Here is a 288,358-nt window from a genome sequence, read left to right as displayed (position 1 = left end):
ACATCATGAGCTTGGTGCAACATTTGTATAAAAACATTATAAGTGTAAGTCTTTCGGTGTTCCCCTTTATGAGGAGGCAAAGTAACAAACGTGTTCAGGGGGGACAGGTGTAGTTCCAATCAAAGAGTGTACAGGATACGTTTCCTCCAAGAACCAAGCTATCCCTAAAACAAATATCAATGCAATTGCAATTATGGATGCAAAAACTGTTGTACTTTTTGTGAACCAACCCCGCTCTGGGCGCGGAGGTGCAAACAGCAGTTCTTCTTCAGAAATGGGCCGACCAAACGGATAAATTGTGGAACCAGGGAAAAAGGAATGCAATTAAACTGATGGCAAAGGCAAGAGTTCCCAGTGTCCATCAGAGCCTCACTGGTAGACTCCTATTGTTCATCAACGTTGGCGCTCTTGAGCACTGGCGGTGGAGCTGTTCAATCCTAGCTCTTGAAGGAATCCCACATCGCACAGGATAATGTATCCCCCCTCCCGGGGAGCACGGTCGATGTATCCTGTCCAATGTCCGAACAATGCACTAATCTCGCCTCTCCCTAAACTACTGTTGGGTACTATAGGCAAAGTACACCCTAACTTGCGCAGTCCTGCCCTGCTAATCTGACTTCTCCTTTGGTGCACTCTTCCTCTGTCGGGGGCGCAAATTGTACCTAGCTACTCCAGGCACAGAGGGGACAGTAAAAAGGGGCTCAAATACAGAGGGACCAGTGGAAAGGCGCTCTTGTATTGCCTTAATCTCAGGGGGCACTGCCGCATTTAGTACCTCATTGTACTCAGCCTCAGTTTGGGTCCACGTGAGCTTGGCATCCAAAAGGGGACAAATCAGGACTTGCTCCCACTCTGAGTTCCCTATTCCCTCCTTGACCCACTGATCATAGGGCAAGGGTAAAGGCACTCTGCGGCAGTGTTGACTGTGAATCCAGTTCTTTCAGCCGGTGACCTTCACTGCAGTGTGGATGGAAAGGTGGACCTGGACTGGCCCCTTCCACCTTGCTTCAGGTTCTTCGTTCTCTGGAAATTCAGGACTAGTATAAAATCACCAGGCTGAATATCATGTCCTGGCCCCTCGGGTACTGGTGGAAGAGAGTCCTGGATCTGTTAGTGAATAGAAAGCAAACCTTTAGTTAACTCATACAGATAGTCCACTAACAGAGGATATTGAATTTCAGAGAATCTACCAGGATGCGGGGCGCCCCAGACATTTGCCGGGCGCCCAAACACGACCTCGTAGGGTGACAGTCTTGTATTTGAATGCATTGTAGTTCTTGTGGACAAAAGGGCTAATGGTAAAGCATCTGGCCACTGCAACCCTGTGGTCTCCTGAATCTTTGCCAATTTCAGTTTGAGAGTACCATTGTACTTCTCAACTAAACCTGTGGACTGGGGGTGGTTTGCAGCATGAAACGTCTGTCTGATATGTAGTCCCTCACAAACTACCTAAATTACTTTGGTGTTAAAGTCACCTCCATTATCACTTCAAATCAAACGGGGCAAGCCGAAGGGAGTAAAGAACTCCTTCAGGAGTACTTTTGCAGTCGCTATGGCTGTATTTTCTTTCGTGGGATAGGCCTCAACCCATTTACTGAATGCACAAACAACCACTAACACATATTTCAAATTTTTGACCCGATCCATCTCTGTATAATCTATCTGAAGGACCTCAAAAGGGAAAGTGGGAGGTGAAAAATTACCAGGTGGCGTAGGAGTACCTTTTCTAGGATTGTGCATCATACACACCATACAATATTTGACCAAATGAGCGGCAATCTTTGGGATAATATAATTTTGCCATACAGGGTCTAACAACTTACAAATACCTTTAGCACTGATATGAGCTGGCCTGGGCGCCATGGTGACTACAGGAAGAACATATGCATCGGGTGGCCTCCATCTCTGTTTCCCTGACTTATCAGTTCAACACCCCTCCTCATCTAAACATGCTGTGCTTTCCAGCCATATTGCTAATTTCTCAATCGTCGCCTCACTCTGTATCTCCTTGACATTCTCCAGCATATCCTCAAACATGATGACCTCAGGCACCCACCTAGCGGGACCTGCTACAAACATCCTTTTCGTCTTTGTTCGGGCTGTTTCCTTCGCTGTCTGGTCTGCAAAGGCATTCCCCTTACCTTTATTGTTAATTTCTTGGGGAGTGTCAAAGCCGACAAGAGCCTATGTATAAGAGGGCCATGCTGGATCTTCATCCCATGGGAAGTGAGAAACCCTGTCTCTGCCCAGAGCTGTCCAAAATATTGGGCGACTCTGAATGCATACTGACTGCCAGTATAGATATTAACAGCCAGTCCCTCACTCAACTCACAGGCTCGAATAAAGTCAATGAGCTTTGCAGCTTGGTCCGACTGAAAGGAAACATATGACACCTCAACTACCGTGTACAGTGTTGTGATTGTGTATGCAGCAGTTGTAGTGCCACCTGGTAACTTAAAACAAGAGCCATCGACATATAGTTCCCCTTGGGGGTCAGATAAGGGAACATCAGTCAGATCTACCCATCCTTTTGTCTCTTCCTCCGTTTGGAAGATACAATCATGTATGTCAATTTCCTCACTCCCAGAAGGGAGGGGTAGCAAAGTGGCTGGGTTCAGAGTGGCACATCTTTTAATCATGACATGTGGTGCAAAGAGAGTTAACTCATAACCAGTGAGACACACACTGGTGAGGTGCTGTGTCTTTGTCTAATTCAAAAGGGTATACACAGTATAGGGGACCATGACTGTGAGGTCAGTATTAAGTACGAGCCCAGATGATTGCCTTATGGAGACAGCCACAGCCGCGACCACTCTTAGACAGCTTGGGATAGCTCTTTCAAAAGGGTCAAGAAGAGCAGAAAAATAAGCACACGGCCGTTGCTTACCTCCAAAGGCCTGTGTTAAGACAGAAAGCACACAGCCAGCTGTCTTGTGTATGTACAGAACGAACTGCTTCACATAGTCAGGCGTACCAAGCACAGTCGCAGAGCAAAGGGCAACTTTTAATTGCTCAAAAGACTGCTGACATTCAGGCGCTCAAGGCAAGGGTTCATGCACATCTTTAGTGGTTAGTGCAAGTAGGGGTTTTGTTAGTAACGAGTAGTTAGGGATCCATTGGAAACAATAGGAAGTAATGCCAATAAAAGTGCATACATCCCTCTGAGTTTTAGGGATAGGCCTTTTAACAATGGTACTGATGCGCTCAGGGGTCAATCTCCTACCCTCCTTCGACAGTAGGTGACCTAAGTAGATGACCTCCTGTCAACAATATTGAAATTTGGAAAGAGACACTTTATGTCCATGGTGTGCCAAATGCAACAACAATTCAACCGTACTGTCTTTCCAACCCTTTTCAGTGTCAGAAGCGATGAGGTCATCTACTTATTAGAGCAATACATTACCTTAGGGAAGCGGGGGCAGTGGCATAATGAAACTTGAGGGGGGCCCCCCTGCAGGATATGTGGAAGGGGCCCCTCCGGTTGACCTCTTCATGTAGGACTCCCACAGGGTACATGTCTTGGGGGGTAGGCAAAAGGTCTGCCTACTCCACTGTTCGCAGGTCTGCTTCTGAGGCTGTCGGTGCTTCTTCAAGGGTTTTGGTCTGTGGGTTCAGGTGACAGATTATGCCCTTCGAGTCTCTCTCCATCACTTCCTCTCTATCACTCACTCTCTTCTGTTTGTGTCTCCATCACACAATATCCTGTCTCTCTCCTTCACTCATTCTCTATCATTCACTCTCCTCTGTGTGCGTCTCAATCATATAATATCCTCTTTGTCTCCCTCATCACTCATTCTCTATCACTCACTCTCCTCCCTGTGTGTCTCAATCACACAATAACCTGTTTCTTTCCCTCCTTCACTCTGTTGCTCTATTACTCACTCTCCTCCCTGAGTGTCTCCATCAGACAATCTCATCTCTGTGTATCTCCATCACTTCGCCCCATCACTCACTCTCGTCTGTTTGTATCTCCATCACACAATATCCTGTCTCTCTCCATCACTCATTATCTATCACTCACTCTCCTCTGTGTGCGTCTCAATCATATAATATTGTTGTTGACTCTATTTATCACTCCCTCTCCCCCTGCGTCTCAATCATATAATGTCCTCTTTGTCTCCCTCATCGCTCATTCTCTATCACTCACTCTCCTCCCTGTGTGTCTCAATCACACAATAACCTGTCTCTCTCCCTCCTTCACTCTGTAGCTCTATCACTCACTCTCCTCCCTGCGTGTCTCCATCAGACAATCTCATCTGTGTGTATATCCAACTCTTACTCTCTGTCACTCACTCTCTTCACTCACCTCCCTGTGTCTTCATCATATAATATCCACTTTGTATCTCTCATCACTCATTCTCTATCACTCACTCTCCTCTGTGTGTGTCTCCATCATACAATATCCTCGTGGTCTGTCTCTCCCCATCACTCTCTATCACTCACTCTCCTCCCTGTGTGTCTCCATCAGATTATCTTCTTCAAGTCTCTCTCCATCTCTTCCTCTCTATCACTCACTCTCGGTGTGTCTCCATCACACAATATTGTCGTTGTCTCTCTCACTCACTCTCTTCACTCTCTCTTCTCTCTGTACCTCCATCATATAATATCCTCTCTGTCTTTCTCATCACTCATTCTCTATCACTCACTCTCCTCTCTATGAGTCTCCATTAGATGATGCCCTTCGAGTCTCTCCATAACTTCCTCTCTATCACTCACTCTCCTGTGTGTCTCCATCAGAAAATATCCTCACTGTCTCTCTCCATCAATCATTATCTATCACTCACCCTCCTCTGTGCGTGTCTCCATCAGACAATATTGTTGTTGTCTCTCTTTATCACTCTCCTCCCTGTGTCACCATCATATATTATCCTCTTTGTCTCTCTCATCGATCACTCTTTATCACTCACTCTCCTCCCTGTGTGTCTCCATCAGATCATCTCCTTCGAGTCTCTAAATCACTTCCTTTTTATCACTCACTCACTCTCTTCCCTGTTTCTTGCTTTTTCGTTTCCTTCCCCTTTTATCTTTATCTCTCGCACTCTTTCATTCCGTTCTCGACCACACAAAGGTCTCCTCTCAATCACTTATGTCCACTCCTGTCCCCATCATTCTCTTTCTCTGTTGCTGCATCTCTGTTCATCACTCCCTCTAGTCCATCTCCTCCACCCACCTTGTACTCACTCGTCTTTTTCTCGATCACTTCCTCTGACACCCCGTTTGTCTCCATCCATCCCTCTCCGTCTCTCTTTCTGAGTCCCTCACTTCTCCTTGTTCTCTCCCCGTCCCAATTCTTCGGTGCCCTCACTCCTGCAGTCTTTTAGTCATTCCCTCTATCTGTAGTCTTATTCCCCCATCTCTTTCTTCATCCTGTACACTCTCTCATCAGTGACATCTCTTCTATCTGTTTCTCCTTTAGCTGCTCTCGGGTGTCGATCTTTATTTCTCTCTCTGTCCTTTCTACAACACTCTCCTCACTTTCTCTGCACATCTTTCCTAAGTATCTATTTTTATTCTCTCTCTCCTGATCTCCTTCTTCGGCGCCTCGTCAGGGGTAATAAGCGCTATCTAAATACAATTACAGTGACTTCTGTAATGGGTGGCCGCTCCCTCTCTGCGTTGCTGTCTCCTCTTCACCTCTCTCTCCTCACCTCTCTTTCCCTTCTCGTTCTATGTCAATCACCTTCTTCATGCTCTTCGGGACCTCTCTTACCTGCCTTCTGTTCACTGATCACCCTCCCCAGTCTGTCTCTTTCACCATCACCTCCTCTCTCCTATCAGACTTTCCCATCCTTTTCTCCCCCTCCAAGGCTTCACCCCCGATCTGTCTCTGCCTCTCGTCCTCTCCACCCTGCTAATTTCAGGATATGTCCACCCGCTCTACCCTCCTGGCAGCCCCCCGCTCGAGCTCTCGGACGAGAGTACTGTGCTGAGGGGGCCCCCTGCAGCTCGGGGGGGCCTCTGCACCACGGGGGCTGTGGGGGCCTGTGTTACGCCCCTGAGCGCGAGGGAATCCAATTGGGCTTTTAAAACTTGACTATATTTACTAGGGCTCTCAGTATAGCCCTGAGGAGCTCGACAGAAACTAAAACTTCTGCCAGCTAGTGCAAAACCAAACAAGCACCTGCTATCTGGATTGATAGGAATACTGAAGAATGCATTTTTTAGATTAATCACTGAGAAGAATTTAGTAGTAGAAGGAATCATCGTCAAAGGGGCAGTAATGTCAGGGACCACTGGGAACTGAGGAACCACTATTTTATTAACTTTGTACAGGTCAATCACAAAATGATAAACATCTGGATGATCATCAGAGAAGCTCGAAGGTGCCCTCTTAAGAATGGAAAGAATGGGGCTATTACACACATTAGCTATCGTCTCTTCAACAACTCCTGACTTAATCAGGTCCTGTATAATTCGCAACAAAGCTTGCTTCCCTGCTTGCGGTATTTTGTACTAAGGAATACGAGTCAAAATGACATTATCTTTAATTCTGATGGAAACTGGGGGTATCTTCAATAGACCTACGTCCGTGTCACCCGTTGCCCACAACGTGGGCGGCATGTCCTTAAATTCAACAGGGAGGGGCGCATCTTTGGACAGACACTGCTTAGTGCTGACCACATTCAGACCCATTGTCAAGTAAACATCTTCCGGGGGACAATAAATGGTAGCATGCAAACTCAACAAAAATGGCAAATCCACAGTAAAAGGACCTATAGTCAGTGTAAGAGGTTTGGAAATGGGGCTCACAACCGGTACACCAGAAAATCCTACTGAAACATTATTATGGACAGACAGAGCTGCCTTGGGGACCAGTGAATGAGAAATAGAGTAATTCATTGCACCTGTATCCACCAAAAATTCCTTAGCTGAGTCATGCAAATCTGACAGTAATGTAAGGACCGCACTGATCTACAGGTATCTGAACTGGTCCCTCACCCTATCACTGGCTGTCCTAGCTGTGAGACATTCCTGTCACCTCATCTATGTCATAGTCATCAAGATAATACTGTCCGCACCTATTGTCATCGAAGTAGTTACTATCGGGATGATCTGGTGAGGCTGTGCCATGCTGAGCTCTGTCCTCTCCACTGGCTCCACGACCCCATCCATGAGGACCTTGTCCTCTAGGGGCTTTGACTTTCTGAAACAACACCGGACACTCGCTATGCCAATGTCCCTCCTCTTTATAATACGCACACTGATTCTGCCCTATAGACATAGTATTTCGGTTAGTACGTGGAAGATGCCGGTCTGAACCACCACGTCCTCTACCATTCCCCCAAGAAGCCTGATGCAACAACACCTTCGTCTTCAAGTCTTTATTCTTTTTCTCCATTTTCTCCTTGTCCTCATTTTCCCTATGCTCATAATACTGTGCCATGTTCAAAATATCAGAGGGGGAAGAAGTGGACCGAGTACTTTCAGAAGCCTGTAACTGAATCGTGATCTCCGGAAGTAAATTCGACACAAACCTATTTACAAACAATCGGACACCTCCATCAACAGACAAATCCTGCCCACTGTAGTCCAGAAATACACCTTCAAACCAAGTGAAAAAATCTGACACACTCCCGTCTTTCTTCTGAAGACAAGTTGAGAGTTTGTCCCAACCTACCTTTCTTGGCGGGATGAGAGAATGCATATAAGTAATATACGGCTTGGCAAGTATCTCCACTCTAAGCTTCTCACCAGGCTTCCTCTCCTGATCCCATGCCTTGATTTGATCCCAGGTACCCCCCAATTCTGCAACATGATCTTGCATGTGCAATTGTCTCCAAATATCAACCGGAATCAACAAGCAAAAGAACATCTCAATATCCATAAGAGTCATAAACGTCGAGGATGCAGCCTCAGTCAATTATTTATAATATGCTGTCAGATTTTTCCTAGGATCAGGCAACTGAGTCTTAAGAGATAAAACTTCACTCCTTTTCCATGGAGTGTAAACCCACTGTTCTTGGAACCGGGTTTCCACCCGTCATCTAGTAACAACATTATGCTGATCCTATAGCTCTGGTATTTCAGGGTGGTATATGCGATGGACTTCCCTCATCGGAAACTGGGATATTGTATTTAGGCTCTTCTCAAGCAGCCTACTTCGATAGGCGACCAGTGTTGCGACATTACTAAAATCCTCACCAGGTGCCATATCAGCAGCATAAACATGATCCCTAATATCATAAATAATCTGGAGTGCCACGTCATTGAAACACTGTTCCCACAGTCCAACAAAGTAGCCGACATGTGCTTAAAGGCATGCTGCTGCACAAATGGCTCATAATCTTTCATCACACTCCACACATCTTCCACACTGTAAATGGGGTTAGGAGCCCACTGAGCGTCCTGATTGGCTACCACCCATTTTTCTTGGTCTCCCACATCAGATCGTATCAATAGCCACCCCAGTCGCTCCCTAGCAGTCGTCCAGTCTCCGTCCCCTAGTTCATGTACGGGTGTTCTGCCACTCAGTAATATCAGGGATGGAGGAACAGGGGAGGAGTAGCAACAGAATTGACAACGCCGCTGCCGGTTGCGCCATAGGTGTGAGGACTGGCGAGAGAGGTGCCGAAACAATAGGCATAGCAGGGAGACTGGCAGCCATCGTAGCCGCAGAAGGCGAAGTCAAAGAAAGGGCAGGAGGTGCTGTGGCCGAAACAGCGTCATCAATAGCGGAAGAAACAGAAGCAGCAGAGACAGGAGGAACGGATGACTGAGGCTGTGGCATGGCAAGGTATATTCTCTGCTGGGCATATGGAGGTGGAGGTTGAGTATCTAACAATTCCTCCACAAATGTGTCATTTTCTTTTCCAGCAACATAAGACTTTTCACATTGTAATCGAAATCTCCTATCAGCACACTTTATTCCTTTTTCTATTTTCTCTCTATCATGCGCTACAGCTTTCTGAGTCAATGTCTGCATTCTCCCCTTCCGGGCCTCTTTCTCTGCTTTCATTCGTCTCTGTTTAGCCTCCTTTTGCCATGTTCTGAGGGAATCAAATATCGACTGCCTACACCTTTTCGCAAACAATTTCTCCTGTAGAAAATTAGTTTTCTGTTCATCAAAAGTGCCCATCAATGGCCACTGCATCTCGGCATTGTCCCTCATATATTTGTGCCATAACGTACTAAACATAATAGGGCCAAGGCCATGTTTTATGTACATATCAAAATTTGGAGTGCCTTCTGGAGGCGCTGGCTGACTTTCTTCCAATCAAGCATCAGCAGAACAACGACAGCCCAAACAAAACACTTTACTAAGACACAGCATTTTTCAAAAGAAAACAAGTTCACTACTTATGTTTAGCAGATATTTGCAAATATCCTTACCGAAGTCTGTTCTCAAATCTCATCAAATATAAATCAAAAATGATACCATGTTCATAAAGAACTCAAACAAATCAAGCGCATGTCCAAAGACGGTACTTAGACCGTGTCAACTACAAATCAAAATGGCGCCATATCCACAAAGAACCAAAGCACATTCACCTGGTGCACACAGGTCAAACACATTTATTTTCCACTGCTGACTCTTCGGACCAAAGGGCCAGATCCAAGGGTTTCCCCATTTAGGACCCCAGTCCAGATGATCGCTGGGTGAGGCACCGCCAGGTCACACAGAAGGGACAGCTGCGAGTACCAGACTCGCTCGTGCAGGGATCCCTAGTCCACCCTGTTTAGGGTCACTCGGGTAACTCACGACCACCTCTCAGCCTTCCATACAAATGAAGAGTCGATCAGACAGTAGAGAATACGAACCAAAGGTACTTATTAAAGGTACACTCGAGTGGAGTCCAGTCTGACCAGCCTCCGTAGAAAGCTGCAGAGGGACTGACTTCTGCCAACCTGGTAACACATAATGTACATCTTCAGATCCATGAAAGGCACACCCAGACTGGAACTTTCCAGTTGGTAGCTGGTGAACAAAGGAGATACAGAAGGATGAGTTGCAATCCAGGGGCCGGGTACATGCTATCTCAGCATCAAGGTTACTCTGCTTGCACCCGCCACTCTAAGGGTGGGAGCAGGCCTATTGTTGGACTTGGCCCTTTTTGCAGGGGATCCCTGAACCTTTTGCCTTCCTCCTAGCCTTTTTTCTGACATGGTGTTGGTGGTTCTAGGACTCTGGGCACTTTAGCACTCCTGTCCAATGTAAAGTGTGTGTGCTCTCTGTGGTAAACCTGGTTAGATTGGTCTACATCTGTTTGGCTTATTTAATTTACCTGTCAGTCCCTTGTAAAGTGGTATCTCAGATACCCAGGGCTGGTAAGTTAAATGCTACTGGTGGGCTTGCAGTGCTGATTGTGCCACCCACCAAAGTAGCCTTGCAAAACTGTCTCATGCCTCTGCCATTGCAGGGCCTATGCGCACAGTGTTACTGCCGCTGTGATGTGGCACCTAAAGTGTGAGTCATGTCTGTGACCCCCCCTTTTACTACATGTCAGTCACTCCTGAGGTAGGCCCTAGCTAGCAGGGTGTATTGTAGGTAAAAGGTAGGACATGTACCTTAAGTACGTGACATGTCCTGGTAGTGACAAAAGGCCATTTTGGTTTCTCACTGCTGTGAGGCTGCCCTCTCATAGGAATGCATTGGGGATTCCCTGATACGTGTTTCAGTGGTAATTCCTGATATGAGAGGAGCAGGATGGTCAAGTTTGGTATGGTTGGAATAGTAATAATAAATGCTGCACAATGGTGTGTGCAGATTTATTATCACTATTTTAGAAATGCCACTTTTAATGTATTCTTTGGTTGTTTTTTAAAATTTAGTGCTCCCTTGAAAAACGAAACAATTTAATGAGAGAGAAATCTTTATTGAAGGAGTAAGTGTTGAATAGTGTTTGCACTACAGGGTGTTTTTAAGGTAGAAGTGTGGCACTATTAATAATGCACGGCTTACATTTTGGTTTGTGTTTTGTACACTGGTGGCTATATAGTTCTTGGGGACTTAGTACTTGTGCACCCATTTTGATGTTGTAAATAGAACACACCTGTTGACCTGTCTTCCTTTGGTGTATGGCAATACTTTAAGTATTACTCAGATGTTGTTGAAAATTATATGTTATTTATTATACGTATGTATTTCTGTACTAGATACATGGTGCAACTTTGGTCCTGATGATGGTCTCGGTGGATAACCTTACAGATAAAGAGACCGAAACGTCGACGCTATGACACTGTTTTGACGCAAAGAAATTTCATTTGTTGTCAATATACATTACAATTGCTGAAATTATATGACCAACTGTGGATGGTATATATTGGAGAGAAAAGTGTCAATAACTACTGCTGATGTTCTATATACTAAGACAGTAGTTTGTGTTGCCAATGTTCGAATTTAATTTGTGTATTTCGAATGTTCACGTATGAAACGAATGAAAATATTTATAAAGTAAAAAGAATCATTTCAGATAAAAACAAATACAAAAGAATGAACTGTGGTCTTCTTGTTGTATATATATTTTTTTCTCTGTATCTGAGTATCTGATAAATTAAGTTCACTGCGGTGACTATTGAATTGATTAACAGAAGTTGAATAAATCCTCAAGGATTATTTTTGTGATATACTTCTAGAAGTTGGCATTTCTGTGTGCTATGTATCTGCCTGCATGATGTCGATTGCATGTCTGACTTTGGAGTGACAGGGGCTGGTGAAGTATGTGTGGCTCCAGCGAGGGCAGGGCGAGTCACAGCTAGGCTGAATGGTAGATCTGCATTTGGAGTAGTGGGAGGAGTAGTCCCCTGATCCTGAATAGGTCTGTGCCTGTCTGGGTGAATGCTGGCTCTGCCCCCCTGTGGTGGTCTGATGACGAGCCCCCACCTGATAATGGGAAAGAGGAGCCCTGTAAACAGAGTGCTCCAAAAAAAAACAGAACCAGTTCATGATGCTTGCCCCAAGCCCTGTGCCAAGGAAGACAAAGAAAATGTAGTATAAATATTGGGGCTATGACCCCATAAAATGTTGTGCTTTTTGGTGCTTCCTGGTGACTTGTTGCTGCTGGGCCCCAGGAGGAACTGCCACGAGGGACTGCCTCCCTGCTGGAGGGCCCTGTAAGCTGGCCTGCCTGGGCCCAGCCTTTTCCCCTTGACCTGTGGGGTCCCAGCACCTCGTGAGCACTGCATCTTTATTTTTATGCTCCAGGACTAGGGGAGCGTTTTGCTTTCATTTGCAGCGCTGGGATGCAATGAATTTAGAGGTAATCCCGACATAGGGATTCCCCCACATTGATGCCTGGAAGCGGGAGCCCACCCCGCGCTTGTGCAGCTGACCGGCGCGAGCCTACCCCGCGTTTTTAATGCCAGATTGATGGCTGAGCCTACCCCGCATTGCCGCTGTTTCTGTGCTACTGCTGGCGGGTGCCCACCCCGCATTTGAATTTATTCACCAGTCGGAGCCCACCCCGCAGTGGTGTTTGTTGTGCTATTGCCGGCGGGTGCCCACCCCGCATTTGAATTTATTCACCAGCGGGAGCCCACCTAGCTCCCCTTACGATGGAGAGCCTCGCCTATTGCTAAGGCGAGGACTGAGCCTCGCAGGCTCACCAGTGAAGGAGGGTCGGCCGAGGCACATTGTCGGTACCTGGATCCGGCCGAGGAGGGATTGGAGACAGCTTGAAGCGGGTGAGTTAGGCCGGAGCTCTTCCCCTCCCTTCCGCCATGTTGTGAGGCTGCCTAGGGGGTCCTGGGGCTACTTTCTGTGAGGGGGCGACTGAGTCAGTGTCTCCCCTCCCCACCCGCCCTGACGTAGCCTCGGGTGCCTGACAAAAACGCCCCAGTGAGTGGAGACGAGGAGGCACAGTGGTGCCAGGCCCCTTGATCACAGCTGCACCGTATAAGCGCGGGCACCTGCCACGTTGGGCACAATAGTTATAGAGTCACAGTGGTGCCAAAGCCTAATTTCCAGCTGCCCCACGAGAGAGAGAGCGGGCAGCTGCAATGTGGGGCATTCTTCTTTTTCTTGAGATAAAGGAGTGAGATACACTCCTCTGCCCCAGCGCATTGCGCCCTTGCCTTGGCTGCATTGGCAGCAAAAGGGCACTTGGAAAGCTCTAGGATCGCGCCCTGACATTTTGGACAGAGGGTATTGAGCTCCACAGAAGGCCAGTTGGCCTGGGGTCATATTTATGGTGATGCCTAATATGATTGTTACATACTGTGTTTTATACTAATGTTATGCTTAGGATGGTTGTGCATAATGTGTTTTATGCCTAAGGTGATATAATGCTGAGGTCATTATTATACCAGTAGTTAAGGTTGCGTTATTTACTACTTGTGACTTGTGTGAATCTGATGGTTCTGACAGTGGTCCGAATGGCCCTGTCAGGTGTATATAATCCCCTGTAAATATTGCCTAGTGCCAGTTGGCACAGTGTATATTGTGTGAATATGATTCTAATGTGTTTTGGATAATGCACAGGCTATTTCTTTTATATAACCATGTGTGGAGTTTCTTTTGTAGTGTGCCTAGTGTGTTGCTGCTGAGTGTGTGTGTTGCGCAAATGCTTTACACATTGCCTCTGGGATAAGCCTGACTGCTCGTGCCAAGCTACCAAGGGGGTGAGCAGGGGTTATCTTCAGTGTGTAACTCCCTTGCCCTGACTAGAGTGGTGGTTTCTGCCTGGCTAAGGCGCTTGCCCTAGCCAACCAGAAATCCCATTTTTAACACCTATCTACAAGGAAAGGATGCACTAGCAAAGACAGTGTATTCATTAGCACAGCAAAACTCAACCTTGAAGAAACAAAAAAAAAACTATCGCAGCTACTTTCAGCTGAAGTAGACAGAAAGTGAGACGGAAGTTCGTTTTTTTCATAGCTCAAAATGGCGGCACAGCTTAAAATGGTGCAGCGAATGCTAACTTTACATAGAGCAATATGCAAGCAAGACGAATGCATAACATTTACATTAGAATAGTTGGGGTGGAGCACCTGCCTCCGGCCAGCAGAGTGGTTATTCAATTATGGAGGCTGACGACACATCGAATGGGCTGGGGCAGTAGACTGACGAGGGAAACCCCGCTGTGGCATGGGACGGTCCTGCGTCAGGTTGTAGGGTTACGTGGTTTCAGAGAGTGGGACCTCATAGGCTTGTCCACATTGGGAGACATGATGCAGGGCACAGCCTTGAAGTCTTTCCAACAGTTGCAGGAGGAATACCACCTACACCGGAGTCAGTTATACAAGTACCTGCAGTTCCATCATGCCCTTCCCCCCATATCCAAGGCTTAGTGTATTTGCCAGAGTACACTCCATGGGAGGGTAGGTTGCTACTGGGGTACATGGGGCCACATAGGATTCAGCAGTTATATCAGACCCTGGTAAAACACACGATCCTACCACCTTACTTGTGCTGCGGGCAGAGTGGGAGGGAAATATTGAAGATCTCAATAATGATGATTGGTTGGAGGCTTTAGCAGCCTATGGTGAGCTACAATTTCATTTAACTATTGCCTTATCCAATCAATTCAAATACTTACACAGAGCCTACTACACCAGACACAGTTTATGGCAAATAGGAATGATATCCTCCCCTGTATGTCTCCGCTGTAAGGCTGAGGAGGGTACCGTTTTACATATGGTGTAGAGCTGCACGGCGCTGCAGCGGTTCTGGCGTGAAGGAACTCTTGCATGGCCCAGGTACTAGACTGGGAAATCCCTCTGGAGCCTAAACTGGTCCTTCTTTATAGCACAGAGGAGATTGGTGGGAATAAATACAAGCAGCATCTCTTGTTCCTGGGACTGGCGTTGGCCAAGCAAGATATCACCCAACATTGGAGGGTAGAGTACCTGCCTTCTGTGAATGGATGGAGTGTAGCCATGGACAGGTGCATGGGGATGGAGGTGGCGGTCTTCCAAGCAAGGGGTTGACCTCAGAAACATGGGAAAAGTTGGAAGAGATAAGCAGATTTCTGTGGTATCCCGCTGCCCCCCGCTCAGTCTGCTGATGTCGCTATTGAAATGGAGATACAGACATATGGCTTGGGGAGAGGGTAAAAGTCCCACATTGTGGCAAGCTATTATATTATGGGTGTTGTTACCGTCCAGGGTTCAGGGGAGTGGTGTCCTTGTTATGCTTGAATAGTTCTCTGGGTTCACTGAGGCCTGCAAATGATATCTCCATGCGTAGGCCTTCCAGGCCTAGATGTGCTAAAAAATTTTAAGAAAATGGGATGGCAGTTTTTGTGCACGAAGGGACACCTTCCTGCACAAAAACAATCATTGATGTTTTTTTCCGCTTTCTATGTGTGCTGGAGAATGCAGTACGCATAGAAAGCGGAAAAACCTAGGAGAAATTAAAGTATTTCTCCTCATTGAGCCTCCTTACGCCTCCCCTGGGGAGGCATAGGATTCTTACGCATTCCCAGGTTTAAGAAATGTTGTAAATCTGGGAATGCAGCGCAATCCATGGATGTTGCGTGGGAAGACCGACAGCAACACCCATGGCACGTCACTTTCATGCAAAGTGATGTGTGAAAAGGGGTCATATTTACGAGGTCATGTAAAGCCATGCAGGGTGGCTTTGTTTGGCCCTGTAAATATGAGGCAGCACACTGTGCCGACGTTGTGTCAAAAATTGTGACCCACCGGCGGCGCAACGGGCTTGTAAATAAGACCCATTGTTCCCTTCAAATGTAAAGGGAGGTGCTTCAAAGAGGAATGTGGATTGCAATCCAATGCTAAACTTAATTCCCAAAGGCTAATGTTCTATTTTAATACTGAATGAATACATTGAAACTAAGTGAAGGTTCAAATAATAATGACTGTGATTCTCAGACATGACTGAAAATTTGCATTCTCTTAAATGTACAACATAGAAATCAATTTTCGGAGCCTGGCCTTTTAATAATGGATGATGAAGTACCTACTGTTTCTGGAATTTCCCTATCCTTGACTTTTAAAATAGCTTCAGAAGAGAAACTACTGGTCACTGAATATAATCTCACTAATCTTATTAACAGTATTGCACTCTGATTGTAGAGGCTTAATACTTTGCATCTCAAAAAGGAGCTCAGATATGGGTACAAAAGAAGTAAAATAATCAGTGGTTAGCTCAGCAGATTTCATTTATACTGTCAAGCTTGTCTGATTCAGGGACAAGATTGGAAGCTGAATACATTGAAATAACAATCTCCTTGTGAATAGTATACATAAGAAATTACATTGGAAGAGCCCATTTAGTGCCGCCCTCCAGGCTAGCTGATTCTTGAGCTGTGTCAAACATGAACTCTGGTTGAAGGAGTAAAGTGGTAGCCATGGAAGCCAGATTTGAAGGCCTCAATTCCCATCCTTCGTATAGTCAAAATACATTTGTAAATAGAGTTCCGTGGTTGGAGCAGAAATGTATTGAGAAATGTGAATATTTAAAGAGAGAGAAAGATCTGGTGGCCAATATATGATTAAAGTGACACATTATTGTGGTTATTTGGTAGAGACTCTGTTGCAGAAAGAAAAACGGTTATAATACTGACATTCAATGTATATCCTTTGTCAGCACCCAGGCAGTAGTTGTTACAGACTTTCTCAATTGTTTGAACTTTAGGAATACTGCCAGCATAGAATGTTTGCCTAAATTAGGAGGAGGATATAACGAGGGAGTGTGTTAAACATTCTCTTTAATCCAAATCAGTTCTGTGCATGCCCCAGGTAAACTTGAATAGGTCTGCCAAAATAATGTCATGTACTATTTGACAAATTGTAAATTGAGACAGGAATGGACAAATGGTAAATTCAGAAGCTTAGTCAATTTGTACTGTGATTCCTTACATAGTGCACAAGCATGGCAAAACTGGATGACTTTGAATGACAAAATCTAGGTCTTAAGGCTTAAGTATTACTGCCAGCACAACAATTTGCTCTTAATCTAGTAAGTCTCTATATCAAAAAGGCTGCATTAAAAAATATCACATTCTGGATTATTGAAGCAAAGTCAATATCAAAGCAGCCTGATATCAAAAGAACAGCATATGTTCTTCGAAGCTAACTTAAAACTGCATGATAGAACACAAGCTTCTTCAGTACTTGCTTTTTCCAACAGTGTACTGATAAGTAGCCTATAGGATGCAATAGTGAGGAAAAAATAGGGTTCAAGGATCTAGTAAACAATAGTACAATAAACACATTCCAGAGGTGCACCCTGGACGCCATCATAGTGCACCAGGAAGTTGTAAGTATTGACAACATCCATCCAGTCGAGTGGTCAGACCACCACATAATTCTGTTTCACGTTAACCAAACTGAAGTACCCCCTATTTGCACTCAGAAAACCACACAATGGTACCCACAACATAAATCAGATTCCCCTGGAGGATCTGGAAGACAGAGTGACAACCTCTCAATGCCATCCATCCTAGACTAACTAGCTCCCCGAAAATGTTAAAAAAAATGAGAGAGATTCCCTCGGGATCCAGGTTCAACAAAGACCTCAACGCGGAAAGAAGACAACTGAGAGTGGCAGAAAATTCTGGAGAACAAAACCCTCCTCATCCCACCTTCAATAGCTCAGAATGGAATGCAGAAAATATAAGACAACATCATAAAAGAAAAAGGTGCATTCTTCTGCAAAGCTTAGATAACTCAAACAAATGCCCCAAAGAACTGTTCAACATCATTAAACAACAAATTTTAAAACCAGCAAAACTAAATCTCCATGTCTCCAAAGAACAATGTGGCAATTTCGCAAAATTCTTCAATGATAAAACCCTCCTTAGACCACCACACTCTGCCATCCTCCAAAAACCCTCCGCTCAGAATGGAGGAAACCAGCGCACCTTTGTCCTCACCAAACACACAAAAGACGACCATTCACCCCTGAGCCCCCAGAATTTAATTTAAACCCAGGATCCCCCTCAACTCACAAGAGATGGAGGAGATTCAACTCACTCACGGAGGACGACATCTCAAAGTTTATTGTGGCCTCGCTGACAAAAAGCCTTAACCACGCCCTAGCACCTCCCTGGACCAATATAATAAACAGCTTCCTGAGAAATGAGCTGATGCCCGACTGCCTCACACTAGGACAAGACACTCCCTTGCTAACTTCAGACCAATCTCCAACCTTTCCTTCCTGGCTAAAATACTTGAGAAATGCATTCTCTCCCAACTCACCCAGCATATTGAGTTCAACAATCTTCTTGACTCACTACAATAAGGCTTTAGAAAAGTATGTATCATGGAAGCAGCCCTACTGAACATAGCTGATGACATATACAAGTCTCTGGACACTGATAGACGCTGCCTACTCATCCTGCTATACCTATTAGAGGCCTTCAACACGGTCGATCAAAAGCTACTTCTAGAACCCCTCTATAAATTGGCCTGGTTGTAAATTGTTCACCTCCTATTTCCATAACTGAACCCAAATAATAAAAATCAATAACTCAACCTTAGACAAGTCCATCATAACTAGGGGTGTCCCACAAGGTTCAGTCCTCTCACCTACACTCTTCAGTATATACATGGAACCCCTCACCACCATATGCAAACAAACAAACATCCTCTACAACCTCTATGCGGATGATACCCATATCTACCTAGAAATATTCTCACTAGAAGACGTATGACAACATAACTCAGAAATCCACCTCTTATGCAACAATGGGCTGATGCCCCTAGGTCCAAGAGTGGATAATCTCCATTGATGCTTTGAACTGCAAACTGATGCTTGCCGTATTTGTCAACTCTTTGGGGATCTCCCTTGACCCAAGCCTGAGCATGAGACAAAACATAGGGAATACAGCTAAGAGTGCATTCTCCAACCTGAAACATCTACACAAAATCAAACCCTTTCTCTCCCAGAACGCTCTAAAAACTGCCACACAAGGGATGGTACTGTCTAGATTGGACTACGGGAACGCCACACTCACTGACTCCTCAAAATTGCACCTAGTTCCTTTATGAGCCACACTAAATACAGCAGGAAGGATATTTACTGGAGCAAAAAGGCATGATTAAATCCCCCCCTAAAAGATCTTAACTGGCTCCCGATCGAAGCCTATTGCTGCTTCAAAATTACTTGCCTCACCCACAAAGTCCTCCACATCAGGAACCTGCTTACCTCTCAAAGGCAGGCCAAACAAAAAAATCTAAGAAGCACCAAAACTCTGCTTCTCATCCCACTAAACAACAAACAAAAAGCCCTCACATGCTCATTTGTTGCAATGCTCCCAAAATCTTGAACTTCCTCCCAGTGCATAACAGGACAAACCCCTCCTTTATGAGCTTCAAAAGACAATTCAAAGATCTTCCCAAACAACACTTCAATCCCTCAGATTCCAACACCTTAGCCCACCATTGGACTCTTATCCTCATATTCACCTGTTTCCTCTCCACGAGCTACTGTAACCTGACCCTTGCTCTTCAACTTGGCCTTGTCTATTGTTTATTGTCTATTGTCTTTGTCTGTAAAGTGCTCAGATTCCCCCAGGTCTTGCCAGCGCTGTAACAAACTCTTTATATAAATAAAATAAAAAATAGTGGGCCAATAAACACTTGTGTGATAAAGCCTTTTGTTGTTTTCAAGAATGAGGAATGCATCCACGTTGAGGGGGTTGTCACTTATCATATATGTTCTGTAAGTTCTGTGTGAAACCAATCTTTTAGAGGCTTGTCAACATATTTGATTGTTAACTTCAATTGTGAGTAGGCCTGGGCTAAAATTCCGTTCCGCTTGCGGAAATTGCGATAATTTGACAATTTTGCGTTCCGCGGAGAGCGCGAAAATGTCAAAATTTCTGCAATCCGCATTTTACGGGAAAGTTTTTGCTTGCTCGCGCTGTAAAATAATACATTCTCGCGTGCGCGCGATCGCCTTACCTGAATCCCCGCGTTCGCCGACAAGTTTTCCCGGTCCGGTCGCGTTCTCCACAAGATGTTGGATTGTTGGTAGCCATTTGCGCTGTCTCGCGACAGTTCGCGCCCGCAGTAACATCATTCGTCGCGCAATCACGTCTTTCTTCTCGCGATCATGCACCGCGAGACAAGTGAAAACAAGATGGCCGCGCTCGCGAGCAACCGCATGGGTAAGTTGGCGAGCCGCGACCACGCAGAAAATACAGCGAACGGGCGGGAAAAAAACTTCTGCATCTTCGCGATATTTCCGCGTGTTTGCGGAGATTTTTTACATTTTCGCGATAATTTGCGAAAGTGAATTTCGCAAATTCCGCCCACCCCTAATTGTGAGTCCAGAATTGTTTAAACAGTCTCAATGAATATAGTACATCTTTTACTATGTTCCCTGGGAATGGACGGGGTAAGATTGTAGTTGATGAATGTTTATAGTACCAAAATGGACTCTGGAGGAGACTCAAAGGTGCTTTGACATCTGTTTATAAGCCTAGAAGAGAGAAAATAACGTTGCCTATTGTAATTAGTGGGTCATTTACATGAATCTCTGACAGCAAACCTGGTAAATAAAGTAGAGAAAGAATGCCTAGACAAAGTTATAGTTAATCCCCATTTGGTATCCTCTGAGAAGAGAAAGACCCATACAGCTGGTTAACTTGATGTCTTGCAATACCATGAACTCAGGATCTAGAATGTCCTCTTTGAGGCAGAAATTCCAGTGAAATTGGCATTTCCCTCAGGTATAATCAAATATGTAATGTTCTCAAGAGATCTCTGTCTGAGGATTTCAATATCTATCAGACCTATCATGGTTTTAAAACTACAATTTATTTTAGGCCTTTGTGCTTCAATTCCATTGCTTAATTCGCTAACCTCCCCCATTAATGGTAAATATAATGACCATCTTTAAAGCTTGACATTTTTTTCCAGGTTTTCAGTAAAATTATTGTACCACTATAGACTATGTTGATAGCAACTCATCGTCTGCCATTATGTTTGATGCTTTCAAAGCAGTGTTCAATATATTGGATAGCACATTAACTAGCAATACAAAATGTATTGAAGTGAATAGAGCATCTGCTAAGTGGTTCGATAAATACATTGGCCTGGCAAGAAAAGGAGCTCAAAATTTGTCTAAAGATGGTAAATGGGCATCAGAAATGTATTATGGAGTGGATCACTACGGTATCCCATACTAAATATATTTTAAAAATCTGTTGAAAACAAAAGGAAGACATCATCAAATGAAAAGTAGATTAACTTGAGTATGGCTGGTAAAAATTATGCATCTTATACTATTTGGCAAATTTAAAATTGGAGCATGAATAATGAAAATGGACATTTCCAATCTGCTATGTCAGTGTCTATATGTCGGGATTATTCAACATTGTATAACAAAGCAAGCCAGATTGTGCCTGTTTATGTACCAAACGGTGTCCATACCAGTATTACAGGAATCTTGAACTGTAAGATACTAATTAATGACAAAAGTGTAGCTACATCCAGTGGCATTGTGTGGTTCATCTAATTGTTAAATTTAATAAGTAAAACTTAGCCTATATTGTGCAGGAGTTGGCCTTTTTGACTTCAGCACATGAAGTTGGGAGCCATTTCTTACTATTAGTTTAAATATAATTTTGATGCTTCCATTTTACCAGGTGCCTGGAAATTGAAAACTGTGGTAATTATCTTGTTAATTTAAAATGGAAGAAATCAGAAACCAGGAAATATGACCCCATTTTACAGACTAATGCAGTTTCAAAGATCTTCAGAAGCATCCCAGTGAATAGGAATACATAGTATATAGAAGGGAGGTGAGGTACTGCTCTGGGACCAAGCTGTGACCCATAGAGGTTGGGGTACTCTAGACCAATACTGATGTTATATTTAATTATTAATATATGCAAAGTGTTGCGTTTGAAAATCTATATTTGGTCTTTACTGGTCTAATAGCTTAGTTAATGGCATCCAGCTCAAGATTTTCCTTTCAAAGAAGATCATATTTTACTTGCCTGGACCAAAAATTCCACTATGGTCAGCAACATTATCTAGTATTTTGAAAAACCAAGCAGTTAATGACAAATACAGTAAACACAAAATCAGCTGTTATTGGGAATATTGGTTCACTATGTTCACCTAAATGTATTGATACGATAGTAAGCCAATAGAGTGTGCAAAACATTTTTGCTATTTGGGAATTCACCAGTCTGATAATTTATCATTGACCTCACATATTGATAAAGTTACAAACACCCAAGCTCCTACCGGCCTGGCAATTTTACATTCAATAAGAAATCTGGTTGCCAAGTACTTCAGAAGTTTATAGAGCTAACCCTTTCACTGCAACACTGTATGGTGTGGAAATGTGGGGCTTTATATAATCAATACAACTTAGCAGAACATTGCTAAGGTTCTGGTGGCATTGTTCTTCATCTTTCGGTATAATGTTGGAACTGGGCATCAAAGCGTTATATAATGTTTCTGGCTTCAAGTGCAAAATTATAGTATATGAATCATACATTTACACTGCTACCAAAAAAAGTTTTGTCTATGGAAATCCTCATCAAACATTTCTTGACTAAGGCATGAGAATGATATGGTTAGCAATTTAGTTCCCAGCCGCTGAGAAGGCAAAAGTATAAATGTTGGAAGTAAAATGATCATGAAAAAAGCCAAGCATGAACAGGTCATTCAAAACGTAATATACATAACTACTTGGTGGGAGAGAGAGGTTTCTCTCAGTTATACCAGCCACCCTGCTTGTATCCTAAATTATAACGTAATAGGTACATATGTTTACAACCTATCCCTAATTTCCTGAGTGTAAAAAAGTTGTTCATAAAACTGGAAACCTCAACCAAGGTCCTATGGCATGCTCTTTTGAATGTCATAGTGTACACCTATTTCTTTTAATTTTCCAAAGGATTGCCATTTTCCCTATTCTAAAAATCCTAAAAAAGGTCAGTTGTTGAAAAAGTATGGCATTCTTGGCCTCATTCTTGGGCTAGTAGGTGAATGGTCTAAGGGTTGGTGATAGGGGGCCATAGAAATGTTGTCGCTACTGTCTTCTATTGCATTTATTTTGTCACCTAAGACCGTTGTCTTCCTCACTGCTCTGCTCCATCCTTCTGACACAGAGGACCATGTGTCCCTCATAATCTAAGTGGTTTTCCCTGGTTTGGGGGATTGTGTGAGATAATCTACCACAGAAGGATATGTGTTGTTATGATTGATTTTTTAGATCCTTCTGTAGTTTGCCCATTTTCTTGACTAGGTCAAGAATGTTTTAATTCTTTTAATTCTTTATTATTTATTCTATTCTCTTTTTATATGTGGCAATATTGACCATGGTTTGCAGTTGATTCTCATTTGTTTGGATTTCACCCTTATGACCTCTGACAGTCTTTTTGTTGCATTTATTATCAGGATCAACTGCTCTATTATCTAGTGCCTCACTATGCGATGAGAGACCAATCCTTATGGAAACTCATATCTTAAAGGAAAACCCTGTGTTGATACATGACTATTAGGACACGAAGGGCTGCATTCCCTCTGAGGTACTCTGTCATCATCGCTCCATGAAGGGCTGTTTTGATCTGAGAACGTTTCAGTTCTATATGGATCTCCTAGTCTTCTAATTAGATCATTGTTTGTGCAATGTTCATATCTCCCAACAGGAAATGTGGTGGCAGGGGGTGTAAACATCGATGAGACTGCATCTTTAGAATAGGAAAGTCGTAGTTGTTCTGCCATTAGTGAGGAAGCATATATCCAGGATTTGTTTATAAAGGATTGCGAAGATTTCTAAAGGCTACATGTTTGGTGACCTACCACGTATGTCCATTGCTGAAATCTATAATCCACTTGGGGGAAGTTAGAGGTGTTTCTCAGCTATATCAACCTCCCTGCCTGTATTCTAAATCACAACAGTGTAAAATAGGTACATATGTCTATGACCTCTTCCCTATTTCCTGAGTGCATTAAAGATGCCCTACACATTACAGTTGATGGTGTTTCCTTTAGTTTGGAAGACTTTACAAAACCAACGGATAGCCTGTTTGTACACAAGGTCTCTGACAAAGAACCTCCCTTTTTGTTAATTTCTCAGAGTTTACAGAAATGATATCAAAATAGAGGATTCTGCCAAATATGCACAAATACTTACCATGAAATAAAAAATAGGCACTACCGACAAACATCAATTGAACAAGCCTTAAAAAGCCCTTAAAGAGTGTTTACTAATAAGTACTATTCAAATATTCCAAAATGTAGCACACATATCCCTTGAAAAACCCTTCAGAAAAAGGAAGAGTCTCTGTTAACATTTGTTATACACATGAACAAAAACAAATTCTTGGGGTAACCAACCACTCAACATATGTGTCCGCCGCCAGTTAGTGGACACTTTCTGTGCAGCAACTGCAGCATTTATCACCTGACAAAACCTACAAAAAGTATTAACTTTGCAAAGAAAGTCCCCTGGACTCTGAAATGGCACAAAAAGTGCAGCTTGTGTGATGTAATATATTTGATCTCCTGCCCGTGTGTGTTAAAATATATTGGCATGACTTCTGGGAAGATATACACCCAAGAAGAAAATGTAATTCTTGGGGTAACCAGCCACTCAACATATAGCTCCACAGACAGTTACTGGGCACTTTCTGTGCAGCAACTGCAGCATTTATTACCTGACAAAACCTACAAAAACTTTTGACTTTCCATGGAAAATGCTATGGACACTGAAAAGGCACATAAATTGCAACTTGTGCAATGTGATATGTATGGTCTCCCGCCCATGTGCGTTAAAATATATTTGTAAGACTTTTGGGAACATACACACCCATATTTGCAAAGATAAGAGCACAGTCAGGTGCAAGAAACTATCAAGAAAAATAACCAACCATTTTCCAGAGACAGGACACATCATATCCATTGAAATGTAATCGAAAAATTATTTGGCAACATAACAGACCTCACAAGATCACTATTAGACATGGAACAGTAATGGATTTACAGGCTGCGAACCCACGTTTCAGGGATGAAAAATGAGATTCCGTGGACACTACTCAACAGATACTTAAAGCACATATACCCCTTATATTCTCTAGAAGTAAGGCGATGGCAGGAAGGCACATTAAGAAACAATTGAGTTATCTATCTTGTAGCTGTACCTCATGAACCTGAGGACCTTTACTACCAGACTAATTTAGAGACAAGTCCATTATTAAGGTCTTTCAAAAACATAGACATTACTTTTCATTTGTGTTTCAGGATATCACAAGACACACAATAGTGAGATACCAATTAAACATGCTCCTCATGTACATTAGGGCGTTCATATATAGAAATATTCTGAGTTGAGTATGAGTAGAAGGACATTTACATATCAAGAGTTGGTATTCTACATATACATTTAACGTTTTTCCAGTATATAAATGCTCACAATATTCATTTGGAGCAGATCGAATCTCTACTGTAGTACCATTTGGGCACATCACACCTGCAACGTAAGTCAAGGTTAGTGTGTTTGCAATGTCATGAAGCTCTGTGGAATAACTCTTGCATGTGCATTGGCATCATCACATCTGACTTGGCTACAGAGAGGTGAGTTGAGTCCTAAATTCATAAGAGCCAGCATGTCTCAACCGCCAATGTTCATCCGGGGCTTGAGCTAAATCAGGTTACTGGCCAGCAAGAACTCCTTGAAGTAAGTCACTAACCCTGCTATACCTGTTCCTAAGTGCTACTTGTTACCTGAGAAGTAACCCCTTTCTGCCCAATTTTAATTGAAATGTATTCAGTGGTGCTGGACCAATGTTGAGAGTGGGGGGCTGCCATCAATCTTACAGCACTGAACTCATGGAGATTGTGGAAAATCCAAGCATCACACAAAAGGCAAATGTAACAAATGAGAAATAACCATTTAGCAAGAGAGTGGTAAGGGTGTAGGCCCACAGTTTGAGTCAGGTCTGCATTACTTTTTTAATGCAGACCCAATGCAAAATGTTGGTTTGTATTTATAATCCAAAGAAAATCACTATTTGTGTTGGATTTTAACCCAAAGTAACACAACCCAGCACCATTCCCTGACTTGTGTTATTTTGCGTCAAGGGGGCATTCCATGGGTGGAGCATGGGCATTCCCATGAAACCAGTGATGGGTTTTAACACAAATCCTTACCTGCAAAGAATTGTAGGTAGGTATTCGCACTGATGTAATTAGAAGAAACATTTTAATTCCCCTAGTTTTTCCTCTTTGAATTTGTGCTGCAGTCTGCAAAAACACATAAAAAGAGGAAAATGCCTTAAACCATAGTTTCCGTACAGGAAGAAACACCCTTCATCCACAAAAACTACTGCTGACTACAACGCAGATACCCTTGCTCTGTGTTGGTGAAAGCAGCTAAAAGAACACCATCACAGTGGAAGAGCAGAACAGCTCAAAATCTTAGTAGATGTGATACTCGTCTGCTCTTCTATTGATGCAACATTGACAGGCACTTTACTTGCTGAATGGCCCCATTTCTGCATCAAATTAGCCCAATGTATGATGCTGGTGGTGCATTTTGGAGCACACTGTTGCAAATATTTTACTAAGCATAGCTTGGTTGTGCACTGACCTTTATAGACAGCACATTCTCCTTTGGAATGACCACTACATTTGTACAGACATTTAGCTTATTGACCAAGCTATATAGTGCACAAATGTTAATGTGTGGAAAGCAGGTTTCAGAGAATATTTTTCATTAGCACATCATCAAGTAAAGTATCTTAATTGGTTTTGATTCTATTAAAATCTGTGTTTCCATCACACCTTAGAATTACAAAAATCCACTTCATTTGTGCTTCCCTAACTGCTGATATATTTTTAAATATTTGCATAATTCCTTTATAAGTATTTATATTTTTTAAGAAAAGAAAAATGCTTTCCTTTCACACTTTTCAGAGTGCGCTACTATCACCTTTTTCATTTTGGGAATTCTTTACTTTCATGCAAAAGCCTGAAAAACTCTCAAATCCAATCATTAGGAACACATGTAAATTATTGGTTTCTGTTAACTCATATTCTCCCACAGACTTATGAACCGTTCTAGACTTCACAATCAGGCATAACCACTATATACAAATAAATAATAGACCTATTTAACGGTTGGCATGGAGGTCCAAAGGGATAATTTGGGTAAATCAATTGTAAAACAAAGATTTCTTTATATCCTTCTCACAGGCCCAGATACTCATTGGTTTACCTTCCACTTTCCGCAACAGATTTATAATCATTTCTCAAGCATGTACCCACTTTCAAACTCTTTCTCCACCTAGTTTAGTATCACATAGTAGTCTTATTAACCTCTTACATACAAATCCAAAGGTCTCTTGCATTTATTCAGTCTTGCAATGCACCGACCTAAATCCAGTATTAAACTTGCATGGAAAAATGATCTCTCTATTAACTTACCTCTTTATTCCTGGAAACAGATTTGGATCAAAATCAGGAAATCCTTCCATGCAGCAAATACAACACAAACACTTTCTTTCATATACAAAAGACTTTTCTAACACCCACATTCCTACACAAGATTCTCGGACATTTGGGATACTTGTTAGACATGTTCTGCACAGCAGGCTGACTTGAAACTTGATATTTACATGCCATTATATTTCCACCTTCTGGACACAAGCTTGGGGTCAAATTAACTCCTTTTTTCCCAACATACCTCATTCTATTTACAATATGTTTCTAGGGAGTGTATCTGGTGCATGGGCAAATGTTTCGTTTAATGTGAAAATACTGGTCCTCTTGTTAGTAATTGCTTTTCAGCAAATAACTTGACACTGGAAAGATTTTACTGAACTGTCATCAAAGCATGGTGGTGAACAGTCTGTTACAATCATAGATTGGATACTGCTTATATGAATCCTATGTCTCTTGATTTAAAACAAGAAGACTTTTGGACACCAATTACACACTTTCTCGATAAATCTGCCAAATTGTCATTTTGCCCCACCACCTAATGCTCAAAAGGACTTCAACCTCCCTGACATCCTGCTCTGATTATATTGTTTTTCCTATATATTATGTACCGTTTGATCCACATTTTACTGTTTATCCTTTGCTTACAATCAGGCATCTGTTTGTTTTACATGATTCATGTACATGCTTTGCCTTTTCTTCCCCCCTACTTAATTGGCTTTTGTTATTCAAAAGTTACACTTTATAAGTTTCTTATGATTGCACCATATTTTCTGCAATAAACGTATTCTTTAAAACATAATGTCATTCCACAAACAATAAACCTAGAGCTAATTTCGAAACAATGTTTTTGTTCTGATTTTGCCATAGTAGATAATGCATAATGTGGGAGGGTTCCCAAATGTACGTGTTTTTCGTTTGTTCTTTTTATACTGTGCAATATTTCGTGGCAAAATTTAGCAACAATTTTCATTTTTTTACAAAATGAGACTGGATAATTAACATTTCACTATGTAAATAAAAAAAATCAATGCACAAAGTAGGATACAAGTCATGTACTTTATGGACAGCATTATGTCTATTTAGCCCCTTTGTCACCATCATAGCATTGCTTGCGACCAATTTTCTAGATGTGCTCCTATTAAGATTCTTTTAAATAGAATGTCTAGACTTGTATAGCAATCAACTACAATCAAGAGATGAGATCCCAATCTTTAGTTGTGTGAGGCTGTCCATATCTGAAAAGGGACTAGCTACAACGCTATCATGTTCTTCAAATAGTAAATGTGAACTACATTTTGCTGGTGCTGCACACCAACCTGAAGTTCGGTCCAGTTGCTATACATGTCTATCACCTTTGGCGGAAAGCTACAAACTTCACAAGATTCTTGGTTAGTCTCCAATGATAGGGTATATAGCATGAATGTTGGCAAGCACCCCTGTACAAGCATATCTAATGTGGAAATCTCACTAGTCATCCCGCCAAAGATGTACCTGTGTCTAGGAAAGTGAGTGAGAAGATTTAATATATGAGAGAAATGTTGGTGAAATAACCATGTCATCAGCTCCTTCTATAGGATGCAGCAGTCCTTGGAATTAAAGGCACATGGCAGTCCAAAAACGGGGTCTACAAATCTCCTTATAATGTTAACCTATGCACAACATACCCTAAGGCAAGTATGTGATCTAAAGTACTTAGGCCTGGGCGGAAGCCCACCTGCTCCAGAATGATCACATTCTCATCCAGAAAACCATTTTTCTGGGCCCAGGACTGCACTCTTCTAAAAAATTTAGCCACAGATTGCAAAAAACATCCATGTGATGCTGATACATCTCTTCTGCTCGTCTTGAAAACAAACTTCATCAGTGAACTCACCCAAGGCAGCAGGATTTCACCTATGCAGGCTCCATTGATAAATTAAGAACAACAGATCATGGTCTAGATGTCTGATTTTTTTAATGGCTACATTAGGAATATTACCAGCCCTTCAGCTTCGCTTGCCCTGAGCAAAATATCAAAGTTGTACAGATTCTCAACTGAAATTTGTAATAGTAACCAATCATCTGGAACTGAATTAGATGTTTTATGAGCAGAAATTTCTGGAGCATTATACAGCCACATCCAGTGAATACCCCAAATTAGTTTAGGGATGAATAATTCAGGACTATCTTATGCCTGCCTTCACATCAGCCACCAATGACCAACAATCTGAGAACTGCCTTGGGTAATATGTCTTACATCAAATGCCTTGCCCTGAATTTGCCCTAACAATTTTTGGTTCTTTATAGAGATTTGCACTTTCTGTATGAATTCTTGCCTGTTTTCACTATTAGCGCTTAAAGAATTCAGTAAAGAGCTATGTAGGCACGTTTGTGCATCACAATCCTTATTTAAACATAGATTTTCAATGCTCCTGAGTTTATCTTTCATCGAAATCACATCTGTATTTGTCAATATGTTCATTTTGTCATATATTGTTAAACAGGCCCTCCATCCCCTGATGGAGAAACCCCATTGATGCTGGTGGTGGTGATGTCCTGATTAATTATTAAGTTCACACTATATTTGAAAACTCTCTTGTTATAGCTATGTTAATTCTTATACACGGATAGTAAAGGGGCTCTTTTGGTGATATTGAATACAATGCATTAAGTGAGAAGCAGATCATTACTTAAGTCCCGGGAAAGAACACAGGAATTCTTGCCCTGCTTGAAAAGACCAATGTGGATAGCAATGTAACTAGTAAAAGAAAGTATTAATCCACAAGTGAAATTGAAGCCACACACACACACACACACACTTATAGCATCCTGCATTCACACCGCTGGAAAAGACTTAAGATGAACTGCCAAAGAATTTTGGCTTTTTGAAGGACAGAAACTCAGGAAGTGTTGAGAATTGATGTAACTATTTTAGCTGCAGATCAACAAAAGATAGAAAGCTATTTATAGAAGGGAGGTGCTAATTAAGTTTCCTCGAGCACTAACCTCATCCAGGTCCCAATATTAATTTTACCATTAATAGCCTCTATACACATCATTTTTTTCTCCATTAAATGATTAGTTTCCTCATTGCAACCCTTAACGTATGTAATCCTTCCTTCATTGCCAATTTTCCCACTTCTTTGCTATATATGTTCTTGTGACTCAAGGTCTCGCATACCATCACAGTGGCTTAACATCATGGATCCTGATGGCTATCCCTAATCTGCGGCCATCCAGTGGCTGACACAAATGGATCCTAATGGCTCCAACTCATGGGACTGTTATCAACTGGGCTAACCTTTATTCAGAAAGACCGATGTACGTTACAGGTTGCCTTCAGCAGAAGTGTGGCACACATTGACACATGCTGCCATCAAGGCATTCTTCCATAAGCTATTGTTATTTATGCCACCATAGGACCTTCTGTCAATCATATTCTGTTACATGCCACGTCTCCTGTACTCCTGCAACTCAAGTATTTCAAATTTTGACTCTCTCATCTTGAATATTGGCTGCCTGTATGTATTATATTATATATAATGGTATAAAATATGAATTTTGTTTTCCTTCTCTGAAACCATACGTCAAGGAAACGTGAAGTTGTATAGGTTACAGCTTCATTTAATTGTTCTTAAACTTCTGAAGCTTTGAGAAGTGCGTAGGTCAAAAAAGAACAGCTTTAGCAGCCATTCAACGTAATGGGAATCCATGCTGACTGATTTTCAAGTCTGCAATGGGAAAAGCATGGGCAGATACTGCTCAGGAGCTGTGACATCTGATCCTAAACCACCGTCACATCTCCTTCCCGTAGACCACAACCTGTCCTCCACTTCTGCAATATCCCTTGTTCCAGAAGCCACTGCCCCAAAAAAGGGTTCTTTATTCAAGCTCCCTTCATCCCCGGGCCCCTGTTATACCACTAATCACTGTTTCTATTGTCCAGGTGTTCCACACTTTGTTGTCAGACGGGACATCCAGCAGTTAGAAATCAGCAAAGTAGGGGTGGCAGGGTGAGTTAAACTTGATAAGCTTGTCTGCCAGCACAGGGCAAATATGTCCCAAATTTGTGGGCTAAGAATACATTTTTTCACATAACTGGGATACATATGTATGTACTATTGGGGACTTGCTTCATAATTATTTCTTCTTATAGCTTTCAACTCAATTTAATTCAATAGAAACTTTATTCGTCCAAGTTCTGGCCATAAAAGTACATTTGACATAAAAGAATACATACATTTTGGGTTTAAAACTATGCCGCGAATATAATTAAAAGCACAGATAAAATTCATTTGTATTAAAAAGAAACATATTCATATAGGCCAAAGTCATTGCTGTTATCAAACCAAATTTTTCCTCTTATGAATTGCCCCTGAAAAGAATCTTGCAACCCCAAAAAAATTTGTGGGGAAGAAAGCATTTGTAAATAGATCAGTGCTGGTCTTAATTGTGCAAAGTAGCAATCTCTAAAAAGTGGTAGGATATGTTTCGCTCGAAGCTCAGTATAAAAATCACAAAAAAACATAAAGTGCAACAGGTCTTGGTCAGAGAAATTATCGCATGCACATGGCTGCAGGGTACCTAACTTTGAGAAACCTTTAGGTACAGTTAGGGACCAGTGGATACAATTAAATCTAAATCTGGATAAAAGAAAACGATAATGCAGTTTATTAACAAAAGACCAAAAAGTTTGATTTAAAATTCCAGGACTTATAATCATAAAATGTCTGCACGTAGGTTTCTCATGTGCATTTACTTCCCTATCCAAATGTCTCCTCGTTAAAAACTGAGTTTTTATAGCTTTCACATCTTCAGGGTGCAGCTTTCTTGGTTGATTAAATAGCTCTGGTTGCCCGAGAGCTGCCGGGAGACATATTTTAACCAGGGAATGTCTGACACTCTGTCTAACATCATGCAGTCCTGTAAAATAATTTGGTTTAGGTTTGGCTTATCTCTAGACCAAATTTGTAACCACCATATCAAGGGTGCTACAGCAATATTGTCTGTAATGTAGCCCTGCCTTATTTCCTCATGTACCATAAAAGCTGGAATGCTAGAAGATGCAGCTAGGAGTTTACGTTGGTGTTTGCTTTTAACTCCTTGAAGTTCATTGCATTCCTTGTAACCCCAAATCACACTACCAAACACTGTCATAGCGACACATTTCTCATTATAGATTTTCAGCAGTGGTGGTATGGGTTTACTCCCTAATCTTCTATCGAAATCCAGTGCGGCTCCAGCTGCTCTTGCCAAAATGTTTTTCTTTAAAGCACGCTGTGCCACCCAGGTGCCATTTTCATCAAATAACACACCCAAATATGGGTATGTTGGTACATTGGTTAGCACTCCTCCTTTACATGGAAGGGATTTTTTCCCTCTTTTTAGATTACCAAGTGACATTATATGAGATTTGGTAAAATTGACCACGAGGTCAAGAGCTACCATAAAATCAATAAAAGTGTTAACTAAAGATTTCAAAGCAATCAGAGTCCTGGTGTCATGGTTCCCGGGGTCCCTTGCCTCCCGACAGTCAGCAGCGTGTTTGCCTCTTTGCGCATGCGGGATCGGGTTTTCCTTCCTTCCACGTGGCAGGCGGGTTGCGGTCTAGCTTCCTGACCGGAAACCGCTGCTACGTCACTCAAGCGCTTCCGGGGGAAACTGCATAAACCACAGCTGTTCCCGCCGGTTCAGTGCTTTGGATTGATGCCCATAGACTTCAGTTCCTGCCTACATACATACCGGACCTCTGAACAGGTATTTCCCAGCTCGCGCTGGAGCGCTTTGTTTGGTTACTGACACGCCGCGCTGGAGCGCTTTGTTTGCTTCTGATACGCCGCGCTGGAGCGCTTTTGTTTGGTTACTGACACACCGCGCTGGAGCTCTTTGTTTGCTTATGACACACTACGCTGGAGAGCTTTTTGTTTGGTTATTGACACGCCGCGCTGGAGCGCTTGTTGCTGCTACTTACAGCCACCACATGGGAGAGTCTTGGGTTGGCATACTCATCACCGTGCAGGAGCGCTTGCTTTTTAATTTGCTTACTGTTTCTTTGGTTTCTATGTTGGGGCGCTAAGACTGTAACTTAGCGATTGCCAGTGTATACTTTCGCCGCGCTGGTGTGCTTGCCATTGTACTTAACTTCATTGCTCTGGAGCACTGCGGAGTTAGTGCTACCTACCTTGTGAAGCAGTTGTGTTTCCCAGAAAACAGCGCAGGAGCGCTGCTTACTACTAGGATTACGCTACGCAAGGAGCTACCCTTCACAAGGTGATTATCTGATCCGCATGTGCGCAAGATGTAAACCTAGAGAGGGTGAGCCTATGCCAGGTATAACAGGGTGTCCCTTGTCTTCCTTTCAGCAGGAGTTGATGGCTATTCTCTAACCGAGGGTGGTTCTCTTCTGGCCTTCCGCACACCATCCCCGTCATCCTTGGCTTCCTTCCCCGGTCCAATCTCCATCCCGGTTGGTGTAAACTCCGTAACAGGGGTAAGGTGGGTACGGGGGCGATAGCTCATGTCGTCTCTGTGAGAATACTTCGCAAGCAACGGGTAAGCCTTGTGGGGTACTTGACAGAATCCGAAGCCCATGCGTTTCTTCTCGCCCGGATGACATGAGCGACCCCGAGATCTCCTTGCAGGACATAGCGGCCATGCTCACTAGTATGCAGGCAAAAAAAACACAGCCTACGCCAGGATATTACGGCCGTACAGGGCCAGGTGGCGGCCGGGGTTCTGGGTCCTTGGGGTCCTTCTCCTACCTCCAGAGTTAGTCAGGAAGGTATACTACGGCCTCCCTTGTTTACCTTTGGGGGCCCTTCCTCTGCTTCCACTCAGGACCATGCCATTCAGGTGATAGCACCCCATCCAGTGCAACTAGAGCCTCCTGAACGCTTTTATGGCGACAGCACCAAATACAGCGTCTTCCTTCACCAGTGCCAACTACACTTCATGGCCAGATCAACCGCTTTCCCAGACGACGCGTCCAAAGTCCCCTTCATTCTTTCCTACATGGGTGGCGATGCCGCTCAGTGGTCCATATCCTTGGTGGAAAACGACGACCCCATGCTGTATAACCTAACCGTGTTCAAAGAGACAATGCGGCGGATGTTCGCCCGACACACCTTTGTGCAAGCCGCCGATAACAAACTACTTAATCTAAAACAAGGCAACACCGACCTGCTCCACTACATCACGACATTTAGCAGGCTCGAAATCGAGGCCCTTTGGCCCAAATCCAAGAAAGTGTCCGTGTTCTACAGGGGTTTACGGGAGGAGCTAAAAGACCTGATCTCGCAGATGCCCGACCCACCAGAAGAAATGGGACCGTTCATCGATCTGGTGGTGAAGGTGAACTTCAGGATACAGGAGCGAAAAACCGAAAAGACAAGAGGAGGCGATAATCGGTTCTTGTCCTTTAAGGATAGAACCAAGGAGGAACCAGCTCCGGCCTGTGACGTACCAGAACCTATGCAAATAGGCGGTATACGGGGACCGCTCACCAGCGAGGAAAGGGAGAAACGAAGGAAACAGAACCAGTGGTTATACTGTGGTAAGAACGGTCACTTTGTCTGGGAATGCCCGGTAAAGCCCACACGAGCGAGGGGAAGGAGTCCCTTTGCGTTACCTGTGTCCAAAGGGGATAAGCCGGGAAACGGAGAAACCCAGTAGACAGCGGGGTCCGACTACTGGGTTCGTCATCCTGCAAGACAGCGACACCTGCCTTTTTCAGCGACGACCGTCATTTGGGTGTTGACGTGGTGCTGCGAGCCCAATCGGGCCAGGTATGGCAGGTGACGGCTCTTCTCGACTCTGGAGCCACCAACAACTTCATCGACACCCAGTACTCGAAGGACCTGGGCATTGCCATTATACCCAAGGAAAAACCAGAAACCGTCAAGGCCGTAGACGGCACAGATCTTACCTCCGGTCTAATCCGGTATCAAACAGAGGACATGGAGATGACATTGGTAAATGACCACATGTAAGCCATAGGCTTTGACGTCATCGACGCAACCCAGTTTAAAGTTATATTGGGCCTCCCATGGCTAGTGAAGCACAACCCACGGATAAATTGGGCATCCAAGACCTTCGACCTGGATTCAGAGCATTGTACCGTGTTCTGTTTCACTCAGATCGAGTACGTTGGTGACAGAACCATACAGGTCCACTCTCTACCCTTGATAGGAATGGGTGCGGTAACCCAGTACAACATCCCAGAAGCATACCTTGACTTGGCGGCTGTGTTCGACAAGAAGGGTGACAAAACCCTACCCCCTCCCTGCTTGTTCGACTGCAGGATAGACCTCATACCTCGTTCCACGGTCCTTGCAGCCGGATATACTCCCTCAAAGAAAAACAGAATGAACACTTACGCTCCTACTTGAATGACTACCTATGTAATGGTTTCATACGCCACTCCAGGTCTCCGGTATCCTCTCCTCTTTTTTTTGTGGCCAAGAAGGAGGGAGATCTGAGGACCTACATTGACTTCAGGGCGATGAACACCATCACCGTGAAGAATAGATATCCCCTGCCTTTAATTTCCAACCTATTGGACCAGGTAAAAAGCGCTTCCATATACACTAAGTTAGACCTGCGGGGGCATATCATCTCGTTCGAGTCCGAAGGGGTGACGAATGGAAGACAGCCTTCCGGATCAAGTTCGGCCTCTTCGAGTATCAGGTCATGCCCTTCGGACTCTGTAACGCCCCCGCAGCGTTCCAGTACTTCATCGATGAGGTGCTCAGGGACTACATCGACGTCTTCTGTATAGTGTATATCGACGATATACTGATATATTCAGGTACTACCACAGAACACATCCAGCACGTACACACCATCCTCCAGCAACTGGAACGTCATCGCTTATACGTCAAATTGGAGAAAAGCGTGTTCCACACCACAGCAGTCGAGTTCCTGGGGCATATCATCACTCCTGCTGGGATCCAAATGGATAACAAAAAAGTGGAAGCCATACTCCAATGGCTTTCTCCTACTACCTTGAAAGGTTCTTGGGGTTTTCCAACTATTACCACCGCTTCATCACAGCTTTTCCAGGATCGTTACCCCCATCACTCGGTTGCTGCGCAAGGGGGTCCTCTATCGTTGGGACTCTGAAGCCGAACACGACTTTCAGGAATTGAAAAGACGATTCACCACAGCTCCTATCCCAAGACACCCCGAATCAGAACGGCTGTTCATAGTGGAAGCCGATGCCTCGCAAGACGCCCTGGGGGGTGTGTTGTCGCAAAGAGATGTTGAGACGGGCCTCCTTCATCCTGTAGCGTTCTATTCTAGGAAACTACAACCTACCGAACGCAATTACACCGTTTCAGACAGAGAACTTTTGGCCATAAAAACCGTGTTCGGAGAATGGCGTCATTATCTGAAGGACGCCAAACATCCCGTGCTCATCTACACTGACCACAGGAACCTGCAATTCCTTCGCTCAGCCCGTGCCCTCACATCCAGACAACTGTGCTGGACCCTGTTCTTGAATGAATAGACTTTAGCATTACGTACCGACCTAGTAAGGAGAACGCCAAGGCCGACGCTCTATCTCGTCTGGAGGAAACAAACGAAACCATGTCCACCCCAGATCCAGTGTCCATTATACCTGAGCACCATTCCCTAACCGAGGGTGGTTCTCTCCTGGCCTTCCGCACACCATCCCCGTCATCCTTGGCTTCCTTCCCCGGTCCCATCTCCATCCCGGTTGGTGTAAACTCTGTAACAGGGGTAAGGTGGGTACAGGGGCGATAGCTCATATCGTCTCTGTGAGAATACTTCGCAAGCAACGGGTAAGCCTTGTGGGGTACTTGACACCTAGCAAGTAAAACTGCATCATCTGCATATAAAAGTGCTGGAATTGATTTAGATCCTACTCTAGGGATGTCTAAACATGAGTTTGATAGCGTAGCCCCCAACTTATTTATGCAAAGTAAAATATAACCGGTGTAAGAATGCACCCCTGCCTCACTCCTCTTTTTACCTTCCAGGCTTTAGTTAGGGAGCCATTCTCGTTATACCTTACAGAGGCAGTCAGATTAAGATGGGACCAGTGCAAGAAGCATACTAGATTCCTATCCATCCCTATTTCAAGCAGCAATTGCCATAGCTTAGACCTGTTTACCCTATCAAAAGTGGACGTTAACTCCATAAAAGCCAAAAACATACGCTCTTTTTTGGCTAGGGTATATTTTTTAGTGATCATGAGTAGGTTCATACATTGCTCCACTTTACCCTTGCCCTTGCGGAAACCAAATTGTAGTTCGGACAACACATCTTTTTCTTCCAGCCAAATGCTTAGACGATCTCAAATTGCTTTGCCCATTATTTTTGCTGCAGAGTCCAACAGGGAAATCAGGCAATAACAGGCAGGATTGTCCCTAGCACTTTTTTTTATAAATTGGCAAAATCACCGCCTTTGACTATGAGTGGGGTTGACCTACCCTTGTGGCCGCATTGAACACATCGGTTAACATTTTCGCCCATGTACCAGAGTCTGATTAGAGTCAGAGTATGATTTATAGAGGTCCACAGGTATCGTATCGGGACCAGGGGCTTTTCGTGCAGACATACCCTCTATCGCTATCTGTACCTCTTTACCTCAAACCCTAAAGAGAGTGGTACAGCACTCGGTACCCAGAAGGAGCCTGTAAGTTCTGTAACAACCTCTGCATATATCTGTTCAAAGTGACTAACCCACTGGCCGGCTGGAATTGTGCACTGTGTTCTTGTCGTATTATTATCTTTAGAAAAGGAGCTATTTACTACCTTACAGAATTTGGCACTATCAGCTTGTGCACTTGCCTGTGTTAGTTCCTCCCATGCCTGTTCCCTTAAAGCAGCCTTCCATAGTTTTAAAACCAAATCATATGCTTTCCTTTGACTTTTAATCAGCTCGGGATCTCTAGGTAAACTTTTTAATGCGACCATAGGGCTTTGTGAGCTTTAGAGCAATTGACATTAAACCACTTGGCCTCCTTTGTACCTGCAGAGATCTTTTTACCTGTTAACTTTTTAGCAATTAGCTTTGTTAATTTGTCACAAGCCTCTAATACTTCTGTGGGCTCGCTATGTACATTAAGGCATTGCTCAATATCCTCTTTGCCCTCAGTGTATAACTCTGCTAAAAAGAGCTTGGGGACATCTTATTTTCCGATTCTGGTCCGTGGGCCAAAAATCCCCTTTTGCGAAGGTTTTTAACTCCTTTCCCCGAAAGACCATTAGACGTTTGGTTTCAGCAATGATGGGATTATGATCACTAAATCCGGTTCGGGACGCCCTGACTTCCTGCATATGTTGGTATAGAGGGGCTGATATAACAACATAATCTATAGTTGAACTGCTCCCTCTCCCAAAGTACAATGGTATCACCTCTGCTTCCTCCCCAAACTAGACAATATAAATTATTACTTGCTAATAAGCTGTCTAGCCGGGTGCCTTGGATGGAATGTCTGAAATGGGCCACAGGTGGTAAGTCTTCATAAATCTCCCTATCTAACAAACATTTTAAATGGCAACGGTGTATATTAAACCCCCCCATTATAATTGTTTCATAGGGAGTTTGCCTCTCCTGTGCAAGGTCCTCTATAAAACTTTCAAGATCATTTAAGTGTTCACTATCATGATCCCTACAAAATTAATTATAAAAATGTACAATCACCAGAGTTACTCTGTTTGGAAAAGTTAATTCTACTGCTAGTAGATGTGGAGACAAGCTAGGAAAACCCTTGATGGTGCATGACAATTTAAGTGAGATTAGGGTAAGCAAGCTGCCCTTTGCTCTTCCTGCGGCTGATGGAGATGCAGATTTAAAATATGGGGCAAAACCATCCATTACAAAGGAGTCAGACGTATCCCAAGTTTCTTGGAGTGCAATAATGTGACCCCCCCTTTATTATCGCTAACCACAGTTCATCGTCTTTTTTTGCCTTCAGACATGCAATGTTCCATGTCATGAAGATGCACACCAAAGGATCTATAACTTTGTCACAGGGTAGTTGAAGCTTTAACCTTTCTATTAATGGCCTGAGAAACACGCTGCTTAAAGATAATAAAGATTTCCCTCAGATAGTGGGCACCCCATTCCCGCTCTCCTCTACGCGGATGATGCGGTTTTAATGTCACGAACGCAAGTATGATTACAAAGGGTCCTAGATAGTTTTTCTAAGTTTATGGGTAACCTTGGGCTGAAGGTGAATACCTCAAAGACTTTCATAATGAGTTGTGGTTGTGGCAGTCGGGGATGCAGGGATATGTTTGTGGACCGTCAGAAAATAGCGCCAACTAAGAGATTCTCTTACCTTGGAATACTTTTCGAACAAAATGATTCATGGACGCAAGCTGTGTTAGCCAAGAAACTAGTTTTCTCTAGAACTAATACTGCACTTGTTTATTTTTGTAGAAAACTAGGCAGGAAACCCCCAGTTGAGCTCCTGCAGATCTATAAGGCAAAAAGTGTTTCTGCTGCACTGTATGGAGCTGGACTATAGGGTTTTACTGATACGCACTCCCTACAAGTGGAGGAAAACACTTTCTTGAAATAAATATTGTCCGTTTCAAGAGTAATCGACATATGCCTTCCACGCTGAATTGGGTTTAACAAACCTTTCCAATCTTATAAAGATGGAGCCTGTCCTCTTATGGCACTGAATTTGGACAAAAATGGAGCCTCATTTAAATAGGGACATCATAACATATAGCCTAAAGTTGGATGGAGCTTTAAAAATCCCGTGGCTAAGATATGTCCATGATTTTATGCAAGATTTGGGACACTTGGAATATTTTACTGAACCTAATACTATGCAATCGGTACAGAGGAAGGATTTAAAAAAAGAGGGCCTTTTACTGCTGGACACCTTAAAATTCTCAGGTGAGGTTTTAAAGCCTAGTGTCCAGGAAAACCAGATGATTTTAACAACTTTTAGCATTCAACCGTATTTAATAATTGTTCCTGGTGTTTATGATAGGTTCCTCCTGACAAGATTTAGGTTCGGGATATTCCATAGAATTATAAGTTTCCCAAAAATGTATAATTGGGCCCGAATACTGCAATCGTGTCCATGTGACAATCGCTCGCATCAAACAACTATGCATGTATTTTTATTTTGTAAATTTTATAGCGAATTAAGAAAAACCTGGGTTGTTCCGATTTTAAAATCCATGGGGATCAGGCAGTGCCACCCGGCGTTTATCACCCTACAATTCCTGGACAATGTACACTCAGTGTGGAGAATATCAATGTTTTTAAAGAAAGTGGTTTATTTTAAGAAAAGTATTGATATAAAGGTTTAATAGACTAAGTAGTTGTAAAATGGCAGTATCAATTATAAACGGCTAGTTTTTGAATATCATGTTTGTCAACAAGCTGCGAATATATATATATGATTTTTAATATGCATTGTATGAGGTATTGAACAAACAGCTGGTTAGTAATGTGCTTTTAACTATCACTTTTTGTAATAATCTGTATGTTTTTTAAAATGCTTTTATGATTGTATCAGACAGCGATTGAATAAAGCAGTGTTGACTTGACTTGACTTGACTTGAAGCAAACTAATCAGCTGTACTCTCAAAGGAGGATTTTTACTAGCCACTGTATCAAAAGGGGTTGGTTGTAAATCCACACTATCCAGATCCCTTAATGGTGCAAATCTATTAGTGAGAGGAATGATTAAATTCCTAGTAGTGCCCACTTCTTGTGTTTGCGATAACCTCCCTTGGGGCCGAGTATATCTGTTTCCCTCAAACCTAGGGTGTAGTGGCCCTTCTGGATAGAAAAAAGAAAGTGGAAGAGCCTGTATTCCTGTGGATGAATCTACTCTCATACGGCCTTTTAACATGGCTCTTACATGTACACGATGGGTTACATTAACCACAATACAATCCCCACTCCTGTCTTTCCTTGTGGCTTTCCCCACCCAACCAACTCTTCTGGCCATGATAATATGGGGGGCAAAAGATCGACCATATGTTTGTGATTTGTCCAGCCAATGTATTACCTTGTGCATTAAATCCTGTAAGGGAGGAACTCCTACTAGGATGGTCACAAGTGGGGCTGACTCAGGAGGCAGGTGTAAAACTTCAGTTCTCGATCTCACCAGACTATTTGGTTTAAGGGATTTCGGCCCAGTGGGCCCATTCCCATGAGTCAATCAGGTTTCCTTAGGCACAACCCCTAGTGATTCGCGCAGGGCTGTGTCTGGGGCAGTTCCTCGGGACCTGCCATTTTCGGGAAGACCGGTCATTCCTTGCGGGCCTATCCTACCTAAGATCTGTATACTATCTCTTGGTAGCTGCTGGGACTCCCTGTGTGCCCTTGGGATACTTTTACTAACTAACAACTCCCTATTGTGTGAGTGACTATTGCTATAATTCCCCTCAGCCGCTGAGGGACGAATCTGTCCCGTCGGTTCTGACCCCATGATATCCGAGGTACTGACAGTGAGACGTTTCTTTACCTGAAGTAATAGTAATTCTAGTTTATCCAGCTTAGCAATAATACGTCTTAGATGTGATTTTACAATTTCTTCTTCTTTTGAAGAGAGGCTGCTTACAATTTGTCCCAATCCCATATTAGTTTGATCTACAATAGGTGGTGCTGTTTGTTTTTTCGGCTGCTGAGCCGTTTTCTTGCCTCCACCTCTTTTCTTTTTTACTAGTGGCTCAAATAAGGAGGGGGCCCTCGTCTTGGTTGCCATCCGCCTCATCCATTAAATAGGTGACAACCAATGGCGACGGCACAGGCTCGCTTTGCACTGTTTGGGGTGGGGTATTCGATGGTACCGGGCTCAAGGGCAAACTATTCAGTTTCAACAAGAGTCTCCGCTTGGTTAAAGCAATTTCATAGGACAAAACATTAGCAGCCCTGGTCAGAAATGAGTCCAGGGTTGTCACCGTCGCCCCCCCCCCCAATGAACCCTTTCATGGGCAGCTTCTTCTCGGCCATGTCTTCCCTAACAGTCAACTAGCTAATTTTTACAGACTGTTCAAGATAAATACAACAAGATGCAACAGAATGTAGACAGAAAATACAAAAATGCTGAACACTTATGAAAAGGCTATGGTTTTTCCCTATAGATCAAATCCGTCCGTTAAAGAGAATTCGGTCCCCACGGTATTACACTCAATTGTGAGCTCAATGTATAGTGCGATAGAATGGTATACCAGCGTTCACTAAGTCAGAGCTCCCGATAACGGAAAATACACAGCTAGTGGTCACCTAACTACAGAGGGTTCAAAAAGTACAGTATTGTTCAGTTAGTTCTCTGGGCACTCCGTGTAATACCCCGCACCCCTCAAGTTTGTTTGACCTCACAATCGAAAACTCACTTAATTGAGGTTCTGGCAGGTTTCCACAGAAGGTGTTCAATGTTGAATAATGCAAACTCGTGGGCCTCTTCCTGGCAATGACGGGCAAGGACGGGCCCGCCCTTGGCCCAGGCTGTACCAGGGCGCGTCCCGCGCAGCGGGAGTGCTGGACACCTTAAGAGGTGTGGATTGGCCGCAGGGGATTATGGGACTTGCAGTCCCCCACGATGCTGGTGTTGGCGGTGTCACCCGCAGCAGCTCCCTCCTCACTGGAGCAGTCGCGCAGCTGGTTGTGGAACGTTGGGGCAAGCTGGCAGTGCTTCGCCTTTGGATGCAGGCTTCCTGGATGGCAGCAGAGTGCTTGCGTGTCCCGTGCAGCAGGAGTGCTGGTTGCCTTAAGAGGCATGAATTGGCCGCAGGGGGTTATGGGACTTGTAGTCCCCAACGATGCTGGCGATGGCGGTGTCACCCGCGCCAGCTCTCTCCTCTCTGGAGCAGTACCGCAGCTGGTTGTGGAATGTTGGGGCAAGCTGGCAGCGGTTTGCCCTTGGATGCAGGCTCCCCAGATGGCAGCAGAGTGTTTGCGCGTCCCACGCCGCGGGAATGCTGGGCGCCTTAAGAGGTGTGGATTGGCAGCAGGGGGTTATGGGACTTGCAGTCTCCAACGATGCTGGCGATGGGGGTGTCACCTGCGTCAGCTCCCTCCTCACTGGAGCAGTCCCGCAGCTGGTTGTGGAATGTTGGGGCAAGCAGGCAGCGCTTCGCCCTTGGATGCAGGCTCCCCGGATGGCAGCAGAGTGTTTGCGCTTTCAACTCATAAAGTTGTGGCACTCCATGCATACGGCCTGCGTGTGATATAAAGATGTCCGTCGTGGGTGTATCAACCCACTTAGATTTCACAGCTTCACTGGGATCCTCTTCTGGCTCTCCTTTAACAGGGAGTCAAGGATCTAGACTCCTTTCACGTCTTATGCTGGCTTTTCCATATCCGCTAGAAGCATTGAGCAAATGTGGTGAGGTGACTTGGCTGTCATCTGTGGATTCAGGTGGCACAGGCTCTGTTCTGGCTTGAGTACCACGTATGAGCCTGGGCAAAATAGTTCCCTTTTAGTGTTCAGTTCTTGCATCTGCCAAATTTGGAGCACCCAGAAACGAACTGAATGTTAATATTTTGCGTAACAAAGGTATGCACATGTAAGTCAGTTACCTTTGTGAAGAATTTACCAGTGGTGTTTCTTCTCTTTTATATTTGTATTTTAGTTTGGGTGATTGTGCTTCTCAGATGCAGTGAACACTATTAGCTTAAATATTATTGGCAGGACTCCTGGGATGGTGTTATCAGCAGTTGTTTAGTTCTCAGAGCAAGCAAACATTGCTTTTAGGGTATTATCACCTGCCTGTGTTTGCTTTATGGCGGGAAGGTTATCGAATCAGTATTTGTTTAATTTGGGAACGATAGCTCCTGCTCTGTTAGGTGGATGTCCCACCCTTTCTGTGCCAAAGTTCCAAAGTCTTCTTGTGCATGTTAAGGCGTGTATCCACTGGCGGCCCTCAACATCTCATACATGTGAAGCACCTAGGCCAGAGTCAGAAAGACACGCGTGTGTAAAAATCGAAGATTATAGGTGTGACGCATTACAATTGGCATGTTCAAATGCAATGGAAACTTACGAATCAACACAATTTTCAGCATTTTTTAAAGTTAGCCCATAACTTAATTTTGCATCTTTTTCAGAATTGAATGTCCATTTAACTGTCACGTTTCATCTTAAACACATCAATGCCTTGATTCAGGTCCGCAGATCTGCACAAGATTTGCTCCACAGACATCATCAGTAGGGCCAAGAGCCGATCTTGTTGTATTGTGGAATGTAGCGTCCTTTTTCATTGATACAAGTTTAGAAAATTATCTTTCAGTACTTGCAGTGGTGATAGGCAATGTAAGAAAGACAGCCATCGCTGTTCTCATAATGCTGTATGCCGCAGAAGAAGGTTTATTTAAGCACAAAGGGGCATATTAACAAGGCGGCGCTATAAAATTATCGCCGCTTTTGCGGCCGTTTTCGGCCGAAAAGCGGCGATAATTTTATCACCTTATCAGCAAAGACACGCTATCGCGTGTTTTGCTGACTTAGCGCCTGTTTCCAGCACACCTAACTTTGCATCGCTAATGAGATGCAAAGTAGGCATGGCTGTGAAACCAACCAGGGAAAATATCGTGAAGGCAGCTTCGCGATATTAACAAGGAAGGGTAGCGATTATTTAAATTGCGTTAAGTATGCCTTAATGCAGGAATTTAACGTCTGTTAAATTCCTGACTAAGCATACTTAACATGGGGGGTGGATTCTGTGACTAAGACCACAGGCCCTATCATCTAGGTTATCGCCGTTTTCGTTCATGGAAAACGGTGATATCCATACTATCGCTGGAATTTTTATCGCCTCGGCGATGCGCGTTGTTGATAACGCGCTAACTGGGTGGTAAATTCCAGAGATAGCCGGCGATAAATATGCAAGCGCTAAGCGCGCTTTGCGATATTTATCACCGGCCCTTGTTAATATGCCCCATACGGCCATGATATTATCAAGGAATGGCGATAACAATATCGCCGCTTTAGTGGCAGGAAACTGCCGCTAAAACGGCGATAATGGGCTTGATAATATACCCTTGTGAATTCCCATAGAAGCCCAGGTTCTGATATGAACCTGGGCTTCTATTGGAATTCTCAAGTGCATATTATCAAGCCCATTGTCGCCGCTTTAGCGCCAGTTTCCTGCCGCTAAAGCGGCAATAATTTTAACGCTGGTCTTGATAATATGGTCCTTGGTACTTTTTGGAGAGATGTCTTTCATCCTGGAACCGAATCATATTTTGTGCATCCAGACATACCTCATGTTTTTGGTTGAGATGTTCTATACGCATGTTTATTTCTGTGAATGACGTCCACATTTCAGGCCCATAGTGTATGAACATATCCGGATATTGTCCAAAATGTAATGATTCAGAGCTACTCACCAGTGTAAACGTCTCTAAAATAACAGAGAATGGATGCTTGTTGGATGTGAGTCAGGGCTTCTCAATCCAGTCGAGCGGACCCAGCCTGTTATCCTTCTGCCATAGATACAGTGAAACATACAGTAAGTGCCATGGGGTTAGATGGTAGCCGCACCCAGAAATGTTTAATTTCGTTGCACATTTCCCTCTGCAAATTATAATTATAGGCACTGTTTTTATAACCGGCTGTGACTTGTCTTTAACCTGTGCTCATCTGAACTTGTGCCCCTATTCCTGTCTTGTTGTTTGTATGAGTAAAGGGGCATATCAACAACAACCGGCGATAATTATCGCTAAGCGCACTTAGCGCTAGGATAATTATCGCCGGCTAGCGTGGATTTTTATCGCTGAGATAGCGTGCTATTAGCAACACTTATCTCAAAAGCGATAAAAATCCTAGCGCTAACTGCTTAACGTGAGATTATCGCTGGAAACCCAGCGATAATCTCACAAAATGTAGCGTTAGCTTGCTGATAGGGCCTCACAAACTTAGCCATGATATCCACCCTCCATAGGATATCATGGCTAAGTCAGTCCTGAAGCAGGCGTAAGGAAAGTAGCGATAACAGGGGTTATCGCTACTTTTCTTGCCGCTATGCTTCATAGCGTGGGGCTTGATGATAGGAGAAATGTCGCTTAGCGACATTTCTCCTGTCATGTTAGGTCAGGAACGCCCACTTTGCATCTCATTAGAGATGCAAAGCTGGGTGTTAAGATTTCGTGCGCTAAAGCAAGGTTTCACGCGTTAGCGTGACCTTGCTAATTAGGCGATAAAATTATCGCCACTTTTCGGCCGAAAACGGCCGCAAAAACGAGCGATAATTTTCTATCGCCTCCTTGCTGATATGCCCCTTAGTTCGCACTGCGACTGTGTGCACAGTACCAGCTATGCTTGTAGAGAGAATCAGGCACTCCTGATGCTTGCACTGCACCTGTTTGCGTGGGATGCTTGACCTGCTGCCTGTGCTCAGAGTAAGACAAAATGATGAGCGCGCCAAGCTCCCTCGCAGAATGAGATGAGGGACCCCTGAGTCTCCCATAATTCACAGGTTTCATTGACCTGGGGCTGAATGGGGGCCTCCGGAAGGTTTGAGGCCTGTGTTGCCCCTCGTCTATGAGTGGAACCTGGACTGCAGCTGCCTGTGCTGGGCATGTGGGTGAAGTTTGAAGGGCTGCTATCCAGGCTCAGCCCCCGCACTGTAGATGAGGGGAGCTCTGCTTGTTCTGTGGCTGTTCTGCCTGTGAAAGCAGCGATGGATTTTGTTCTCCAAAAGGCAAAAACGATTGGCTAATTCAACGCAGTCCTTGCTCTCTCTGGGGCTTATTATCAAACCAGGCGATAAAATTATCGCCGCTTTAGCGGCAGAAAACTGCCGCTAAAACGGCGATGATGGGCTTGATAATATGCTCTATGGAATTCCAATCGAAGACCATGTTAGATGTGAAGGGCATCTAACCTGAGCTTCAATTGGAATTCCATAGAGCATATTATCAAGCCCGTTATCGCCGTTTTAGCGGCAGTTTTCCGCCGCTAATGCGGCGATAATTTTATCGCCTGGCTTGATAATAGGCCCCTCTGTTCTCAATCGTTCAGGCTCCACGGAGTCGAGCTTATCTGAAGCAAGGCGCTTCCACACAAGGGCGTAGCTCCCATTGGTGCAGCAGGTGCAGTGGCACCAGAAGTCAGAGGCCTGAGAGGAACACTGAACCCATGATTATTGCTGTATTTTATAACAGCAGCCACAGGGGCATTTCCGTCTGGTTACGCTAATGCTTTCACATCTTGTTAAATTCTAAATTCTATCCTATTAAGAAAACGACAAGAATAAACGCTGTCAATATCTTGCATGAGAAAAGGCAGCCTTCTCAACTCATGTTGCAATACATTTCAACCCAGGGCCGCCCACATGTCTGCTGATTGTCTTCGTAGAAGTGTCATAAAAATCCTTGTGCATTCCTCTGTTGACTGGCCTTATCTCACTAGTTTGCTATTTCCAAAGCCACGGCCCAGACAGGATGTAGAACTGAATTACAGATATAGGGACGGTACACAGAGGAGCACCTCGGTAATTTACCCTTTTCTAAGCACTGCTAGTTCCTTCCTCACTGCCTGTCCTTATCCACGTCTAGCTTCAGGGACACCAGCCGCAGTGCGGAAGATTGACTTGGCTCAGATTTTCTTCACTTGCCGGCAGTCCTAGGGTGCCCACTGTGTCTCATAGTGTTTTCTTATGAGCGATGAACTACAGACATAAGACAGGATGTTTCAGGTGCACATTCCGCAGGACCAGGCAGGGGTTGTTGGACCAGGGAGGAGTACGAGACAGATTTTTAAGTCTCTTTCCTATTAGTCACATCTTACTATATTTCTTCTTTTAAAACAATATTTTTTTTTTATCCAGACCAATAAATAAAGAGCAAAAAATGAAAATTGTCATAGACCCTGCTGAACTATAGACCATATCCCTATGCAATGTGTACATTTCTGACAGATAATGTGGCTGAGTTTAAGGTAAGCGTCTTGGGCAGAATAGTGGGCAGAAGCATGTTCATTGCTTTCCGGATTGGATCACGGGGTCAGGGGGGTGGAAGGGGGAGCATGAGTGATTAGATTTCAAATTTTGAGCATCTTTAGGGCAACAAGCTCCAGATCATAATTTCTTATCCATTGCCCTCAGACCTTCTCAGATTTTTGGGGTGGTCTCTATCACATATCATTTTCTCTGTGGATGGCAACCGATCCATATTGAAGTATTAGTAGACCCTCTTGGGAGAATCTCTGCTACCCCATAATAACACCACGTCCATTTTGCCACAAATTACGCAGTAATCTGAAATACTTGGGCAGGGAGTTATTTTCTCAAAATCCCAATACCCTTAACTTTAGCTTCTAAAGAGACCAAAATCCCTGTCACGTCACTGCCTTTAGAGTCTCCATCACTAGTGATTTAAGGCACAGTCAAATAATTAGTTAATTTGAGACCTGGTGACCACAATCCTTCAAACACAGGTCGCCATTTGTTCTACCTAATGTCAGCAATTGTTCCCTTGAGTAGTAGTTCACGTGGAGGAATTTCTATTGCGCCAATCAGAACCAAGAGCAGATGGCCACCTCAGTAGGATATATTAAGGCTTCCTCCCAGGATTAATCTTCTATAGATCCCAAATCATCCACCCGTCTAGTCCTGAAGCAGCCCAAGTTGTGTGGACATTATTGATCACACCTGTAGAACTTAAATATGGCTCTCCTGCCACGAAGTTCCACCAGTACCGTATCCTCCATCAGTGATGCATCTTGCATTTTTCCTTTCAGGCCCACATACTGTATAAGTGCAAGCCTGAATTCAAATCATATTCATTCTGCAATTGAATAAATTAGTATTCCCTTAAGCCTCCTTTATTCCACAGTTCCAGTAATAGAGATGCGTATCAATTCCCATGCTATAGACAATTCCAGGCTGCAAAGAAAGGGGATGAGGCCACTGCACTTAGTGGTGGCCATTGATCATTTGAACCCTTCCTAATGTATCTGTTGGTAACTTTCCACACACAAATTATTGCTTTCTTAGAATCAGGATACATTCACAATTGCTGATCAAAAAATAAGGCATGGCCTTATCCTTTTTCCTCAATGGCACAGGGGTGATTACCAATGAGGCATCATCTTGTGGTGCAACCACCAACTGCCGTGTCCAATAATCGAATCTATGTATATCAAAAATGTTCTCAACTAGGGTCAGTATTACAACACTTTCTACAACTTTTCTGATTTTTTTTACCTATAAAGAATACTAATTGTTTTTGACAGATTTTATTGAAAGAGTCACATAAATTGTGTACACCATCCATCAAAGCATTGCAATAATCATTTAGTCAGAATGGGTAGGCTGTTAGTCAGTGCATATTCAGTTACAAGCAATATGTGCATCCAAAGTCTTGTAAGTAATCAAACATGATTTCCCTATTCCCCCAGTCATGCCCTAATCTACTCTGGACTCCTTAGAAGACAGAAGCCACCTAATATCTAAAAAGGTGGAGCTATGTGGGTATGCAGTGCCACCCAAACCTCAGAGGCATGCTATGATCTCAGGCCTCCCATAAGGTATCACTCAGGGAAATTCCAGCAACAATTATTGCTACAATTGTTAGTGGTTGCCTGGCAACCCTTCAGGGAACGACGGGTCCAAGTACTGGTGCTCACCTGCCAACGCCTCCAATGTCCTGGCCACCTCTATTGATCTGAGGCCTGGCTTGGCCTCCCAGAGCAATACCGCACTCTTATAACCCGCCTATCTCCTCAACTCTTTTTTCAAGACTGCCAAACGAGGTCCCATCAGGATTTCCAATTTCTAGTAATTTCTCTCTTTGCTATGGCAAAAGCCAAATCTTGAAACCTGCTCATGACTTTATCCTTGGCCGTGTGTGGGAACCAGCTAAGGAGACAATATCTAGGAGTAGAAGGGACTTTCCTCTCAGTGGGCTCGGCCATCACTCAAGTGATTTCGGGGCTCTGGGCATCTCCAAAACATATGGAAGAAGTCAGACCCCACCTCCTCACACCTTGGGCATTTCGCCTCTTCTATCGCAAAGTGTCTGTTAATCTGCCTAGGAGTGAGGTAAGCCCTGTGTAACACATACCAATGAATACGCTGTAACTGTGTGTTCCAGGAGACTTTGGGTATATGTTCTAAAATGGGAACCCCCAAATCATCCACCCAGCAGGATCTAAGATTATTTATGGGTAACAGGACATCTGCCCTCAATACTTTATTAAGACATGTGACTGCTTTAATTTAAAGGTCGTGTACAATCAAAAGGGGGTAATCAGAGCTTGTTATTTATCGAGGTCCTGTTTCCGTGCTCCAAGGCAAGTCTATTAATATCAAAAAGGGGAAACAGTTCCTCTCTATAGGCCTAAGTAGAGAGTTACAATGACTTACTACACTATTAAAGATGGTATCTGGGGGGGATCTGCAAATCCAGATCGTGATGCCCTCACACACCTGTTAGGGTGTCATGCTTCATCATTGGGCGCTCCTCGTCGGACCGGCACTGCAATGTCCGACGGGCCTGGTGGCATCTTTGTCGGAGATCTTTTGATCTGGGAACGCCGTTTGGTGAGTGAGGTGTGTGGGGCTATAGGAGAAACATTGTTTGATAAAGGTGTAGATTGTGATTATTAAAAAAGGCCCCTAACCTTGTTGGTTCACTTTATTAAATGCTCAAGGATGGGACTTTGTTAAAAACAGTGAGGCTACGTGTGATAATTAAAGGTATTCAAGTAGCCATTTGTGGACTAAGTCAGGTCAACATGTTTCGTGTCAGGTGCTCCAAAGTAAAGCGACACTTCTTCAGGACCAGAATGACATGACCGCTTTGTTAACAGTCACGGGAGGTGAGCTCCCTTTCTGAGAGATAAAATCCTCAATTTAGGGTTCTCATTAAGGCATTCTTCCTGTATAGAAAAGGCCAAGGAAGAAAAGAAAGGGATATGGATACCATCAGAAACTCATGGGTATGAACTAGTCAGCTGAGACAAAAGACAGTATATCATCCAGACTGGGCCAAACAAGGCCGGTATCTATTAATAACAAGGGGATAATAAAAGAACTAACGCTAAGAGAACATTAAAAAACATGACATGAAAGGGTTCACAGCATGATATGGCTAAAGTGACGCAACTGAGGTGAGACCACCACACAATTAGGGGAGGTAACGTTGTCATGGAGAAGGAATTAATCTTACCTCCTTAAGGTAGGATGTAGAGCCTCAGAGATGAGGGAAGACGACCCGACCACTTGAGCGGGTGTACTACATGACAGGGAGTAAATGAGACATCAAGCCTACAACATGACACTATCAGCTGAGACATTGCCGAATAAAACATATACGTATATACTGATACAGGAGGGAGAAAACTGTTAAATAATACGTTTCTGGTATGTATCAACATTAAACATTGAACAAAAATTTTTGACAAAAACTTTAACAACAAATGCTCCCATCAGAACATACTGATGTGTCGATCTAGAGGGTTACTTTGAAGATAACGTGCGTGATTGCGATAGTTGTTCACCACCGGACATGTCACGGTATCCCAGCTACCCATAGTGCCATGTTCGTGCTTGCGGGAGCATGAGTGGGAAAACCGAAGCGGAGGTATCTCGAAGTCCAGTGAGGGGGGGGCAATGTGCCGTGAGTGTTGTGTGGATACCGCTGGGGATCGACTGTGCGTGTCGTGCCGGCGGGGTGAAATTACTAACCGTCCTCATGATATAGACGGTCCGCGTATTCGAAATGCGAGAGGGGGGTGGGCGTGATACCGGGGGAGTTACAGCAGACTCGCTGGGGACGGACTAATAGTGAAGGCACTAGTGTGCCGTGCCGGGGAGATAAAATGGTCTAACCGTGCTCACAATATCCGAAGCCCGCGAACTAATGTGAAGAAAGTGAATATTGACGGGCTCACGTGATACTAACATGGGGAGTGCAACGGCAGACGTAAGGTCTCAGGATATGAGGCCGTGAACTTTAAAAAGAAGGAGAAGTAGCGGGCCGACATGCTGCGGCTAAGGCTGCATGCAACTAGTGTCTCGGGGAGTGGAAGTGCGTGGGGGAGTCAGACTTACCCTGAGAAAGACGTGGGCTCGTCTTAGAACCTTCTCGTCTCCATCTCACCTTGGTGTTACCGTAGGCGGTAGGATCCAGGTTATAAAGTTTCACTCGGCGATCTAAATCTCGTGAGACTAGGCCGCCATTTTGTCCCAAGACGAGATGCCTGACCCTGAGTAATATGTAAGGTGTTGATCACAAAGTTTGTTGACAAGCGGAAATTATTGATAAAGGGTAGTTAGAGCAACATATTGTTTAGTGCACAAGGGTCCCAAGGGTCCTCTTATAACCATGATAGATAGTTTGTAGACACCCAAGTGTCTCCTCCCAATGGTTGTATCGATTAAAAATTATAATCAGGGCAAATGTTCAAATGTACATCGTCGTGAAGTAGGAATTCACCGTGTTGCTGTGGTATTAACTTCTGTCCATGGGATATCGTCGTTAAGACCTTGTTTGTGTGTAGAAAGGCGGAAAATCCACCTTTGTTCAGTTTCGAAGAGTTTGTGACTGGACCAAGTAGGGTTATTTTCAAGTACTGTCCAGTGTAATTCGTTCGTTCCATGTCGGTTGGCAATGAAGTGGGTACTCATTTTTGTGGTGGTTCTCCCGCATCGTATATTGCTCCGATGCTCCATGATCCTTGTTTTTACTGGACGTGTGGTCATGCCTATGTAGCGAAGGTTGCACGGGCACGTGATCATGTAAACACAGTTTCTGGAGTTGCAATTCGTGTGGTTTTTTTGGGTCCAAACTTTGCCTACCTCTAGAGTGAGTTCTTTTGTTGCCTTTGTCAAGTTACATACTCCGCAATCTCCACATGGGTAGTGGCCCCTAACTGGTGTTGAACTCCAAAGGGTACCTTGGGCTGCTGCTTTAGTGGTTTTTGGGCGTGTGTGTACCAAGATGTCTCTGAGGTTACTTGTACGTTTATTGGCAAACCTTGGTTTCGGTAAAGATAATGTACCTGTGGTCAGAATCTTCCAGTTTTTCGTGATGATTCTTTGTATTTTGTTGGATTCTGGTGTGTAAGTGGTGACGCAGGTTATGATGTCATCCGTCTTCTTCATTCTTGGTTCTAACAATGCCTCTCGGTTGTTGTTGAGAGCTCTTTTGTTAGATTTATTGATGATGGTGGTGGGGTAGTTGCGTGCCTTCAGATGGTTACTTAGGATGGAAGCCTCCTTTTTATAGTCACTGGTCTTGTCACAGTTCCTGCGGAGGCGTAGGAACTGGCCAAAGGGGAGATTATCCCTGAGGGTCTTTGGGTGGTGACTTTCATACTGTAACAGACTATTCCGGTCCGTTGGTTTTTTGTAAGTGTGGGTCGACAGGGTGCCATTATGTAATGTGATTGTCAAGTCCAGGAAATGTATTTCAGTAGGAGAAACGGATCTGGTGAATTTCAAGTAGGGGTCCAAAGAATTCACCCAAGTGAAGAAGTTGTCACAAGTTTCTAGATCCCCTTTCCACATGATCAGGATGTCGTCAATATAACGCCTCCAAAGGATGATGTTGTTGGAATAGATGTTGGTCTTTTCAACATTGAGGCATTCAAATTCTGCGACGTAGAGGCATGCCAGGCTCGGCGCAAAGGTGCTGCCCATAGAAGTTCCTTGGGTCTGGTGGAAATATTGGTCTTTGAATAGGAAGTAGTTCTCACACATGGCGATGGTGGCACATTCCATTATAAAAGAGACAGGGGTGTTTGATGTCCACTCTTCTTTCAGAAGGAGCTCTTCAATGACCCTCAGTGTCTCCGTTTGGGGAATATTCGTGTAGAGAGCTTCTACATCCAGTGTCATCATGAGATCGATCTCTCCACTCATGGTAGTGTCGGCCAGTAGATTAAGGACGTCCATGCTATCTTTCAGATATGAGGGTATCCGTTGGACCAGTGGACGGAGGAAATGGTCACAAAATTTGCTGAGGGGTTCCAGTAGTGACCCTATGCCCGAGACTATAGGGCGTCCGGGGGGTGGATTAACTCCCTTATGAATTTTAGGTAAGGTGTAGAAGGCAGGAGTTGTGGGTTGAGTGTTCACCAGAAATTCGGCTTCATTCCTGGTAATCCAGCCTTGTGTTTCGGCTGATTCTACGATGGACTTGATCTTAGTCATCAGTCTTCCTGTCAGATCTCCATCAATCTTAGTATAGTACTTGACTTGGGAAAGTTGTCGTAGGCATTCCTGATCGTAGTCTGGTGTGTCCATGATGACGATAGCACCTCCCTTGTCTGCTGCTTTGATGGTAATGGTAGAGTCTTCATTAAGGGCTTTTACTGCTGTCCTCTCGATTATTGGAAGGTTATTAAACTGTGTTGGTCTGATGATATTCTCCACTTCTTTTGTTACTGCTTGCTCGAAAGTCAAAATCACATTCGGGGTGATGCCATCATGTGGGGTGAACGTTGAGGGGGGACGAAGGCCTGTATCCGTGGTTTCTTCGGATGGCTTGTCTTGAAAGTACGCTCGCAGTCGTATCTTCCGAAAGAAATTACGAAGTTCCTTATGTAAAAGGAATCGATCCAATTGTGGTGTGGGAACAAAACCCAGACCTCTGTTTAGTACTTTTTTTTCCGTCGGGGTGAGTACTCTAGTGGATAGATTGACCACTAGGTCCGTCGGACATTGCAGCGCCGGTCCGACGAGGAGCGCCCAATGATGAAGCATGACACCTTAACAGGTGTGTGAGGGCATTACGATCTGGATTTGCAGATCCCCCCCAGATACCATCTTTAATAGTGTAGTAAGTCATTGTAACTCTCTACTTAGGCCTATAGAGAGGAACTGTTTCCCCTTTTTGATATTAATTAATTTAAAGGTCCCCAACGAGGTGACCAAGTATTGGCAACTCTTTGCATGAGGTGATTCTGCCATGCCCAACCACCAATGCCTGGGAACTGTTGTTGTTACCGCTCCATGCAGAAGGTAATGGCCCTGTGGCAAGTCATATTGTGATTGGAACTCCTCAAATGGAAGGAGCATCTATGCTGTAAAGAGGGTCCCCACTGTTGTTGCACCTGCCGCTTCCCATTCTGTCAGGCCTCACCAATTTCCCAGTGCCGGAGCATATCAAGAAATCCCATCGGGATATCAGGGTAATATGGGAACTTCACATGTGTTAGCTGCAGACTATGTGCCCAACACCGTTGCAATGCTTGAAATTCTTGGTGCTGTCTGGAAGAGGAGGGCGTAGATTAGGAAAATCCAGCACAAAAGTGCCCAGTGGCCTCCTGGAAACGAGTCTGCCCTCCATCTACTGTGTCAGCCACGGAACCTGTACGGCTATGTAGAAGGCTTCAAAGTCGGGAACAGCTAATCCACCGTCCTCTGTCGGCCTCTGGAGCATGATTAGAGCCACCCTCTTCTTAACCGAGTGCCATATAAATCCTGTGATTAGATTGTCAATGTCCCGGAAGGTCACCCTGTGGATCCACACCGGTAGTACCACAAAAAAATACAGTAGGGGGGAGAGCTGCCATCTTTAATAATGCCATGCGGCTGGCTACCCATAAGGGAAGTGTTTTCCAAAACTCAATGATTTAGCAAAGTGCCAGAGGAGCCTTCCCCACATTACCCACCAGCAGGTCAGTAGGATCAAAATACACCTGAACTCCAAGGTAGGGCAAACATTTGGATTGCCATTGCAACCCCACGAGTGCTCAATGTAGGGAAAATGCAGAACTTCCACCAATTAATGCGCAGGCCTTAGAGGGAGCCAATGCTCCACAGTAGCTGTCGAGCTCCAGTTAGTGCCCTCCCCATGTCATGTAGAAAGATCAAATGGTCATCTGCGTATAACATAATGTGATGCATCCGGGAACCAACAGTTATGCTCCAAAAAGCATTACCGGCCCTGGCATAACTAGCCAGCGGCTCCATTGCCAGGGCAAAAATTAAAAGCAACAGAGGGCAGCCCTGTCTAATTCCATGCTCCACTCTGTAGCTACTCAAGATAACCCTACCCGTCCGAACTCTGGCAGAGGGTTTAGTATACAGTAGTTTTGTCCAGGCTACAAAACCCTGACCCAAGCCAAAGTGATTCATTACACCACAGAGAAAGGCCCATTGTAGGCTGTCAAAGGCCTTTTCAATGTCCACTCCAAAGACCGCCGCTGTCTCTTGTCAAATGTGTCAGCCTCTCCCAGTGCAAGGATCCTGTGGAATGCTGCATTGCGACCCAGGATAAATCCCACCTGGTCTGCATGCACGAGGGTGGGAATATGTTGAAGGAGGCGAGTGGACAAAATTCTACTGAAGATTTTATAATTGTTGTTCATCATCAAAAATGAACGGTAAGCTTTTTTGACGTGGGCTAGTTTTCCTGGCTTCAACAGGGGCACTGTCAGGGCTTCTCGTATGGAGAGCGGCAGCGAACCCGTATCCCTAGCAGTGTTATATAGATGGACTTGGCTGGAGGCAAAAATATCAACATATGCCGAATAAAACTCAATCAGCAGCTCATCTATGCTGGGTGTTTTGTTCCAGGCCATGGTCTTTGTGGCTGTTCATATCTCTGGAACTGTAATGTCCCCACCCAGCACCTTGCCATCTTCTGGGGTAACTAGTAGAACTACTGTACAGGGCAGTATTGTAGATGTAAAATTGCTGATTAATGGCCTCCTGGCAGTGGAGTTTAGAATCCTGTTCAGTGTCTAGTCAACAATGACTGAGTCTCGTTTTGCTGGGTTGGCGAGCCACTCTGAGAGAGAGTCAGTGCAGCCTCTTTCCGTATCTGCCCTCACCATTTAATTCTTATAGTCAAAACTACGCAGTCACTCTACATGTTCTGCAACTTTTTCTTTTCTTTCTAACAGGTCAGGTTGTGGCTTGGAGGATCTGGCCGGTGTCTCTCTAAATCGTGCAGGGCCCCCCAGCCTCTGAAACTTCTAACAACAGTTTCCGTCGGACCCTGACTGATTTAGAGATGCACCATCCTCTAATCACTGTTTAAAAGCGTCCCACTCCATTTGGGAAGTGGATGCTGACCCGGTACTATCCACAAAGTAATGTCTAATAGCAGTCCCCACAGTACCATGGAAGACAGCGTCTTCAAATGCTTCTGGCTTAAGTCATCTGGTCAGGATGCAGAGATGAACTCTCTCCCAGCCTAAGATTGCCAACAGGGGGTTATGTTCAGAAATGGTCCTGTAGAGATCCTCTGTGGACCTGATCAGTGCAGGGAGATCAGGTGTACATAGGAGAGCATCGAAGCGTGCACGTACGTCATGTAAATTAGAGAAAAACGAATAGTCCGTTTCTCCCAGGTGGTGCAAGCTTTAAGAAGCAATCAGTCCCCATTTCCCCTGCCATGCTGAGAAGCTGTGAACCAGTCGCATCATTGAAGAATCTTTCAATGGGAGATGGAATCAATCTAGGATAGGATCTGCCACACAGTTAAAGTCAACCCCAGGTATATTGAGCCCACCAGATGAGGGGCTAATGTCTTAGAAAGTTCAGCAAAGAATGTTGCCTGATCAACATTCGGCCCATAGACACCACATATGGTGATATCGCATCCTTCCAGATGTCCAAAGACCACTACGTAATAACCTGCTGGGTCTATAGGATGTCCAACATTTTGGAAAGGAATCACTGCACGTATCCAGACCATCACCTCTCTCACATATGCCTAATAAGAAGTAAAGTATGTCTGCCTCTTCCACCTGCATTGAAGTGCTGCTCCTTCCATGGCAAGAAGATGTGTCTCATCATGGAGGAGTGCTTCTTGGACCCCATATTGATTAAGGTATGAATAGATTTTATGTCTTCTGGCCATGGTATGCATCTACCTAATATTATAGGAAAGGATTTTATAATTTGCAGGGGCTGCCATTAGAGTGGACAATAGTAGGGCGGGTGACACCATCTGAGACAAGCATCCCACCCACAGGATCTACCTATAATCCTGTGAAAAGAAGAGCCCACATCTAGGGCACGACTCAAGAACCTTCCTAAAACATACAACTAACTAACACCACAACCCCCATACCTTAGGACAAGCAGGCCAACACCTCCCATACAAACAGTCAACCAATGCGTAGGAATGCGTGGGAGCACACACAACAACTGCAAGGAAGTAAAAAGAGAATGGGGGCAAGGACCATCCCTGGACTCACCCCCAGACTTTCCCCCACCTGACTGAAGGAGAAATGAAGGGTTACTATCCTTGGCGCCAATCATTAATGTAAGAGAAAAACACATTAACAGGAAAATAGGATTTAGAATACTACATACATTGCCCTGATATGTATTTAAATAGGTTCATAAGCGGTACCAGGTATGGCCCTTGGAAGTTCCTTGTCCTCAGAGGAACTGGCACCCTGGGTCATGCCTTAATTATGTGCCTCCTTGCCAGCACCTCCACTGCTACCTGTTGTTGCAATTGGGCTCTGCATCCAAATGGGACCATGCCACATGGGATCTTGCCTTGGCACCTCAATGGTCTCCACTTGGGCACCCACACTGGGGACTCACAGCGGGGTAAGCCTGTGGGTGCATCTCGATCCAAACCCACACCTCCTGCGGAGAGCAAAAAAACTGCACTCCCTCTGGGGTCACCACGCTCAGTCAGGCCAGTCAAAGCATAGCATACTTCAAGCCCATCTGGCGCAGTCATCACTTGGCATCCAGGAATGTCAAACGCTGTTTCTGGACCTCCTTGGTAAAGCCGGGTAAGATCATAAATTTGTGATTGTCCACTTTAATGTCCATATTTGGATCTGACCTAAGTGAGGATGCAGTCCCTATCCTGATAATTACGGAGCCTGGCAATGACTGGTCGCAGCAGCGTGCTCTGCAGGGGGGTTGGGCTGGAACTCTGTGCACCCTCTCCAAAGCATGAAATGAAGACAAGCACCCCGGGGCTACCTCCACTCACAGCCAGCATTTCAAGTAGGACTGCATATTATTCCCCTCACTGCATTCTGGGAGTCCGATAATGCAAACATTATTTTTCCTCAACCAGTTTCCGCTGTCTTCAGCCCGCACTGCCAGGGTCCGAACTTTATTTTCCATGATCGTAAAGCATTCTCCCATCATCACCATGTCAGAGGGGATATACAGGGCTGGCTCTAGGGTGGTGCGACCAGTGCGACCGTGCTGGGTGCTGACTTCGGGTAGAGGCATTGTGTTTGAAGTATATTATGGTTTTAAAAGCACCTGCTGCCATTTTCCTGGCCTCTAGCAATTTTCAGGCAACAATAAAAATGTCAAGATAACTCTGGTGTTTAATGTGCTTCCTAAAAAGAGATCAAATAATTGTCTTGTGGAAGATTTGACATGGTAGTGCAGAGGGCTATGCCTGCTGCAAAGGACGTGTACGATTCAGATCACAAAGTGCATATATTGTATATAGAACAGTGGGTGTATGAGGCTGGCTTAGTATATGGTGCACAACTTATTTAAGTGGAGCACACTGCCATAATCCAGACAACTCTTACGGTGATTTTAATGGTCTTAAACAACCTTAGAATGCACTCTCAGTGGTACCTGTGGAGATCAGCCTTCAGGCTTAGTCCAGAAGGAGTGTGAAGCAGATTGTTTTAGCAGTACTAATCATATAGTGTAGGTTAAGTGAAAACAAACCACACAGTGTAGTTATAAAAAGATGTATTTATCATAAACACTCACTAACACATTACAATATCTCCTCCCCAGAGATATAGTCACAATACACACAATACTTCAGTAATAGAACACGTAAGTATTACAAACACACAGTGGTCTTAATGGGGAGACCAAAGCATATACTAATAAAGTGGAATGCGACCCACAACCTAAGTCGAGACTGGACACAGAAGACTTAGAAGAGCGGGGACCCAAAAAACCACCCACGATAAGTAACCCAGGAACCCCACGGAGGCTTTGTGCAGAGTGGAAACACGACCGTGTGCTCAATGCAAGTCAATGGGGAAGTCACAGTTTTCAAGAAGAAGGACCCTTCCCAGAGGACCTTGAAGAACCTGTATGGAGCACAGGCACAGATGGCGCAGAAGACTGGCAGGATGACAAGACCAGGAGCAGCAAGAGTCTTCCCGGTGCAGTCTCAGTGTCCAAGACGAAGTCCAACAAAGTCCAAATTGCCCAAATGGTTGAAGATGAAGTGGTTTCAGATCTGAATCTTGTTCCCCAAAAATGACTCTAAAGAACCACACACAGGGAAGCCCTTAAGTACCCCAAAGAAAGGGTTGGGACAATTCAGTGGTCCCTCCCAGAGGAGGGGTTGGACAGTGGGGATACTCCCATGTCCTTTGTTCAGTTTCATGCCAGAGCAGGAGCCAACGGCTCCCAGAATGGGTTCCAACTGGAGTATGCAAGGACGACACCAAATGTGCCCTTCAAAGCAGTCTAGTGGCGCTGGCAAGCACCCCCACCCTGGTCCAGTACACTAAGTCTTGTCTGGGAGGTGTCACACCTCTCTGTTACAGGAAACCTATTGTCCTATCTTCCCTTGCTTCAGCTTGGCTCAGCAGCAGGAGGGCAGAAATGTGTCTGTGATCGGCAGCAGCCATAGCTTGCTTTCAGACTCTGAAAGACTGGTACCAAGAACATGGAGGGCTTCCCGGAGGAGCCCCGCAATGCATGGAATCATACCTCCTACACCATTTACGGTGTTGGGGTATGATTCCAACATGTTTGATACCAAACATGCCAGGGTTCGTTACAGCCAGTTTAGAGTTAGCCATTTTGTAATGACGCATTGCCACTCTATGTATTGTAATGTCTGCCGCACTTACAAAGTCTGGAGAATGGACTCTTGTGTTTTTAGGGGTGTCCTGCTCATTCAGGGGCACCCTCACACTTATAAAAAAGCACGCTACCTCCAGGATTGAAAGGCCTGCCTTAGGGGTGACTTATAGGTTTTAAGTGTAGTGGCCTCAGATATAAGAAAACTTATATCTGTCGTAAGTGGTGCTTGCACCAACTTACGCAGTCTGCAATGACAGGACTGTAGTCACAATTTGAGTGGTCTCCCATGGGTGGCATAATGCATGCTTCAGCCCATGGGGGACCCCTGGTGTACCTATGCCCTGGGTACCTTAATACCATATACTAGGGACTTGCAAGGGTACACTAGTAGCCAATCTTGGGGGTACTTAAGTACTCACTATGGTCCAATTTAGAGAGGAAGCATAGAGTCGGGGGTTCTGGTTAGCAGGATCCCAGTCAGACTGGTCAGAAAACAGCAAAAAGTGGGGGTAACCATGAAAGCAGATCCTACTTTCCTACAGTGGGTTACTGCTTTTATCTGGGAGATCCTTTGTAACTTGCAGATTATACGTTATAATCTAAAAATAGTACAGTGAGCTATTAACTGCCTTCAAAGAGCTGCATGCAAACTGCAAGGTATAGATTAGAGTGGTATGATTTTTTTCCCCAGTCTTTCATTATCCTAAGGTTGAAAAAAAGATTAATTTGGATGGAAATCAATTCAGATTATTAAAGAGAACCCCCCAAAGATGGTGCTACCTTTTAAATTACTAGTTTGTGCTTCTCCAGACCAAGCACTCTTAAACTATCCTGCCTACCAGTATGGATGACATGTGACTCCTACACCTTATAGTCCTCTGTCTTATGTAACATTTCCTATTCACTGATTTACACACCTATGATTGATTGTCTCTGTGTATTGTCTCTGTGTAGTGTGGGTGATGTAAAGAGCTCAGACACCCCACACTGGTATGAGTAGCGGCGGTGCTATAAAACTAAATAAATGCATCTGAGAGAGAGACTTGAGGGGCACTGTTAAATGGTGGTAGTGACGGAATCCGTAGCGGAAATGGTCATTGGGAGTGCCAATAAACATTGTCAGACTGGGCGCTACCAGCGCTAAAACCAGCCCTGGGGATATCCACCATTGATCTTTCTGTTGTTGTGCCACTCTCAGCCAGGCGGTGATGGTCATCTTTCAGTATACTCAAGTCCGCTCCGAGGGTGTCGATCTTAGTTTCGAAAGCCTTGCAGGGTGTAGTGATAGCTCTCTCCAAGAGAGTGGGCCCCATCAAGGGCCCCGTTTGAGAGGATGCCGGTGTTTCCTCAAGCCCGCAGGTTGCTGTTGCAACCAGGAACCGGTGTCCAGGTCACTCTTCTTGGCAACTTTGCCCATGATCAAAGGACAAGTGCAAAGCATGCAAATTGCCGCTAGGACTCCTTCGCCGTGGTGTGAAAACCTCAGGGGTGGGGACCTGCCATTGGGCAGCTAGAGCACCCAAGCAGGAAAAGGGGGATGATTGTGTGGTGATGGTGTTCAGTACAGTGTTCTACTCCAGAACCATAGGGAAAAGTGCAGGTGCTCACGTTGCTATCCCTGTCAGAGTCAAATGCTAGGTTGCCATAGAGGGCACAGTTGAGGAACAACTGCAACAAGGTACGTGAGGGGGGCAGGGTTTTAGCTAGCTCCAAAGCACCACATGCTAACCAGTAGGGGCTGTAGAAGAATGTCCCCCAATCCAGGGTAAACGTACGACCTGGGTGTCCCTAGGCCGTAAGCCTCTATGAATACAGGCACTAGAGTGTCTTTCCTCCTGTGATCGCCACCTAGTCCAGTGCTCTCTGCCACCCATACAGACTACAGTCATACCTGAGGGTCATTCGACATGGATAGGCACCCAAAGTGTTAGCAGGCACCATGTAAGAATTGGCATCTGGGAAAGAAGCATCCCGTCTCCTTGAGCCTCGAGGCCGACGATGTTGCACTGGGTCCTTAGGAGGGTCGCACCCCCATGTGGATCACTGATCAGATGAACATACAGCCCATTGGCCGCCATCTTGTATGCACCACTTCAAAGTGGGCCCCAAAAAGTATTAAGGAGGGTGGGGGTGCCAGATTCCAGCTACAACACCAGGGGGCCTCTGAACCTTCCATACCTCTTAGGACATCAAGAGCTTTTAGGAGCGCTTCATGTGGCTTTGTCCCAAAGTGAGTCATGCGGGCCCAGGCTACCTCAGTCTGCCAATCGCTACCTGCTGGATTTCAGTTGTCCTGGTGTGCGCTGGCCTCTCCCCACAGCCCAGGCACAAAAGTCAAGTCCCTTCAAGGCCGCCAGTCAGGCTCAGCATCTGCGGGACTCACCTGAGCAGTAACAGTGCTGTTCACAGTGTAGCGCACTGGGGTGACACTGTCACCCATCAAGGGCCCCGCGGGTGCAGGCTGATCTGCCAGTGCCTCCATTCTCAGGCATACTCCAATGCAACTCCGCAATGCAATGCAGGTTTCGGGGGGTGGTGTTGCCAAGACACAAGTCCCGGGACGGCGCGGGGCTCAGCATTTGGCAGCCGCCATCTTGAGGGTGTCGCCACGCTGAGAACTCAACTCAGGCAAATATTCCTAGCTTCGGCCACAATACAGCACTTAAGTGGGACTGGCAAGGCCAATGAAGTCTTGCGGAGCACTGCAAGGTGTATGGGAGCTACCTGGGTGTCAGAAATAGGCAGGATGGCATTGGATAGGGGGTTGCTGAACTGGAGCTCTGGGATCCATGGCCTACTGCATCTGAGTCAGGCCACACCCTCTTCTAAAAGATTACTTCATATGGCTTTGGTTTAAAATTGGTAAGATATATGGTAAGCATAGGACATACTCCATAGACTGTAGTGGTTATATCTGAAAATATATTAATGATCACAATTAATACAAAATGTGAGAAAATTCAGGAGGCAAACAGTAACAATATAGCCTTATAGCCCGCCGTAGCGGGCTATACCGGCTGTTAAAGGCCCGCTGCAGCGTTAAAGGCCCGAGTCGAAGGCGAGGGACTTTAACAAAGCAGAGGGTCTTTAAAAGCCGGTATAGCCCTGCTACGAAGGGCTATAAGGCTATCAGAACATTCTGCCACTAGAAGGCAGAATGTTCTAACAAAGCAAAGCCTTCAGGGAGCGCGAGGGGATTGAAATCCCCTCAGGCTCCCTGAAGTCTTTGTTCACAGCCAGAGCTGTGAACAAAGACACATTGGAATGTTGGTGCTCCGGGCTTATACCAGCCATTATAAGCCTGGAGCACCAACATTCCAATGTTCTAATAATATTTACATGGGTATGTCATCCTCATGGAAATCCTCATCCAAATGTTTAAAAGCAGAAAATATTGAGCTGCATATGAGGTGCTATAAAACGGATATATTGACAAGATGACAAACAAATTATTATTCCCATTCCATATGGTAGCACTATATTTTCTGCGTGATTTAAAAAAAAAAAAAAGCCCAGTGGTCTAGCCTGTTGATATTGGATCATTTTATTTCTTTAATTGCCTTCTCAGGAGCAGTTCTATCAAGGACATGTAAAAATAGTTCAAATATACCTTATGAAAAGTAAAATTGTATACATAGTTACAGTAATAACCATGCAATAACCTATTTTATTATTCAGCCTTAGCTTACAAAATGTTGAACCCCATCCTGTCTGCATAAGCAAAGACCTCTTCAAAGTGACATGTGTGGGCACAATTCTTATTATGATCACTCACGGATGTGATTGAAACATGGATCTTTCCTTAATCATTAAAACTGCAGTCAGAGAAGGTCTACACCCCATGGTAGTACATTTAATATCTGGAAAGTCACGGACTCTGTATCCTAAAATTTGCCATTTGTTTGGTCATTTCCGTGTACCTTAGATTCAATATATTGTATTAAAATCCATTTTATAAGAGGTCTGGAAAATTCAATTTCTTTAATACGCAAAGCAACTGTTTTAACATTTAACAGATTTCTATACGTAATTAACTAACATTTAAACCATTGTTGTCTTACCTCTATAGACTTGCTGTTGTCTCCAGCAAAAAAGATGAGTGGGTGTATGCAAACTGGACTTAAACATTTATTTCTAGAGATGGAATGTACAAATTAGCAGACAATATTACTTCTATTCAGTAAAGGCCGCTAAAGGAACACATTTTTTGAAAAATCCCTCTTGCCCAAAATACTTTTTTTTAAAGAAAAAGCTTATGCAGGTCTTTATCAACCTTCATTATTGCTTAAAAGCAAATTAGGAATATATCAACAATGCCTCACATTCTTTGGAAAGCTAGTTCAGAAAATTCTACGAGTTGTCCCTTATAAATAAATTAATTAATAAATACATATATTCATTTAACTAATGGATAATTTTATCCCACCAATATGTCAAACTGAAAAAAGCAAGGATGACTAAAAGGGAATTATCTCCAGTATTTTGCATTATAACCTTCCATAAGCTAATTAACAGGACACATTAAGCGCAATTCCTGTGTTTCAAGATACGGATCACATATAAATACATAAAACGTCATCCATGTCAACGAGTCCAATGCGAAGGAGCTGTCAGAACTCAATGACTAATGCCTGTTACATAGAGTGAAATGCTGTCTGTCCGAGTGTGCCTTATTTGGTGGCCATCTTTGAGTTTGATTTGCAAATGTCAACTCTTATAAGTAATATAGCAATTCACAATAGTATATATTAATAATACTAATAATTACATTTTTGTGCCTGAACACAACAGTCACTTAACTCATATTGTATTTAACTGTACCTCAGTGCTAGAGGAAAAAAAAGAAAATTCACAGACCTGTGTAGGCAGTACAGTTTCAGTCTTTCAGAACTGCCCATGTTAACATCACACTTTTTAGGTCTCGCCTGCGTGGGCTGCGCACATGCGCAGTCTCGCTGGCGAGATTTAAGGATTTAGAGGGAATTCTGTAAAGGGCTTCAAGCCCTGCCCCTCTTTCCCATTGGCCGGCGTCACCGTTTATGCTAAAGAGTGGCCAGCCATTGCGAAAGAGCACTGCGTGACGTATACTTTTCCACTTTTCTGCCGTCCCACTTGGACGGCCTCGCCTGCTTTCCTTCTGAAGTAAAAGGTTTCTTATCTTTATGGGGCCAAGCACATGGCCCCATAAAGATAAGTAACCTTTTACTTCAGAAGGAAAGCAGGCGAGGCCATCCAAGTGGGACGGCAGAAAAAGAGAAAAGTATACGTCATGGCGAGTTGCTTGGGGACCTTGGACAGAACCTCTGGGGTGACGGGGTTCCCTGCCGACGTGAGGAGCGATCCCTGTGATGTCTTTCTTTCCTTGATGGCAGTTCCCGAGCTGTTGGTACTTTCCAAGGAGGGATAGTGTGTCTCTCGGTTCCTTGAGGTAAAATCCGGAAGAGAAAATTCATACAACACAGAACCCGTCCGAGGCTGGTCTCTCACTCCTGCAGAGCTCCCACGGCACTCTCTCTCCTGTCTCTGTCGTTCTGCCCTCCCAGCCTCGCAGTGTCTCTTTTGCTTTCTCTGTCTTTCTCCATGCCCCTGTCCTTCTGTATGTCTCACTCTTTGTCTGTCTCCCTGCTACCCCTCTCTTGCTCTCTCTCTTTCTCCCCTCACCTTGCCGCTGTTTCCTTGGCTCTCTTTCCCATTCTCGTCCTGCTACCCTTCTCTCTCTCTCCACCCGCTGCTGTCACTCTGTCTCTTGCGTTGTCTTGCCCGTCTTTCTTCGTTGCTCTCTCGTTGTTCAGGTCACGGCACACACCAGTGACAAAGTTGGTACTTTTTCCTCCAGAATGAGGTGCCCACGGCGATAGATGGTGGGATCGTCTCCCAGAACTGTGTGCCCTTTCTGGGGCAGCCTCAACTCTCGGGAGTCAAGAACACCCACGATTGCTGCTTACATTTCTCCTTTCTGCAGGTCTCATTTGCTATCCCCTTTCAGCATCCAATCAGAGGCTACTTCCCTTCCCGCTGGCCCGTTCATGTCTTCCAATTGGTTATTAGACAACAATTTCGAAGGACACGATCGACCCGTCTATCGCATTGACAAAAATATTATTAATTCAAGTGGCTATTCGCCCAAATTAACTATCTGGAAATTCGTTTACTGCAAAAGTTTTCTCTAAATTTGTTTATATGATTCACAGATTTCGTCTTTCAAAAACAATCCTTTTTGGGATATTCTCTTGGCAGGCTGCAGTATTGCTGACAGAGGCAAACTGGGCAGCCCTCAGGGGGCAGTGCTTGTTGCACGTACTTCGAGGCCGACAACAAGCGCCTAACATGGTGAAGCGTTAACATGTGAACAGTTCAAGGGTGAGGACAGACACCGGTTATACCACGTGACAGGCGGCAGATCATTCTTTCCTACAGAGAAGCTGACTGGACTCGGAATGAGGAAGTGTCCGCAGCACAGCCCTTGCGAGGCTCAGCAGCACAGCCAAGGAATGATGCGCAGGGAGTGACTGACTGACATAGTGCGCGTGAGGGAGGCCCAGGAGGGGGACACAACCTTTCACTAGGGTGTCATAAACAAATTTACTCACAAACACAGAGCTATAACATATCATGAGCAGTATATTTAAAACTAATATCTCAATCCAAAAGGATGAAGAAATGAATGCCTCAAAAGTTGATCTGAATTAGGAATTGTCACTTTGGGCCAGATGTACCATTCCTGTTTGCAAGTTAGTGATGTATAAATTGCACACCGACTTTGAATGGGGATGTAAATTGTCACGCATCCTATGTACTAAATAGATGCATCGGAAATTGCACATTTTCAGGGAGTCACGTAAAGACCTGCCTAGTGAACCTTAAATAGGGATGTTGTAACTTGTGACACCTTATGAGTGGCTGCAAATACAGGAATGAAGGCCTTTAAGAATAGCAGACCCCGTCCCTGCATTTACATTTCCAAATAGGAAAAAAAACAAATCAGCCGGTGTCCATTAGAGGTACAAGTGCTGCGTTTAATAAGAATGTTTCACATTTAGGATGGCATTAGTGGAGTAGGCAGTGGTCCTCAGGGCCACTATCAGCTTCCCCAACATGATTCCCAAAAGTGAAGCTGTTCCAATGGGCCAGCTACCCCTGTACGAATTATGTACCATTACACCCACAAGTCAGTAACTGATCATTAGTGTGAAAACACAACTGTAGTAAAAAAAACATTGTTACATACCTTTCAAACTTTAAAATAGAGTAAAATCCCTTACATGTCCCCTCATATTTGTAATTCAGAAAGGATCACAGAAGCCCTGATTTTAGTAGGAAAGTATTCTAAAAAGCCCCATTGTGCTCTCTGTGATTTTGTGAATCACAGAGTTTGTGATTGCCAGAGGGCTTTGTACAAAAGAGCTTGCATCCTTTTAGGGGCTTTTTAGAATTCATAGGAACATTATTTCATATAACCTGTTGTTATTGATATAGTTTAGGATGCACTATATGTTTTATTTTCATGTACATGTATTGTGACAAGGAAACGTTACTTGGTGTTCATATACTTATTAGTGGTGTCACTCTCTGGAATGAGGAGGAAGAGTTATCATGAGGCAAAATATGTTATCAAAATTATCTAGACTCAAGACACAAATTGCACTACTACAAGAAAGTAACCTCCTACATATTGAAATACAAAAACTAAAAAAGGCTTTGGGTGAGTAGTCTATATTTCTCCATTAAAAAAAAGATAGGTGGTATTATTCTTTTAATTCATAGGTTAATTGACATTGATGTTGTATCCCAAGAAAATGACTCTGTCAATCATTGATTATTAAAATTATTGGTGTTCCTTTATCCATTTTAATGTACATAGTCATCATAATAATATTTCAGTTAAATTTTGACTGTCAAGTTTATTACTATCACTAATGATTAATTGATAACTGTAACCAACTAATGTACCATTTCATAGGTAGATAATCATACTGTATGTAAGCCCTGTTCATATAAGATGCAAATAACATTGAAGAGAACTATTTCCCCAAGAACATTATCTGATACTTAGAGGCTATGTTATCCTGAAACAAACCTTTTGTCACCTGTGCATTCCACTCAACCAAGATTTGAATATATATTTTCCAGTAAGAATTTAAAAAATAACCTATTAAACTCTGAGATTGGAACCATTTAGTTCTCTGATCATGCCTAAGTTATATCTTTTTTTCAATATTCTTCGTCTGAGTAAAAGTAAATAATGGATATTTAATACAGCTGTGTTAGGTGACCCAAAACGTTTATCAGATTGAAAGTTCTTTTTCCCAAATCGTTCATTAAGAATCATAATCAATTGAATACTACAAAACAAAACACGAGGTACATAGCAAACCTACTTCTATTTCTATTTTCTAGGATTTATATAGTGCATGACTACCCAAAGGGCCCCCCAGTGCTGGTAAATACCTCCACTCTGGTGAAATCTCTATATGTCCCTAGAATAGGCACGTTTTTAATAGCTTCCTAAAGGGAATTTCTGATTTCCCCTTCCTAGTATGAGAAGGAAGCTTATTCCAAAGCTTGTGAGCTAAAAATGGAAAGGATCTTCCGCCAACTTTTACTTTATTGTGAAAGAAAATAAGATCTGATTCCCAGAACATAAAGTTCATTTGGGCTGGTAGGGAGTGATCAGATGCTGAATGGGCAGGGGTCCTTTGTTGTATAAAGCTCGGTGGACTAAGCAAGCAGAGAGACTTAAACTGTATTCACTTCTGGATTGGCAGCCAAAGAAGTGCAGGTAAGGCTGGGGCTGCTAATGTGCTCTTAGGAATCTGAAAAAGCGAACATGCTGCTGCATTTGTAATTACCTGCAGACCATTGGTAACATATTTGGGACTGCCTAGATAAAGGAAGTTCCTGTAATCTAAGTGCAAATTATTCAGACCTTGGAATACTAATCCACGCAGTTGGATTGGGAGCCAATTTAAAAACTTTCTTAAGGTGCGGAGAAGTCCAAACCAACAATCTGACAATTTTTTGGCCTGGACTTCCATAGATAGTCTTTCATCAATCCAGAATCCTAAAGTCTTCACTGATGGAGCAGGGGCCGGGAGCAGTCCTAACTCTTGTGGCCAATTAAGTTCATTCCAAAGGGAAGGATTGTTTTCTATGACAAACATCTCTGTTTTATCTCCATTCAGCTTTACATGGCTGTCCGAAATCCAGTTTGCAACATGCTTGAGGCATGCATTCGACTGCTGGTATGTGTTATTAATATCTGCATGGAGTGAGATAACAATCTGGGTCTTATCTGTGTATGAGACAAGAGCAAACCCGTAAGTTTGAACTATTTCTGCCAGTTGAGGTATGTAAACATTAAAAAGGGTGGAACTCAGGGAGGAATACTGAGGCACGCTACAATTTAATGCATAAGTTGAGGAGAGGAAGGACTTATCTTGAACTTGAAAGCTTCTCTGCACAAGAAAATGTGTTAACCATTTGAGAGCAGTTCTATTTTATTCCTGCCTCCTTTATTCTCTGAAGGAGGACTGAGTGGGAGACTGTATCAAAGTGGCACTCAGGTCAAGCAAGATCATTGCTGCTGATACACCTTGATCCAGGAACCCTCTCAGCTCTTCGGTTGCCGCTAAGAGAGCTGTCTCGGTGCTATTGCCTGGCCTGAATCCTGTCAAATGTTTTTCGCAAAACTTGCTCAGCCCAGGAAGAAGTGAAATATGGTGGTAGCTCTCCACCAGCAAAGAATTAGCTGTAGGCTTTTTCAAGAGAGGTTTCACTATTGCTTGTTTCCAAGACTGTGGAATCATACCCATCTCTAATGAATAATTGAGGAGATCTGTTATTTCAGCCAACAAGATATTCCCTCTTTTTCTTAGGATGTCTGGGGGAGCTATGACTAGGGTTTTTTTCTAAGAAAGAAAGATTATTTGAAGAGAAGTTTAAAAATTATTTTGCAAAATATTAAAGATTTGAAACACAAGTTTACAGTAAAATCTCAGAAATCACTTACTTAGCTAACAAAGACAAAATTTGTATATGATAAAACAACAACCGAAATACGATAGGTGTTATGTATAAAATGAAAAAAAGTGTGACTGTGGTCAAAACAAAGTGGAAAACTCTTAGCTGATATTTTAAAAATAAAAAACTATCTGGCACATGCATCAAGGAAGGCTTTTGTGAGTCCTTAATTGCGATTATGAAGGAATCAAAATTAAGGAACCGCAAAAGCCTATGCATATTGTGAATGTATTCTTGGAGCGCTCTCGTGCTACTGGCGCAAGAGTGACTCGTGCTGCATGTGCTTCTTCAAACTCCGCTGCACGATCAGGTGCAGAACAATGCGTGCCAGGATTCTACCAACGTTAATCAGTTGGTGGAGATCCTGGTACGCAGAAGGTGCGCCCGGCGGTGGGTGTTCTTTAACTTGAATAATGCCTGAATTTACTTACCGGATTGCCTTGAAAAAGAACATTTATTTCATTTGGCGACGATCTGGAGTTTATCCACGCATCCGGCACCCACCAGCCAAATTCAAAATTTCATGGAAGCATTTGTGATCATCACCGCTCCCTGCTCTTCTTTACTCGTCAGTAAAAAGATTCATCACTTCAACGGCGAACGGACCTCTGCTTTTCCCAAATCTTCTTTGGTGAATTTTAGGAGACTCTGAGTTGCTGTTTAACCCCACCTCTCCAGTGTCATCATTGTTGCGTGATGTCACGGTAGCCCCGCCCCTTCAGCATCATCACATCAGCGGCCATCTTTGTTTGGGCTACATTTCAAGTCTTCGGATCCCTAACACCTGATTAACACGCAGGTATGATCCAGCCTGTTTACTTACACAGTGACAGGCACACCTTTTAATTCTCATAATTTTTAGAGTTTCTTCACAAATTGAGTCTCCATACACGGTGATAGGCTCACCATATTCATTATTTACAAAGTTTCTCCAATTATTGAGCCTTCATACACGGTGATAGGCTCACCTTATTCACCTATTCTTCACCACTGTTTTCTCAACTTGGAGCCTTCATATTCGGTAATAGGCTCACCTTCATTGATATATATTTCAAAAAACGTATTAATATACTTACTGAATGACTAATACATTTAAACAATTTAAGAGTACAACACATTTTATTTGTTGTTTTATTGTTATTTATTGCTTACTTACTAAAAGTTATGGCTACTTCTCAGCAATTTGCTCAACCTCCTCCTTTTTTACAACACCCAGGTAAACCCAGTATTCCTTGCCGTCAATGAGTTAAAGCGTTTGAAAATCATATTGTTGCAATAGATGCTGTAAAATGTTCTCCTGCTCGCAAGGTTGCAATTCTTTACGGCTGTTTGGGACTCGCAGCACAGCATGTGTTTGAAAACTTACCCAAGTTTCCCACTCCTTCTGGTGAAGCTGGGGATGCAGATCATTGGAATCCCTACAAAGAAGCTTTATTTCGGTGACCAAGAATCAAACATAATGCTTGAAAGACATAACTTCCACAGAAGAAATCAACGCGAGGATGAATCAGTCGATGAGTATATTGCTGCATTACGAGTTCTTGCATCAACTTCTGGGTTTCAGTCAGATCCAGAGATCTATATACGTGATCAATTTGTTTTCTCTTGTTATTTGAGAAAAATACAAGAGCACCGTCTCAGCTTCAGAAAAACCATCTTTACAAGACACAATTGATATCGCAAAGAGCATTGAGAGGTCTATTGTTACCTCCAAAGTTCTTCAACAAGATCAATCCATTCACTCTTTCAAGTCAACTTCATTTGATCCTGGAAATTACGTTAATGCTGTTAACGTGAACAAATCTTTTAAAAAAGGGAACACAATTTGCTTTAGATGTGGTTCCAGATCACATCTTGGCAACTATCCTATGTGTCCCGCTTCAGGAAAGAAATGTGTTTCATGCAAAAAATTGGTAATTTTCAAGGTGTTTGCAGATCTGCCAAGAGACCTACCAGAGTCAATAGTGTGGAATTTACAGAATCTCTCGAAGATTGTACTGACCAATTTCATGACATGATTTTTTCAATTGAATGTAATTCGGTTTTCAATCCCCACTATGTCAAAGGTCCATTAGGTGTTGCATTATTTGGAAAAAATGAGATTCCAATTATGGCAGATTCTGGTTCACCTATAACTATTTTATCTGATGTCATGTTTCTTGAGAAATGGCAAGGTTCCATTGGGTTGACCAAAACAGATATCAATCCAAAAGCATTTGGAGAATTTGATATAGAAATGATGGGTTACTTTAATTCAAGGTTAGAATGTCTAGGAAGCTCAATTTATACAAAAGTTTATGTCGCAGTCAAAAGACGCAATATAGTTGGCTGGCAGGACCTTGCGAGAATGGGTTTGCACCTTGTTCCTGGTTCAGATAATCCCATTGTGCTTGGTGATCTTCTTCAAGGTTATTCCCTAGCTGGTTGGTCAGAAAACGAAGAAAACACATTGGATTGTGTCAATATCACTGATCATTCACATGATGTCAATATCACTGATCATTCATATGATGTTTTGGACTTGTTTCCTAATTTGTTTTCCAACAAGTTAGGCACTGTCAAGGGATTTCAACATCAAATAGCACTTAAGCCTAATGCTCAACCTTTTGTACATAAGGTTCGCCCATTACCCCTTAGTGCCTTGGATGAGCTTAAGTCAGTACTAAAGAAGCTATGTGATGAAGAGGTCATTGCACCATGTGACTCTTCAGAATGGGTTTCTCCCATCGTTATTGTCCGGAAAAAATCTGGTGAGGTCAGGCTATGTGCGGACTTACGCACCTTAAATAAAAACATTTTAATCAATTGTCATCCCCTCCCCAAAATCCATGAACTTCTGGCCAGCTTAGGGGGTGTCAAATTCTTTTCCATAATAGACCTGCGCTCAGCTTATCACAAGATTCAGTTGACAAAGGATTCAAAGGACCTCACCACTTTCGTCACACCTTTTGGGGTCTATAAATATCTCAGACTTCCCTTCGGCCTGGCCTCCGCGGCCAGCGTTTTTCAGAAAATGATGGACAATCTTTTTCAAGACACGCCGGGGTTCAGGCCTATCAAGATGACATTCTTGTTCTTGCCAATGATTGGGAAACACATTTAAAAAATCTTACTTGTGTTTTAAGCAAATTAAATGATGCAGGAATGACCATCAGATCTGACAAATGTCAATTTGGCACACAACAGTTGGATTACTTAGGTCATACTTTGTTATCTCAAGGAATCAAACCAAAGTTATCACTTATCAATGCCATCAGTCATGCTCTTCCCCCTAAAGACAAGGATTCTCTCCCTTCATTTTTAGGATTGGCAGAGTACTATGCCCGCTTTGTTAAGGGAAATACTCAAACTGTTGAGCCTTTGCGTGCCTTATTGCACAAAGGATCAAAGTTTCTTTGGTCTGATGAAGTATCATCTTCATTTGATCAAACCCAAAAACTCATTGTTGAAGCACCCGCACTTCATGCTTTTCAAGATGATTCTAAATGTTTTATAATGTTGGATACTATCCTTACAGGGTTGGGTGCAGTTCTTGGTCAGTGGGTCGCTGGAAAGGAACACACTATAGCATTTTCATCAAGAATGCTTAAGTCTTCTGAGACTAATTATAGTACAATTGAACGCGAGGCGCTTGCCTGCGTTAGGGCAATTGAGAAGTTTAGAAATTACATTTGGTGGCGTGAATTTGAATTGTTCACTGACCACAAACCCCTTACACATTTACTCAATGGCAATGGGCTTGGGAGGACCTCTGCCAGATTGGTCAGATTACAAGAATTTCATTTCTCCATAAAGCATATTTCTGTTGTAAAAAATGCCGGCTAATTGGCTTTCACGCATGGCATTTCAGGATATTTCAGATGTTGAGAGTATTGAAGATACAGAGTGAGTGGTGGCAGCACTTGATGCTGTTAGAGAATGCCCAAATATTTCTGAACAAGTATGGCTGGAAGCTTATGGCAGGGATGATATTCTTAAACTTGTCATGGAATATATTGTAAAGGGTTGGCCTGAAAGTAGGAAACTTTGCAATGAGTTAAAGGCCTTTTCCATGGTTGCTCTGAACTCTCCTTGGTCAATGGTATGGTTATATGAGATGATTATTTTGTTCCCCCGTCAAGTTTAAGAGAAGATATCATTAAATGTGCACATCGTGGTCATTTAAGCATTTTGAAAACCTCACAACTCATTAAGTTGTATTATTGGTGCCCATCTTTAGAAGCCCAGGTCAAGTTTCATATTGATTCATGTCCAGAATGCCTCTTGTCAGACAAGAAATGGAAAGTCATGAACATGCCCTTACATCCTGTTCCATTTCCGAACAAACCTTGGGCCAAGGTTGGAGTAGATTTCTCTGGTCCTTATGACCTTTTATCTCATGACTTAAAGTTTTTGATCTTGTTGATTGATTATCATTCAAAATGGATTTATCATATGTTTTGTGATTCACCCAGTTCCACTAATGCCATCAAATGTTTGAGGAAAGTGTTTTCCATTGAGGGTTCACCTTCCATTATGATTACTGACAATGGTTCACATTTCATTTCTCAGCAGAGAAGGATGTTAATCATTTCAAGGTTGCCTTATATTCACCATCTTCCAATGGTTTGATGGAAAGTGCAAACAGATTAGTCAAGGATGCCATTCAAGCAGCCCTTTCCTCAGGAAAGGATGTTCAAGATTTCCTTGATGACAGATTATGGTCATATAACATTTCGCCACATTACACCACTGGTCTTCCGCCTTTTTCTCTGTTTTGAGGTAGAAATGTTCACACTACTTTGTGTCCCAATTGGTTGCAAGATAAACATTTCAAGGGTACACCTGTTGATAAAAATCTTGCGTCTCGAGTTTTAGAAAAACAAGGTAACAAGAAGTCTGTTCATGATCAAGGACATTTTTTTAACAATACCGATTTGAAATTCAATGATTGGGTTCTCATTAGAAATCCAAAAAAGGTGACTAAGGGGCTGTCTAAGTTTTCCTCACCTGTACAAGTCACAAATGTGAGCAAAGGCTCAGCACTACTTGGTTCTAGGGGATGGTGGAACAAGAGATCACTTGTGCGGCTTTCTGACTCAGAAGTTGCCTCTTTACTCAAGTTATCCAAACAGGAGGTGAAACAATGCGACTGGACAAACTGGTTGCGTGATCCTTCATCTGTTATTTCTTCGTTTGCCCCTGAAGAGGATTCAGTGAAGTCTACTGGAGGCTAGTGTTTTAATACACATAATACTTTGCATGATTCTGCTTATTTTGATGTGACTAGACTGGCATCTTCTTCACATGTTGATTTGAGCACCCGTCAAAGAAAATTGCCTGTCAAATTTAACGACTATGTTTTGTCTTAAGGAAATGATTTTCTTATTATTACAATGTTTTATATTAGTCATAACTTGTTTTCTTTTCAGGTTTTTATTTATTTTGCTTTGTTATCATTTCTAATTTATTTTGGTGGAAAGAGAGAAGTTGTAATATTGTGTATGTATTCTTGGAGCGCTCTCGTGCTACCGGTGCGAGAGTGACTCGTGCTGCATGTGTTTCTTCAAACTCCGCTCCACGATCGGGTGCAGAATGATGTGTGCATGGATTCTACCAACGTTAATCAAATGGTGGAGATCCTGGTACGCAGCGGGATCGCCCGGCTGTGGGCGTTCTTAAACTTGAATAAAGCCTGAATTTACTTACCGGATTGCCTTGAAAAAGAAAATGTATTTCAGAATTGCTATAAAAATAGCGATTCCTAAACATTCCTTAATTGCAACTCGCAAATTGCGAGTCGCAATTAAAGAATGGCTTTCCATTCATTCCTATGGGCCTGCAGGCCCATAGGAATGAATGGGAATTGCATGCGCAATTTGCGAGTACCAATTAGGTACTGTTGCACCCCTGAAATTGTAATGTGCACCCATGTTGTGCACACACATGCCCCAAGGGCATGTGTGTGTGTGTAACATGTAACTTTGAAAAATGCACTTTAGTGCATTTTTCAAAGTCTTTGCAAATTACCGACCTGTTTTATTTTTCGGTAATTTGCGACCCCTAATAGCGAAATTGCTATTTCAAATTGCTTCTAGAATTGCATTTAAGGAATCGCAATTTGCATCCCAAATACAAAAAATACTGGTTGCAAAGGGGCAGATTCTGGGAATCTGCCCATTTGCGACCGGTTTTTAGTTTGGTGCATGGGGCCCTATATTATTCATTTTGAGAGACAAATGGTATACTCAATATTACTCTTTCAGGTATTTTGTAATAACATGCAAGATTTGATAAGAAATTATAAACTCAAGATTCACAGTATAAGAATATAGACTTAAATGGACTTTAGATTTTTGATCTGTTTGAAGAAATGCTTACCCCAAAATAGAACAGAATTTTGGGACTAAGATATACACATACATGAGTTTAAAACAACTATATTACTTCAAGGCCTGATAAATTCCCAGTCAAATTTTATTCAGGGCTGTGTAAAATGTGCATAATTTGCTTTTCCTTAATTTCATGACATTTCAGCAAATTACCACAAAATTACTCATAATTACACAAAATGCAATGCCATCATCCTGTGCTGCAATTTAGTGTGAAATGCATCTTTGTGTCAATTTTTAATGCAAGAATGTGCTTTGTACTAAAAAACAGTACATTAATAAATGCGAAGTGGGGTTATGCCATAATTTCGAGAATTTCACGAGACAAGCTTAATGTGATATTATGAAATTAAGCAAATTATGCAGTGTAATTTAAATTGCACCAAGGTCTAATTTAATTCATATTATTTATAGCATTCTTATGCCTAATCTTTTGATGTTATATGAGTAATTCTCATTTAATAAAAATGACAGTGTTTCTTTATTAAAAGCTCTGAAAAATCTTAGCTCCAAAAGTCACTAAGAAATACACTTTTTTTACAAAGTAAATGCTTCACAGTTAGACATGATGTGAAGAGTTTAAAAAAAAATGCATATGATGCACGACATAGCAAACAATAATACTATTGAAATGGAAGAAAATGGAAGGAAGTTACTGCATCTGTATTCACAGCTAAAATAAAGACTGGAGAAGAAACAAAAAAATCAAGGGATGCATCTACCTCACTACCAATGGGCCTTACTGAAGACAGATACCTATGATAAAAAGAATTGTGCTGCTTTGAGTGCTACCAAAACCTCATGTATTTGCTTTGATCTCTCTGCTTATAGGCCAAAAACCCTCAGCATTTTTGTTTTTCTCCCAAAATGATTGAATTGTCATGAACAGAGTATACAGCTTGTTATTGTGGAGACTTTATATAGCAGACATTTATGACCAAAATCCTTTTCCTTTGATCGTTTGATTTAATTTATGCTTATCTTCCTACATTTCCAATTCCTTTAAAGAATGTGGCCTTCTAACCGCTGTTTTCTTGTTTATGTTAGAAATCTGTTTTATTTTCCCCACTGTTTCAAAGCCTTCCAGGTGGTATCCAAATTATTTACCAAGGAAAGATGACTATTTTAGGATCTTTTAAGAGAAAGACCCCCACCCCCCTCTTGATTGTGGGCATGTAGAATTTCCCACAGCTATATTTATGATATCTGAAATTAGTGAATAGACAGCAAGCACTGTGCTAGGTATGGATTCTTTTGAGATGTATGTGGCACTGAGTACCATGTTTACTCTTTTGCAGATGAATAAATACTTCTATCTTAATGAATACCTGCAGAGATACGGATGCTTCCTGTCTTGCACATGTTCATTTCCTGAGCATGTAGCAAGTCTTGAATGGAATCTTCAATTACAGTGATGTCACTTTCAATATTTAGGTACATGTGCATTCCCGAACAGCATCTTCTTCCGTTAATTTGCAAGTTATCTACCAGTTGTGTACAGGCTGCATCTCTCTTAACAAAAAGGACAATATAGAAGGTTGGTGTGACCTACGTGCGATAACTTGAAAGGTAGTTGAGGACAGTTACATGAATTTTCCACAAATCTAACTGTCTGAAAGGAGGAAGAAATATCCTTCATCAGGACAAATTAACGAAATGTAAATGCAAACGTTGGTTAGCAATACAAAAATCTGTTGAAGAGAAGGATATGAATACGTTTTAGTTATAACTGTCTAAAAGGCAATTAATTAAAGTTGTTAAATGGGTAAATTTCTTGGGGGATAGAATACGGTCTAAAAGTATTCAGGAGACATATGGATAGTGTGTGATTTAGTAGAGAATTTGCATTTTGTTGCCCAACGGCGATTCATTCAAAGGCTGCCTAATAAGGAAGTTGGGATTTACTAACATACTTAAACAGTGATATACGTGGACCAGATTACTTTTTTAATGACATACGTACGAAAGATCCAGATTTGTAGTCACATATACTTTATACTGGGCCTTTATGACCAAGTCTCTTTTCAACGGACAGTCAAACATGGACGACTATCCTCTACATGGCATGGCTGGATGATACCGCCCATACATGAGGGGAGCAGTCTGACACCTCAAGGTACAGATTAATTGTATTGCTCTATTGAGTAGGCTGCAAGGGAAGTTGGTGCTTGTCAAACATTACAAATGATCAGAATAAGTAAGCATTATAACTCTGAAGCATGCAGCAGACCTCAGCTGAAATTTTGCACGTTTTTACAATAGTTTTGGGCATTTTCTGGCTGCGTTTGATGAGGTAGACAGATCTCCTTTCTGGTAGATCCTGAGGGTCCTGGGCAGCAGAAAAGCTGAGCTATCACTTAAGCATAACAATTGCTAATCTCCATTGTGTCTACATATTGAAACAATAACTTTGTGAATACGTTTAAAGAAGTGTCATTATCTGTCACTGTGTGATGTAAAGCTATCTCATCTGATGTTTCTAATTCTACTCTATCTCCTTTCAGGTTAGCTATCTTTTCATTAGTGTCTGTGTCATTCTTCTTGTCTGTTATCATAAGATAAGGAATTGCTACTGTTAAAAATAGCCACACTATGATTACTAATAAAATACTACATATGCAAGCTCTACAGCATCTCTTTGCACAATTTTGTTTTGGTCTTTCAGCAACCCTGTCTTCAGCCATTTTAGTCTAAGAAGATTCCTCTTCTTTTCTTTACTTTACTTTATGAATTTTATTTCTTTGTTACTTCAAGGAGGCCTCAGTTCCACTTCATCGATCTGTTCTGTATTTACATCTTCATCGGTGTCTTCATTTAAATCTAGATTCTCAAATTCTTCAAGAATCACGTAGGTCCATTCAGGACCCTTGAACATATTGTTCAAGATTCTCAGTCTTTGACTTCTTCTACTGTTTTTCACAGTCGACTGCCTAGACTGACTAGTAACCTTATTCACTTGTTCAGGATTTTCACTTGTTTTCCTCAAATTATATTTTAACTTTTTAACTCCACCTGGCCAGTTATCACCTTTTCTGACCCTTTTAGCTTGCACTGCACTTTCACCTTCTTTGTCTCTCTCAAGAGCTCTTTTATTCGTGTTATGTTGTAGCACAATCTGATTTTCTTCGTTTTCAGAGTCCCTTTCTATCTTTCCTTGTTCAGGTCTTGTTATTGTGGCTTTATCTGCCTGAACGTGTTCTTCTTCTATCTGTTCCTGTTTGGGTCTTATTTCAAATTGTTCTTCTTTCACCCGAACTTGTTCTTCTTCTCCTAACTGGTTCTGTTCAGGTCTTACTACATAATTGTTCTTCTGCAGCCTGAATGTGTTCTTCTTTACCTGTCTGTCCCTGCTCAGGTCTTTTGATCAATTTGCTTGCCTGAGTATGTTCTTCTTTCCTTGTCTGGTCCGGTCAGGGTCTCCAGTAACTTTGTTCACCTTTTCCTGATCGTGTTGTTCTACACCTATCTGGTCCTCTCTAGTTTCTTGTCTTTCTTATCTGGTTCTGCTTGTTGTTTGAATAATCACCTCAGGTATGTCAACCACTGGTATCAAGTCCTCCTGACCTGTGCTCGGTTGCTCTTTGTCAGCCTCTTCAGAATCTGTTACTCTCGATTCTTTGACTGCACAACCTTCAGCATCCTCAACTGTTTGGGTCAGTTGCAGTCTCTCTTCATCCAGGGCTGGAACCCTTTTTGTGTGGCTGGCATGGATCCAATTGAGCAAACCTGCACACTTCACTGCTGTAGTAGTGACCAGTATGGCTTGCCGTGGATCATCCCACCTGGGTGCTAGGCACGGCTCTCTGGTGTGCTTCTTCACTACCACCCAGTCTCCAGGATTCAAATCATGCATTTGATCCGCTGCCTGGCAACTGCGTCTTCTCCGACCTGGTGAGAGACAGAACGCACTAGGTGAGCCAATCCTTTGCAGTAGTCTAACACCAGATCTATATTCAGCAATTTATGTCCTGGTATAAATGCTATTCTCATTGCTCTTCCAATGAGGATCTCATGGGAACTCAGTCCTGTGTTTCTGTCAGGAATACTTCTGAGCCCCATTAGTACCAGAGGCAATGCATCTGGCCAACTCAGTGATGTGGATGCACACACCTTTGCCAGTCTTGACTTGATTGTGCCATTCAATTGCGCCACCACTCCAGGAGCCTCTGGGTAATATGCACAGTGCAGTTTCTGTTCAATTTTAAATGCTTCACAGATTAATCAACTTATTTCATTATTTAAATGAGGTCCTCTATCTGATTCCAAAGATACTGGAAAACCAAAACGCGGAATCAACTCACTCAACAATAATTTGGCAACTGTTATACTGTCATTTCTCCTAGTGGGGTATGCCTCCACCCATCGTGACAACAAACATACTATGACAAGGACATACTTGGTTCCCCTGCATGGTGGTAATGCTATAAAATCTAGCTGCAATCTTATGAATGGTCCTTCTGCCTTTCGATTTTTCCCCAACTGACCACTGTCTTCCTACCTGGATTTATTTGTTGACAAGCTAAACATCTCTGGCAAAGACTTTCTGCGACTACCCTAAACCTTGGATTATACCAATCTTGTCTAAATAGTCTGATCATAGCGTCCCTGCCTACATGAGTGTCTCCATGGTACATTCTTGCCATTTGTGAGAACAAGCAGTCTGAGATGACTAGTCTGCCATCAGGATATACCCACATGTCATCTTCTGCCCTACTTTCACAACCTGGTTTTATCCAGTTCTCCTTTTCACTCACTTCCACCTCATCCTGAAATTGTCTCACCTCATCGCATGTTTCAAAAGCTGAGAATAGCATAAGTTGGCAGCTGATTCCACTTGTTTAAATTTTCTTTTTTATTGCCATATTATTTCTTGCACAGTATTGCGCAATCTTGTCAGCGTATCGATTACCAGCCGCTACATAGTCATTTCCTGACTGGTGAGCAGCACACTTAACCACAGCTAGTTCCTTTGGTAATTGTATTTCTTCCAACAGTTCTTTCACAAATTTTCCATTTCTTATAGGGGATCCTGAAGAAGTCAGAAATCCCCTCTACACCCAAAGCTGGCCAAAGTCATGCACAACCCATAACCATATTAGCTATCAGTAAATATGTATCTAATCAAAAAGAACTAGTCTAACTAGAGGTGATAGGAGTCTCAAAAGTGTATGGTTGATGATGTATGCTAAAGAAAAGTCTTATTTTTTGTTATAAAGCCCTCACCCACCAACCTAGTTGGTGACATGCTTCATCATCGGGCCCACCCGATGACACCGAATGTGGCCCGGGTGTGCTTCAACGCCTGTATTACAGCGGAGCAGGTATGTTACTGAGTGTGCAGTGTTAGTGACGTGAAGGGTGATAGATTAAAAACTGTCCAGTGGTCCCATTGCCCTAAGGTTTACTTTAATGTTTGGGCCTCTGGCAGTCAGAAAAACAAGGCGTTGGATGTAGGTGGAGTGGTATCAGGGTGCATCCAGTGGGTGGTCTACATGTTTCAGCCAGGCCTTATTCTATAAACTGACATTCCTCAGGACCTTTGTGATGTGTGAGAGTATGAACTATACTACTAGTTGTGTCATTGATCAGACAAAGTGTAAGGTGCACTATATGTGAAAGGGGGCTTCCCTCTCAAGGCATTCCTGTACAGAAAAAACATACAAGACAAAACAAACATACAGAGATGCAAATTAGCTCGCAATGCATAATCACGTCAAGTAATTGCAACCGTCGCATCCGTGTGGATTTCGGAACTAGTGGCGGGGTGAAGTATTTACAGTGAAAACCAATAAATGCGATAATGTGAGTGGCAGTAATATCGGTAAGGACAAAGTAGTGGGAAGGAAGAAAAATAACTTAGTTCTCACACAAGCCTTTTGCTGCGAGTGCCTCATGAGTTTACGGCAGGGGTGCTGGCTTTTAGGAGAGAAAAGAGAAGAAAGGTGGTGCGGTGGCCATTGGTGATTGCTGAAAAGGTAAGGTCTTACCAAATCAGTCGCGGGGTGGTGGTGCCTCTAGAGCGACTTACTGCTTGTGGGCTCAGGACCCTCCCGTCAACCTGTAGTTGCTGCTGCGGAACTCCGACGATACTGGAGCCGGGTTCGCGGGTGTATTAAATACCTCTGGTTGTTGGCCCGATGTGTTCAATTAGTGAGAGAGGCGAGTAGCATTTATCGGGGAAAATAGAGAGTGCGTCGGTTGCTACGGAGAAATGCCTGCTCTGATGACGCGGTGCATGTGTAGCCTATTGTATGGTCAGTGGGTCATGACGTGAGACCAGAGTTGTTGGTTGTCATGGAAATATTAGCAAGCATAGAGAATTGGCACTCTGTCATGTTTAAAGTAATGAAGCAGAGACTCAGGCTCTACAGACGTGCGCAATCATATTGGAGAACCATGGTTATTGCGTGCCGATGTACTGATAAATGTGCTGCTTACGCGCTATTGGATATCTAGGCCCACTGAGCGTGGTGGGGGAGGATTACTGAGGCCACGGAGGGCACTTTCGTGGTGATTGCTATGCTGATATCCATAGGTACGGTTATTGTAGAACATATAGAGTTAAAGTGGTAATATGTTAGCGGGCTCTGAGTAACATAATCAGAGGGGTTCCAGGTATAAGGACACAGGAAGTCTGACTTGTGTCCGCTCAGGAATTCAGGCTATGCCATGGGATGGAGTCATTGTGACCATTGAGCTGGGTGGATAATCGGTAAATCCATCGTTGTTCCTTGGTCAGTAGGAATTTTTCATTGCGCAGATTGGTCTGGTTGAATTGTTCGATCACTGTCCAAGACATATCGTTAGGTGTGTGTCCTTATTGTAGATAGTGATCAGTGAGACGGCTTATGTTCTTCTTGCACCGTATTGTACTGCGGTGTTCTACAATTCTTGTCCTGACCTTGCGAGTGGTCATGCCCACGTAGCGTAGGCCACGTGGGCACTCAATGAGGTACACTACGTTCATAGAATTACAGTTGGTGTGTTGTAGTTGTTTCCAGGTCTTGCCCGGCTCCAGTGAAAGTGTCTTGGATGTGCGTGTCAGGTGGCACACACTGCAGTCATTACATGGATATTGTCCAGTTATTTTAAGAAGGCCCCATGTGGTGAGGACGGTATTGGGGGTGGGTCTTTGTTGTGTCCTGGGGCGTGTTGTCACAAGACGGTCTTTTAGGCTGCTGTTCCTTTTATAAGCAAAGAGAGGTGGTTCCCAACTTCTGGTGCCTGAATTGATGATTCCCTAGTTTTGTCGGATGATGTTGGATACTTTGTTTGAAGCTACATTGTAGGTTGTAACGCTGGTCATGGGAGGGCTGGATGTTTCCCGTGTGATGTCTTCCAGAAGGGCTTCGCGGTTTTGGTTGCGGGCTCGCTTTTTGGTTTTCTGAATGAATTTCCTTGAGTAACCGCGATCCTGTAGTTTGGAGGCAAGGGCAGTAGACTGTTCATTGTAGTCCCTGATCTGGCTGCAATTCCTGCGGATGCATAGGAATTTCCCAAATGGAAGATTTTCTCTAAGGGTCCTCGGGTGGAAGCTCTCGAACCGGAGGAGGGAGTTCCTGGCTGTAGGCTTGTAGTGTGTGTTGGTGTTGAGTGTACCCGCCTCGACTGTTATGTTGAGATCCAGAAATGCCTGGGTATTGGGGCTGGATGTGCATGTAAAGCAAAGGTATGGGTCTCTTTCATTAAGCCATGAGAGGACTGACGATAGGGTAGCTGGAGTACCTTCCCAGATCATGAAGATGTCATCTATGTAACGACGCCATATTCGGATTTTAGAAGAATATGGGTTGGTTGGGGAGGTTATATAAGTCTGTTCAAAGTGGTAGACATAAAGTCCTGCCACAATGGGGGCAAAAAAGCTCCCCATGGATGTACCGTTGGTCTGTAGGTAGAATTCCCCCTCATATTCAAAGTAATTTTCCTTGAGGGCGAGTTTTGTGCATTCCAGGATGAACTCTCTTGGTGTGTGGTATTCCCAAGGTGTTTCCATCAAGATTTCATGCAGTACTTGTAAGGTGGCGTCCTGGGGGAGACTTGTATAGAGGCTCTCTATGTCCAGTCCCACCAGGAGTTGGCTCGTTGGGTCAAAACTCAAGTCTTTAATGATGTTTATTAAATTGTGGGTGTCTTATGTACCAAAGGATTTAAGAAAAAATCACAATACATGGAAAGGGGTTCCAATAGTGAGCTGATGCCAGACACAATAGGGTGTCCTGGCGGGGGTCTTGTTTCTTTGTGGACCTTTGGCACTGTGTAGAAATATGGTACCTTGATGTTCTTTGTGCATAGGTAGTCTGCCTCTTGTTTGGAGATATGTTGTTCGTCCTCTGCTTGCTCCACTAGATTTCTGATGGTTGCTTGTAATGTCTTGGTGGGGTCATTTCTGAGACGTCTATAGTTCCGTTTGTCACTAAGGAGTCTGCGGCATTCCTTGTCATAATCCGTTCTATCCTATAGAACAATTCCTCCGCCTTTGTCGGCTGGTTTGATAACGAGTGCGGGATTGTCTTGCAGATTCTTGATGATCTCTCTGTCCATCTTTGACAGGTTATTGAAATATCCAGTGGTTTCCATTTGTTCAACTTCATGGTAGACTGCCTGTTCAAAAGTGGTGATTTCTACTGGGACAGTAGCGGGTGGGGGTATGAAGGTGGATTTGAGTTTGAACCCTGTCTCGTTGGTGTTGGTGTTATCGTTCATCGTTTGGTGTTTCTCAAAAAGGCCTTAAGTTTGAGTTTCCTAAAGAAATCAGCTAGCTTCATATGGAGCTGGAACTTGTCCAGTCGGGTGGTGGGGACAAATGAGAGTCCTTTGTTGAGTACGTTCTCCTCTGTAGTGGTTAGTGGGGTGCTAGACAGGTTAAATACTAGTGTGGGGGGCGTTTCCATGTTGGGTCCTGCGGGTGCCTGTTCGTCTTGGGATCCTAGAGATGTCCGCTTGGTCCGGGTTGTGGTTCCCGTGTTTTGTTCCGGGTATTGGCACTGACTGGTTCTTCTTCTGCTGCCCAGTGTACTTGTTGGTTGTTTCGCCTCTGGCCCCGAGATCTGCGGCCCTGTCCTAAAAAGGTGGTCTAGGATTGCCTTTGAAGAACGTGGGTGGTCCGAATTGGTACATCGGGGGCCAACACTGCACACTCAGTAACATACCTGCTCCGCTGTAATACACGCGTTGAAGCACTCCCGGGACACATTCGGTGTCATCGGGTGGGCCCAATGATGAAGCATGCCACCAACTAGGTTGGTGGGTGAGGGCTTTATAACAAGAAATAAGACTTCTCTTTAACATATATCATCAAACATACACTTTTGAGACTCCTATCACGTCTAGTTAGACTATTTCTTTTTGATTAGATGCATTACTCCAGGGGATAAGGACTAGTCCTCTCATCCTCTCTCTCACTTTGATACATAATAATTATCAGTAAATATGGTCACTTTCCAATTTTTCCCAATTTTGCATGCTTTTATTAAACCTATCAATTCGGCTACTTGTTCAGACTTGACTCCCAGTAAACAGGATGCTTCAATGACCCTAGAGATTTTGCAAACAACATACGCTGCTCTTAGTCCTCCTTCCTCAAGCCTTAAACAACTATTTCATGGTTGGGCTCTTTCAGAGGCTCTTCCTGTATATCAGGGTGGGGTTTAGTACACATTACAGTCACATGCAAGCAATCATGATCTACTTCATCTTTCACTTCTTCACAACGTGCATCTGGCAATAGAGTAGCAGGGTTCACCTAATCACTGTCACATTCTTTGCTCCCAAAATTATTCTTTCGTACTTAGTCATCCGACTAGGGGTAAGATGCTGCGTTCCAGTTCTTGTTAGTAGTATCTCAACTGAATGTGGAACATAGACTTTTACTAGATGTCCCATCACAATTGACTCATTTTGCTCCAGACTCATTTAGGTAGCAGCTACTGTTTTTAAACAGCCTGGTAATGCTGACGCCACAGGATCCAAGGTAGCAGAGAAATATGCTACTGTACGTTGGCTTAATCCATGTCTCTGGGATATGACTGAAAGTGCACAACCCTCTCTCTCACAACAGAACAGTGCAAATTATTTCGTATAATCAGGCATAAATAGAGCTGGGGCCTCACATAAACAATTTCGCAACTTTACAAATGCTTCCACACTTTCATCATCCCAAACTATTCTATTCTTAATCAATGGTTTTGCTAGTAAGGAAAAACCTACAATCCACTGTCTACAGTATCCCACCTACTCCAAGAAACATTCTGATCTCTCTTTGTGTCTGTGGTAACAGCATTCGCTTTATTATTTTAATTCTTTCAAGGGTCACTTTCCTCACTCCCATTTCTATCTGGTGACCCAAGTATTTAACTCTTGTTCGGCTAAATTGCATTTTTCTGGTGATACTTTGGGGGTCATTACGATAGCGGGCGGATCGCCAGCACCCGTATGGTGGTGGCGATCCACCCGCTAAAATCCTCGGCCCGCATGACTTTTCCCTCTACCACATTACGATGGCAGGGGGACCCCGTCCGCCGGTAGGCAATCCGCCCGATTGCATACCGGGCTGAAAAGCCCAGGAATATGGCCATACATATTTGGATGATGGCGGGGAATAGCCTTTCCATGGCGGAGACTCCGCCATGGAATGGCAGGCGGTTTTGGCTTTGGGGGCCCGTTGCGGGGGTGGGGGGTGCACAGGAGGGGTACCTATGGTACCCCCCTGAATTGTCATGAACATGGGGGCAGTGCATTCCCAGCATTGTGGCGGGCGGTGCTGTGAGCACCGCCCACCACAATGCTGGGAATGGATGATGCCACCGCCACGCTGGCGGGGGCATCCTAATTGCAGGTGCGGGACCACCGCACCACTGGTGGCTGGTCCCAGCACCGCTAGGGTGGCGGGCGGCATCCTAATGGGCCTCTTTGTGTCCTCCGTCTGCCCAATGACTCAGTAATGCTATTGAATCGGTAACACAGTCATCTTGGGATTTTGATGCCACCAGCAAGTCATCAATATACTGCACTAAGACTAAGAGGCCCATTAGTATAGCGTGCGGAAGGCCACCGCCTGTATGGCAGTGGCGATCTGCCCGCTGAAAACCTCCGCCCGCAATCAATTTCCCGTCCACCGGTTTTCCGCCGGAAGACAATCCGCCCGATTGCCTACAGGGCGGAAAATCAGTTTATATCAGTTTATATGGTGGCGGTATCTTGTAGACACCGCCATCCATATTACTATGAAGGCAGGTGGTGTTTGACATTGGGGGCCCGTAGCAGTCCCGCAGGATTGGGGGGTGGGGGGTGCACATGGGGGGTACCTATGGTACCCCCCTGCATTTCAATGTACAACGTGGCAGGTACCGCGCGGTGCCTGTCACGTTGTGCATTGAAAGGCACAGGCTGCCATTGTGGCATTACGGCGGGCGGTGCTCTCTGCACCGCCCGCCGCAATGTTGCAGATGCGCAATACGCCCGTCAGTGTGGCGGACGCATGCTAATAGGGGGAGCGGGACCGCCGCACCTTCAGCGGGCAGTCCCGTTTCCCGAGGGTATGGCGGGCAGACAAAGTCTGCCCGCCATACTAATGATGCCCTTAATTTCTGGGCATAATTAACTTCTCTAGACACGTTTTAAAAATCTTATTGAAAATTGAAGGACTTTCTTTATACCCTTGAGGAACTCGGTTCCATGCCAAAATATGATCTTCAAATTTAAAAGAAAAAATATACTGACTGTCTGGATGTAAAGGAATGGAGACAAATGCTTGACACAAATCAATTATTGTAAACCATCCTGAATTCCTGGGTATCTGATACAGAATCACTGCTGGATATGGCACTACAGGACAACAAGGAACAACAATGTTGTTAATCATTCTTAAATCCTGTACTATCCGGTACTTTCCCCTAGACTTTTTAAGACGTATTATAGGTGAATAGCAAGGACTGTTCATTATTTCTTTTAAGATGCCTTGTTTAATCATTCGGTCATTTTCGGAAGCTACTCCTGCTTTGACTTTGGGACTCATTTTATATTGTCGGGTGTTGAGGTAAACTGCACCTTCTTTCACTGTCATTGCCATTAGCCCTATTTATTTTCCAGTGAAATACCATACTTCTGGATTCACAGTTGTTTTCAGCTCTTCTGGTATCTTTAGACATTAATGAATACATTTCATCTATCTCTGTGCCTTGTTTTGCAAGCATTATCTTGTAGACAATATCCTCATCAGGGGTTTGAAGAGCAACACCATGCGGTGTGCAATAAATTGTGCAGTTCATTTTGCACAGGAAATCTCTTCCTAGTTAAATCACTGGACTAGAGTCGCACACCACGAATCTGTGCATGTCTATAAAATTTCCGATGTGCTCCTCCGTAGGATCTGTAATTGGGGTGCTTATCTGCTGATTCGAGACTCCGACTACTTGGATTGGGATCACTGACAGAATATCGAAGTTCAGAATATCGGCCTACAACAATATCGCAGCAAGAATATCGAAGTCAAGAATATCAACATCCTATCTACATTATGTTAAGTACAAAAATATCAGAAAAAAAATATTGTTTTCAAAAATATCGTTGTTAAAAATATAATGTAAAATAAAGTAAATAATACATACAATTAAAATAAACATAGTTAAAAATATTTTAAAATGTGTACAAATCATAAATAATAGCTATATAACTTATAAATACATTACATATATACATATAGGTGCCGATTCGGATCCTGGAGAAACCGGGTACGAACCGTCGGTCGGAGCGTTTTCTCCGTCCGACTCGTACCCGGGAAATAAACATTACAAACATGGAAGTACGATTCCCACGGAAACACCATTTCCATACGAATCGTAAAAAACATCGACCGACGAAAAAATACATACGAATGTGATCCGGGAATGCTCCGACGTGACGTCGGGACGCATTCAGGCTGCGGTTCACGAACCAGGAAGTATGATCCGCACCGACGTCACCCCGCACGGATTATATTTTCCGGCTGCCAAAAACTGCCGGGAAATCAGGACGACGCGCACAAGGAGCACCTGTACGCGATGGACAGCCATGGACCCGAACCTACGTGTCATCCCAGCCCTCATAGCAGTCCACCTGCTCTACAGGCACCAACGCAGAAGCCGCAGAAGGTCAGAATAACACCCAGGGGCAAAGGGGGGGGCAGGGGCAGGACACATAACCCCCACACAAGTCACAAATCACACATGCCCTGGACATACCTGACTTGCAGGACCTGGTCACCTCGAGGGGGTGGGGGCGTGTCCAGCAACGCAAGCGTCCGCCACAACGGAAGTGGATGTTGACGCGAACCGGCAACACAACAATACCGGTACGTACCGTCCCCAGGCCTTAAGAGCGTGGGTACGGGCCGTACCATGCCTACCACTACGTCACCCCAACAATGGCGGTACGGCCCGTACCCACGTAATAAAGGCCTGGGGACGGGCGGTACCAGCATTGTTGGGTTGATGTAGGGGTACGCGTGGTATGACCCGTACCCACGCTCTGAAGGGCTGGGGACGGTGCGTACCCCTACGGCACCCCATTGGGGGTCATCACCCCAACAATGCTGGTACGGCCCGTACCCAGGCCATTAGAACGTGGGTACGGGCCGTACCGCCATTGTCGGGGTGACATAGTGGTGGGCGTGGTACGGCCCGTACCCACGCTCTTAAGGCCTGGGGACGGTACGTACCCAGGCCTGCAAACCGTGGGTACGGGAATGTACGGAGTGTACCACCACCCGTGTATGAATGGAGCGTACCCCCACCCCACCAGTGTATGTACGGACCGTACCCCCACCCCACCAGTGTATGTACGAACCGTACCCCCACCCATGTATGCATGCAGCGTACCAACTCCCCACCCGTGTATGTACGGACCGTACCCCCACCCCACCAGTGTATGTACGGACCGTACCCCCACCCCACCTATGTATGTACGGACCGTACCCCCACCCGTGTATGCATGCAGCGTACCAACTCCCCACCCGTGTATGTACGGACTGTACCCCCACCCCACCAGTGTATGTACGGACCGTACCCCCACCCCACCAGTGTATGTACGGACCGTACCCCCACCCATGTATGCATGCAGCGTACCAACTCCCCACCTGTGTATGTACGGACCGTACCCCCACCCGTGTATGAATGGAGCGTACCCACACACCATCAGTGTATGTACGGAGCGTACCCACACCCGTGTATGTCCCGACCGTACATGCCCAGACATAGGAGGGGTGTGTGCAGAGTCCTCCCAGCAGTGCCCAGACATAGGAGGGGTGTGTGCCTATCACTCCCAGCAGTGCCCAGACATAGGAGGGGAGTGTGCAGAGTCCTCCCAGCAGTGCCCAGACACAGGAGGGGTGGGTGCAGAGTCCTCCCAGCAGTCCCCAGACACAGGAGGGGTGGGTGCAGAGTCCTCCGAGCAGTACCCAGACACAGGAGGGGTGTGTGCAGAGTCCTCCCAGCAGTGCCCAGACACAGGAGGGGTGTGTGCCTATCACTCCCAGCAGTGCCCAGACATAGGAGGGGTGTGTGCAGAGTCCTACCAGCAGTGCCCAGACACAGGAGGGGTTTGTGCCTATCACTCCCAGCAGTGCCCAGACATAGGAGGGGTGTGTGCAGAGTCCTACCAGCAGTGCCAAGACACAGGAGGGGTGTGTGCCTATCACTCCCAGCAGTGCCCAGACATAGGAGGGGTGGGTGCAGAGTCCTCCCAGCAGTGCCCAGACACAGGAGGGGTGTGTGCATAGTCCTCCCAGCAGTGCCCAGACACAGGAGGGGTGTGTGCAGAGTCCTCCCAGCAGTGCCCAGACATGGGAGGGGTGTGTGCCTATCACTGCCAGCAGTGCCCAGACATAGGAGGGGTGTGTGCAGAGTCCTCCCAGCAGTGCCCAGACACAGGAGGGGTGTGTGCAGAGTCCTCCCAGCAGTGAGCAGACATGGGAGGGGTGTGTGCCTATCACTCCCAGCAGTGCCCAGACATAGGAGGGGTGTGTGCAGAGTCCCCCCAGCTGTGCCCGTGGTTTGACTGGACAGGTCCTCCGCTGCACTCCCGTCGGCCTCCGTGCCACTCGATGTGCCAGACAACTCTGCACTGCTGGCACTGGTGCTCGCTCCCTCCTCACGGTCCGTGCCAGTGTCTCCCTCGTAGTCCCCCGACGATGCTGTGGGCAAGGCGAAGAGACAGGAGAAATCAGACACCTGTATACATATGTCACATGAGTCAACTCTACATAGGTCACAGTGCATAGCCTGAAAAGCAACAAGAGTAACATCTACAATACAAGGTACATATGTAGTCCCTGCAACACACAGTTTGTTGACCCACCATGCCACTGTTAAAATATGGAGAGCATGACACTATAGCAAATTACTTGATATCAAATTGTACAGAGGAGCCAGGCTCTGGGGACAATCTAGCAAAGCATCAGCGACACACAGCGTAGCCAAGAAAGGGATGAGCAGGAACCATGTCTAGCAACTCTTGGGACATGCTGCAAAGGTAATACTGAAAACCATGGCCAACATGACTGGGGCATTGCACCTTGAGTGTTTGGCCACACAAACATCACACACTGGCCAGACCGAGCAAGGAGACTTCAGGTTTGGACATGTAGGCCTTGCCCGCACCAACCCCCCCCTACCTGAGACAATGTGATTGAGACAGAGGAAGTACTTACACCTCTTAGTCTGGGATGAAAACACATGGCCTGCAATTAATCCTGATCGCACACAAACTACCCCTGGTGCGCCTGTCCACATATATCACTGACAAACAACCATCATCAGATAGTTGTACCAAGACACACAGGCACTGGCCCCTGTGAGTATGCACCAGCTAAATTAGGTCACCCTGTACAGTGGACACATGTAGCACAGTATACGTGAATACAAATGAGGCCAGGGTACTATGCCACAGGGCCGAAACTATGCTGAAGACACAGAGAATGTCCACATTGTCTGATGACACACATGATACCTAGGAAAAGGTGCCCCAGGGGACTGTAGTAGCCACACTACTCCATGGCCCTGGATGGATATGACTGGAACACAAGCCACCATCCCTGCACTATGCACATCTCACACTCAAGCACATCATGTCAGAGGGCACAACATTCGACATGCAGGCAGTAAGGCAGTACACATGAAACACACACTCCCATGTCGGGACTCAGCATCAGTGCCAACTAACATGGACCCCACAATGACAGAACTGGCCAGGGCACAGGCAACGTGCAAAAACCTGTTACACACCACCCCCACACATGATGCTGCAAGCATTGGGCACTTGGAGTAACTGCCAGCCTAGATGACATTGTGCAAGAGTGACTACACACAGACCAGGGAACACATGGCAAGGAGGGGAAGGGAGGAAGAACAGCACCTCTTTACTTTGGGGAACAGGATATGCACTGCACATTTAAACCCTGGCAGTGTATCCATGCAACTGCGCACTTCCAAAAGCTGGTCACACACAACAAACACACATGTACCTACCCCCTTCCTACTGCTGCTTCTCCGCTAGGCGCCTATCCAAGTCAGGGAAGACCACCGCCAGCACACGCTTCTGGATGTGGGTCAGACGGCGGTGCCCACGGTTTTTGCGGCTCACAGGTGAGTCCCCCAGCAGGACCCGTGCGATCCTCCGCGTCCAGCACCGGATGTCCTGCCAGCGTTTCCTCACCCTCCGTCCTCCTCACGGCACTGACGGCTTGCTTCCAGATCTCCCCCTTGGCACAGACGCCCACCTGTGAGGATGCAAAAGTGACAATACATCAATCCACCTTATCAATGATACAGAGACACACATATTACAAATCATGCATGTTTGAACTGGCCATAGTATGCAGCCAACTCATTGCACCTTTGTCATAGTGACATCATCCTCGTGGGAATGGGCAAATGCAGTAGGTGCCATTGAAAGTACACAGGTGGCATGAGGGGTGCAACACAATCAATGATGCAGGCAAACACTGTGCATCCCAAGCTGCAACAGGAATCTGAACAGTACCCTTAAGCAGTCACATGCCCCAGCCCACTTACGGCACCTCAGCAGAGTACACAGACACACACAGGCACTGAACAATCACCTGGCATTGGCAACTGCCGCTACAAACCTCACTCTGCACATGTGCCACTAGACTGGGGGTGTCACAGATGTGGGGCTGTCTCAGCACGGCAGACATCCAGCACAGCTCCCTGCTCACATCAGATGGCCAGGGTGTATCCATCCCACATGCAGCTGGGGTGCAACACTCCACATATGCACACACCCACATGACAGGGGACTCACACACACACACCAATGTCCAGGGGACGAACACATCATTTGGACACTCTCATCACAGGTACACTGAACAGACACACATCTGTGGGTCCTGGCACCTGTCACCCTGGGGGGAGCACAGACTCACATCAGGACTGTAGGAACAACATTTCCAGGAGGATTAGGCAGTCCGAAAGCGGCATGCACCATGCAGTGATCATCACAGTAAGCACCATGCTAGTGCGTTGTGCACACAGGAACTACAGCATGCTCTGCATGGGAGACATGAGCCCTTCCCCCCCCTGGGAACCACTATGAAGAACCCTGCATGTCTGTCACACCTGGACACAATGCCAGAAGTCACAGTAAAAAAAAGGGGCACAGTTTAAGCTAGTGGGGTCTGCACTCACCTGCTCCCCTGGTCGACCATACAGCGTGGTGTACTGTGGGAGGATCACATCCACCAACGCCATATTCTCCTCCATGATGAATGGCTGGGCCCTCTCCACAGACCTGGACATGGTGCCAGAGGAATCACAAGCAGCAGCAGTGTTGTGTAATGAAGGGAAGTGCAGGCAAGTGCTCTCTCAAGGGACCTGGCTGCCTTATATCTTCCTTGCTGGCCTGTTTCATTTACAGGAGTACAGAGTGATTGGCTCAGTCACATTTGCATCCTACGTGTCCTCCAATCAATATAAAACTACCCCAGTGACAGGCTATGCATGGTTTTAAAATTGAGCATGATGTAATGTCAACAACCACATTGCAACAAAGTACATTGTCTCCAACCGACTTCTGCTGGCCACATGATGCAAAATTCAAACCTGAAACTCGGTCTCCATGACAACCAGCATGCATTTAGGCCCCTATACTTGTCCCTCTTGTGTCCCCTATGGCAATCCTATGTCACAACACAGGTACGGTGCGTCCCACAGCCCTAGGGCACCCCAAATGCATTGCAACGGACCGTACACGCATGTGTAGGGTCCCTATCACTATGGTGGTGCTGGCGTATGCGTACGCCATAGTGATACGGACCATACACGCTGTGTACGGTCCGGACTACTATGGCGTACACGTACGCGAGCACCCCCATAGTGATAGGGACCGTACACACACATGTGTACGGTCCGGACCACTATGGCGTACACGTACGTGAGCACCCCCATAGTGATAGGGACCGACCATACACACGCGTGTGTACGGTCCCTATCACTATGGGGGTGCTCGTGTACATGTACGCCATAGTAGTTCGGACCGTACACACGCGTGTACGGTCCGTATCACTATGGCGTACGCATACGCCAGCACCACCATAGTGATAGGGACCGTACACACGCGTGTACGGTCCGTATAACTATGGCGTACGCATACGCCAGCACCACCATAGTGATAGGGACCCTACACACGCGTGTACGATCCGTATCACTATGGCGTACGCATATGCCAGCACCACCATAGTGATAGGGACCGTACACACGCGTGTACGGTCCGTATCACTATGGCGTACGCATACGCCAGCACCACCATGGTGATAGGGACCCCACACCCGCCCTCGGAGCGTATGTACGGTGGGATTCACACCTGACAGTGGTGACAGGCGGCACACAGGAATGAATTGAGCTGTCATACATGGCCAAGGCTGGACATCAAGGCATTGTCTGTAGCAGTACTACGTGTGTCGGGCACAGGTGGGTCAGGCTGTGATGTGGCACCATACTCCTGAGGTGTGAAGCTAATTACAGTATGATGGGCTGTGTACACATGTCACGTGTGATGGTGCCCTATGTGCCACACATCCCCTTCACTCCTTTGACATGTGTGCATGTAGTACTGACTTGGTGGGCCATGCGTCACTGGCATGGCACAGTCACCGACACCCGCAAATGTCCCCTGATGCCAGGTACACGGAATGTTACTCCTGACAAGTGAATGCCCGCGTTGCACGCTGTAGCTATGTCATGTGTGTGTCATGTGTTCCCATAGGTTTGCTGTAGGTGTTTGGTCAAATGCATCTGCAGTTGCTGCAACCAACATGTGTCTGTGTGTAGATGGGCATGGCACACTGTTACGCACACCAGCACACATGTTTAAGCTGACTTTAGGTGTGTATGTATGCATCGACACGGAGTTCCAAAACACGGACATATCTGCATACTCACAATGTATGTGTGATCAGTCTTGACATGTAATCCTTCATGGCAAGGTGTGTGGTGTGTCCTTATTCTATGACATGTGACCTGTGCCTCTAGTGTTCCACAACCTGTCTGTGCAATAAACATCCTTCTTGTGCACATATTTGGATGTCTGTAACTCCCGTAATGCGTCTGCCTGCTCACTTACACTGGCCCACAGCTAGTTTCATGGCATGGCATATTGAGGTTGAGAATCAACGTTTGTAGCTGGCTCTTGGTAGGAGTGTCACATGCCTGGCATACGTGTCCAGGGCAAGTTGCACAGACCTGCCTCTGTATGTAGCATATGTGTATTGCCTGTTGAGCATGTGCTCTGTACATTGACATTGGTGGTGTACTGTACTCACTCTTCGTTGTCCCTTCTAATTCACTGCAGGGCTCCGCCTCTCCTTCGACCAATTCCGGACTTGGCTGACATGCGGGAAAATGACTGTATACGCCGCTACCGCTTCCCCCAATGCTTGATTGAGGACCTGACGACACGGCTGGTACCACACCTCCAACCGCTACACAGGTATCCTACCGCACTGACACCCAAGATGAAGGTGATGGCAGCCCTACATTTCTTGGCCACGGGTACCTTTCAACATACCATTGCCCATGTCGGTGGCATGTCCCAAACCATGTTCAGCCGTGTTCTGCATGCTTTTTTAGAGGCCATGTTGGAGCACCTGGATGAGTTCATAAAATTCCCAACTCCTGAGCAGTTGACAGGTGTCAAGCGTGAGTTCTATGCCCTGGGAGGGATGCCCCATGTCATTGGGTCCATAGATGGAACACATGTGGCTTTGGTACCACCACAGGCACAGGAGGTAGCGTATAGGAACCGCAAGCATTATCACTCCATTAATGCCCTTGTGGTGTGTCTTGCCAACATGGTGATTTCACATGTCTGTGCTCGTTTTCCAGGATCAGCACACGATGCGTACATCATGAGGCGTAGCAGGGTGCCTGAAATGATGCTGCAGCTGCGCAACGAACGAGCATGTATTGTTGGTGGGTATACTCTGGCAGTCCTGTATTTAATGTCATCTTCCTGTCTTACTGCTCCTCCTGACCCACTCTTGTCCATGATGTTTCCATGTAGGGGACGCTGGCTATCCCAACATGCCATGGCTGATCACGCCTCTCCGCAACCCCAGCACGGCTGCCGATCACCGCTACAACAACGCCCATGGGCGGACCAGGCGAGTGATAGAGAGGACGATTGCCTCCTGAAGAGCCGATTCCGTTGCCTCCACAAGAGCGGTGGCGCACTCCCATATGCACCGGTGAAGGTCTGCAAGATATTCCTCATGTGCTGCATGCTGCACAACATGGCAGTGGAGAAAGCTGTGCCACTCATCCTGGATCCAGATGAGCAGGACCATCCACCCGTGGAGGATGAAGGGCTTGGGCACGAGGCAAGTGATGTGGAGGAGGAGGAGGCGGTAGAGGACATGCGGAGTCGGCTCATACGCGACTTCTTTGCTTAGTGGTGAGTTCCAGTGTCTGAGTGTGCACGCATTGGGCTGTGTGTGACATGTGTTGCAATGTGTGTGTCCATCTGCATGTCTTCCAAGTAAGTCTGAGGTGTGTTTGGATGTGTCACTCGAGTGATGGTGCAATAGAAGAATGTTTTTCCAGAGTCATCATTGTCACCTAGCATGTTGACAACCTAATACGTGTCGAGTACATGCACATGCATGCGGATGTGCTTCTTTTGGCTGACTTCTGGTGTGTCTCCCATCCACAGGTACTTGCGCATGCTGTCTGCTGGTGGCATTGTTGTGCTCCTGCTATTCCTCATGAACACAGCAACATGTGCTGAATCAGTGTTACATGCACGGACAAGTTAGAAAATCTCCTTCGGGTAAGGGATGTAGCACGGCTTTTTGGGAGTGGTATTTGTTTTGAATGTGTGTGCACTGCTCCTGTTCATGTTTGGATACTTTACATACATGTAGAATCACCATGGGGCACATGACCTGGAGCAGAATTCACCTGAATTGATGGTCAGACTTGGTGACAGTCATCTGTAATGGGATTGTGGATTGTGATGATGCCATCAATGTGTGTAACACTGGCCTCGGAAACATACGGGTTGCACCGGGTTGACATGGTGTGTGAATTCCCCATTAGGGGCTCAATGGTGTATAGCAGGCTCTCCGTGAGCAGCAGGGGGTGTTTAGCTGTAACCCGTCACTTGTGTGCCAGTGCCATGGATTTCCAGCATCTGTGGTGGTAAGGGGGGTGCCAGTGTTGGTCCCACGTGTTCATCCACATGACCTGTGTATGTGTTGACAGAGTTGCATTAGCATTCCGACACACATGAGTAATAAAGGTGTCCCTCTGCCTCCAAGGTGCCTCATCTCTGTCAATGGTGGTCTGTTGCCACTGTGCATGCGGCATGTCTGGCATTGTTCTCAGAGATGGTGCATATGAGTCTATGTGTAGAGTAGCAAGATGCAAGCTGTTTGTCAGGGATTAGATTCTGTATTGTGCATGATGTCCATGGCTGTGTAGGTATTGTGGCATGTCAGTCTCCACGACGCCACTGTGCTGCATGTGAATCCATTGTGTGTGTGTGTCATGTTGAACCAGACATTCCTTCCTTGACATACACCTTTTGCATAGTTCCTTCCTGAGATCCTTGTCTTTGTGTGCTACTTGTAGCATTGTTTCCTTGACATGACGCATGCTGCTGCAGGCCCTGCAGCAAGGGCACCCAGTGTCCACGCAAACGAGCTGGTGTTCATCATGGATTGCTTGCTGACATGTGCTATGCTGATCAGCAGCATCTGTGCCTCATGCGGCAGCACACTCTGCATTATGCACAAGATCCCCAGTTCCATCCACCTCAAGGCAAGAGGGAGACCATCCCCCAGGTCAACTACGACATCCGTGTCTAATCCTACCCTGCACTCTACGGACATGTGCGTTAGAAATCCCATGATACTTGTCCACATCCAGGGTGCATCTGCACAGCTCTGCTACTACATCCGGCGACCAGGCCACATCAACGTCCAACAGAGATGGGGTGAGTGGATCACTGCCAGCTGCAGGATGACCTTCTCAATCCACGCACACACTCAGGATGCAGCCCACAACCACAACACAACCTTGTGGCACTGTGATCCAACACCCCATTGTGACATCTCCATGCATCCAACCTTGGCTGGCCCACCATTCTCCACATCCACCTGATTCAAGCATGCAGGACATGGTTCTGCCACGTGTCTACACATACCTGGGACTCCCACCCCAGGACACTCCACATGATCCCTGACCTCTGCACATGACTGTTGCTCTTCTAAATAGGTCTGTAGGCACAGTTGTGCGGGCACCCCCTCAGCTGGTTGGGCCCATCACGGGTGAGTATGGTGCTCCATGTCTGTCTTGGATGGTACATTGTGACCCATGTGTGTCCTGTGCCAGACTCAGACCCCAGGGTATGGATGTTTGGAGTTGATTCAGAAATCAGGCATGGTTTGACGTTACAACACACACATGTAGTGGAATAATGCAAAATGATGGCATCATCTTGTGATTGTGATGAATTTTATTAGTGCTGGGGTACGTGTTTGGGGGGGTGACAAGAGGTGCTTGGCGGGAGTGTAGAATCCAAAGTTCACAGGGGGAGTTGGTGTCCTTCCCATTGAAAGTCATCAGAGTCTGTGCCACAGTCTTTGTTAACATTGGTCAGACAGTGACCAGCAAGGCCACGTGGCAGAGAATGTCCTTTGCTGCTGTGCTGCTGTTGGGCCAGAGGGCCAGGTGCCAGGCCAGGTGACCTGGGAGATGGTGATGTTCCGCTAACTCTCACGGTCTTTTTCGTGGACGACCCACCTTCCTGCGGGGACCCTCAGAAGCCTGCCTTGATGATGCAAGGGACGCTCCGTCAGATGAATCCTCCTCCTCCTCCCTCCCTGTTTCTGGTGCTGCTCTACGCCTGGTGGCACAGGGAGGGTTTGCCAGGCTTTGGGCGATCTGACGGAGGGATTGGCTCATGTCCCTGTGCACCGCCAGGAGCTCTGCCAGTCTTGCCTCCATCCTGGCATGATGCTCAACCTTCAGGCTCTTCATCTCATTGAGGGTCCCCACTACCTGGGCGATGCCTCTGGAGTCACACCGGTATGCGTCCAGGATGTTTCTGACGTGTGCCATAGCCGGGCCTGAGCCAACTGGTCAGGTTCGCGCCTCCACCGTCCTCCACTCCCACCACCCCTGCCCACTTGTGCCTGGCCTGCCGTTGTGGGCACATCGGGTCTCCGGGACCCCTGAGGGATGGCATTTGCGGTGTCGCCTGCCTCCTCCTGGGTGCCCGGAGAACCTTGTCCCTCCTGGACAGACTGGCTGTGTTGTTGTGTGCGGGCAGGGCTCCTGGGTGTCTCCTGGGATGTGGCAGGAATGGGGGTGGTGGTTGGCACAGTTGTACCTGACGCAGGTGCTGCAGGTGGTTGTACACCAGAGGGGCCAGGTTGGTCTGGGTCATCCACGGAGTGGTGAGAGTCGTCGCTGCCGGTGGAGTCCTCTTCACGCAGAGCTTGGTCCTGTGAGTCTTCCCCCCCAGTGTTGTGGGGAGATCGATGACGTTGACCTGTGTGTGAGAGAGACAGTGTTAATTGTGTTTCATGCGACATCCATGTTTCATTCTTTTTTGATTTGGCACAGTTCCTCTGGGTGGTTGGATTTGGCTAGCATTCCTCACACAGTGCACTTGTGCATGGGTATGTCCCTTGGCCACAGCTTTCGACACTTTACCTATGTGTGACACAATCTTAGTTGATGCATATTTTGGGAACGCAGTCAGCAGTGTAGTGAGCGGGCGTAGCAAGCCATGCCGAGCTGCCTTACGTGTTGCACTGTACGGAGCCAAATGGTGTTTATTCCATGCTATTTGAGAATGCAGGTAGGTAACTTAACAATTTGTGACAGGGTGCTGACGAACACAGTGGGTAGGTATACTGGGTGTAAGGTTCTGTTTGGGCCTGCAGCAGGGATGTACTCATGCACAGATTGACACATGGCCTAGTGTTTATCAAAGGTTGAAGGGGGGTTCACGCACTGCAAAACCTTGTCTACATGCACACAGTCCACCTGCTGACGAGCGGACATGGCCACACCACCCAAGGGTGATTTGGTCTCCCTCTGTCTCCCTTTCTCCCTCCCTCTGTCAGCCTCCTCCCTCTGTCCGTCTCCCTCTATCTCCCTTTCTCCCTCCCTCTATCAGCCTCCTCCCTCTGTCCGTCTCCCTCTATCTCCCTTGCTCCCTCCCTCTATCAGCCTCCTCCCTCTGTCCATCTCCCTTTCTCCCTCCCTCTATCAGCCTCCTCCCTCTGTCCGTCTCCCTTTCTCCCTCCCTCTATCAGCCTCCTCCCTTTGTCCGTCTCCCTCTATCTCCCTTTCTCCCTCCCTCTATCAGCCTCCTCCCTCTGTCCGTCTCCCTTTCTCCCTCCCTCTGTCAGCCTCCTCCCTCTGTCCGTCTCCCTCTATCTCCCTTTCTCCCTCCCTCTATCAGCCTCCTCCCTCTGTCCGTCTCCCTCTATCTCCCTTTCTCCCTCCCTCTGTCAGCCTCCTCCCTCTGTGCGTCTCCCTCTGTCTCCCCTTCTCCCTCCCTCTGTCAGCCTCCTCCCTCCCTCTGTCTGTCTCCCTGTGTCCACCTCTGTCTCTGTCCCTCTCTCTGCCCCTCTCCCTGTGTGTCACCCTCTGTCACCTCAGCCCAGCTTCCTGTGCACACACAGTTTGCAGGTCTTGCAAAGGCCATTGGCTTGTTCATGTGGGTTTGTTTCTTCTCTGCCGGCACCCATTGGGCGGAGTGTCTGAGTCTGCGCTGCTGCTGTGGCGGTGTGTGCTGACACTCTTTCAGTGTGCTGCGTCTTCATTGGCTGCTGTTATGTGCAAATTGTGCCTTCATACCCATGTCGTCCTGCAACGCGGCCACCATTAGCAGGCAAAACAGTATTGTGTGGGGACACACTGTTTGTATGGCTGTGCCCTAAGCCATATGGGCTGAGGGCATTGTTGTGTGTTTCAGAGTTGCTCTATGTTAGTTTTGAGGCCCACCCTCCCGGCATCAGGGACATCCTGTCTTGTGTTGGTGTTTTGTGTGGCCTGTGACTTGGCATGGCCTTGCTTGGGGCATGGGACATGGAGGCGCTAGTGGCATGTGTGTGTTTTTGGAGTGTGGTTGTGTCCGGTGCTGGCTTTGGTGGGGTTGCGTGCATGATTGGTATTTGGGTTGTATATGGCGTTCCCCCCATGTGAGGTGAGTTGTTTGTGTACTCACCAGACTCTCGAACTCCTTCTAGTCCGTCTCCTCCCAACGGCGGCAGCGTGGCCATCACCTTCTCCTCCCAGGGATGGTAGTGTACCGGTCTGCGGGCCGGCCCTCCTCCAGTGATGTTGGCCTGGCTGTGCTCGTCCGTCATTTTGCAGCGGACCGTCCTCCGCAGATCGTACCACCTGGCTTGGCACTCATGCCTGGTCCTTATGGTGGCCCCATCAGCATTCACGGAATTGACTATCCTCTCCCACATGGCAGATTTTTCTGATATGCTGGTCCGTCTGACCAATGTTCCAAAGAGCTGTGGCTCGACTCTGATGATTTCGTCGACAAGGGACTCCAGCTCGTCCTTTGTGAACTTTGGATTCTTGTTGGTGGGCATGGTGTGGGGTGTGGGTGTGGATGGTTGTGGGGGTGGGGGTGTGGATGGGTGTGGGTGTGGATGGTTGTGGGTGTGCAGGTGTGTGTGTGAATGTGATGAGGGTGTGTTTGTGATGGTGGTTGTGTGAAGGAGTGCAAGTGTAAGGTGTATTGATGGTTGAAGTATGGTGCAGTGCGTTGTCTCTGGGGTCTGGCAGCAGTGGATCTGTTGCAAAGGATCATGGTTTGTATGTGTTGGGCCTTTTTATTGGTCCATTTGTGGGTGTGGCTGTGTTTGAAATTTGGGTGGGTGTGAAATAAGGAGTGGTAGTGGTTTGGGCCTCTGTTTATCAGTTTGTCAGTTGCAGGTCAGTGTATAGGATGTATTTGGCCTTGTTGGATATGTTTTGTGTGCCTCGAATTGACTCTCCTTGTGTTTTTTTTGTTTGTCCTGGTTAAGTAGGAGTGTTTTTAGCGTCTGTACGATGCGTACATGGGCCATGTTGTTGTACAGTGCTGTCCTTTGCTATGGCTTAGTACGACTCGTACATGCCCGATGTTGGGTGAGGGTGCTGGTGTGTGGGCCTGGGGTAGGGTGCGTACGAACACGGGCAGGGTGTTGGTCCGCACCATCCATCGGTGGTGGTCTTTCGCACCGTACATACAGGGGGGGGCTGGGTGTAGGGTCCGTACATACACGGGTGGGGAGTTGGTAGGCTCCATGCATACACGGGTGGGGGTATGGTCCGTACATACACTGGTGGGGTGGGGGTACGGTCCGTACATACACGGGTGGGGGTACAGTCCGTACATACACGGGTGGGGTGGGGGTATGGTCCGTACATACACGGGTGGGGTGGGGGTACGGTCCATACATACACGGGTGGGGATTTGGTACGCTGCATGCATACACGGGTGGGGGTACGGTCCGTACATACACTGGTGGGGTGGGAGTACGGTCCGTACATACACGGGTGGGGAGTTGGTAGGCTCCATGCATACACGGGTGGGGGTACGGTCCGTACATACACAGGTGGGTAGTTGGTACGCTGCATGCATACACTGGTGGGGGTACGGTCCGTACATACACTGGTGGGGTGGGGGTACGGTCCGTACATACACGGGTGGGGAGTTGGTACGCTCCATGCATACACGGGTGGGGGTACGGTCCGTACATACACTGGTGGGGTGGGGGTACGGTCCGTACATACACGGGTGGGGAGTTGGTACGCTGCATGCATACACAGGTGGGGGTACGGTCCATACATACACTGGTGGGGTGGGGGTAAGGTCCGTACATACACTGGTGGGGTGGGGGTACGGTCCGTACATACACGGGTGGGGTGGGGGTACGGTCCGTACATACACTGGTGGTGTGTGGGTACGCTCCATTCATACACGGGTGGGGGTACGGTCCGTACATACACGGGTGGGGAGTTGGTACACTCCATGCATACACGGGTGGGGGTACGGTCCATACATACACTGGTGGGGTAGGGGTACGGTCCGTACATACATAGGTGGGGAGTTGGTACACTCCATGCATACACGGGTGGGGGTACAGTCCGTACATACACGGGTGGGGTGGGGGTACGGTCCGTACATACACGGGTGGGGAGTTGGTACGCTCCATGCATACACGGGTGGGGGTACGGTCCGTACATACACTGGTGGGGTGGGGGTATGGTCCGTACATACACTGGTGGGGTGGGGGTACGGTCCGTACATACACGGGTGGGGTGGGGGTACGGTCCGTACATACACGGGTGGGGAGTTGGTACGCTCCATGCATACATGGGTGGGGGTACGCTCCATGCATACACTGTTGGGGGTTCGGCGCGTGCATCCGCGGCCGGGGGGCATTTTGCGCGTACATGCGGGGTCTGTGGTGGGGTGTTCGGCGCGTGTGCGGCACGTGTCTCCATGCTTGCTATGGGAGTTCGGTCCGTACGGTGTTATTTCCATACAGTTGTCAAATCGAACGGACGGGAGTGATCGTACTTGCGCGGTCGGACTTCATTTTTCCGATTCGTACGGTAAATCGTCCGGGGATGTGTCGGACACAATTTCTGACCTGAGGACGTGTGGGGAAATTTTCCGGATGTGAATCGTATGGAGTTTTTCCCATGCGAATCGTACTTGGCAGTTTGTACGCTACCGATTCAGACGGAAAAAAGTCCAGATTCAATTCGGACGGGGGAAATTTCTCTAGGATCCGAATCGGCACCATAATATATAATATATACACTTACTTATTAATATGTTTTAATTATTACTTTAATGACATAAATTATTTTAAAAAAATTATAAATTATAAATACATCTATACACATAAACCAATAATAGAAATAGAAATTAAATAAATATATGTAACAAATTAAAAAATTATATACTACATTAGCTAAAATAATACAAAAAATATTAGATAGTAGAGGGAATAAAATCATTATTCCAACTCCAAACAGTGCAACAGTAGGGTAAATGTTGGATAGCGTAGGGGTTAAAATTACTATTCCCACTCCAGAGAGTGCAACAGTAGGGATGGTGTGGGATAGAGTAGTGGTAAAAATTACTATTCCCACTCCAGAGAGTGCAACAGTAGGTAAAGTGTGGGATAGCGTAAGGGTAGAAATTACTTTCCCCACTCCAGAGAGCACAACAGTAGGGAAAGTGTTGGATAGCGTAGGGTTAAAAATTACTATTCCCACTCCAGTGAGTGCAACAGTAGGGAAAGTGTTGGATAGCGTAGAGATTAAAAATAACACACTTATAATTAAAATATTTTTTTTAATGAATAATGATTTAATTGTTAAATAACAATAAATTAATTATCAATACAAATAAATAATTAATACAAAATATTTCGCAATTAATCATTAATTAACAATAAATTAACGATAAATACCAATAAATAATAATTAATAAAAAATAATTACCATATAAAAATTAATTACAACAAATTAATTTTCAATACCAGAACATAATTATTATTAACAAGTAATTACCAATTAACAAATATTTAACAATAAATTAATTATAAATTCCAATAAATAATAATTAATAAAAATTAATTACCAAATAAAAATTAATTAACAACAAATTAGTTTCCAATCCAAAAAGATAATAAGTATTAAAAAGTAATTACCAATTAATAATTAGTTAACAATAAATTAAAGATAAATACCACTAAATAATAATTAATAAAAATTAATTACCAGTTAATAATTAATGAACAATAAAACAATTAGCAATACCCAGCAATAAAATTAATAATTACTTAATCAGAATGTAATTACTTCCCACCCTATTCCCCTATAAACTCCCAACCTGCTCCAATAATAAATTAATACACTTAATATAATTACCAAATTAATCAATTAATAAAAATTAACAATTATTAAACATTAATTACCAATTAATAATGATTTAAAAATACATTAATGCTCAATACCAATAAAAAATTGTTTTAGTTAATTACAATTAAATTACTTCCCACCCTATTCCCCTATAAACCTACAGCCCGCTACAGAACTAAAACGCAAAATGTAATTAAAAATAATTAATAATTCCTAAAAATTATTAATTAATTTACTATAATTAAATTACTTCCCACCCTATTCCCCTATAAACCCACAACCCGCTATGGTAGTAAAACGCAAAATTTACTTGAAAAAACTTTACTAACTTCTAAAAAATTTATATATATATTTAAAAACAAGTACAATACTTAACAAAAAATATATAACAAATACATATAAAATACATAATAAAACACATAACACTATTATAAATATCGATATTAGTGACATTGATATTTTTGCTATTGGTATTACTAACTTTGATATTAACAAAAACGATATTTCTTACCTTCATGTCGATATTCTGGTCTTCAATAATCATGATTTCGATGTTCTATCCCTACGATATTTGAAAATCGATATTACTGTAGGTCGATATTTAAAACTCGATATTTAGACTGTGAACCCTTGGATTGCTTCTCCTGAGGGGGTGGGTTTGGGATATCTGCTGTTCTCACAGTAGACCGGGTAGCACCAGTATCCAATAGAAAAGTGATATCATTACCTTCAACTTTCCCATCAATAAATGGACCTGACTGATCTACTGGCAAGGATGCGCCAAGTACGCACTTCTCTTCCTCACCCCTCAGGCACCGTCATTGTTCATTTTCACTGTCACTGTTATTTTGCAAAAGATATTGTGAAATCACAGAATTTTTCTTACCACTTCTGAGGAACTTCGATTTCCGATTGCGATCGAATCGACCCGCCATTTTGTGCTCCGCCGCCATTTTGTGTTGCCATCACTCAGGCAGCACGGCGAACAAAGTCTATTCTGCTTTTTCTGCAGCTTTGCGTTTAAACAGCCCTTCTGCCTCTATTTGCAAAGCTGGTGTTAGGACTGGCCGAGTACACTAATCCCCGTCTGGCTTTTCTAATCCTCGTCTCAACTATCTGTTGGTTCACACTATTCTTTTCTGACTTTATCTTATCCTCTGGCCTTCACTGTCCTTTGCTAGCATTCTCTCGTTTCACAACTGTCCTCAAACACACACAAACGTATCTCACCACCTGCAAGTTAGTTACGAATCTGTTAATAAATTAGATTGAGGGAGGGGTGACAAACATAGGGGCCGATTCCGATCCTGGAGAAACCGGGTACGAACCGTCGGTCGGAGCGTTTTCTCCGTCCGACTCGTACCCGGTAAAAACACCATACAAACATGCAAGTACGATTCGTACGGAAACACCATTTCCGTACGATTCGTACAAAACACCGACTGACACAAAAACACATACAAATGTGATCCGGGACAGCGCGTACGCGACATGCGGGCGGAGTCAGGCAGCTTTTTACGTACCAGCAAGTACGATTCGTACCGACAGCACTCCGGACGGCTATATTTTTACAGCACACAAAAAGTGCCGGAAAAGCTAAGTACGCCACAAAGCGTGAGGAAAAGGGGGCCAGGTACGCGCCAAACACCCCCCCCCCAGCTCCCCTGTATGTCCGCGCCGTACCCCCAGCCCCCCCGTATGTCCGCGCCGTAGCCCCAGCCCCCCGTATGTCCGCGACATACCCCCAGCCCCCCATATGTCCGTGCCATACCCGCACCCCACCCGTGTATGTCCGGTGCAAACCCCCACCCCCGTATGTACGGTGCGGACCCCCACCCCACCCCCGTATGTACGGTGCGAACCCCCACCCCCATATGTACGGTGCGGACCCCCAGCACGTAGCGCGTAGCTCTGGGGGTCCGCACCGTACATACGGGGTGGGGGTTCGCACCGAACATACGGGGGTGGGGTGGTGGTCCGCACCGTACATACGGGGGTGGGGGTACGCACCGTACATACGGGGGTGGGGTGGGGGTTCGCACCGTACATATGGGGGTGGGGGTTCGCACCGTACATACGGGGGTGGGGGTTCGCACCGTACATATGGGGGTGGGGGTTCGCACTGTACATACGGGGGTGGGGGTTCGCACTGTACATACGGGGGTGGGGGTTCGCACCATACATACGGGGGTGGGGTGGGGGTCCGCACCGTACATACGGGGGTGGGGGTTCGCACCGTACATACGGGGGTGGGGTGGGGGTCCGCACCGTACATACGGGGGTGGGGTTTCGCACCGTACATACGGGGGTGGGGTTGGGGTACATCGTGGACATACGGGGGGCTGCGGGTACGTCGCAGACATACGGTGGGGCTGGGGGTATGGCACGGACATGGGGGGTGTTCGGCGCGTATGCGGGCACATGTTTGGACCTCTCCATGGTTGCTATGGAGGTTCGCTCCGTACAGTGTTTTTACCATACGGTTGTGGATTCGGACGGACGGGACGGATCGTACTTGCGCGTTCGGACGTCGGTTTACCGAGTCGTACGTAAAACCGTCCGGGGACGTGTCGGACACTTTTTCCGACCCGAGGACGTGTCGGGGTATTTTCCCAATGCGATTCGTATGGTGTTTTTTACATACGAATCGTACTTGCCAGTTTGTACGGGACTTGTACGATTCGTACGTAATAAAATCCGGATACGATTCGTACAGGGAATATTTCTCCAGGATCGGAATCGACCCCATAGTTGGAGGAGAGGTTTCTTCGAGCCATCTGACACTTTTGTTTTCCAATCTCTCCTATTGGTTCCGTCCTGTTTTCCAACTTTCCTTATTGGCTCTTTCTTGTATACTCTGGGTGTATATTTGGTTAATGTATATGTTTCTATATGGTATATAAGATTGTGCGCCACAGAGTGATGTGGCAGTCTCCTGAGAACGTACCTTGTGTACTTCTGGGATAACTGTACTAGCTGCAGCTAATAAATCTGATCTTCTAACGCCTAACAGAGTGTCCCGTGTCTCTGTGTAGCTGAGCAGGTGAATCCAGGAGATTAAGGTGTACCCTGCGCCGCCAGGCCCAAAAGGTTCTGGTTCTTCAACTGGCGCCCAACGTCGGGCGGCTTCAGTGGTACCGGTTCTGCCCGAAGTCGTGAGGAACGCCGCAAGAAAATTCCGGAGGGTTCGCGAGCCACGTTAAGCGACCCCTGTATGTCGAAAGTGGTCCGAAGGTCTTTTGCAGCGCGGTTACTCCTTCCTGACAGCTACTAACAACCGCTGCCCTGACTGCCGCCCTGCCTTGGCCCTTCCTTTGATGATGTATGGTAAGGCGAGACGATAGACGGGCCTCTGTTGGTGTGAGAAGACGTCCTTAGTTAAGTATCTTCGTGGGTCGCGCCCACAATTTTTCCTTCGTTTTCTTAGTATTTGCGGTCCTTAGATTCGACTATTGCAATAGCCGAAGCCGAGGGTAAGTGCATTTGTGCTACGCAAACTGAGTTTTACCCCCTTGAAGTTTGTGAACAGTCCGGTGAAATCACGAGATGCTTGGTCTGACCAAGTTTGGAGAATGTTGTTGCTTTGGTTGTAATAGGGATTCCCGGCTTGAGGACTCTTGTCCGATTCCTTCAGTTGGAACTCCCACATATGAGCTCTAATCAAAACATGGTATTGGCCCCATTGCCTTTAACGAGACATGGACCCGATACACGAAGAAAGATGGTGTTTTAAAATGGCCAGAAAATGGTAGCTTTGAGCCTGATGTGTTAGATAATTTAGAACCAGTCTTATTCAAAAGAAAAGCCCGGCCGGCAATGTTTGACTCTTTCCGCTTTTGGCGTAAGGAAGCCAAACAGAAAGAAATTAAGCAAGCAAAACGAGATAGAAAAGCACAGGGTATGATAATTATACAGGCTGCCCAACAATTCAAAGATGATGAAATTGATAATGCGACTGAAATTTCAGAAAGACAGCATCGCATGGCGATAGATAAATGCTATCCGATGTTGCCTGTTTCCCCTTCCGATAATAAGAAAGAAATAGAAGAAGATCCCCTAATGTCCCATTTATTGAGGTTGCCTCCGCCCTATGCACAAAGTGCCAATGCACCCGTATTGTTACAGCCTGTTCAGCCACCAGAGGTACCTCCACCTGTTCTGGCTCTTCCGCATTTGCCTCCTCCAGTATTACCGCCCTTGCCGGTTTTACCATTAATTTCGACTTCTTTGCCCTCATCTCCTGATCTTAGATCTCCTTTGCCTTCTGCTCCTCCTGCAATAATCGGTTCTCCTCTTGTCAGTTCTCCTAATACTTTGTCTCCAATTCTTATGTCTAATTCTCCGTCTGTGCGTAAGCATCTCACAGACACTGTCACGGGTATTCTATCTCCTTTCTTTGGAGCTTTGAATGTGTCTCCGGCTTTTGCTCGAAGACAGTCTCGTAGTCAGTTCACAGATTTTGAAGAATGAGAAAAGTTGGACTCTCTTGCACGTAAATGGATCAAAGAGGGTCCTCAATACAGTGTGCTTGATATCATGTCTACTTTCTCACAATGGAATGCGCCTACGCAAATATATGTTTTTAATGCAATGTGCGATACTCTCATTAAAGAATGGGAAGATGTGAATTCGAGTCCGATCCCACAAGATCTATTAGATGTTCAGACTGATTTTGATAAAGGACTTGTTGTGGGTTCTAAGGTTGAGAAAGCTGTAAGGACACTTATTTCTTATAGATCCTTATTGTCCTCTCAGGCTTTCCTTGATTCTGATCCGTCGGTTAGACTAACACTGAAAAATTATCCCATGAGAGAGGTTCCTCCAGTATGGAAGGAAGAGGTTGCGGGAGTAGGTGCTAATCCAGCTATTCCTGCTCATTTTCAACGTATATGGGTACATGTTCCATGGAAGAGATCTGAAGTTTTGGCCCTTAAACAGACTCTACCGGATCCTCGTAAAAACCCTGCAGGTTATTATAAAGAATTATCACAGACAGTTGATGCTTGCATCATGAACCTAGCTGATATCGATATGTTGATGGGAAATGTAGTTCCGCAGACAATATGGGCTAAGATTCGTAAGGAAAATCATGCACAGGAATTAGGAGCTACTTGGGATGTTATAACTGCCACTGATAGAGACCAAGTGGGTGGTGCAAAGCCTGAAGCATTGATTTCAGAACTCCCTGGTAGGATTAATACATTAATGAAAACTATGATGCCTGCATTGAGAGTTAATTGGGATAAACTAGCAGCATGCAAACAAAAGAGAGATGAAAGTGTCTCTGATTTCTTTACTCGTTTCGAGCAGACCTTTATTGATCACAGTGGTCAAGATATGGCTACAGAAGGTGGACAGCGATTATTTGTGGACAAATTCGTATTCAATTTGCTTCCCGAGCTGTCACATAAATTGAAGATTCAGAAAGTTCATGGGCTGTTTCTTCTTCTGCCCAGATATTGGCTACTGCACAATATTACGAAAACAGGGATAAAGAAGAAAAAGAAAAGTGAGAGAAAAAGACGAAAGAACTAAAAACGAAGGTTCTCTTGCAACAAGCTTATCCTCCTCGCTATGCTCAGCCTCAGTTACAACAGCCGCCGCAGTTTCAGAGGTTGTATCAAAAGCCTGAGCCATACATTCCGCGACCTTTGTTAGGACCTAATCAATGTGCCTATTGTAGAGAGGAAGGTCATTTTAAGAGTAGTTGTCCGGTTTTATTACAGCGCAATGGAACATTATCTGCTCCACGAGGTCGTGCTGGCCTCCAGTCAGCAAACAGAGGTAGAGGTCGAGGTGTGTTGACTCAAGAACAGCGTGTCCTTCCTTCTCCCAATTCCATGAACTACTTCGATCAGCAGAATGTTAGGTCTACACAGTACTAAAATGAAGACCATTATATTGAAGACGGAAATGAAAGTCTTCATGCCAACTAGGACAGCCATGGACAAAGTATGGCAGTTGTGTTGATTCCAGTAGATCAGAATGGACCTTATGTTAACGTCACTACAATGGGTGTTTCAGAGCCATTTCTTCTGGATACTGGGGCGATGAGAAGTTCTATCATTCATTCTGAACTCCCTGGGGCACCTTTGTCTGGCTTAACAAATGTTTCTGTAGGATTTTCTGGCGCCCCTGTTCGTAATCCGGTTTCTTGCCCTTTGCCCATTTCAATTGGCCCTTACGATTTGGAAGCTCCACTTCTGTTAACAAATGGTTGTGGTGAGAATCTGTTGGGTCTAGACCTATTAAAAAGAATGCATACTACGATATATTGTTCTCCTTCTGGTGTACATCTTACTTTAGGACAGAGATTGATTTCCCCAATGTATTTGTCCAAAGATCAGTTCCCACCTGAATTGCTTTCTCTTCCAGCAACGCTTTGGGCCACGGGTCCGAATGATGTGGGCTGTCTTGAGATTCCACCTTATGTTGTCACTCAAGCCCAATGTTGAATTGCCGCGCATCCCGCAGTATAGAATTTCCACTGAAGGTGAAAAAGCGCTTTTAGAAATCATTCATGATTTAATTCAAAAGGGTGTGGTTGAAGAAACAAGAGGTAACACATGCAATAGTCCTATTCTTCCTGTTCTTAAACGCACTGATCCTTCTCAGCCACCTGTATATCGTTTCGTAATTGATCTGCGGGAGGTAAACAAAATTGTTGTGCCGCAATTTCCTGTTGTTCCAGATATCACTGCTCTGTTGACGATGATACCTTCCACAGCGACTTGGTTCTCTGTTATTGATCTAAAGAATGCCTTCTTTAGTATTCCCATTGCAGAAGAGAGTAGGGACATTTTTGGCTTCTCTCTTGGAGGCCGAAGCTTCTGGTTTAAGCGCGCACCTCAGGGCTATTGTGAAAGTCCCTCAATTTACAGCCAAGCCTTAAAATGTCATCTTGATACTTTTCATTTGCCGTCTGGTGCAGCTCTTATCCAATACATGGATGACTTGTTAGTCGCTGCTGATTCAGAAGATATTTGCAAAAATGTCACTGTTGCATTGTTATGCCATTTGTTTAATCTGAATCATAAGGTTTCACCTTCCAAATTACAATATGTCTGTCGAGAGGTTACCTATTTGGGTCATCTCCTATCAAAGGAGGGACGGCGATTAACACCAGAACGAATTCAGGCGATTACGCAAATGTCTGTGCCATCCACACAAAGGGAGGTACGTGCCTTTCTGGGTATCACCTCTTACTGTAGGCAGTGGATCCCTAACTTCTCTCTGTTGGCCAAGCCTTTGTTGGCACTCACTTTGAAAGATACGCCTCAGCCCCTTCCATGGACTGATGAGTGCCAAAAGAGTTTTACCGACTTACGTACTGCTCTGTGTTCCGCTCCTGTATTGGGTACTCCTGATTACAGTAAGCCTTTTAAGCTCTATGTTCACGAGAGAGAAGGTTGTGCGTTGTCAGTTTTAACACAGCAATTTGGAGGCAAACAGCGCCCATGTGCCTATTTTTCGGCTACATTAGATCCTGTAGCTAAAGCATTGCCTAGTTGCCTCAAAGCGACAGCAGCAGCAGCAACTTCTATTCGACAGTCTGCTGGAGTGGTGTTGGATAACACTCTCATTGTCATGGTACCACATGCAGTGGATACCTTACTAAACAGAACGAAAACGCAGCATCTTACGAGTGCTCGTCTAACCGGATACGAGCTCACACTTTTGGCTAGTCACGTACACATCAAACGATGTAATACCCTGAATCCGGCCACTCTGTTGCCCCTTCCAGATGAGAAAAGTGTTGAGGAGCAACATGATTGTTTCTTCCGTACTGAGGAAGAGACAAAAGGAAGAATTGACTTAAAAGATACGCCGCTAGCGAATCCGAATGGAACTCTATGGGTAGACGGTTCTTGTTTTAAAATGCCTAATGGAGATACAGTTTCAGCCTATGCTGTAACTACTTTGCATACAATTGTAGAAACAGCACGCATCAGACACAATTCAGCTCAAGCAGCAGAATTGATAGCTTTAACGAGAGCATGTGTATTGTCAAAAGGGAAAAGAGTAAACGTGTATACTGACAGTCAGTATGCCTTTGGTGTGGCATTCAACTTTGGGCGTCTTTGGAAGGAAAGGGGTTTTCTCACTTCACATGGCACCAAAATACAACATGGTCAGTTAGTGACTGATCTTCTTGAGTCACTTGCCTTACCCACCCAAATAGCGATTGTGAAGTGTAGTGCACACAAAAGGATTACAGATGATGTTGGCCGAGGAAATGCATTTGCAGATGAAGTAGCGAAAAAGACAGCAAAAGATGTTACGAGTCGAATGTATGTGGCGGGTCCTGCAAATTGGGTTAGAGAGAGAGGAATGTATGAGGATACAGTGGAAAGTGTAAGAGCAATTCAGAAAGAGGCTTCAGAGAAAGAGTTAAGCAAGTGGAGAGAAAGTACAGGAATGTTGGATGAGATGGGTTGTTGGGTGGAATTATCCGAACACCAACGTTGGCTGTTACCAGATGCCTATGTACTCCCAGTGGTTACTATGGCGCATGGTCCAGCCCACTTAAGTGCAAAAGGTATATGCAAACTTCTGGCTCCAGTGTGGCAAAATTAACAAATCCCAAAATGCGCAGACAATATGGTGAAACATTGTATTGTTTGTTTAATGTACAATCCGGGAAAGGGTACCCCAACTCCAGCAGGTCACTTTGCTCCTCCAACATATCCATTTGAGGTGTTGCAGATCGATTATATTCATATGGAGCGATGCAACAACCTCAAATACGTTCTGGTGGTAGTATGCGCCTTTTCGAGATGGATAGAAGCATACCTTTTAAATGACAACACAGCCTTATCCACAGCTAAAGTTCTATTAAAAGAGTTCTTCCCCCAGGTTTGGTTTGCCGCGCATTGTCTGGAGTGACAATGGGAGCGAATTTGTTGGCCAAGTCATGCAAAAAGTTTGTGCAGGTCTTGGTATCAAGCAAAAGTTCCATGCAGCAAATCATCCACAGTCAGCGGGTTTAGTAGAATGCTACAACGGAATTTTAAAGTTAAAACTAGCGAAGGTTCAGGCTAGTACAGGACTCAATTGGCCCAATGCTTTGCCATTAGCTCTGCTGTCCACCATAACTGCAGTACACTCTCGTTTGGGACTTAGCCCTTACGAAGTGGTTTTTGGACGTCCGGCTAACGTATGGGGAGTCCCTCGCCCTAAGAAATACTCAGACTTGCCATATCCAATGTTGATTGACTACCTGCATGATCTTACGACTAAATTGCGTGTTCTCCATCAACAGGTTCAGAGGGCTTTACCGGAGGCTTCCACCGACCCAGGTCATTCCATCCAACCAGGTGACTGGGTCTGTACCAAGAATTTCCAAAGGACGAGAAATTTGGAACTCAGGTGGAGAGATCCCCGGAGGGTTTTGCTCACCACGAGAACAGCAGTTAAAGTCGAAGGAAAGAAAAATTGGATTCACGGAGTGCATTGTAAGAAAGTGCCTCTGCCTTTACCTTACGATCAATGGGTGCGCAGGGGCATTGGTGACTCTGAAAGTGAAAAGGTTCCACGATTCGTGCCCTTTAGTGATGCACGCCTGAATGAGACACTGGCTGAGAAAGAGGACGACGACATTCTGCAGGAAGCAATACCATCACATCGTCGCTTGGATACGACTAATCCACAAACATTGTTCCAAGATCAAACCACACCTGGAAAAGAACACTACAATCTAAGACCTAGAACAAAGAACTCTTAAGATTTCTCTCTTGTGTAGTATTCTATCCCGGTTGCAGGGTCACGGTAGGAGTCTTAATTGTGACCTGAGTAGTGGCAATAGGCCTGCAGGACTTGCAGTGTCATAGGACGGCAGATAATCATAATTGAGTGATCGAGGAAGATTGCCGTGAGCATCCATTAGAAAGATGGAAACTACACTAGGCAAAAGAGAGAGAATGGATGAAATGAAGAAGGAATCCTGTAAATTAATGTACAGTCGTTTTAATATAACCTTATGTATTATTATATTATTGTGTAATGTTTTGGCGTTTATAGGTTGGATTATTTATGCTCTGCAGCAAAAAGTTGTCTTTCCTTCTTCCTCTTCATCTTCTTCTACTGTCTCTCCACATCTCTTTCATACCCTTCCTCAACATGAACTCATTAGAAGAACTGAATATTATAACAATTCCTTTGTCCAGTTGTTACACCAACACCAGTTAGTGGTCAATACGACTGACTGTTGGGTGTGTGGGCTTATGCCACATACCACAGAGAAAGGGATGCCATATTTATTTCTTCCGTTTTCTTATGAGGGTTCTGCTTGGGCTTATTTTGTCATCTTCTCCAATGCCTACCAAAGCAAGTTCAAACGATCCATTAATTCGTATATTGGTGGTCCAGATTTTAGTCATAGCTCATTAATTAAGGGAATGGTAGCTATGGCTAAAATCATGGAAAATAGTAAGATTTCCGTTGATGAAAGAAAAGCATATACAAAATGGAACGTCACCCATTATGTCACTAGCCTTAATGATAAGGTCAAACAAAGAAAATCTCCACCAATTTGGACGATTCCTCATCAGGGAAATTTCTGTCTGCAAATTAACGATCGCTCTTCTGACACCATGCAAAGAAATAGCTGTTCCCATACATATGTCTACTCCTCTCAAAACTCGCCTCCTCTAGTGCCGTCTCAAAGCACATATTTCATTTGTTATAATAGGGCTTATACGTGGTTGCCAACGGGTTTCTCTGGTACTTGCTATATAGCTTTCCTTCTTCCCCCTACTTACACTGCTTCCGCAAATCATCATCAAAACAGATACGGCAGAGGGATTATTGATTCGAAGGACACAGCAGGACAAGAGGGAGGAGATTTCCTAAAAGGATTTCTTCCTTTTTGGGGTCCAATGGCTAACAGCGGAAATATAAGGCAACTGGTTCGTGTCGTAGAAACTACAATAGACATCACTGTAGGAGCCTTAAGTAATATCACGGCAGAACTGCAGGCGGACCGTCTTATGACATTACAAAATCGAGTTGCCTTAGATTTTGTTCTTGCAGATCGTGGTGGAGTGTGCAAATTGATCGGGTCAAGTTGCTGTATTTTCATACCTAATGACGCTCCGACAGTATACCAAGCTATCTCCAAGTTGCACATAATCTCTGAGTCTATTCATCAGGACGAAGGAGATTGGTCTTTTACAGAGTGGTTTTGGGGACTACTGTCCAAATGGGGTTGGAAAGCATTAACATTTCTTGGAATAATTTTGACCATTATCTTTTCTTGTTGCCTTTGTATGCACTATGGTCCCGCCATCTGTGACCTATGCGCTACTATGTGCATCACTAAACCCAAACCACAAGTAACAGAAAACATAAGAATGATGTTACAGCAACAGCTCGATGACCTTATGGCTATCGACATTGACTCAGATTAACATGAGTCTATCTTGCCTGAGTTCTGGCAAAAGGAGGGTCTGAGGAACTTCGATTTCCGATCGCGATCGAAACGACCCGCCATTTTGTGCTCCGCCACCATTTTGTGTTGCCATCACTCAGGCAGCACGGCGAACAAAGTCTATTCTGCTTTTTCTGCAGCTTTGCGTTTAAACAGCCCTTCTGCCTCTATTTGCAAAGCTGGTGTTAGGACTGGCAGAGTACACTAATCCCTGTCTGGCTTTTCTAATCCTCGTCTCAACTATCTGTTGCTTCACACTATTCTTTTCTGACTTTATCTTATCGTCTGGCCTTCACTGTCCTTTGCTAGCATTCTCTCGTTTCACAACTGTCCTCCAACACACACAAACGTATCTCGCCACCTGCAAGTTAGTTACAAATCTGTTAATAAATTAGATTGAGGGAGGGGTGACAAACATAGTTGGAGGAGAGGTTTCTTCGAGCCATCTGACACTTTTGTTTTCTAATCTCTCCTATTGGTTCCGTCCTGTTTTCCAACTTTCCTTATTGGCTCTTTCTGGTATACTCTGGGTGTATATTTGGTTAATGTATATGTTTCTATATGGTATATAAGATTGTGCGCCACAGAGTGAAGTGGCAGTCTCCTGAGAACCTACCTTGTGTACTTCTGGAATAACTGTACTAGCTGCAGCTAATAAATCTGATCTTCTAACGCCTAACAGAGTGTCCCGTGTCTCTGTGTAGCTGAGCAGGTGAATCCAGGAGATTAAGGCGTACCCTGCGCCGCCAGGCCCAAAAGGTTCTGGTTCTTCACTTCCTCCTGGAAATCCGGCATCTGTACTGTGCTTTGGATGGTTCACAAAGTTTGGCATAGGGGCAGGTGGCACCTGACACTGCTGATTAACTACCTGCTGCGGTTGATTCATAAGCACCTCATTCTGCATCTGTGGATTTAAATTTCGGTTTGGGCCATTATTATTCTGAATATTCTTAAACTCATTTTTCCAATATCTAACCTTTCTGCACCCATGACAAGGAAACTTTTTTTTTGCATCTTCTCTATTCATTTGTCATCTTGATTTACCACCACCCACTACATTGTCACTCAGACCCTGTTCTTTTGTCTGACCATCAGTCTGACTATTTAATTAAAGTTCCTGTTGTTCTGCCAATTTCCCTTGTGCCCACATCATTTTCTCTTTCAGCTTTTTCTGTCTTGCCTCAATATCATCACCAATCGCCTTTGTGTATTTTAGAATATCATCAATGGGCTTTCCCTGCCAACACAACATATGCTGTTGAATCATCTGACTAATTTCTGGTTTCAGACCGTACACAAACCGATACACAAAATGACCCATATCCTTATCTCCAATGTTCTCAAAGCCACTATACTGTTTAAACACCTGCAACAGTCGTTCATAATACGCATGAACAGACTCATTCGGCTCTGGTGTTGTTCTATCTATTTTTACCCAATCTGTTTCTTTTGGTGGAATTTTCCCTTCCAAGAAAGTAATTACTTGGTGATATTTCTTCATCACATCATCTGAGGGTGGTCCTGTTTTTTAGTCTCTTGGATACTCGTCTCTAGGCCAATCAACTGTGATCTTACATTCTGTTCATAAATGAGCAGGTAACACTATGTCAAACAGACCATCCAAGTCTTTCAACAAAACCTTTGAAACCTTCACAAACCTTTCAACCTGTTTGTACCATTCAACTGGTTTCTCTCTCAGTTTAGGCAAGTCATTTGTAAATCACAAAATATCTTGTCGACTCCATGGAACATGAACATATCCACCACCAGGTACCTCTCACATGGGACACAATCTTTCTACTTTCCCTGACTCTTTAAACATATATGTAGTAGACTCTTCCTTTGCATGTGCCTCCTCCTTTTTCTTTGTCTACCTTATTCTCCACTTGTCAATATTTCCCCATTTTGCAAAATATTCATCAACTCCTTTACTTGTAACTTCTTACCAGACACATTCATATTTTCTAAATCTTTGTCAGTAAATTCCACTCGATATCGTTTCTGTAGCACTTTTGATCTCCCTATGTCTGTCCCCATTTCAGAGGCAAGTTCTGTCAATTTCTCATGAAATAATCTTGCATTTCTAGTTATACTCCTACATATAAACAACAACACTTCCTCATTGTAGGTGTTTAATCTATCTGTTCCCACATTTCCAACTATCAGCTCTTCCAATTCCACTTTCAGTTTGTAAATATATAAAGTCTTAGGGGGTGTGCTTTGTTTTTCTATTCCCTGTGCCCATCGCTCCAGATCTTCTGGAGTTACAGCTGTTGCACTTCTGACTCCTGAGGATGTCACTGACCTTCTTTCTTTTGAACTACTGGGTGTAACTTTTTTCGGGGTTTCATTTACCGATTCCCTTATCGGCAGATCCATTAGTGAAATTACTGAATCGCACTCACTGGCTTGGTCATCAGTTATTACAATTTCTTTTATAGGATTATTCAAAGGAGTTGTTACAGCTTGTGATTTTGGACAATTTATCTTGTCCCCATGTAATGGAACAATGGTACCTATAGTTACGGGTATTGTTAATGCTTCAGGGTTTATATTTAGTTGGTTTATTTTCTGTATTAATTCCTCTCTGTTTTTATTCAACACTTCCTTTTCTTTATCATGAAGAACCCTATTAACTGTTGGATCACGTAAAATCTGTGGAATCAAGGGTGTTTCAAGGACTGGTGCCCTCGAAGTGACTCTACTGAGTCCTTCCTTATACGGAGGAGGGTTTTTAGGAAAAATGTCCTCCATAAATTCATCATCTGATTCACCATAACCTGTCACTTTCATGTGTTTAGTTTTTCCTTTACACTTGCCCCCTGACTGTTCTTCAGCCTTACTGGATATAATCCTTCTGACACCATTGCTTTTCTCCATTGCTTCATCTGACCCTCACGTGACTCACGTAAATACCTAGGGAAATGACCCATGTATCTTCCACTCCTGTTTTTCTCTCGTTCATATGATTCAGTCTCCAATTCTTCTAATGCCTCATATTGCGTCATTTTGGGTCTCAGATCTAAATCATTCATTCGCATTCTCAGATTCTGAAGAATTCTCCCATTAAACGTACCATGTGCTGGAAAAGCCAAAACACCATCGCCTTTCGTGTACTCTATCCAATCCTCCATCCATACACATGTATGATATCCTATCTCCATCATCATAAATGAAGCAGGTGTCTTTGGTGGTGGAATAGGAATTCCCTCTCTAGTCCATACAAGCTTATTTTAAATAAATTCTTAATTCTCTTTATTAGTGACATTTTCCTCTTTTCTCCATACATGGTGTACCCTGAATACATAAAACAATAATCTGCAAACCCTCAAGCTTTTCTGTCAGGGCGACTCGCACCAAAAGGCAAAAGAGATTCAAACATACAACATTTCGCCAACCAATCTAAAAACGGCTTTCATCCAATCACCCAATCGATTGGGGGTCACACGCGTGGTCTGACCAATACCAGCGCAGTCTTCTCAATGTCGTCAGTTCTGCTCATTACTACTGACCCTTCCTATACAATTTCGTGTCAGTCACATGCCCGCTGTTTCAATCTATCCCAGCGCCGCTCTCTGTGATGTCAGTGCAACTCCGGCGACTGACCCTCCCATCACAAGGTAATACGAAAACTTATTTTCTTAATGCTTTGCATTAAATTTTCAATAATAACAACATAAAAACATTCGCTATTCTGCCTGTTCCACTAAAACCAAAGGATAGATTATTTCTTACCACTGCAAGTACAACCTTCCGCTTACTCTTCATACACTGCGGGTAAAACCTTCTGTTTGCCCTTCATTTAAGCTCAAGAGAACCTGTTACTCGTTCAAACCAAAGTTTCTCTAGCGAACCCTTTTTGCTACCATTCACAATCACTTTTATAGTCCCAAATTTAACACTTCCAGCCCTTCAAAGCTTCTCAGTGCTATTCCAACTGGCGAGTAACCTCACTGCAGTATGGCTTCTATCACCACCCGCTATTCAGTTCCCGGGAATTTTACAGACAACATAACAGAAGACGCTAACTCTTTTTGTTAGACAGAAATCAATAAATTCAATAATCAATACTTATCACCAAACTAGTCAATAATAACCATAACTCTGCTACCAGAAAACTGATCCAGAGGTGAACCAGCAACAGATACTCCAATACCATATACTCACCTGGGCCTATAAACACACATACACACTCAGGCCAGTAAAACCACTGGAGTCAAAGTTTGTGTTGTTTCTTACTTCAACATTAGTTACCTTTCATTGCTAACTAATCTTTCACTGATTTAAAAGTTCTTTCCTCTGGTCAATGGGCCATTCGTTGAACTAGTTGATGGTGAAATGACATAAATTATTTCTCACTTGCAATGAAATAACCACAGACTCGGGGAGAATTTTAAAGGCTTTATCTAAATTAATTTCATGTGAACCACTTTCAAAGTACAGTACAGTCTCCGTCACTCATAGAAAGGAAGATTCAATTATTCAATCAATCAAACAAATATATCATACTCTGCAATGACGTTGCTCAGACAGGAGAAGATAGAGAGAAAAGCACATCTGCACATTTATGAGAATATATTTACCTAGGATGGTGTGAAAACCAACCCCCTGGCCAAGGAGCTGGGAAGGGTCTCCCAGTAAAGATCAGGTGACAAAGGCTTCAGGACAGGAATAAGGACAGGATAGATGACCTCTCTAACACTGAGTCTTGGTAAGCAACCCTCTATGACACTCTCTTCCTCCTCGAGATTCTTCTGCGATCTTCTTCTAAATTAATTACGTTTAGGTAGATGGTTCTGCATTCGATTCATCAGCGTTTTCTCGTCACTCCAACAGCATCCCGAGCTCTGTAGCATTCAGCAAAACTCCGTCTCCATTTTACTAACTAACTAAGACTACCTCAATTATACTCTAAAATATTCATGTACCAGCCATTAATGTTTCAATATCACAAAAATACTAACTCTGATTGGACAGGCAAGGGGGATGATCATCACACCATGCTTATTTTTCAATTTAGTATTTCAGGCCATTGCTCAAAGATCCCAGCCCTTAATTTTTATTCATAAATCTTTATTCCCACCCGTATTCACATCTTATTAGACATAAAAGTATAATTTTCATGTCCTCCCATTCATTTCAGAGGACTTCAGTGCTGGTTCCCAGGGTATGTATCTTTTGCGTCCTTGGACTGTGTTCAAGAGTCACATCACTTCTTCCGGCTCATTCACACTATGCATGTGCGGAGTACAGGTGGGTTACAGACTCTGGATTCGTACGAGAGGCCCAAATACATAATAATAGGAAAGTCAAAAAGACAAATATTAATTTCAAAATAAAATGGTTTCACTGTATATCACCTATCTCTACTCTAACCCTATTTACTTATAAACGCTTTCCCCACATTAGGATTAGTAAAGCAGCTTGGTTTAGTTTCAGCAGAGCAGATGCCCAGCATGTGAGCTTTCTAGCAGCCATCTTAATAGCGTCTACGCAGGCGCAAGAAATTCCCTCCAAGCGACAGCTCGTCATACAGCGTAGATGCAGTTGACGCATTCCCAGTAAAGATTCCCCGTTTGCGGCCATTTTAGAATTTCGCTCGAGTTACTTATTAGTAAGACACATAGACAAGCTTCCCTGTCTTTTATGTCAAACGTGATGCGTATTAATTTACACAATACATGGTTAATACAAGGTTAGAAGTTAAATGAAAGGTTTGCTTCTGAGCAAGTCTCTTTTCTACCAGTCCTTGCTCCATCACCAGGAGGATTGCCGAAGTAACTGGCTACTCTATAATACCTTTTAGGGCTAGCAAACCGGTGGTTTTGGCATCCAAAACAAAAATCATTGTCTTTGGAAGCTAATTAGTGAAAGATAATTGCTACCTTAGTGGTGAAAAGTTGGGATTTTCACTTTCGCCTACTTGTTTATAGGGTGGTGTTTCCATCAAGCCCTACCTGAATAAGTTTATGAACTCCCAAAAACCCCAAAACTTATAGGCTTGAGAGTATTCAGTTACTGCACAGGGGCAGCTTCCAAACCTTGAAACTATCGTAGAATAGCTTCCGTTGAAGAGTGAGGGAAGCAATAGTGGTTCATGTGTGTAAATGTGGAGGAAACTCCATGTTTTTGATTGGATGTACGAAAAAGTGTTTCCCACCGAGAACACAAATTCCACGTGGAAACACACGGACATTAAGAGAGCTTATGTACCTTTCCACCTGCTTTCTGTATGCTTATTTTTCCATGTGGTGGAAATTCTGCATGCACACATCTCACACAAAGTTACTGCAAAGTTATGACTATCACAAATTTCCAGCCACTTGCCTGGAACCCTTTGGAATTCCATAAAAGATGGATAAAGATCCAATGTAGGTGGGTGGGGGCAGTTTCCTTCTTTTACATCCCCGCTTTTGAGAACTGGGACACATACAGACAAGCCATATGAAGCACTCGTTGTACTTCCAATCCACAGATTGCTCAATTGGTGGAAGGACTCAATCAATTAGGGCTGGATTTGATCAAATATCCCGAAAATTACACTGGGTAACAAAAGTTCGCTGTAAAATGCGCATCACTTAAGCTGTGTATTGCCTAAGTGCCCATTTACTGCAATACTTGCCACTGTTATTACCTCTCTTCCTAGTGTCATTAGCATCATAACATTTTCTTTCCCCTCGTAGGTGTACTTACCAGACTCCTAACAGCACATGATCGCAGTATTTCCGCGCTCCAAGTTGTAGTGTCCAGCAAAGTTAGTGGAGTCAAATTAATTTTTAAGTATATGTACAGCATATTAAAAATCAATGTGATGTATAATTAAATTACCGCGATCACATATGCAGCAGCGAGTCTCTGCACCTCTTAGCCGAGGGAAAGAAGGAAGGCTGCTATTGATCAGGTCAGGACTGCTGCAACGCCATCAATACTAAATGGCTCATCGGAGGTCCTCTCGGGTGTGCTGATGTGCAGCTGGCAGGCAGCACTGCGAGACTCGGAGCCTGAAGGACAAACAACTGTCTCCCGCTCTGGAGCCCCAGGATTAAAAGCAGAAATCTTCAAGCATTGCTAACGCGAAGAGTTCCCGCCGCTGCCCAGCTCGATACAGGCTGCAGACAGCGCGAGGAAGAGCAAGGGCGGGTCGATGCTTCCTCATATCAAGCTCCCGTTTCAACTTCTTCCCTCGAGGCGCTCTGTAATTATTTGTTCAGCAAAGACTATTAATGTAGATCCCGCCTTCCCACACTGAAGACAGATTCCCCACCCTTTGTGTCAAGAAACATTTGGTTGATTTACGAGTCTCAAGAATTAACATAATCATATTTGTAGTACAAATGTGTGGCGGCTCGATGAACCAATTAGGCAAATTGATAAATGTTTCAATTTTTTTCGCACAGACTAAAGTCAGCTAAATACCGTGGTCTAGTGTTCAACTCGTTGCTTTCAATAAGCATTTCCAGTTTAACTAAAACGAACCTTTGCAATGACAAGTAACGCAAACAATCACTGTAATATAATAATACATAGCCGTTAAGATGGTAATGGACGGGGGAAATTATTAGAGTTGGTGACGCTTGTTTTCTTATTACAATTACGGAAATTCCATGTACTGCTTGGACTCTAATGAGCTGGTGAAAAAATAATCAGATTGAGGAACGTATTTTCTACACTTCTCATTGGTTAAAACCCGAAATTCATTTCAATGGATTAATTCTAGTGATTTACAGAAAATATTTTATCAGTGTCTGGGCAGAGACTTGGGGCCAGATGTACAACCTGCCAAATAGCGCCTCGCAAATTGCGTCGCATTTGCGACTCACAATTTGCGAGGCACTATTTGGCATGTACAACAGTGTGTTTAACACTGTTTGCGATTCCCAATGGGGTCGCAAATTGCGAGGCTCATGAATATTAATGAGCCTCTCGCGATTTGGGAGCCCATTGGGAATGACAGGCCCTCCTAGGGATGGAGGCCTGCTGGGCTAAGCAGACCACCATGTCTGGCACTGCTTTTAAATAAAGCAACTTTTTTTTTTAATACAGCCCGTTTTCCTTCAAGGAAAACGAGCCCGAAAACGGGATGCATTAAAAAAAAAACGAAACGTTTTTGGTTCATCTTTTAAGGGCAGGTAGTGGTCCCTGGGATTTTAAGACCATATGGTTTTCAGCAAGTCTGAGTTTTTCTAGGAAACAGTTCTAAACATTTGGTGTATAGCTTGAAAATGTTTTATTTGCTGTTTTTGTTTTGTTGGCCTTAGCTATTTCAGGAAGGGACATGCCTTGCATCTGGTATTCGGGTAGTTTGTGCTCTTCTGATAATAATGATTTTTTGTTATGTAGGAAGCCTGTATTTGCTGTGCCACAGAACTCAAGCTGCACTTTAAGGATTAGGCCCACCAAAGCTGAAAATAGTTGGGGTTAGCTTGTATTTCCTTTTAGGAGGGACAGACCTGGCCTGGCAGTTCAGGTGAGCTGTTCCTGTTGTGTTAAAACTGAGTCTGCTTTGCACATAAATCCCCTCTGTCTGAAGTGGCATACTTGGCAAATTGATGGACTGATATGTAGTCTGAGTGATTGCCGGTAAATAAGACTTTTGCAAGCATTCCCACTTATCACCTTTGTGTTTCAAAAGGGGCAGTAATGCTGGGCGTTCTATAAACAGGTGGATGTCAGTGAAATTTCATGACGTCTAAGTTCTTTTAGCAAAGAATTCCAAACATTTGTTGCATAGGTTAAGAACGCTTGATTTACTGTTTTTAGTTTGTTAGACTTAGGGATTTCAAAGAACAGACGTTTTATTTCTGGTAGTTTGTGTCCTTCCAGTGATAAGGATTTTTTTATGTAGTAAACCCAGTTGATGCAAATGTACTGCTTTATAGGTGATGGAAAGGGCTCTTAAAATAATATTGGCACCTGGTTGTACATGATCAGGGTCGAGAGTGATTGATCTGATGTCGTTGAACGTAGAGCCCCTGAAAACATTCTACAACCAAAGTCTATTTAGCAAGGCCAACTAGCAGAGCATTCCCACCATCACCATACATCAGGATCTGTGAAAGGATGGTCTAGAGGGAGCCAATGTAAGGTCTGAGGCCCTGATTCACAAACAGCCTCTGAACTCGAGCCAGCGGCTTCACAGTCGTAGTGGGATCTCCACAATGGAAAACTGTAGTACGGAGATCCTGCCACCACTGCAGAGATTCCCCCCTCCCCCAAGTGTGGAGACTCTTTGTGAATCAGCACCAGAATTACTTGAGCAGTTGAAGTTCCTACATAGTGGACTTCATTCTTCAAGCTCACACTTCAGATTCGAGCCACTGCACCAAGACACCTCTGGGTATTAGCGCGCGTTAAAAATCCCAATTTCATTTAATTCAAGTCACAATCGACTTTGTTAGACTAAGAGGTCTGGGACGGGAGTGCTTGCATTCGGTTTTGATGGGATTTGTCTTCAAGCAAAAAATTAAAATCTAGTTCTCAAGGTCTTATATTGTCTTTAGGGAAACGTGTTGTTTGATCCTCTTAGATGGCAGGTCAGGTCCCTCTTGAGTGGTTCATACCCCATCAATCCAAGAATTTTGTGGAAGGTACTTCCTTTTTAGGTCTCGCCTAGCGACGCAGCGCATGCGCTGCTTGCCTTGGCGAGACCTATGGTCGTCGGTTTTGCTAGCGAAGGGAGACAGGAGATGTGCACGCGTACGGACAGGAGATGTGCACTCCGTACGCATGCACATCTCCTGTCCCCGCATAGGGCTGGCGCTCTACACAGCGCGTGCATGGTGCTCTTTCAGCGTTCTACACAGCACGCGCATGTTTGAGATGCAAAGTGCTCTGATGCACTGCATTGGGGTGAGTTGCCCTATATGAGGAAACAATCAAACTTTCTAACACAGCATGCACATTTCATATGTACAGAAGGTAAACAAAGTACAAACTTGCCTCTGAATCGTATTTCCTGCACACCCTTGATTTCAACGGGTCTAATTAAGCTTCTTAAGCTACGCCCCCTTTTCATCTCACTGCTCACTGGAAGTCTGCACTAGTAAAATGGCTGCAATACCTGCCTGTGCTGTTTCTGCCTCCGGTGAACCCCACGGAGGCATGGCTGTAGCTGACTGTATAGTGAAGCTGGGAGGCAGTGCTCTGACACACAAAGGACAGCTGGAACCTGTACGACCGGACGCCCTCCAGAGAGCAGCCTCCACCGCGAAGCGGCTTCATGCAAAAGGGAAGAGCTGTATCATTGTGCACTGAGCAGGGTGAGCCAGAGATGGCCTCTGGGGGGCTGACTGCAGTGGGATTTAATCTTCGCCCAAGTTAAAGTAGAGATATTCGTTGTATTATTTTATTATAGGCCAGCATACTTAAGCAGCGCGAGTTGGGCGATAGGCATCAAATTGTTTTACAGAAGAGCAAGTGCTCAAAATCGTGAGAAATTTAACGGTGTCTGTATTTAAAAAAATGCACACATTAAAAAACAGCACTTTCACATATTGTCAGAGAATGCAGCCCACCAATCTTAATGATACTTTCACTTTGGATAACATCAGAAGCAAGCCTACACACTTCCTGTTAAAGTAAACAGAGTAAGTAAAAACAGAAGAAATGTTGTAGCACAGCAGCCCCTCACCAAAAGAGAAAGTAGTATTCTCTTCAGCTGGACTGACAATAGACTGTCCTGCTTGAGCCTGTACGACCCAAAATAATGGCTCAACCAGGATGTCATATTTTGATAGAGAAAGAAGCGATTTGCATATAAATGTATTTTGATAAATTATTGAAGTGTTTGCCACTGGTGATGCACACGTGCCTGGATTAGTGCAGTTCATCAGCAAAGAGTAACCCGTCCGTTTGGGGATTCTTGGAAATGCTGCTCAAGTCTCTGCAGGTTAAGTAGCACTCCCAGAGCTTAGATGCATCCACATGGGCTCATCCGTGAGCAGCCCCAAGGAGGAGTCAATCCAGAGGGGAGCACCTGCCTGGAGCGCACTCATTTTCTTTCAGATGCATTATGGTGAATCCAGTGCACAGCAGCAGTCACTTAGGTTACTTGCAATGTTTAAAGTGTTTCCACTGCTGGCACAGCCAGCGCTGTGTATCTTTGCACATACGCTGGTGTGTCAGGCAGTAAGCGTCATTCCCACCTTTTGATTGGCTCCTACTTGGAGTTACTAGCTGACGAGATGCTCTAGTAACATATGTTGCTGTATGTTAGAACCAGAATGTGCGTGCACCTTCTGTTTTTTGTATATATTTTTATGTAACTGAGCTATATATATACTTGTTAAATAAAGGAGCTTCTTTTCCTAAACTAAAAAAACAGATTGAAAATTATTATTGGGGGTTATTTACATTCTGATACTGAATTTGGGGTCTTAACCTCCTCCGTGACCTGGAGTAAGCCTTGATTGCTTGTCCTTTCTACCCTGAGAATGTCAGGTGCTCAAGAGGAGTAATTTGGTTATCCATGTGCAGTACTTTAGTATTGTGGCCCTGCAATTAACCAGTACACCAGTGCTTAGATTGAGCCGATGGTTGCCAGTGGGGGGCACCAGACATTTTTTCGCATCCGATCTTTACAGAGTGCAAGAGCTGGAGAAACACACAGATTGGAAAGACAGAGGAACAGAAAGGTGGCAAAATCGTAACAAAGAGCAAATGCAGGAACCTGCCAGAGAAAAAGGGACAGGGCATGTCTGGAAGTGGATTAGAGACCACCAGCCTGGGTATTCGGCGTGCGGGCACTTAATTTGTGTAAGAATGAATGCTGGTTCTTTAGCTCTGCTCTGAATTTGCGGTGTGTCCAATTACCACAGTCAGTACCCATACAGGATACTGCCCAGTAAGCATTGACTGTCCCGCAATCCCAATGAGAGGTTCTGCTCTGCGAGGCATACTGTATTCAGGTAGGGGCTTGAAGCCCCGCCCATTCTCCACCGATATTTTTTATTGGCTTGTCATTGTCCACTGTAAACTGTGCCTGCTCATTGGTCAATAGGCTTAGTAGTCCCTGTAGGAAGGTGGATATCTGACTATGGTTACCCCCAACTTTTTGCCTAGTGTCTAGCTGGTTTTTCGACTTAGTTGGCCTGAGATCCTGCCATTCAGGGTCTCAGGCTGTCTGCTCTCTCTGTAAAATGGACTCCATGTACCCTAGGTACATAACCAATTGGTAAGGATCACCTTATTGGACCCTGTACAGTGTACCCTAGGTACCCAGGGCATAGGTGTACCCTAGGCCTCCCAGGGGCTGCAGCATGTATTATGCCACCCCTGGTCTGGCCTTCCAATCAGACACAACTGGCTGATCACTCAGCTGGGGCAAGGTCGTGTAATCACCCCTTGCTTAGGTGTAGTATTCCTATACCTACCTTATATATAGACACATGTGTACCTATCAGTCACTCCTATGGCAGGCCTTGACAATCCTGGAGGCAGAGTGCTTGGTAACATGTGAGATGGTGCTCTAGCATGAGCTGAGCCTGTCTGCAGCTTTCGGAACCATGTCCTTATAGCTGTTCTATGATATAGCCTACCATATACTCTTAAAGTACCTTATAATCTTAGACGGTTATGGTAACTATGGTTTGGCTTTATCAAAACATGTCGTGTAAGGTGTCTAACACTCGGGAATAATACCCCCATGCCATTTCTGGACATGAGAATATTATTCCCCCCTTCTAGAGGGAAAGACATGTTAAAATCATACTTCAACTGTTAGCCTCTGACCAAAGCCTCAGCATCACAAAATGGATGCTGCTGCCACGACAAGTCTGACCTCCTGCAGCTGGGAGTGATCCCAGCCAGGGAGGCCTGGACAATAGGTTTCCTGCTTGGGGAGGTGCTAGCACCTCCCCAGACAGCCTTTAGTGTATTAGGGCAGGGTGGGCTGAAAGGAATGAGACATGCCTGGGGCACACAAGGTGTTCCTTGCATAGTCCAGTTCAAACCGGCGCTGGGGCACTCCAGCCCCAGCTCTGGCGTGAAACTGGACAAAGGGAAGTGGGTGTAACCACCCCCTCCCAGGTCCCACCCATAAGGCGTGACCTAGCAGGTATCCCAGCCCCCCAGATTAGTATAAGAGTGGGAGTTGGGCCTCAAGACTTTAGATTATCCTGAACCTGCAAAACTGAACAGAAACTCTGGACCTTCGACATTCGACGAAAGAAGAAGACTGAAGAATCTCCCTTGTAGCCAAGGAGTGGCTACCCTGTGCAAACAGGCACCATCAAGTGACTACCCTTTGCTTTGTGAAACGTTCGACGAGGAACCGACTGCAGAGCTCGACCAGAGCCTTGATTTCCAGACTTCTCCGACCCTCATCCACATCTGCAGCAGAGCTGAGATCCGTGGAGGCGACGAGCGACGTGGGACCGGCTACCTGGGAAAAGTGGCTAGTAACTTACAGCGCAGCTTCTGAGGTACCCTCGAAGTTGTGCACCAGGGATTGAGAAGCCCCAACCCCAAGCACCATCTGCACCGAAGACCAGCCCCCCACACTCCACGAGTCCTGCGTGGGGCCCTTCAGCATTTTCCTGCTTGCCGCGTCTGTCCGGTTGCTTGCCCGCTGGCTAGTGGCCTCTGTGACGACGCTCCCTGAAATCTTCTGCGCTGGTTTGGCTCCTCCAGACTGGCTCCCGCTTCTCTGCAAAGAAGAAGCACCCCAGACCTTCCTGGTCTGCACCAGAAGCAAGTCCCTTGTTCTTCGTGGGTTCCGCTTGCCAAGGCTTGGTGAGTCCTAGTCCAACTTCGACGCCGCCGACAGCAAGAGCCTTCGTGGGACAGCTCGCCTCCTGGTCCTGGTCGTCCTCGACGCTTCCTGGTCCTCCTGGCTGCAGCGACAAGCTTCACCTTCACCTGCAACTCTTCACGACATCGCCTGGTTCCTTCCTGGTTCCACGTGGTCACTGGCTAGTGACCTTGACTCTGTCCCTTCTGCTTGCAGGTTTCTTCTCTTCTTGATCCCAGGCTTGGGATCCACCGGACACTCTCCCCTGACTGCCTGTCAGCATCTTTCTTCAGGCATCCATAGGAGTCGACGACGAAAACGACGCATCTTCACCCCTATGCACCCGCAGCCTGTGGGCTAGGTAACTTGGGTACTCCGGTGCTCATCAGGATAGTGACTATCCTAGTGTCTAGTTTTCAAGTCTCAACTTCCTAGCTACTCCGGAAGTGTCCTAAATCTATCTATTTCTAAACTGTAACATTGCTATTGACTTTTACGCATTACGCGTGAGTGTTTCCACTCTGCACACGAAACCCGTGGGCCTCCCACTTCCTAACTAACGCTAGTGTAGTGTAGCCCCAGCGATTCCCTAGGCCTAGGCCTATTCTATTTCCGTGACAGTGGTTCTTATACCACTTATTTAGTATATGGTTTGCGTGGCCCCTAGGGCCTAACTGTATTACTTACCTGTGTGACTTACTGTATGCATTAATAAGACTGTGTTGTACTTACCTCTAAACTCATAAAGAGTGCTGAGGGTTTGCTTAGAATAAATACACTTAATTTTATATATATATCTGTTGTGGTGTCCTTTCATTTGGTATTCAAGGGATTATATATGGTATCACAGCTGGCTTCACATGCCATTCAGAGTTTAGCCTAAGACTGCTCTTGTCCATGCTACCACTAGGATAGCTGGTCTATAAGGTTGACTTTACAACCAATCACCATAAGGGTATTTGGACTGATATAAGGTGTACACTATAACTAGTGACATCATACATCAGGCCAACTTCTCACATTGGTGAGCAGCGGTTGGGATCTGAGCTTGCTGTTGTAATACCATTGTAATCTTGAGATACTAAATTGAAAGATCACACAGATATTGTCTAGGTACATATAACATAGTTTATAATACTTAAGTCCTACTGGACTTAGTGGTTGTAGGTTGAAGGGAGTAACACACCCTGACTACAACTACTAGAGAGGTTTAGTAGAAACAACTAGTGTAGGTAGGTGCACACACCACACCCTCACTAGATCATGCCTCTGGGAGGAGATCAAGTAGATGCTCTCTCAGGAGGGGCAGGTCTGCAGAAGACCCCCTCTAGGTATGATACCTTAACATTCCAGGAGATGAGACATTTGTGTACCTCCAGAGGAATAAAACAGGGTTCCAACCCTACCCTTAGACAGCTAGTGGAGCTTCTGGAGGCCTATGATGCTGAAAGAGCTGCCAGGGATGGTGCCATAGCTGTAGATAAGGGTCTACCCACCACAGATGAGTCAGATGGGACTTCAGAGGAAGAGGTAGACAGCCAGGGCCAAGTAGGAAGACTTAGCCAGGCTAACTTAAGTTTACATGGGAGTTTGCATGGGGTCCCCCCATACAGACCCACAAGTAGACATTCACAGAGAAGCAGGAGGGACAGATCCCCTTCAAGGGAATCCATCCACTCCCATGTCTCTAGCATCTCTAATGCTTCCTCTCACAGGGGAATGACTTCACCTGAGAGAAAGGAGCATAAAGCCAGAATGAGGGAAGCCAATCTGAGGATTCAGAGGGAAGAAATTGCCCTTGCCAAAGAGAAGCTTGCTCTGGCTAGAGAGCAAAAATTGTGTGGGTCAGAACCCACTGGTGGCAGCAACATTCCTAGAGATAGGGATAGGTCTTATGACCATAGAAACCTAAGCAAGATAGTCCCCCCATATCAGAATGGGGATGACATCCACAAATGGATGACTGCTTTGGAGAGGGCCTGCAAAGTACAGCAGGTACCCCAAAGTCAGTGGGCAGCTATCTTGTGGCTCTCCTTTTCTGACAAAGGTAGAGACAAGCTCCTCACAGTCAGTGATGAGGATGCAAACAATTACAAAGTCCTGAAGAGTGCTCTGATAGATGGGTTTGGCTTAACCACTGAGCAATATAGGTTGTTGTTCAGAGACACCCAGAAGACACAGACACAGGACTGGTCTGATTTTGTGGATTGTGCCACTAAGGCTTTGGAAGGTTGGTTAACTGGCAGCAAGGTGCAGGACTATACAGGATTGTACAACTTGATTATGAGGGAGCAGATCCTTAGTAATTGTCAGAACCAGCTTCTCCATCAACACCTGGTAGACTCAGATTTGACCTCTCCCCAAGAATTGGGAAAGAGGGCAGATAAATGGGTCAGGACCAGGATTAGGCCTAAAAATCAGGGTGGTGACCAAAAGAAAGATACCACCAAGCCTCAAGAGAAGGGTGGGGATAAAGCAAAAGAGAAATCTTCCTCAGGGCCCCAAAACTCCACACAGGGTGGTGGGTCCCAAGCTCCCTCCTCTACCACAGTTAAAAAGCCTTACTGCCATGTGTGTAAAACACCTGGGCATTGGAAAACTGACAGCAGTTGTCCACAGGCTAAAAACAAAACTGTTCCTCCAACTACTCCTGTCACACCACCTATTACTGTCAGCAGTAATCCCCCAGGTGGTGGGAGTGCCCCCAAAAATTTGGTTGGGTTTTCTTGGGGAACACAGGGGGATCCTGGCTTAGCCAATTCCCCTACAGCAGCTACTCTTGTCTGTGATGGTGGCATGGGGTTTGCCAACTTCACTGCCTGTCCCAACACTTTGGGCAGGTACAGACAGGAACCCTACATCAATGGTAGAAAAGCTGAGGCCTACAGAGACACTGGAGCTAGCATCACTATGGTGGCCCATAGGCTAGTTCCCTCTGAGCAGCTTTTGCCTGGTTTCTCATGCCAGGTAACTAACATTGATGGCAAACAAAACAGTCATCCCATGGCAGAGGTATGTCTCAGCTGGGGAGGTGTCACTGGCCCTAAAAGGGTGGCAGTGTCTCCAACCTTGCCTGTGGACTGCTTGCTGGGGAATGACTTAGAACTCTCAGCTTGGGCTGGAGTTGAACAAGACACCCATTCTAAAATGGTAGGCCTTTCCAAAAAGGGTAGTGGGGTTGTGCCAGTCACAATCCCTGTCCAAGTAGCTTTCCTCCCTGAAAAGGTTGGAAGGGCAGTGGTAGCCACAGCCCAGGCACAGACAGACTTCCCTGTAGAAATTGGCAGAGCTGTGGCAGTCACAGCTCAAACACAAACTGAGTGCCTTCCTGAAAAGGTTGGCAAGGCTGTAATGGTCTCAGCCCACACTCAGACTGATATAGGTGTAGTGAAGCCTGAAACTATGGATCACTCCACACAAACAGAGAGTAGTGGGGAGGAAGAAAAGTCTCCCTCTCCCCAGACATTAGGAAAGGGTCAGCCTCCTCAGGGATCTGACCTCACCTCTTGTGAAGGAACTGCCCCAGAGGTAGCCAGGCCTGGCCTGGCAGAGCCTCTGATGTCAGTGGCCCCTTCCAAGGTGGGACCCAGTCTGGTGCAGGTAGCCTGCCTCTCTCTACCCTGCCTCAGTCAGCCCAGGGCTGCAGAGGTCAGGGAGGCCAGTGGACCCCAAGAGGGCCCCTGTCCACAAGAACCCCCCCTTCAAAAGAATGAGGATTGCCTGGTTAGTTGCCCTAGCCAGGTGATGGGTAAAAACATTCCTGAGGGATCCCCTTCACAGGTAGTTAGGGACCTCCCCCAGAGGGATTCTGTTGGGCACAGGCAAACATGGGACCTTAGGGCCCCAAACCTGACCTGTTCCTCCAGTAAGCCCACAAAAGGGACCCAGCCTCCAGCTTTAGGTAGCCAGAGGCTGACCCTGAGAGCACAGTGCAACTCAGTTAGAGAAAGAAAGGCATCCATGGTGGAGGATGATTGGAGGAAGCTGAGGCCTCACTTTGAGGACACTCACTTCAGTACTCCATCTCAACACCAGCCTTTTACTTTGCAAAGACACACCAAAGGAAGAGATTCCCTATGGTGGAGACCCTATGATATCTTTAGGATGAGGGATTGCTTAGTGGACCATGAGACAGGGGGTAACCATGCCAGTGCTGGTTCTTCCTTATATGGCCACTCAGGCAATAGAGGCTTACCTTGTCAAGGCCAGCCTTATCTCCTTTCGTTTGGGGGGGGTTGTGTAGGAAGGTGGATATCTGACTATGGTTACCCCCAACTTTTTGCCTAGTGTCTAGCTGGTTTTTCGACTTAGTTGGCCTGAGATCCTGCCATTCAGGGTCTCAGGCTGTCTGCTCTCTCTGTAAAATGGACTCCATGTACCCTAGGTACATAACCAATTGGTAAGGATCACCTTATTGGACCCTGTACAGTGTACCCTAGGTACCCAGGGCATAGGTGTACCCTAGGCCTCCCAGGGGCTGCAGCATGTATTATGCCACCCCTGGTCTGGCCTTCCAATCAGACACAACTGGCTGATCACTCAGCTGGGGCAAGGTCGTGTAATCACCCCTTGCTTAGGTGTAGTATTCCTATACCTACCTTATATATAGACACATGTGTACCTATCAGTCACTCCTATGGCAGGCCTTGACAATCCTGGAGGCAGAGTGCTTGGTAACATGTGAGATGGTGCTCTAGCATGAGCTGAGCCTGTCTGCAGCTTTCGGAACCATGTCCTTATAGCTGTTCTATGATATAGCCTACCATATACTCTTAAAGTACCTTATAATCTTAGACGGTTATGGTAACTATGGTTTGGCTTTATCAAAACATGTCGTGTAAGGTGTCTAACACTCGGGAATAATACCCCCATGCCATTTCTGGACATGAGAATATTATTCCCCCCTTCTAGAGGGAAAGACATGTTAAAATCATACTTCAACTGTTAGCCTCTGACCAAAGCCTCAGCATCACAAAATGGATGCTGCTGCCACGACAAGTCTGACCTCCTGCAGCTGGGAGTGATCCCAGCCAGGGAGGCCTGGACAATAGGTTTCCTGCTTGGGGAGGTGCTAGCACCTCCCCAGACAGCCTTTAGTGTATTAGGGCAGGGTGGGCTGAAAGGAATGAGACATGCCTGGGGCACACAAGGTGTTCCTTGCATAGTCCAGTTCAAACCGGCGCTGGGGCACTCCAGCCCCAGCTCTGGCGCGAAACTGGACAAAGGGAAGTGGGTGTAACCACCCCCTCCCAGGTCCCACCCATAAGGCGTGACCTAGCAGGTATCCCAGCCCCCCAGATTAGTATAAGAGTGGGAGTTGGGCCTCAAGACTTTAGATTATCCTGAACCTGCAAAACTGAACAGAAACTCTGGACCTTCGACATTCGACGAAAGAAGAAGACTGAAGAATCTCCCTTGTAGCCAAGGAGTGGCTACCCTGTGCAAACAGGCACCATCAAGTGACTACCCTTTGCTTTGTGAAACGTTCGACGAGGAACCGACTGCAGAGCCCGACCAGAGCCTTGATTTCCAGACTTCTCCGACCCTCATCCACATCTGCAGCAGAGCTGAGATCCGTGGAGGCGACGAGCGACGTGGGACCGGCTACCTGGGAAAAGTGGCTAGTAACTTACAGCGCAGCTTCTGAGGTACCCTCGAAGTTGTGCACCGGGGATTGAGAAGCCCCAACCCCAAGCACCATCTGCACCGAAGACCAGCCCCCCACACTCCACGAGTCCTGCGTGGGGCCCTTCAGCATTTTCCTGCTTGCCGCGTCTGTCCGGTTGCTTGCCCGCTGGCTAGTGGCCTCTGTGACGACGCTCCCTGAAATCTTCTGCGCTGGTTTGGCTCCTCCAGACTGGCTCCCGCTTCTCTGCAAAGAAGAAGCACCCCAGACCTTCCTGGTCTGCACCAGAAGCAAGTCCCTTGTTCTTCGTGGGTTCCGCTTGCCAAGGCTTGGTGAGTCCTAGTCCAACTTCGACGCCGCCGACAGCAAGAGCCTTCGTGGGACAGCTCGCCTCCTGGTCCTGGTCGTCCTCGACGCTTCCTGGTCCTCCTGGCTGCAGCGACAAGCTTCACCTTCACCTGCAACTCTTCACGACATCGCCTGGTTCCTTCCTGGTTCCACGTGGTCACTGGCTAGTGACCTTGACTCTGTCCCTTCTGCTTGCAGGTTTCTTCTCTTCTTGATCCCAGGCTTGGGATCCACCGGACACTCTCCCCTGACTGCCTGTCAGCATCTTTCTTCAGGCATCCATAGGAGTCGACGACGAAAACGACGCATCTTCACCCCTATGCACCCGCAGCCTGTGGGCTAGGTAACTTGGGTACTCCGGTGCTCATCAGGATAGTGACTATCCTAGTGTCTAGTTTTCAAGTCTCAACTTCCTAGCTACTCCGGAAGTGTCCTAAATCTATCTATTTCTAAACTGTAACATTGCTATTGACTTTTACGCATTACGCGTGAGTGTTTCCACTCTGCACACGAAACCCGTGGGCCTCCCACTTCCTAACTAACGCTAGTGTAGTGTAGCCCCAGCGATTCCCTAGGCCTAGGCCTATTCTATTTCCGTGACAGTGGTTCTTATACCACTTATTTAGTATATGGTTTGCGTGGCCCCTAGGGCCTAACTGTATTACTTACCTGTGTGACTTACTGTATGCATTAATAAGACTGTGTTGTACTTACCTCTAAACTCATAAAGAGTGCTGAGGGTTTGCTTAGAATAAATACACTTTATTTTATATATATATCTGTTGTGGTGTCCTTTCATTTGGTATTCAAGGGATTATATATGGTATCACAGCTGGCTTCACATGCCATTCAGAGTTTAGCCTAAGACTGCTCTTGTCCATGCTACCACTAGGATAGCTGGTCTATAAGGTTGACTTTACAACCAATCACCATAAGGGTATTTGGACTGATATAAGGTGTACACTATAACTAGTGACATCATACATCAGGCCAACTTCTCACAGTCCCTCCTTAGTACTGCCTTGTCTAATTTTGTAACCTCCCATTGCGACAACCTCTGTTACGCGTGTTGTTACTCGGTAGGCTTTAATTGCAGCCTCTGAGCACTATTTTCTCAAATAGCGGACACGCTTTTTAAAGATGTTTATAGCGCGGGCGGCATGTGCAATGCAATAGGTCTCGCATTTACGAGAGTTTAAGCTATTGGCATTGTAAATGACAATTCCTTTTATATATGTGTTGTTTTTAAAACCGATAAATAAAAGGCATTGTCATTTACAATGTCAATAGCTCAAACTCTCATTAAATGCAAGACCTATTGCATTGCAAATGCTTGCTTACAAAATGACACAAGGGCAGCAGACAAAGAGGACATGAAAAATACTTTTGTGACTCCATTAAATGCACTAGAAATCTCTCTGACCCCCTTTGGTTGTCCCTATGCCTGTAGATAATTATTTATCAAAGACAGACAGACAGACAGACAGACAGACAGATAGATAGATAGATAGATAGATAGATAGATAGATAGATAGATAGATAGATAGATAGATAGATAGATAGATAGATAGATAGATAGATAGATAGATAGATAGATAGATAGATAGATAGATAGATAGATACTGTATTCTTTACCATAGGTCGTGCTCTGTCTCTTAAATGGTGTGTATCACTTAAATGTTGTGTGGTTAAAGTTCCAAGACTTAAAATTAAAAGTAAAGTGTAAGCTTCTCTACAGGTTACTTTCTTTAAAAATAAAATAATGCAGCCATGTGCTAGAAGTGTAATTTATTCCATGCTTTCACACGTCACCAGATCAGACAAGCTGGAACCACTGTGAGGATTTGAGATTAAGTGCAAAATCCTATCCTATCTTGTTACCTTTTGTGTACAGAGATCACATTTACCATCTCATTGTGTGCAAATGATTCCAACGCCACCTTTCACCCGCTCTCTAAAGGCCAATGGGCTGAAAGCGATACTCGTTACAGTGGTGTTATGATTATGTTCGGTATCAGGTTGGATGAGTGCTTCAGACGTCTCCCATATAACAATACACAATGTAGCAAAAAAGGACGGCTTATGACAACACAAAAGATGGGAATGGAACAGTTCAGTTACAGTGCAGCCAGAAAGTGCTCACATAACGCGATTTTCTTATTCAATCCAGTAAATCCGGGAAACACTGAGAAACAGTTCCTTTTTTCTGAAAGGACCACTGCAAAAAAAAAAAAGTGACTAATTTTCCCACAAATCACACGGAAAATGAAATAGGAAAAACAGGATATAATTTACAGCAAAGTCCTTCGATAACCAAAAAGTTGGTCGGCGCACACAACCATCGACGCAATGCTCTGTACAGATCTACTCAACCATTCTGCAATATCTCCCAGTATTCAACAATATACTAGGAAACCACAACTCTGTCCCCTACCATTCAGTATGACTCACCTGTAAACAATACACACTCCAAAGACATACAATATCAACAGGTCACTCCCCTTCAATGATGCTCCAGAACCACTGGCGGGCCCCGATTCTGAAAGAGATCATACAAATAGTGAAAGTGTACAACAGAAATGCACTTTTAAATAATACAGAAAAACATACGGGGAAACACACATATGCACAGTACACGGGTCCATTGAAGCTACATTCAAAGCTCACTCTTTCCATAACCCTGAGGCGTGCGCTGTTTTCCCATGAGGATGAAATGTATGTACCCAAGCCTCACCTTCACCCAAATAGCAATAACAAATTCTTCCACAGAGTGGTGTTCATGGAGCAGGTGCAGGTCTTCGAAGATGGCAATGCCTCATGGAGCAAACACTTGGGGGTCGAGGCAGATTCACTAGTGTAAGTCCTGAACAACAAACCTTTAGGATAGTGCATTTACTTAGGGAGGTCATAGGTAATATTCTCTCTCCAAACACAATTATTTATATATATATATTTTAATAAAATGTAAGTTTATATTTTCAAAATAATATTTCAACTTTTAAAAATACTCCTATATCTTTATCTTTTAATAAAACTATTATTAGGTTCCAGATATAATATTTAATGTTTTTAAACAAAAAGAAAGAAAAAAATCAAAAGTTAATAAAACGAAATAATTCTGAGAATTTTTTTTCAAAATAATTTTAGTACTAATATACATATTTAATTAAAATATTAATTTGAATGTATTTAATCTACTAATTTTAAAAAAGCAAATGCATTACATAAAATATCACTAATATCCAAATTAATTATACTAAATGATCTTCCTTAGCCGATTTATATGTAATTCAAAGCACGAAAATTATGAATGGAATATTTATTTTATTTGTAATGTTTATTTAATCTTTATATAAAATTATTCTTAAATAAAACAAGCTTAATTTTAAATCAAGTTGTTTTTTTTCTGCCAGGATAGCCAACATGTGTAAAAAAACGATGGGGGATATTCTCAAGAACGTGTGTTAATTATCGCAAAATTAGCCTAATGCAACTTTGCATATCGCAGTCTATCATGGGAAAATAACGCTGTGACAACGTTGTATTCTCAACTCGGTGGCACCATGCGATAGTCTCACGATAACGTAAGAAATGACCACGTTAAAATTAATGCGATGCCGAAAAAATGCGAAAAAAGTTGTGATGTGGCCAATCGTGATACAAAAATCAGCAATAACCAGCGACAGGGCTGCAATTCCAAGCGTCATGCGTGAAAATGCACTATAAAAGCACCGAAAAACACAAACAAAATAATTTCAACTGCGCACCACCATGGAGGAAGCCGGAGCAAGTACGGAGGATGACCACCAGCACCCCACAAGCCCCCAGGAGGACCATTCTGGGACCTCGGGGTCACGGAAGGTCAAGGAGAAGAAGGCGAGGAAGACGAGGTTCAGTCCGCAGGAAAACAGGTTCATCATCACAGAGGTGATAGAACACCAACAACAACGGTTTGTCACCTCCGACATGTCATTGGCAAATAAAAATGCAATATGACAGGACATCCTGGACAAGGTGAATGCAGGCTGAGTGAGGAGGAGGGCAATTGGAGAAGTCAAGAGGCGCTGGAATGACGCGAAGCACAAAACCAAGAAGAAACTCACTGAGAACCATCAGGCAGCAATGCAGACTGGAGGTGGCAGTCCAGCGGAACACCAGGAGCTGGATGAGATGGAGGAAATGATGTCCACAGTCATCAGTGGAGAGACAGTGGCAGGAGTTGGGAGACCGGACACTGCTCAACATGACCTGACACAACAGCACCAGGGTGAGTACTGAACAGGGCCTGGGGGCACGGGGGGAGATGGGCACAATGGCACACATGCACAATTAAGTAGAGCACACTGCACATCCACAATGACTCTGGATCATGTTCCTCATCCCCTTGACACACTGCAGCACACATACAAACAGCAAGTAGGCCCCCATCCACTATGGGCACAAAGGTTCCCTCCCCACACAGCACCAATCTCACAACCAACCCATGCACACGTATAAAATCCAGCAAAGCTGCGTGTCTGTGAGCCACACTGACAATGCAAGTGACACTGCATGACGGATAGCACCCGTGATGTATTTCAAATGTCCACTGTCCCGCATAAAATAGTCAGCTCCTCCCAAACAGTCACAATGTACATTGTCATGCAGTCTGTATGTAAACTTGAACAATGCGTCAACATACATATCAATAGAATGTTAAACTGCATCTCCCAGTCACATTGCAGAGGGACAATCAACACCTCCTGCAGAGCAGACCCAATAACTCTTCACTGATGACAAAGAGGACCTCCCCACCTTCGACACTGACACCCTCCAACACCTCATGGACAGCTACGGCCATCCATCTCCAGGAGCAGGGCAGCCCAGCTGTATCGAGGGGACCCCACCCCCTGCACAGACCACACAGCAGGAAGCACCCACCACCATGGCTGGCTCACAGCACCTCACCGAAGAACACATCCCATTCCAAGGCCAGGTGTTAGACTGCCAGAAGGAGGTGGCTGAACAGGTGTGGGTGGGGTTCAACCTCATGGCAGCCAAACTAGATGACATACGTGGGTGTCTAAGTCACATCAGGGACCACTTACACTCCCTAACGGACACCCACAGTTAGCTCCATGATGTCCAACAATCCATGCCCTGCACTGCTGGAGTCATGCCTCTGAGAGGAGAACAACTGTCTAGTCAGAGTGGACTCAGCGATGTCAGCTGAGAGTTGGCACAGATGCTGAGGATAATGGAGAACATGGAGCGGATGCATGTGGAAAGAATGGCTGCCTCGGATGCACACCTGCGAAACGTTGGTATCTTCCATGCCCTGCAGATCCTCATCATGGCATTGCTGCCACTAAGGCAGTCGCTGATGAATGCTGCTGGTACTTCCACACACACATCTCCGGCCCCTGATGTGTCAATGGCACACAGTGCTGCAGACCAAACATCAGCACCCACATGTCAGACAGATGACATAGAGGACGAAGATGCGGGTGATTCCACCTGTGTATTTAGAAGGACCCAGTAGCAATCTTCTCTGCCATATGCCCTGTTTCTGCTTGGTTCTGCCCTCTGCATCATGCCCTGTAACAACACCTCCCACTGTCCCACAAAACACTCTGCGACACTCACCTTGGACCTCAACATGGACTGCCATATTATTTCTGCTTAACATTGACACAGCAATCAGACTGCGGACTGTACTCTTCCTCTTCCGATGTACTTGTCAATCCCTAAATGACTCTGGCTGGCCCTCCACCGGGCTACATTATAATGTGGGGTTTGCATGGCCATGTACTGCTTCAGCTCCGACACTCCACCGAATGTGAATAAATTATTCAAATTCACACAGATGTGTCATGTCCATAATCGACCAAGTATGAAAGTAAAGATGAATGTAAGGACATTGGTTGTAAAAAAAGATACACCCTGGGAAATGGAAGCAGTGCGCATTTGTGACCGTGACACACAGAGGCAGTGAGATGACTGGGAATGTGTGCACTAGCTGTGGCCTCATTGCTCTGAAACAACAATCAAGCAAATTCACAACTTTGCCGCACGCAATGTTAGAAATAGGGCTATGTGTGAAATGTCAAAGTAGTTGGCAGGCCTAAAATAGTGTCCCCCATAACATTTGACAACAGAACATCTCTTTGCATACCTACTCACACAATGAGTCCTAAGTTTGTGCAACGTCTGTACTTATGGGTTGTTATGTAGGTAAGTGTCAAGCGCATTCCGTGCAAGAGTACCTCGAGCAGGGACTTCTGTGTGTGGGGTGTGGATATGTTGGTCTTTCATTAGCGATGTGCGTAGAGTGGAAGTCGTTATCATCTGCCATGGTATCTCACTCAGGGGGTGCCTGCCGCAGGCAAGACCAAGGTCGGAGGTGCAGATGTCCTTCCACCTTGTGTATTGAGACAAAGGTGCTTACACCCCTAATGTTAGTCTGACTACTGCTTGCATTCTGGAAATGTGATGCGGCTTTCGCACTGCAATTGAGTTTAGGCCTTAGGCTTATGGTGCACCAATAGCGATACACACAACAGTTGGCATGTATGAGCCAAGAGCCCGAGCGGTCTTGCGCTCCTTGTACAGTCCCTTCGTGCACGGCCGCCCTCCGGGTGCATGCAACATTGCAACATTGTCGATTGTGGGCCATGTGGCGCCGACACTGCGACAGGGACACACGCATCAGTTGGCTTCCTGTACAGCCCAGAAATGAACCACGCCAAGAGCCCAGGGATAATTATTCACACCCCTACGCTGGCCTTGCATACGCCAACCCAGCCCACTCGGCTTACGTATAAAGGGGGGACGACGACGCTATGTATCCCAGTTCTACCCCACTGCCAGAGGTGACATGGCTGCGTCCGCCTGGCATATCACGAGACTCAATCATAGAGGGTCCATGACTTGCGTTACACAGACTTGGTGGCACCGGATACACTGCAGCCGGCACAGGACTACTGCCATGGGACGGTGACTCTCGGTGCACTGAGGTAGGGGCACCTAAAGTGCTGACCGGGTGTGCAGCCTTCGATGATGCGCCGTCCTGGCGGTCCGGGCTGGTAAGGATCTGTGTGAGCCCTGCTGGACTGCAGTGTAAGCCTGAGCCAGCGTGCAGTGCGTGCCTATCGCCACGTGGCGTTGCCTCACAATTCACAAAGTTAGTGGCACCTATAGGGCTGAGCGGGTGTGCAGCCTGCGATAAGGCCATGTGCACTGATATGATCTCTGTCATTGCGAAATCAAGACCCAGAATAACGTGTGTGACCTTGTCACCCACGGTGCGGGGCTGCATGATGTGGAGGCTGCCAAGGTCGCAGGCCCCGGGCTTGGAGCTTGCACCGGCACGTGGTGGGCCCTCTTTGAGACACGTCAGTGGCGGAAGGTGAGCAGTGAGGCCTGGGTGCGCAGGGGTGGGCAATCACCGCTGGGCGGCGTGAGGGGATGGCGTGCAGCAGCCTGTGTGCGCAGGGGCGGGCAAGCAATGATGGCGTGTTCAATGATATAAACTCTGCCATTCATAAATCTGGAGTCTGTTTCAGATAAGGGACCTGGTGGACTGCATTGTATACCGGCATGTGGTTGGAGACACGCCGGTGGCAGCAGGTGAGCAGTGAGGCCTGGGTGCGCAGTGTCGGCACTCTCTCTCCCTCTCTTCCTTTCACTGTCTCTCTCTCTCCCTCTCTTTCTTTCTCTTTCTCTCTCACTCTCTCTTTTTCTCTCTCTTTCTCTCTCTCTTTCTCTCCACTCTTTCTCTTTCTCTCTGTCTCTTTCTCTTTCTATTTCTCTCTCTCTCTCTCTCTCTCACTCCTTCTCTTTCTCTCTCTCTTTCTCTTTCTCTCTCTCTCTCTCTCACTTTCTTGCTCTCTCTTTCTCTCTCTCTCTGTCCTTTGAGGAGCGCATGACACACATTCTTGTCTTGAATTTTGTCTTGCTGGCTGTGACTTACAGATTGTCCAGAGAAGACCAGCCATGACTCTTCCAAATATTTGTTTTGATTTTAATTTGAATAAATATTTTTGGGGAAATTCAAAGATGGTTGAATGATTCTCCTTTTTCGGACCACACATGAATGTTAATTGTTGTGATTGTGCGATATGAGGCGAATTATTTTGTTCATGATTTCGTAAAATTGATGTGAAATATCTTTGTTGGGGGGTGCACGGGGTGGGGCCCCAGGGGTGGTGGCGGTGGGTGTTGTGGCCCTCTTGGGTGTCCGAGCTGCATGATCAGTAGCTCCATGGCATCTGTTGTTCTTCAGGTGTCTCTGGGCTGAGCTCCCTTTCATACTGCAGGTAGTCATCTGACTTAACACCAGGTAGGAGCAGATGTTAAATCCCTGCTGCTAACGCGCCTTATCGCATGTTTTGTGATCTTATTGCTGATCTTGATGGTGTTGAGAATGTTGCGAAGTGGTGTTGTCGTAGCTTTTTGCACGGGAACGTCTACTCTGCATATCATTAGCATTAGTTGCCGGGGTCATTTGTGGTGATGTCTTTTATGGCTGCTATCGCAGGAAAACTGGTGATATGGGCTGTTAGCACCAGCTTGTGAATAGGGCGATAAATTTATCGCCACTTTGGCTGCGATAAAGTGCTGCTAACTCGATGATAAGTCCTTGAGAATATGCCCCACTTTCTCTTATATGGCTGGTTCCCTGCTGCATTAAGTCATTTAAAATAATATTCAGTTTTAGACCATTGTGCAGCTTTGTAATATCCTCAGAAGTGCTCCTGCAGGCATCATAGAGCTAACCAACAAATTGTGCACCCCAACCTTCCTACCTCAGCAGCTATATGTAGTAATACATGGAGTTATTCTTCGAAAAATGGTAAGGCTACAATCTTTATTTAATTGCCAGGCTAATTTTAGGGTAATTAAGTGTCCACTGTGGGATACACGACTAAATGCAACCTCTCATCATTGCTCCACTCACCCAATGCTTCATGTGGGTCTCTGTACGTAGTGGTCGAATATTTGCCCAGAACTTGGCCCAAACCTAAAATAAGCTCCTTATTGTAGGCATCGGCCAGCGGCCAACACCTGCACTACCTCCCCAGTACGGCCATCGGCCAAAGGCCAACAGTGGGAAGGGGTATAAAAGGAACATCCAGTGCATGTGTATAATGGGATGCAGAGCTTAGGAGTGTGGTGGATGAAGAGGTGTGAGAGAAAGATGTGCAGTTTTTGGTTTTCATTGGGCTGGTGACTTTGAGCAGCTCTGCATGTCTTATAATGGTGTTTCTTATAATCATAGTATGCATATCTGGTTACTGCACTGGGCTGTCCAATCTGATCATTTGTTTAAACTTTTTGGTCCTGAGCAGGCATGGCTGGAGAGAGAAATGGTGAAGGAGATCTACTGCATGGGCGTGTGTAGCTACTTGGACCCACAGTAGCTGACTTTAGTTATTCCATGCCTGTTCAGATAGAGATTGTTGCATTATTGGCTGTTATAGTACTGGGTGATGGACAAGACCCATATCATATATATCTTATTTCAGCGTAGGATGATTAAGCTATAGTTGACTGCCAACCGCTAAGTGTTATTATATATTAGCAAGGCTAACCATAGGTCAGCCCTTCTTTGTGTGCTAGAATGGGTTGTTCCACATTTGTTGCTTGTAAAGTGTAGATTGAACTTGAAGGTGCAATTATCTTTCTGGGTTCAATTCAAAGGTTTAGGGATCATTTAGTTATCTTGGAAGAAACCATTTTTCAACTAACTTCGAAGTGTATATATTTCTGGATGCTTCAAATCTTGGTGGGTAGCGACATCAAACACTTGCTGGCTTATACTGAGAAAGAAGTGTCTCCAATGGATTTCTTCTGGTAAGGTGGTATGATGATTTCTGGTACAAGCCTGGAGTGCGGTAAACCGCTTGTTTTTATTGCTTGACTATAACTTGTAGGTAAAGTAGTTCTTTTCCTTGGAAGGCTTTGTGGATAATGCAGAGTGCCTTGAACATTGCTCTTCTAGCTATAGGTAGCCAGTGGAGTCACTTCAGGACAATACTCATAAATTCTCTTGTATGAAGGTGAACAAGGAGTCTTGCAGCAGCTTTTTGGATTAGATGTATTTTGCATATGATGAACCTGGGTGCGACAAGGCATAGGTTGTCAGCATAGTTGCTGCAGCATCATCATAGTCAATCTTGGAGATTACAAAAATGAGGATGGCTTGTAGTTTTTGTTGGTATCCAAGGTATGGGAATAAGGATGCAGTGTTTTCATTAAGTGGAAGGTGCTCTTTGTGACGTTGTTGACATGTGGAATTAAGGTTAGGGCTAAAACTATGAGTATCCATAATTTTCTGACTTCTCCTGTGTTAAAAAACATAATCCTGACAATTTTACATGCATTCTTCTTATCTAGCAGCTGTCGAGTGTTCCAGAACAGCATAACTTTAATAAATGGCTAGTATTTATTTAATATAAAGGTGGCAACGCTGTGAATGCTAAAATAATTCAACAGTGGCTGCAGTGGGCAGTGTGAATGACACAATAAATGATTAGTGGTTGGGTTTGGCAGTGCGAATGTCACAATGAGCATTGACTGGAGTGGCAGTGTGGAAGGCTCAGTAAATTATCAATGCATTCCACAATGTATGCTATGGTATTACGTATGTGGCAAGTTGAAGTAATAGTTTTTGATTCTTTTTTTTGGCATCTTTCGAAAAGTTATTTTGAGAAGTTCTTTGGATCTCAGCATCAAGAGCTAAGTGCTTTTTTGCTTTCCCACTTCTTTGTCATTATGGTATTTCAGTTCATACCTTACACAAATACCCATCAAACCACTAATTTGTAAGCATACTTCTGTTTTCTATGGCATAGTATGTCATGGGGACATTTTAGACAGTTAGAGATGACATCTTGGTGACTTCTGCTAAGGCCTTAACTCAACTAACAGTACAGTTCGGAGGCAGGATCTGATACAGAGAGAGCATTTGAAAAACAGGATCATGAAGCAGAACCCGTAAGCGTTTTTTCAGTCAGTGGAGTTCCATCCAGTGATGACTCATCTTCCAGTGATAGTGCGGAACATGATCATGGCAGTCGCAATGTTCCTGTGCAAGCACAATCTATTCAGAAGAGAGACAGCAGGGTAACCCAATCCAGAGAGCAATCAGGAGCGGGTAGATCACATAGTTCTCTCTTGGCAGCCCCCCCAATTTAGTATGACCCTAAATTTCCCCATTCACTGCAGATGCTGGATGTAAAGTCAGTACTCCAAATCTGTTGCCTATTGATTACATCCATCTGTTTATGGATGTTGGCTTATTTGAGGAAATTGCAAACCAAACAAATTTGCAGACCAAATGGTTTAAAAGGGATCATGGATGCACTCTCGGACCTCTTTCTGGGACACACAGGTGAACCCCCACTCAATCAATCAATTAATCAAAGTGCATTTATAGAGCACAACAGCTACCTCGTCGGAGGTGTCCTGGTGCTAATGCAGACTGACAGCGAAGATCAGTGTGGAAATCCTACGTCTGTGAGAAAAGCAGAGTCGTTAAGGTTTTCCTGAACTCTAGTTTTGACTTGATCAGATGCATGTGGGGGGGCAAGGCATTCCAGAGTTTGGCTTCCTTGACCGAGAATGACACGAGTGTCTGTATCTCAATAAGCAGTCCTGCTGATAAAGGCTAAGCCTCTGCCTAAGGTAGCAGGGCCTCTGACTTTTTGGCTCTGAAAGCCAGCGTCAAGGCCTTGATCCTCTTGCTCACTGGGAGCCTGTCTAACCATCTCAGATAGGGGGAAATATGATGTTGAAAGGGCACCCTGCAGATCAGCCTTGCTGCTGCATTCTGAACAATCTGTAGTCTGTGAGCCAGATATGTCGGGAGCCCAATGTACGGACTGTTTGCATAGTCCAGCTGGGTGGTAACCAGGGCATGTATGAAGATCTTACGGCTTTCCTCGGGCAGATATCTTAAGACTTTCCTCAATGACCATAACTTCCAGAAGTATGTGTCCGATACCTGTCTGATGTGCATTGCAAAAGAGAGATCAGTATCAAACCTGATACACAAATTTCTCGCAGACTCGGTGGGCGTCAGAGGGGGTGGTCAATTCTTCCAGCCAAATATAACAAGATTAGGGAGTGTAGAGGTAGGGCCTACGTAGGCGCTAAGGTGGATACGTCCTCCACTTTAGTATCAGTTATAAACAAAAGGATCCACCTTGAAAAGGAGGTACTGTGGAGACTGAATAAAAGGGATAATGGTGAGTGAGTGTCCCTAAACGTGTTAGGGCACACTCAGTGTTGTTTAAATACCCCTCACACACCAAGAATGGCCCATGGTGTCATGCTTCATCATAGGGGTCTTCCCGTCCCGCTGCGGGACGGGGCGTGCTGCGACCTACGACTACGTGGGAGCACTTTTGATGAAGTACTATGTGTGGTGTAAAGGGAGGGTCTATTGTGGTTGTGAATATGTGTGTGTTAAAAAGCAACTGGCCCAAGGAGACTGAAAAAAACTTTAATTAGTCCCAAGAGGGCTGGAGCTATTAAAAACAAAAGTGCGGAGTTTGCCTACGTAATGTGTGGTTACTCCTTGTGGGTCAACATGTTTCGATGCGGAGCATCTTCATCAGGACAGGAAAAAAGATCCCTCCCAAATAGGAGCATGTGCTTAGTTATATACAAAAGTGAGACAGATGCAGTAAATGGTGCATGTATATACAATACCTAATCGTATGTATGTGAATTTATATGTAAATGAGGATAATGCCTCATGAACCTAGAACGGGTGGGATCGCAATGGAGCCTCAATTGTGCCCTGGCTGAAAATCTCAGAGGGATAGACTCGTAGCTGAGATTTTCAGCCAGGGCACAATTGAGGCTCCATTGCGATCCCACCCGTTCTAGGTTCATGAGGCATTATCCTCATTTACATATAAATTCACATACATACGATTAGGTATTGTATATACATGCACCATTTACTGCATCTGTCTCACTTTTGTATATAACTAAGCACATGCTCCTATTTGGGAGGGATCTTTTTTCCTGTCCTGATGAAGATGCTCCGCATCGAAACATGTTGACCCACAAGGAGTAACCACACATTACGTAGGCAAACTCCGCACTTTTGTTTTTAATAGCTCCAGCCCTCTTGGGACTAATTAAAGTTTTTTTCAGTCTCCTTGGGCCAGTTGCTTTTTAACACACACATATTCACAACCACAATAGACCCTCCCTTTACACCACACATAGTACTTCATCAAAAGTGCTCCCACGTAGTCGTAGGTCGCAGCACGCCCCGTCCCGCAGCGGGACGGGAAGACCCCTATGATGAAGCATGACACCATGGGCCATTCTTGGTGTGTGAGGGGTATTTAAACAACACTGAGTGTGCCCTAACACGTCAATTCTTCCAGCCACCAGAGATTGGATGGTGGTGGTGAGCTCTGATTAAAGAACAAGACCTCAGACTTATCTGCATTCAATTTCAAGCAGTTATCATACATCCACGTGGAAATCTGATTCATGCATTCATTGAATTTATTGAATGCCGCTGGGGAATGCTCTTTGAAGGAGAAAACCAGCTACATGATGTCTGCGTAGGACACTACTTTCATGCCCCCCGATTAAATAATGGTGGCTAAAGGGGTCAGGTAAAGATTAAAAACCAGTGGGCTCAAAGCTGAGCCCTGCGGCATTCCACACACCAAAGTTCTTGGTGAGGATGTGAAAGGTTGTAGAAAGACCTGTTGAAAATGGTCTTTCAGATAAGACCGAAGCCATGCAAGTGCCACTCCCCTCAAGTCCAGATGATATAAGTGCTCCAGATGGATCTGATTTGAGACCGTGTTGAAAGCTGCCAACAGGTCCAAAAGTATCACCATGGCTGCGGCTCTGCTAACTACAGAGTCCCAGACTGATTTAGAAATTTCCAACAAACTGGTTTCCGTGCTATATCCTGCTTCAAAACACCCAGTAGTCTGCCACCAGTCAAATTCCAGATTACAAGTACATGGTCAAGTTGGAAAAGAAAGGCCCAATATTTCGGCTATAGAATGGAAGCTGTAAGACTTGCATATGGCCCAAGAAGTTGGCAACATACAATGCATATGTTGTTTACCGTCAGACCATGACAGGAAGACCAATGTCTTTCCTTGAATTTTAATTTGCCATAATTGAAAGTCTTGCTTAGTATAAACAGTAGCCTCTACTTCATCTGCTGTGGAGGATGTTGCATGGCTACAGGGTTGGCACACTGCCGACCACATTCCTGCAACAGAGAAAAAGAGCTGACCATTTTGTTGATGTAGAGTTTGCTTAAAGCAAGGACAGAGGGAGAAGAATCTGTATTACTGCCCCAAGTGTCCATCTCAGTCAGGCCAATTGTGAGACAGTGGATTATTAGTTGGAGTGGATGGTAGTCTCCCACAAGTAATAATGTCACTATTCTGAGTAGGTCCACTAAAGGTTTCAGTAATTCCAACCTAAGATAATCAGCTGGTAGTTATGGTACAGAGTAGATAGACTTAACTTAAGAAAATGTGTATTACATTTAGAAGTACCAAAACAGTTAAAACACAATAAAAATCCCTTTCCAATTTATAAAAATAGAGAATATTTTAATGAACAAAATGATGCAAAAACAAAAAAATCCAGAGAGATTAATTTTTACAGCTTTATTTAAAAATAGCACTAAAAGGTGCAAAGCGCCAACCGCCAGCCACTGACCACGCTACACTGGGACAAGGTTAAGGGTTGAGGCAGACTTTGATAGAGAGTGGGTCGGAAATGAGGACCAGGATGGTCCAGGTCAAAGAGTTACCTTCAGACTTAAAATCTTTTCAAGAAGGTAGAGTACTCAGCGGGCAAGGCTGGTGGCTAGATCTAAAGACAGGCTTGTCGACGATTTGTTGACAGAAAATGAGGTCTTAGTGAAGCTGTTGATGAACGCAGGAAAGGCTTCAAGCAGGAAAAAACTGGAGTTCACAACCAGGAAGCTGTCAATGCCAATGTGATGCAGCATGGCGTTGGCCAGGTGAAGATTTCAACCTTTGGACTGAGACTCTTTTTTGGAAGTCAGATGACATTCGGTGCCGGGCCCACTGAATCAAATTTACAGCTGCGGAGCAGAACATAGCGGAAACTGCAGCAAAGTCCCTCAATGGTTCTCCAGGCAAAATGTTAGTCCCAGCTATTAAGGTTTGGCAGTAGGAGTACTCTCTGACATCAGTCAAGGGTTCCAGAACATCAAGAACAGGACTCACTCCAGCAGAAACCACCAGCAGGATCCAAGTCAGGTCCTGTTGAAACTGGTCAGCTGGGCTCTTCCAGGGCAGTGGGAATCTATGCAGCTTTTGTATCCCTGCAACTTAGTAGGAGGTCATCAAACTGACCCTTGGCGTCCACTTCTTTGTCCTGGGTACAGGTGGGAGCAGGTCAGAGCCCTTAGGGTTTTCTCACTGGTCACAACTATAAGTGCAATCCTTCTTCTGTATTTCACAAATCCAGTAGTACTACGTAGAGGGTACCCAAGAAAGCTATATTATGACTGGCACAAGCCTATGGGTGTGGGATTGACTCCTGGCCACTCCATAAACAAGAGGGAAACTGTCCTAGGGCCAACCCTACCGACATTTGCTGCAGTTTTTGTGTGCCTTACTGAAAACATTCTAACAGTGCCCGTCTCTACCTAAAACCAAGATGGCAGACCGTTTCTTCCCTTGTGCAGAGCTCCTGTGCCTACCCTAGAGGCGTGGCCAGGGAAATGAGCAACCCCTCCTTTGTGGTTACTCAAACTAGTTCTGGCGCAGCTCCTCTCCCGCTGGGCCTGGTGCCTGACTGACTAGAGAGACAAAAGGGTGCAGAGTGAGGTATTAGGTACATCTGCCTGGGTAGGCCTCTTTGACAATAACATTTAGTTCTTGAGCACTGCCCAGAGGGTTATTCTGTCAGAGGAACAGAACACCTCCCCACTCCCAAGTCCTTTGTCTCAGCTCTGGGAAAAAGTCCGCACCACATCAAGGAGCTATCCAGCTCCTGGTGACAGCTGGAAGCTCATGCAAATGGGCATCTAGAGGCTTCAGGAAAGCAAAAGATGACTTTTTAAAAGTAGCTTTTGCAGCATGTTTAATACAAATGTGACTTTACCAATGAATTGGATTGGTAATAAATATTTTTAAAAGTCCAGGAATTAGCTTTATAGCGGGTTCGTAGATGAAGATAACATTATTTAATTTTACTATTAACTCCCAATGTTTTCCTATGGAATAGCTCTCCCTGCTGCAGTAAAAATAGCCTTTGCTGCCTTGCCACTTAAATCATATGTTCTACATTAATCTGTTCCATGTCCTACTTTTAAATACCATGCACCCTGTATTATTGGGCATGAAGACCTACTTAGGAGTGACCTATCAATATTTAGAAGTACCAATTTAGGCCTGTCACAAGGGCTTATTTTGACATGTCGAATTTGCAGTTTAAACCTGCACAATCAGGTTGCTGGTGGCAAGCCTGCAGTCGCGTTCAGCACTGTCAGTTTATTGGTGACACAATGAATGAGGAAGTTCACTAGTGACATTCAACTTATAACTTATACGTACACTGTGACTCATATACTGGGGACTTCTAAGTAAGTTAAGTTAGGAGTGTAGCTAAATTTGAGATGTTTTAGGGACCAGAGCACATGCACTGGGGCCTGTTAGTAGAGGCACAGTGCACAAAGTCAAATGACAACAGCAGTATTAGTCCCAGACAATGGGGATAGTCATGCAAAATGAGGCATTTTCACATGCTTCATTTTGTGGGGGAATTGACTGAAGAGGAGCTGCCACATTAATAGTATTTCAGTAGCTATGCTTGGATCTATACCTTCCATGGGCCACCACTTAGCTAGGCAAGAAGCCTTTCAAATTGTTCCCTCTAGTTTGGGAAATCTTTACAACTTGATCTTGCTTGTGGCCTGCTTGCTCCATTCTACCTCCTTCAAAATGTGGCTTGATGACAAGAGCATTACCAACACAGCTCTGCTCATGACGGTGGCCAGGACAAAGGTCATGTTGTCACGCAGTTGGAGGAATGCAGCCAAAGTCCCAATGACATCTTTGGACAGCCTCCAATATACATCCACACACTGGAGTTGGATTTGGCACAGCAAGTGCTTTAAAGGCGCAAGAAAGACACATCTTACTGAGCTTCAGGTGGCTGTCTCTGGAGACCTTAGTAAAAGTGGGCTTGGCATGTGTAAGGTATTAATCATGACTTCAAGGGAGACAGAGGCATGAAGAGGTAGGAACAGCTTAGCCTAGGTTTGTTTTTGTTTGAAACTCTTGTAGGCAGAAGGCAAATGGTCAATGTATAAGTCACACACAGAAAACTGTAAACAGCAATGTATGCATGGGTTATATTTCTGGGCTGCTTGCCACCCTCATCCTCATTTGGAATGCTGTATCAGAGTTCTGTTGCCATATGACTACGGCATTACAGTCAAAGCACTAGACATAAAGGTGGACAGAATATATGCCACGTTGTCACACTGTGCGCCAAAACCTTAAGTTCTTGGTAGTTTTTGGAGTGCTCTTTAGGGAACTTAGGAAAATCTGCACCAGCTTGTTAGGCTTAGTTTCAAAGGTAACAGTCCAAGGAATGTAGCCCTTGTCCTGAGGTCGTTCACAGACACCCCAACTTACATCCACACTCTGGAAGTAGTTGAATTTAGCACATTGAGTGTGCCAAAAGTGCAAGAAAGACATGTCTTCTTGAGCCTCAGGTGGCTGTCACAGGAGGCATTAGTAAAGATTAATTTGGTATCCTTGTGATATTACTATTGGGTTTGAGGGAGACAGAGACATGAACAGTTAGCAAAGGTTACTCTAGGTTTTTTTTCATAGTTGTGAAGCTTGTTGAGCCACTTACCTACATCATGTCTGGCAGTATGTGTGAAGAGGTTTGCTGGTGGTGTGTTTGTATGCAAGCTGGTTGATGACTGGTTGAGTGGTGGTGTGAGTCATATTTTCATCTAGTGACATATGAATGTGATGAACCCTTGAATAGAAGCAGAATGTTGTATTGCATTGCATCTGTAGTGGTGGTATAAATGCCATTGTGTGTGATACATGAAAGTCTTGCGAACAACAGTAGTATGATTAGTGCAATGATGAGGCCCTATGGCTCATCTTCAGTAGTCTTGAGTTCTTTGTTCTAATACTGCTATTAGTATTTGCTCTATGAACCTAGCACAGCTGGTGGTACTAAAACCATCCGTAAGAGTATGTACTAGACTAGTAGATGGCCTCCGAGGAAACCTATAAACCCTGACATTTCTGAAAACTAGATAACAAGGGAGTCCAAGGTGGTGTAACTTGCGTGGATCCCACAAACCTTTGTTTTTCTCAGAGGGCCATGGTGCCTGGTTTAAGCCATTCCTGTTGTGTGTGTTAGGCCCAGCTGGGTGGTAGGAATTGTGTGGATACACACAGATTCGGGAACACCTTAACAGAAGTGTGAGTAAAATGCATGATGTTATGCAAAATTTCAGGTTTACAGGGCATTGTGGGTAAGAAACCGCCATGGGATCCATGCACCGCACACCACCCGACACTCCTGATGTCCTATTTTAAAAAATGTCTGGGTTTTGTAGATTTCCCTAGGTGCCAGCTAATCTCGGGCCCAAATACTGTAGCAACCCCTATCGCCAAATCAGGTCTTTTTTTTTCTTCAAGAAATGTTGATGTCTCAATGTTGTGTTTTGCATCCTGTTGTTGTAATAGCCTATCACTGTTATGAAGAGAAGTGCAGGAATGCTGGATGGCAAGAATTTTGTGGGTCCGAACATAATCCAGAACGTTCCCTCGCAGAAATGTGAAGAAAATCAATTTTTTTTGTGCAAATTTTGAATTTTGAAGGGCAGTGTGGGTGAGAAAAGGTAGGGGGATCCATGCAAAACAGACCACCCTGGACTTCCCTGGATGTGTAGTTTTAAGAAATGTCTGTTTCTGGTAGGTTTCCCTGGGTGTCGGTCGAGCATAGGCCCAACATACACAGCTACCCACAATGCAAACAAGCATTTGCAATGCAATAGGTCTCGCATTTACGCGAGTTTGAGCTATTGACATTGCAATTAATAATGTTTTTGTTTTAAAAACATAAATAAAAGGCATTGTTATTTACAATGCCAATAACTGAAACTGTCATAACTGCGAGACCTATTGCATTGCAAATGGGAGGGCGCGCGGCAGCGAGGCGAACGCGCGCTGCTGCGCGTGCTAGACACGGTCGGGAATGGGCGTTGCAAAGGCGGGACATGCGCCCGCCTTTTCCCAATCGCGTGCATTTAAAAAAAAAAAACACGCGAAAGCCAATGCCTGCCGGCGAAAGCCTGATCACACGCACGAGCGTGTGGTCAACTTTCAAAACCCCATACCAAAGGGCTCTCGCTGTGCAACGCAGGCACGATCCCTAAAAAGGGTATGTTTTGAGTGGCAAAACATGATCTGTCCTCGGTGTGTTTCGGGATCTTCCTCTCTTGGGTGCTTAGTCTACCCACACAGGTGAGGTACTGTTTTTATCAGTATGGGAATGATGGGTGGTAGGAAAATCTGTGGCTCCCCCAAGATTCTGCAACTTTTCCTCACAGAAATGTAAATAAAATGCATGCTTTCAGCCAAATTGTGAGGTTTGCAAAGTCATCTAGGTAAATAAATGTTTTGAGATCCATGTGACCCACACCACCCTCGACTCCCCTTGATGTCTAGTCTTCAGAAATGTCTGAGTTTGTAGATCTTTCAAGGCTGCAGCACATTCAGGGTTCAAAATAAGCAGCTACTCGCATCACAAAAAAGGGTTGGTTCTGAGTTGGAATCTTGGATTTGTCCATGTTAAATTTTGGGCCTTTCAGGAAGCAGGAGCTGGGCCCATCCACACAAGTGTAGGATTGTTTGGGAATGCCAAGTGTGGGAATGCTGGGTGGTAGGAAATATGTGGATCTCTACAAACTCTGGAACGATCTCTAACATGAATATGAGGAAAATGTGTGCTTTTTTGCCAAAGATCTAAGTTTAAAGAGTATTGTGGAGTGGAAAAGGTAGAGGAATACTTGCAAGCCAGACCACCATGGACTCTTCTAGGTGTGTAGTTTTCTGAAATGTCTGTGTTTGATAGGCTTCTCTGGGTGGTGTTGAGCCAGACCCAAAATCTACAGTTCTTCACATTACGAAAAAGGGTTGATTGTGAGTGGAAATATTTGATCTTGATACATATTGGGACTTTTCTGTCTCGGGCGCTATGTAACCACACAAGTGGGGTAGTATTTATAACAGGACAAGTGGGGAAATTCTGGGTGGTAGGAAATTTATGGATCCTCATAGATTTCAGAACTTGTCTTCACAGAAATGTATGGAAACTGTGTTTTTTAGCCAAAGTTTGAGGTTTAAAAAAGCTTCTGAGTAAAAAATAAAACATCATGAGATCAATGCATAGTTTTCAGAAATGTCTGGGCTCAGTAGAATTCTCTGGATAGCAGCTAAGCCAAGGAGCAAATCCTGCAGCTACCAACATCTCAAAAAGATCAGTTTTGATTGAAGTGGGTTGTCACTAAGTCTTTTTTGGGTCACTTTGTGTCATGGGTGCTAGGCCCAGCCACACAAGTGGGGTACCATTGTTAGCAAGAGGCATGTAGAAATGCTGAGAGGTAGGAATTTTGTGGATCTCTGCAGTTTCCAGAACTTTCCCTTAGAGAACATTTAGGAAAATGTGTGCTTTGATGCAAAGTTTGAGGTCTGTACGGCTTTCTGAGTAAAAAATAGGCCATGGGATCCATGGAAGGCACAACATCCTGAACTTCCCTGAGTGCCTAGTTGTCAAGAAGGTATGGATTTGGTAGGTTTCCTTGAGTGGCGGCTGAGCTAGGATCCAAATCCCACAGCTACCTACATTGTAAACAAAGCATTGATTTTGCTTGATGAAATGTTTAGGAATGTGATATCTCCAGGTTACATTTTGGAGTGTTTTCTGTCGCAGCTGCTAGGCACAGCCACACAAGATGAGTACTGTTTTTATTGGGAGATATGTGGGAAAACAGAATAGTAGAATGTTTGATATTACCAACTGAATTTTTCTGTATTTTAGGTTTCTAAATATAATCCAGTTTGCAAGGAGGACATTTTGCAAAACGACACAATACTATGGTTAACCCCAAATTCAGAATTGCACAAATAACCACTGTGCCTAAACTCAGCTTCCTGTGCGCATTTAAAAAACACATAGGTTTCCTTCATACACATTTGGTCATTATATTTTACATTTAAATTGCTGTAAGATCAGAACACATTGAAAAATTATTATATGTTGCAGCTCAGTTCTTGGCTCTCTGCATTGTGTGTTTTTTGGGAGAACCTATACACCATACATATGCCTGTGACCTGAACGTTCTATTGGACATAGCGGTATATTACTTTTGTAAATTGGTCATTGGGACAAAAATTACTGATGAAAACATCACCAATGGCTTTCTTTCCAACTTTTTAAAATCCTTTTTTTCATTTTAATTATTAGCCAATGATTGCGGGTGAACCAATTTATGAAGAATTCATGCAGAAAATCTGCATTCTTGTGGGAAATATCTGGTAATCATGCTGAAATTCTGCAATCAGAAATTACAAAACAAGCATAGTATTGAAAGTTTCAGGTGCAGAATAACCACGTCTGAATTTTGCCCGGACTTTAATGTAGGGCAATGTTGTGAAACTCAATGTTATGTGTAACAAGAAAATTGGTATGTTACAGAACTCCTCACATTCTATTTTAAGTGCAGCTAAACAATTTAGTGTATAACATTTGCTGAATTGTGTCATTTCTTTAAAGTAACAATCGTATAAGCTACAAGTCCCGGTATAAGCATCATATCAACCAGATATTCCCCTCACTTAACCCCTTAGCTGCTGAGGCTTTTCTACCCCCAGTGCTGAGCTCTTTATTATATTTGGAGTACTTTGCATTTGCGCCTACATAACTTTTTCCAAATAAGGTATAAACATCAAATTTGCACCCTTTTTTCCGGCATCTTGGGGATTCTTTTTGATTTCAAAATGCTTTATTGATTTTATACAAGAACAAAACAGGCATTTTGTTACAGGGTTAGCAGAAGCAGTCTCAGGTAAAATTGATATATATGAGTCCTAAGACAGTGTGTCTCACTTGCTTTTCTAACCCACGAGATCGATAATGAGAGGAAAAGAAAGAAAATTAGGCAAAATAAGGGAAAGGGAGGAAGGAGAGGTAAGAGAAGGGAAGAAAGAATGATGGTACGGACATCATAGCACTACGGAACTCTCCCTGGAAACCGGCATCCAGAACAAAGGGGCATATGTATCAAACGATTTTGGATTCGCAAACGCTGCGATTTGCAAAAAAACAGCGTTTGCGAATACAAAATCGCAAAATGAGATGTATGAGCCATTTTCGCATCGCATTAATAAGGAATCGCTAATTTTGCGATTCCTTAATTTTGCATAAGCATTTAAGGAATCGCAAGTTGCGATTCCTTAAATGCTATGTAACACGCACCCAAGTTGTGCGATTTCTCCTTAAGAAATCACAAATTACCACCAACTTCAAGTTGGTGGTAATTTGCGATTTCTTTGAAAAATGCACTTTTTGGCATTTTTCAAAGTGCCATGTGGCGCACATACATGCCCTTAGGGCATGTATGTGCGCCAAATGCGCACACATGCTAATTTCAGGGGTGCATCAGGGTGTCATCATGACACCCTTGCACCTTTGAAATTATTCTCAATTTGCGATTAGCAAATTGTGATTCGCAATTTGAGAATGACTTCCCATTCATTGCTATGGGCCTCCTGGCCCATAGGAATGAATGGGAAGGTATTCCTTAATTGCGATTTCGAATTTGCTAATCGCAATTAAGGAATATTAAGAACTCGCAAAATATGTGCGAATTTTTAAATATATCCCGTTTTGCAATTCTTAAATAGTGATTCTCAAAAAATCGCTTTTTGAGATTCGCAAATGGAGATTTTGATACATATGCCCCTTAGTCTCTTATGAACCTCCATCTTGGGGATTCTAAAGGTACCCAGGGTTTGTAGATTCCCCTTGAGGGAACCTATGAAAGTAGACACATTATAGTTTATTTATGGTTTTTTGGGGGGGGGGAAATGGGAAAAAGTGCTGTGCGTGAAAGCATATTTTGTTTTTCTAAAAATGTCATCATCGAAGTTTGCTGTGCTAGGACTACTGTCTTCTAAGCTTTCAAGAGCAGGTACAGTTGTATAAAGAATTTTTTTTTTTTTTTATAGTACACGTTTTTTGTTTTTTCTAAAAGGTAATTTTCCCTATGAACTATTGCACTAATTCGGCCACAAACCTTTCTGTCCGCCATTTACACCAGTTTCCTATTGTGTTTATTCACTCATTTCACAATTCGCTGTCGCTCTGGTCTGTTCCCATGCTCTCCATTTTAACGCTAGTGGCCCATTAAACATACAAAAAGATTTTCTAGTTTTGCAACACAAAAAAATAGGAAGTGAGCCAAAAAGTCAGCTGGTGAAAACGCTGAATGTACCTGGAATCGTCATGGTACATTAGCTGGGTGCACCAGTCAATCTGTGTGCATTCTGCCAGTAGAGCTAATTGCAAAGGACAGGACGAGACACTTAATACTGAGGTATGTTGAGTGTGTCCGTCGTGTTTTCAAAGGCTATTTTGTTTATTAAAAGCCTTCCTTCAAAGGCGTGCATTTTCCAGTGGAGTAGAAAAGACAAGGTAAGTCAATGTATTTTTCTGAAAAACGAGAACTCTTAGAGGTGTTGCTTTCTGAAATATGTGAATTTCTTTCAAGTTCGAGCTGAAATCCTTGATGTTTTATCCCGCTGTCAAACATAATTATTTTCTGCTTGAAAGAAAAACACTTTAGCGAGATTAGCCAAAGCCTTTTTGAGTGGTGATACACAGTTTTCTCGTTTTTCCTGTTTCTCCTCTAGTCGTCTCACTCTCACTCATTGTCCAAGCATGCAGGCACATGCAGTGGCCAGGAAAGCAGCATTCTGCTGTCTCAGGAAACAACCAGTCATTCCGAGACTACGCTCCTTCACTGAGGGAAGCTCTACACGGCCTCCTTCCAGGGGCGTTACCCTGTGGTGTAGTGGGGCCCCAGCTGTTGAAGGGGTCCCCAACCCTTTTGGTACCCCCGTTCAGCTCAAGATCAATGAATGTCTGTGACAGTTGGGAAACTCAAGGGGCCCTCATAACAGTCTGCAGGGGAGCCACCATTTTGCATAACACCACGGCTCGACTGGTTATGCCTTCAAATGACGTTTGAGAAGACATGACCAGAGCAGACAGACTCTGTTGAGGGAATTCCATACATGTCACCAAAGTTTTCAAACACAAGACATTCCTAATGCTATACAGGACTGGTAGAATACAGTTTATAGCAAATGCATAGGACTTGTGCGTGATGTGAAGAAGTGAGCGACCAAAGAGGCGGAATCTCATTAATTGACAGCACGAAGATTCAGATGTGGGCTTTTCTGCTCACAAAAGGAACAGAATCATGAATATTTTCCCTTGCCTCACCTTCTCCAAACAGTCACTCGGGTGGCCGGGATTGTCAGTCAGGCACTGTTACTACAGTGATATTGTACCACCTTAAACTAATAATGCAGGAAGGTGTTCTTCCTTTAAATCAATAACTTACCTCCTCATCATGCCATTTTCAATTTGCCCCAACACTCATCCAACTAGTCTCTGGTCTTGTTTGATGAGGAAGGACATCATATTTAACATGCCATTGAAAGTCACCACTTCATAAATGCAAAAACAACAGTTGATAGACAGAATGCAGAACAATGTCATACATTCGCCCCAGTACAGAGATCTGGGCTTAAATCCATGTTTTTTTTGCTCACCATGCAGTTCCAGTTTGAACCCAGCCATATGCAAATCAGCCTTGAGCCTGTGCCTCATGGGAACAGTCCAGCCCGAACTGCCAAGCCAGGTTCTCCCTGGACTGGAAACAAGCATCCTAGGACCGGTTTCGGGTTTTCACCCCTCTTCAGCCAGGATAGCTTGATTCCAGTGGCATAGAGAGCACGGGACCCACGTCTGGGCATTCACTTCCCACTCGGGGTGACAAATGCAAAAACAACAGTTGATGGACAGAATGCAGAACAATGTCATACATTCACCCCAGTACAGAGATCTGGGCCTAAATCCATCGATTTTTTGCTCATCATGCCATTCCATCCCCTTTGGTTTTGCTTTGTTCGCCCTAAATTGGCCGGGTATGCCCAGACGTGGGTCCCTTGCTCACTTTGCCACTGGATTCAAGCTAGCCTCGCTGATGAAGGCTGATTAGCCAGAAACCGTTCCCAGGATGCTTGTTTCCGGTCCAGGGAAGACATGGCTTGGCAGTTCGGGCTGGACTGTTCCCATGAGGCACAGGGTCAGACTGATTTGCATATGGCCATGTCTGAACTGGGGTGGCGGAGTGAGCTAAAGAATTATGATGGATTAAACCCAGATCAGTTGACTGGGGGTGAGTGCTTGCAATGTTCAACACTCTGTCCATCATACCCTTTGGTTTTGCTTTGTTCGCCCCAACTTCATAAAGGCTCACACAAAAAGACCAAGAAGGGAAGGTACAGTAAAAGATCCCCCATTGAGACCTCATTGCAGTAGTGGCTGCTACCGGATGGGGGTGGTGAGGTGGGGGGTTATTTAATAAAAAACAACTACTTACCTTAGAACAGCTGGCCCGCCACCACCTCCCCTGTGTCCTCTTCCTTCTTCCTCTGCAGTCTGGCCAGCAGCAGGAAGCCCCCAGCACACAGGCTCCCCTGAGCCAATCACAGCTCAGGGATCGGCACTCAGATTCGAACAGGGAGCCTGTGCATGTTCCTCACCAGGCTGTGTAATGAAACCTGGTAGGAACATGCAAAGTGCGCATAAACTGTTTGGTCGGACCAAACAGTTCATGCGCACTTTGGGAGTGCAAACCACTCCAGCTCTGCTCTGGCCAGCCCCGCCCGCCCCACACTGCACACAGGCCACTGACTGCATGCAATAGGAAAAATAACATGACAATAACAATAAGTTATTGTCATTTTATTTTTCCTTTTTGCGCAGTGCGGCAACGCTCATCTGCCTTAGAGGAGGAGCCACCACTAACTCATTGTTGAGGCTATCACCTGACCAGAGCCTCAAATGGGGACCACACAGGGACAGGAAATGGACTTAAACTCAGCAAGGACAGAACACAAGACTGCAATTTAAACCATCCTGGCTATACCACCTGCACTGCACTGCTCCACAAAGACAGGTCAAACAAGAATGACTGCAGTTTTAGACCAAGGGTCGATACGCTCTCTACTGGGGCCTAGATCATGCATCATACCAGACTCCCCTATTGTAACATATCTAATATTATAGGGACTACATAGAGGAGTTTTGTCAGGATTTTACAATTTCTTGGTACAACACTAAGATTCTAAGCTTCTAAAACAGGCTCAAATGAAAAAAGCGGTGCAGAGGGACTACATTGAACAGGATGGGTGGTGAAAATAGAAGCATTAGACGGGGGAATGCATGAACCTAGAGGGAAGTATTGCCTCCTAAAACGATCCAAGACTGGTATTGGACACCACAAAAGTTAACTACTGCCGATCTTCTATATCATTCCAATTGTTGGACACAATCCACATTCTTTATTACTGCCCCAAGATTTAGCAACTCTGGTCCTGTATCAGTCACACCCTGAGCACTACGGCTGACTTCCCGTTCCATATGACGGTGCACCTAGTCATTTCATACAATACATCTGACCTGCCTGAAATCAAAGGACATAAACGTAGACTACTGACGACAACTTTAACTCTGGCCAACTTATGCATTTTGCAACATTGGTGATCTTCGCAGTTACCCACACATGAAAAATGGCTCATCGAAATGTACAAAATAGCCTCATACAAACTGCTCATTTACAAGTTGCAGGATAACATAAATGCATTTTGTGCCATCTCGACCCATTTCCTTGATCCAAGTACAGACAACAACTAGGCAGGGACTTTGCCCCTGTGTGCAAGGACGGAATGGACACTGGCTACATAAGATACTTGCACACCGACCCTCACCTCCGCTATCTAAAATCATTCCCCACCTCCGCCCACCAAAAGTGCATCAACATTCTCTCACTGAATGTCACAATACCCTCACCAACTCGCCAAGGAAGTTAGACTTAGTCAATACTCTTGATGTCTGAACACTTACAGGAGCATTAACCTATGTTTACCCATATACCGCTTCCCGTGCCAATAGTATTGAGTGACCCTCTCCCCAACTTCCACTGCCCCACCCCAAATTGATTGCACTCATATTCCAATGGGAGATGCTCCTTAGAGGACTGCACAGAGTCTTAGTCCACATCTCAATATCAGGGGTAAGGCTTTGTAAGCATGTGTCTCTATTAGACCTGTCAGCCCTAAGGTAGTCTTCCCCCCAAATTTTGCCCTTCTTCTCCATTTTTGTGCTGATCTTGTTTTTGCTGGCCTTAGGACGCTGTGCACCTTACCACTGCTAACAAGTGCTAAAGTGCTTGTGCTCTCTCCTCTAAACATCGTAATATTGACTCATCCCAACTGACGTATTTGATTTACTCATAAGTCCCTAGTAAAGTGGTCCTACATGCACCCAGGGCCTGTAAATTAAATGCTAATAGTAGGCCGACAGCGCTAATTGTGCCACCCACTTAAGTAACTCTTTAAACATGTCTCAGACCTGCTAGTGCACAGCCTGTGTGTGCAGTTTTAAACAGTCATTTTGACCTGCCAAAATAAATCTTTTGCCAGGTCCAAACCTTCCCATTTAATACATATAAATCTACCATGTGTAGGCCCGGTACAGCCCAGAAGGCAGAGTGCAATGTCTTTAAAATGTAGGATATGTACTTTTAAGTTTTACATGTCCTGGTAGTGAAAAGCTCTTAAATTTGTTTTTCACTACTGCAAGGCCTATCTCTCCCATAGGATAACATTGGAGTTGCCTTATTAAATGTTATAATTGTAATTTCCAAATGTGAAGGGATACCACGTTCATTTTGGTATCTCTGGAATCATAATATAAAATCCTAATTTATGGTGAAGTCAGATTTTAAATTGCAACTCTGTAAATGCCACTTTTAGAAAGTTGCCACTTTCTTGCCTTGGCCACATATTTCCTATAGATTGTCTCTGGGGCCTGGGCACATGACTGGGTGTAGCTGACAGTTGTGCTTTGTGTATTCCTCCTAGACAGCCACACACAGTAGTGAGCGTAGGTGTGTCTAGCTGGGCTATCACTGGGAAGATGGGAGGAAGCAGCTGGGCACATCCCCACTTACACCTGATTAGACTGTGTCCTTCCTCCGCACAAAGGGCTGCATACCCCCTGTAGTCAGTCTGGATCCAGGACAGGGAATGCAGGCTGTCTGGTTACTTCAAAGAGAAACCTCTTCAGTACACTTCTGCACTTGTGGATACTCTTCCAAGAGGAGGAACTGCTACCTTGCTGACCTGCAGCCTGCTGCCCTCATGCCTGAAGAAGAAGAACTGTATCTGCAACTTTGTCTTGAACCCTAGGACCCCTGAGTGACTCAAAGGGCTAGTTTGCTGGCCTCCTGATCTTAGCCTCAGGGACATAAAAGGCTCCACAACCAGCTCCTGGACTGTGCTGAAGTGAGTTCCTGAGAGCCAAGTGGTGCCTCTCAGGTTCTGAACCCTTGGTGTGGCTCACAAGCTCTTTAAATCAAGTTTTTGAGCTCTTCGTGGTCGCAAATGGGCTCATTTGCACCAGAACCACATCACTCACAATGTAAATCAGTGTGAGCCGCACCAGCCAGTCTCTTCTCAAAGCAAGCATCAATTGTCCACAGAGAACTGCCACTGCGAAGCTACAGCTCGCCCTCCTGCAATGCCTGGCCTGGTCTTCACACCACGCTTACCACCAAGCACGTCGCTTTTCTTGCTCCCTGTGACTGTCTCCAGCGTGACCAGCACTCTTGGCACCAAACTTGAGAAGGTACAACCTCTACGGGACTAATCTGGGGCTGTATTCAACCTGCAATTCATTATTGGCGGCCTGGACTTTTGACTTTGATGCAGTCCAGAGCAACCAGACTGCTATGGATCTCTCTTTATGCTTGTAGGAGCAATTTTTCACTTTATTCTTTAAAAATCCTTAATTGTGTTTCTACTGATTGGATTCTTGTCATATTGATCATATTGTATTTATTGAATTCTGCTCTATTTTTTCTCCCTGGTGTGGGATACTTTTTGTGTGATGTTTTGACTATTTGCTGTTTGAAGAGTTGCACAAATACTTTACGCATTGCCTCTAAGTTAAGCCTGACTGCCTTGTGCCAAGCTACCAGGGGGTTGGCCACATATTAATTTGGGGTTTGCTTGTGCTTTACCCTGACTTGGATTGTGGTTGCTGCTTGACCAGAGCTCACAACCCAGTCATCCAACAACCCAATTTCTTGTAGTCTCTCTCCCCTACTCAAATGTATGCCATATTATCTAATATTGTATTCTTGATCTGAAGCTAATGGCTATCAATTAGATTTTTATTTGACACCATACCACCTGTTGTTAATGTCAGCAAATACATGAATATTTGATTCTTTGAAAGATCTGTCTAAAGCCAATTATAGTAATTTCAATATAATTCTTGCTAAGACATAACATTAGTTTGGTTTAGTGAGATGCTTGTCAGACATGAAGAACTGTGAAAAGCAAGGATGGTTGCTTGTTGGTATCATTGACCACCAAACTGATTTGAAGCACTAATGTGAAGTTTCAGTCAAATTAGCAGAGCAGTTGTATTTTACCCTCCAGAAACTAGGGATTCTGTTTTTGCTTAGACCCAGAAAGCATTCTCTCATTCTCTCATCCAGTATTGTATGTGACAACCATTGATGATAGATTGGAACTATTTAAGAGATCTTCTAGCTAGTTGCAGATTTTTGTGTCAGCTGCGTACATGTGGCACTAAATCATTTTCATATCTAGTAGCTGAAACAATGAACTGATATATCAGTTATCAGCATGATTTTAAACAGGTATTGTTTGCATAAAATGCGTGTGTATATGTGAGTGTGTGTAAACCTGTCCAATTCTCAGTTAGGCTGGTGATTAGGATAAAAACACCTGTTTAGAACAGCTCTTCTTCCATTGAATCTATGGTTCACACAAACTAATTTAATGGTAAGAAGATTTTAAATCATGCAAATGTAATGTAGTGGTATTTCAAAGATATTTTTCACTACTTTTATGTGCAAAATGTTTTGGCCTGCCAGACTCTTGCTGTTAGGTCTCAAGACATGTTTGGAGACTGGGAACTTGGAAGTGATGGCACACAGGGTATTCAAAAATATACACTTGTAACTAAAATCTAGATTTCACAGACTCACACACACACACATCTCCAGCCACTAACAGGCCAGCAAAACCAGAAACACTTCCAAGTCAATAGTGTATAGTTCCTTTAAATTTCAGATTATTTTGGCCAACTACAATAGACAGGTAGTCGTCACCTGGTAGCAGGATAGGGACCTACTCAATCCTGTCTATATATTGACAGGAACCACAGTCATGAAGGATCCTCTCAATGTAGGAAAAATTGATAGATGGCTCTGTCAAACATTGTGGCTGGCTCTGAAACTTCTGAAAGTTTTTATTTTTTAAACACAAACTCCCAAAGCGGGAGTATGATTAAAAAAACAACTAATGACCCCAACCCACATACCATAGGACTTTTCTCCCATGGTGTGGGGGTAATTTTCATTTTTTTACTGTCCTTCACCAGCAAGATATACCTGGCTGTGATGCACAGTACAGACAGTAAAAAAAAGCTATCCGACCACCAAATCTAAGTAGGGCTGATAGTCAGGTGGCTTACCTCTGACAACCCCTTTTCCCTTTGGCCTTTGGAGGAAGGTTTACGCCAACAGACTAAACTTTACTTCATCGGGGGGGCGCTAGAGGGCACCTGACAAGATGGCCGCGCTCCAGAGCAGCTCTGCCGATCTGAGTAATTATCCTACCATTATCCTGCAATTCCTGCCCGACAATTTCCCCTAACTGGCGACTTTCAGATAGCGTTACGCCTACACCATCCTTCAGCTGCAGGAACAGACGGAATTACAGAGGGTGTGGAGGCTACATGCGACATCATCTCTCTGCGGCCCGGCCGTACAAAATGGAGGTCTAATCACCGCGCCGATACCTGCAGGACTGCTGCAGCACCGGGATCGCTGTGCGGGGCTGACCGCCTTGGCGGACCTCGGAGACAGCACTTGCTGGTGAGAGCGGGCCGCTCTGCCGGCTGTGAACTGCGTGGCCGGCCCATCTGCGGAGAGCGCTTCCCCTGACGCCGGACACCTGGGGGCCATGGGGCGAGCGGCCTGATTCGGCATTTCCCTGGCACCCGGACCCTGCGCACTGAGCCCGGCGCAACCGCCGCTGAGACCTCACCACAGACTGGGGCCCCTTCTGGCATAGAAGACTGTGGGTGGAAGCGCGATGAGAGCCCGGTCGCTACAGACCACGAAGCCCTGTGAACCCCACTCAGTGAGTGCGAGGCGCGGCGCCCTCGCCGGGTGCTTGCCTGAAGTTGCGGCGGGGAGGCCTGGGCTCACTCTGAGCGGTGGGCTGCCGGCGCAGCAGGACACAATCCCCCATTGAGCCTCTACACAGCGGAGCCACTGCGACACCCCTACCAGGTGACAGAAAACAATTGCTGGTGAGACTGGGCACTCTGCGTGCCACAACCCTCCTAGTGCGCCGAGCTATAGCCCCAATTGCCTCGCTAACTGACCATACTCTACGAGGCGCAGTGTCTGGTGGCGGCGTTGCTGTGATGGTGGACTCACTACCCCTCATCCTGTAATACCTTTACAGCGCTATATACGCCTTCCCTGGTGCGACACAAGAGACCACGCTATCCCGACAAGCCGCTCCTGTTTCACTGGCCTACTGGGACCCTTGCAACACGCCACACCCTCCCTGTCTCCACACACACGTGGTCCAACCAGAATATACATGACCAGAAAACACGATGGGCAAAACGGATCATGAGCAGCCCCGGCTCATGTTCGCGCCTAGAAACTCCAGCAAGACACGACTGCACGCCACCTCGGATTCTGAACTTGACAACCCCATGGATAGCTTGGCTGCCATTGAAAAAACACTTGTTATGGTTCAAAGTAGTCTTCAGAGCATTGATGGCAAGAAAAACCACCTCAACCTGAGAATGGATCACATGTCTACCAAATTGGATAAACATGCACTATGTCTGGGCGAGGCGGAGACACGTATCTCTGAGGCAGAGGACGGCCTACAACAAGTGACCAGTAGGACAACGTCCATGGAGAAGGTGCTTGAGGTGATACAGGCCAAGAACGAAGACCTCGAGGCACGATCGAGTCGCAATAACCTGCGCTTTACGGGACTGCCCGAATCTATGAACACGGGCCGTCTCGAGCTGTTCTTGGAGTCTCTGCTGAAGACGATCTTCGGTGTCGAAGATCTATCACCTGTGCTAATCGTGGAGCACGCACATTGTTCCCTCACCGCTAGGCCACCACCAGGATCGCCCCCACGCCCCATCATTGCGCGGCTCCTCAATTATAGAGACCAGGACACCATTCTACCAGTGAAGAAACTATTTGTTGGCCGAAAAAGTGACCTATGCCATGCTCTACCCTGCCCAGCTACGCGTAGAATTAAATGGCAGTTACAGAATCTTCGCCACACCTAAAGATGCAATGGCCTATGCTAAAATATTAAAATGCAAGACCAAGACCCCTCCCAATCTGGAAGAAGATGTTAGTGCAACAGGGTCGACGAGCATGGCAGAATGATGTAACTGCATGAACACTGGCGTGCAGACGCTTACTGCTGACAGCGATCCTGCCTCGGGTACACAGCGATGGACGAGGCTGTTGATGCAAGATGAAGCTAAACTCTCACTGTTTTCTATGTTGTTTATAGTTGCTCATATAGTGAACTCTGATGTGTAATGTTTAAATGCTGCTAAGGACGGGTAGTTAAATCACTTTACTCCGATCACTTCCCTTTCACACCGGGAAGGACTTGGTGCTCTTGTGCCCCCCGTGGGCGATCCCCATTGGAGCTATGGGATGTTTTTGTTTTAAGGGGTTACGGGTTGGGGAGGATTGGGATGGCTTTGGCAGGCTGGGGTTGCTGAAGTGGGTGGGGGACGGAGTGGGTGGGGGGGTGGACGGGTTGTGTTGCTGTGGCTGAAATATACCAACTGTTTAAATTGCATACCATACCATGTTATGGTGGGAATGCTTTGCAGTACTTATCATATGTTGCACGCACAGGGGCGAGATGTCACATGAAAAACTTGTGTGTCTGACATGGAATGTGCATGGCCTCAATACACCCCAAAAGATACAGCAGACACTAGCATACCTGGCTCGACATAATGTCAACATTGCATTTCTCCAGGAAACACACCTGACACGCGACACAGCGGCGCACGTGGGGAACAGATGGGCGGGCTATCGACAGGCCTCTTCATACTCATTGTATGTAAGAGGGGTTCTTACCCTCATAAAGAGGAACCTACCTTACTGGCTGATCAAAAGTTGCAGAGATAATGCTGGCAGGTACGCCATCACACATGGCAAGCTTGCGGGGTCCCTCATTACACTGGTGAATGTATATGGCCCTAATGTAGAGGACCCGGAATTCTATGAGCACATATTGTCTATATTGCGGGACTGGCTGGAAGCCACCATGTTATTGGTGGGGAGACCTGAATACACACCTGGATCCACGGAAAGACAAGTCGAGTGGGGTGGCGGGACACGCTCCAAAATCTACAGGAGTTATCAGGGCAGGCATGGCGGAGCTTTCACTATCGGACGTGTGGCGCCTGAGGAACCCACACTCACTGTCGGGAACACATATCTCCACAGCCCACGCCAGCTGGTCCTGTCTGGATTACTGGCTAGTAAGCGACACCAGTGCCACCTGGGTTACAGACGTGGAGGTGCTCCCTAGGACACTGTTGGACCATTACCCTGATAGACTTGAACTCCATACCCCACAAACCTCTTCCCGACAATTCATGAAGCGGCTTTGCAGCAAGGCACTACTTGATCCTCTTTTCACACACACCATACAAGAGGCAATAACCCAATACTTTGCAGACAACAAAGGTACGGTGAATAGCATGGGCACCCTATGGGAAGCTTTCAAGGCCACAATCCGGGGGGTGTGCGTAGGCACGACGGCAGGCATCCTGAAAGACATTTGGGGACAGATGTCCTGGACTGAATGCACACTGCAAGACCTTGAGCGGGAATACGACCAGTCCCCCACCCTAACACTTCTAGCCCAAATCAAGGAACACATCACCACATATAATTTGTTAGCGGAAGATGAAGTTCGGTATCTATCCAAGCGCCAGGTTGCCCGCGCATATGGAGAGCGGGGCAGACCAGGCCATACCTTAGCTTTAAAGGTTAAAGCCAGAGAAACTGCACATACCATTGTTAACATTGCGGATGACACTGGGGCAGAACATTACTCTACCAGGGACATAGTGGATCAGTTCACGGCAGCGTATACGGACATATATGCATCACACACTGGTGCACCGACTGCAGAACTTGACAACTATCTATCGGATATTGCCTTAGCATGGCTCTCGGATTCACACAGAGAATACCTTTGGCAACCCATCACAGAGGATGATATTAAAATGGCAATAAAATCCCTACCAAATAAAAAAGCTCCAGGCCCTGATGGCTTGACTTGTGAATTTTACAAGGAGTTTGCGGAGGAGCTGACGCCCCATCTCCTTGAAATGTACGCGGAGGCGTACAACGTTGGCTCACTCCCTGCAGCCCTACATGAGGCACTCATCATAGTCTTGCTTAAAAAAGACAAACCACCAAACCGCTGCGATTCCTATTGCCCCCTCTCACTTATAAATATAGATGCGAAACTGCTGGCGAAAATACTGTCCACCAGACTCACGCCACTGATGCCCCTTCTGATCTTGCCGGATCAGTCTGGCTTCATACCCGAGAGATCTACAGCTCATAACCTCCGCACCTTGTTTACAATGTATCACATTCTGGATGCGGGGCTGCAGGCGGTGGAAGTGATGTTTGACGCTGCCAAAGCCTTTGACTCTGTAGAATGGAGCTATCTGTTTTGCATCCTCGAACGCATGGGCTTTGCACCGCTGTTTCTCAATTGGATTTGATTACTGTATGCTGCCCCCTCGGCACGAGTCAGCATAGCGGAAATTACCTCAAATCCTGTACGCATCTACAGAAGGATGTGACAGGGCTGCTACCTGTTGCCGCTTATATTCGCGATAACACTGGAGCCTCCCACTTGTATCATTCGGCAGCGTCACAGGGCTTCAGCGTGGCAATTTGCCCACCGCCCTGAGAGTATATCTCTGTATGCAGACAACATGTTGTTATTTGTTCTAGAACCAAAGACATTTTTATCACCAGTGCTTAGGGAGTATATCCGCTTTGGTCGATTTTCTGGCCTTACCATTAATTGGTCCAAGTCGGTGGTTGTCCCGCTCACCACTAGCACCTCTCCTCACGAGCTAGAGTTCCCTCTGCTGTGGTCGACAGAGCCAGTGAAATACCTGGGAGTCTGGGTACATAGAGACCCAGATGTCGTAATTCGCGCAAACTATGGGACCGCCTGCACAAAACTGGATCAACAAGTGGACAGATGGATACGCCTGCCATTATCACTAGCAGACGGGTGGCGCTGGTAAAAATGGTCATTCTACCGAAACCCCTTTATTTCTTCAGCACCATCCCCATCCCCATATCGCTACCATCGACTTTGTTTAAAACTATACGTACACTTGTAATTAAACTGATTTGGGGAGCTAAACAGGCCTGAGTAAGTCTTGTGACTCTTACTCTTGACTACAAAAGAGGTGGTTTTAATGTGCCGGATATGTATTTAAATTATCTCTGCGCACAGGCTCAGTATGCCTACTATAGGTACCGTACTCATGACTATATTCCACATGTTGCTGTGGAGGACGGGGATGCACATCCTGTCCCACTGTGATCCATCCTGACCCACACAAGCAGGGGCACCCCCGCGCAGAGATCAATCCAGTAGACTCCACCGTCGCTGCTTGGCAGGCACTGGGTCGCAGACCAGGTAAACTCCCCATATACTCCCCGCTACTCCTGCCAGCACACCATGCTGGGATCTCAGTCACGCACGAGATGGGCACGATATGCACCCTCACCCGAGCAGGTATAGACAAGATGCAGGACCTGTTTGTTAACGGCAGATTAATACGGAAAGAGGACCTTCACTATGTACAATATCAGACCCCTCTGTTCATCTTCACTATTCCCAGGCTTCGGAAGGCCATACAGGCACACTATCCCACGCTCCCAGAGGAACCCTCGATGCTTCAAGCGCTGCATACACTACTCACTTGCTCCGCAAGACGTAAGTTAGTGACTAAACTCTACCGAGTGTCGAGGGACGATGTTCCATCAGCCTCAGTTAAAAGTCTGATGACATGGAATACAAAACTAGACCCACCACTCACACCAAACGACTGGGAATACTGCTGCCAAACGACTACCATGCTCACAGCCAACAGCAATCTCAGACTAATCCACCTCAAATATTTGCACCAAGCCAAGCTACACAAGTGTGGTCTTAGAGACCACGATAGATGCAAACGCTGCAATACCCCTGGGGCGGATTTCTGGCACTTGGCGTGGGAATGTCACAAAGTGGCGGAATTTTGGGTAGCGGTGATAAACATGCTAAATGATATCACGGGCCTCACCATAGAATGCACCCCACACGCCTGCCTACTAAGCGTAATCCCAACACTGAAGGGAGTGAATCGATGACTGGTTAACATAGCGCTCCAACTTGCTAAACGCCGCGTGGCTATATGCTGGGAAAGCCGTGTCTGCCCCATGACTACACAATGGTTGAAGGATCTAGTGTACTGTCAAGAGACCCTGGACGGATATGCTGAGGTACTGCCCACTGTATCTAGACCCAAGGACGTTTGGGGTCCATTGATCCAATATCTCCTCTCACGGGACACTTCCACAGCATCTGAATTAACATGTTTATGTTACTGCACCATCATCTCATTATGATGTAAACACGATAATCTTGCTCGATTTAAATGTATGTTTTGCTGCACTGCTGATAGCCACAGGTTATACGGTTGGTTTATTATGAACAAAAAAAAGAAATGACAGACATGTTTGAACTGCTTCGTATTACCATATTTTTATAATGCATACTGTCAATAAAAACAATTTAAAAAAAAACGTTACTTCATCAGCATAAACTTGGTGGTCCGCCCACCTCTAAATTAGGATGACAGACCAAGAATCTGGTGGAAGGGTATTCTGTAGCCACTGCAACAAACTTTTGCCTCTGCCAAAATATAAATCACCCCCTTAATCTTAGATCTAATTACAAATAATTACAAATAATCACAGAGCAATTGTATTTATGGCTACGGATGGCTGCACAAGTGCTAGTCTTGTATGGTTATATTAGTAGGCTCTTACCCCTTAATGATCTAACTAGTCTAAAACCACAGATAAATAAAAAAAAAAAAGGGGGTGGCTCAAGAGTCTAGCAATTACATAAGAAAGCTTATTCTCTTTTTTCTTTCCTCAATCATGATAAACACATAGTTCATTGGTGTCAATACCAATATACTCTTCTCCAATACCATAATAACATGGGAGCTGTTGCGGGAAGAATTAAATACAGTTCTCTTTATTATTCTTCAATACATCAATGCAACAGCCTGGCCAACTGTGCTATGACAGGGTTTCTGTATTTCTTTTTAGTAAGATCAAATCGGAGTCTAAGTAGAAGGTGAATTAGTTCTCCCAGAAATTCTTCAGACACTCATATTACTCCTATAGTATCATAGGGAAATAACAGAAGGCCATAGTTAAATTATGTCGCTTACTATCCACACCCCATTGGGTTCTTTAAGACCAGACCGAAATATACGACGCCCCACATCTGTCAAGTACCTTGGAAGACCACCACCTACTGGGACTTTCTTTACATATTGGAGGGGGCCTTGTGGACCCCCCTCCATGGGCTTTCTTGAGACCCAAGGACTACCACCATCCTGGGGTTTAATTTAAAATATTAGAGGGGGCGCGCAGGGCTTTTGAGCCCTGGGGGCCACCACCTCCAAGGGGCTTAATGTGAATAATTAGCGGGGGTCACTAAGGCCTACTGCACCACATGGACCACCACCTCCCCAGGGCGGCATGTAAAATACATGTGGGAGGAGTCCTCCCCGAGGCTGGCCCATGAAGAGAGATCTATTCAAAGACTCACAGAACCACTGAGACACTCAGATACACACTCACTGATCCCCTCAAATACTTATACACCCACTCACACACTCATGCAGCCACTCACACACTCATGCACCCACTCACAGACCCACTCAGACACTTATGCACACAGTCACAGATCCACTCAGACACTCATGAACCCACATACAGATACATTCAGAGACTCTTGCACACTCTCAAAGACCCACTCAGGCACTCATGTTCCCATTCACAGACCAACTCAAAGACTCATGCACCCCCTCACAGGTCCACTCAGAGCCTCAAGCACTCACTCCCAAACCCACTCAGACACCTACGGACCCACTCAGAGACCCACTCTGATACTCATACAACCACTCACAGACTCACTCAGACACTCACATACCCACTCACTCACCTTTCAGAGATTCACACACCCACTTACCTACCTATACAATCACTCACACATAAACTCTCAAAGGTTATAGGTAGGAAATACATTTGAAAAAACTGCTGAAATTCACTGAAAATACCCACAAATTACAGGGACATTATAGTTGGGAAATAGAATTAAAAAAAACCTTAAACATTCATTGAAAAAACTAAAGGTTACAGGGACGTTAAAGTTATGCTCAGATTTCACTCATAGAAAACCATTGAAATTCAGCAGTTATATTCACCTGAGCTAACTATAACTTATGCCTCCTCAGTGTACTGATTATGACCTCACATATTACATCCCTCATGACATGGTCAGTGACATCATTCATGACATTATTGATGACATCTCAAATGACATCACAGATGACATCTCAAACGACATCACAGACAACATCATTGATGACATCATCTACAGATCTACTTACACACCCACTTATACCCCATACAACCTCTCATACACCTACTCACCCACCCACTCACATACCCATACAACTACTGACACATACACTCACTCATACAGCCTCTCATACAACCACTCAATCACCCATATACTCACTCACACAGCCACTTGCAGACCCATACAGCTACTCACACACTGACAAATCACACCCATATAACCAATCACATACCCAGTCACACACCCACACAGCTGTTCATACAGCCATTCACTCACCCATGCAGCCACTCACTCAGCCATACAGTTACTAACAGAGCTACTCACTCACCCATACAGCCACTCATACATCCTTGTTTTCCTCTGTTGCATTCACATTGTGCATTCATGTGGACGAGTGTTGATTTTGTAACTGTCAGATCTGTCAGAAGTACCTTCTCTGTTAGAATCAACTGTCAGATTCCATCAGGCTGCACTGCCAAGATCTGTCAGAAGAACACTATCCTTTGTCCCAGAACCGACAGGAGCAGATGAAAAATCCACAATACCCTTCTATGTCAACCAGCAAAGGAATAATTTCATTCACAACGCTAAGCTGCCACAGGGCGGAAAGGAGATTGGGAGATAAGAGAGACTGCCTCAGAGGTAGCTATGTCACCTTCAAAACTTCATCGGTTAGCACCTTAAATTGGTTTTCAGTAGGGCTGGGTGTTCGGCAGACATAGAATCTGTAATAATAATAATATACTAATTTAGGGGCATATTATCAAGGACGACGTTAAAATTATCGCCGCTTTAGCGGCAGGAAACTGCCACTAAAGCAGCGATAATGGGCTTGATAATATGCCGCAGAGAATTCCTATATAAGCCCATGTTCACACCAGAACATGGGCTTCTATTGGAATTCTCTGTGGCATATTATCAAGCCAATTATCGCAGCTTTTAGCTGCAGTTTTTTGCCGCTAAAGCGGCGATAATTTTCACGCCGTCCTTGATAATATGCCCCTTAGTTTGCTCCCTTCTCTCACTTTTTAAGAAACACTCTACTTCTATCTTCATTCACTCTCTTTTTCTAATGTACACTCATTCATTCTTTTTTTCTTTATTCTCCTATTACCTATGAGTCATGAGGGGTTAGCTTCTCACTAGGTTTTTCTGTAGACATAGAATTGTTACTTCATAGAGTTCAAATAGTATACTGGAAAATGTCTTTGCTCAGTGAGATTCCTCCTTAAAATCAGCAAACGCTTATAATTCTTTTCAATTCTCTCTCTGAATCATAGTCTTTAAATCATGTCATAGAAACCTTACTTGAAGGTTTGTTCATCTCCTTGTGAAACTTCTTCTTCCTGCAGCCACAAGTCTGTCAGAAGATTTTCAGCTCTCTAGAGCATGTCTTTTTCTTTAGACAGGGTCCCGATCCAGAACACTACTCTAGCGCGCATGCCCGGTGTGCACACCAAAAGTGAAATACAGAGGGCGCAAAGCAACCAAGGAATTTCTCGTACGAAATTCCAGTCAGAGGGAGTGCAAAGAAGAGACACTTCTCCCATCAAGAAAACAGTTGAAGTGCGTCATTTTGACAGTGCGCGAACGCATTGGACGACTTAGAGCGCTTATGTTAAAAAAGACTGGAACATCAACTCCAATGTTCTAAACATGGCTACAGCCATAGGATCAATACTGCACAGGCCATACCTCGTCTCAATTATTAATTCTCCAAAGGATTTCAGACTTCGTTTTTTAAATGAGGTAAGTGAAGAGTTATTGCAACTTTTCTTGAACAAATGTCTTTTTGTTGTCTGGTGAACTGTTAACACCAGAATCAGTCTAGGATTCTTCACAGTAACACAGATCTTGATTAACTCTGCATACCGACCAACCTTGCTACACTGTAGGAATGTGTGAAGGCATGTACTTACCATGTATTTCTTAGTTATAACTACTCATTTACTTTGATTGGATACACATTTGACTTCATCTTTGTGGACAGTGGGCACTGTGTACCAAATCTGAGGGGGTGGGCCCTGTCACACTAGGTAGATTGCAAGCACTGACACTAACAATAGTTAATAATTGTCAGAGTTAGGTATCTGTATAGTATAACACATCCTTTGACTCACTTGTACATGTACATGCCTCCTCTGCCAGTGCTTATTTTGTGCCAGTGACTAAACTTGATGCCACACAGTGATGTGACCCAGATCATACATTGACTCTCATGTGCCTACTAGGGCCGGGCGGAGTTCGCCTAGCTGTGCTAGGCAGAATTCCGCAAAGTGGCAAAGAAACTCTGCTGTGCTACACAGAGTTCCTCATGTGGGTGGAGTTCCCTTGCCCGCCCATTCGTGTGACGTTTCTGCCATACGAGAACGCGAATTGTGTTTATGGGCAGAAATATCGCGCAAACAGCATCACACGGTCGACCATGGGCACGGCCATCTTGTTTCTCACTTTGTTTATAGTGCTGGGGCCTACTTTTTGATCCTTCCTCAATCTCTGTAATCCTTGTCTTTTTCTTTATTATCTTCTTTTGTTGTACTATATTTTTTCGCATCCTTCCTTCCTTCTTATTCCTGTTTCTGCATTTTCTCTCCTTTGCCCCCCCCCCCAACACCAAGGCAGAAAAGGGTGCCCCAAAAAGGCCCGCAACAATGAGCCACCTTCCTTGCGGTAGGCTGTGCCAGGAAGGGGTGTAGACCGTGCCTTGTTTTCCGAGGTGGAGGTGGTAGGGCTGTTTTTTTACATCCAGTGCCACCTCCCCTCCACCCTGGCAGCAGGTGGCAGGCCTGGGTCCTGGTCCGGGTACAGACTTCGGGAGCGCCAGCATAGCACTAGACGAGTCTGCACTAGGCAGTATATCGCTGCTCTGGGGTCCGGCGTACCCAGAATCAGCTGACACACTGGTTGTCCAACATCCTGGACCGAGAGCAGGTCCTGCTGGACCTGCTAGGGGTTGAGGTCACGGGGCTCAGAGTAGCTAATTATTCATAATATTACTTGTGTGTTCTATGCTATTGGTAATATGTTTTTCCCAAATAGCAAGCATGCTGCTTACATGCAGGTAAGTTAAGTTTACAAATAATATATTATGTGATTGTTATTCTAGACAGGTGCTCGGCACTACCTAATCATGCTTGTTGGTGCTTGGGCTGATTATGTCAGAACTTAAGTAATGCAGAGACTCCTTTGTCCTGTCACTAAGATAGTGGTAGTTAGTATTAGTAATTTAACAGCGCACGTCCTCTCACTTCAATTCTTAGAGCCTGTTTTGTAGCTCGTACAGTGACGAGAAATCAATTTGGTGGATGCATGTACCCATCTATGCATTTAAAGAAAAAATGCAGACTTAGTGAATTGGCCCATCAAACGGGTTAAGATTGCGAATGAGATGAGAAGAAGAAAACATCATTCGTTGCAATTTATTAGTAATTCTAAAATCTGATTTACCAAATTTGGAATAGGGCTAAGTAGGTTTAGGAAATTTGGAATAGGATATGACGGTCCGCGATACTAGTGACCTACTAGTCGATCTGATTTAGAAAGGTTCAATGTTTTTGTGATTGCCATTTCCTGTCAAAAAATATTTTTGGAAAGATTATCTATTTACCACCAATCTTTAATTGCCTTTAGGAAAAAATGTGCGCCAACACCTAGTTAAAGCAACACGCACACAAAAATCTAGAGGCGATTTGAGAAATATGTTGGGTCTCCCCCCAACTGTAGGCCATTTTAAGTGTAATCATTGCACTGTATGTCCTTATACGGCCAATTCCAAATTTGTGAAGCTGAATAAATAAAAGCACATTCAGAACACCTTTTCGAATTGTAACACGAAGAATGTCGTGTATTCTTTGATATGCCCTTGTGGGAAAGCGTACATTGGGCAAACTACTCAAGCTGTGAAAATGAGGGTGATGCAACATCAGTCCAGAATACGTTGTAAAACACCGGGAGAACCCTTAGTAAAACATTACACTGAATGTAATCACAGTGAAAGTGAGATTAAATGGTCAGTACTACTGGTGGTGAGACCAGGAAACAAGATATGTCTACAGGCTAGTTTAAATAGACTTGAAGCTTGTATGATTGAGAAATACAATACTGCTACTTGTGGTCTGAATGATCGTGACGAAATCTGGGCCTTGATCTAGGTTATGGTTAGACATTTGCGAATACTGAATGTATATTTCCTCTTTGGTTCCGAGGTACGATACATGGATCTGAGAAAATGAAAATATTTATACAATAATATGTATGTTTATGACACACACTGTATTATGTCATTATTATTTATATTGTGATTGTTTTGGGAAATTGTACTGTTGTTGCACATCTATATTTTTTGTGGTTGTTTTTTGTTTTATTGGTGTTTTTAATATGAAGGTTCTGTTCAATATCTATAGATTGTGTGCTCAACTCTGTGTGCCTAATTGTGGGTCGACTGAACCACTCGTGTTTGATTTCATCATGGTAATTATGTTTTGTAAGTGAAGGATATCGTTGGAATTATATATAGTTTTCAGATCTCGAGTATTTACTAAGGAAATCTTGGTACCTGTGGGTTTCATATTTTAGTAGTTGCTGTTAGGATAGGCACCATACTGGAATGTTTTTTCAGTCCGTTTTCCCTTTCGTGAGTTGGAAGCGTGTGAATTTGTGTCCGTCATCTCTGTTTAGTGCTCCAGCACGGATCACGTGGGACGCTACGCACGGCTGTTGAGTTTCTATATGTACCGGCCGTGTGAGCGTTTGTTGTGAACGAAGTATTGTTGAACCAGGTTTCCGCGTATTGGGTGATAAGATACAGGTAAGGATGGTGGTTACACGGCGCAGAAGTTTTTTAGAATAGGGTACTTTGAGCCTTTAATATAACTAACGGTATGTTCTCATTTATAGCATATTAATTCCGCTACAAGCTGGGTGAGAACGTTGGCTCTTTAATTGACGCACCGGTAATGTCGTGAAAACAATTAATGAAGGTAAGCGTCACAAGATCAGAATTTTGATGAACGTATTAGGTTTCTCTCTCTTTTTTTGCATTTTTGGTTATGCATACGGAGAGTTGTCATTGATTTTTTGTAGTGAGCGTCCAGGTGACTTTGAGACCGTTGGAGGACGGAGCCCTGTGTGCAGGGTTTTCGGAGTGGATTTGTTTAAGTGAGTGTCCATGAGGACTTTATCTCACATTATTCATTGAGATAATTATGCATGATTTGTGCCACACTAGGGGACTACTTTATAGTGTGCATAATTGCATGATCATTGACAGTCATCTAGTATCTCTTGAGTCACTGGGCTCTTAGTGGAAGTGAGCCTTTGGATTTTGATTATAATTTTGATTTAGATTTTCTCACGAGTGGTGTGGTGATTTGTGGTAGGACACACAGAGTGATTGGACAGTAACATGGTGATATTGGGGTAATTATGCTATGACTACATGTTATTTTATGTTCATGTAGGTTTCCTTACCCTTGTACTGAGGAGGCCAAGAAGGAGTACGAGGCCGAAACGTGCACACGTCGACAGTCTTTTACAAGAGGAGTCAGAACATTTTGATTATTCTTGATTAGTAAATGCACATTTATGACTTATGATTTGGAGAGGGATCAGGGCCTTGTGCACTAAATTGACTACCTCATGAGTGGATCTCCTTTATTCAAGAGGCGACCATTGTTTTAGATTTTTGCAAAGGGTGTAGGAATGTAAGAATATAGTTTGATGATGTGTATTTATTTGTATCGACATTCAGGTGTTTGAAAGAAGAAAACATTGAAGATTAAGATTCAATATAACCAATAATGAAATCAAAATGAAGATATTTTATAAAATGTGCTTGTGGTATGTGACTCTGTTTAATTAATATTTACGGATTGACAACAGGACTGTGTACTGTGCATAAGGTAATATATAGTTCCTTAGATGCGAAAAGATTTATAATTTTTTCCTCCTTGCCAACCTGCTTTGATGTTGTGTTTCATAATTCGCCCAGGTAAAGGAGGGTGATTTGGGTGTCCCCGATTTTTTCTTGATTTAAGTCTTTCATCAGCATCCAGGAGCAGGAAGAGGTCTGAGCCAGATGAGGGAGCTGGAGGTGCATCCCAGTCCCAATGTTCCTCCTAGGCCGATGGCTTTGCTGGCCCCAGGAAGTCCTCCTGTTGGTAACATTAATATTTATTTCCCTAAGTTTTACCGCTCCTTATTTTGAATTAATTCTACCCATTTCCAAATTTCTTTCCGAATCCTCTTCAATCTATCTATATCTAAATTTTTGTTATCCCTGCATTATCCAATTTACTTATTTTCTATATTCCTAGTGTCTGTACTTTACTTCAAACTGCCTCTGTACTAGTCTGCCTGTAGCTTTCTTTCTTCTGCTTTGTCAGTCAGCTTTCCCTCTTTCCTTACATAATATTTTGTGGACTGCCTAGTGGTGGTACTGTAAGACTCAGAGAACCCATTGGTCATGTACTACTACTATTACTCTGCCATGCAGATTGCATGCCCAAATAAGGTATTCTACGCATGTTTATTGAGATGAGAAGGCTTTCTTTTACTTTCTCATGCTCAATCAGTAAAACGAGAGAGTGGCCATGGTCATGCTGGACACCGAAGGTTGTGTCTTCTTAGCTAGGCCAAGTATTGGTAAACTGGCAGTTGGTAAACTGATATCAGTGCATTATGGCTGGGAGGAAGTATGAGGAGGATGGCCCCATTGCATTTGCCAATCAAGATCATATGTCCAGTTGTCCACTCTTTTATTTCTTTTCAAAAACTTAGATTTATTAATAGCTCTAGCCACTCCTTTACAGTTTTTTTGAGGCTTTTCAAATAGTGCCTCCAACAAAATGCCCAACCTGATATTTTTGATTGAAGATAATGTCTGTATCTGAATTGTAGTGATGTGTGTGGTGTATTTTGTTATATAAAAAAATAAATAGGAAAAAGGCGTATCTGGCATCTAAAAAATGTGTAATGTTTTTTCTAGCCTCACTGACCACCATTGCCGGGGCCAGCAGTGATGGCGGCACCAGCCAGTCAGTAGATGCGGCAGGGTTAGGGGTGAGCTTGCTTATTGACAATTAATTATATACTCACTGCAACTGCAAGGGTGTACTGTTTACTTGTGAACAGTTGAACACACCTCTCTTTACTTAGCATATACAGCGGGTGTTGAGTTGAGTAACTGATGGCCTCCTCCATCTTCAACTCAGCAGAAAAAGTGTCATGAACTATGATGGGTTGATGGAAATGGGATAGAAGGATGGAAGGAGAAAAGACGGGTGAAATGTAATATGACTAGAAGAAAAGGATGCGTGGGTGAGAGAAAGGATGCATATACTATAGGTGGCTGATAGGATGCATGGGTAAGTGAAGGGCGGATGAAAGAGAATATGGGTGAAAGGATGCCTGCATGGGTGGGTGAAAAGTACATGGGTGAAAGGATGCTTCTCTGGGAGGGTGTAAGGAATCATCTGGTGGTTTTGATGAGTAAAAGGATGCATAGGTGGGTAAATGACAAATGTATGTTGGTAAAAGGTTTATTGAGACTGAGAGCCATGTTTGGATGGATGGATACATGGATAGATGGATGGTTTTCAATCGTAAAGACTGGCTTTACAGAATGCAAAACTTAAACGGTGAGTAGCAAAGCCAAGGGTGAGGAATAAAAAATACTAGAAGAACAATGCAATGATAATTGGAAAAATCCTTGGGAAGAAACAACAAAGAACTAGGGTGCTCCTTTGTAGTGGTGTTTTTCTCACCTTTACCTGCTTGGAATGGTTTTTATGAATGTTTTTGATTCAAAGGGTTGAGGTGGTTTTCAGACTACTTCTTTGACTCACAGTAGTTTTCAAGTATGACATATATTATGTATCCTTCATACCCACCCATCATCAATCACTCCCACCCTCCCTACCCTTCACATTTCACCAGTGACACCTATGGGTGGCCAATTGGCTGCATGGTTACATCGGCGGCACTGCATTGGTGGCTGTGCAATGTGCGTCTGCCTCAATTAATTTGTAGACCCAATTACAAATTTCATGGCAATGAGAACAATAGCTGTTTCCCTTCACTCCCAGAGCCCACTCAGTCATTTCCTAGTACATAAATCCTTAACCAAGTTCCTTCTGTCTCAGCCTTTCGAAAAATTTGAAAAAAACATTCTATGCATGTGCCACTTTCCTCTGGCCAAGTGATATATTTTATTTTTGCTTCCATAACAGATTATGTCAGTTAATTTTTTTTCCTTTCAACAATTGCCGAACAAAGTGACTCACTAATAGCAAAAGCTTAGCCGCTTGAGGATGACCAGTAAAACGTCTACCTATCCGTCCTAATCCCTCTAATTTACCTGCAGTAGTCTAAGTTAATAGTTATTTTCCTTACTGCCAAGCAACTCTATTTTGTTGGAAAAAAGTAATGTCAAATGTGGTGACGCAGGACGAGGCCAGGGAGTAAAGTGGGAATAAGTGTAAGTGCCTTCGCATTTTGCCAATGGGATAGTCTGTGATGAACGTGCCAAATACAATATCCTGCTCCTTAATCCTTTCCCTGTACTGTAGAGCATTGTTTTCCCATGGGCAGACAGGAGGATGTCTGCCTTCATAATTGGTTTTTATAATTGTCTTTATATAGTACCTTACGTGACGTATATCATTAATAGTAACTATTCATCTGCCTTGTAGTCAGGGTGAAATTGAGGCATTTAACAGAGCATGGCCATGGTAGGAAATAGAAATAAGATAATTGTCTAGTACAGCTGCCCCATGTGTGCAGACAGTAGAAAAGTAACGAGACACAAGTATGTCTAGCGTGCCAGCTGAGCTAGCATGGCTACATTAATTTAGCTCAACAAGAGAGAGAAGAAAACTTGTATACTCCATAGTGCAGAATGCTAGAAACTCGAATCACATCAAAATCGAATGGCCCGAAGATACCAACAAATGTACTGCTACTGTGCCACTAAATAATTTTCTGTGTTTTGCTAAGAATATTGTTTACAATTTGTCTTTTTTCTTTCTCGGAGCCAGGAGAGAGCAGCCCGGACTCAGCAGATGGCCTTGGAGGAGGAGGAGGCGGCAGCTGCAGATGCCCCGGGCCCCAGCCAGCCCCCAGAGCCTCCAGTACACCATTGCCATGGTCCAAAGGCAGCCACAAGTCACCATTCTAACACTGCTGCTACCCCTATTTCCTCTCATTTCAGCGCCACATTATGGAGAGGCTGGCACACCTGGAAGTAGGCAGGAGGAGCGTATGGACACATTGGAGAGGTACGTTAAGAAGCTCCTTCCCACCATTAGGCCTACTCTTCTGCCCCTCTTTTAATACTTTTTTTGGTGGGTGGGACTTATTGTGAGAAGAGGGTGGGAATGTGGGAGTTGGTGCATTTTGGGGATTTTCTTTATGGGCAATTTCGCTATTGCACTTTCACACTACTTAGGACATTGGTTGGGGTTACGGAGAGGGGTGGGCAAGCTGTAGGTTTACTAGTTTATTTATATTTGTTAGGAAAATACATTTTTTACAATTGTACATTATGATTTAAATCTTTTTTGGGGGGTAACTGTTTTACTTCCCATTGCTGCCTTTGCCGCAGCCATTTAAAAAAATCTGCTGATAGTGTAACAGCAAAATAGTTATGCGGTACCCTCTCATGTCCTACTACTCTCTCCTCCTAATCTCTACAGTCTGCAACTATATTAACCCCTAAGGACTCAGAGGGGGTGGGTATGCGAATTTCCACTTTATATAGAATGATTGCAGTTCAACAATCAATTAACCACAGTTCTCTACCTGATACATAAAGCAAAAGCTGCATGGTTTTCAAGGTGTCATGGTGGTAGTAGCAGTAGCAGCATGCTAGCACACTGACAGTGAAGGCATCAGAAGCCAGGTCCCACTCCCTCCTACGTGAACTCAAACTGTAGGATAAGGACTATTCATCACAGCGAACTAAACAAATTGATATAAAACTGAGTTAATGCCATTATTATATGCAAGCCTCAAAAAAATGAGACAGTCACCAGAGACTAGACTGCCAGTACACAAGGAGAGAGACAATAGAGAAAATATGATAAGCAAAGCTAAATTGAATTAATCAGAACAATGGTGAGCTAGTAACAGTTAAAAAATTAAGTCAACTCGAGCTATGAAGTGGACAAGTGTAACCTTTGACGCAATACAGTGCCTAAATTATGAGGCTGGCAAAGATGTTACTCTGAAAAAAATATCGAACACTGTGCATGGGTGGCTGATATAATATTGCCAGTGTGGGCTATACTTAGAGTTGAAATCCTTGCGCCCTGTCCTGAGTTGGTGTTGTTTTCACCACATCCACCCCACCAAGTGTGTGTTCATTTAATGGTGTAAGTTATTAAGTCATACCTCAATAAATCACACAGCCTGGGGGAAGAGGGTTTGGGGTTTGATGAATGGATGGGAAGTGAGGTTTGGGGAAACGTTTGACAAAGACAAACACTACACAAGGACAACATTCATCTTGGGAATGTGCAGGCGACCATCATAAATCTGTTATGGGAGGAAAAGGAAATGAAGGAATGATGAATAAGGTAAATCAAACCAAACTGTCCGTCTGCCCCCAGAGAGACCCAAGTTACATTATAAATCTAAATGTTCTGTGGTACTGAGCTTTGAAAGATATCAAATATATTACAAATTAAATTACCTGTAGTAGTCAAGTAAACAACACACACAGTTCTAATGATTGCCAATAGAAAAAATGATACTGTATTGCCAAATTGGGAGTTGCATCTGCATTCCTCCTCTTGGGCTGTCCATCAATCTTGTGTACCTGGCGGATGCGGTATGGTAAGGTATGGGTGAGTGTATTATGTTGTTTGTGAGTAGACTGGCTGCCTCTATGACAGACATAGGCTTGGGCCTAGATTGGGGTGGGTCCACTGATGCGGGGGGGCTGCTCCCAGCTAGCTCCCCAGAGGCCAGTGTGGCAGGCACAGTTTTTGTTTCTTCTCCAAAAAATATCTGGGTCGACATACCAGTGGTGTTAAGCTCCTTCTTTTTCTCACTGGCCACATTCTTGGTAGCACCTTTCTTTGGGGCTATCTTTAAGCTGTTAGTTGGCAGTGGCACTTAGCTTCACAAGGTGAAGCGATGTCTAGGTCACGTGTCATATCATGCACAGGCCTTCTGTCTGCCAGTACTGTGGTTGATGTTGACTCTTATCCACCTAAAAGAAAAAGAAGCAAGAAGAACATGAGTGAAACGTGGCATTGTTGCAGTTCAATTAGTAGTGCAAACACACATAGTACCATTTATTGTGGTCACTGGTTACTCTTATTATAAATAATTAATAATACAGTGTATCCATTAATAAAATGGAAAACCACACCAACATAAACTTTTCTGGTGACTGACAGTACACTCAGGAAGGATAAGAAAGAGCAACAATAACATACAGATGTAACTGTTTGCATTATGTGCGTCACGTCACATGGGAATGTAGCACTCAGGGGGGTGCAGCTAACAGATGACAATGGAAAGAATAATCCATAGACAATTAATGCTGTTGTGCACCTATAGCGGACATGGGGTTGATTCATTGATTCCAGATGTAGTAAAAATGGTTTAAGCAAAAAAACTAAAATAAATATTAAAAAAGCAAAAAAAATTAAAAAAATGTTTTCCCAATTCATTAAAAAAAAAACTGGAAAAAATGACAATTAAAAAAATGATAAAAATGTAGAGTTAGCCTCAAAGAAATAATAATACATTATTAAACTGCTATCTCTTTGCTCAACCATCCATGCAAGCCTACGGCAGAGGGCCACACTGGCTGGACGCACAAAATGACTGCCAGCCAGTGCCACATGGTCATCAACAACAACATCACTGAGCAGGAAGGCATTGGGAACAAAGAAAAGACATGCAGTCCCATGGGGAAAGCACACTGGGTGCCTACACAAAATGTCCACCGACCACATGGTCACAACAACAACAACCAGCAAGAAGGCATGGCCACAACAAAGAACACATGCAGGCCTATGGGGAAAGCACACTAGCTGGCTACACAAAATGGGCCCCAGCCACATGGTCACAACAACAAGAGGCAGGAGGGCGAGGCCTGGAAAACAAAGAACACATGCAGGCCAAAGGACACTGGCTATACAAAATGGCCCCTGGCCACATGGCATGTGGAACAAAGGCAAATGGTGGCCTAAGGCAAACACACACCCACACTGGCCAGACAAAGGAGGCATGGTAAAATAGAGAATACAGCATTAATTCAGCAATGCCAAAAACGAAAATGAACAGGCCAAAAATGTTTACAACAACACACATCCTCCAAAGGCATTACCCCACTTTTACACTGTTTGCAGGAAACAAAATGTGAAACACCACAAAAAAAAACATTTTGTATTTCAATCCAAATCCATCCATGGCCGAAATGATGTTTCAACTGACACCACAGAAATAGTTGTTTCATGCACCCATGACTAACACTGGACCTACTGGCTTGAAGGCCAATTGGCAGACTAGACCACATAGTGAATTAAATCAATATTGCAAATATATTAAAAAAACATGGAGAACTGTGCAAATGTTTCCCTTATAAAAGAAGAGAAATTACTTACAAAGAAATATAACTAGGCCCCTACTAAAACTTCAGGCCATGATGCAAGGGTGCCTGCATTGGCGCAACACAGCCATTTGTGCACCAGCACAGTGTAAGAGAACAGAAATCGCCATATCTCATAGACACGGCACATTCCTGCCCATTTCTTTTGACACATGATAGTGCAGCAAATTGACCAGCAGCATTACCCCGAGTCAAACTGTAGAAAGTTAGCCTCTCATTTGTGCAATCAATTAGACGTGCCACTCACTATACTAAGGTGGAGTGGGACTGGTGCTGCGCTTTACACAATGGAGTGGAGAAATATGACTGAGCTGGACAGAGCTGTGCAACATGTAACTGGGCAGTATGAGTGGCATTTCTGAGCCTTTTAACAGGACATGATGCAGCTCCCTGCCCTTTGCATAGCACACAGCACAGTGGAGCACTGGGAAATAGCTAGGTGCACTGCACAACATGACATTTTTGCCCACATTGCTCTTTGTTAATATTTGCCCTGCAGCTGTGGTTGTTCTTCATGTGCTGCACTGTCGTATCCTGGTACTCCAGCCACCAACTTGTCAGTCACCTGCTCCTCCATGGCATCCTGTTCCTCCTGGTTCACTAGGCTCCCTCCTCTGGTCTGCATTGCTGCCTTCAGGTCATTGGACAGTTTTTCCTTTGTCCGGCGCTTCTAATCGTGCAAGCGCTTCTTGCAGTCAGTGACAGTCCTCTTCACTTGTCCCACCCTGTTGATCTTCTCCACCATGGACTGCCACATGGCCTCTTTCCTCCCTTGTGGCAATTTGGAGGTGACAAAGAGCTGATGTTGGTGCTGTGTCATCTCCGTGATCAGGATGTCATTCTCCTCCTCATTGAAGTTGGATTTCCTCTTCCCCTGGGAGTCTGCCTTGACATCCTGGCTGGTGCTGAGGTTGTTGTCCTTGCTTCTGCTGCTTGCTGTCTGCTCCATGGCTGCGCTCTGTGCAGTGTGCCATTGTTTTTCCCCCAATGAGTCAATTCTTTTACTTTTTTGATGCAATCCTCACTCAAAAGTGATGTAGGGCCGATTTGTGTCACTTTACAACCCGTAAGTTAGCCCTGTATCACTTTTCCAGCAGAAGGGTCAGATTTCTTTACGACATGGTGCACACGGATATGTCAATTTTTTGGGACGCACACAGATCCTTACACCATGGTGCACAGTGTTGTAAATACGGCGCATCCATGGTGTAGGACTCTCTTGTACCGAAGCGCAAGTTGTTTTGACGCATTGCTCACGCAATGCAGTGATGCATCATTTCTTGAAAATATGCCCCTCAGAGTGCAAAGACAGATGACCATGGAGCATGATATATGTATATTCCAGAATTCTAACTGTGGAATTTATTGTGCTCATGACCCCCCAGTTTTGTAACGTTCTCCTATTTTCATACTATATGTATCTGCATTAGGACTAGGACAGTTCATGGGGTTTTTGCTCAATCTGCCACTTCAGACATAGATCAAATATATGCAAATCATTCTTAGTTCTCCTCCAGCTGGAGCAGTCCAGCCCGAATTACCAGACCAGATCACCTTTGAAGGGAACCACAAGCAATATAACATGTTTTTTGGGGTTTTCCATTATTTTTATACTATACAAATAGTTTTTGTTGCACTTGCATTCGCCTGTAAGAATACTTTATTTACTTACTTATTTGTTAAATTGACTTTATATTGAAAAAACCTATTAAACAAAATAATAAACATTAACAACATGGAATCATAAACTGTTTTAATTATTCTTTATAAGCCTTTCAGACAGACACTGGGAAGATTTAAAATATGCCAAATGAGCTCTAAATTGCGTATGAAATTAAAAAGGCATATGGAAACACAGATACAAATCTGCATAATTTCAATGTATAGCTAAGAATATCACGTTTTAACATGACAAGGTTTAACAATAACAAGTTACAGAGGACGTTTTGTTCCCATTAAGGCTCCGACGACAATTTGCCTAATTATTTCTAGTAAAACCCGAGTGGAAACAATGGCGTATTTGTAACTTAACAGCAACCAGAAAAAAATATGTTTTATGGAAAGGAAACACTGGCTAAGTCTGCCACATAAAATGTGGCTTATGATTTCTTTATAGAGAATGAACAATTGCACACAGTGCAGAAAATGGGCCCCAGTTTCACTATGCAGCATTCTCAGTCTGCATACTTCATCCAAAATGGAGTCATTGAGAATAACCATGTTTTATAGCCCCCGTCTCTGAAATAAACCGTATGGATTATGTTTTCAAAAAGAACTCCATCGCAGTAATATTGGTTATTGCAACGCAAAGAGTTAAATGTAGCCAACATTTATTCACCGATTATCATACGGAAGTTTCTTTGATTAATGTAGACTTTAATTATATAGTGGCAATTTAAGCAAACCTTTTAAGCAAACATGGTTCAAAATATCACATTCTAAATCTATAAATGTTGGAAGCAAATCATTTATAACCTCATCTGTTTCCAACATTTCCGAACACATTTTTATTTACAATGTTATTTAATTGTGGAAATACTGTATTTAGGTGACTTGTTCTTATGTAGGGCTCTAAATGTACTTAAATTATTGTTTATCAAGATGTTCGAGATGGTTTGAATAACACTAAAAACTACCATGAGCTTTTTGTAGGTATGTCTTGGAGACAGTGTTAGCAGTCTTTCAGTGTCTTGCTGTTGCAAAGTAATGCTTCATAATATTAAAATTACTAATTTTGGGTTTGGGTAAACCCAGTGCTTCATTTGTATAACAATACGTGCCAGGGCCCTCATCAGGAAGCTACTGCAGCTCGCACTACCTATTGCCTCTGCCAGTGCGGCCAATAACAGTACAAATACAACTTCTAACAATCACACTCCTACAAGCGCAACAATTCAGACTCTTGCAGGCCCCAAAGCTATGAGAATAGCATGGATGCAAGGAATTAGTCATTCTATTTTGAACTAATAAACAATTGCTATTGTGCTCATCTCGAAATCAGACAAACAACACCACCATGTGGCAGATAGTAAACGCTGGTGTTGACAATTAAGTGCCCGTGCCGAGCACCCCAAAACCACCGGCACAAATTAAGCACTGGGTTCACCCTGTTGCTTGAAGTGTAATGTAGAGCTTGGATCAGCCCAAAGGACTGCATACATACAGTGTGAAAGGGGACAGCCTTCAGCTTTGTTGCCAGTGCCATTCACGTTGTGGGTCAGCCCCCAGGACAGCTAATCTCTGTCTGATGTGTAAGGCAGTGGGAGTGAAATAATTTTGCCTATTTCTAGTCTGAGCCAGCACGGGCTGTGGTAAATTGCTGCAAAACAAACTAATCTCAGGCTTGCCACAACTCATCACACACCTGGGGGCAGATTTAGTAACAAGTCACGCAACACAATGCAGCAAGACAACTTGCAGCGCTGCGTTGCGTGGCAGGGAGAGGGCATGAATGCGCTATATCTACTAAGATAGGAAGCATTTATGTTCTCTCCTCGTGCTGGTGCACTGGGACACCTAACTGCACAACATACAATCCTCTGAGGCTTTTTCCTCCTATGTGCGCTGTAGAATGCAACACACATTGAAAGAGGGATAAATGAGGAAAAATAAACCTATTCTTAGTATCTAGGAATGCACCAAAATACATGGGTGGATGCTTGGTTCCACCCAGAGCGACTTGCTCTGCCTTGCATTATTACAGATGTGCTATGCTATATAGAGCTACGCAGGGTGGCTGTGCATGGCATAGTAAATCTCACTTAAGGGTTTGTGTAGCCCTTGTGTCACCTTGTGTGTTGCACGGGCAATACAAGCCCTTGATAAATCTGCCACCCAGTATCCCGTATCCTTTATGGTGCTCAGCAGCTCTCAAAAAGCAAACAGCACCATAACTCCGATATTGTGTAATAGGAAAGCAGACTATTTAAAGTGGTCATCATAGTCTCCCAATTACTCTCCTGAGGCTACAGGTGCAGAGCCCCAGCAGTATCCGAGGTGCTACTGCTTAGTTTCCAACACCCCCCCCCCCCATGCCTCTAGAGCCATATGGGGCCCCTTTCAAGTCCCAGAGAAGTTGGCTCTCAGGAGTGAATCTGTGGCCCTTGTTAGCTGCTTAAGCAAAACGTTCATGCTGTCTGCTAAGCAAATATTTGAACCTTTAGTAATGCCGAATATTAAAATATTATTGAAGATTCTGTCTGTAACTTTGCTTGCAGTACCATTATTTGTTAAAGGTTGGTATCATTTTCAAGCTTTGTACTTCTTTTTTTATATCAACATTTTTATTAGTTTTGTAACCATAAGAACAGTACGAGTGCAGTCATATTTGCCCATACCTCACACAATGTAATCAGTCATAAATCGGTCATATCTCCAGTCCATAATATTCCCCCACCACCCTTATATCTTGACATGCTTCCGTGGGCAGCCTTGGGCAATGTAGATAATCTTTCAAGCTGAGCACACGGTGCACACCAATCCGCTCCCATCCTCCATTCTGTCAGTGTCGGTGCTTTGGAGGAGTTCCAGCTTCGAGCAATGTCTCTCTTAGCCACCAGTGTGGTGACACCTACACATATGTGGTCAGCTTGGGAACCACCCACCTCATGCTTAACAGGGCCACCCTTGGAGTCAAATCAAGGCCTCGTTCCAAGAGCCCCGAGAGTTCACTGCGCACTCGCTGCCAATACACAGAGATAACCGGCGGCATGCCCAGATGACATGATAAAAATCGGCCGGGACTTCAGAACATTGAAAACAGGGGAGTCTCACCAGCCCGGTGAAAGAAGATTGGGGTCAGATAGGTCATGAATCAGCCACAGGCATGGTGAAACAGCCTGCGTGCGCAGGGCCGTCCAGGCCTCCCTCCAATCCGCTTCGTTCAGCTCATCCACCCAACCCTCCCAGCCGAGCCAGAGCTTGTCCAAACCGTGTGAGGCGTTTGCAAAGAGTGATCAGTAAACCTGGGAAATTGTGCCTCCGCCAATGAAACCCATTAGCAGCTTGGCCTCCAGGTGACTAAACTCGGGTACCTCCGTTTCTCGAGCAGTGTTTGCCGAGAGTGCATGACCAAGTTGTAGGTATCTATCAGGCGGGCAACTAGAGCAAAATTTCGGGGGGGGCTGAAAAAGATTTGGGGGAGGGCAGAAAAAGATTTCGAGGGGCTAAGTCTTCCAGCCATAGGGAGAGTGGCTGTAAGAAGGGGTGAACACACAACAAAAGCCTCATTAACGAGTAAATGGTCTTTTAAAGACCTGTTAAGTACTCGGGTGCGGCTGCAATCAGACGGACGCCAGCCCGCGAGGCTATCTCAGCCGGGCTGACGCACATGAGGGGGGGGGGGCTGAAGCCCGGTGAGCCCAATGGGTGTTGCGCGCCTGGTATCTATGGAACTGTGCTCGGTTGAGCCTGTAACGATCTGCAGATCACGGAAGGACGAAACATCCCCGAGGACCATGACACCGATCATGTCCCATTTACAAAGCCCCCCAAGCTAGCAGTGTGATGTAGCCAGTGCCCTCTCCACAGGGGATATTTGTAAAAAAAATAGATAATCCGACCACTTTATTTTTTTTCCAGCATTTTATTTTAGCAGAATAAGGGCCAATATTGACCTCTTTTCATTGGTCTTAGCTATTTTTCGCCAGACCTTTATATTTCAGAAAATTATTGAGCTCAAAGCATTATGGGAGTTGTAGTTCAACTGTTATCCCTATGATGCTATTTTGGCTGTATTCATCACCCTCATTGTGAGTCATCCCCATCAGTCTACCATTCCAACCCATAAAGCGCAATGCGGAGCGTCAACGAAGAAAAATCCCACAAGTGACGTCCGGCAGGCTGCTGGGTATTGAACACCAAACAGCATGTCCAGTATGTGGTCAAAATCCAGGAAGGAAAGTTCCCCTAGGTACATTGGATCATCCCACTCACCAGTAAGCCAGTTTTTAACCACAATTAACTGGGATGGCAGATAATAACAGTGACGATTCGCCATCCCCAGCCCACCGTCATATAGAGGCTGACCCTCGCTAGGAAATGTCAGTCGGGAATTACTGCCTGACCAAAGAAAGGAGTGGAGGGTAGGTAGAGTTGAGCGCGTGAAACCAGCTTGGGAGGAAAGGATACAGAAAATGCTTGAATATGTACAAGAATTGGGGGGAAATCATCATTTTGAGGAGGGCGATACAGCCCATCACATGCAGGGGAAGCTGGGATATATGGAACCCAAGCTACATAAGGGAGAGGGGTCACACCAGGAGATCAGATTGCCACTGATAAGTGCTAGTGTCACCTCCGATCAGTACCAATAAAGACTAAGAAGTGTTCATCTGGAGGCCTCGTCGAATAAGGTAAGGAGTTTAATATAGCGAGGTCCTGAAGTGCAGGAGTCTGCCAGGAACAGTCGAACGTCTTTCATGTAAAAAGCGATCCTCTCCTCCAGCCCTCCATTCCACGACCACCTGCTAAGCTGGGTGTCGCAACGGATGAGCCTCAACAGGGATTCAATCACAAGGGTGAACAATAATGATGATAAGGGAAAACTCTGAACCATACCTCGCCTAATAGGGAAATACTCCAACACGGAGCAGTTGACCTGGACCTGGGCCTGGTGATGTAGGGACCCAATAATGCACCTCATGTTCTGCCACAGGCCTGTGCGCTCAAGGACACCCACAAGGAGCAGTTCCGGTTTGGGGAGAACAACAATTGAAGCTAGGTCCAATTGTGGGGGAAAGGCACCCCGCTTGGACACCACTGCATACAGTTTGAGCAGGAAGGGGATCAACTCGGTGTAGAACCAGTGATAAAACTCAGTGGCGAAGCCATCAAGTCCGAGCGTCTTGCTGGCCAGCATGTCAGATAAAGCAGAGGAAATCTCATATCTGGTGATGGTCTCCTCTAGGTCGCAGACAAGGGAGCAGGAAATGATAGGCAGCAGGATGTCGCTCAGCAGTGGATGTTTGGTCTCTTTGGAGAGACAGGCCTCTAAGCATAAGATCCCTGATAAAAGGTCGCAAAGGTCCAGAGAATATCGAGAGACAGGGACAGAGGCCGACTATATGAGTTTAGCAGTCAGGGTACAATGCTTGAGACCATGCCGTGGGTGGCGAGCCAATAGAGGAGCTTCCCTGACTTATCGCCATGTTTATAAATGTTACATATTGTTGCCTGCCAGCACTAGCATGCATCCTCGACGGAAAGGCGTTGTAAATGAGTCCTGGCCACTGAAAGCCACTGCACAAAGACAGGAGTATGCCGGTCATGGCTTCGATGCTTCATGAACCTGCGCATCTAGGACCGTAATCTGTGCCACTTTCTCCCATTCCTCCCTAGGCACAAGCCCCTTCTCTAAGCCCTGGAGCACCGCCTTTCTGGCCTCCCAGAGGGCAATCGCTGACATGAGGGATAACTGCTTGGTCTCAAAGCACGCCTGTATCTTGGTGCCAAGGAGGCTTCAAACTGAGGATCCAAGAGGTACAAGGCTTTGAGACGTCAGCCAGGCTGTATGGTAAGATCAGCAGTGCCAAGGTCAAGGTAAGGGGAGCATGGTCTGATATTCCCCCAACTGGCACACATCCATGGCTGGGAACAGAAAGAGATCAATACAAGAGTCAGTTTTATGTGCGGGGGAGGTATGGGTAGACACCCTGTCCCGAGGAAGCCAGACAATTCAGACGTCACAGAGACCTAATGCGTCTATCCAAGTCAAGAGTTAGCGTGCACGGAATACAAGCCCTTGGGTAAGGGGACCAGAAGCATCCAAGTCAGGTTTAGGTACCACATTAAGGTCGCCACCAAGGATAGAGACACCCATTGGCAAACCAGCAAGCATGGCAGTCAGTGAGAAGGCCTTCCACTGCCACGTAGTGCCCTTGAGGGTCAATTTGTGAATTGGAGGCTACCAAAGTGAAGCCCCTGTGTGGCTAAGTAGCCTTCTCTGTGAGCCCCAGCTAACCCCGCATGGAACACTCTATCATACATATATCTCCAAAGAAAGGGACACTGGGAGCCCAGCAGGTGACACTCCTGGAGCATGAGAACTGCTGGTTGGAAACATTTGGCAAATCACAGGTCCACGGTACATTGATGCGGTCCAGGAGACCGTTCACATTCCAGAGCATCAATTTAAAGGAGGGCCTGGAGGGCTGTGGTGGGGAGGTGAGACAGCACAGACAGAGAATCCGATTTAGAGCAGATACACAGAGACGTGAAGAGGGAGAGGCACAAGACTGGGCAAGTCACATGTGAAATGTGATGTAGGCACAAAGAAATGTGGTGGGAAATACACCATAAACCCATATACACCCTAAACAATAAACCATTTCCCATATCCCCCCAACTCCCTTCACCCCATACTTCCACCCCTGAAGCATTTGTTGCCCAAACTGAACCTCGACTTAGGTTAGTAAAACAAAACAAACATAAAAGAAAAACAAATATGGAAGCATAGAGTGAATGCAGGAAGGTCAGCAGACCCTCATCTGGAAGGACAATATGCTGGAGAAGGCCATGGCGGGTGCGACACAGAAGTATCGAGAAATCAGTCTCAGCTTCCGTGGAGTGCAGCCATCAGTTGATAGCAGGCCTAAGCAAGAGGCTTCATTCTCAGGCACGTATGCTGGTGAGGTTTCATTCACTCGACTGTCAGACTCCCCTGGCAAACATCATGGTCATGAGGCCCTCCTCCTCCCCTTAGGCTTCTGCGGATGACTGGCAGCAAACTGGGACCCAGCTGGTTCAGCTCCCAGACCTGCACTGGGATCTCAAAGAAGAAGGATTTGGAGTTAAAATGCACATAAAGCTCTGCTGGGAAGAGAAGCACATACTGCAGGTTCAACACCCAGAGCTTTTGCCTGATCTCAGTGAAAGAGCAACTGCACCGTTGAACAGCCCTGGTATAGCCAGGAAACAACATAATTTGTGCATTTTGGAAGCAAAGTTCAGGCTGTCCACAGGCTGCTCTGAGGATTGCGTCTCTGTTGAGAAAGTTAAGGATCCAGGCTATCAAGGGCTGCGCCGATATCCCAGGGGGGAGGGTGCTGGTCCAGCAATCTGTGGGCCTACTTCACCACAAACCAGGGCAACAGGGCCAACTCTGGGACTCACGAGCTAAACCACTCCTCCTGAAACTTGGTCGCATCAGACAATTACAAGCCCTCCGGGAAGCCCACTATGCACAGGTTATTGCATAGGTTATTGCAGTGGCAGTGATTTTCCGCTTCCTCTGCCCACACTTCTAGGGCAGCCATCAAGGTTAAACGCCCTGCCACTTGCCGTATCGTGTTGGACATATTATCTTCTACTGAGGACACTCGGTGCTCAGCTTCACCAACTCTGACAGGTACATTGCGGAGATCCTGGCAAAGGAACACCACATTCATCTGAATGTCGCCAACTCTGTTCTCCAGGGTTGTTTTAGATTCTTGGATAGTTTTAAGGATGGTTGCCAAATCAGGTGGGGCATGCCCCGAAGAGTCTCCTGCTCCAGAGGGCCTGTCGGAGTTCTCAGACCCTGTCTGAGTTGTAGTGAAATTGTCCATTTTGGTTTGGGCTGAGGCAGGCGGGGGCCCCTATCTTTACCCATGAGGAGTAGGAAGAGGCAAGTCTAGAAGGCCGCGGAGAGAAGGAACCCCCAACGGGCCACTTACCAGGAGGCAGCACAAGCAGCCAGGGGAACCACAGGCATCCAACACATAGCAGATGGTTGCCAGCAAAGTAAGTAGAAGGTGTAGATATGCCCCCCTTGGCCCGCTTGCCTTATAGCAGCACAAGCAGCCAGGTCACCAGCAGGGATGGAGCCCAACCAGCGAGTCATCAGGGACCAGGAATCAACTATAGCAAGACCAGAAATCAGTGAGGCAGCCCCTTCGTAGCTGTGGAGCCCTCAGGGATAGGTACAACCCACTTGAGGGGCCCCAGCAAAATTAACCCAGGACTGGGCCTCCTTTACCATGGGAAATCACTGTTACCAATTGAGAGTCAAGCAAGCCCCCAGAACCGTAGTCCAGCCCCAGGATGCACCTTGAATGGGTATCTGAGGCTGCAGCAGCAAAAACCTCACTTCCTTCTGCCGATCAGACCCCCGGGTCGTAATCCTCACAACACCCCACAAGCCAAAGGAGAAGGAGGGGGGGAGTCAAGTATGATTCCAGCCCCACTGTCCCCATGAGCAGGTTAGAAATCAAAAATGTGGTGGCCCCCTTTGGCTTGTAGGTGTCTGAACAGGCCAGAGGTGGGAGTAAACATAGCTAGGTTTCCTGTCCTCTCACAGGGCTGGCATCAGGCAATAATCCCCAGGGCCAGTCCAGGTCTCTCGAGGGCCCCTTGTGCAGACTCCATGGGCCGCCTCTAAACCCCAACCGGAGATCAGGGAGGGCTCAACCTATCATCCCCCGCAGGCCGCAGCAGCAACTCACCCGCAGGGCTGAAGCCTATCAAGGCCGCCTTCCACATCAGCGAGCAGGGTACAGATTGCCCTGGCCTCTCATGGAATCCAGGCAGAAATCTGTGGTGCCGCCAAACTCGCCCACGGCTCCCTAGGCTCCACAGCATGCTAAACTTGCTCACAGTTTCCCGGGCCCTGTGGCAACAGTGGAGCCAATCGGGCCTTAATGGATTGGTCCCAGTCCTCTGCCTCACAGCCGGTCCTGACTCCAAGGCCTCAGGCTGTCCGTAGACCTCAGCCCCAAGGCCACACCCAAGGATACCACATTGCTGCTGATTTCCAACTAAGGGGATGTCAGTCTCCAACACTGCGGCCACAGTGTTAGCAGGGCCACAAAGAGGAGCATGGTGAGTCCCCGGGTGCACTTCTCTGGCAGGATAGCATCGCATTTGCAGAAAGGGGTAGGTAGCAACCTCAAGCTGCAACCACCATCTTTGCCTCCTTGGCCATGTCTCCCCTTTTCACTTCTTTTTATTTACTAATGATGCCCTCAATGCATGGATTTAGGTAGGATCAGGAACATTGTGAGACATTTAGTAGCAGTGCTCAAGGGAATTGTGGCACCTATGACCAGCACCCACTCCATGCATGTACACAACTGAGGTGTGAAGCAATGTTTATGTATGAGCTTTTGATAATCTCTCATTCAAGGTACCTTAATGATTGTTATTTTTAGAATCTGAATCCCAGACACTTTTGATGGGAGTGTGTCTCTTTCCAAGTGCCTTTCCCTTGTGTTTAACCTGAAAACCTCAGTTTGTATAAATAGCACACTGTCCCAGTAAGATTAGTGTTTCTTTCGCAGGTTTCATAGCCCAATGTTTGTATGTAGTGTGGAAGGTTCTACTCATGTCCCCACATCAGCTTCATTACAACATCTTTCTGGAACCCTATTTTTGCGATCAGATTTAGTGGGTCCTAAAGTCTCTGACTCCGGACTCACAAGTCAGGCCATGTCACTGACTCCCTCTGCTTTAAGTTAATGTTGGTGCAAGATCAAGCCACTAATGAGCTCAGCTACTAATACTCCTCTTCTGCCCACCACCTGCAGTCATGGTCCACACATCAAAGAGTGCACATTAAATTCCAGGAGCACATGTTAAACCTTTTATTACAACACACGTATATAAACAGAGACACACATGGACTATTTCTATGCTGAAATGCATGTCTTTTTTAATTGTATGCACAAGAGGTGGAGTTGAGCCACGAACCACCCTCTGAGACTCTGGGCAACCTGGGAGAAAGTATATTCCCCCTGCCTTGAATATGCCATCATCCATGACCAAATTTGATTTGTCACTATCCGGGACCATCCGGGCACATGAAGAACTGCTTTTAGGGCCTATGCACCCTTTCAGACAGCCCCTCCCCCACCAAGGACTGGCTCATCACGGGGCTGCGATGAGCCCTTATCCCACCTCATTTAATGGGACGCAAGACGGGTTGGAGACAGCTGTCCGCACGGTGATTGACCAAACAACCCAACCCAGGTGGTCCGATCAAAGTGAGCTCTGACCACCCCCAGACACCTTCCTCAACCTTGCCAAACTCATCGGGCCACCTCCAGCTACACAACCATGCGTTGCCCTTGGGGCATACTTCACCCCTACAGCAAGGTATGGCACAGGGGGAGAGGCTGATGGAGAGAAGCCTCTACTTCTGTTGCAACTCAGTAAGTGCAGGAATCTTTTTCAGCCAGTGGGGGCACAAGAGGCCCACAACCTACCTGGGCCCTCTGCACAGGGTCCTGCCGCTACTGCTGGATGAGCCCCAGGGCTCTGAGATGGGTCACACCTTCCTTCCCTACCTGTGGGCCCTGGAGTGCCAGAAGAGCCATTTCTGCCCACCCCCAATGCCTCCACCATCAGCCCACTAAGACTCTTGCCACAGTGGACAAACAGACATCCCATACCAGTGGGCCACAGACCTCCCCCGATGCCCATGGTCACTTGCTGAATTAGCTGTACGCTTCTCCCTCACTGGCAATTGGACACCGGGAACTGCGCAATTTGAAACTGCCCTAATTTCTCTGATGACAACAAGCAAAGCCACCCGACAACTGCTCTTCATCAAAATCATGAGCAGCAGCACAGTCACCTTCTGTATTGACAACGGACGCATCCCTAGCCACCATTCTAAAGGAACTCACCTTCATAGGAACCCACTTATCCTTCATGAATCTAAATATTGTGCACCTCATGTAGAAGGTCAACTGTCAGAACAGACATCAGCTCCTTCGAAACTAGGGTGGACAAAATCAACCACTTCCTGTGTGAAACCAAGGACCGAGTGGCCCTTCTGGAGATACTGCCACCGATGCCGAATACCTGCAACGGAAGGTCAAGGATTTGGAGGACCATTTGCGATGGGATAACATCCACTTCTATGGCATAGCAGGGAACTTAGACAATAAGGACACCAAGTCGCTCCTGTTTGAACTCCTCCCCATCATCACTGGTCTCTATTTCTTCCCCTCTTTAGCAATCCAGAGGGCACACAGGATACCATCCCAATCCTCCAGAGGCCCTTCTGGAGACTCTAACTGATCTCATCCTCTGATTGATTACCTGCTTTTTTCAACATGCCCACCCCAGACTCATACTAGCGGAAGCCCTCAGACATGGCCCATTTTAGGTGGATCGATAGTGGCTGCACATCACTGTGGATTTCTTCTCATTGACCGACGCCAAGAGGAAGGCATACCTGGCCCTCAGCTGAGGAATTTGGACATTAAATATGGGCTACTCGAACCGGTCACTATTTGGATCACAATAGACAGCCATTCAAAGGACTTCCTTGACTCCTTGGAACTGGCACCCTTCCTGGTCTCTCTGGGCTCTTCGGCCATGGACACCTCACTTGCACTGTCTCAGCAGGATGGTGAGAGAGTCAAGACATGCCTGTGGGAGGAGGGCAGCCCCACCAGGGCCACCAGTTTGACCAGACTCAAAAATATAAATTCAACAGAGACAGAGGGCTTCTTTCAGTAGAAGAAATCACCCAGCCCCATGTGAGAGACAACTTACCATCACCTCTGAAGCCCACACACTTAGCGCAGACAGAGACAAACTCATCCTCCTGCATCTCCACAAGAAGGTGATGGCTTGGGCAAGGCATATGTCCTATGACCACTTGGATTGCTGGATACCGCTCCTTAGGGACTGGGTTTCCCATTACCATCACCTTTACTTCACCACGTCTCCAGAGGAGAATGCACCACTGGAATTTGCTCCACCATACTAACGCCATGCTGGAGAACAAGCCAATTGTAAATTCTTGTACTTTAGTATTTGCTCCCTAATTTTGATTTTTTTTTGTATTAATAACTCATTATTAATAACAATCAGTCAGCTTACATCATATATTAAGGGCCATATGCAAACAATACTAGGTATTTTCTGATTTTCCACATCATAGTCTTGGCTCAGATGTATGAAACCTTGACACTCACCCCACCCCTATCCTCCCCACAGCTTATCTACCCATTCTACTGTTCCACATGTTTTCACAACGGTCATGTTTCTTTGCCTTAGTTCAATTTTTTCTCCCAACCAAGAATGAATAATTTCAAACATAATGGGCACTGTTCTTAACCATGGTTCACCCATCTTGAAATATACAATATATTGTAATATAACATAGAACGGATGTCTAATATTATTTCATGTAAGGTATGGTTTCTGAACCTATCACAGTTTGAGACCAGCAGTTTGCAGTAATACCTCTTATTACAAGGAAGTAGGCCAAATTCAGTTAGACTTTCAGGGATTCTCAGAAAGGTTTGTGTTTCTTTCCTGGTTGTGTTTGTCTGTTATGAAATGAATGTATGGAAGGGGGAAGCAGGAAGGAAGGGAGTTGTCAACTGACAGTAATGTGTCAATGTCGTTCTAAGAAGCTGTATGAAGTTATGGTCTATAACCCCCAGCCAACCTCTGGGACTCTAAGAGTGACAGTGTTGTCTAACCCATGTATGTGTCACTCGGTCTCTGAAAGTGGTTAAGAATCCTCCCCATCTAACCTCAAGCTTATTCATTTGATCATTTAAGCAATATGTTATCCTCTCCTATGACGCTGTTGAGTATATTTACTTGAATTATTATTCCTCCTCCAGGATATGGCCAGTTCTCCACAATCTAAGGACACCAAGCTTGGCCAGCACAAGTGTAGCAAACGATCAGGCTCCCTGATGTGTGTTTTCAGAGAAGCGAGTGCAGTCACGTAGAAGACGCCCGTAGGTTTCCCTAAGGTGTCCAGGGTTTTTTCAACACATCCCAAATTCCTCTCCAACATGTAACCAGACTTGGTCATTCCCACAGTAAGTGAACAATGTCACCATCAGGAGACTTGCATCTCCAACACTTTGCTGCCGGCATCATGCCCATATTTTTCAGCCTCTTAGGAGAGACTTAAAATAGCTCAGCTTCTGTCTAGCTCCTCTAAGGGGTTTTTCATAGACACTCATAACCTTAGGCCATCTCTCATATGTGTACCATAGCCGGTGTAACAAACCACCACTCCTTCAAGTGTTCATGTACCAGGAATGAGAACATGTGGTTTATAGGGATCTGGTAAAGTCCAGACACTGTGTCCTTGTATATTCCCCATTTGAGGAGATAAGTAAGTATAGTGGATTCACCTAACTCAATGGAGGAGCCGGGGAGCAGTATGCAAAGACAGTGATCTATTTTTTAGAAGCTCCAGAAAAACAACTGACAAGTTGAATTCTGATCGTGTGTCTACAAATGTCTTCAACCTGCCATTCGCTAGTAGGTTGTCTATAGTTGCCATTCCTTGGGATCTGAACTGAGTCCCTGAGGGCCCCACCCCGCCAATTTTCAGACAAGTATTATGCCAGAGTGGTGCTTTGTTTTTTTAGACAACTGTTCTCTCCCAGCATTTAGTGAGCTCTCTGCCACACCTATGTCATTGCCTGTATGACAGAGTTTGTGGATGCAAGTTTCCCCATGTTTGCTGTGTATAATATTTGTATAAAGGTCATTCATTTTAGGAGGGAGTTCTCAAGATGTTCCCACATTGGTGTGTCCGGTGTGTTATGGATCAGAAACCGCATTTGTGCAAGCTGAAACCCTAGCCGATATGATTCTATATGGAGTAATCACAAGCCACCATACTCTGTCTCTGCATGGAGGTTCCCCACCTTTAAGTGGTGGTTTCTGTCCCTTCCATACTAAGACTTTCCACATTTTAGTCAGATCTTTAATCATACAGGGTGGGATCTGCAGTGGCAGTAATGCTGATATATAGTTTATGCAGGGCATCTCATTCATTATGTTAAGAGAAAGAAATTACAGTCCAGCCTCCACTGATTACATCTAGATATAGATTTTATCCAGGAAGCACACCTCTAGGACACTGAGAGTCATACATTGATTGTCCATTTACAATGTCCATTTACATGGACTTAATTGTCCATTTACATTCAGAGAAACTATTGACAAGTGGTTCAAAGGAGCCTGTCTTGAGCTGGAAGGTATACAAGAAGAAATTCCTACTTGCTCCTGTTCAAACCAGTAAGAATATGAAGGAATAGGCATGTGTGTCTCATCAGTACTGCTTAAATAATCAATGTTTGTGATTAGACTACTGTCACTTTTGTTAAGTATAATGAGCTCACGGTTTTGCTAGTGCTGTGAATTAACAACATTTTGTCAACGGAGTGCTCAGGGTTAAGCCTGAGGAAACCTACCGGGGCAGTCAATTGGAGGGAGAGGAACTGTAACTTGGGTGGAAACCTGTCACCCAGGGGCCTTCCTCCCATCAATCGGGTGGCTTGATTCAATAAGATGAGCAAGCGTTTCACTACAGTACTTGGGGATAAGCAGTGGGATATCTAAAATGTGCAGATAGAACATTCAAAAGGGAAGGGAGCTCCAGATCATTTTTTTTTTTTTAAATTATTTTTATTGCAGGAATCAGTAAATCGTTACATGATCGGCCAACATTATATCTCAAACCAGAGCATTGAAACACAACCCTCCACCCCCCTCCGGATGTTGCTTACACAGCCATTCAGCCCACAACCCTGGGGTCGGGCGGTGAAATTCAGCGGGGGGCTCAGGAGGATGTCGGGGTCGGCCCGGAAGATCCATTGTCCTTCATCTGCTTTTCTAAACAAGCCTATAACTCCAAAAGAACCCCCCACCCTCAAAACACCCCAATCCCAGGAACACCCCTCCCCCCCCCCGCCATCAGCGCGCGGCATCAACCGCAACCGGATCTTCTAGAGGACCCATAGGGAAAACAATAAAGCTGAGAAGTGCAACCATCTAATGGGACTCGGGGCGCGCCGCTTCCTCACGTTCGGCATCGCCGGGGGCGCAATAATCCCTGAGGGCCTGCACTAGCATCTCCCACTCCAGCGCTGTCTCCTCGGCCTTCTCGTTACGCTGCCTCCAAGCTAGCTGGTATCTAAGCGTGCTCTCCCCTGCTGCCCACTTCAAAAATTCGCTGTGCCACCGGCTCCCCGTCGGGCCGGCCCGTGCCTTCCAGTTCCTGGTCACCTCCCGTTTAGCAAGGAGCAGCCCCAAATCAATGAATTTACTAGATATTTTATTCTTGGGGGTATGAGGGAACCAGTGCAGGAGACCCACCGCCGCATCCAACGAAAGGGATCGCCCCGTCGTTTCCTCCAGGGTCTTCCCCACTTCCTCCCAATAGGCCGACAGTCCCGGGCAGGCCCACAGCATGTGGAGAAGGTCCGCCTCCTGGGCCGGGCACCTGGGGCATTCCGCCGATGCCGTAGCAAAATATCGCCTGATTTTCACCGGGGTCAAATATGCTCTATGGAGCACATAATAGTGGACTAATTGAAAGCGGGCGTGGCGTGTGCCCTTCCAGGCTCGCCGCACCAACTGAGCCCAGGTCGTCTCTGGGATCTCCCTGCCAATGTCCTCCTCCCATCGGTTTCTCAGGGTGGTGAGGGGAGCCAGCCCCTCGTTGAGCAGTCTACCGTAAAGGCAAGTGACCGCCTTTACCGTGCCCGCGGACATCATCACGTATTGGCACACCGGGGATAAAGGGGGTTCTGCCTGCCCGGACCGCCAGTGCGCCTGGATCGCTCGAACAAGGGCCGAGTGCAGCAAAAAGTCGCCGCGGGGAATCCCGAAGCGATCAATGAGCTCCTGGAATGGCAGGATCGTCCCGTCCTCATATAGATCACCGATGAGCTGCAGACCGGCGTCCTCCCAGGTCGCCAAGCGCGACCAATCACCCCCATGGGGCAAAGCCGTTAGCATCCCCAGCGGTATTTCGGGTGCATACGGTGTTCGCTGGTGGCCCCGGGCGTGAGCTCGGTTCCAGCACAGGCGAACGGTCCGCTCCTCCATTGACAAGTCCTGCAAGGCCAACCGTTGCCTCATCACTATGAAGGAGAGAACATGCCTGGCCATACCCGTTCCCCTCCTGTCCTCGGGGCCCCGGAACTCCCGAGCGATCTCCTGGGTGAAGGTCTGGAGCTGCGCCGCTAAGTAATACTTTTCGAAGTCCGGCACCGCAAGCCCACCCTCCTCCTTCGGCCTCATCAGGGTCTTGAGGGCCACCCGCCGGCGGCCCGAGCCCCAAAGGAATCCGACTATCAATGACCGTAATAGTCGAAACGTGGTCGGTGGGATCCAGATCGGTAGTGTCCGGAAATAATATAACATCCGGGGGAGCGCCACCATTTTAAGCAGAGCAATCCGCCCTGCCACCGAGAGCGGCAGCGTGGCCCAAAAGCCCACACTGCCTCGAAGTGCCCGGATGCCCCGGGCAATGAAGGGAGCTCCAGATCATGTGCCTAATTCATATATCTAGTGGGGATCAATACCCTACCATAAACAAGGAGTTCCTTGACATTGGCCAATCTAGACACTCAAAATAAAGATAAATTAGGGTCATTGGCAGTACTTGTATTACCACAGTGTGATATCCAAGTAAGGAAGATATCAGGGCAAAAATGTCTACATGCGAGAGAGAAAGGATAGAAAGAGCAGATAAGGCATAAGCATAAATGAGTGTAGAATTAATGATTAAAATTCTCTTATGTGCCACAGATCTGTTCTCCTCACCATCAGGAGAGTTCCAAGGGTGACATTGACTTGTCTCCGGGAGCAAATGATTTACTGAACTGATTTGAATTAGATATTGTGGTGTAGTGCTTGGTCACTTCCTCTAGTCTATCCCTCTCCCACAATTGCTTGAGTTCAGAGACTGTGTCTGGTTGGGATGATGGCCTGCAGGGTTGGCATGGTGCTGGTAAGTATTCAAGTCTATAACTTGAGTGAGTCCAGACATCCTTCTAATTGGCCAGGATTCTCATAATCCATTTCCATTTTTTTGGCATAGTATGTTATGGGCATGGTTGCCAGATCCAGTAGTCCATATCTAATTCCCTTATTTAGCCATGGATGCAGCGCCGTTTCAGGTTTGTTTAATTTGTGAACTCTCTGGTGTTCAAGACTCAGTGGTATCCCATGGAGAAGGGCTCATGCTACTTTGCCACATCTATTGATTGCCTAGTGTGCCTAGGAAACAGGCAATTATCTGGCGGGGTTCCCCTTGGCTCCAGTGATACTTGATCTTAGTCTATGTGACCTTTGAATTTCCAATGGGGGATTAAATGTCATGCTCAGGAGCTCCAGGATAAATTTTGTTAGGAATGTGATAGTAAGTTAGTATAATTTCCCTCTATTTTCTCAGGAAAACCAGCAAAATGAAGATTATCTCATCAACTTTTGGCCTGTAAATCTACAACCTTCCTTTGTGGGAACCAGTGGACCTGTTCCCAGTCAATGTATGCATCGGTTTTCTGTTCCACTAAGAGACCTTTGTTTTGTATACGCATACGGAATGAAGTAATGTCTAATCTCATTGACAAGATTTCTGCTGCTGACTTGGTTGTGGCATAGTCAACTGTGGTCATTGACAGTGGTAATGTAGTAAGATCATTCAGGATGGTCTCCGGTGCCGAGCTTTGGGCTGGTATCGTCTGTTCTGCTACTGGTTTGGTAGATTTGCCAGTCACTGCTTCAGTAAAAAAACAATTGTCTTGCTGGCTTGGGGAAACAACCATTACAACACAGTCATTACAACGCACTACCTTTACAATGCAGCTGTTACAACGCAAATGCCTTTACATCGCATGCCATTACAACGCATGCCATTACAACGCATGTCACTACAACTCATGCCATTACAACACATACCATTACAACGCATGCCATTACATCGCATTATAAGATAAGTAATGGGGCTTTTTTAGTTTTAGGGTGGGTGTGGGTTTTGGGGTACATGGGGATAGTATTTTTACCCCTACACTATCCAACACTTACCCTACTGTTGCACTCACTAGAGTGGGAGTAGTAATTTTTACCCCTACACTATCCAACACTTACCCTACTGTTGCACTCACTGGAGTGGGAATAGTAATTTTTACGCCTACACTATCCAACACTCACCCCACTGTTGCCCCAAAAGTATTATGTATTGTAATGGTATGTGTTGTAATGGTAGTTTCTAAAAATGCGTTGTAATGGCATATGTTGTAAAATCATGCATTGTAATGGTAGTTGCGATGTAAAAACCGCATTGTAAAGGCATGCGTTGTAATTGTTTGCGTTGTAACGTCATATATTCACTGGTTTGGGCATAATGCTGGCTCCTTTAGTAAAAGTTGTATAGGTAATTATTGTGCTTTGTACAGAGTGTGGTCCTATAGGCTCAGAAAAGTGGGGAGCTCAAATGAGTGTCCTTTCCTGCATTGTAGAGTAACTCCCAGATCCACTGGAGCATATTGACCATTGTTATATTGGTATTCAACTAGTATCTATTCTGCATGCTGTGCTATGTTATGTTATGCAATGCTAGGGGATTTATATAGCACATGGAGACCCGAAAGCATCCCAGCACTGGTTGAGACAAGAAGCTATCCCACTGAGGTCAGAGGAATCAACTAAAAGGTAAATTCTTAAAAAGCCAGGTTTTAAGAGCATTTCGGAAACACAGCTCATTGTCCAAAGATCGGATTGTCAAGGGAAGGGAGTTCCAAAGCTTAGCCACGTTTAAACTAAAAGATCGTCCTCCAGTTCTGACTCATCTAACAGTGGGGATGCTGGTGAATTGCAAATAGGAGAATCTGACTGACCTATTAGGGACATAGTAAGTAACAAACTGAAGTCGGATGGAGGGACCTTGGTCATGTAAAGCTCTATGGGCAGTGCACAGGAATTTAAATTGTATTCTTTGGGCAAAGGATAACCAATGACGATCTATCAGCCCCTGTCTGATTGATTTATATGTGGAGATCCTAAGTAACATGCGTGCTGAAGCATTTTGCATAATGTTTAGTTTCCTAGAAACTACCTTGGGAGAGCCCAGATAGAGTATATTGCCGTAATCCAGGCTAGAAAGAATCAAGGCCTGAACTACCAGCCGCCTCACAGTCTGAGGGAACAGGGAAAGAATCTTGTGCAGCACACGCAAGAGTTCAAAACAGCTGGCAGCAAGTTTGGTAGCCTGTGTTTCCATAGTCAGGGTTTTATCGAGCCGTACCCCAAATGTTTTATAGCCGTTTTAGGATTGGGCATATTGGCCAGGGGAGGAGTTGCTCCAGAGAAACCAGAGTCCCCCTTTAGCTCCATTAAGCATTAACAGGATATGTTCATCCAGATGGTCCAAGTGTAGAAGCTGAAGAATCAATGTCAGGGGTAAGTGAGAAAACCAGCTGGGTGTCATCTGCATAGGGGACTGTAAAGACCCCAAAGGGGATTATGATGTCTGCCAGTGGTTGTAGTTATATGTCAAATAACGAAGGACTTAGCGAAGACCCCATCGGGACTCCACAGGTGAGTGGAAGAATATCAAAGGAGCTACCTTTATAAAATACCTGGTATGTTTTTCCCTTCGAAAAGGAGTCAACCCAGTCTTGAACTTTTCCTACAACACTGGGCTTATCTACCCTATCTAGAAGTGTGGTGTGGTCAAAGAAGGCAAGGCTGCATTGAGATCCAAGAGAACAATGGCAACTGTAGCTCCTTGGTGCAGTCTCGATTTAACATCCACCTCCACCACCAGAAGGGCGGTCTCAGTGCTGTGTTTGAGCTAGTTTGCTTGTGGTGAAGGAAGGAATTGGCCTACAGGAAGTCAGACAGATAGCTGTTGACGTATTGTTTGTCACCTTATACCAGGAAGCAGGGAGATTGGGCGGAAGTTCCTTGGACATGTGGGGTCGAGATTGGGTTTTTTCAAAATGGCCTTGACCATGGCGTGTTTCCAAAGCTGGGGCACTGTTCTCTTTTCCAGGGAGAGGTTAACCATATGGACCAGGGAAAGAAAGACAATATCTGCCTCAAGGGTCAGGATTCTGGGGGAGCAGGATAGAGGAGGATCCAGATTTGATCTGACTACAAAGAGCAGTAAACTCCTCCAGAGAAAGGGGGCAATTCAGAGAGGGCAGGAGAACTGCTCTCCTTACTATGGCATGAGGGATGGAGTTGGAACTTCCACCCACCTCTAGAAAAGATTGGTAGATGTCTGAAATATTTGTCTCAAAATAGGTGGGTTCAGCGGATGGTCTATTGATAGTAGGTTCTAGCAAAGATTGTGTGATTTTGAACATCTCCCTAGGGGATTTCATGGCGGCATTGATTCTAGTTTCAAAGTAGGAGGCCTGAACTAATTTAATTTCTGAAGGATAGGCCCTAACTTTCTCCCGGTGAAGTATTTTTTTGCTTTCCCCAAAGTCCTTCCTCCACTTCCTTTCAGCAATCTTGCAGATTGTTTTAGGAGCTACGAGATGGGGGTGTACCAAGGGGTAGACTTAATTTTGCATCTTTGAGTACTTATAACCTTTGGAATAGTTTGATCAAGGGAATGGATTATCAATTTCAAGATCCTGTTATTGGCATCATGAGGGTTAGAGTCCAGAGAGAGTAAGGTAATGCTAAGGGACCTTCTCGAATTACAATTTTTTTATTTATGATTCTGAACTCCAAAGTGTTTCACATAAAATATACACATAGGACTTCAACAACAATTCTTACAGTTATTATAAAACAAGATCAAATACATTTTAGCAGTTTGAAAAATCTCATGATTGATTACATATAATGCAAAGTACGTAGCAACAAAAAATCAGAATAAAGCACACTCCATGTATGATAAAATGACCTTGACATATAAAGTGAAAGTGCGTCAAAGTATTTGAAAAGGATACAAGACGTGGCCAACATTATAACAGACATTAAGAACAGTTGTGCAGTTCTGTTGTGATGTCTCAATACAGTGCAGTACAGGCAGCTTTAGGCAAAGTAAGTACTATATCAATTTTCACGACACAATTTCTAAAACCCTAAGATTCTATTTATAAAAAGCAAATTTTGTTACCCTGTTAGGCTATGTTTCGCAAGTACAATAAAGTGATCCTTTCTAAAATATATTTAAAAATGTATTTAAAAAAGAAAAAATATTGCAACATACTGATTCAGAGGGTGGGGCCAAAAGACAATACCGGGCCCCCGCTGCCAAGCTAATATTATATTTTTAAAACATTGGTCTTAAAAATTGGCATCGTAATGATTGAAGTGGGGGACAGACAAAAAGCACATGATTTAAATCTTGCACCCAATTACCACACAAGCCGCAGTGTCTATCCTCCCTAGCTAATCCCTCCCATGCTCCTGTTATAATTCGTAATGGGAGGAAGTTCAGCCTTAATAACAGGATGGTTCTACGCACTTCATGGGGAAGGTTCCATAAGAAGTATGGTTGAGGTTTTTTGCACATACTACTACCCACTGTTATGTCATTCCTGTTGTGCCGAGAACACAGTACGGTATCTCTTTTGCAACTAATTTCATAGATTTTTTTTTTAATAACATTTTCCAAAACCTGCTTTGGAAGAGGGCTTGCTTCACTTTGCCCAATTCCAAACATAACTAATGGTTTTTCGCAATTTCTAAAAACACCACTTTTTCCTTTCAAATAAGAGAAGATTTCGTATTTTAGCGTATAGTATTGCTATTTAATAAATTATTACCCCACCCTAGGCTTGCTAACATGAGCAAAATGAATTTATATATCCAGCCTATTGTAGAGGCCTGTGATATTGCCTTACCGCTGCACTGGCGAATATGCTCAGTATTAGAGCAGTTACTTGAAAAAATTCTACCTAAATACGGGTACAATTTTACTGCTTCTAGTTTCTCTCTCCCCAAAAACCAGTGTATGTTTTTCCTAACCCTACATCCCCGGGACCTAAAAACTATAAGTTTGCTCTTGGAAATATTTATTTTTAAGCAATATTCAACAGTGTAATGTTCTAACTCATTAAGACGCCTCTGTCAGCCATTCGGAGTTAAATCTACCAGAATGGCGTCCTCCACATAGAATAGACAGCTAATTGTATTATTCCTAGCTTTGGTGAGTCCCCCTTACAATGTTCCACCTTACTAGGCAAGTCACTGATGTAAAGGGAAAAAAGGAGAGGGGACAATAAACACCCTTGCTTCAATCCTTTATGGGTTTCTACTCTACTCGACAAACCCTGATTCCCTCCCATCAGTACCTGGGACCAAGTGGAAGAGTGAAATGCAATGAACAATCTGGGCAGGTGCATGGGAATCCCCATTACGGACAATTTCCTACACAGCATCCCTCGATCTTCCCTGTTGAGCACTGTGGAGAAATCTATAAAAACAGTATACAAGGCCATACACTTACCCACTGGGTACTTATCAATAAAGGTTTTCAAAACTGGGATGTTATCAAGGGTATCACTATGCTAACGGAAGCCCACCTGCTTCACTGGGACAAAATCATTACCAAAGGCCAGTCCTCGAGGTGAAGAAGTATACTCTTATCAAACAATTTTCCAATCACATCTAACAATGCAATCTGCCTAAAACTGGCAGGAGACGTTTTGGGACTCTTTTTATATAAGGGTACCACTATGCTTCCCTTCCAAGAGGATGGAATAGGCCAGTGTGCATAGCAGTATTGAAACACCGGTTGGAGAAAAAGGACCCATTCGGAGATATCTTGTTTAATAATGGCTATCAGGAGATCATCCGGGCCATTGTCCCAGAATGCCTTGCTCCTTTAATAAAATACTGTATCTCCTCACGAGAAGGAGGGCCGTAAGCATAACCTGAGGGAGACTCTCTGGGTAATTCCAAATAAGACCCGCCCCTAGGATTTGATGCATATAGGTGTGAGATGTATTAAACCCATTCAGCGTCGGATATTAAGATGGTTTCAACCTTAATTTTGCAGTCACAGCATTCTGCTATTAAAGCCCAATATTTACGCGAGTGCAACCTCTCTTAGTTTAATCCATTTTTGATCCTCCACTCCTCTACGTTCAGACGCCTTCAATCTCATTCTTGCCTACTTTACCTGCTTAATTTCCCTTTGCCACAACTATGATGGCTGCTTAAATTGTTCCCTTACTAGGGAATTCAGCTCTAGGTTGAACTTTTTTGCATCCCAAGTTGTAGCCACTCCATACTTAGTGCCATTAGCTTTTTCTTACTCCCACAAGTTCTAAATAATGTCAAATGCTTCTCAAACCAAGCAATAGGATTTTTCTGTGTGCGGCCAGAACTCACCTTTTTAACAAGTCCCACCAAATTTATAAAAATTTTATTTGACCAAAAGGTATTGCAATTTGTTTTTTTATACACAATAGTGTCATCTGTGGGGTTCCAAGACCCAAGCGTCTTGAGTTCTAAATTTATGTCCAAAGAGAGGATGCTATGATCACTTATATTTATCCTGAGAACCTTAAACTGTGAGCATGCTCCAAACTATTGACAGGAAACCACCATGAAATCAATTAGCAACTGCCCTCGAATGGAGTGGAAGGGGAAAGAAGCTGGAAAGTCCTCTGGGAATCTCCCACTTAAAATAACAAGATCACTGGTTCCCAGACAATCCAAATAGCATAACCCTCGTTTGTCTGATCAAATATGACCAGGCAGAGATGCCGCAGGGATGGCCCATACACCTTCCAACTCCATCTTACCAAAATTCAGAGAGGAACTGTTACAGATTTTAGCTTTGAAATCTCCCACCATAATTATCGAGGAGCATTCTTCTGTGATACTAATATTATGCACAAAAAAAACCACAGACTAGAGAGTCAGGGGGAATATAAACATTTACCAATAAAAAAAGTTAAGGATTGTCCTCCTGAAACATTGCCCAAAGCCAATTTTATGCACACGCAGAAATATGATGGATGGCCAAAGACCAAAGGATTCCAATTTATATTACCAGTAAGTAAAATAGATAAACCTCCACTTGCATTACCTTTTACTGAAGGTTTTGCCGCACAACAGAAAACAAAATATTTCTCATAATTAAAATCTACACATCTCCGCGTTTACTGTAAACAAATTATCAATGGGGGTAATGGCGTTAATGAACGTAACTTAAAGCTAGGGCGTCCCAAACATGCAGTATTCCAGGACAAGATTTTGCCCAAGGGGCTACGTCTGCAGCATAGGGAATTGTATGGTTCCTTTGGAAGCGTTCAGAGAACCAGCTACTCAACTCCAATGGGCTAACCCATCTCCCCCTTTGAGTTCACTAACCCTTTGGTCACCGTATGCCACAATATTATTCACTCTTTTCCCTGTAATTCTGCCAACAGAGATTATAATATCCTTTGGCTACACAGCCCCCCCTGCTATTAGGTGCAACTATACCCAAACCCTGAGGGTCATCCCTAAAATAGTCTATCTGAGCATCATTCATCACCACAAACGGGAAGACATCAAGCCCCTTTTTTCTAAAATGATCGACATTAGCCAGGATTAGCATTACAATGATCCTAGAGCTAAAGGTTACTATAGAATTCGAAAATCTGCTTAGAAGATACAGGAATACTCTATCAATATCTCTACTTGCTACTAATCTCAGATCCTCGATATCAGATAATAACTGCCATAAAAAAAGTCTATAAAAAGGACCCGGTTCCATGTCAAACAAGGATACAAAGATCAGAGTGTTAGATACATGTCCTAACCCTAGTCCCACAACCACCTTATTGTTCTGCCTCTGCTTAACCCCCTGGTTTAGGGAATTGTGCTAGTGGAGGGGTACAGAAAGCCCCTCCATTGGCAAACCTTCCATTATTTAGATCAATCCGTACAGGGAGAGAATCCATACAAGAAATGGTTGGGGGAAAACTATCCGAGTTCCGTCCAGCCTCTAGCGGGACCAGATTTACTTTTATTGTTATACCCTCCGTATCCACCAAACCTATCCCTACTTCATCATTCTCTATTACAATGGTTAATTCCCCCCAATATTTTTTTAGCTGTTATCCCCGTGTTTGAGAACTCTCTTTCTTGCCTACCCAATACTGGTGCATCTGTGATAATAGGGGAAGGGAGAGAATGTAATACTAAGGACCCTGCCTCTCGACCGTCATAAGGCCCAACTATCTTCAAGTCATTTACTTTTTTATAGCTGGATAGTAAAGTCAGACTCTTCGGGGCATTGGGAAATCTCAATTTATTTATTCGTAATACGCTGCATCCTTTTCTTCTTCTCCTTACGTATTTTCAAACCATTGCAATCTGAGTGAAAAGCACCCTTCATTGAAGAACCATCATCCGATGTGGCCCTTGACACACAGTAGAAGGGTCATTTTGTCGACCTATGTCACAGGATGGAGGGATGACCCATTTTTAAAAAATCGGGAAAATCAGTGGAAAATTCTTGGATGCAGATGCAAGAAACAAAGCATAATATCTGGCTCGGGTATCTTCCGAATGCTCAATGGAAGAAGCCCCCAGGCAATCAATAGCTCCCACTTGAACTCCCATTTCCACCACCCAATATGACATCACTTTATTAGTCTAAGAAGCCTGAAATTTCAACTCAATACCCTTTTTCTCCCCCCCACATATAACCCGGCTGTAGTCAGGTGCTGCAACCTCATTAAAATCGGGGACACTGCGTCCAACACGTGCTCAGAGTTAGCAATTGATTTGTCCAACAAGGTCAAAATTGCAGAAAGGATCCTTTTTAAAACGTAAAGAATATCAGAATTTGCCCTCCCTCCATTCTCATTAGTTCAATTATTCGTCAGTGGCCATGGTGCTTGAGACCCTGCACTGAGGGATGCTTCTGGTTTCATCAATCCCAACGTGAAGGCGTGCTGCTGTAAAGAGCTGGAAGAGATGGACGACTAACAGGACAGTCCAATGGCAAGCTCAGAACAGTTACTGGAGCAGCCAACAATTTTAAATTAACTTCCAAAACTAGATTTTTCTCCATATGTATTGCGATGTCCGTCAAAACAAAGTACTCCCAGTCAAAGCTACATACATCCCCATGTGGCTTAATATGAGATGCTCGGAGGGGCTCTTTGGAGGGAGACATTCGTGGTACTGACTAAACTTTTGAGAGGCCAGATAGAGCCATAGGGCTCATAGGCTCAAACATGATCACAGGCTCTGAGATCGACTTAGTACCAACACCATTTGATTCGGGACAAGCCATAACGTCCCCCATATCTATATACATTTCTTTCATTACTTCCACTATTTGGCATTGAGCTGGGTTTGAGGGATAGACTGCATTGGGGAATGAGTGATGAGGTTGAGCTGGTGCAGGGCTGAGCCCTGAGAAAGGACTGTGACGATGCCCGGCTCTTCTTGTTTGGCTGCACCTGTGGGGTCCCCATTTCCTTATTTCTTAACACTCTGCCCCAGTGTCCCTTGGAAAACATAGACAGTACAGTAGGGTGGGACTTCAAGAGAGATAGATGGACTTGAGGATTCTTCTGCTGGATATTTTTTAACAATTTGGGGGAGCTAGAATGACATCAGTGGAGCCAGTCAAATCTGAAGAAACAATTAGACGGCCAGACTACAGGCACATAGATGGCATCCTCAACCACCTTACCAGGCTAGGGAGATTAACCACCAATGTCCACTTTTACTACTTATTGACACTTATCCACAGATGTCAAATGTCCTCCACCCTTCACTCTGAGGCGCTTTCCGTTTCTGCAGCTCCACAGTGAACACTACCTCAGAGAGAAGAGGATGGGTAAAGGTAAGGGCTCACTAGGGCTCATCAGGGCTGCAAAGATGCATAGAGCTTATGGGGAAAAGGCTAGGAGCGTGTACTGGGTACAACCCCCCACCATGTGTCATAAACCGCACCAACCTACTGCAGGCTGCTTCTGCACCACTGGGGAAGGGCGGCGGCCTAAGCCTCCCCAACACACAATAGCGATAACCTGCTTCCCATGCGATTGCTTGATACTTGATGCTTTTTGCTGACTGCTGGTACTACTTAATTGCGTCATTGCATGCTACTTTCTGTGTAGTTTGTATTCCGTTGTACAGTGCCTTGCGAGGTGATGGGGCAATGCTAAAAATATTTCTTAAAGGTTTTTTACCTCTTTTCTTTTTTTTCTTTCAAGCCCCAGGCTCTAACTGTGCCACCTCTGCAGTTACTCAGGGCTCATGTCAGAGGGTGTTGCAAAGGACTAGCCTCACCTCTCTGTGCCCTTGAACTCAATGGGTCCCGGCCCCTTGGTGAGGGAGGCTCCTGAGCTCCCAGCCTCCCAAACTCTGCCCAGCCTCACTTCTCTCTGCCCTCCTTCTCAATGGATCTCTGGCCCCTTGGCGATGGAGGCTCCTGAGCTCCCGAGCTCTGCCCCCGTCGGGAGGCACCGCACCCGTCAATAGGCTTCCGGCAATGGGGCGCCAACACCGACACAACAGGCTCGGGCCCGGGAGACCCGCCTGGAAAGATCCACATCAGGTCCTGACTGCTGCACAACTGCATGGCTGCACGGACAGACTGTGTTTGACATCAGCGCTGGTCTCAAAGGGTAAGCACAGCAAAGCCAACACATGCAGGACCTTCTCCAGTTGTCCTGGTTTAACTTTGGCAAATGCCGGTCTACCAAAATGCTTGGCTTGGGGTGTAGAGTCGGGGAAGAGATCATAAGGACCATAGGAATCAGAAAATGGTTGGTCCATGAGATTGGTACAGGATCCTGAACTTGTATCAAGGGATTATTGTTAAAAACTGGCTCTAACCGGTTCACCTTTATGTGAGTGAGGCCCTGCACATTTTGGTCACAATTAAATAGCAGCAAAGTCTGACATGAGTCCAGTTACTTGAGTGTCATTGGGCTCATCAAAATGAAGATTCAGATTGCCTAAAACTGTGAAATGGACTTTATTGGTTACCAGGCTAGCAAGAACCTCTGGTAGAGTCTGGGTGAACCGGCCTGAGGGGGGCGGGGTCGAAAGACTAGAACTACTGAAAACATAGATGTGAGTGACAGTAAGATAGAAATTATGATAGAAATAATGAGAGTTTGGGAAGAAGAGGGAATCAGTGAGACAGGTACCTTTTCTGACTATTATTCTGCCACGTTCTGCTCTTTCCTTCCCTCTATTCTGTTTCTGACCTTTATTTTGCCTCTTTCTGCTCGTTTCTGACCTTGCCTCTTTCTGCTCATTCCTGACCTTTATTTTGCCTCTTTCTGCCCATTTCTGCCCTTTACTCTGCCTCTTTCTGCACTTGTCTGACCTTGTTTTTGCCTCTTTCTGCTAATTTCAGACCTGTATTTTGCCTCTTTATGCTAGTTTGTGACCTGTATTCTGCCTCTTTCTACTCGTTTCTGACATTTATTCTGATGCCGCATCCACAGCGCCAAGATACCCCCACGGGTGACAGTGCTGTGCTATTCAAATGTTGATTGTTTTATTGAAGTTGGACTTCAGGATAATTGGCAGCCCTCTGCCCTTTCTCTCTTCCCTATCTCTATGTACCATATAGTAATCAGGAGCAACAGCCTGAACAATGACAGTTCCTGACTCCTCATGGAGCCAGTTTTCTTTCAAGAAGACCACATTAGGTTTTTTGTCTTCCAAAAAAATAGAAAATATCGAGCTTATGACATGGGGAGGGATCTATAGTTTAAGAGAAACATTTTTCGTATAGTCATGTAAGGAAGAGGGATCTCGGATGAGAGACTAAAGGAACAGTGAATATGGCTGTTTACAACACATGCGAATACATCGCATGCCTTTACAATGTGGCTGTTACAATGACCTCGTTGTTACATCGGGAACCATTACATCGCTAGTCATTACAACGACATGCTGTAGGGGATGCGCTGGACTTAGGAATAGTATTATTTGCTATTCCTGTTAGAATCCGGGTTCTCTGGTTGGCACAGGTAGGTACTTGTGACAAGCAGGGAACCTTTTCTCTAGTCAGGGTAAGGGGTTACACTCCTAAAATAACCCCTGCTCACCCTCTAGGTAGCTTGGCGCGAGCAGACAAGGCTTATCTCAGAGCGTTATAGGTTAAGCATTTGTGAACACATACAGTAACCAAGTGACAACACTACAAATGGACACCACACAGGTTTTTATATTAAAAATAAGGATTCTTTATATAGAGCTACCACAAGACCATTAAACGACAAAAATACACAATACTGTTACTTTAGTTCTTAAATGCTACACTTTAAGTCAATGTACCTCAGATGCGACACGCAGGGCAACGAAAGTGTTGCAACGATGCTGATGCAATGAAGTTTTTGGTGCAAAGAAATAAAGACGTGAAGATCTTCCAGATGCGTTACGCTTCTCCGAGGTTGCAAGAAGACTCGACTCGATGCGTAAGCTGCGTCACCCTTTACGCGATGCGACGACAGCAGCCTTGGCAGCGGCACTCTTCTCTGACGTTTGCGAGACACTTCCGCTCGATGTGATGTTGCAGCGGCGACACCCCTTTACGCGATGAGACGACAGCAGCTCCGACGGCGGCACGCTTCTCCGTGGATGCGAGGCGCTTTTCTTGATGCGGTACAATGCGACAGCTACGATGGCTGCGATGGCGACACGCTTCTTCGGCGTTGCGAGACTCTTCTTGGATGAACCGAGACGCTTCCGCTCGATGCGATGCTACAGCGGTGACACACTATACGAGATGTGACGACAGCAGCTCCGACGGCGGCACACTTCTCCTTCTTGAGTCGCGCTTCCAGCTCCTTGCGACAAGCAGTCCCTCAGAAGGCCCAACAACAGCAGTAGGCACTTCCAAAGAACTTTGGGGAGCTGGGGGGTGAAGTTTGTTGTTCCTGAGACTTCAGCAGGAGGCAAGCTCTATTCCAAGCCCTTGGAGATCTTTTAGAAGCACAAGTTCTTCTTGTCAAGTAGGATCTAATTTCTTGGGAGCAGGGTCCCAATACTTATACCCCTAATTCCTTTGTTCCTCTGGGGTAGAGGGGCCTTTGCCCAGTCCAAACCAGTTCCTGAGCACTTTGTTGACATGACTCTGACTTTCTATTCAGGTTGCAGGGCAGAGACATCAGCCGCTCCACAGGAGGTGGAGCCAGCATTGTGGTGGCAGAGCACAGCCCTATTCAGAGTCCAGGTGCACTCCTCCCACCCATCTGGATGTCAATCTCTCTATTCACCACCAGGCTACCTAGCCCTGCCCCTCTGGGTTTTACCAGCCCTGTCACTCACACAAACCAGACAGGCAGATACACATCATAGCAGAGGCGGGCTGAAATGGTTAGGCAAGCAAATGCCAACTTTCTAAAAGTGGTATTTGCAAACCCAGAATATTAAAATAAACTTTACTAAAAGATGTATTTTATTATTCTGAGTTCAGGCATACTAAACTTGAGTTTCTACCATGTTCCCTGGGTCTGTTAGGATCATAGGATGTAACAATTCTAACAGCCTATTCTGGCCTATGGAGAACAGGTAGCCTTACAATAGTGAAAAACGAAAATGGCTGTAATTCACTATTAGGACATGCCACACACATCAGGGCTATCCTACGTTATGCTTACAATGCACCCTGCCCTTAGGCCTACCATAGGGGTGACTAATATGAAGTTAAGGGAAGGTTTAGGGACTGGGAAGTGGGTGCACTTGCCCAGTCAGCATGACAGTACCAGACTGCACGCAGGTTCTGCAATGGCAGACCTTAGACACATTTTACTAGGCCGCCTCTGTGGGTGGCACAACCAGTGCTGCAAGCCCGCCAGCAGCATTTGTATTTACAAGCCCTGGGCACTCCTGGTGCACTTTACTGGGGTCTGACAGTAAACCAAATAAGCCAATCATGGAATCCAACCAACATATAAATTTTAAATAGAGAGCACTTGCACTGTGGCACTGGTTGGCAGTGGCACAGTGCTCTGAGCAGCTATCACCAGCAAAACACATGAGGCACAGGGACAAAAAGTGGAAGGGAGACTCACGCCAAGGTGCCAGGTCTAACGATTCCTACTCCAGTTTTTGCAACAGCAGGGAAGGTGTTGGATTGTATATCCAACACCAGCGCGCCCCCTATGTGTGGTAACAATGAGGTCATTGTAAAAACCGTGTTGTAAAGGTACTGCATTGTGGAGACAGCGTTGTTAACGCTGTTTCCTGGAACAGTACCTGCAAATCAATTTGTTTTTATTTAAATCCATTAAGTGAACAGATTTCATGTTTAGCGCACTCTTAAATCAAGCAGATGGTCTCAGAAATAAACTCTTATGTCAAGGTATGGAGGGGCAGGGTTCCTGGCCCCTGGTTCTGTTTGGGCGCTGTGCCCCTGCTGCCCTGCCATAATATTATATGGCCCAAGTCAGCCACTAGAGCGCCGACCTGTTTTTGCAACTCTATGGTTGTGGGCTTTCAAACTCTGTGCAGTCCAATCTTACCCCCCACAATCGTAATGCAGTTTATACAACCATGGTTACCCAATTATAAAAACACAGATTCCCCCAAAACACTTAAAAGATATTTAAAAAATTTAGGGTTCAAAGTAGTAGAATGCAATTTGGTGTCTGCCTCTCAGTCAGGGCCGGACTGGCCGTAGCGGGCACCGGGCAATCCCCCGGTGCACCGCATGGGTGGGGGCCAGTTAAGGGTCCCTGGGGGCCGTTTTTGTTACAGGGACGTTTTTGCAGCATAGCTGCAAAATCGGTCCTGTAACAAAATCGGCCGAAAACCGGCCCTGGCAAAGAGCTCGGCGGCCCCCCAACCCCCTGGGGGTGCGGCCAAGCACTTTGCCAGGGCCGGTTTTGGTTTCCAGTCCGGCCCTGCTCTCAGTGCAGCCCTTTCCTCAGCTGCATGCCCACTGCCCTGCCATCATTTATTGAAGTACTTGGGTAGTGATTTCCCCTCTCGAGGGATCTTGCCCATAGTTGGTCCTTATGTCTATTAGAGCTCATGGTGTATGCGGATAACATTGATGATCCCTCAATCAGCACTTTTGGCAGCCACTGCACATTGAAATATTCTTCACATTTGTTCCCTGGGCACGTGCTGTGTGATTTGTTTGCTACTTGTCACCTCAGCAAGGTTTTCATTCACACTATCTATCATCAGTTCAATTCTCTATTGGGTCCTGTGAGTACATCCTGTATCATGACCAATATCTAACAATGCTTAGGTCTACTATTATGCTGTCACCATCCTGGTGAAAGGGTCAGGCCCATAAATTCTGGACATGTTCTAGAATCACAATCCAATGGTTCTTTTTAGCAGCATGTAAGAGTAGAGGGGAGAAAGTCGTTATTAATGCCAATCAATTCAATAGGAATCCCTCTGAACACATAGTAACCACAGAGAACTACGTGAGGTTAGTTAGTTTATTACAAAGCCAAAAATGACTGAACATAAAGACTCTTCAAAACAAGAGTGTAGAAATACATGAGAATCAGCATTAAGCCAAATCTGTGAATAAAGTTGAGGCGATACAACATGCACAAAACAATTAGCTCAAGAAATAGGATGCAGAGGATCAAAAACCGTTATTACAAATTTCCCTGCATTGAGGGTTGATGAAAATACAGCATTTATCTATCCCTACACTCCCTACTTAAGCATTCTCAGGAAATGAAATAAAAGGTGTGCATGAGGAGTCTTCAACCTGCAACACAAAATGTGAGAAAGAATGAAATCCACAGCACACATGAAATTGAAACTGTTAAGTCTAAAGAGAGAGCTTCCAGAGAAATTGCAATTCAGGCCTACAAGATTCAGCTAACATAAGAAAATGGCATAAAAGCTTTACGGAGTTACATAACAAATTAAGACACCTTCAATTAATATTCCTACCTACATGAAAAATGACACATTAATAAACATGTTTAATAAATGAAGGATTGTCAGTTGCACAACACAAGTTCTTCACGTTAATGTTTTCTGCTAGTTGCATTTACTTTCTATGTTGATTCTTCAAGTTATTATCCTATTATTTCATTTCAAAATTCTAACACTCCATTTTAACACGACAAAGGATTGTATGTAGGTGCGCTCTATATGTGTGATTATAATGCACCCCAAGAAATAAAATATAGTTTCCGCTACATCACTGATTATGGCTTTTATGACTATGAATATCACCCCAATTGGAATGGCCTGGAGTTGCTGAGGGGAGGTATAGGTATCTGTTTTAAAAAGTTTGCTTTACCCGCTGTTCAATCCTCTCTTTATGATCATGAGGCCTGGTCGAGCTGTCCTACAGAGTGTGCTCGACACTCACCCTCTCACCTCTTCTAGTGGGACCCTGGTTTTTCACACCTGGGACCTTGCTCACAGCAGGTTTCAGTGTGCCACTACTCCTCTGCACTGAAACTCCTCACTCAGTCTCCATGTCCGTGAACTCCCCATATACTTGCCTCACTGTCCACAAACCACACTCAAATCCTCCTGATTGTTAGGCTCTCAGTCCTCTATCAGATCCACAGGTGCCCTGGAAGTGTACCGGGTCTGACCAGTATTGCATCATGTTTTGGATGCACCACTCCGGCTTCGGGAACACTGGCCCTGGCAGAGCCTAGCAAAACATTGCCAATTAGCCCTGGTTTTTGGCTCCACCCCCAAGTGAGTTGTTGAGACAGAGAACTTTAAAAATGAAAAAAGAATTCAATGTCCCTTTAACCTTTCATTTTCAGTGAATTTCTAAGATTTTTAAGGCAAAGTTAGATATTATTACAATACATAACTATAACGTCACCGTCACCTTTGTTTTTTTCTGTCAATATAAATAAATAAATATATTTATATATATATGTGTGTGTGTGCGTATATATATATATATATTCCAGATACCTTGTATTTTACAAACGTAGTCTTAAGCCCAATTCCATAAAGCGTGATTTATTTCATAGACACAAACAGCAAACAAACGCCCGACGCGTTTCGGTGCAGCCGCATCATGGTCACCAGTTACTGACAGTTTGTGCAAAGTGAAACATATAGTGCTCGTACATGGTAATTGAAGTAGGACCCGTCCCAGCTCATTTTGGAAGATATGCAAACATGGCATCCATTTTGGAATGGTGTATCTGCCACTTAACAACCAACAGACACTTAAATTGTTTTGCATTTCATTCCAACAATATTACAATGTTTTTACTTTTCTTGCGAAATTATTATATTTTCAAAAATGAGTGCCCAATTAATTTTGTTATATCTAACAAAAAATGGTGATGATATTTCATCAGTATATAATTCCGCCCCTGCGGGCCATGTTGCAATTTTAGAACTTCAATCTTAAAAACATATTACACCCATATGAATTTTTCACCAACATGAATTATTCAGTCCTGCCCTGTGGGATTTTGATTCTGTTTTTTAAGTCTTCGTTCTATTTGCAAAAACTCTTTTGACTAATAATTTATGTACGAATTTTCAAAGGTCTCCAAGAGAGTATAACATTTGACTCAAGAATTAATTAATCAAAACAACAACATTGAAATGCTAATTTTGCTTTTCTTCCACATAGTATGCTGACAGTTTCGTCTCCTACAAAAATAAATAAAAGTGCAATCACTATTGTGTATGTGAATTAAAAACACAAACATTGGCTTCTTATATTTACAAAACATTGTGCATCAGGGCAGTTAAAAAACACCATCAACATTCAAATGTACAGCAATTAACCTACATGGACTGACATTTCCTCATCTTTATTGAGCCCTAAGCGATGTACTGTATCATACTTAATAATCATCTTAGACTCAAATTGTCTTAGTTCTCTTATCCTGTTGCCTCCCCTCTCTGATTTTGGAATTCTGTCTAGGGCACAGAACTGCAAAAGATTAATGTTTTTCTATGTAGTTCTTTGAAATGTCTCACAATTGGATACTACCTATCCTCATTGTCGATTGCCCTAGTGTGCTCCAAAACTATTTTCTTAACTTGAGGGATAGTACTTCTGATATATACTAATGGACAGGGACACAGTAGTGTGATTTGCATGTCAAGTGTTTCTTAATGACATAAGGTTTCTGCTCTTTAGATAATACGAACTCTTTACAATTGATGCTGTTTTTACAGGCTTTACATGAATTACATAAGCCTTGGGTAGCTCTTGGGTGCTTTTCTGGTTTTGGTGTACTGCTACACAGTATATCTTTTAGTGCTCTGCAGTTCCTGAATGTTATTTTGGGCTGACTTCCTACAGATTTTTTCAAATTTGGGTCAATGTTTAAGATATGCCAATACTTTTTCAAACATTTTCTGACTTGCCATGACGGATTACTGTACGCCATTATAAATCTTATTGGCTCATCTTCATTTTGTGTAATAGATTTGGGATTTAGCAAATCACTTCTCAAGACTGATTTGATCTTAGTGCAAGCCTGGTTAATAGTCTTGTCTGAATATCCCCTTTCTCTAAATCTCTCTTTCATGGTCGACATTTCTAGTTCAAAAGCTCGTTCTGAGCTGCAATTTCTTTATGCTCACAGCAGTTCGCCGTAAGGTATGCTATGAATGAGATTTTTTGGGTGACAGCTTTTTGCGTGTAGCAGGCTGTTTCCTGCTGTTGCCTTGCGAAACAACCTGCTCTCCAATTTCCCATCTTGTACTTTCACAATTACATCTAAAAATTTGATTGTTTTTTTGTTAATAGTGCTTGTGAAGGTTAAGTTACATTCATTCGCATTCAAATCGGCAACACATTGTATAGCTTCAGTCTCTGACCCTCTCCAAATACAGAAGACTTCATCTATACACCTTGCCCAGAGGACAACATTCTGGGAAAAGGCTGTGATGTTACTAGCCACCTGCTCCTCCCACCAGCCAAGGTAGAGACCCGCATAACTGGGGGCAAAGCAGGTTCCCATCGCCGATTCCCGGGTTTGGCAATAGATGACGTGATCAAATAGAAAGTAGTTGTTTGAGAGACATGTTTGCATCATACACAAAAGCATTTCAGTGTGCAAAAATACTTTACATCACGTTGTCTCAGAAAGTGTTGGTTAGCTTTGATACCCATCTCGTGCGGTATGCACGTATATAAGCTATTGACATCTAGTGTCATTAACAACATTTCATCTTCCCACACTACTTTTTCAATCAATCTTAAAAAGTCTTGAGTATCTTGTAAGTATGAGGGAAGCTTCTGGACGAAAGGACGTATGAAGTAATCAATGTATTTTGAAGTATTTTCATATGTACTTCCTATAGAGGACACGATAGGACGTCCTGGTGGGTTGACCTTGTCCTTATGTAACTTGGGTAATAGATATAGTGCCGCAAGTTTAGGATATTCACATTTTAAAAATTTGTATTCGTTCTCTGACAATGATTTCTCACATTTTCAGTGAAGTAATTGGGATTGGTAATCATCATTACTTTTTTCATAGCTAGATCTATTACTAATAACATAACTATCCATATCCCTCAGTTATCTTCTTCCCTCATTTAGATACACACACATGGGCCAAATCACGACATTCCCACCCTTATCTGATTTTTTGATTACAACCTCTCTGTTATTTTGCAATTCTTCGACTGCTTTCCTGTGTTTAGGGGTGAAATTGTCATGTTTGTGTTTACTAGATTTTCCGAGTTTCTTATACGCTGTAATCACTCCCTTCTCAAAGGCTTCAATGATCTCATTGTGTATTTGTGGTAGAAATTTGGATTTAGGTTTAAAATTACTAGCACTCGTGCAATCAAAAGTTATCATTTCATCAGTTAAACATTCCACAGGATTGGTGTCATCATCACCTCTCTCCAACCTTCCATGGTTTGTAAAAGATCTATATCTCCAATTGTTAAATTGGTAAAACTGGAAGGTAATACTGGAGTGATATTCTTTTTATATTGAAACCATTTTTTCAATTTTAACTTTCTAACAAAATCAAAAAGATCAATTCTCCCTTCAGTATAGTTAAAATCACTGGTTGGACAGAATGTGAGGCCTAACGACAAAACATCAATCTGATCAAGTGATAACTGAATATTAAATAAATTTACCACAGTATACGTGTCCTTCATTTTTTGGGCATCTTGCCTCTTGTCGTCATTCCCACAAAGGTGTCTAGTACTGCCTGCTTCTTTGCGCCTCTTCTGCTTCTTCCTCTGGCGCCTTGACCTCGACCTCGATTTAGCAATTCTTGTGGACCTGGGCTGGCTAGCCCCTGTCGGCTCTGTGCCATTAGCGAGAACTCCTTTAAAATATTGGATTTTACTACCCAATATCATGTAAATTTAATGTGGATTCATCCCGTTCCACTATTGCGGTGCTTGTTCCCGGTGAAACAGTTTCTCCACTTGCCTCTGTCACTGTCTCTGTTGCTGTTGCAACTGACTTTTCAGGCTGGATAGATTCAGGGGTTCCCAATATTTTCTGGTTCAGTTCTCTGAGATAATCACATTTTCGACCAAACGTAAAAATTTGGCCCAGTTTATAATCAAGTTGGTCTCGGTAAAATTTACTTTGTTTTTTCTTTTTTTATCTCTTCTTCTGCCTTTTCCAGTCTTAATGTTAGTTTTTTTCATTTCAGATTCGAAATCACTCTCTGAATATTGTGTTTTCAATTGAGAAGTAATTTGGTCGATTTCAATGGCCAGTCTTGATGTATCCTTAAGTGCATGTTTAATTAGCAGTTTCAGCATTACAGTTGAACACTGAGTGGAAACCCACTCCTCAATCAGTTCCGGGTCCGGATCACTGAAAGTTGGAGTTTAAAAAATGCGTAAGCCACGAGGTACACATTCACAGTCCACATACTTTTGCAAAGTGGTGGCCTCCTACCACTTTACCTGTTCCATTTTGGCACATTTCCAGAGTTTTCCCAGAGCTCCTTTTTGTTAAATAAATCCTGTGCTGTGGTGTTACTCGATCTGCCCACGTCAGATGCATCTCTGTTTAAAGGGACAAATAGCAGTTCTGCCACTTCCCTTCGCGAAGCCTCCCTGCTTGCCGATATCATTTTGTTTAGAAATCTGGAAATTCAACCGTCGCCGTGAATTTCCTAGCTTGACACCGTCAAGCTTCTCACACTGTATCCGCAGCTGCAGCTACCAACTGTTGCCGCGCTGGTTCCTCCAGCTTACCGGCTACCTCGATGTCCGATTTAATGAACTCCAATGATTTTTTCTTACCCTCCGTTAACTTTCCAAAACGAGCCGTCCTTCGACTGCCACAGGTTCAGAAATGGGGGCTTCCGAGAATAACTTGAAGAACGTCAAATTCCAGGCACGGTAGATCTGGGTGCGGGCAGGGAGATTTCTTTTCAATGAAGAAAAATATATTAAAAAAGAACAAGTTTGCATGACTCCCTGCCGCTTTTCGGCGGCGGGCTTAAGCGAGGTAGCGATCCTCCTTAATATTCCAGATACCTTGTATTTCACAAATGTAGTTTTAAGCCCAATTCCATAAAGCGCGATTTATTTCATATACAAAAACAGCAAACAATCGCCCAAAGTGTTTCGGTGCAGCCGCAACTTGGTCACGGGTCACTGACAGTTTGTGCAAAGTGAAACATATAGTGCTCGTACATGGTATTTGAAGTAGGACTACCCATCCCAAATCATTTTGGAAGATATGCAAACATGGCATCCATTTTGGAATGGAGTATCTGCCACTTAACAACCAAATGCGTAAGCCACAAGGTACACGTTCACAGTCCACATACTTTTGCAAAGTGGTGGCCTCCCACCACTTTACTTGTTCCATTTTGGCACATTTCCAGAGTTTTTCCCAGAGCTCCTTTTTGTTAAATAAATCCTGTGCTGTGGTGTTACTCGATCTGCCCACGTCAGATGCATCTCTGTTTAAAGGGACAAATAGCAGTTCTGCCACTTCCCTTCGCGAAGCCTCCCTGCTTGCCGATATCATTTTGTTTAGAAATCCGGAAATTCAACCGTCGTCGTGAATTTCCTGCTTGACGCCGTCAAGCTTCTCATGCTGTATCCTCAGCTGCAGCTACCGACTGTTGCCGCACTGGTTCCGCCAGCTTACCTGCTACCTCGATGTCCAATTTAATGAACTCCAATGATTTTTTCTTACCCTCTGTTAACTTTCCAAACCGAGCCGTCCTTCGACTGCCACAGGTTCAGAAACGGTGGCTTCCGAGAATCACTTGAAGAACATCCAATTCCAGGCATGGTAGATCCGGGTGCGGGCAGGGAGATTTGTTTTCAATGAAGAAAAATAAATTCAAAAAGAGCAAGTTTGCGTGTCTCCCTGACGCTTTTCGGCGGCGGGCTTAAGCGAGGTAGCGTTCCTCCTTAATATTCCAGATACCTTGTATTTCACAAACGTAGTCTTAAGCCCAATTCCATAAAGCGTGATTTATTTCATATACAAAAACAGCAAACAATCACCCGACGCGTTTTGGTGCAGCCGCACCTTGGTCACGGGTCACTGACAGTTTGTGCAAAGTGAAACATATAGTGCTCGTACATGGTATTTGAAGTAGGACTACCTGTCCCAAATCATTTTGGAAGATATGCAAACATGGCATCCATTTTGGAATGGTGTATCTGCCACTTAACAACCAACAGACACTTAAATAGTTTTGCATTTCATTCCAACAATATTACAATGTTTTTACTTTTCTTGCTTTTAAGCACCCTCACCATGCAAACATCATGTGACATAGTGAAAATGGAAAACATACTTTGTTCAGAAAGATGTTACATAGACGATCATAGTGTTTAACAAACACTGAATAAATATAGCAGCAAGGGGTAATGAATCTTAAAAACTGTTAAAAACAATTCCTGGTTAAATCCATTTAAGAAAAATCTCTCAAGTGCATCAATGCATAATAAATACATAAATATTACAGATACAAGATAATATAGTTAATGTATTTAGCGTTGTTTGGCATTCTGACTGAATACTGCTGATTCTATGCGTGTGATGTTTGGGTGTATATAGACCAAATGTCTTGAGATCTTGCCGTCAATTAAATTAATATATTTATTCTTTTTACTCTTTAACATACGACAATTTATTCTTCAAATGTGGTCTCTAATAGACACCCTCATCCTCAAATAGGTATTAAAGTCAAAATTCAAGCTCACCCTGCATAGGGTATCTTCTCAGTCAAAAAGTATAAAAAAATAATCGATACAACCTGAGCAGTTTTAAGTTTTTCAACTATTCATGTTTTTCCCCAAATCTCTGCTTCTTAGTCAAAACCAAAGAGGAGCATTAAAGTGTAAACACGTGCATTTAAAGTGACAGTGCAAAAACAAAATTTAAATTAAAAACCTTAATGTTAAGAGAATAGGCAGTTGTAACCTGTTAGTTGCCCTTTTTGGAATCAGATCACATTTAGAAACACATTATAAATTACTCTCAATTGGTATAAATGAGTCGTTCATGAAAATCAGATACCGAAAAATACCAACATAATATTGACCTCATAAGACCATAATAAAATAGTTTAAAACAAAGCTGGATTTCGATAACACAGAATCAATTGTTTTAAGGAATAAACATATGGTTATCTACAAGACTAAAATAGTGTTCACATAAATAATCCATAAATATCTTTAAATAATTATAAATATTCATAAATAATCATGAAAAGTTGTATAATTCCTCCCCTTTGTTCAATCCATTTGGGGATTGAGTATCCAGCTCAAGTATAAACTTGGCCTCCAATTGTCTCAAAACATTTTCTCTGTTGACTCCCCTTCTCATTGGTGGCACTGCAGCTATGAAAAAATATTTCAGATCATCTAATTTGTTTTGATGTATAGCCTTAAAGTGCCTGGCCACTGGATAAGTTATATTCAAATTGGCAATAGCTCTGAGATGCTGAAGGATACGCACATGCACTTGCAATTTAGTGCTGCCCATGTATTGAAGCCCACAAGTGCAGCTCAGTACGTAGACAGCATACTCAGTGCGGCAAGAATATCTAGCCTGCAGTTTGCTAGTATTGGGGCCATAAATAGTGGTATATTCAGATGTATTTACCCCAAATTTACACGCTCTGCATGTGTTTCATCTGATAAATCCATTACGTGGTGCTAGCCACATACTGGTCGGTTGAACTGCATTAGTAATCAACTCAGGGTTGGATTTGACAAGAGCGCTATGCATAGACTTGGGTTTTCTAAAAGTCAACTCTGGGGGGGGTCGGAAATAGTTGGTTTAGGACTGTGTCTGTTTGTATGATCGGCCAATGTTTATTAATTATGGTCCTGATTTTTTTATGTTGGCAACTGTAGGTGGTTATAAATCTCAATTCTGTATCCGCCTCACTAGAGTCGGAATAACCTACATTACTAATATCGGCAGGAGTCTCTCTGACTTTAAGATGGTCATCTCTGGATTTCATTTTAACTTTGGCCAAGGCTTGGTTGATGTTTTTCTCCTTATAGCCCCTCGCTGAAAATCTGAGACTGCTCTATTTGATACAATTTTCAAAACCTGCTTCAGTACTGCAAATTCTACGTATTCTTAAGAACTCCCCATAGGGGATGCTCCTAATTAGATGAGTCGGATGAAAACTTGACGCATGAAGCATCGAGTTGCCAGCAGTACTTTTCCTGTGTAAAGTGGTTTCTGTCTGATCATTAGCAATGTACACGTGTACATCCAAAATCTTATCAACCAAGGCTGTAAATTGAAGATTAAGATCATTAACATTTAAAGATTCAATAAAATCATAAGCCATTTCTTTGGAGCCTTTCCAGATAAACAAAATGTCATCGATGAACCGCATCCAGCAAATGATGCGTTCAGCCCATATATCTTTAAATTTAACCTTGAGAACCTGCTCCTCCCACCAGCCCACGTGCAAACAAGCGTAGCTGCGGGAGAAGCAGGCTCCCACGGCCACTCCTCTAATTTGATGGTATATAACTTTGTTAAACATGAAGTAATTGTTGTGGAGGCAAAAGGATATAATTTCTACAATCATTGGTATGTTTCTATGGGTCTATTTTTCAAGAAAAATTGTATTGCCGCAATACAACCAGCATGATTTATACTGGTATACAAAGTACAAATATCCATAGTTACCAACATATAATCCTCTTCCCAGGGTATACCTTTGATCCTTTCTAAAAAATGGTTAGTATCTTTAATATATGAGGGAAGAGCAATAACCAAGTCTTGCAAGTAAAAGTCCACATATTCTGATATTTTCTCTAAAAGTCCCCCTCTTGCATTGATAATGGGTCTTCCTGGGACTGGAGTAATCATCTTATGTATTTTTGGTGTAAAATACATTATGGGAATGACCGGGACTTCTGTTCTTAGATAATTCAATTCATCCTTTGTTAGCAAATTGTCACGTTTCCATTTGTTCAAATACTTTAGACATAGGGCTTTTAACTTTAATAGTTGTTGAAAGTGAGACTTTTTATAACATTTGTCATCAGTAAGGTGTTTGGCTGCTTCAATTAAATAGTCCTGCCGGGGCCATAGGACTATATTGCCCCCCTTATCCGATTGCTTGATTAACACTTCGCTGTGCTCTTGCAGCTTTTTGATCAGAGCATGATATTTTTTGTAATTGATTTTCGCGCCCCTTTTCCGACTTTTGATTGTTAATCGTAATTTCTTGACTTCATCAATAATGATATCTTGATATGTGTCAATAGCATCCCGAGGCATAACTGGGACAAAAGTCGATTTGGGCTTAAAGGGGGATTTGGTGTTACTAGAAGCAGTCACACCCAACTCTCTGATTAAATCCTGTGTGGATATGGTTGTATCTTCCTGATTAACATTAGATAAATCACCCAAAGCTCGTAATGTGGGGATGTCAGAGACCGTTAACATGGATTGTGCTTCTAAACTGGAGGCGTTAGTATTATCTGTGTTATCAGGAGTCCTTTTGGAATTCTTGATAGCAAAGTACTTCTTTAATTTCATTTTTCTGATGAATTTGAAATATCCACTCTGGTCTGTACATAGTTTAAGCTGCTTTCCGGACAGTACGATAAACCTAATGCCAGAAGTTGAATTTCAGCTTTATCTAATTGGACAGATGACAAATTCACCACCGTACTTGCATGGGATATTACTTCCTGTTCCATTTTTTGTTGCATTGTTGCCCTCCTCTTGCGTTGCTGGGCTTGCCTTCTGACTTTCCTTCTTTTGTTGTGTCATGACCTGGATTCTGTAGGGGCTTCCGTGGTCTGAGCGTCTGGCGCTGCGCCCACTGCACAAAATCCAGTTCCTCTGCAGGGGTAAGGGTACTCATGTCTTCTCTTTCTTGGTGTCTTGTACCTCTGCTTTCATCAGAGTCAATCTCACTGACTATTGAACTCGATTCTGAAATAGATCCCGAGTCTGGTTCCTGACTTATGTGTCCTTGTTCCCCATTAGAAACACAAGGCATCTGTTTCTTTTTTAAATAGTCGTATTTCTTCGCAAATGTAAAAATTTGGCTGGATTCATAATCCTGTTTATCCCGTGCATATCTATACGCCTTTCTAGTTTTAAATATTTCTTCTTGTTTCCTAAGGCGTATTTGGATTTCACTGGTAGTCTTGGTTATCAAGTCCTGATATTCCGATTTAGCTCATCATTAGTATTTCTTTCATGATTGTATCCCGGTCTATTCTTGCATATTTGATTAGTATTTGAACCACAAGCATGGACGCTTCTAAATTGCTGCTGGCCCATTCCTTTAGCATTTCAGGATTTGGATTGTCAAAACTGGTGGCCAGCAGTATACGTAATCATCGTGGTACCCTATTGGGTTCCACATACTTCTCGAGAGATTTTTGTTCCCACCATTTGGTTATCTCTGACTTCATTAATTTTTCTAGTTTTTTCAATTGTGACGGAACGTCAGCTTCTGGTGAGCTATTTATATGCAGAATTGACCCAAAATAGAACTCCATTACTCGAGGATACGCATTGACTGTTCACCGAGGCCTCAGTGACTGTCTTATATATATAGCAAGGTCCTCTGGTGGTTGTTTTTTTAGTTGCATTTTTTGGGTTGAAAAATATTTTTTTTAAGAGATTTTTTTTGGGGGGAAACATGTCTCTGACTATTTATTTTCAAACTTTTGACCCACTAAAAGTAATAATAACTGTAAAAAACAAGAGTTATATACATGCATGTTTTTAATAAAACCTTATAAAAATATTTTACTAATCAATATTAATTAACATTGCATTGTGTGAATTATTGAAATATACATTTAAATAAAAGTATTGGTCAAGTTTTGAGAAAGATGATAGATTTTGCGGTTTTAATATATGTCAATCAATCAATCAGGGTTTGAAAAGCACAGCTACTCACCTCTGAGGGTTTCAAGGTGCTGTGGAGGGCAAAGCAGATCAGACTAAGTGCTGAGTTCATCCGAAGAGCTAGGTCTTGAGGTCCTTCCTGAATTGTGTCAGCGAGGGTGATTTCCTGAGGTGGATGGGCAGGGTGTTTCACGTCTTGGAGGTGAGGTAGGAGAAGGAAATTCCTCCAGTTCTGGTCTTGCGGATTCATGGGATGGTAGTCAGGGAAAACTGGGCGGAGCGGAGGTCTCTGTTGGGTATGTGGAATCTGAGGCAGTGAGACAGGGATTCAGGTATGCGTGTCCGGTGTTGTGAAGGGCCACGTATGCATCGGCGAGGAGTTTGAAGGTTATTCTTCTGTTGACTGGGAGACAGTGGAGGTCGTGGAGGTGTTGAGTGATGTGGCTGCGATGGGGGATGTTGAGAATTAGTCTTCCTGTGGCGTTCAGAACATTCTAGAGTCCTCAGAAGAGTTTCTGGGTGATGCCGGCGTAGAGTGCGCTGCCGTAGTCAAGTCTGCTGCTGATGAGGGCATGAGTGACCATCTTCCTGGATTCGGTGGGGATCCATCTCAAGGTCTTTCGAAGCAGATGGAGCATGTTGAAGCAGGCCGAGTAGACAGTGTTTATATGGTGATCCATTGTGAGTGAGGAGTCCAGTAAGATGCCAAGGTTTTGTGGGTGGTTCGTGGGGGTAGCGGGACTTCCTAAAGCAGAGGGCCACCAGGAGTCGTTACAAGTAGAGAAGGAGGCTCCTAGGATGAGAACTTCTGTCTTGTCCACGTTGAGCTTCAGGCAGCTGTCTTTCATCCAGGCATAGATGGCTTTCATTCCTTCGTGGAAGTTGTTCCTGGCGACAGTCAGTTCTTTGGTGAGGGAGAGGATCAGCTGGGGGTCGACGTAGGAGACTATGTTGAGCCTGTGGTTCCTGATGATGGCTGCGAGGGAGGGCATGTAGACGTTGAAGAGGGTGGGGTTGAGGGAGGAGTCCTGGGGTACTCTGCAGGTGATCTCTGTTGGTTTCTAGAGGTACAGTGGGAATCTAACCCGTTGTTTTCTGCGGGTAAAATGCAAGAATATTGGTTAATTACATACTTTGAGAGAGTTGTGAGAACTGTTTACTGTTCCTGTACTTTTATGTAAAAAGCAACAAAAGAATGAAGAGAAGGAGTGTATCAGTGTAAAGGACCATGTCAGTCTGGCATAGAATGTACAAGCAAAAAGAAAACATACAAAATGATTTGGGAGTGTTTAAGACTTGGCAACTTTTGGCGTGTTTCCCCTGAGTTTTTTGCTTTCTAACCTTCCGGTTCTGACTCTGTTTGTGCTGGCTTAGTGCTTCTGTGCACTTTTCTCACTGTTAATCAGTGGTAAAGTGCAAGTGCTCATGTGGTAAAATGTGTTATGGATTGGTGTTTCCATGATTGGCCTGTTTGATTTATGTGTCAGTCCCTAGTATAGTGCACTGCGTGTGCCAGGGCCTGTGAATCAAATGCCGTTGGTGGGCTGCAGCACGGGATTGTGCCACCCACACGAACGACTCGTAAAACATAACTCAGACCCGCCATTGCAGAGTCTGTGCGCAGTTTGTAACTGCCATGTCGACTTGGCCAGTACACACACTTGCCAGTCCCTCACCTTCCCTTTTTGTACATTTCAGCCACCCCTAAGGTAGGCCCAAGGTACCCCTGTGGGCCGGGTGCAGTGTATGTGAAAGGTAGGACATGCCCTGGTGTATGTGGCATGTCCTGATAGTGAACTACGGCCAATTTCATTTTTTCGCTATTGGAAGGCTACCTGTTCTCCATAGGCCAGAATGGGGAGTTTGTTTATAACATCTGCTAAAACTGGCCCGGGGAATTAGGTAGGAAAATAAAGTTTAGTATGCCTGAACTCAGAATATAAAGATGCATCTTTTAGTGAAGGTGATTTTTGCATTCTGTGTTTGAAAATACCACTTTTAGAAAGTAGGTATATTCTTGCTCAGTCATCCCGTGTGCCTCTGCTGGAATGTGGATTGGCTGTCTGGGTTTTGGATGACAGAAGGCTGGGGCGCAGGAGGGGCTTCAGATAGTCTAGGTGGGTCAGGAAAGGGCTGAATAGACCTGGGCTCCAATTGGGGAAGGGGGAGGAGATTTCCTTGCACCTCAAAGGGCCTGGTCTGCCTCTGACCATGCCGTCTCCACCTCCTGCCAGGAAGTCACACCAGAGAAGGCAGAACTGGTTCTGGCTGGGCACAGACACTCTCTGCCTAAAAGATCAAATGATTTTGGGATATAAATATTGGGGCCCAGATCCTTGAACTTTAGAATTCTTTTGGACCAAGAAGACTGCCAAGAAGAGCTGGAGAAGTTGTGAGGAGGAACTACCACATTGCTGTGTGCTTTGCTGTGTTGGCCTGCAGTGGCTGCTTCTGTCTTGGGCAGTGAAAGGACTGGACTGAACATTCTGCAATCTACTTTTGTGAGTTTCTCCAAGGGCTTGAGGTAGAGCTTGCCCCCTGTTTAAGAAGTCTCAGGAACAGCAAAGGCTTCAAGCTCTTCTGCCCTCAGCACTGAGGACTGTGTGTTTTGTGCTGAAACAGAGGAAAAAGCGACCCGATGCCGTCTACGACACCGCTGCTGACTCTGTGTCCTGAAGGCACTGCAGAGGGCACCGCCACAATGCCGCACCGTGACCCTGGTCTCACCGATGATGCCTGCTGCAGCCGCCACTGTGCCACTGCTCGCATCGTGACCTGTGGGTACCGCACTCCACCACGCCTCAATTCACGATGACACCTTGGTATCTCCGACGACGACGCTCCACGCCGAAATCTACGCCGCTGCTTGCACCGTGGTTCGAGGGCACCGCTCGTGAAGTTACACGACGCACCGCCATCATCCCGCACCGCAGCCTTGGCCCACCGATGCCGGCAACATCGACTCCAGTTCGTCAGCCGCCGACAGCGCTTCAGCCATGACTACGCTGCTGTTTGCACTGTGACCTGCCAGCACCGCGACGAGCACCGCCTTCAACTCAGACCGCAACCCTGGTCTCACCGATGACGCCATCTGACACTGCCCCCGAGCCGCTGCTCGCACCGCGACCTAAGGGCACCGCACTCCACACTGCTGCACTTTGCACCGCAGCACCTGACGCCTGCCGACGCCAGCGCTCCCGACTTCAAAAGAAGGGACTTCGACCTGCAACACGTGTGACTTCAAGGGCCCAGATGACTCCTGCACCGACCTCTGGAACCATTGCCTGTGGATGCCTTGCTTTTGGGAGCTCAACGAGAGGTCGCCGATGCCCTGCATTTCTAAAAGGTACTGTTTGCGGGTCTTCCCGACACCGTAGCTGGCCCACGACACCGCAGTCAGCCAGAACTGTTTGGATTTGTGTGCTCACGATGCCGTGATAGCCCCGCACGGAGCTATCGACATCAAGGAACTATTTTTCAAGCATATTTTGATAATTGAAGATTTTTAAGTACTGTATTGTGGATGTTTATCGTTTTTGGTTTTGTCTTAAATATATAAAAATATTGGATATTTTTGTAAACTGGTGTGGTGTCGTTTTGTAGTGCTTACACTTTATTACTGTTGGTTATGTGCAAAAGCTTTACACACTGCCTTTAAGATAAGCCTGACTGCTCGTGCCAAGCTACCAAGGGGGTGAGCAGGGGGTTATTTTAGGAGTGTAACTTCCTTATCCTGACTAGAGTGGTGGTTTCTCCCCGACTTTGGCACATGCCCTAGCCGACCAAAAATACCATTCCTAACAGAGTGTAAGTCCATACAAGTGAGTCATCCAAGCCCGGAAATTCTGGAATAAGTGGGAAGAAAAACTGGAGCATCAGCAGAGGGGAGACCTGCAAGTTCACAGGAGTTGTGAAAGGTGGCAGTGTCAGTAAAATACGAGGGACTTAAGCTCTTTTTTATGAATACTCAGGTTGAATCCCATACTTTCGGAGCACTCCCTGAGAACATTTACTTGGGAGTTCTTTTTTTCCTTGAAGGTTGCAATTTCGAGAAGTAGGTTGTCAGAGCTTTGTAAGGTTCTAGATCCTCATGACGGTTTAATTTTAGCAGTCTCCTGGATTCACTTAGGATACCATACTCACCCTCAGGGAATACATTGTCAAAAAATAAACTAGTACCAGCTGTCTCTTCGGAAAAAAGTGAAACAATTTCTTCTAGAAAGCAACTTCAGAGCTGCTGTTTAAATCCTCATACTGATATTTTTTAAAGATGTATCCGGAATACGTCCCAGAGCTGGGGGCCCCAAGATCCTTTGGTAACAAGAACTTACTTAGTCAATCTACCAAAACTGAGACACAGATTTCAGTGGACTATAACCCCACAAACCGTCTGCATGCTAAATGGAGATGGTGCATTCTGGATAATGATATCAGTGCTGTAGCACTCACAGGAGGATCTCTTGTTAGTTGCTTGCAAACCCTCTGGTACCATGAATAGAGTCACTCAAAAATTAGCACTAAGGATATATTGCTATATTTTTTCTTTAAAATATATAGATCAAAGTCCTATCCTAGGGCATAAAATATGCATAGTAGTAACTATACCTAAAAAGATAGTGGCAATAACAGTGGCTATCAGGCTAAATAAAAGAAAAAGTTATAACACCATAACAGTATTTGTCCTCCAACCCCACCCTACCTGTCGCTAGCTAAACTTCTTTATCACGAAAAGGAGTAAGTAAGAATTAATATGTGGTCTCATTTCACAACTGCATACCTTAATGGAACAAAAACGACAGTGTTCTGCGCAAAGAGAGATACTATCTCTCCTTTCTCCCAGTAGTTTTGGCATTCTTGTGAAAGAAAATAAGATTCTCAGGCTTTCTCAAGTTGACAGCCAGCGTTCCAAGAAGATGCTTGCAGCTTTTGTGCCAAACCTCAATGTCTCAGGTCCTGGAAACTCCTCTACCCCTACTTTTCATTTGCATTAGGTTTGTATACCTTTTGTGGGACTTCTATTGAATGCTTTTAAGAATAACAATCAACATTAACTCTTAGTGAATGCTAGTGAGAGCAACAATCAATATAACCTTTCCCCCTGTTTATTGGCTCTGTGACATATTGTTGACTGCTGAAATGCAGATATGGGTAGTGCCACAAATCAACATTGAACAATATGATGGACAGGTGAACACTTAGCTGTGCATGGCAAGTAATTGACTGAACTATCAAATCATACTGATGAGAAAATAAAACTACATATTTATACAAACCAAACAAAGTTAAATGCAACATATGTTTACAATAGTAAAATATGTAGTCAAATTAAATGAAATTACAAAGTTCAGTAGGGGGGTTTAAATGAGCAAAGAAATGAAGATCACATCAGTACTCCAAAACTTCTTTATAGCCTCTCATACTCCACAATGGCACCCATTAAGAGCATCCTATCGCACATGCCTTATTTTGGAAAGGAGGTTATCACGCTTGTGGGGGTGGGAGATGTGAGATGAGCAGATTTAGGGGCAGGTAAAACCTCAGGGTCTTGAAGATGTGGGTGTATCAAAATAGGGTGAGAAGTTTTCTTTTGAATGGGTAGAATCGCTAGAGAATGGTGAGACGTGATGAATAGTTCTTGCAGGTATTGAAGATCGATGTGGCCAATTATCCCTGAAGTGGAAAGGGATCGGGCATACATTAATCAGGGAAACCGATATAGAGGGTGCCAGATGTAAGTGGTAGGTCTTCTGGAGTGTTGAAGTGAGCCACTATTTGGATCGGTTAACTCAGATAGTGCAGCTCTCGGACAGGAATGGCTTGAGAAAGAGTTGCAATTGCTAACATGAGATGTCCCACAAAGTATGGATAATGAATCACTACTGCATATTGCATCCATTTGTCCTCAACTGTTAGAAGAGAGGAAAGCCCTATTAAAATCCATTCTTAAAGAAAATAGGGTGAGAACATGTCGCCAAGCAATTACAACTTGTCTCTCTGGGAAATCAGCTAGTTTGACTACACAATTTGTAACGTTTATTCTTATTGCAGAAAAAAAGTTGACCTCAGAGTGTGTCACCTGATGTTAGGGGTAGCTTGTGATAGCTAATAATTGTTTTTTTTCCAATGAAGCTGTCAGTCCCAAAGATGCTGATTGTTGCCTGTATCTCCACAATTTCATCTGAAAATTGCACGTATGGCTCAGAAATTGAAATCTTACAAGGTTTTAATCGCCTGTAGTAATTGGGTATAATCCTAATTATTATTTACTTATTTGTACGGTGTAGGTTCTTTTGTGAGGAAGATGTAACCCTTTTAAATTAATTATATAGAATGTTGTTTGATGCAAGAAAGGCTTCTTTGAAAGGAACTGCACAGTGGCACTTTAACTATGGCACTTTAATCTATGAATTTAAAAAAAGGGGTAGTGTATGCTGTTCCCCTAAGAAGATTTTATTATTTTTATATATAATGTAGCATTGTCTCTTGTGATCCATGCGAAACATCTGATTTTTAATACTAGAAAAAGAATGTTAATCTTGAGAAGGTTTGCACTTTTGAAATGATTACATATAAAGGCACTTTAGTAATGGCACTTTAACTCAGGGTTTTAAAAAAACCATAGTATTGATGGTTTTATGGAAGATTCAATTAATGCTAAAAAAATGTGTTACAACATGGCGTGACCACAGAATTGAAATATAATGTATCTCCGATATTATTTTACACTTTGCAATGTACCATGTGTTTTTGACACTAGAAGATAATATCATTGAAACAGGGAGGGCTGGGGGTGCCGGACTTACGGGCGTACTGTTACGCTAGCCAACTGCAGTGGGTGGCATATTGGTTGGCGGGACGTAACTTACAGGAATTGGATATGTCGCAGCGGGATTGGGACAGAGGAGTTATCCACAGGCTCTTATTGCCCCAGGCCCTGATTCCGACATCGACGCCCACCTATTACGGATAGCGATCACATACTGGAGCAACGCATTGAGGTACACAGGTCGGACACCACCATATGCCCCTACCATCCCACTGCTGGGTATTCCCACACGATCGGGGCTGGTCACTAATCGTACTCTACGGGCATGGTCCGACGCGGGCATTACTACCATAGGGGAGTTCTTCTCGGAGGTAGTCCTAATGTCGCACAAAACCTTTGTGCATGAGCATGGGGGCCCCAATAGACTGTTCCTATTACATGCAAATATAACTAGATTTATTCATAATACATGCACACCAGAGGGCACCGAACCTGATACAAACGCGCTGCTTACCATGCAATATCTAATGGGACATGGAGCACACCTGACAAAATGGTTGACTCACAGGATCCGCACTGAAACGGCGATCTTGTTGCAACCACTCTGTGTCAAATAGGAATGAGATGCGGGCCGTGCATTTACAGACAAGGAGTGGGACGCCGTAATAGGTTATCCCAAGAAGGTGTCTCGCAATCCCAAATTCAAATTCATCCAATTGATGTTGATCCACAGAGCCTATCTGACCCAGAGTAGACTGTGCACTATGTTTCCGGGAACAAGAGATACATGTCCGTGTTGTCATGCACCCAGTGCGGGACTGATCCACATGGTATGGGACTGTCAGAGACTGGGGAACTACTGGACGGCAGTATGCAAGATACTGAAGGACATTGCCCCAGTGTGCAATAATGACACAATGGAATATTGTGTATTGGGACTGGGGCCCCGCGGGAAGAAGGGTAATCCTATTCATAGGTTTGCTAACCTTGCACTTCTCCTGGCTAAAAGGACCATTACCACACGTTGGAAGGCCGCTATGGCTCCATCCCTACAGGATTGGCATGCGGAAATGGTCAGGTGGGGTAGGTCGGAGGGGGCTGAACTACAAAGAGAAGAATACAGGGGTTTACGCAAAACACTGATATCTACGGATTGGAATGCAATGTTGGAGGAATACGCCGTGATTGACATATTATCTTATTAAGGGACCATGCTAACGTCTGCCCGAGCCCCAGTCCATGGGAAGAGATCGCACAGGTCCATAATAGTAGTGGGTTTCTTAATTATACAGGGGTGCAAGATGCACACAGGAATACCTGTGGAGGATCTGTACACGCAGGACCATGTCCTGGGAATGTGAATATATTGCTATTGGGAAGTTTTGGCCGGGCTTGCGGGGAGAGGGAGGGGTGGGTACGTTTGATATGGTAGAATAGTTATAAATTGAGATGATTGATTTTGTAAACCGAATAAAATATATAATGACTGTTTTCTGATGAAGGCGAGTGAGTTGCAAATCTACATATTGCTTTACAGAAATTGATCTATTTCACAGTTTTCAAGAACTCTTGCAGTGCTATTTATGAACTTTCTCAAATCCTCAGGGATACGGTTGTGACACGCTGCAGATTTGATGTAATTGTATATGACAGATGCCGAATACAAGCAATTTTAATGTCTCGCCTTTTCCTTACAAGGATAATTATTGTGAAAAGTCAATAAAAAGATATTTTAAAAAAAAGAAGATAATATCATTGATTGACCAAATCAATACAAGTGTGTCCTATGCATAATTTAATTAATTTTATACTTTCTGTTTGTAATGATTTTTATTAATCAACAATAATGTATTTTCTTCTAATATGTGCCATTCGAGATAGGTCCAGGCTAATTACTGGCTTCTGTTACAATGTCTGAAGTTGTAGTCTTTTTCTGAAGTTTAGTCACACTGGAAAAATGGGGTCATAGAGTTTTAATTTGGTGTCAGACGTCAGATTGGGAGACATAGTCCCAAAAAAAATTCAGAGCGAGGAACTGTGCCAAATTTACCAGCACCGTACTCCAACATTTTCAAAATGCAGGGATGCGCCATATTCACAGGAATACGACGCACCCCTGTGTTTACCATAGCGCTGACGCATAAAAAGCTGCCTAGCACCAGCGCAAGCACCCTGCCACCATATTGCAAGGGTGGCTGAGCTGCAGGGACTATTGTTTATGTGCAGGAAGGGACACCTTCCTGCACATAGACAATCAATAATAGTGATTTGCACCTTCTATGTGTGCTGCAGAATGCAGCACACATGGAAAGAGCAAAAAACAAGGAGAAATTAATAATTTCTCCTCGTTGCACCATTCTATCCACTAGTATTCCATGGCGTTTGGTTTTGGCACTGCCTCAGCCTTGTAAATCTGGGGCAGGGTCAAAAAGCAAAGGGTGTTGTAGTGGCATGCCCACAGCAACACCCATTGCACGCCCCTTTGCCGCAGAGGACTGCGGCGAAAAGGGGCATATTTACAAGGTTGCGTTAAGCCACGCAAAGTAAATATGGAAAATGGCACTGCGTCACCAGAGTATCAAAAAAAGTTATGCTGAGGGCTTGTAAATACAACCCTAAGACTTTAAGCTGTCGCAAATAGAGACATGAATTTACACCTTTAAGGTAGGTGAAGCAGAGATGGTTATTTTTCTGTCATATGGGATTTTGGTATCCTGGCCGACATGTAGAGAGTTCAAGAAAACGTTGGTTTATATAGTGGTGTTGGAAAAATGTTATGCGCTCCACCTATGTTTTAATGAGTGACTCAAGCGTATAGCACCTACAAACTTGTTTAACCAACATATGTTGTACATAATGTAATAAGCAACTAGTTATTATTGGAAAGTAAGGGAGGTTGGTTAATTATGTTCATGTGGTGCTGCAGGACCAAATAGTATTAGCGCACTTTGCATCATAACAAAAGAGTAAAATCTTAAACAAAGGAACTCATTTAGCTATAACTGGTGATATGATGAACATACAAGGAGGGTGATGGAAGGAGCAGCATTTAAATAGCAGAGAAGAGCCTAGTAACAGAACTTGAAGTGTAAAGTTTAGTTCAAGAACATTTTATGTAAATGGGTGTAAGTCTCTTTTTGAGGGACAGTAGAGTTGGCTGGGTTCTCATTAGTGGATCTCAAGTTCTGTATGCGGCTGCTATGCCTGTGAAATATTATTTCAAGGCTTGTGATTTTCTTAATGTGTGTGCTTTAAGCTGTAGAGAACTCTTACTACATGATTTTAGTTTGCTTCTAATAATTAAATTAGCCAAGTAGGTTGATCAAATGTATTGCATTGTAGATGAGGCACCTGATCTTGAATATGATCCTAGCTTCCAGTAGTAACTAATGAGGATCTCAAAGTACTAGGCAAATACTGTTGTATTTTTTAGGTGTTGATATTAATCTTGCTGTAGAGTGTAAGATTTCTGTAAGAAATGTGATTATTTTTTTGGGGGTGACTAACCACCGCAAGGAATAATCGCAATCCTTGTCAAGATGAACCTTCAAGGTCACTAAATTAACCAGAGCTCACCCCCTGGTAGCTATGGCACAGAGTAGACAGGCCTACCTTAGGGTAGTGTGTAAGATATTTATGCAGTAGCAAAACAGTAATAAAGCCAAAATACAAAACAATAAAACTAAATTAGAAAAATAGAGTAAAATGCAATAAACATAATGACACCAAAATGACCAAACATCCAGTACTGGGAACTGGAGATATGAATTTTTAAAGTTATAAGTAGGAATAGAGCCAAGACGCATAAAGTGTAGTAGACCGAGACCTAGGCACAATTTGAAAGTGACCACAATGCATGCACCAACCAGGTTCTCCTGGTCAAATATTTTACCTTCTGACTTTAGTCCTTTAAGACCCAATTCACCACAGGAGTACACGTCTAAAGCTCCCTCAGGATCTCAGGGGAGGCACTTAGAGACTTGCAGGGTATCAGACAGAGGTCTACAGCAGGGTTCAGTCCAGGTCCAGTTGCCACTGATCAACTGAGCAGCTGCAGGAAAGGCCTCTTGTAGCTTGTTCTGTACCTTTAGCTTGAAAAGGAGGTCAGCCATATGACCATTGAGGTCCACTTCTTTGTCCTGGGAATAAGAGAGAGCAGGTCCAGTGGTGTGCGGCTCTTCTCAGGTAGCAGACATCAGATTAAGTCTTTTTCTGATCCTTCTCAGGTCTGGGAGAGTTCTGTAGTGGGTGTCTGAAGGTGCCCCATATATGCCTGGCACAAGCTAATGGGTGGGAATGACTCCCGAGGATGTCATAATGAATGGGGAAAAGGTTCATGGGCTAGCTCTACCCACTTTGATATTTTTCAAGATGGTGACAGTCTTGGCCACACTAAACTTAGGCTCTGAGGTATTGGGGCGTGTGAAGGAAGTGTACCATGGTAATCCTAATGTCTTCCCACATCTGATATTAAAATCCAGTTTAAGGGAGCCATTATACCCACAATAAATCTGGAGACAGAAGGCTGGTATGACAAAACAGGTTTCATCAGCAAGCAGACAGTGGATGCACACGAATTGTCTTACCATCTGTTCCCTGCCTTTCAAATTCCTCCCAAAAGGTTACATATAATTACAGCAGACTTTTCAGTCACACTTTGACAATCAGACAGGATTTGACACTGTAATGTCAAAAAGGATACTCACAGCCCACCATGCCTGCAAATTCTGGGACGTTCAGAGGAGACATCACTGCCCATTCAGGTCAGCCTTTTTTTTTATCTTGCGATGCCTCTCACACCTTTTTGTAACATCTATTCAAATAGTAATCCCTGCAAAATATTGCCCAACAACTTCAGTCAGGAAAAAGGGTAACTTTTTAAAAGTAATCTTTTCTTAATATTTGTTAAAAATCTGACCTCACCATAGAATTGGGTTTTCACTAACCATCAACGTTAGTTGTTTAATTATTTTTCTAGATAGTCCCAATCCTGAGATACAGTATTAGGATTTTAATCTGTACTCTGGTTTTCTACATAAAACGATTAGGCTGGCCACAGTGAAAAATAGCTTTGGGTGCCTAGTCACTGTAACAACATGTACACATTAAATATCTATATGTCATACATTGGGGTAACTTATTAATAGTTAAAAGGGAGGTTTTGACGTGTTGAAAGGGTTGATTTTGACATGTCGAATTGCAGTTTTCACACTGCTACAGGCAGCCTACAACGGAAGGCCTGAATCCATGTTTTACACTGTCACTGGGTGGCAGAATGGGTGGAGTAGTCCACCTGTGAAATTTTACTGACAGGCCATGGATGCATTTTGTACCATATTCTAGGCACCAATGGATAACTTTCACATGCTAATTAGGTCAATGCCAACTGGACCATGTTTGAAGGGGGAGCACAGGCACTTTATTGTTGGTTAGCAGAGGTAAAGTGCACAGAGTAGAACTTTGTGCACATTACCTCTGCTAACCAACAAAATCTGCTAAATCCAGCAAAAATACAGGGTCCGAATAAAGGCGATAAATCTAGGGTTACCAAGCAGAAAATATGGATTTTCTGCACAAGCCTAATACCTAATATGTAGATCATTTGCTGGTGGTTTATGGTGCTCAACACTGCTGAAAGATCTAGTAATATGAAAAGACATTTGTGAGGAATTACCTCATTTTTGTTGTGATCCTCCAAATTTTACCTGTCTGATTTTGCTGGCAATAGGGCTCTATATTCTTTACCACTCCTAAACAGTGGTAAGGTGTCTGTCTGTATTTCCCCTCTAAAATAGGTACTCTGCATTTAAATCCCCCACTTGGTTCTTTAACTTCACTAAAAGTCCATTAAAAATGGTACATAAAATACACCTTTGGCAATGTAAGTTTAATGTGGGCCGCAGTGTGTATTTACATTGCACACATATAGGACAACAGTATAAGTATATAGAGACATCACTGTGCTTTGACTGGGCTACAGTTTATATGCACCGTAGTAACACATGGCAGGGAAGAATATCTTTGCCATGTTGGAAAAGCCTATTTTCATATATCCTTAAGTCACGCCCAAAGTGTACCTTGACAGAGTTAATATATAAAAATGTGGAACACTACAAATTGGAGTTAATATGTTCTCACAGTGAAATAAAACCTAAAAATCATATGCAATTTGTACGGTGTTAGACTTTTCCATGACCATACCAAGATGTGATGAAAAGATTTTTGTTTTCCATCTTCACGTGCTAGAGAAACAATTACAAGTTATTTGCCACTTAGTTTTCAAAATCTGATTCAATGGTCAAATTCGATTTTGTTATCTTTAGTAGAAAAATTACTTTATAAAAATGTATCTTGTGTTAGTTCGGCCACAACTGGCTTCAAACTACTTTTGCCACTCATGGCACCTCCAAAGCATGAATTTACATCCTTAGATGAGAGACATTATATCTTCTGCTGGAAAGACAATAAGCTGCCTCTTAGCCCAGAAAAAATAAGATCATCCACTTAGCCTGGTTTAACAATCTGGAAGTATATAGGAACACATGACAGAACAAAGGGCAGCCCTGACACATCTTTTCAATTGGAGAAGCAAAAGAGGGGTCTTCTGCCAAATTGGGAGAGAGAACCAGTTTGGTCCCTGTCAGGTAGGAGTAGATCTCAACTAAACAGAGCAGTGGATGAGGAGCTGAACTGGGACCTGCCAAGTGGCCGTAGAGTTCTGCCATTTTGAAAGAGTGGCTCCATGATCAGTTTACTTTAATTTATAGAGGAAGTGCTGCAAAAGGAGGTAGGCAGTTGGCAAGAAAATAGCCAGGATTTTGCAGATAAAGATTGGCAGCTTACCACCACTTCACACAGAACATTCCAGAATGAATGAAGACTCACCTGAAGAAGAAGAGTCTGCTGGAAGATATATATCCTGAATTCTCACTACTGCTGGAACAAGAGGACTCAAGGACTCCTGCTGGTAACCAGAGGCTGGAACTGCTTTTAAAGGGTCAATTGGTTGGACCCTGTGTGCCTGCTTATGGACTCAAAAAGCTGACAGACTCCTGACTCCAAGAGGGCCCTGCTGATCACAGAGAAATGGACCGTGCAAGAGACCTGGCTGAAAAGAGACCTGCTGAAGGATTGAATAGAAAGGCATTTCCTAATAGTTGGAGACTGAGTTACTTTCTTAACCTCAGGAGGACAGCAAAAAGGTGCCGAGAATTTCCTGTACTGGTAGCACCTGGGGTAGACATGAAAACCAGAGGTGTCCTGCTAGGATCTTTTTAGCAGTGCTGAAAACCGGTTCAGTAGGACCTTGCAGTAAAGAAATCTGGTCTCATAGCATCCTGGCCAGCTACAGCTATCAGAATTGCCCTGCTGGAAGACTTTGAGAACCAAAAATCTGCCTAAGGAAAAACCTTGGACGATCGAGAGTTGGCAAATTTATCCAACCTGTGAAGCAACGTCGGAAGCAATGAAATCCAGCTTTGGACCTCCTTGAGCTTTTGGTGCTAAAACTAATGGCTTCAGCGAGAACTCAATGATGTTATATTTGATTACTAGAGACCCTTACTGGCCACAGCCTTCAATATTGTCCATCAAAGAATTCTGGCTTCCATTTCAGAGATTAAGGTCAAAGGTAACATCTTTGATCAAGGTTACCCACTTGGTGTATTTGACCTCTGCTGCATCATGGGGAGTCTTAAATCTCATCTAGGGCCCGGTCAACTGCTATCTGTTATTTTTCAATAGCACTTTACTTTTTCAAGGCTTTATTTGCCTTACAATTTCCAAATTTCATATCTTTGGTTCCACTAGTCTAATTTTGATGATCTTGGTGCCCTTTGGCGCAATTAAATATTTCTCATTATAGTCTACATTGATTTGAAAATGTTACTGTGTTGTATTCTTTATTGTAGACATAGTTGGTATTGCTTTAACGTAACATACTGTTCTGTGGGGGACTGCTTGCTGCTTGTGCAATAGCTACCAGGAGTCAAGCAGTGATTCTCTACAAACTGTGTTTTAGCTTAACCAGATTGTGTTTATTAAATTAGCAGGGGGTCACCCTCAAAGTAATAACCCAATTTTTGCCAGCATTACTCTACATAGTCCAAAATTTGGGCGATGCCATCAAGTACTTTTAGAGTTGCAGTTTCCATTCAGTAGCCTTTTTCGAAACCTGATTGCTGCTCCACTAATAGATCGTTTTCACTTATATATGATGATAGTTGGATGGAGAAACATTTCTTAATTATCTTACCAAGCCAAGATAAATTTGTAATTGGCATATAGTTGTCAGGAACACCATATTACATATTTAGTTTCCTTAGGGTTGGTGAGATTTTTCCTGCTTTGAGATTGTATGGAAATGTTCTCTGTGATATTGTGATGATAATGGTAGTTCACCATGATGCCTTGAGTAGGTGAAATCTACCCTTGATATGTTGGCCTGGGTTGTTTCACTGTTTTATTGAGTTCTTCAACAGTTGTCGGAGAAAGTGTTTTCAATGTCTTCTGTGTCTTTGAGAAGGGAATCACTGTCGGTGGATTTCTCAGAATCATTTTGTCCCTGATAGTAGCAACTTTGTCCATGAAAATATATGAGCACTTTGTTGCATTTTTTCATGAGAAGATACTATAGTCTCTTTTAATGGTGAGGAGAATTGGGTGGTTGAAATTAAAAAGAGATCTGGAAGGATTTGAAGAACTTGTTATCTGGTCTTGACAGTGGTGGCTGGTAACTTTTGACAGTGGTGAGCGTTAAAGTTCTTTCCAACTTTCACAGCACAAGCAAGGCAGCCACACGGTCCCAAGGTCTGAAATGCATAAAAGCAGAAAACCTCTGACCATTTCCGGCTTCCCCACTTGACCAAACTGTGTGATCATAGACAAATACTTTCTTTTACCAACCCTCAATTTTCTTCACTATCACATATGAGTGCACCTTAAAATGCGTAAGTTCAGGATATGCTCTATACAAAGACATCTCATGCCTGATTTCACAGAATATAATGCTGCTTTCAGTATCATAAGAAACTAGGCCACATATACAGTGTACAACAAATCGCTAATAGCATTGTCATTAGGGTGAGGACACAGGAATGTTTCTAAATTCATATTTTAAAAATATTTTTTGAAAGAGAGCAGGTACACATATTGCCACCTGTGTGACATTCACTGGAGAGAGGACAGGTAGTCCTTTCCCTATTGAGCGTGTGGCACTCCCCTCACTCTCCCTTCTCACCTCAAGCTTGCCCTCTCTCACCTGGCTCTCTAATGTCTTCTTCCTATCTTCTAAGATTCTGCTTTCCTTGTGGTCTAACTCAGTTCTTGTCTTTGCAGTATTTCTCTTGCCCCCCCCCCCTCTGCTCTTATGCTCAGTGACAACAAAAGAGCCTGCTCGCCAGACCCCTCTATTGCTGCAACAATAAATTAATTATTTTGCAAGGTTTATACTTTCTACATTGTTCTGGTGAATATGCAATGCACTGACCACACCCCAGACTGCTGGTGGCTGTCACTGTTTGTATGCAATAATAATATCGAATGCAGGCTGCAGAGGTGGCTCAGGGGTTCACCACGGTGTCTACTGGGCCTAGTGTTAGACCATTGCACATAGGTATGTAAATTAGCTGCTTCTTACCAGACACACCGGAGGACAGAGTCACTATCTATCACAGCTATTTGTGTGAACCAGTCTCTATGTGACCATTTTTTCCTAATGGACTAGGTATGGTTATGTGAGTTACAATGGATCTATGAGGATTCGCTCCATACCTGATTCGCCAGGTACATCAAGAAAAACAAGCTACTGGCAGACATAACCCCAACAAAGTCCCCAGCCTGCAACCCCTCCTTCCTCAGACAAATTAAAAGCAGTGTCAAAATGTGCATGGCTATTTCTTTATTTGTGCTTACCTCTCAGTCTCTTGCAGCTTAGTTTGGAAGAGTATGCTAACCATGCAGGCTATAGTCCCACTGGAAGCATTGTGAGCGCAACGCTTCCCAGCTCCTCCACTGCTCCTAGCCTCGTTCACTGCCAGCTGTCGCCATTTTAGAGGAGCCCAGAGTATGAGTAATGAGGGTCACCTGCTTTTCCTGGAGCAGACCATGCTCCGCTCACTGAGGCTGAAGCTGGATCAGAGGCAGAAGCTGCTGGCCACCGAAAAGCACCAGGTGGCTCTTCAGGCATTCATTGACCAGCCAGGACATAGCTTGCTGCTGCTGAGCCAGGTGGGACGGCTGATGCCAGGAGATCACTTACCACCCGGCAACAGGAGCAAGGCAGCAGCTGTCTACTTCCTCAAGGGTGGGAAGAGCCCCGTAATCTGGCAGGGTCATGGGGGCAGCTACTGACCGGGAAAATCTCCTATCAGCTGGAAGTGCCGGCAGAGGCTGTTAGGCTGGTGTGTGCTGCACGCACTCAGGGCTGATCACAGTGGCCACAGTGAAGGGAATGAATGGAACGTGGTTCATGTTGACTTCCTACAGCCAGGCAACATGAAACTTACCATTCCTAGAGCTGCTCTCATGCTTTTTCCAGCATGAGAGAAGGATCAGGATTGGTTTCAGCAGGCTAACCCATTGCTACTTTTGAGCCTAAGAATTGCATGTGCCTGCAATCACGGCAGGTTTACACCACTGTGATTAGTGTGGTCTGAAGTGTGCATGTCGGGTTGGCCATCACAAGACAGCTGGCCAATCTGACTTGCGCACTCCGCTCTAGCAGCCAGCTTCAGTCATCCTGCTACTGATGCTGCCATGAGCCCCTCCCCGCCCTTGCACACTGACACTCACGCTAGAACAGCGTGTGCCTGCAATAAAATAGGCATAAACACCATTACATGTACCTGCTGAGCTCGCAGCAGGTAGGGCAATGCTCCTCTGCCCTTAAGGAGGAACCACCACTGGGTCTGGGATGTAATTGCCTTTGGTGTTTTAATTGCAGATTTGTATAACTTCCAGGCTGCTATTAATTAGGATTTTTATAATAAAGGATTTTATGGTTTGCCATTTTCTTTCTAGATTTCAAATTTCTCTTCTTGAAAACAGTAGTGTGTCAGTTAATCATACAGAACATATCAGTGATCATGGATAAATATGCAACTCATTTGGTCAAATTAATTGTTCATGTGCGGGACAACTGGATTTATGAGATTGTGCAGCCGCAGTGTATTTTGCAAAGGTATGTGTTTACTACACTTGCAATATAATCTTTCAAATGCTACACATATTGCATATTGCAAAAAAAATGTTTGCAGCTCAAATGGTTTAAAAGTTATTAAAACAGCTTCAAATGTGGCACAGCCCTGTCGCAAATGCAAACTGCCCCCTTTCATTGCTCATTGCTGTATTCAGGGATTAAACTGGTACTAATGAGGTGAAAACATTTTTCATGGTGTATTAATCCGTTAACCGCGGCGCAAACTCTGCCGCGGTCAGGGAGTTTTAATGAGTGGGCGGGGCCGCGTCGGCCAACGGAAGTGCGCAGCACTAGCCAGGTAGTGCTCGCGACGGCCGTTGGCCGCCATGCGCACCGAACGGGTTAATGTGTATTGGAACATTGGATTGTTGAGCACTCCATTGAAGACACTGGAATGCTCTGGTCTTCTAATGGCTGGCAGAAGCCCGGAGCATCAACATTCCAATGTTTGTTCACAGCTGTTGCTGTGAACGTAGGCCACACCGAGACCGAGGGGATTTCAACCCCCTCGGGCTTCGTGAGGCCTTTGTTTTACAAATTTGAACATTCTGCCCTCTAGGGGCGGAATGTTCGAATAACCTTAGAGCCTGACGTAGCTGTCTCTACTGGCCATTAAAGGCTTGCTTCCTTGTTAAAGGCTCTCGCCTTCAGCTTGGGCCTTTAACGCTGGAGTGGGCCTTTAATGGCCGGTAGAGCCCACTACGTTGGGCTATATTAAAGTATCAAAACAGTAAAATAATATTGCCACAGACTCTACCTCATGCTGTATAATTTGCCTTTTCTCGCTGCATAATTTAGTAAACACTGCTTAAAGCAACCAACACTCAAGAACCCAGCGGACCAGAGAAGATGAAGCCCCAACAGGACACGGCCAAGGGCACATACTGAACAAAAGGACCGACAAGCCCAGCACCACCAGGCAGGCACACAAGACCCAGCAACAGCATAGACACAGAACGACTCCAGAAGGGAAGCCCAGACAGTCCAACGGACACACACTCAACCCCAAAAGACGAGGGGAAGAGAGGAAGGTGCCAGAAGCAACCGGGCAGGAAGGGCGAAAGGCCAACCAGAGGACAAAACCCAACACCACCGGATAGCTACACCGGAGGAGACAAAAAGGAAAGAGGGCAGGACCAGGCAACAGGCCATAGGCCCAAACCCAAGGACCACCCAAGAGCAGGAGCACCCAGACCAAACCAGGAAAGAGGGAAGGTACGGCCAGGCACCAGCCCCTCCCCAACCAGAACGAACCGGCCGCCAGAGAGTCCAGAGGACAAAGCCCCTGAAACCCCACAGAGGACCAGGCCCCAGGCCCCAATCACCAGTGCAGCCAACCGACATCCACCAAGCACCCAGCCAGGGAGGTGGATCTAAGGTGAGAGCCCAGGAACAGGCCAAGGGCCATCGAAGGCCAAGATACACATAAAAAGCAGGGAAACAGGAACACAATACCTGGAACACCACCCCACAAGGCCCACAGAGCCAGATGGGAGCAGGCCCGGGCTCCCAACAGAAAACCAGTCCCCGAAAGATCGAAAGACCAACCAGGAGGACCCGACATCCCAACCCCAACCAAACCGAAAAGGGCAGGGGAAGAGCCAGAGTCCAGGACCCAGAAGGCCAAACACCCCACAAGGCCCAAACTGAACCAGGGTCCAACATGAAATACCAGAGCCGCAAGGGTAGGCGAGGACAACCCCCCAAGGCCACAAGGACCTGAAAAAATAGAAACGGGAGAAGAACAAGGCAGCTAGAGACGAATCCCAAAGAGACCAGGCAGACAGCCGACCAAACAACAGACAGGCCAGCAAAGGACTGAGAACCAACAACCCGGAACCAGCACAGGAAGGGGTGGGACAGGTCCAACTGCCACAACCCCGCAACCCCCAACCCGAGGGGAGGCAATGAACCCCGAAAACCCGCCAAGCCAGAGAGGCAGTAGAAGCCAGGAAGGGATGCCAAGCAGACCGCCCAGGCCCACAAACTCCATGGCCCAACAGGCACCAAGGGAGGGCCGGAGCAGGGGAGAAACCCCCAGGGCAGAACCGAGCAACAGAGCCAAGCTGACAGGAAGCCAGGGCCGAATCCAATCAACCAGCCCAAACAGAAGGACCTGGTGACCCAACCCCCACCCGGGGAAGGTCCAAAACTGGGAAGGCCCCAGCAGGGCACAGGCAAAGCAAAGGTCAGGGAGGGCTAGAGTATCCAGAAGCACAAAACCCCCCTCCAACGTAGGTGGGGAGGGGGACACCGAACGACAGGCACGAGAGTGAGCCCAAAAGAAGGGAAGGCAGGAGCGGCCACCCACGCAAAAGACCAGCATAGCTGGAAAGGCGGGTCAAGAACACCAAGGGCAGGACTACCCCACCCCCAAAAGACCAGGAAGCACCCGCCAAGGGATCAGCCACCCAGAGGCGGAGCCCACGCAAGCCAGACAACAGGACCGGGCCAGAAGGCCCAAACCATTAAGAACAGAGGAGATCATGCAGCCGACCCCCACACACCCCCAGCACAAGGCAAGCCCCTGGGAGACACCCAACCAGGCAACAACCCAGCCAGACCCCTCTGAATGCCAAAGGGTAGAAGAGAACAGCTGGCAGCAGAATCCTAGCGCCCCCAGCCAAGGTGGAACAAACAGGCCACCAACCAGTCCTGACCCATCCAAAAAGCGCTGTGACCAGACTACACCAGGCCCAGCAGGACAACCCAGGGCACAGGGTCGAGACTGATTAGCATATGGCTGGGTCCAAACTGGAATGGCACGGTGAGCAAAAAAACGATGGATTTAGGCCCAGATCTCTGTACTGGGGTGAATGTATGACATTGTTCCTCATTCTGTCCATCAATAGTTATTTTTGCATTGGTCACCCCGAGTGGGACGGGTATGCTCAGACGTGAGTCCCGTGCTCTCCATGCCACTGGAATCAAGCTATCCTGGCTGAAGAGGGGTGAAACCCCGAAACCGGTCCTAGGATGCTTGTTTCCAGTCCAGGGAGGACCTGGCCGGGCAGTTCGGGCTGGACTGTTCCCATTTGGCACAGGGTCGAGTCTGATTTGCATATGGCTGGGTCCAAACTGGAATGGCATGGTGAGCAAAAAAACGATGGATTTAGGCCCAGATCTCTGTACTGGGGTGAATGTATGACATTGCTCCTCATTCTGTCCATCAATAGTTATTTTTGCATTGGTCACCCCGAGTGGGAGGGGTAGGCTCAGATGTGAGTCCCGTGCTCTTCATGCCACTGGAATCAAGCTATCCTTGCTGAAGAGGGGTGAAACCCCAAAAGCAGTCCTAGGATGTTTGTTTCCAGTCCAGGGAGGACCTGGCCGGGCAGTTCGGGCTGGACCGTTCCCATTGGGCACAGGGTCGAGACTGATTTGCATATGGCTGGGTCCAAACTGGAATAGCATGGTGAGCAAAAAAACGATGGTTTTAGGCCCAGATCTCTGTACTGGGGTGAATGTATGACACTGTTCCTCATTCTGTCCATCAATAGTTCTTTTTGCATTGGTCACCCCGAGTGGGACGGGTATGCTAAGACGTGAGTCCCGTGCTCTCCATGCCACTGGAATCAAGCTATCCTGGCTGAAGAGGGGTTTAACCCAGAAACCGGTCCTAGGATGCTTGTTTCCAGTCCAGGGAGGACCTGGCCAGGCAGTTCGGGCTGGACTGTTCCCATTGGGCACAGGGTCGAGTCTGATTTGCATATGGCTGGGTCCAAACTTGAATGGCATGGTGAGCAAAAAAACGATGGATTTAGGCCCAGATCTCTGTACTGGGGTGGATGTATGACATTGTTCCTCATTCTGTCCATCAATAGTTCTTTTTGCATTGGTCACCCCGAGTGGGACGGGTATGCTCAGACGTGAGTCCCGTGCTCTCCATGCCACTGGAATCAAGCTATCCCGGCTGAAGAGGGGTGAAACCCCGAAACCGGTCCTAGGATGCTTGTTTCCAGTCCAGGGAGGATCTGGCCGGGCAGTTCGAGCTGGACTGTTCCCATTGGGCACAGGGTCGAGCCTGATTTGCATATGGCTGGGTCCAAACTGGAATGGCACGGAGAGCAAAAAAACGATGGATTTAGGCCCAGATCTCTGTACTGGGGTGAATGTATGACATTGTTCCTCATTCTGTCCATCAATAGTTATTTTTGCATTGGTCACCCCGAGTGGGACGGGTATGCTCAGACGTGAGTCCCGTGCTCTCCATGCCACTGGAATCAAGCTATCCTGGCTGAAGAGGGGTGAAACCCCGAAACCGGTCCTAGGATGCTTGTTTCCAGTCCAGGGAGGACCTGGCCGGGCAGTTCGGGCTGGACTGTTCCCATTGGGCACAGGGTCGAGACTGATTTGCATATGGCTGGGTCCAAACTAGAATAGCATGGTGAGCAAAAAAACGATGGTTTTAGGCCCAGATCTCTGTACTGGGGTGAATGTATGACACTGTTCCTCATTCTGTCCATCAATAGTTCTTTTTGCATTGGTCACCCCGAGTGGGACGGGTATGCTAAGACGTGAGTCCCGTGCTCTCCATGCCACTGGAATCAAGCTATCCTGGCTGAAGAGGAGTTTAACCCAGAAACCGGTCCTAGGATGCTTCTTTCCAGTCCAGGGAGGACCTGGCCAGGCAGTTCGGGCTGGACTGTTCCCATTGGGCACAGGGTCGAGACTGATTTGCATATGGCTGGGTCCAAACTGGAATGGCATGGTGAGGAAAAAAACGATGGATTTAGGCCCAGATCTCTGTACTGGGGTGGATGTATGACATTGTTCCTCATTCTGTCCATCAATAGTTCTTTTTGCATTGGTCACCCCGAGTGGGACGGGTATGCTCAGACATGAGTCCCGTGCTCTCCATGCCACTGGAATCAAGCTATCCTGGCTGAAGAGGGGTGAAACCCCGAAACCGGTCCTAGGATGCTTGTTTCCAGTCCAGGAAGGATCTGGCCGGGCAGTACGGGCTGGACTGTTCCCATTGGGCACAGGGTCGAGTCTGATTTGCTTATGGCTGGGTCCAAACTGGAATGGCATGGTGAGCAAAAAAACGATGGATTTAGGCCCAGATCTCTGTACTGGGGTGAATGTATTACATTGCTCCTCATTCTGTCCATCAATAGTTATTTTTGCATTGGTCACCCCGAGTGGGACGGGTATGCTAAGACGTGAGTCCCGTGCTCTTCATGCCACTGGAATCAAGCTATCCTTGCTGAAGAGGGGTGAAACCCCAAAAGCAGTCCTAGGATGCTTGTTTCCAGTCCAGGGAGGACCTGGCCGGGCAGTTCAGTCTGGACTGTTCACATTGGGCACAGGGTCGAGACTGATTTGCATATGGCTGGGTCCAAACTGGAATGGCATGGTGAGCAACAAAACGATGGTTTTAGGCCTAGATCTCTGTACTGGGGTGAATGTATGACACTGTTCCTCATTCTGTCCATCAATAGTTCTTTTTGCATTGGTCACCCCGAGTGGGACGGGTATGCTAAGACGTGAGTCCCGTGCTCTCCATGCCACTGGAATCAAGCTATCCTGGCTGAAGAGGGGTGAAACCCAGAAACCGGTCCTAGGATGCTTGTTTCCAGTCCAGGGAGGACCTGGCCAGGCAGTTCGGGCTGGACTGTTCCCATTGGGCACAGGGTCGAGACTGATTTGCATATGGCTGGGTCCAAACTGGAATGGCATGGTGAGCAAAAAGACGATGGATTTAGGCCCAGATCTCTGTACTGGGGTGGATGTATGACATTGTTCCTCATTCTGTCCATCAATAGTTCTTTTTGCATTGGTCACCCCGAGTGTGACGGGTATGCTCAGACGTGAGTCCCGTGCTCTCCATGCCACTGGAATCAAGCTATCCTGGCTGAAGAGGGGTGAAAGCCCGAAACCGGTCCTAGGATGCTTGTTTCCAGTCGAGGGAGGACCTGGCCGGGCAGTTCCGGCTGGACTGTTTCCATTGGGCACAGGATCGAGACTGATTTGCATATGGCTGGGTCCAAACTGGAATGGCATGGTGAGCAAAAAAACAATGGTTTTAGGCCCAGATCTCTGTACTGGGGTGAATGTATGACATTGTTCCTCATTCTGTCCTTCAATAGTTCTTTTTCCATTGGTCACCCCGAGTGGGACGGGTATGCTCAGACGTGAGTCCCGTGCTCTCCATGCCACTGGAATCAAGCTATCCTGGCTGAAGAGGGGTGAAACCCCGAAACCGGTCCTAGGATGCTTGTTTCCAGTCCAGGGAGGACCTGGCCGGGCAGTTCGGGCTGAACTGTTCCCATTGGGCACAGGGTTGAGACTGATTTGCATATGGCTGGGTCCAAACTAGAATGGCATGGTGAGCAAAAAAATGATGGATTTAGGCCCAGATCTCTGTACTGGGGTGAATGTATGACATTGTTCCTCATTCTGTCCATCAATAGTTCTTTTTCCATTGGTCACCCCGAGTGGGACGGGTATGCTCAGACGTGAGTCCCGTGCTCTCCATGCCACTGGAATCAAGCTATCCTGGCTGAAGAGGGGTGAAACCCCGAAACCGGTCCTAGGATGCTTGTTTCCAGTCCAGGGAGGACCTGGCCGGGCAGTTCGGGCTGGACTGTTCCCATTGGGCACAGGGTCGAGACTGATTTGCATATGGCCAAACTGCAATGTGGCATCCACCCAGAGGGTGCCCGGACACTGCACAGTCCCAGAAACATAGAGACACCGCTATCTGTTACTCACCGGGGGGGGCAGGAGACAGGAATCAGGCCCCCTCCACCCAGCCCAAGGCTCCCGCCACAGAGGACCAACACTGCAGGAAGGCAGGGGAATCAGCAAACGCGGCGCGTCTTCCATCCGGCCAGGCCAAAGGAAGATGCGCACAAGAACCCGGAAGGAACCGAAGGCCAACACACCAGCCACTAAGGGCCAGCCAGCATGCCAGAGCCAGTCAGGAACGATCAAGCCTCCCAGCAAGCCCGGCAGGCCGGGAGGCAGACCAGGCAGACTCCCTCTCAGCACAGACAGGCAGCGGAGCAGGGAGTCGAGAAGAAACACCACTCCAGCCCAGCAGGAGCAGCACTAGCACCTCGTCCCAATTCTGTTGACAGACAGAAAAAAGAACAGGCGGAATGCTGGGTAGGCACTGTTTATGTACCCCAAGTGGGAGGGGCTGGGGTTAAGGTCCCAGCATTCCTCTGCTCGGTTGGGAGATGATAATCTCCACTTTGTAATGAATGGGATGAAGTCTGGAGGGACTGGGGGTAATTGTTCTTAGAAATGCACATTATTTTTGGGGCAAATTACTTCCAATTAACCATATTTACAGTCTGGAATTGAAGGGGTGTGCATTGTTAATCACTTTACTACTTTTACTTAAGTACAACACACACGTTTTGTACTTTTTTGTGCCTCCAGTGTTCTTTGGCATTGAAGAAGGGGCTCTATCAACCTGTTACATCAAATCAGAAGTCATTTTTAGAGCATCGCTTGATTTGTGACAGGGCCTTCCTTCCTTTTTCTTGGGTATCACTTGCAAAGTTGCCATGCCATGCTGCCTCAACAAACACGTCCTATTTCAGAATATATATGACCCTAAGGTAATGCTTCTGATTGGTGATGCTCGGTTTCCAGGCCACACCACTAATTGTTTAAAACGTGCACTGACCCCTTGGAAGGAGACCAAACCAGACCCACTACACTTCTGTGACTCACTCCTATCCCCATAGTGGTGCAACTACAGCCTGATCTTTGAGAGCAGCCCTTAGCTGTCGGGAAAATGTCATTTGGGGATGCTTCAACACACAGACTTAAGGTTATTGAAATGGGATGTTGCTCCATTCTGTGCACATGTGAACTTTCCTTTCCTATTTGGGGGGGTTTAAGCCACCGTTCCGCTTTTTTCTCATTGGGGAAACACTGGAAATTATGGGAGTCTCTGTGCCGCACACCAAGAGGCAATTAGCAGTGGGCGGCTTAGAAAGTGTGAACCGGGATCACCGCTTGGAGGTACACTTCTTATCCACAGCTTCCACTTCAGCATATATGATAGGGCGGTGCACATCATCAGGCTTTGACCATATTCATTTTTATTAAGTGCCTGCCGAAATACTTTGAGTGGAAGAAATATAGCTATCATAGAAAGCTGCTAGCGTCCGGTTCAGTTTATTTAGGGGGGGTGGTTATATAGAGCAAGCTCGACCCCAAGGTATCAGAGAACTTATATTAGCACGTGTTGCATTGCAGAAGGACACCTTCATTTGGTAAGGGATTGGGAGATTAAGTGATTTGCCCAGAATCACAGTATGTTGAGCGTCCCTGCCGAGATTCAAACCTGGTTCCCCAGCGTCGAGGTCGACCACTCTAGCCGTTAGACTACAGAGTAAGAAGGAAAGTAGCTATTTATTTTGAGGGGGTGTCTTACTCCTAAGAACCACCAATTTAAGGAAAAGAATGGCATAATGTGCTTGACAATTCATTAAAAAAACAGTGGTGCATTGTTGTTATATTTACAGACCACCAGATATGGTGCTGGGGAAGCAGAGCTTTAAACTTCACCTCTGTGTGTGATTTTAATGCATTTCCAGCTGGCAGAAAGGCCCTGACCAAAGTTTAGCGACATTTTTCTGCCCCCTCTGGTAGCGATTCATCAATGGTGCCCCAGTTCAATGTAGATTTCAACACAAAGTCTGGTGTGTAGCAGGGTCAAGCTACCATTGGTGCAGCAAATGTAGTGGCACCTGGGCGAGAGCCATGAAGGGCTCATTGAACCCTAAATATTGTTGTATTTTACGACCCCAACAGCAGTGAATTGCTTGAACACAGTACAGAAATGGCATTAATAAAAACGACGGACGAACTCAGAACCATTCTCGACAAAGGAGGCTCGGCAGCTCTTGTCCTCCTCGACTTGTTGGCTGTGTTCGACACTGTGGATCATGCCACCCTCATCGATTGTCTGAAAAAAATAGGCATTACTGGCAAAGCACTTGACCTACTTAGTTCCTTTTTATCTGACAGGGAGCAGTCGGTCATGATGGAGAATGCAACATCTAAATGTTTTTCACTCCCCTGTGGGGTCTGGGGTCCCTCAGGGATCTACCTTGAGTCCCCTACTTTTTAATATCTATGTGGTTCAACTTTCGGCCCTGATTAGATGTTTCAGGTTCTCCCCCACTTCATATGGTGACGACACACAGATTGTCGTGTCAGTCTCAAACAACCTGGACACTACCATCTCTCAATTTCACGATTGTATGAGAGCAGTCAACAATTGGATGGGTAAACATTGCCTTAAATTTAATTTCAGAAAAAACAGAGGTCGTTCTTTTTGGCAATAAACCCCTTTTTTAGTACCCTGCCTGCTGGCCTAAAGAGTTGGGAACTCTTCCCACCACGGTCCAAAAAGCAAAACTCTTGGGCGTAATCATTGATGACAAACTCGATTTTAACAAGCATATTTGCTCCGTGGCTTCGTCCATTTTCAACTTGTTGCGAATCATTAAGAAGATTCTCCCTTTCATTCCGTTGACCGCCAGAAAAACAGTAATCTCTCTATTGGTTCTTTCCAAACTTGACTATTGTAATGGACTGTATGTCAATCTCCAGAAGCAGTACAAAAGGAAATTACAGAGCGTCCAAAATGCTGCGGCAAAACTTGTCCTTGACCTGCCCAAATTTTATCCTATCTCAGTATCCTTAAAAAATCTCCATTAGCTGTCGGTAGATTCTCGCATTAAATTCAAGGTACTTTGCCTTGCGTATAAGGCCTTACACAACTCAGGACCCGCCTACCTTAGACGCTCCCTCTCCTGGTACATTCCTAATGAGATCTTTGATCAAAAAATAAGTTGATGATCGCCCACCCCAAATTCAAGAGAATGAAATGGGGGGGCAGCTGTTTCTCCTCTGAAACCCCGACACTTTGGAACACGCTGCCTATACATATCAAAGCGGCACCCACTCTTCGGAATTTTAGGAAACTGTTAAAAACCTGGCTTTTTAATGTCAAGCCGCTCTGTTTTTTCTTCTTCTTGATTACCGCCTCACTGCAATACCCTATATAGCGCCAAGACACCCACGGGTATTCGTGCGCTCTACAAGTTTATTAACATAATATAACTTGCACCAGGGTTCATGGCATAGTTTCTACGCTATTGATCTGAACGGAAGTGGTGAGATACTGAAATGTGGCTTTTTTCTTTGAAATTGTACTGTCGCCCTGTTACTGAAGTGAAAATACCCTGTTTTAAAACATGAAGGAAGAGAGGAGATAGTTGAGGGCAAAAGGAGGAGCGGCGACTGATGAAACAAAGAAGAAAGGAAGGGTCCATAGTAAAAACAATTGAAAGGGAAATTGAGTGAGAAAATCTTTAAAATGGTACCTTTTACAGAGTAAATTCCATGTCTTCTGCAAATGTTGTGCAGGCGCCAGAGGCGAGTTAGCATGTTTTTGTTTTTTACTTTGTCGTAATAATTTGAAAAAACGTATTTTCTGCATTGCACCATCATGCAAAACGTTTACAGGAAGAAAACACGATTCCTTTGTTCTTTAAATCGCGCCTTTCATCGTCCCTGCGCTTCTATGCCCTGCATTGCTCGCAATTTGCAAAACAGTTGCATTTTTTTACATTAATCACTAAATTATATTTGTTTTATTTTCTAGATGGGAATTTATAGAACTGTACGTGCTTCCACAGGACGTACAGCTAACCACTTCGTGTTATGTGTTTCTTAAACGTTTGTATCGTTGTATTTTCTCTGAGGTGGAAGTAGTCTAATGCATTCTATTCTGTTGATGTTATTATCAGCGGAAGGATGTTTATGTAGTTTACACGGGAGGCCCTATAAATTAACAACAGGAGGGGGCACTTGGTCATAATGCAGAAGAAAGCCGGGCAGCACGCTAAATGGTGCATTCCATCTTGGATACATGATTCTATTATCTAGTTTTCATTGAGACAATGAGAGGCGAGCCTCCAAACAGTCAATTATTGTACTTTGTCCTCATTAGGTAATAAAACTGTCCAAAGGAATCAGACAAAGTCCAACATGAAAGAAACTAAATTCTCCCCGGGGGCTGTTACAGGGCTTGGGAAATGCGTTCCCTTATTTTACTCCTGGCTGCAGCATTATGTGAAGGAAAGTACCCTTAATTAAATCTGGATGCCTTTAACTAAAGACATCTACCGTCACTCGCAAAGGCATTTCACAATTAAAATAACGTTTCTGTAAAAAGTTTTGAAATGGAATAAAGTCTGTGATCTTTGGGGACTTCTGATTCAGGCGACTTACAAGAGAAGAACAGTGGTTTACACAACTGGAACAGGCAGAAGCTGTGTTTTCCATATACAACACTCATGTTCAAGTTCCCACCAGATGGGGGCTTAGATGCTTTGACTTCCAAGCACAAGACATTGATTTAGGAAGTTACTTATCAGGTTAAATAGTTTGAAGTGGTGCCAAAACACAGGCCAAGGCCCCCTGGGGGTGGGGGGGAGATTATGTTTAGCTCTGCCAAAGGAAGTTCGCTCGAATCTGCGTTTGCCTTGCATAATTATTTTTAATGTCTTTCACTATGAATAATTCAGTGCTCGTGAAAGTTTGACTCCTTCTCACAGGAAACTTAAAAAATGCATTTCAAGAGGAAAACCAGGAACAAGGATATAAACTTTTGGTTTTAAATTAGCTTATAAATTAAGATTTGAGAATTGCAATTCTGTGACGGCAGTTTATAAAACAGTGCTGTCAGCGATTGTCCTATAGAATATCGACGGGACAGAATATCAAAGGGTTAAGAGCACACAGGGAGGTAAGAATTGACTAAATAAAGGCTTAGAGTGCTGAATAAATGAATACATTATGCCTAATAGGAAGCAGAGAACTCTCCCAAATTTCGATGGAGAGGTCTGCTACCTATTTTGTGTATATATATATATATATTCACTGAAAAAACCATAGGTTTCACACACGTTATAGTTAGGAAATAGCATTTAAAAAACCTTGCTAATTCACTGAAAAAACCATAGGTTTCACACATGTTATAGTTAGCTGGACATTTTACTGATAAAAAACCAATGAAATTCCCCCGTTATAGTTACTGTAGGCAACTATAACTCACGCGACCGCAATCCTCTGCTGATGCTAATACTGTATTTAGACACTTATTTGCCCATATCTTCTTCCATTAAATTTTAGCTATACATATATTACAAATATTTTTTTTTCATAAAGACACATATGTCATCAGCAGAGGATTACGGTCGCGTGAGTTATAGTTGCCTACAGTAACTATAACGGGGGAATTTCATTGGTTTTTTATCAGTAAAATGTCCAGCTAACTATAACATGTGTGAAACCTATGGTTTTTTCAGTGAATTAGCAATGTTTTTTAAATGCTATTTCCTAACTATAACGTGTGTGAAACCTATGGTTTTTTCAGTGAATTTGTACGGTTTTTTAAATGCTAAGTTACTTTACGCCATTTGTGGCGTGCGCGCCCACTTAACGCAGTTCGTTCCGTGCACGGTTTTTATCAACTTTAATAAGCCCTGTACATTTGGTGGCCTTCGGCCACCAAAAGCACAGGGGGTGAGGTCAATGTGGATAGTGTTTTTTTTATTTCGATTTTATAATTTCATGTTGCCAAAATTACGTTTTATTTCTCTATTAATAAGCCCTGCACATTTGGTGGCCTGCGGCCACCAAAAGCACAGGGGGTGGGGTAAGTGTGGATAGTGTTTTTTTTATTTTAATTTTTTTACCGTAAGCGTACGGTAAGCTTACGGTAAGCGTACGGTAAGCGTACGGTAAGCATACCCCGCGAAATTGCCGAAAAAAAAATAAAACCGTTTTTGCTCTTGGGGGATGTTTGGGGACTCCCTCAACATGACTATGTGGGAGGGAGTTGTCAAAACAGCCCCGTAACATGTTTTTGGCCATCATGTTTGATAAACAACACTCAGTGCGAGAGACAAAATGGCGGACGCCGCTTCCTGGTTTCGGCCGATTCGAATGTTTACTAAGATCTAAGAGCCAATCAGAATCGCGCTCGCGCACGCCACCGTAAGCTTACGGTAAGCGTACGGTAAGCGTACGGTAAGCGTACCGTAAGCGGGCTCAGATATATATATTGATTTAAAGGCTATTTTCTCAGAATCTACTGAACAGATTTACACCAAACCTACAAAAGGCACTTCCTTGACCTAGGGACTACCTCTCTGCCAAATTTCTAGTAATTCTGTTCAGCCGTTCGGGCTGTAGCTCGTTCTAAAGGTCCTAAGGAAAAATGCATGGGAAAAACGCGTTTTGGGACCCCCCTTTTATCTCAGCCCCCGCTTGACGAATCCCCCCGAGACTTTCAGGGTAGGAGCGGAGCGTAGCGCCCCACCTATTTTGAGAAATTTGCGAGGATTCGTCGACCGGCACCAAAGTTATTCAAAATAGAATGTTGAGGTTTTCCTATGGAAACGTGGTCCTAACTATAACTACCTACTGGCGACCGCCAGTAGGTAATATATATATATATATATATATATATATATCAGAAAACAGGTGCCCTATGCACAAGAGTGCACTCGAGTCAGCGCCGGTTTGTGGCAAACCTTTATTCAGGAAAGAACAGGATACAAGTTGTGGGTCAATGGATCCAATGTGCTGTGCAATTCACGACGCGTTTCGGGCGGAACGCCCTTCTTCCTGGTGTATCACAGCCCCATTACAGCATCACGCAACTGTCTCTATTTCAACCCTTCAATGGGCCAATCAAGTGAGATTTCTGTCCCCGATGGATTCTGGGACTTACAGTTTCATTCCATTGATCCTAGCAGTTAACATTGTGGCCAAGAAATCTTTCACGCACTGTAAGTCCCAGAAGGTTTGTATTTATATAGCACTTGTTACCCCTTTTTTAGCGAGTAGCACGCTACTCCGGAAACCCATATAGGATTAGTGGTGAATTAGTATAGTGAAATGTGAAAGTAAATTGAGTGTTGGATATTAGTCAGTTATTTGGAGTGAGTAGGATAGCGGAGGGATAGAAGGGGAAGAAAGGTTTGCATTCATATAGCGAATGTTACCCATGATAGGTGTTGAAGTGCTTTTCTGGCGAGTAGCATGCTACTCCAGAAGCCATAAAGGATCAGTGTTGAAATTAATTTAGGAAAATATGAAGTAGTTTGAGTGGTGAATATGTTATTCAGTTATTTGGATATAGAAGGGTAGGCGGCGGGATAGAAGAGGGAAAGAAGGTTTGTATTTATACAGCGCTTGCTATCCCTGATGGAGTTTTGAAGCGCTTTTTTGGTGAGTAGCATGCTACTCTGGAACCCATAAGGATTAGTGTTGAATTAATATAGTGAAATATAAAAGTAATTTGAGTGGTGGGTATGTTAGTCAGTTATTTGGATTGAGAAAGGTTGGGGAGGGGTAGAAAAGAGAAAAAGGTTTGCATTGATATAGCGCTTGTAACCCTGATGGAGTGTTGAAGCGCTTTATTGCCAAGTAGCATGCTTCTCTGGAACCCACAAATGATTAGTGGTGAATTAGTATAGTGGAATATGAAATATGAGAAGTTAACATGTAAGTCTGTTATTTTGATTGAAAAGGATAGTGGAGGGATAGAAGAGTGAAGGATTTTGATTTTTCTTTTTTTTTTTGGAGGTCATAGCAGTAGGGTAGGCTTTTTTAGATGAGTAAAAAAGGGTTGTGGAGGGAAAGAGTCAGAGGGAAGAGTTTAGAAAGATTTGTTGTGGGGGATCGGTATAGTAAAAGAGGAGTCAGATGATGCAAGGAGGGGTAAAGTAGGGGAGAGTCTAGAAAAGGGTTATTTGGGGGATCATAGTAGTGTATGGGGTTTGGGATAAATGAGAGAGTAGATATAGAGGATATATTGATAGATATATAGGGTGAGAAACAGGGTAGTGCATTGGAATGAGTAGTAGAAAGAAGTTTGAGATGAGTCAGAAAGTTGGGCTAGAGGATATATTGATAGAAGTATAAGCTGAGAAATAGGGTAGTACATTGGAAATGATAAATTAGAAGAAAGTGATAAATATACAGATCCATTAGTAAATTGAAAGTATATAGATGCATAAAGGAGGTAAGTATATGTAGTTTAAATATATTGATAGAGGTACAGGATGAGAAATAGGGTATTGCATTTGATATGTTTTTTCAAACACACAGATTCAAGTACATGGAAGGTACATAGATGCACAGTGGAAGCAAGTATATGTAGACCAACGATGCACCAGATAAACTCCGGTTTTCAAGTGTTATTGTACTTTAATTTTTTTTTTTAACAACATAATTATTCTACATGTTTATGCAAAGAATTACACAAAGATAGGTACATATCTATAGTGAAAATAAATGCTTTTATACAGAGGGATATGCTGTAAATTTCTGTTTGCGTATGGTGCTTATGTGGGGACGAGCCAATTCTTGAGTACGATTCTGAAGATTAGGTGGCTGTCCGTGGATCTTATGTTGGGGGGTAAGGAGTTCCCTAGTTTGGCTGGCTGAACAGAGAATGATGCACCACCCATGTTTTTTTTTTTGTATCTTGGAATTTTGAGGCGAGGTGCCCCTTTAGAGAAGAGTTTCCTTTGTTGAATGTGTTTGATGATTTTATTCCTGATGAAGAGCGGTCCCATTCCATGTATTGCTTTGTGGGTGATACAAAGCAGCTTGAATGTGGATCTTCTGGCAACCGGTAACCAATGCAGGGCTTTCAAGGCAGGTGAGATGTGGTCTCGTGGTTTTATATGCAAGAGCAGTCTGGCAGCCGAGTTCTGAATCCGTTGTACTCTTTTCATGGTCATTAAAGGTGAGCCGTACTAGAGGCTATAGGCGTAATCGAGTTTGGACAGAACAAGGGTGATAGTAGCTTGGACCTTGTGTGGAAATCCCAAATGAGGGAAAATTCATCGCAGCATTTTCATAGTGACAAAGCTTGATCTTGCTAGTTTGTCCACTTGGGCATTCATCGATAGCTTGGAGTCCATAGTCATTCCGAGGTTTCTTACTTCCTTTGATACTTAAGGCTGTGATCCCAGTTCATCAGGCCAGGGGGCAAGCGGGTCATAATGTTTCCAAACGCCACACATGAGTATTTCCGTTTTGGAAGGATTCAATTTGAGATGGCTTCAAGTCATCCACTGATCCACGTCTCTGAGACAACTGAAAATTGGGGATTTTCCAATGTCTTTGGGGCATTCCTGTTGATGGAGTATTTGCGTGTCATCTGCATAGTTCTAGCACGTGAGGGGAAATTGATTGATCAGTACCGGTAATGACTTCATGTAGATGTTGAAAAGCATGGACGAGATGATAGAGCCTTGAGGGACCCCTGCTTTTGTGCAGTATGGTGTGGATGAGAAAGGTGGGGTATGGATGACATTAGATCTGTTTCAAAGGTAGGACGTGATCCAGTCTAGAGCAGTCCCCTCTATGCCAGCTTCATGGAGTCTTTGTTTCAGAGTATCATGGCCAACTGTTTCAAAGGCAGCCGTGAGGTCCAAGAGGAGTAGATCAGCAACCCTGTTGTGGTCTACTGTATTCTTCAGGTCATCCCAGATGGCAAGGAGGGCAGATTAAGTGCCTCTTCCCGGAAGGAATCATGTTTGGAAGTCTGAAAGCATGTCATTCTCTTCAATGAATTGTGACATCTGGGTGAACGCTGCTCTTTCTATCAGTTTGCCCAGGAAAGGTCCATTTGTAATGGGTCTGTAGTTGTCAGGATTCAGCGGGTCTAAGTTTGTTTTCTTCAGTAAAGGGCGTATGTGTGACTTTTTGAGTTCTTCTGGAACTATTCCGGTAGTTAAGGAATCATTGCTGATTCTTTTTACTGGAGTGGCAGCAGTGGCTGTAAAAAGAATTGTCTTGAAAGTTTGTGGTGGACATGGGTCAAAAGGGCTTCTGGCAGGCCTGCTTGCTCTCACCAGGTGCATAAATTCATCGTGTGAGATGTGTTGGATGGAACGGAGAGGCTGGGTTAAAGTATTTTTGGTTTGTTGTTTTGTACAAGGGTTAGTGCTGGTGCTTTTTTTCTGTTTTAAGTATGAGTCCAATATGTCTGCTTTGTCCGTGTAATGATTTGCCAGTTTGTCTGTGAAAGCTTGAGTAACACGATGAGTTCCTTCTAGGCAATTTAGTTTGCGAAATTCATTGAGTATTTTATAGAGTTCTTTATTTGCACATTTAACATTTTGAATTCTGCCTGAATAGTAGCTTTTCTTAGCTTCTTTGAAAGCTGACTTGTATAATCTATTAATTTTCTGTAGGTGAAATTTGTTTTGTTTGGCGTTTGTTTTGAGCCAGGTACGTTGCAGCTTTCTAATTTGTGTTTTATGTCTTTTATCTCTATGTTTCTCCAAGGTGCTTTTTTTCTTTTGTTCTGTTCGGTGGTTTTGAGTGGTATCAAGATGTCAAAAGTTTCATGTAGCTACTCATATAGTTTTTTAACAGAATTTATTGTTTCCAGATTTGTACTGGATGTTAGTTGTGTTTCTAATTGTATATCTCTATCTATCTATCTATCTATCTATCTATCTATCTATCTATCTATCTATCTATCTATCTATCTATCTATCTATCTATCTATCTATCTATCTATCTATCTATCTATCTATCTATCTATCTATCTATCTATCTATCCATCCATCTATATATCTATACAAATATATATATATTTTTCGCTACGGTGCTCGTCAATTTTCCCGCTCACAACCCAGCGGGCGCCACAGCCGCGAGGACTAAACTCGCGTATTCATGTAAAACAAAGTTCAAGGATGCTGCGCACTCCGGCCAATTATTCAAGTTAATTTATTTTATCAATTTCTGCAAACACGATCAACTGACAAACGCGTTCCAGCCTCCTGGCCTTCGTCAATGTCAATTATTCCCTGCATAGACACTCTATTTAACCATTAGTATTCTCATTGGTTAACGGCAGCGACTAAAAATATAAACATAAAAATTCAGTAATTCGATTAGAAAAGGTGGCGGCCATTTTAACACTATATAGTTATAATTCTAGGGGGCTTCATTCTTGACTTCTTTGCTGTTTCCAACATTAGATCCATATATCAGTCAATCAAAGTCAAGGCAGATTCATCAACATATGTCCTAAATGACGGTTAACAAGGCAAAACATTCATCAATATCATTCACAAATGAGTAATTAAATTAATGTTAGCCCTCATAATCACTGCAAAATTAAATAATATGAAACTCATATTTGAGTGGGGTTTCCTTATCCTCGTCTTATAGTTGTTGTGAATTTATTACATATATATGTGAAACTTCATGATGCTCTGTATGAGCCTTCTCTGCACATCGTGAATTTTCCCCGGGCATTCAGTCTGTGGCTCCGGGGCCTATTCTTCCCACCTGACTATTTTCTGGGTGTGGTTCACTCTGCATTCTAATCTCCTATTGTTTTCTCTATCCAATAAAGGACCACAGTTCCTCTTCCTGGCTTAACCCCCATGGAGTTCTGGTGCGGAGATCCACTATGAGTTTGGCCTCAAGTTGCCTAAGGAGTTTGACTCTATCACCTCCTCTCTCTACCGCTGGGATCTGATCAATGCAGTAGTACGCTAGTCTGCCACTCCTGGCCTCGTACATTCTTGAAAAGTGCCTCGCCACAGGGTATGTTTTGTCCCTGGTGGTTATTGCCCTTTTGTGTTCAAGAATGCGCTTTTTCGCCGGGTGTATTGTACTCCCAGTGTACTGTAACCCGCAGGGGCAGGTTAAACAGTACACAACGAAGTTGGAGTTACAGTTCAACAACTTGTCAATGGGCCTTCTCTCCTTCCTCCCCGGCACTGCATAGTCTTTCTCTTTCTAGCAATTCTTGCATGCCTTGCAAGTTGTGCAGGGGAAAAACCCTGTAATCATGGGCTTCACACAGTGTTTGTCCTGAAAATGGTTTCGCAACAGGATATCCTTCAAGGAGGCGCTCTTTTCAACCAATCAGCATGCAGTATAAAGAGCGCTCCAATGCGTACAAGAGAAATGTCTCTGATGAATTGGTATGTTGGCCACAGAAACGCGTTAGGCAATCCAACGAACTTGGAGGGCTGGGGTGGGCTGAACCGTGATGCCGAATGGCAGACGAACTGTCGAGTGCATCTTGAGAAGCTTCGGCATTTGTTGGATGAAATTATGACACGGGTACCGTCCCGTGCAAGATGCACCATCTCGAAGGAATGAGAGGCTGAGGGAGAGGAACCTTCCTGCTCCGGTTTCCAGCACAGTTCATCTTGATGAAAAGTGCTTGTTCCCATCACATCCAGATCCTACCAAGGATTTTAACTGACTCTCTGAAATCTGTACGCATTGGAACCTACTATAGGTGTTCAATGAAAGCTCAATGTGACTACAGATCCCAGCATGCTGTATGAAGAAATCAAATATGCAGTTGAACCCATGAGGGGTTTTTCAACCAATCAGCATGCAGTATAGAGAGCGCTACAATGCGTACAGGAGAAATGCCTCTGATGAAGTGGTACGTTGGCCACAGAAAAGCGTCAGGCAATACAAAGAACTTGGATGGCTGGGGTGGGCTGAACTGTGATGCCGAATGGCAGAGTGCAATTTGAGAAGCTTCGGCATTTGTTGGATAAAAAAAAAATATATATATATATATATATATATATACACATATTATCTACTGGCGGTCGCCAGTTGATAGTTATAGTTAGGACCTATTTTCCATAGGAAATCCGCAACATTCTATTGAGAATATCTTTGGCGCCGATTGACGAATCTTCGCAAAATTTTCCAAACTTTTGGCCAGCTCCGCTCTGCTCCTACCCTGAAAGTTTTGCGGTGATTCGTCAAGCGGGGGCTGAGAAAAAAGGGGGGTCCCAAAACGCGTTTTCCCCATGTAATTTTCCATAGGATCTGTTGTCGCAGCTACAGCCCGCGCTGAACGGAATGACACCAAATTTGGCAAAGAGGTAGTCCTCAGTTAGAAATCGTGCCTTTTGCATATATGGTGGGAATCCGTTCAGTAGTTCCTGAGAAAATCTGAGTTAAAAGTACATAAATATCTATGGCCGCGGAGGATCCGCGGACCGTACACACACCGTACGCGCACCCTCCCCGAACCGAGCACGCACCCTCCCGATCGCGCGCTGAATGCTAATTGGCTGGAGAATGTCTCTCTACATTCGAAACCAGGAACTGTTGGCGGCCATTTTGTGCCTCGGTAGAAGCGAGGCTGAAGAAGCAAGGGGAAAAAGTGTGTAAAACATATAAAGGGCGCAGAGTGGAAACACTCTGACCCTCTGGAGGTGCTTAGGGGGTCCTAGAAGGACCCCCTGGGGCCTCCCTTTTTAAAAAAAAAAACGGCGAAATGCGCGCACGGTGCGCGCATCCTATCGCGTTGGATGCACGGATTCTCTAGCTGTGGGTTCGCGGATCCAAGGGAAAAAAAATGAAATTGTTGGGAGATAAAGATTAAGCTTAAGTGTTTTGTTCTTGAGTGGCTCTAAAAAGAGCCGTTGTGTTCATTGAGAGTTTTTGGTACTTATAAGTAAGTACCTATACAGAGTCTAAAGTTGTTGAGGAAGACTCTGTTTCCTTCATCAGTAAAGTGTACTCCATCTCTCCTATACATCTCTTGCATATGAAAGCGCAGATTGTTTTTGTAAATGGACCCCATTCTGTAGTCTCGGAGAAAAGAGTTTGTCTTCAATTAATATTCACATGAAATACATATATATATGTTTTTTTAATGTTAAATACTTCGCGGGATCCGCGCACCCACCGCGTCATAGACGCAGAAGACGCATCGCGGAAGCGCGTAAATGTCGCGTTACGTACATCGAACGTGTCGCGTATAGGCTGGGAGTCGCGTACCGGTCGCATTGCAATCTCGCACTAAACACGTACCTGACGCTTACCATGCGCGGATGCTATCGCGTAGGGATCGAGAACCGTGCGCTTAGGGTGCGCGGATCCAAAAACATGGAAAAAAAATATATAAAATAAAGTTTTGCACATATAGTTAAAAAAATATTTTGAAAAATATAAAAAAAATATGTTTGAAAAACCCATTAGGTTCAAATAATATTTTTTAATTTTTAAAAGAATTAATTGAAAAAATATGTTTAAAAATGGTGATAAAAAAGTATTTTAAAAAAACTGTAATTAATGAAATGACACACTGAATTTGAAAAATATAGCAATCCAATCAAAATCATTAAACATGATATCTTCAGATATAAGTTATAAATAGGAATTAGCATTTAAAAAACCTTTGAAATTCACTGAAAAAACCATAGGTTTCATGCACATTATAGTTAGGAATTGGCATTTAAAAAACCTTTGAAATTCACTGAAAAAACCATAGGTTTCAGGCACGTTATAGTTAGGAATTGGCATTTAAAAAACCTTAGAAATTCACTTAAAAAACCATAGGTTTCAGGGGTGTTATAGTTAGCTGGACATTTCCCTCATACAAAACCCTAGAAATTCCCCTGTTATAGTTAGTTCAGCTAACTATAACTCACGCCCCCATAATGCACTGCTGATGACGTCACATATTACATCGCTCATGACATTGTCAGTGACCTCACTGATGACATCACCGATGACGTCATCCATGTGATAAATTACTGCATCTTCTCACACCCTAATTTAACCTTTGATACACCAACTCAAAATTTCAGACGTCCATTCTCAAAACCATAGACACTACAATACCAATAGCTACATACCCACTCATTAACTCTTAGGTCTACATACACCTCCACTCACTCACCTGTACAGTCACTCATACTTACAGTCACTCCGTACAAGACTATCATATGCATTTATACACCTATATAGACACTCACAGACCGCCAATCATCCATTGAGGTACTGACACACCTAGTCAGTTGTGCAAGTAATTAAACACAGTCCAATTTACTCACCTATACAGTTAAACACACTCAAGTTCACTTACTCATAAAAATAGTACCACAATCTTACGCTCTTATACAATCATTGATAAACGCACACACTCATCCATACAGCCACTCTCACAATCACACACTCTCACATATACCCACTTATATACTCTTACACGCATAAATACTGCCTTTCAGATATGTAGTTACTCGCACATGTACCACTGAGATATACATTCAATCCCTAACACACCCATACATACACTCACCCAACCATAGAGTTGATCACAGATGCACTCTTAAAACCATGCACCCAGTGAATCACCCACTCACATATCTATGCACAGAGTCACACACACCCCACCCACACAAACAGTCAGCCACCCATACAGATACTCAGACTACCAATCAATAACTCATATACACACTCATGTAGCTATTCACAAACCCATGCAGCTGCTTACACACCAACAGACAGATGGATACAGACATTCACACAGTTTACTCACCAACCCATGCATTCAGTAAGATATGTTTAATCACTCACTTATAGACTCAGTTACGCACCCACTAAATAAATCATCCATTCAGACACTTATACACCCACTCATTCTTCAATACGCCTTTCCCTATATATATTAAACATAGTTAAACTTTACAGAAACACACAGTCACTGGATGATGTCATCAGTGATGTCATCAGTGATGTCATTTAAGATGTCATCAGTGATGTCATGAGTGATGTCACTGACCATGTCATGAGTGATGTAATATGTGACGTCATCAGCAGTGCATTGCGGGGGCGCATGTTATAGTTAGCTGAACTAACTATAATGGGGGAATTTCTATGGTTTTGTATGAGTGAAATGTCCAACTAACTATAACTTACCCTACAACATATGTTTTTTTCAGTGAATTTCTAAGGTTTTTTAAATGCTAATTCCTAACTATAACGTGTCTGAAACCGATGGTTATTTCAGTGAATTTCTAAGGTTTTTTAAATGCTAATTCCTAACTATAACGCGTCTGAAACCTATGTTTTTTTCAGTGAATTTCAAAGGTTTTTTAAATGCTAATTTCTAACTATGCCTACAGAGGTAGGACAGGGAAGGGGGCGGGCCTAAGGTCACATGTTGGCAAACACACCCTGTGGCGCGTTTTAATTTGGGGAATTAATTCCTCTTCAATCCTGAGGGTCCCTGGGGGCCAACTAGCGCACCATGTACCTCCAGTATGCGCCAGGGAGCTGCGTTGCAGAGAGGTGTTCAGAGGCCACACCCCTTTTTACACCTCTCTGCAACGCAGCTCTGTGGTGCTTACTGGAGGTACCTGGTGGGCTAGTTGTTCCCCAGGGCCCCTCAGGATTGAAGAGAAATGAATTCCCCAACTTCAAACGAGCCACAGGGCATGTTTGCACACATATCACCTCAGGCCACGCCCCCTCCCTTCATCACTGTGCAAACGCGCCCCATGGCACGTTTTAAGTTGGAGGATTAAGTTCCCTTGAATCCTGACGGTCCCTGGGTTCCAACTAGCCCACCAGATAATTGGCCTATAATTTTTGGATAACAGCGGGGAGCCCTTTTTATATATAGGAATTATTTTGGCTCCGGCCCAGCTGACAGGGATCTTCATGCCTTGAAAAATGGCATTGAATAAAACCCAAAGATATGGTGCCCAAATAGTGGGTTCGCTGCGAAATAGATCCCCAGGGATCTTGTCTAGTCCTGGCGCTTTGCCCGGAGCTATTTTGCAAAGAGCACCCGTTATCTCTTTGAATGTTATTGCAAAGGTGTAGGCAGTTTCTCTGGTTATTGCTTTGTGTGGCTCTCTGCTCTGTCTGGGGTGGAGGCACGCAGTGTTTGCTGAGAGGTGATCGATGTTTCCACAGTTAGTTGCGCATGCCTGTCAGGCCAGTGATGAAGTAAGTGGAGAAGAAGAGTTGTTCGGTCTAGTAATTTCCCTTGCAATTTCTCTGATGGTAAGGCCACAGGGTGCTGCTTGTTGGTGAAGCAGCCAATTTAGACAAGGTAGGTTCGCTCTTATGTGGTGATATGATAGTTGGGTGCTACCAATTATATGTTTGTGTGATTTCTCTTGTTCCAATAGCTTCTCTGACCACTGTGTTTGCCAGGCCCTTGAAAGAAAGAAGAATAAAGTTTTCCTGGTTGGTCAAGGATGTGATGAAGTGATCTGTTAGGCCTAGCATGGATAGGAGAACACTGAGGACAAAAGAACATAGCAGATGTGATAAAGTGGATTATTAGTTGGGGTGGATTGGGGTCCACAACAAGTAATGACATCACTATCTTGTTAGGTCCAGTAAAGGTTTCAGTAATTTAAACATGAGCTCAACCCCTGGTAGCTACACAGAGCAAACAGGCGTACCTTAAGAAAAACGTGTAAAGCTTTCAGAAGTACCCGAATGTTAAAAAGTCCTAAACACAATACAATCAAAATACCACTTCAAAATATAAAAATAACTAATAATTTAATGAACAAAATGGCACCAAAAAAACAAAAATTCAAGAATGTGAACCAATGATATGTTTTTTAAAAAGTTTAAATAAAAATAGCCCCAAAAAGCATTAAGCACCAACCGTGGTCATATGGTTGCGCTTGACTGATATCTTGGCGTGATTTAAGGCCAACTGCGATAGAGCACAATTAGGATACAGAAACCAGGTTCAACCTGGTCAAAAGTTTTACCTTCAGACTCTGAAATGGATGTCAAAAATCCGCAGGGTGGAAAGGCAGCAGGCAGTGGCAGAGAAGGGCTCCACAAGGCTGATACCCATTGGATGAGGTCCTGGTGAATCTGTTGACGTTTGGCAAGAAAGCTCAAAAATACCAAAAGGAAAATACTTTTGGCATTTTTGCCTGGTGAAGATTTCTACACTCTGACTTGGCCACTTTTTTAGAGCTTGGATTCCTCCATCGGGTCAAGGCTGCAAGCTGTAGTCAAATAATTCTCCAAGAGGTCAGATACCCTCTCTGCAACAACCAGCTGAAGCAGATTTACTGATCCAGAACACCTCGGAGTGGAAGTAGCCCGAAACTTTGGCTCAGCTGCAACATACCTTCGTCAGATTGACTTGGCAGATTTGCCCCAGTCCTCTGGAGGTCTTTGGAGCCAAAATATTTCTCTGTTCCAGTTTTTTCAGGTTATTAGAAGGAGTACGCTTTAATGCAGCCAAAGGCCCCGAGACCTCAGGAACAGCACTTGGGGGTCAAGCCTCATTCCAGCAGAAGCAACCAGCAGGGCTCAGAGCAGAGCCAGTAGTCAGCTGGGCTTTTCAGGAAAAGTGGCTTGTAGCATATTTTTGTGTTCCTGTAGCCTAACAGTAGGGCAGCCAACTGACCTTTGGAGTCAACTATTTTGTCCGCAGTACAAGCTGGAGTAGGTTCAGACTTTCAGGTCTCCTAGCAGGTCTCAAAAGCAGGTGGAGTTTCTTTCTGTTTTCCACAGTTTCAGAAGTGCTCTGAGGAGGGTGCCTAGCATTGCCAAATGTATGCCTGCCATTAGCCTGTGTTTGAGGGTGACTCTAGACCCTTCCTTAACCAACAGGGAAAAAGTTCTCAGTTCCAGTGTGCCTTACAGCTAACAATCCCACAGTGCCCTTTTTTGCCCAAATCCAGGTTGGGGAAACTCTTCTCCCCTTGTGCAGAGCCTGTTTATTCATTTGAGTTTTATATAGCGCTGGCTAGACCCAAGAGTATCAGAGAGCTTTACATGTTTTGAGAATAAGTTTTAAAAAGTACATGATGAAAGTCAAATGGGCTTCGTCATATAAAAATATATAGGACACAGAGTATTAACGTAGACCACAGTAAGGATACAGTGATATATATGAATCATGCAATTGGGTACAGGGGAATGGGATAGAATTAGAGTCTGTGTAGTCAAATAGTCAGGGAATTTTGTTAAAGAGGGTTGGGTCTTAAGGAGACGGTAAGTCATTGAGTGCTTTTAGGTCTCACCTATGCAGCGCATGGGACCTTTTGGAATCGATCAGCTTTTTGAGCAAAAACGTGCACGTTTTGCATTGCTTTGTATTGCAACGCATGCACGTTTGGCGTTTCCCTTGTGGGAGCGAGCAGCGGTGCCATGTGTTAGCAATTATCGCGCTCGCTCCCGCAAGGTAACTGCTGCATTCCCTACTCTCGGCCAAACTCCCCCCCACCCCCCCACGTGTTTCAATTAGCAGAGCAGCTGGCTATGGGAGTGAAGTTGTCGATGCGCCGACGCTGCCCCTCTTTCATGAGCTCTTCCTGGTTGTGAGTTTCACTATCACATGACCTGTCGGGGAGGAAGTGAGAGCCCGGCAGCAGCCCTGCGACGCCAAGCAGAGGGAGGAGGGAACTCCGGACCGAAGTTTGTGCGGAGCATGAACAGCGACCTCACCGCCGCTGGCCAGGTGAGCTGCCTCGGGCCCCTATCGGCATTCCGCAGGGTCCACCGACTTCAGCTCACAAAAGGCACATGGTGGGTCCTGGTTTTCAACGGGATACCCTTTTTAGCTCCCAGGTCGTCCTTCTTCGGCCCACGCGGGCCTTTACCTCAGTCCCACGCCCTGGTCGTAGCTGAAGAATCAAGCTTTAGTTCGCAGTCACCTCGTGCCCACTCCAGTCGAAGGATCTGAGCTGCAGCCGGGCCGTGGAAGGGGTTTGGGTGGCGGGTAGGCTGGGACGAGGGCGCTGAGCCCACGTGTGTCTTCTCTGCAGTCCATAGATGCTAGCAGTAGCTTCAGTCTGTGGGATGTCCTGGTTGTACTCTGCAGGGTGTTCCGACATCACTCCGCAGGGTGTCGCGACTGCACACCGCAGGATGTCCCGACTTGCACTCTGCAATGGTGACTGACTGCATAGCACTGAGTGGCTGACTGGAGAATCCTAACTGCACCCCAAGGGGGGTGACTAAACTCGGGAAAAGATTGCCATGGGGCTGTAAGCAGGGAAGCAGGGGAGACTCATGGGAGGATAAAGATAAGGCGGGCAGAGGGAAGATGGGGAGCTGTTCACCTGTCATCAGCGGGCGCCAGGCTCACATCGCTTAACGCTGCACTGGTCTCCTGCTGCTCCCAGATATACACAGCCACCATGGCACCTTCGGCCCTGGTTTTCCCGTAGGCCACCCCAGGAGGGGCAGGGTGCTCGGAGTACCCTTACAGGACCAGAGAGAAGAGCACCACAGGCTGTCTCTCTGCTACTCTGCACCGCTGAAGATGCCAGTGGCATACCATGTTGGGTGTGGAAGTTTCAGAGCTGTCCAGGCAGCTCAGCTGACACAACAAGTCAGCCATCTTAGGTGAGGAAGACCGTCAGCTTTCCGGTGGTCCAACTATTCAAGTACACCCAACTATCCGTAACTCCCGGCAGCGTTCGTATTAGAGTAATATTAATTTGTCCTCTGCAGCTAACAATGCATCATCAGGTGACAACATGCAGGAAACTTGGTGTCTGTAATCTGTTCGGAGTCAACAAATTGACTTTCTTGGGTGGGGATATCACTGAAGGTGTCACATCCTTCAGGCACAACAGGTTGGCCATGTAGAGTTGGGAAGCTCGGCATCCAGTGTGACACATCTGCGCCCATTTAAAAGCTAGGCAATGGTAATTTCTGTCTGCTGTTCAATACACGAGTGACAGAAGGGGGGAAGAGCTAAAGCAGTATCGGCCGGCGTAATCAAGTAACAATCATTGGCATAGCCAATAGGTCTCGCCTTTGGGATCTTATAAGTGTTTAGCCATGCAACAGTTGATGTTGTTGCACCAAGGATATTGTGCTGCATCACTAAATACTTATAAGGCCCCCAAAGGCGTGACCTATTGGCTATGCCATCCCTTTTTTATTAAGCAGTTGTTGATTAATAGAGATTTGAGGTGACGTTTGAAGCAAGAAAAGGAGGGGTTGCAACGTATGTCCTTAGGTAGTGAGTTCCAAATCTTGGAGGCATTTCTAGGGCAGGCGCAATCCTGCGATGATTTCTTTTTGAGTTTGAGAGGTATGAGAAGAAGGAAGTTGGAGCATCTCAGAGCCCAGCTCTCGATAATTTAGATTCTAGATCCTGTGTGCCCACCCCAGAGGTGTGGCCAGGGAAATAATCAACCCCTCCTCTTTGGTTACTTCAAACCACTTCTGGGATAACAGAAGGCAATGCCCAGGGGTCAAATAATATTTGTCTGTGACAGGGTAGGCTTCTGGGGGAACAAAAGGCAATGCCTAATTGTCACCTTATATTTGCCTCGGTGTCAGCTAATATTTGTCTATTCCAGGGTGGGTGTCTTTGAAGTCCTGGGCACAGCTGAGAGGGTCATACTGCCAAAGGAACAGAACACCTCCCCACACCCAAGGTTTTGTCTCAGCTCTTGGAGCATGTTCACACTTCATCAAGGGGGCTATTAAGTACCCGGGTGACAGTTGGAGCCCATGAAAAATGGCCTCCAGAGGCATTAGGCAGGGAAAATATAACTTTCTAAAAGTACCTTGTCCAAAATATGTATCACAATCAGAATTTACCAGTGAATTGGGCTTGCAATACATAGCTTAAAAAGTCCAAAATGAAATTTGTAGATATTTTCTGGCCAGAGATGTCATAATAAAATGTAATATTGTATCTCTTTGGAGCCTTTTCACTGAGAAGACATGTATACCATTACACTTTTACATGTCCTACATTTAAATGAAAAGCTGCTTGCCTTATGGGCAGTATGAGTTACTTAGTTGTTACATTTTAATATGTAAATAGAAGATGTAGGCCTTTCAAAATGGGTTATTTGAACAGGTCGAATTTGCAGTTTTGAAGCTGCATAGCCAGACTACAATGGTAGGCCTGCAGTCCGGTTTGCACTGTCACTGTAGTGGTTGGTGCAATGGGTGCTGCAGTCCACTAGTAACATGTAACTTACATGCGCTTGGTACACTTTGTACCATGTACTAGAGACACGTAGGTAAATTAAATATGTCAATTTGGAGTTTAGCCAATGTCAACATGTTTTGGGGGTCATACCACATGCACTTGTGCCGGATTCTCTGCATCCCTGTGCACAGAGTCGAAACAACAGCAGAATCCATCCAAAAATAAATGGGTGTGATCATGCAAGGAGAGGCATTTTCCTACTGTAGAGGATTATGCTGAGGCCAGTTATTAGATTGGCTATGAAAGAATATGGGAGTGTTTGAGAATGCTTGCAAATTAGGCGTAGATTGTAAAGGCCTGAGGAGTAGGACAGTTGCTTTCAGAAGTTGGGGATGTGGCCGTTGGTGAATGGGAATTGAAGGGTGAGAAAGGACTATTCTATTTGTACTGTGACAAGGGGCATGGGGACGTGGTGGGCAGAAAATGCAGTAGGTGGACATTTTGTAGACATGTAATGGGAAGTATAGGTGAGGACTAACAAGACAGATGAAGGATGCTGAAGTACAGAAGGAACAAAAGCAGAGGAGGAGGTTGAAATTACAGAGTGAGGATCAGGGTGGGGGAACACTGTTCTGTCTGAAGTGGCGAGCAATGGGAAAGTAAGATGGGATGAAAAAAGGAGCAGAAGACATGGGCAGCAGTGCAGAGGCAGAAGGGGGAAGAGTGACTACAGGAAGTGAAGAGTTGACTAAAAGCCTAAAGAGGGAGGAGTCCACCCGGGAAGGAGAAAGTAATTGTTGTTAGGATATAACAAGATGTGCTAAAATAACGTACTAAAAAGATGGGAGTAGTAATACTTCACAGGATTGGAACTGGCACTATTGTAGTAATTGTATCATGTAGTAATATAACACTAACCCAGTGAACATTGTGGGATCTGACTAGAGGCTCTAAAAAACATGTATTGGTAAATATTCAAATAATCACAAATCAAAAAATGTCAGTCATTAACAACAACACAAAACCACAGAATGAGTACTTTGCTGCACTGAAACCTATGTCTTGGAAACATCCAACTCCTAAGAGAAATATATTGTCCAAACTCCTTGTTGTTATTGTTGCTCCATAAAGTTTTCATTCCCAAATTTGATTTATGCATTTTATAATTTAGTGCTTTGATTTAGGTTTTCTTAACAAAATTATGGAGGCACTTTCGTGGGTGACATTGGTCACTGGAAGGAAGAAAGTCCCTGAACTATTGTGCAGTTGTACCATTCCTGGTGTGCCCTGAAATTAGGGGTACCTACACCTACCATATAGTCTGCTTTGTGTCATTGAGAACATGGAACTGAGTGCTGACAATTTCTTGTTTGCTGGGAAAAAAAACCTGAAGACCCTACTGAAGCCCCTCTGGCTTTCTTTGCTGTTGTTGCTGTCCCTGCCTTCCTGGAAGCCTCCAGCCAGCAAAAGGAGTCCACCTATGAGTGTCCACTAAAGTCCGCTTTACCCCTCATCAGAAATGGGAGGAGGGCTGCCTCAAGGTACCACTGCTCCATTTGTAGGCAGGCTACTAGTGGAGTGGAGTAGTGACTCGGCCTAGTGAGCACACTCCATCGCTGCTCTAACTTTTATTGTTTTGCTTTTCATTTTTCCGTGATTTTTTAACCACCATTCTAGATCAAGGAGGGCATCTCGAGTTCAGTGTAAGCCCTGTGGGACTGTGGGCTTGTGAACCCTTTCCTTGAAAGAGCGAAAGTGCAGCTCTTCATCATCAAGTGTGGTCCTTCTTAAGCGAAGAGCCACTGTCCTGGAGCCTGCATCCACCATATCAAAAGAAATCCCCACTTTAAGAGACTGACATTGTCCAACCATAAACCAAGAGATAGACTTTTCGACTCTCATACTGTAACACACTCTCTCTGTTGCAATTTACTGCTGCACTGCATTGAAACTGATACTTAGTTTCTCTTTGTTTCAGCCTCTTTTTAGTGTTTTGGATTTGTAGGCTAGCAAATATTAGTGTGTGAGCCCAAATACCAGTTCTGTAATCTGCATTTTACATTTCTCAACCATGACTAGTTTGAAAACATTGTTTGAACCATTCCATTCTTACTATAAATCTACCTACAGATTTATAGTAAGAATGGAATGGTTCAAACAATGTTCTCAAACTAGTCATGGTTGAACTAGTCATGTGTTCAGTTTCACGTTTTAAGGTGCGTTCCGGTGTTCAGAATCATTTAGGGATCACAAACAGAACTAATTTGTTTTTATAGACATCAGCCATGGTCCTTGTATTTTCTCTGCATTGTTGTGTCTTGATGTTTGTGTGCCTTTTACCATTTGACTTCCAATTCTATTGAAAAGAGTTTTCAATATTTAGAGATATTACAAAAATGCTGTGTACTTACAAAAACTCAGAGCTCCGGCCCCACATTTATATCTTTTAGCTACTGTGATAATTGCGATGCAATGTACCTCCCTACACCATCTCCTTTGAGTTAGGTCTGAACTGTATGTCTACTAACTACTTCACTGAGAGTTTAGAAAACCTGTAACATGAACTTTTCCTCACACACTAAAGGGGTCATTAGTATGGCGGGCAGATCGCCACTGCAGGTCGGGCGGTGGCGATCCACCCCCCAAAACACCCTGCCGGACAGCCTGTTACCCCCCGCCACATTAGCATGGCGGGGGGTACCGCAGCGGACGGAAAGATCGTCCGCCGCTTTTTCCGCCAGTAGGCAATCGTCACGATTGCCTACCGGGCAGAAAAGGCCCATAATATGGTGGCGGTGCCTTGCAGGCACCGCCATCCATATTAGTATGAGGCATTTTCAATGCCTTTCCATGGCGGAGACTCCGCCATGGAAAGGCATGCAGAGTTCTCTTTGTTGGCCCGTTGCGGGCCCCCAGGGGGGTGGGGGGCTGCACTTAGGGGGGTACCATGGCATGCAGAAGGTGGCAGACACCGCATGGTGCCTGTCACGTTGTACATGCCAATGCACAACATGCATGTATTGCATTGTGGTGGGTGCCCTGGCTACTGGGGAACACCAGCACTCTCAGCTTAAGTTTTGCTTATTTGTGAATCTGTTTTCTAACCTCAGAGAAAAAGACTGACAATCAGTTGATACCCTGTGATTCTTTAGCAATGCCTGTCTTCATACAATTCTCTGCTTTTGCATGCACCCGTTCTTTTGTTCATCACTCCAGTCCAGCACAAGCAAGAACGGATCAAATGGTCCGAGCATTCTACAGAATAATAAACAATGGAATGAGCTGCAGATGTAATGCTATTCTTTTCCTTCCAGTTGAATGACCACCCAGTGTCTGCTTCTTTTTAGATTTAAGATGTTATAAAGTGAATTGTATGTTTTTTTGTCTGCCTCCTGTGATTTCATCATAGCAAAAAATGCTGTGTAATCACAATGCTTATGATATTATCAAGATCAACGTTCGTGTGATAGAACTTCTCCTGGTGAGATCAACGGGTCAAAAGGTGGCATGTCAGTGTGCAAAACGCATACACATTAATGCAAATGTTGCATTCAAGTTTGAAATCAAAATGAAAAATGTATTAAATTGCATTAAATTGTAATTAATGTTAAAAGTGGGTATGTTGAAGATCCTTTGGCACATCAAAAACGTTAATTACATATTATAAATTTACAACTAAGGCTTACTGCTTTTCGAATTAATAACTAAAACATTCCTTGCACTGTCGAATCACCCATTCCGTCTTAGAATGTCGGCAATGCATCCTGTCTCAAATAGATAAACCTACAGCACATTTCTGTTTAATAAATTAGGTGTTTAAAATTTAAAAAAGAAATGTATAGAAACTGAAATTACTTTCCCCTGGCATACAATCAATGCAAACTACAGAAAATAAATATTTAACGTATATTGTAATCGAAAAGTAGAGGACACGCTTCTCCCAGCTTGTCATTTCAATAAAACCGTAGTCTTGCAACACCACTATGTAGTCAGAAAAGTGGCAAGAGTGCATAAGTAGGGTCGTTTCCTCCAAATAAATAAGATCTGTAACTTAAAGCAATAGCATATTGTTGGTAACATTAGTGAGATACATACACGTATAGATACTGTAACTATTTGTCCAGCATTGGCCTTTGTGAAATAGTTTTGAAATAATGTGAATCTCATCCATTGATTCATTAGAGACTAATAACGAATATACAGCGAAAGCATCTTATGTGACATCACAAATAAATTATCTGTATTCTGCAAAAACACCCACATGTGCAGTTTACACAACTGTATATATATCCACAAGGAAGATAGATAACTACCACCAAACTGCATTAAGTTATTTACTTCCATCAGGTTTGCATCTGTATTTTGTTTCTGTAGGAGGAGGGAGTGTTTTGGGCGAATTGAATAAACCCATATTAATTTCCCCAGCAGTCTTGGCTGTTTCAGTTTATTTGAACTCACAGACCCTCATTATGAGATGACCGGAAGCTGCATGGGGAGATTCTTCGGCCGGAATTAATGATTCCGGACATCACATCTCTGCACCTATGGTGTGCCATCACATGTTGGAGATCCAGAGTGGGGAATAATATGTGAAACCTGAATTATTGCGGCAGAGACTGCAGGTTTTTCCCCATTCCACAGGTCTTTTTTGCTGGCATTTTCCAATTGCTCTGAAGAGGTGGAAAGTGTCCAAAAATCTTTGTTGTTTTAGTAGATGCAGTTCCGCAGATGGTAAAACCAGCCCCAGTTTTTCCACACATGGTAGTCCGAGGTGTGGCAACACTGGGCCACTCACATAAGCTAGAGGAATATGACTCATTACTACGCGAGTCATTACATCGCGTACCTTCACAACGCGGCCGTTACAACGACCGCGTTGTTACCATGCAATGCCATTACTACGCAAGTCATTACATCGACTTTCTGTAGATGGCGCGCTAACATTAGAAATTTATAATTTACTTTTCCAACTCCAGCCTACGCAACAGTAGGGAAGGTGTTGGAATAGGAAACTATACTATTCCTTATGTTAGCGCGCCATCTACTGCAAGTTGATGTAATGTAAATGTAAATTGATACTTGTATAGCGCACTACTCACCCGCAAGGGTCTCAAGGCGCTTGTACGAATACCGCTGTGGAAGTCATCCTGGCTTTCCCTGTGAGGCATCCACTCCTGGGCACCCCCAAGGTGGAGGCCAGGCATCCTTAGCGTTGTGGGGGCCGTTGTGGAGATTAAGCAAGCTATTGCCCAGAGTTGCAGAGTGGGACTCCATGATTGGAATGGCACCGAGGCGAGAATGATCAGGTCCGTGGAATTTTGAGCCCAAGACCCGCCGAGGCGGGGAATTGAACCCTGGTCCCGGGCTAGACCTCTGCATCAGGGTCTGCCGCTCTAATCATTGAGCCACACTTCTGTAATGCGTTGCGTAGGAACGGCAATGCGTGGTAACAACATGGTCATTGTAACAACCGCGTTGTAATGACATCACGGTGTAATGACCGCGATGTAAAGGTTGTTTCCCAAGCTAGCGTGGTATAACCTAGAACATACCACTCTCTGTGGCTCGTAATGAGGTCCACAATGTTTGGAGAAGTAAAACCATGTAAAATCCCCTAGAATTGAATGCACAGCAATATACTAGACTAATCATTACCAAATGAGACTAAATATTATTTAAGATGTTTTCACTTAGATGTAAGATCAATTACTTCTCATGATTCAACAAGTATCTTAAACCCCCATGTGTAATACTAAGTTATTCTATGAAAAAGCAAGTATCGATTTGTCTCTTCTCTTTCACACTTCTTACAGTGTTTTGGATATATCTGTACCTCAAGTGGGGTAACATCACATCAAATTCATTATTTTGAATACTCCACTTAACTTTTAACTCCTTCCGTCAATAAGCCTGTACACATTTCCACAAAATATTATCTATTTCTCCCTGTCTCTCTCCTGCTC

Source organism: Triturus cristatus, chromosome 10 (genome assembly GCF_964204655.1).
Source record: "Triturus cristatus chromosome 10, aTriCri1.1, whole genome shotgun sequence".
In the NCBI taxonomy this organism is placed as follows: domain Eukaryota; kingdom Metazoa; phylum Chordata; class Amphibia; order Caudata; family Salamandridae; genus Triturus; species Triturus cristatus.
The sequence above is the reverse complement of the archived record's forward strand: the minus strand, read 5'-3'. Positions refer to the sequence as shown.